Raw genomic sequence first — 248500 nt, 5'->3', positions numbered from 1 at the left:
GTGTGCCTTTGCTGGGCTTTGTCTGCACGTCCAGCTTGGAGATGCAGTCTCACTGCCCCAGACCTGAGCTGTGCCCTCATTCTTGGGGCTCCATTTCCCTCCATTTGTGGTGCTAACTCTGTGTAACTGCTGTTTTATTCTCCCAGTCCAGCTAGCAGACTGAGAGATCCTTGGACTTCTTATATGCTTCCCCTGCCTTCTCTGTCTTTGTATTCTATAGAGCCTTTTGACTTAGTAACTCCCTCCTTAGTTCAAATTTCTAATTTCATCTCAACTGAAAAATCCTTAGTAAATTCCTCATCTCAACGAGCCAAAATCCTGTTTTTGTTTTGGTTTATCTTTTGATATATGCATTTATGCTAATCAGGCCAAAGTTCAAAGTTATGTTTATTTTTAAATTAGAGGAAAGACGGGAGTCGTTTAAGCCTACAGACTCTTCAGATCTAATGAGCCCCTTGTGTGTGGTGCCTGTTAGATTGCCACTTTGGCTTCTTCCTCTGGGCAGTATTTATAGAGAAGGAGGGCAGCGAGGGGACCAGTGTCTATTTTTTAAACCACTTTTGTATCCTCTAAGTGGTCTGTGTGTTTTAACCACGATCTGATAGCTACAGCTTTTTCAGATGAAGACAGTGTTTCAACAGGAAGCTGTTTTCAGTGGTTCGCTTGGCTGGTGTTCACAAAAAATAGCCTTGCGTCTATTGAGACGGCCCCTCAGTGTAGCCCATCCACATATGTGTGCTATCAGTTTGCCTCACAAAGACCTGAATTCATTACAAGGTAAAATGTGGTGCTGCTCTACTCTAATCCCAGTGTTCTTCCTCTACTCTTCTTAGTGAGTGGGAGAAACTCACTAAGCAGTCTTTTGGAATTGGCAGTAGCATATGGTGCCTACCTCATGAAACTGCCATCAGTGTCTCCCCTGAGGGGAGCAGACCTTGGAAAACCTAGTGGTTAAGAACTCAGGTTCGACTCCTGAGTCTGCTACTTTATAGGCTGCGTGACTTTGGGCAAGCTACTCTATCTTGCTATGTTTCAGATTCCTTAACTACAAAGTGGGGATAATAACTTTATCCTTCTCGTAGGGTTGCTGCAAAGTATTTTTTAATTTTGAGGCAGTATAGGTAAAAAGCTGAAACCAGTTACTTGGCACATATTCCATAAATATTCCATAATGTTAGCAACTGTTACTATTTATTTAGCAGCTACTTTGTACCAGGCGCTGCACAGGTGTTTTATACCAGTCTCATTCAATCCTCAAAGCAGCCCTGTAGGGGGCCTTGTTGCCCCACAGCGCCCCAGAGTTTACACAGTGTCTCTAAGGTCACAGGGCAGAGGAATGAAGGGGGTGTGCTCATTTGCAGACATGCCCTGAGCACGGTCCATAGCTTCTGTGCAAGGTGCCTTCAAAGGGCTGAGCGCCACTGTAAGAAAGATTGGAGATTGGCGGGTAACTAACAAGACGCTGCGTTCAGGCTGCCCAGGCTGTCACTGTGAAATTTGACCAAAGAGAAATGATGAAAGGGGTAAAAAAAATCCATCAGGAAGGGCTGAGTCTTTTGTGCTTCGTTCACATGGCTTCCGACACAGTGAGATTCTGATAACTGATCCCCTTGGTCACATCTAACCAGCTGGGCAGGGACCCTTCCCCTCTTCAGAGTCCAACTCCCAGCCAGTAGTTAGAGGCTCCCTCTGTTCTCCCCCTGGTGTTCTTAGAAGAGCTCCCAGAAGAAAAAAGCAAAAAGCTGCGTTACCATGACGAGGCTGACCAGAGCGCCCTGCAGAGGATGACCCGGCTGCGTGTCACCTGGTCCATGCAGGAGGACGGGCTGCTCATTCTCTGCCGGATTGCCAGCAACATCCTCAACACCAAGGTACTGGCAGCCCCCACCCTCCACCCCACCCCCGCTCCTTGCCAGCCTCCAGCCTGCTGATTGGCTTGTCCCTCTTGGGGGAGCTCGTTCCTGTCTGACCTGCACAGGGAGGCTCATCTCATCTCCTCCACTTGCCCACTGGGAAAAGCATTTCCCAGGATCCTGCACATTAATACCAGTCCTGTTTTTGTACATTTCTTTCCAGCCTTCGGCTGATACATATCAAGCTTTGCCTAGCTGCGGGCAAAAGAGCTCAGAGCCGTTCTCTCTCCCCACCAGGAATCTAACCCTTTCCTACTCCCCCGCCCCTCATCTGCCTGAAATCTCCTATTTATCTTTCCGTAACTGCTTATTATCTCTGGAAGGGCTTCATTGATCCTGCCAAGTGGAAGGAATTACTGTGTTCTCTCTCTGTCCCTTGGACATAGACTTTTCACGCTGCTTCTGTTGCTCTGGCACCTCTCAGCTCACTGGAGTGGCTGCTTCTCAAGGCAAAAAACTCTTATTTGTTTTCATAGTTGCAGCCCTTAGCATGGTGCCTACCACACAGTGATCACTTGGTTGGTGTTTACTGAATCAGTGAGGAATGGTGACGTGGCCTCGGCCTGGCTCCCCAGCTTTCTCATGGTTCACTCCCCTGCCTTCTGTGCCACAGGTGCCCACACTCGTGTGTCCTCCCAGCCTGTGTCCCTGAAACACCAGCAGGCAGGGAGGGACTTGCTCCCCATCTAGCAGACTCTTCCTCTTTCCTCTGATGTCACAGCCTCCAAGAAGGTTCCACAGCCCAAGTCAGAGTTCATCTTCTCACCACATTTCCAAAGCAGTGTTACTGACTCCTAGTCTGTCTATTCTTACCCTTTGTGCTGTTCTGATCTTCTCAGTTTGCAGCAAGGCATGGGGAGAGCAATACAGGTGGGCAGTTGTCCAGTCAAGCCTGGTTCACAGAAGCCCCCAGGAGAATGAGCTCTGCCATCATCCAGTCTAGGGCCCCTGCCAGGTAGTGATACCCAAATAGAGTAGATGAGGCAGCTTCCAAAGAGCCCCACTGGGTTTCCTGTTCTCAACCATACCAGCCAAGAGAAACCCACTTACAGGTCCTGAGCCTGGGATGTTCTTTGCCTGCAGGCTCATTGGATCTCTTTTCTTGACCGTTTTCCCAGATTTTCTCACTCCTAAGCCCTTTTCCTAAATTCCAACCCCGTCCCTTCTCCAGAGAAGAGCCTGAAGGTGATGAGTTGCCATCCCCAGTTCCCATTTCCTGCCTCTACAGTGACTTTTTCATCACAACACGATGGGAGGGGTGTACCTCCCTCCACGCATCCTTGGTGCAGCTGGAGAAGCCAGGAGAGTCCTGCATGGTTCAGGGTCAACGGACCCTCCCCTCCTCACTTGAACCTACACTGTATTCTTGGGCCACCTTGCTTTGGGGGCTATTAGAAAATAACCTTGTCATCAAGCCTCTTCCTTATCTTGCCTCTGCCTTCCTGCGTGTGTTGACTGCAACATTCTCTTAAGTCTGCTAATTTAGTGCATTCTGTTTCCACTAGTATAACATACAGGCATGGTACACAGAATATTTCTGAGCATACGTAATGTATAATGAAGCCTGTAAAACCTAACTAAACACATTTTATATTCTCGTATTCTACCCTAACATATTGCCCTTTCAGTCAATAGTACCTGACACTCTCTGAGCACCTCTGTTACTTGTCAAAAGACACTCTTCCCATGGAACTTTGAGGATTTATCTTATTCTTCTCTGCCCAGCGCCTCACTCAGCGCCAGGCCTGTAGCCGGTGCCCAGTAAAGGTGACCGAGTGACCGTGTGAGGGGCAGTTTTGAATATCGTTGAGGAAAGGGGCTCCACAGGATGTATTTTTCCAACTGCTTTATCTTAGGGACCCATAACATGGGCTCTGAGGATACTGATTTTCCATCTTGGCTCTGTGTTTGATCCAGGTGAAGGGCCCATTTGTCCCCTGGCAGGTCGTGCGGGACATTTTGCATGCAACCTTTGAAGAGTCTTTGGACAAGACATCACATTCAGTCGGACGGAGATCTCGCTACATAGTCAAAAACCCACAAGGCTATCTGAACTATAAGTAAGCTTTATTTGAAGTTTCATGACCCCAGAACAAGGTGATTCCATTGCTCAGGTTCATTCTTTTCTCTTCTTTCATCCGTTTTTTATTTTTTTACACATCTTTTTTTTTTTTTTGTTTTTTTTTTTTCCTTTTTTCCCCAAAGCCCCCCAGTACATAGTTGTATATTCTTCGTTGTGGATCCCTCTAGTTGTGGCATGTAGGACACTGCCTCAGCGTGGTTTGATGAGCAGTGCTGTGTCTGCACCCAGGATTCAAATCAACGAAACACTGGGCCGCCTGCAGCGGAGCGCACGAACTTAACCACTCGGCCACGGGGCCAGCCCCTTTACTTAGAAGTCTGGTGTAAAATCCAGATAGGGCACTCTGAGCTGTCCAGTTGCACACTGATAGTCTGTCCGAGCGTTAGAGTTTGTTAGTCAGATTGTCCTTGATTTTTGGAGGGCTGGGCGTGATTCTGGGCATTTTCACATGCAGGGTGTTGTTTAGACTTTAGAACAGTCGTGTGAAGTAGATGCTATTATCCTTTGTTACAGATAAAGAAATGGAGGCTAAATGGGCTAGGTGACTTCCTGGGCTATCACATCTGTAGCATGTGGTGAAGGCAGAGGCATCTGCTGCTTGTCACTACTGTGTTTAGCACTCCAGAGCAGCTCTTGATATCTCCATGTTAGTGGCCCATCACATAGCTCACTCCGGGAAGAAGCTAGACAGGACCACGGTCAGTGGACCAAATGCACTCAGCTGTGTCCTCAGTAGAGCTGGGTGTTCCCTGAGTGTTTCCTGACCATGACCTGGTTTGTGTGGGATGGCAGCTGGCTGGGAGTCACAAAGCATGGCCCTTGTGGTTTGTCTGTTGCCAGCGAGGCTGCTCCACTAATCTCCTTCTCACAGGGCTAGGACATAAAGCCATCGCCAGCCTCGTCAGACTCCTCCTACAACTCCTCTACAGGCTTGGGTGTGAGTGGGGAGGACCAGAGAGCTTCCAAGTGGTGTAGGGAGGTGCCCAAGCAGAGCAGCCAACATAAGAGTGGGGCTAGGAGGGGACACATGGCAGGGTTGGGAAGAACCACCTCCATCAACTGATCATTCAGGCCATGGGTCAGTAGGAGAGCGTGGCTCCAGGTTGATTCTGAGCCATGGGCTTCTGCTGTTAGCCACATTGTAGAGAGGAATCAGCCCAGCCTTGGATGGTGTAGGAAACTCAACTCTAGCTAGAGTTTCTCAACCTTAGCACCATGGACATCTGGGGCCAGAGGATTCTTTCTGGTGGGGGCTGTCCTGTGCGCTGTAGGATGTTTAGCAGCATCCCTGTCTCTACCCATTGGATACCAGTAGCATACTCCGCCCTCATTGTGACAACCAAAAATGTCTTCATCAGTCCCTTGGGGGTGCCCAGTCACCCCACTTGAGAACCACTGGGTTACACATACCAGGTGGTCTTCCTATGTGAAGCCACTTTCCCTTGTGCATAGAACTTTTCTGTCTGAAAGGGCTGTGATTACCTAGTCCCAACTCCTCTTTTTTCAGAGTGGAAACAGGCCCAGAAAGAGGATATGAGTTGGCTAGGGTGACAGTGAGTTGGCAGTGAAGTGAAGTCTGGACCTTGGGCTTCCTGGGCCCCATGTGATGCTCCTCCTCTTGTCCTGCAGCAGCTAGCGGGGAGCACAAGGGGGCTGCAGGGTCAGCAGGCCGGGGACTCCATCTTCACTGCACTTCGGAGCTGTGGAAACTGGGACGGGGTGTCTGTCACTCAGAAGCTGTTTCCTCACCTGTGAACAGGATGATAATACCAATAATAACCATACCCGCTCCAGCCATTGGCTCATGTGTGGCCTCGAGGACCCCTTCACCTTACCAAGCTATCAAATGGACTGCCAGTCTCTACCTTGCAAGCTCGTTATGCAGGGTGAAGTGCCCAGCTCCTAGGAGCCCAGCATATGCTGTTGTCTTTCCCTCCAGTTCCTTTTGGGCAGGTCAGGCTCTCCTTATATCATAGAGATAGGAAGATTCATGGAGTGGACAAATAGTGCCTTGGAGGAGACTAGAGCTCTTAATAAACACCAGTGCCTGTATAATATTTTTAAATTTACAGTATATTTTCACATAGATTGTCTCATTTGGTCCTAATCAACTTCCTGTGAGGGGCAGGTGGGAGTTACTGTTCTCAGTTTACACATGAAGGACAGAACTCAGAGAAGGCAAGGTATGAAATGAGAGCAGTAACAGACATGGCTTGGATCAGGTTTGGCTGAGCCCAAATCCTTCCTTTCTAAAAGCTATACCCAACAGGTATATAAGTAAATCATACTTCATGGTTAGGCAAAGCCATAAGTGTTAGAATAGAAATCTTCTGATGGTTCTGAATGGAGACAGCACTGCAATCCCCAGACTTCATTTGGTCGTCTCTTTCTGCAGGGTTTGCCTAGCCGAGGTGTACCAAGACAAGGCACTTGTTGGAGAGTTCATGAATCGAAAATGTGACTATGAAGATCCAAAGGTAAGCCCCATGTGGTTGTTGGGTTCAGCCTGCTCTAAAGGCAGGGGTTTCTAAGTTCTTGTCTGGTCCTCTTAGTCCCATGGTACCTCTGCCATCCTTACAAACATGGATTTCTTTTTTTTTTTTTTAAAGATTGGCACCTGAGCTAACAACTGTTGCCATCTTTTTTTTTTTTCCTGCTTTATCTCCCAAACCCCTCCGTACATAGTTGTATATCTTAGTTGTGGGTCCTTGTAGTTGTGGCATGTGGGATGCCGCCTCAACGTGACCTGACAAGCAGTGCCATGTCCGCGCCCAGGATCCAAACCCTGAGCCACCGCAGCAGAGCACGCGAACTTAACCACTCGGCCGTGGGGCCAGCCCCCAAACATGGATTTCTTTTCTGCTCGTTTGGGAAATTGACTTGTCAATTCTTTGGCTCATTTGATCTGGCTCCAACATCAGTTTTCAAAGACAATTAGAATTTGTCATGCTGATGTGCCTTGGGCCTATTTTGTTAAGAAAATAGGGCAGCTCTTCAGAAATTACAAACGGCTAGACTTCCTGGAAAGCTTACAGATAGGGTATGTGTTTTCTCTCTGAGTTTTCTGTCCTGGTGGGGCTGGGACAGTAACCAACAAGGAAGGAAGCTGTCTTTCAGACCCAGACTTCTCTTCCCTTTGGCTCAGAGTCCACTCGTCCCTCGCTTTTTGAGCTAACACTGGTCTGCGCTGTGTGTGTGTCAGGACTTGCACCAGCCAAAGCCAATCAAAATGGAGATCCAGGCCTTCCTTCAGGGAGCCATGGGCCGTGGGGCAGGCAGAGAAGTAAATGGGCACCGCAGAGCAGTACGGCCCCCCTGAGAGAGGAAGGCATAGGCCATAGAGGTCACGGACGGAATATCAGGAGTGCGTTTGATGCAGGTAACAGAAAAACAACTTAACGGGCTTACAGCTGCATTATCCCATGTGCCAAACAGCCTGGAGGTAGGCAGTCCCAGGCCATTGTAGCAAAGTGGAGATGTCATCAAGGACCCAGGTTCATATTGTCACTTCACTCGCAGTCCCTGGTGGTCAGCTGTCCATCCTCGTGCCAGTCACCTCATGGTTGCCAGTTGACTGCTGGAGCTCAGGTCTTCACAGCGGAATCCCAGGGCAGGAAGAAGTAGGGAGAGGGGCTGCGCTGGGCCCATCAAGCCCTTGTATCATAGAGGGCACAGCCTTTCCTAGGAGCCCCTGAGCTTGCCATCATCCACTTAGACTTGTTCTGACTCATCCTGGGGTGCTCGGCATGCTTCCCCCAAACCAAGTAGGGGCTGGTTCTGCTACTAAGAAGGAACAGGATGAAGAACGTGGGCGACCAACAGCATCTACTCCAGAGGGGTTTTCAAAGGTGTCGGCACTGAACCCAGATTCAAAGATGGGGGACCAGCTGAGGCCAAGGCAGTGAAAGAAGGGGAGTGAGGTGGCCTGTGGGCACGGTGTGGGGCGGCCACAGTGAGGTGCAGCAGACAAGGAGTGTGAATTCTGTGTTGGACACCAGATGACGTAGTCAGTTTGCTGGCTGCACCATGGAGGACGAACTGGAAGTATGAGACTGGAGGCAGCGGGGAAGTGAGGAGCTATGCTGTGATCTGGGTCTGGACCGGGAGGGTCGCAGTGCAGGGGTAGACGAGGGGACCAGTTTGGGGTCCACAGTTGAGTGTGGGGTTGGAGAAGAGGGAGGAGGGGGACTCACACAGGGTGAGCCAGGGAGGAACAGACCTGGGAGGAGGGCAGTGACAGGAGCGCAGGCCTGCTGACCGGAGGCGTGCCAGGGGTGTTCTGGGGACTGGGTGGGACATGTTTGGGTCTCCCCACCTGGGGCTCGGGAGAGAGAGCTGGCGGGGCAGGTGTCAGGCTGTTGGCGCGCTGGTGCCTTATGGGCACCAGGTGCTCCAAATCCCTGTGCATGGCCGTGAGCAAGTGTCTCCTTCCTGGGTGGACTCAGGGGGCTGTGGAGGCAGGATGGCTGAGGAGGCGGCCCTTCTCAGTCGGGGTTCCTGGGAGCACGCTGCCCCGGGAGTTGGTTACGAGATTTTCCTTAATGTCTCTTAGCGAAACCTCCCTTCAGGGCGAGAAAGAGCTTAACATTTCACTCTCTCATGTTAAAAGGTTTGTGCCAGCGAGTTTAAAGAATTCGTGGAGAAGCTGAAAGAGAAGTTCAGTTCAGCCCTGAGGAATCCCAATCTTGAAATCCCAGACACGCTCCAGGAGCTGTTTGCCAGGTAAGCTTTTCCTGGGGAGGTTTTGTGTGATCCTTGAGGGACAGAAGGAAAAGTCACTGGCTGGGACCACCACAGGGGTCTCCTCTGGCCTTGGAGCTAACCCTACTGTCCCTCCTGACTCTGGACCACCTCATCTTCTCTCATGGCGACTGGAAAATGGGAGGCCACCACTGTCCCCACACGCCGCCAGGCGCTCCCGTCCCCTCTTTGCCTGAGGCCCTGCTGCTGACTCAGTTCAGGCCTTCTCAGGTGGCTGGTGTGCTTTTGCCAAAATGGCTCACTGGACATATGAGGAAACTCCAAGCTGGAGGTAACTTACCCAAGGTCACGGTGCCTGTGAACAGTAGGCCAGGGTTTGACCTTCGGTGGCTTTGACTCCAGAGCCCCGGCTCTTCCCAGCTTAGCCATTGATGTCTTGAAGAACATGCTTGGGTTTGAGCACAGAAACTGTGAAATTTTAAAATCCTGAGTCCTGTAAACCAGGCTGTTTCCTCTGCTTAATCCACACGTGGAACTCTTCTCTTCACCATCCTCATCAAAAAGTCCCTCTAGCCACTCTATTCCTGAATTCTTCCTATGAAGAGATGACATTCATCATCAGTTTCTATCTGTGAGCTGTGCACTACCTTTGCTGTTAGCCCTCTGTGTTTTAGTTGATCTCATTCTTTCATTCACCCAACAAATAATTTATGTAGTGCCTGCTGTTCCAGGCCTAAGGAGCCATTTGAAGTCATTTTCAGAGCTGACACCCTTTAGCTATTTTTGGGGTTTGGGTTTTGGTTTTGCAATAAACTATTGCCCAGAATTCCCAAATGGCATGGTTTACATTCAGTCTTAAAAATGTTTCAAAAGTCCTATTTACCTGTCTGTAATTTGTATCCTCACATATTTTTGATTTAGTTTTGAAAGAAGACAGTGGAAAGATTTTTAAAGGAGACTTCGTGAACCATTTAGAAGAAAGAAAATAATTGCAGTTTTAACAATTTAACACCAAATTTGATCTTGAGCATTCTGGCAAGAAAGGCAAAAAAGAAGAGAGTTCCAAATATTTCCTTGTTTGACTAAAAACAGTTCACTTGTTTTTCTGAAAAGGTGCTTTTTCTTGCTACTAAATTTTAGGAAGAATTTACTACTGCAAAGATGAATTTTGAATTTAGTTTTATAGAAACCAGTGTCTTACAAATAAATGGCCATGCTTTTTAAAAAGTCACTTCTACGATTTATTCTTGTATTTATTTGCTTGATATGAACACAATGAAACAGCATTACATGAAGCTCAAAAATAAAGATGGGGAAATAATCTGTGATCCCAACACCTAACACAGGTACTCCCTGTGGGGGTTCCTTCCAGTCTTCTTTCTTGTGCTTGTTTTTAGTCATAATAAGCCCATAATTTTATATCCTCCTCCCTTGACAATTAACAGTAGTTCCCTGCCAGTTAGCCTTTTTCCATGTTGCTTCATAATTGTCAGTAAAGGAACATTCCTCATTTTCTCAACACTCATTTTCTTTAACATACTCATTTGATGGGCAGAACATGGCATTTTCCTATTTTAATTTACATGAACATGTTTGAATTTTAGTGAGTTTAACATTTTTTTCAACATTTTAGCTGGTAAGTGGCATCCTGAGCAAGCAGCAGCTTGGTTAGTGACAGTCTGCCATGTTGCATTGACATGCTCTTCTTCTGTTTCTTATATAGATACCGAGTTTTGGCGATTGGAGATGAAAAGGATCAACTCAGTAAAGAGGATGAACTTAATAGGCAAGTACTGACATACTGGGTGCATTTTCCTCAGCGGCTTAATTGAGTTGCCTACAGCCTAGCACAGACAGGCGTCATCTAGAGCCAAATCCAGCCTGCCACCTGATTTTGTAAATAAAGTTTTATTGGAACACAGCCATACCCATCCTATGCATCCGCTATGCTCCTTTCTTGCTGTAACGTCAGAGCTGAGTGGTTGCAACAGAGACCACATAGCTCATGAAGACTAAAATTATTTATTATCTGGACCTTTACAGGAAAAATTTGCCAACCCCTAACCTTGCATACCACTGGCCTAGCCTTAAGATGGGTTGTGGAGGGCCGGCCCTGTGGCCAAGTGGTTAAGTTTGCGCGCTCTGCTTCAGTGGCCTAGGGTTTCGCCAGTTCGAATCCTGGGCACGGACATGGCACTGCTCATCAAGCCACGCTGAGGTGGCGTCCCACATGCCACAACTAGAAGGACCCACAACTGAAAATAGACAACTGTGTACTGGGGGGCTTTGGAGAGAAAAAAGAAAAATAAAATCTTTAAAAAAAAAAAGATGGGTTGTATAAAGGGTTTGAACTCCCAGCCCATGAGCTTTCTAAGCAAAACTCTGATTAGAAAGCTCAGCTTTTTTTTTTCCATCTTGGATAATCACATACTCAGTTTGATTTTAGCTCTGTATTTCACTGAGAATCCTATTCTCTTTGAAGAAAGACTTATTTAAAATTGGATGAAGAGAAAATATAAGCACCAACCACATTTGTTAGTTGTTATGCAGACTCATCTCCAGGTTCCAACACCCTTGCCCACTGGACTGTAACTGTTTTGCTGCCAAAACTGACCAGTTAGTAAGGCTGGAAAAGCATCATTTATTTTGTCTTGGTTTAGGAATAGTTTTGGCATTCATGTCACTTTTGTGAGTTTGAAAACTTTTTTTAAATGAGAACTGTATCTACCTAAGATGAGTGATGTCCTGTGGCTCATGGCCTCGTGTTGCTCTGCCTCCCACCCTCTCTTTTCCAGCGTGGATGACATCCACTTCCTGGTGCTCCAGAACCTGATCCAGAGCACACTGGCCCTCTCGGACAGTCAGATGAAGTCCTGCCAGTCATTTCAGGTGGGTATCGGAGACCTAGCATCAGCTTGGCAGTAGCCCTCTGGGACTTGGGGCCCTTCAGAGGCCAAAGCCGTGTGAAGTTTTTGCTTGTTCTCCTCTCAGCTGTGGGGTTTCAGGGGGCCTGAGTTCCCCTGAGACTCTGGCCCTCACTTTCATCTTTGAAGTGTGGGTACAGGATCAGGGATCTCCAAAATCCCTCCCAGTGCCAAGGTTCTGAGGCTTATGTTTAAGGCAGAAAATTAGGCAGAAGAGGAAATGAGACATGACAAAAGAGCTGAGAATGTAATTGAGCTATACAGCAGATCTTTTTAAGGTGCAACTTAAAAACACCAGCATATTTTGATTGTTAGAGATCACTGCATGAGAAGCTGGCTTCTGTGGGCCGTGAGTCTTATGCATCTCCTGAGAATTTATTAGAATAGTAATGTTGGGGCCGGCCTGGTGGCACAGCGGTTAAGTTCGCACGTTCTGCTTCTTGGCGGCCCGGGGTTCGCTGGTTCAGAGCCTGGGTACAGACATGGCACCGCTTGGTACGCCATGCTGTGGTAGGCATCCCACGTATAAAGTAAAGGAAGATGGGCACGGATGTTAGCTCAGGGCCAAGCTTCCTCAGCAAAACAGAAGAGGACTGGCAGTAGTTAACCTCAGGGCTAATCTGCCTCAAAAAAAAAAAAGAACTGTAATGCTGCTCTCTTGTGGCTGAATGAGAATGAAAGAGGAAGGCAAATCTCATTTAACCCTATACTGAGCCTGGGCAGGTGGTGGTATTAATACTCTTTTACAAATATGGAAACTTGAGGTTCAGAGAAATTAAAAAACGTGTGCCCAAGATTACACAGCTCGTTCATCAAACCTGAGCCCGCGTGGCTCCACAGCCCCACAAGGGAAGTCCTAAGAGGGACGTGCTCCCCAAGCCAGTGCTCCCTCGTTTTTAATAATCACCAAAGTGTATTCCAAGTAGAACCTATCTACTTTTGTGTTTAATCTCTAAACCTAAAATTCAGCACCTGTAGCTTACATTGCCAAATCAACCCAGTTTGGAACGTGAGAAAAAAATAAGAAAACAAAGGGCTGGTGTCATTTCTAATCCCACTGGTCTGTTTACATGGAACGCCTGAGAATCCACTGGAGAGATGTTTAGCGTGTGGACGCCAGGCCCCACCCTAGAGACTGCAGTCAAGAATAGAGGGCGTGGGACCCTGACAAGGGCCTGCTGCCCGTCCCAGGGTTCTGATGAAGGTCTGGGCTGCCTTGGGAAAACACTGGTGTAGACTCAGCTTGGGCAGGGCAAATGTTTCCTAGTCAGGTGCTTGTTACTTTTGGCCACAAGGGAGGTGAGGAGGGCTGGGGGGAAATGGAGCTATTTAAGAAAAACAGTTGGCCAGGTTTAAATACAGTGCTTCAGCCATCACCTTGGCCCAAGTCGTTTCATAGCAAAGGCCAGGCCTCTGCAAACCCGAGACCGAGAGTTAATTCCCTCTCTTTTCTTTTTAATTTTTTGTATTGAGGTCACATTGGTTTATAACATAAAAATTTCAGGTGTACATCATTATATTTTGGCTTCTGTATAGACTGCATTGTGTTCACTACCAAAAGTCTAGTTGCCATCTGTCACCATACACATGTGCCCCTTACCCTGTTTGCCTCCCCTGACCCCCTTTCCCTCTGGTAACCACCAGTCTGTTCTCTGTATCCATGTGTTTGTTTTTTTATCTTCCACCTATAACTGAAATCATACAATAATTGTCTTTCTCCATCTGACTTATTTTGCTTAGCATAACACCCTCAAGGTCCATCCATGCTGTTGCAAATGGCAAGATTCCGTCCTTTTTTATGTCTGGGTAGTATTCCATTGTGTATACGTACTACATCTTCTTTATCCATTTGTCCACTGGCAGACACTTAGGTTGCTTCCACGTCTTGGCTATTGTGAATATGCTGCAATGAACTAGAGGTATGAAATCAACATACAAAAATCAGTTGTGTTTCTATATACCAACAACGAACTATCAGAAAGAGAAATCAGGGGCCAGCCCCGTGGCGTAGCAGTTAAGTCCTGCATGCTCCATATCGGCATCCCAGGTTCGTGAGTTCAGATCCCAGGTGTGAACCTACACCCTTTGTCAAACCATGCTGTGGTGGTGACCCATGTACAAAATAGAGGAAGACTGGCACTGGTGTTAGCCCAGAGCTAATCTTCCTAAGCAAAGAAAAAAAAAAAGAGGAAGATTGGCAACAAATGTTAGAGCAAGTCTTCCTCACCAAAAAAAAAGAAAGAGAAATAAGAATACAATCTCATTTACAATCGCAACAAAAAGAATAAAATACCTATGAATAAATTTAAACAAGGAGGTGAAAGACCTGTACACTGAAAACTTTAAGACATTATTGAAAGAAATTTAAAAAGACACAAAGAAATGGAGAGATGTTCTATGCTAATGGAGTGGAAGAATTAACGTAGTTAAAATGTCCATATTACCTAAAACAATCTACAGATTCAGTGCAATCCCAATCAGAATCCCAGGAACATTTTTCACAGAAATATAACACAAGTCCTAGAATTTATACGGAACAACAAAAGACCCCAAATAGCCAAAGCAATCCTGAGAAAAAAGAACAGGTCTGGAGGTATCATATCCCCTGATTTCAAAATATACTCCAAAGCTACAGTAATCAAAACAGCATGGTACTGGCACAAAAACAGACACACAGGTCAATGGAACAGAATTGAGAGCCCAGAAATAAAACCACACGTCTATGGACAATGAATCTTTGACAAGGGAGCCAAGAACATAAATGTTGTACAATAAATGGCGTTGGGAAGACTGGACAGTGACATGCAAAAGAATGAAAGTAGACCGTCTTTCTTGTTTTACTTCATCACCATGAGGGGCATTGTGTTGGAGAGTGCCCAGCCATCCATTCTTGATACATTTGTTGCCATGTAGCACTTTAACCGCTTGCTGGCATAGGGTGTGTGCATTTTAGAGAGGGAGTCTGGTCATGGTGCCGTGCCCACTCTGCCACCCCAGCAGTTTACAGATGAAGAGTAAAGCCTGTCTGAGCCTGAGCATGCACAGAACAAGGATTCCCAAAAGCCAGCCCTCATTCTGACCCCTGGCTGTTTTGGACCCACGCTTGTTTAAAAAGAAAAAAAATATTTAATTTACTCCCAACATTGCGTGTAAAAATCCAAATTTTCCACTTGGCCTTGTGGCTGTGGAGTAGACTTTTCAGCTCTCTTGCCCAGCAGGGGTTAGAGCTGGACGGGACCTCAGGTGTCAGTGCAACCAGCCGTCACACAAGGAAGCCCAGGCCCAAAGTTAAAGACCAAAGCCGGGTCCCTGGGTCCCAGCCAGGGCCTTGTCCCCTGCATCATGCCACTGCTTTTCCTTCAGTTCCATTTCCATGTGGCGTCTGGGCTCTAGTGGATGGTGCCAAAGGGCTAGTCACTCTCCCTGCCCGCAAGGTGTGGCAGTTACGTGCGACAGAGCTTCTGGCCCACAGCAGGAGACAGGGAGCTTCTTCAGTGACTCCCTTCGGTCTGCAGTGAGGACTGGAAGGCCATTAGGGCTCCCCTGCAGCCCGAAGGTTCTGGGAAGCGCAGGGAAAGTGCAGGGAAGCTGGGGTGGCGGGGATGGAAGTCGTCCCAGGTGGCTGTGGTTCACTGTGTCTGAAAGCCCAGACGTGCAGAAATCTGATGAGCTGGATCGCGTTCCCCCACTCACTGTGCATGGTCTAAGTGCTCACCTCTTCCATGCCAGTGGTTGTCTGGAGTTATGCCCATCCTGTCATTGCCTTCACGTGGAAGAAAGAGCAGGTCACAGAAGGCGTTTCACCAGAAGCTGGATCTCAGCTTCTGCTTCCACTTCAGGGGAAGCAATGATGACATGCAACCAATCCCCACTTCTTTCTCTCTGTCCCATGAGTGTTTCCCCCATCAGGCCTGATAGTCTGTGCACTCAGGACTGACATGGAAGTGCTGTCCAGAGAAATCAAGGGTGCAGGCCTCGGAGTGACGAGACCCAGTCTGCACCCAGACCCCCTCTCCAGCTCGGTGAGAACATTCCTGTGCTGCCCCAGGACCTTGACTGACCCCCGCTTTGGCTCCCAGTCCCTTCTGTCCCTCTGCAGTGGCACAGTGGTGTGGTGACTGGACTTGAGGATGAGGCCTTGTTCTCTCCTTGGTCCCATGCATGACCAGCTGTGAGGCCTCTGAAGATCCCTGCAAATCTGTGAGCCTCCGTCTCCTCTGTCGCTCAGAGGTCCTGGGAGCAGTGCAGCAGAAAACCTTCCAAGCCTAAAATTGTTAACCCATGACTGCAGTTGTTCTTGGCTGGTACTTTTGAGGAGATGGTCCAGCAGAGACTTTCTTGGAGCCTGGAGTATTCTGGACATTCACTAACTGTTGGTTGGTTGAGCCAACTCTTTTCAGAAAACTGGAGTAACAGAGACCCTTCTGGTCCTGCAGTCCTTTGGACTGCTCTTCCTCTGGGCAAGGTCTAGATCTGTGGGCCATCGACCCATGATGGCGTGGCCAGCAGGAGGGGCCTCTGTGACGGGGACTCAGGCACCACCTTTCACATTTGCTCCAGGCTGGGTACCAGGCTGTGCACCAGGCTGTGCTTACTGTGGCCGCAGTAAGAGAGTCAAGTCTGTGTTCCCATGGGACTTCCATTTCTGTGGGAGAGACAGACAGTGAGTAAACAAACGAGATCATTTCAGGTAGAGACAGTTGCTACGGAGAAAATAAAACCGGATAATGTGTCCAGTTGACTGCAGAGGAGCAGGATGGGAAGGATTTGGTTTTTGAGGGGAAATATTTGAGCTGATTGCTGAATGTTAAGAAGGAGTCAACCCTGCAAAGATTTGGAGGAGGTGCTTTCCAAGAAATGGGAGTGACAAGTGCGCAGGTCCCAAGGTGGAAAGGAAGGCCTTGGCCTTTTCAGGACAAGTGAGAAGGCCAGTGAGGCTGGAGGGTAGTGAGCCAGGGGTGGACTTGTAGGGGGCGAGGCCAGGGTGGTAGGCAAGGTCCTGCTCACAGGGGTCCTTGTCAGGCATAGTAAGGGCTGGATGTTCTCCCTGCAGAGGGCTGCCATCGGGTTTTGAGATGGGGAAGGAACGTGTGGTCTGATTTAGGCATGAAAGGTTTGCTTTGGCTGCTGTGGCAAATGGTCAGGGGTTGGGGACAGGTGGCACGTGTGGAAGCAGGGAGAGCAGTTTGCTGTAGGCTACGGTGAAAAACGATGGTGGTGTGGACTAGATGGTGGCAGTGCATGGCTGGCAGATGGCTGGCATGAACCAGATGCATTTGGGAACTTATTTTGGGGATGAACCAACCAGACATAGTGATGGATCGGGCAAGGGATAAGAGAGAGAGTGGTACCAGAGGTGATTCTGCATTGACTCCCATTGTCTACACCCAAAGAACTAGGCGTGGGGCAGAGCCTTTCTTCTCTCCAGCTGCCTGTCCTTCCCTGTGGTCTCAGGTGTGACACGATGATAGAGGTGAAGGTTGACGGGATTCCTGGCTTCCTCCAGGCTCTCCCCGACCACACCTCTAGGTGTCCACTCCAGGCTCCCCGCCCCTTGTCCCTGTATCAGTTAACGTCCTCCATAGATGATCAGCTGTAGCTTCTGTGCATCCACACATTCTGGCTGTTTCCCCCAGCTGGCCAGAGAATCTTGCTCACCCGCAACTTGCTGTGTTGCAGACTTTCCGCCTGTACCAGGAGTATAAGGACCAGATTCTCGTGAAAGCCTTCATGGAGTACCAGAAAAGGAGCTTGGTCAACCGGCGCCGGGTCAACCACATGCTGGGCCCAAAGAAAAACCGGGCTGTGCCCTTCGTGCCAATGTCCTACCAGTTGTCCCAGACCTACTACAGGTGAGCACCCATTCAGGAGGCCTAGGCTAGGCAAAGGTGGAAACCCTAGGTGAGGGGCTGAGCCAGGCCCACTCTGCAAAGAGTAGCACATGTGGGTGGAATGAACCCAACAGCCATCATCAGAGAATGCAGGGCTGGGCCTCCTGTGGCCTCGAGTGTGAGTTGCAGCCTCTGAGAACATGTTTTCTCATCAACACCTCTGTTTCCTCCTGTGGGAATAAGGTTAACACTTGAGGTATTTTGCGTTGGGGCATTTACCATTTTTCCAAGTAGTTTGGGTAAAATAGATTTCTAATTTAAAGATTTGAGCCAGTTAAAAATGCCCCTCCCCGATGGGCACAGCCTCAGTCTCTGATCCTCTCAGCTCGAAGCTACACCAAGCACCTGTCGTGCAGGCTCACACACGTCCTTGTGAAGCTGTCACGGACTTTTCAGACTCAGTTTGCAGCACGTCATGACGAATCTGAGTGTGGTTTGCAATGTTGAGAATCACCTTCCTGGGGCCCCTCCAAAAAGGAGCACCCCTCACAGCGTGGCCTCACGCCAGCAGCAAGCGAGGCTGGTCTTTGTTGCACATCTGGCATTTTGCACCACCAGCCTCCTTAAGCACATGGAGAAAATCCATTACAGCACTCCCAGGAGTTTCTCCTTGACAGCCCCTCACCTTGGCTGATTTCCCCTTCTCCATGCTGATCTCTTTACCAGCCTCAGGTTGGCATGGAGGCTTCATTCAGAAATGGAAAGACAACAAAATGAGTATTTTTTTTGTTTCTTTTATCCATCTTTTTGCCTGTGACTCCAGATACTTGCTCCTTTCCTAAAGACCCATCCCGAATGACCTTCAGTCTCTTTTGCCTTCCTGGGAAGCGGGTGGTATAGTAGAAAGAGCCATGGCCTGGGAAGTGGAAGACATGGGTCCAAATCCAACAAGGCCGTTTGACCTCAAGCCACTTCTCTGATGGTAGCATCCTTGCCTGTGAGCTAAGGGGTGGTGGTCAGCAGATGAGGACCTCTGAGGTCTCTCTGTCTCTGTTGTTATGGGGTCTTGGAAAGGTACACTTTTGGACAGAGGCAAGGGCTTGGCTCTCTGCAGTCGCCTTATGAAGACAATGAGACTGAGCACACACTGTCCTCTCCTCTCTCTGTGGGTTCAGGGCTTGCCTTGTGTAAAGATTATTATTACAAAAAGAACATTGATCTTCCCCAGTTCGGCACCTGTTTATAGTGAGTGCCTGCGAGGTGTAGAGTTAGATACCAAGGCTTGACTCTGCCTTGAAGGTGCTCAGGTGAGGGGAAGACACATACAGAGAAGTTGAAATGTAGTGCTGGCATCTGGGATGGAGAGAGATGCTGGTGTGTTCAGTTTTGACCATAGTGATTTGAAGAGCCCGTGGCCCATTCAGATGAAGGCTCCCAACATCCTGTCCTGAGGAAGGCCTTTACCTTCTCTTTGTCTCTGTAGGATTTTTACATGGCGGTTTCCAAGCACCGTCTGCACAGAATCGTTCCAGTTCTTCAACAAGATCCGGGCTGCTGGCAAGTTGGACCAGCCTGATAATTTTTCCTTCAAAGATCAGGATAATAATGACTCCACAAGTGACCTGGTGGCATTTTCTTTGGATGGCCCTGGAGGACACTGTGTGGCTGCCCTGACCCTCTTCTCTTTGGGCCTTGTCTCCGTGGATGTCAGGATCCCTGAGCAGATCGTAGTGGTGGACAGTTCACTGGTGGAGAATGAGGTCATTAAGAGGTGAGAGCCAAGCCATCAGCAGCCGCTCCGATGCCAGGCACCCACCGCACACGCTGCTCTGAGTGCAGCTGGGGGCTTCAGGCATCATTGTTTCCTCACATGGCTGTGGTGTCTGCAATTTTATTTACTCAGTTATCTGGTCTTTATTCATTCAACAAACATGTGCTGAGTTTCTCTGTGTTGTGTCTGGCACTGTGTGGGCATTTGCTGTACAAAGACAGCAGGGCGTAAGCAGAGCCTTCAGGAAGTTCCCAGGATGGGGCCTCCCAGATCTGTGAGTGAGGGATTCCGGTACTGTATCCAGTACAGTACCTTCTTCTGGTGCCTCCCGACGCTGGGGTCAGGGGAGGGAGTGACTTGGCTGTGCCAAAGAAAAGGACACAGTACATTGTGGCAAGGAGTGGTGAACAGAGAAGGTCAGAGTGGCAAAGTTCCTTGAGAGCCTAGTAATTGAACTGGGATTTATGGAGAAGTGGGCGTTTTTTGGACAGAGTCTAGGAAGGGTTTCCAGGCAAAAGGAACAGCTCTTGCAAAGACACAGGTCTGTGAACAGGGGTGAGAGTGGTGTGTGGGAAGGTGGATGAAGGAGATGAATCTGGAGCAGCAGTCCATGCTGACCTTCACAGCCAGATGCAGGGGGAGTTTCCATAGCGACGGCGAGCCATTGCTCAGGCCACATCACAGAGGGTGCTCTCTGAGCGAGATGATGCGTGCTGGAAGGGATGGCTGGAGTGGCAGACGAGCTCGGCCTGTGCTGGGTCATCTCAGTCAGTTTTCCTCTCCTAGCTTGGGGAAGGACGGGGCCTTGGAAGAGGACGAGGATGAAGAGGAAGACTTGGACGAAGGCTCAGGGGGCAAGCGCCGGAGCATCGAGGTGAAAGCCCGCCAGGCCTCCCACACCAACTACCTGCTGATGAGGGGCTACTGCGCCCCCGGCATCGTCAGCACCCGCAACCTCAACCCCAACGACAGCATCGTGGTGAACTCCTGCCAGGTGAAGTTCAGGCTCCGCCACAGCCCCGCGCACACCTGCCTTGGGCCCACTGGTGAGTGCTGCCCCACCCCAGCCACCCTGGGACCCCAACCCATGATGCTCACCTCCAGCTTTGAAGGCCAAGCGTGGAAGCCACAGCTGACGGGGGCTACAACAGAAACAAGGACAAACACCTCCCCTTCTTGGCAGCAACTGGAGGAGCGCAGGGCCCCAGATGTCCTCCCGAGGGCCACTTGCCTGGGGAGCCCCGTGCTGTGCTCACACTCTGCATTCGAGCTCACCATGGGGTCTGTTTCCTGTTAATCAGGCACCCTGCAGTGTTAGCAGTCAGGCGGAGGGGCCTGTGAGGAAGAGCAACTGGCGCCTCACCACCCCACGCTCTGGCTTGCTCTCCAGGGGCAGCCTTGACATTCTGGTCCCTCTGTGACTCTGATTTATGCACTTTATGAGATTTTTAAGTATTATCTTTTGACTTCTTGCTATGAAAGATGAGTATTCAGCTTATATTCATTATCTCTCACCTCTTTTACTTCCAATTTTTACACTTTTTTTGGTTCTTGTATCGATCACCTTTGAAACTATAACTTCCTTAACCCTCTATTTCTCGCACCTTCAGTTTTTTTTTTTCCTTCTTCTCCCCAAAGTCCCCCAGTACATAGTTGTATATTCTGGTTGTGAGTGCCTCTGGTTGTGGCATGTGGGACGCCACCTCAGCATGGCCTAATAAGTGGTGCCATGTCCATGCCCAGGATCCGACCTGGCCAAATCTTAGGCCGCTGAAGCAGAGTGCACTAACTTAACCACTCGGCCTCAGGGCCAGAACCCCGACACTGTCAATTTTAGGTACTCTCTCCTCCCTCTGCATACAGTGAGAACAGTAGGGCCCCTTCCCGTCCCTGCACTCCTCTTCCTCCGTCTCACCTCTGTCTTTACAAGTTGGGGGATGGCATTTCCTCTCGGCTTCGTAACCACAGTTAGTGTTCTGTCCTCTGGAGCTTGACCAGGCAGACTGCAGTGATGACCTGAGACTGTGGTCTGAGCAGAGGCACCTTTGCAGGAACCGCAGAAGCTGGCCCTGGGGAGTTTGAGGAAGGGTCCCAGGTACCTCACAGGGTCCGAGGGGCCGTGAACAAGAGCTTTGGGAAGCAGGGAGCCCAGGGCAGGCCGGGGTGAGGACCTTCCAGAACTCTGGGCTTATGGTTTTTGGACCCCAGCCCCGCCTCTGAGCCTTTCCCTTTGAGTCTTGAGCAGGGGGCTTGTACTGGCCCTGGGGAGTCCAGCCCTGTCAGCTGCAGTCAGGGACCCAGGGACACGCCTCTGGAACCTGCCTGCCAGGGGCCCAACCATGTCCACCCAGAAGGGAACTACTTGCTGTTTGGGGAGCAGTGTGTTGGCGCTGGAGCATGTCCCGCCTCGGTGTCACTAGTACCCCGTCTGGGGACGGGCTTCTGTCAGGGCTGACTCTAGGCCTCCTGTCCTCGCAGCCACTTCTCTAGAGGAGCTGACGGTGGGGACCTCCTGCCTCCCCGACACCTTCACCAGGCTCTTCAGCAGCCCAGGGGACGCCAGCAGCTGGGAGGAGTTTGCCCACCAGATGGCGCTGTCTGGGTACAGCCCTGGAGACGTGGCCGCCGCCTTGGAGGTCCAGGGCGCCATTGCAGCAGCAGGGTGCTTCGGGGTGGACAGGGCGGCACTGAGCAGACGGTTCTCCGCCTTTGAGAGGACGGATGGTGCGCGCAGCAGGACCTTCTCAGACTATGTCCAGGTGAGCTGCACTCGCAGGTAGCCTGGGGTGGCTGAAGCAGAAGTGGCAGTTCACAGGTGCACGCTGCAAACAGGCCTGGTTTGGGACATAGAATATAATTTTTTTAAAGAATGAATTAGTTGTTAACATTTAAAAATAGGAGATTTTGCCTAAAACCCAGTTTCTCCTGAACGTGAGAAGTCTGGCCACACTAGGCCCTGTTCCTTCTGCGCAATGGGCTGGAGCCGAGTAGGGCTGCCCCGCCCCTTCACTCACTGCTTCACCTGCCTGGGCATCTGTTTCGGTGACCCTGGAACCTGAAGAATGTAACAACAGACCTTTAAATTGAGCTCCTTGGGAGCTGGCCTGCCCTCCTGCGTGTCAGTTGTTGGAGGCGGTAGGATGCGTATCAGTTGTCGGTGATGTCGTGGAGACGCTGTCTTGCAGTATTGGTGGGGGAGGAGGAGAATGGAAGCCAGTGTTTGTCGTTGTCAGACGAGTTCTTACAAGGGCAGGAAGTCACTGGGGGTGATGACTATCATTCACACGGTGTTTGATGGTTCATAAAACTCTTGGTGCGACTGGAGCCCTGGGAGGCGAGCTGAGCCTCAGAGGGATGGGAATATTCCCCAGGCCGTGGTGGTCGAGCCCAGGCTGCAGAGCCCACTGACAGTCAAGAGGTGATGGGTCCAGCAGCTCCCTCTGTTCTCGGGTGCTCCGCCCAGAGCCCCAGAAGGCGAGTGCCCACAGCAAACCCTCCCCAGACCCACACGATCTGGCTGTGAGTCCTGGTTGCAGGCTATTTCCTTGAACCCTGACTTGTGGGTTTTATTTATTTATTTATTTTTAAATTTTTTTTATTTATTTATTTTTTTTTTCCAAGGAAGATTAGCCCTGAGCTAACATCTGCCAATCCTCCTCTTTTTGTTGAGGAAGGCTGGCCCTGAGCTAACGTCTGTGCCCATCTTCCTCTACTTTATACATGGGATGCCTACCACAGCATGGTGTGCCACGCAGTGCCATGTCCACACCCGGGATCTGAACCAGTGAACTCCGGGCCACCGAAGTGGAACATGCACACTTAACCACTGCACCACTGGGCCAGCCCCATATTTTTTTTTTTTTTTAAGGAAGATTAGCCCTGAGCTAACATCTGCTGCCAATCCCCCTCTTTTTGCTGAGGAGGACTGGCCCTGAGCTAACATCCGTGCCCATCTTCCTCTACTTTATATGTGAGACGCCTACCACAGCATGGCTTGCCAAGCAGTGCCATGTCTGCACCCGGGATCCAAACCGGTGAACCCCGGGCCGTCCAAGTGGAACTTGCGCACTTAACCGTAGCACCACTGGGCCAGCGCCAATTTGTGGACTTTTTAGTGTAAAAATAGAAAAATAATGGTGAACCCCTGTGCCACCAGAGTTGGTGCAGTTCCTGGATAAGAACACGGACACGGGAAGCAGGGTGTGGTAGGAATCTGAGAGGAGTTATTGTACCTCGTGTGGGAATAACGATGGCTTTTGCGGAAGGACTTGATAGCACTGGGGTATTGAGTGCTGTGGGAGGACGCTTACTGGGCAGGAGATTGATGAAGTCACGTCAGCTTTGAGGGCACAGCTGTGGTTGCAAGGAGTTTACACATCTGACATGTTTTACATGGAGGCAAACTGAGCCCAGAGGGGGACAGGACTGCCCCAGGCCACGTGGCTAGCAGGTGACCCACTCAGGGCTGGAAGCCAGGCCTCATCCTCGAGTTTTCCATCCTGACAGAGCTGGGCTTGCCACTTGCTCAGGACGCTTAAATGCATCAGGCGGGGGAAGCAAACCCCGACGCTCCTGGGGTCCCACGCAGACCCAGTGTGTCTCCTGCTTTTTCTAGGACCTCTTGGAGCAAAACCAGGTGCTGGAAGTCGGCAGCAACACTGTTCGCCTGGTGACCATGGCCTCTGCCCAGCCCTGGCTCCTGCACTCAGTGCAGCTAAAACGCAGAGAGGACGATGCCGGCACCCACCAGGCTAGACCCTTGGAGGGGCCTTCCAGCAAGGACAGCCCCTCTGAGAGGCAGGCACCACCTCTTCAGGGACCCCGGAGCACCAAGAGGCGTGCCAGCACTGATGCGGCTAGGCAGAGTGTGGGGGCCAACTCGGAGGGTACCCAGAAGCCCCCCGCAAAGAGGCCCACACTCCAGGATGTGCGCTTGGCCCCCAGTCCTGAGCCCAGAGCAGCAGAGGGGGCAGAAACCCACGCACCTGCTCTGCCCATAGCTCCTGAAGACACAGGTGCAAGGGAGCCTTCCCCAGGAGCATCGGAGGCTGGGCAGGAGGACCAAGAGGGCCTCGGAGTCCCCAGCTCCCCAGGCCGAGAGCAGCTGAGCTGTCAGGCCCAGCTTCCAGAGGGCTCTGAAGACCCCAGAGGTACAGAATCTTGTCCCCCACTCTGCCCACTCTCTGTCCTTGGGCCTGATTGGCCCCACACCTTCTTCTGAGACTGGGAACCTGCCACTGTCCACGGAAGGGGCCATCAACCATCTTGGTAGCCTCAACCTTGAAGGGTAGATCTGGCCGGTTTACATTTAGTATCTCCACTGGAGGGCAGAAGGCATCAGACACAGCTGAGCAGATCTGCGGTTGCAAGTGCAGATGCTAGCGGTGCTCTTGGAGACCATTGGCTGGCATACCGGGGGAAAGGAAGCAGTGGCAGGGATGGGAGGGGTCGCGCCTGTGTCAGGACTGGCAGACGAGCTCTGTTCTCAGGGCTTCTGGGTGGAAGATGAGCTGCTCACTCGCTTCCCCTGCTCTGGGGGTTCCTTGGGGCCCTGGAACAAGCGCCCCACACTTGCGTGCTGCAGTCCGTCCCGACTTTGTTCTGGGTGTGCTGGCTTTGGCCTCCATGGCCCCGCCACTCGAGGATGGAAGCTCCACGAGGAATGGGATTGCTGTCCTTCTGTCCACTCCTTTATGCTCAGAGCCCAGAAGTACTTGTCGAATGAGTGGGAGAGGAAGAGGTGGGCTCCCCCTGTTTAAAGTCTCTTACATCCTTTCCCTCTTCTGTTAGGTTCTGCAGAGAAGTCTGTGGCCGGCAGCCTCTCCCAAGCAGCACAGGAAAGGTGAGTGTGGGGTTCGCATTCAGGAGGCCTGGGGGCTGCTGAGCATGGGGAGCTTGTCCTCAGGCTTTCCAGAAGGGACCCAGGGTTAATTATGTTATGAATATGTAAAGATCTTTCACAGGAGAGGCAGTCTTGGATGGTTTGCCCAGCACAGTGTTCTCAGCCAGGGGCACTTGGAAGTGTGTGGGAGTGTTTGGTTGTGCCACTCACTGAGGGGACCAGGCAGGTGCTCCTTGCATGTAGAGAACGGGGGCCAGAAGCACCAGACTCTGCAGTGCCCAGGTCTGTCTGGAACGGTGGGTTTCACAGAGGCCTTTCTGTTGAGAGGGCGCCTCCTGTGTGCACCCACTGCCTGCAGCTTGGTGGGCCTGTGTGCTTCCAGCTCAGATGTATCCCTCCCAGGGCCCAGTCATGGCCATCAGAGCCAGGGCCCAGCTAGTCCAGGGCCTGTGCCACGCCTGGGCCCTTTGTGGTCACTGGTGTAGTTTTTAGCAGAAACCTTTGTTCTGAGGAAAGTGTGTCTGAAACACCTACATATGACAGAAGAGGAGAGCTTTTGCAGAGACCTCTGGGGGTTTGGCCCATGGCTGGGGGCAACCACTGGGCCAGGGTCCCTGATAGAGCTGGTAAATCCAGAAGTTACAGCCTTCTCCCTCCCTTGCCAGTGTGGGGTGATGTAGGGGCCACTGGCTCCTCACAGCCTTGGTCATGCTGAGTCTGAGCAGGTCCCCGCGTCACAGCTTTCTTCAGCCAGGGCTCCTGAGCCCCAGGGTTGGGACCCCTCCATCCATGTGGGAGGGGAAGGGGAGGTCGAAGAGCAGAAGGTAGATGGTCCCCAGCCCTGTGACCTTGGCCAGGCACACCGGGCCTCCCCGAGCCTCCATGTCCTGTCTGTGGAGCGGAGGCCACATGTGAGCCAGCTGTCTCCCCGTTACACTGTCTGCCCGCCCCTCCAGGGACTGCGAGAGCATCTGCTTCATCGGCCGCCCGTGGCGCATCGTGGACGGCCACCTGAACACGCCGGTGTGCAAGGGCATGATGGAGGCCGTGCTGTACCACATCATGACCAGGCCCGGCGTGCCCGAGAGCTGCCTGCTGCAGCACTATCAGGGCGTCCTGCAGCCCATCGCCGTGCTCGAGCTGCTCCAGGTGCGACTGGGCTGGGCTCGCGGAGGGCTCCGCACCGCCTCCCTGTCTCCCCACAGCACTCCCTCTTCCTAGGCTTGAGTCTCAGAGGGCTGGGGGTGCTGGGCGCACCAGTGAGTTCTAGGGGATGGCTGCTGCACGCAGGCTCCACCCACTGGGGTACAGCAGGCGCAGAGGTTAGCTCACCGGCCTCCTCATAGAGAGCCAGGCTCCTCAGAAGAGCCAGGTGTCCCTCCATATTACTTACGTCACCTCCCTTCCCAGCCCTGCAGAGAGAGGTCTGCCCCACTGCCGTCTGGGGCAGCTACACCCAGCCAAGGAGTCCTACGCCTGTTTTCCATCCTCCCGCATCTGGCCTCTCTGCTCTTTAGCACGGTTGGCCCCCAGCCCTGGTTCTCCACGCTGTTCTGCCTCAGCTTCCTGCAGCCCCCGACCCCTGCCCTGGGTTCCTGCCCCAGGCCATCCCTCCCAGGGTCTTGTCTCTGACACTTTTTTCCAGACCAGGGGTCACAAGCCCACAGGGCCAGGCCAGCAAATGAGCGAGCGCCCTCATAGGTGACGAGGAGAGCTGGAGACGTGCCCACAGCCTCCCAGCTCGGCCTGACTGCCGCCCTGCACTCCCACTGCCCAGTGTGCCCGGGGGCTCCAGCGCCCGACAGAGGCTGGAAACTTGAAGTTCAGTGTGGAATTTCCAGAACTTTAAAGCATGTATGGGCCAAACAGAACCCCATCTGGAAACCGGCTTTGGCCCAGGGGGAGCCCATTTGCGACCCCTGCTTGACACTGTACGGCTGTGCAAATGCTGGCCGTGCTGTTCTCTCTCCTGCCCTGGGCTTTTGCCTAAACATTCCCAGTAAGTTCCTGCTTGTCTCCCAAGGCCAAGTTTGGGTGTCCCTTGTCCTGGGAAGCAGCTCCCAGCACAGAGGGCATGGTCCATAAACGACCTGTTGAGCTGTGCATCTCTGGTGTCCGCAGGGCCTGGAGTTCCTCGGCTGCATTAGAAAGCGCGTGCTGAGAAAGCCGGCGGCTGTCTCGCTCTTCTCCAAGCCCGCGGCCGAAGAGGCAGAGGCGCCCTCCAGCCCAAGCGAGAGCACCACGGTGTTCTATGAGCCCACGCTGGACTGCACCCTGCGGCTGGGCCGCGTCTTCCCCCACGAGGTCAACTGGAACAAGTGGGTCCACTTATGAGGCCCATGTGTGTGGTCAGCACGACCCTCCCTTTCCCGCCGCTGGCTCCTCCGGAGGGAGCGAGCTGGAGGCGGGGCTCACCCACACATGTGCTGCAGCCGAGAGGCCACGACTCAGGGCCCTGCAGCCCGCCCGCTGCCCAGGGACAGGACTGTGTCAACCCCCCGGCCCGACTGTGGTTTCCCTGCCTGGAACTCTGGGAAGAGAGCCACCAGCCCGCCTGCTCCCAGGCTCTTCCCAGCTGTCCCTGAGGACCCTGCTTCGTCGCACTGGGAGCCGTGGGGAGCAGCTGCAGGGAGACGGGTCCCCAGCCACTCTCTTCCTCTCTTGCCAGGGCCTCTCGGCCATTGCTGCAGGCGCTTTGCCCGCTCTCAGGGGCTACTGGCCCTTCTCTCTGGAACTTGGGTTCGGGTGAGTTTGAGAGGCCCTAGTGAGCTTGCCCAAGATGTAGGTTCTTGGTGTGGATGCCATGTGGGGACAGAGCTGCCCGCCCAGCACTGTCATCTGTTGGCCAGTGAGGGGTCCAGCTCTGGGGTTTGCACGATCTGTGCACACCTCACATTCCAGGTTCCAGCCACCACAGCAGCGTCTCTTGGCTCCCCAGAAAGCCCAAGTGCGCCTGAGTGCAGGGCCTGGTGGGGGACATGTCGCAGGATGGAGGCTGCGTGCCCCCACAGCCAGAGGCCTCAGCAGAGACTCATTCCTCTCCAGGCGGGACGTCTGACCCCTGAGGCTGGGACTCAGCCCCCAGAAAGGAGCCTGCAGGCCCCCTTTTGAGCCTGGCAGGCCTCCAGCTGGCTAGAATCCAGGAGTCCTATAGATGGGGGGTTGGTTGGTTTTGTTCTTTCAGCCTCTTTTCTCATTAAAAAAAAAAAAATCCCCTGGCATGTATTTATTTATTTTTTAATTAAAGTGAAATAAAATGCATTTCGTTTTGTGTGTTTCCTAAAGAATCTTTGATCCACAAGGAGATTCCTTGTTTTTAGCTGCAGGACAGCCAGCGATGGTCCCCAGTAAAACCGAAGGAGGAGGGAGGTGCCGTGGCTGAGCCTGCCGCCAGGTGCGGCCCCACCGCCCACTCTGCCTTGACAGCCCCTCCTCCTCAGCTGGCCCTGCTGGCCCTTGACGGGGAGCTCGTGCGGGGCTGTCACGCAGCGCCCAGCCCAGCGCCAGGCCTCCGGCCGGTCAGCAGGACCCCTGCCATGCCAGCAGGTTGCAGCAGTCACAGGCCTGTAGCATGCATGTGGTCCTTGGAAGTTCTCTTTAATGCACAACGTTTCCTTTTTTTTTTAATTAGTTGCCAACATTTTTTAAAAACTGGAGGTTTCATATTTTTTTTTAAATCTGAATTTCTACTCTTGAAAAATGGGGAGATCTGACGACACTGCCTGTGTCTTAAGCATGGAACAAGGCCCCCCCGGTCACCACTGCCCCACCCCATGCCCTTGTCACCACGTTCCCACCGCAGCGGGTTGCTGTGAGGATTGTTGGAGGCCAGCTGCATCAGCCCCCTGACACAGTGCCTGGCAGATCAAGTGGAGTCCCCAGAGAGCAAGGTGGGAGGGCGCCGCCCTCAGCTGCTGCCTCAGCCACGGGCCAGTGCTCACCAGCAGGTGGCGCCAACATCTCTTTCCTGCTGGTTCATCTCCGTCTCCAGGGGTCTTTAGCTCATTGTCCATCCTCGTGTAAGGCTGAGATCAGTAAAAGCTTACTGGGTTGGGGGGGCCTTGTCCACAAAAATGATGAAAGAGTAATAACATTTTCTGAGTGCCTGCAACGTGCCAGACGCTGTTCTTGGTTCTTCCCACAAATGAACTCCCGGTCTCACAGCAGCTCTCGGAGGTGTGTCTGACCAGTACACCCATTTCATCTGTGAGGGGACTGAGGCACAGGAGGTCAAATGGTGTCCGCAGGTTGGAAGCTAGTAAGTGGATCTGCTGGCGTTCCACCTTAGACTGCGCAGCCTCAGAGCCCTCCCCTCGACAGGGCTTTGCAGGCATGGGGTTTGCTTCGGGGTAGGAAGCCAGCATTATGCGGGGAGATCCCCTGAATCGCAGAATGCAAAGGTTTCTTCTCTGGGCCCATCGGTTTTTAAAAGTAAAGCCCTCCAGTGTGTTGCCAGCAGGGGTGGGGAAGACTGCCAGCTGCCCTGTGGTGTGAGCAGTCGGGGAGGGTCTCCTGCTCCATTCACAGACTTCCGGGGAGACCCCTGGCTGCATCTTCATGTCCCCTTCTGTGGCATTTCCAGGCCTGGGGGCCGACAGTTCCCTCCTGGGCTCCGTCCCCTCCCTCCTCTCTGCTTGCTGCTGTGTCAGTCACGACTCTGCCATCGATCGATTACTTCATTCATGCACCGATGACTGATTGACTCATTTATATTGTTGGGCAGCTGCTGTGGGCCGGGTGCTGTTCTAGGCTCTGAGACGTCACAGCGAGTGAAGCAGACAAAATCCCCCCGCTAGTGGGATAGACAGCGAATATGGTAAACGAGGAGGAGGCGTGCGCTAGAGCGTAGTAAATGTGGACAGATCAGACTAGGGGAGTGGGGTGCAGTTTCGAGCAAGGGGCCCGGGCAGGTCCTGCCAAGAAGGTGACATCTGAGCAAGACTTGACCCTCGTTTTCCCTTCGTGTGTGGACGTTTCTTGGCTGCAGCTGAGCCCTCTCCCAGTTCCCTCCCCGGTGCGAGTTTGGACTCCTCCCTCCTCCACTCTCGGTGGAACAGCCCCTCTAGAGGGGCAGTGCGCGTGCTACCCTCCCCTTCCCTGGGGAGGCCGCTCCTGCGTCTCGTCTCAGAAGGTGCCTCTGGGGCGGCTGCACCCCGGGTGGGCTGTGAGGGGCTGTGCTGCCCACGGTGCCCGCGGCCAGCCCAGGCAAACTGTCCCCTGATGGGAGCGGAGAAGAGGCTCCCCTCCAGCAGGAGGCCAAAAGGAGCCCAGGAGGCAGAGCGGGGTGCACAGACTCTGGGTGACTCTGGGCAAGTCACTCCCCTCCAGTCCTCCGTTTCCCAGGGGTAAGTGAAGGGCTGGGTCCGATCTGCACCCTCCCCCTTCCCCCCAAAGGAGATCGTCGGCGACACCCAGACAGCACCCAGGCGGAGGCCTCGTGGTGACTGATGGGGAATGGCCGGGATGCTGGAGTTCTCGGGTTCTTTAAATCCTGGCAGAGGATGACATGAGCTTCAGGGCATCCTGCATGGAAGCACTCGGAACTCTGGGGAGGAGACTGGGGAAGGGCTGGGACCTCACTGACCCGGAGGCCGGTCAAGGTGCAGACAGAAGCAGCAGCAAACGCACATCTGATGTTCCTGTCCTCGTCCTCTCTTTTCATTCCTGGAGTGAACCCAGAGGCTGATCCTGCCCCCGCTTTACAAAAGAGGAAACTGGGGCTCAGCGAGAGGGAGCCGCTTGCCCGGGGTCATTCATGAGAAGTGGTGGAGCCTCGTGCTCTGGTCGCTTAGGATGTGGTCCTTCCTTAGGATGGGAGGAGAGTCCTCAATGCAGGGATGAGATGAGAATATGCCAGGGCGCTTTCTACTGCAAGTGACAGAAACCCATCTCAAACCCCCTTAAGCAAAAAGGGGAAGCTTACCGCTCATTGATTCAATCGGGCCAGGCGGGGTTATGCTGTGGTAACACTCGCTCCCTAATCTCAGCGGGTTAGAACAGGATTTATTTCTTGCTCACAATACTTGTCCCTCACAGGTGAACTGCAAGCTCTGCTCCACATCTCCCACATGACTGGTCACCATGGCAGAGAGGAGCAATGCTCTAGAGCATCACAACTGTCAGTCAGACGCTCTACTCCAGAAGTGAGACTACCACTTCTGCTCACAACTCTTTAGCCAGTCCGGGTCATGTGGCCCCATCTGACCACAAAGGGGTCAGTGAGTGCAATCCTGCCGGAAGGCCTTCTTACCAGAAGGCCAAGAGTTGCAAATATTTGATGAACAGCATAATGACTTCCATACTTACGTACCTCAAAAGTCCAAAAAGAATGTAGTTTCAGGCATGGCTGGATCCAGGAGCTCAAGAGATATGGCCAGGAATATGTCTCCATCTCCCAGCTCTGCTTTCCTGTGTGTTGGCCTCATTGCAAGCAAGCTGTTCCCTCCTGGTGCCCCCAGCAGCTGCTGGCCTAGTCCATCCCTACAGCTGAGCAATCTCTGCAGGAAGTGCACATGGACCAGCTTGGGTCACGTGTCTGTCCAGGAACCAGTACTGTGGCAGAGGGATGGAATGCTCTGGTGGCCAGGCCTGCGTCACGTAGCCCCTCCTAGAGCTGGTGTCAGCCACTCCCACAAGGATGCTACATGGGCAGAAGCAAAAGACACCCACAGGTGTTTGCTAAGAGTTTCTTACCTCTTGACCTTCCAGCAAAGCAAGGTGAGGAAGGGCTGGACTTGGGATCAGGAGACCAGAGTTCAAGTTCTAACTGATCTTTAACCCACTGTATGACTTCAGGAAAGTCACCGGCCCCTTCTGCACCTTCACTTCATTTATCAAATGGACATCCCGGCCCCTCTAGAGCCTGCAGATGGAAAATGGCTGGGCCAGGAGCAGAATGTGGCAATCAGAGACGCGGGTTGCTGTCAATCCTCCTGCCTCTGAAGAGAGGGTCCTTAGCAATTCTGGCCTGGACTTTGGGTGACAAGGAACCACCTTCCCCACCTCCGGGGGCTCAGGGCTTGGTCACACCTCCAGGTCTTTGCTCAGGCTCTTCCTTCTGCCTGAATGGCTGGTGCACCTAACAACTCCTATTCCTCTTTCAAAGTCCGATAAACACCGCCTCCTCCCTGGAGCCTGCTCCCCTCCCCTCCTGCTCCCGTCAGTGGTTTGCTACAGCTGGCTCCTACCAGCTAGGAGAGTCAGTTGTGTGCATCTCTTCCCAATTCCATGTTTAGAGTCAAGTTGATGGCTTGGAATTGGCCGTGGTGGAGGTATTCACACCATGGAAATAAGCGGACGCTACGGTCAGGCTTTCCTGAGTGCCTGCTCCGTGCCAGACTAGGGACAAAGCAGTGACCAAAATGCAGTCTCTGCCTCCGTGGAGCTCATGCTTGATCTGTCACCTTTGTCTCCAGCTTCTGCTTATCTCCATCCATCCAACTGTTCTTCCTTCAGACCTGTCACTTATCCATCCATCCCCCCACCGATGGACCCACTGGCCACCCATCACCCATCCTCCCGCCTCCTACTCATCCATGCTCCCTGATGGGTCAGTTCTTGTCCCCATCTTGTGCCCACGCTTATGAACTGAGCCCCTTCAGAGACAGAGCCAGTGAAGAGCCGTGCCTGGCCCAGGCCGGAGCCCCCAGCCAGCCCCCCGGCCTGGTGTCAGTCTCCCGGGTGTCCCCTCCCCCACCCCAGCACAGAGCTCTGTGTGCAGGAGAGCTCAGCTGCTTCCCCGGGAGCCCGGGGTCCAGGTGGCGGCTGGAACCTGGAAACTGTTGCCCCCAAGAGGGTGTGAAAACCACAGCACACCTTGACCCAAGTGTCTCCAGGGTGATGGTGGGGGCGGGTGGGGCAGCTCACAGGTGCAGGAGCTGTGGTTTCACACTCATGCTCCCATCCCCGCCTCACACACCCTGATCCCAGCTCACAGTCCCGCTATGAAAACCATTCTGCACCGAGGTCTCGTGTGTTCTCTCAGCCACCCCGCCCAGCCACCCCATTTTACAGAGAGCCACAGAGAAGCTTTCAGCGGGACTGACTTCTGTCCAGGAGAAGAGACAAGCCAGAGCCTGGCCGCTGGGCAGGACGGCAGGGCCCAGGGCTCCCAGGCCGCCTGGGGACGCCCGCGGCTCTGAGCAGACTCTGCCACCTTAACCCTGCTTGGTGGTCTTGGGAAAGCCGCCTCTAAGGGTGAATATGCTTGGGGGAAACCATCTATTTTCTCAAGAAAAAAAAAGTATGAGTCATAGGTGATATGTAGCATTTATATCTAGCTCCTGTCCAAAACTGCTGTTCAGAAAGGTGCTTTCAAAACGTCACCAAGAAGTATTTTCTCAGCTTCTTAGTTCACATTTCAGCAGGTCTGAGAAATCATCAACGAGAACCTGACTTCCTCCTAATTTCCCAGGACGAGTAAACAAGAGGCCAGGGGAACGGGCGGGCTGTGTCATTACTGCCCACTCCTGTCTGCCCCGCCTCCCATGGCTGCCAAGGGCAGGCTAGCGCGGGCGTCGAGCTCCCCTCTGTGTCCGTAGCACCGGCACAGTGCCCAGCACGTACTTGTGCTCATAAATATTTCTTAGGGACATAAAGGGAATTAAAACATGTGCAGCAGGAGCCAGAAAAAGAAATCTTGGTTGGTGGGGGCCATCTCTAAGAGGTAAGGCTGACTGATTTTAAGCCCGGAAACCCCCCAAGTGTCCCTCTAGGGCGGGATGGCCCACGGGCGCCCACGCTGTGGCTGGTTTCTCGCCCCCACCCACCTCCAGCACAAGTCTCTGGCCTGGTCACAGAAGGAAGGAAGCTGATGTTTATTGAGGGTCTGCTCTGGGCTGCACGCTGTGCATGGGTGACCTCGCCGATTTCTCCCCCGAGGTAGGTCACGCCATCCCCATTGTCCAGACAGGAAATCCCAGCCCAGAGTGGGGAAGCGACTTGCCCACAGGGGCACAGCCAGGAGGTGTCACAGTCAAAATTCAGACCTAGGTCCGTGGGCCCCCAAATCTTTCCACACCCAGGGTCACCACGGGCTCACTTCGTCCCTTTCTCCTGCCCCTGAAAGGTGATAAGGAACAGTATGGGCTTCTTGCAGCTCCTGGAGCCACAGGACCTGGAGGGCTGGGCTTGGTGTCTGTCACGGGCAGTGCCCTGGGCCCAGCAGGCCCTGTGGGCAGCACGTGACCTGGGGTCATCCCATGTGCCCGGAAGGGAGGGAGGGTGTCGTTGTGTGAACACAGGGGTGCGTGCCGCTCACATCTGTGTACATGGGAGTTCACACAGGCACAGACCCACATGTGGCCTTGGGCACGTGGCATAACCACGGGCATGCTCCATGTCCATAGGCAGTGCGCTGCTCACACACGCAGACATGCCAGCGTGTGCCTGAGCCCCACATGCACACTGTCAACACGGGGCTCAGGGGCCCCATCCGGAGACCAAAGCCTGCAGGTCCCTGCACAGCACAGCCCAGGGGCACGACCGGCTCGGGACAGCCAGTCAGCCTCACTAGCTGGCCTGGGGTCCGGGTCCTTCAGGAGAGGGGGCCGTGACCACCCACTGGCGGAGGTAGCTGCGGGGGGGCCCCTCATCCCTGGGGCTGGTGAAGTCACAGTCCACAGGGCTGCCGCAGTCTGAGCCCGCGAAGCCGCTGTCGAACGTGTCCATGTCCAGGCCGGCCGGGGGCGAGCCCGCCTCGCTGTCGGACACCTCTCGCCGCCCGCCACCCCAGGGCGACCCTGGGACCCAACCTGCCTCATCTTCAAGGGGCAGCTTTAGCCTGTCAAGGAGGCTGCCCCCCAGCCCGGCAGGACCACCGGCCGAGACACAGCCGCAGGACAGGACTGTGGCCCCCGTGCTCAAGAGCGGGTCCTCGGTGCCTGCGCCAGGCTCCAGGCTGGTGTCCAGGTTCAGGGCTGGGTAGCCATCGTCCCCACAGGTGCAGGGCCAGGCGCACGTCCCCTCTGTGTCCACCACGGTCACCGTGTCGATGGATACCAGGCCGTATGGTCGGTCCCTCTCCTGGCTGTAAGTTGAACTGCCCAAGCTGCTGGCCATGGAGGGGGCCGGGCCCCAGGAGCCTGGCTCCTGCACTCCGTCGGCTTCTACCAGGTCTGCCAGCTCCGGCAGCGACGTGGGCTCCCGCCCCTTGGGCACACTCTGTGGTGGGCAGCAGCTGTACACCTCCAGGGACGAGGGTGTCCCCGCAGCCCAGAGTCCCAGCTCCAGGCTGGAGGGGGTGATGGGCGTGCCCACCCATTTCTGTGAGAGTGAAAAGGGAGAGAGTCACAGATTAGACACAGGGCTGGGCGGGGTATAAACAGACACAGAGATAGAGGCACAAGACAAAGAGACTGCAAGCGAGAAAGACACCAGAAGATAAAGAGAGATGGGGGACCAGCGACGGTCCCCACCACTGTCCCTGCCTCTCTGGGCCTCAGTTTCCCCACCTGTAGCAAGGAGCCACTGCCCTCAGTAGCCTGCCAGCTCAGATAGTCGGTGGCTCCATGGCCTGGGGTCTGTGTGGGTGCAGGGAAGAAGACTGCTGAGTTGTGGGGACATTGGGGGCGGGGGGGGGGGGGGGCGGGGGGTGGGGGGGGCGAGGGGGGGGGGGGGGGGGGGTGCCTGAGGTCTGAGTGACCAATCCCCACCTGGTCCCCTGTTTTATGTCCTCCAGGATGTTTCTTGAAACCCAGCATTCTCCTGTTCGTGTGACACTAGAGGAGACACTCGGCCAGGGCAAAAGGCCCAATTCTGATCACACCTGGATCCCAGGAAACCCCACAGTGCCTGGCACGCAGGAGGTGCCCTGTCAGTGTTGATTAGCGAAATGAATAGGAAGCCACCTGGAAAAACCTCTGCGTGCCTGGGACACGGGCTGATGACAGACTGACGCAGCGGCCCCCAAGCCTTGAGGATCTCGTGCGCTCAGCTGCCAGGGGTCCTGCAGGTCTCCATCCAACGGGCAGAGAAACTCCCTGAGGACAAGACTCTCCTGGTTTTGAGCCTATCTTCCTTGGCACGCTCGTCTCAGAACCCTGACGTGGCCACCACCACAGATTTGAAGTCACATCTCAGCCGTGTGGCCTTAAGCCGGTTACCTACCCTCTCTATGCCTCAGTTTCCTTATCTGTAAAATAGGCCTGCTAATAGTACCCACTCCACGGGGTACTTAAACTAAATGAGTTAATATCTGGGAAGCTCCTGGCAGAGTGTCTGGTATACAGCAAATGCCACGTGAGCATTGGTAAAATGAACCAAAATAGACATGGTATTTGAGCTTCAGGGAAGGTGCAGAGGAAAAAGGAAAGGGTCCTTCCCATGTGCCCTGGAGTCCAGGCTCCTCCTCTGCCCCACTAAAGCCACTTCCCTGCTCTGAGCCTCGTCTCCTCATGGGTACCCTGGGGCAATGAGCGCCCAGCCCGCAGGGGCCGCTGGGAGGACGAAAGGGGCAGAGGGGCAGAGGGCGCTCAGCTCGGCGCCAGGCAGGCAGCAGGAGCTCCATCAGCGCTCTAGTCCACGTTTCCTGACTTCCAGGCTCTGCTGGAGCAGGTGGGCTGGCCTTCCTGGCCGTCGCCACACCCTCTCTGCGGCGGCCCCTCCTGCCGCTGGGTGGGTGTCGGGCACAGAGAACCCCGTGGTGACAGCAGGCGGTGGCCCTGGCTGGACGCGGCAGGGAGTCGGCGTATTTTGCAGATGGGGCCGCGCCCTTCCCAGAACGCACTCCGTCTCTGCCCCCATCTCAGGGCTTCTAAGGAGGCCAGTCTGGCTCAAGGGGCCGCCTGGCTCTCCCCTCCCTGAGTCCAGCTTCTCGGGTTGAGAAGTGCTGCGTGATCTTGTCTGATTCTCATGCCATCCTGCCCCATGGGAATTATTTCCTGGGCAGAGACTGAGGGCTGGTCCCGGCCTGGCTGGGACCTGGGGGTTCTGGGCTGCAGGGAGGGGCTGGGGCCCTGATGTGAGGGTGGAGCGAGGTTCCCGGAGAGGCTAAGAGGCTCGGAGGGGCTCGTCACCGGGTGGGGGCACTCACCTTGAAGTCTCCGCTGTGGCCCACGTACAGGGGCTGGAAGAACCGCTCTGGGCTGGGCACCTGTACCCAGACCTTCTTCCACAGCCTGCGAGGGCAGAAAGGAGGTGAGCCGCCACACCTCCCAGAGGGCAACCTGCTCTCCCCTGGGAGGCTCCCCAACTTTGTCCTGCAGAAGACTCAGCACCTCCCAAGATCCAGGCGATACCTCCCTTCCACCCCACTCCCCACTCTGGGCCTCAGTTTCCACGTCTGTAAGATGGGAGCCGCCAGGCTCTCCCGCAGGTTCCTGAAGGGTCATGGGGTCTAAGGGCTTGGCAGCCTGTTCTGTGCTGGGCAAATGCTGCCCCTTCTGAGCCTCGACTTCCTCCTCTACAACCGGGGATGGGCAGAGAGCCAGCCCCAAAGGGCTGTGGGCAGGTCAGTGTGAGAACCGGCGCCCGGCGCCAGGGCACTCCACGTATCCTTGTGTCAGCACCGTCCTCTCCCCTCACGCTTCTCTGCCTCCGTCCTTGTCTGTCTCTGGATGAAGAACAAGATGGCCCGGGGATGCAGAGCCCCTGCCCAGCGTCTGCCACCTAGGGGGCTCAGCACATGGCAGCTGCCATTCCAGCCTCAGCCAGCGGCACTCACAAAGGCCAGCGGAGGCCACATTGTGTTTTCAATCAGCAGCACCCTTTCTCTCAGTGGCAATGTTCAGAAGAACAGCATATAGACAGATAGAGGCAAAACCTCCGGCTGAATAAGAGGGGATGGGGAGGTATCCCACCAACCCCGCACCCCCACCTGGTGGCCCCTCGTGCCCCTCGGGACTCAAAGCTTAAAGCTCTCTGGACTCCATCACAGCCGGTCATTGTTAAGAGCACAGGCTTCAAAGTCCACCTCCTTCATCTCACAGCTGAGTGACTTTGGGTGAGTTCCTTGATGGCTCTGTGCCTCAGTTTCCCCATTTGTTAAATGGAGGTAATGGCTGTGCATCAAGCTCCTAGGGCTGCTGTGAGGGTGAAGTGAGAGCTCTGCATGGTGCCCAGCAGGCAGTAAGCGGGAGCTGTTATCATCACTGTCACCGTCACTGTCACTGTCATGATGACGGCTGTGTCCCCCAGCCCTGGGCGGGTCACACAGGGGCTGTGGCTCAGGCGGACCCCCTCCCTGCCTCCCTGAATCCCTGTCCTCACCTCCAAGGCAGGTGGATCTTCAGGCCTAAGAAGACAAGGATGGGGGGCACGAGGACCAGGAGGAGGTACAGCAGGTCAGAGTGCCAGCCTCCCTTGCTCCCTGGGAAGGAAGCAAACACCAGGTCACGCGGAACCGGCCTCCACGAGGAGCCACAGGGAGCGAGGGCGGCGGGCGTGGGCCTGGGGGTGCCCGGGAGGGAGAAGGCTGCAGGCGCCTTGAAGTGAGATGGACCTGGGTTCAAATCCTGCTCCCACCCCGCCCCAGGAAAGTGACTTCATCTCTCTGAGCCTCCATTTTTTCACCTGCAGAATGGGGTAATGATTCCCACTTGACAGAGTTATTAGGAGGATCGGATGCTTTGCCAGGAGAAGAAGCTGGCACCCAATGCAGGGCCTGGCCAGCAGGGGCTCCAGAAATGGCATGGGCTGGCTACAACTGCGGACGCAGACTGAGCAGAAACCTTCCAGCCCTACCAGAAATCTCAGGGCTCAGGGCCGCTGGACCAGGACAAGACTTGGTACAAGCAGTGGGGAGTCCACGCAGGTTCACCCCTACCTTCTGGCTGGGTCTGAAAGATGACTGGCTCACTCCACTCGCTCCACGTCCCCTCAAAGGAGGAGCCAGGCTGGGGCCCTGCCCGCACCTGCAGCTCGTAGCTCGAGTCTCCGCGGAACTCCAAGGGAACGAGGGAGATGCTTCTCGAGTCCACCGAGATCAGCCTTTTCTGTGGCCTCTGCCAGCACAGGGGACAATGCGTAGCGTCAGGATCAACCAGGCCAGCTTCTGCCTCCAGTAGAACCCCCCCCTTCACCAGCCCCTAGGAACGGGACTGAGTTTCTCCTGCAGTCTCTGCTCCCTCCACCAGAATCCGGCCCAGGCCTGAGTCCTGGCCAGCCCAGAGTGGGCAGCACAGAGCCACGGGCACTGCCTCGGCCTCGCCTGCAATGCAGGGCCTTGTTCTGTTTCTCTCTCATCCCAAATCACACACTCACAGTCCTGGCAGGGGCCCCCTGCTGGGCCTGGGAGGGTCCCAGGAGCAGCAATGGACTCTCCACAGGATCTTTAACTGGCGGCATTCCAGACAGTGGACACGTCTGCAATTCTCCACCAGGGGGCATTCTCAATAGAGGGGCATTTCTGGAAGCCTTCAACCACAGGCCATAGCAACAGATGCCTCTGAAGTCTTCCACTGGGGCAGTCTACACAACGGCACTTAGGAAAATCTTCATCTGTGACCATTCTAAAGGATGGATACTTCTAGAACAGTTGAGACTGTTCTAAATAGTCGGCCATTCTGGAACTCTCCAACACTCTAAACAAAGGACACCTCCAGAAGCCTTCATGTTTGAAACAATGGTCCCTTTAACACCAGGCTTCCTTAGCTATGGACAATTCTGGAACTCTTCAACTATGGCCATTCTAAACAAAGTGGGAAGGTTCCAGATTGCTTGTTTCTGAAACTTTGTCTACTGTGACTGTACTAGACTCAAGGTGGCACCTTGGGGAGGCGCCAATCCCTTCCTCGCTGGCATGCTGACGGGAGGAAACAGGGACAGGAAGGAAAGCATGCTAAGGGATCTCCCACCCATGGAGAAAGGAGGAGTGGGCAGCACCCAGTGAGCTGGCCTGGGAGCGCTTCCGTCTTGGAGCGTCCTTGGTTTGCACTCTGGGCTGTGAATGACAAACTGACCTCTCTCAGAGCTCTCCCGCTCCCGGATGCTGGCCACTGTCCACCCCCCTGCTGCCCACGCGCCTCACCAGAGCCCAGGGATCTCCTCGCATCTTGTACTGCAGCTCGTACTGAAGCTTGCCCTGCAGCCCGTAGGAATCGTAACTGGAGCTCCAGGAGATGTTGTAATGTCCCGAGAAGGTCACGGTCACGTTGAAAGGGGGAGATGGCTTGACTTAAAAGAAAAAGCCAGAAAGACGAAACGAGGTGAGATTCGGCAGCAGCTGAGAAGGAGGTGGTGACGGGAAGACATTCCCCGTTGCCTGACCGGCCGTGGCCGAGCCCAGGACTAGCAACCCCAGTGACTTTGGGCAAAGCAGCCCGTGTCTCTGTGCCTCAGTTTACTCATCTGAGAAATGAGAGATCTGGACTAGACTGGGGCTGGGCCTCAGGGGCCGGCAGGTGATAGAAGGGGGTGCAGCCGGCCCGGGGGCTGAGGAAACAAGAGCCCTCCCAGTCTGAAGGGGACGCCGTGAGTCAGGCCGGGTGGGAACGCAGAGCAGGGCGGCCAGGGAAAACCCCACAACCTGGAAATCCAGATTATTGCGGGAAATCGCTCAAACATTAAAGTTAGCCACTAATCCAGGCACTTTCTAAGCAACCTGTGGCCAGACCCTCTTGCTTTCTGCTTCTGTTCTAAGTGATGGCATCACGTTCTTTTAACTCCAGCTTCTCAGAGAAGTCAAAAGACTCTAATTAGTGTTAAGGCTGACGAATTATCATTCATTAATGTGAAAGGTACCACTACTGAGTGCCCACGGGGCTGCCCTGCACTGAGCAGTTTGACCCTGCGGTGGCCTGCGAGTTTCGTGTGACTGTTCTCCCATCACAGACATCTTCTGGAAAGAGCAAGAGCCAGATCTGGGCCACGCCACCACGCCCTCGGGGTGCCCCCCAGGCTAAGGTCAAAACTGCTTGTTCTGCTCCATCCCACATGTGTTTATGAACTTGAGCGGGACACAACACGTAATGTGCTTTCATTCCCTCTCCTGTAGGGTGAAAATTCCCAAGGACCAAACTGAGTAGCAGAAGGAGGTAACGTCAGGGAACCAAGCGACAGCACTGGGTTAGCACAGCAGAAGAGGGAGCCCCCCCCCCCCCCCCCCGCCGCCACCTCGCTGCCACCTTCTCCCAGCTCTGCGCGCCTCCATCGAACAAACGTTCTGTTCTCCACTTCTCCCTCTGTGATCCTCTCTACCACCCGCCCCCTCTCCGGATGTTTTGTTCTCCCAGGTCAATGACGTGCCTGCAGCTCCTAGGACAGAGCTGGCACACAGTAGGCCCTCAGGAAATATTTGTTAAATCAACAAATGAACTTTTCAGGGGTTCCAAAAAGGAACTCTGCAGCTGCTCCTGAGCCTGCACCGCAGCCTGAGGGGGGAGAAGGTGCCCGTTGGCGGAGGCCGAGGTGAGTGCCTTATTGCTGTTGCTGTTTCAGAGATGGTCCTTTTGTTCTGGATAGTTCCTAAGCCCACTCCTCTCTTCCCCAGGCCAGTGAGGCTGGGTTCTCCGCTCCCCAGTGAGGCCTGCGCTGGTGGTGAGGACCAGCTGAGGAGGAGCTCAGGAGATGTTTGTGGAGCCCGGGTCAAGGATGGGGGCTGCTCAGCCCAGGGAGGCCCAGGGCCAGGAGGAGGAAGGGCCCAGTTTGGGCTGGGGCAGGACAGAATACGGCTCCCTGCCACATCTGGCCTCAGACCCTGGCCGGGAGGGCGAGTGGGAGGGGGCCAGAGAGAAATGTGGCTCGGAGCCCCAGGGCGGAGAGGCAAGGAGCACCCCTCTGCCCAGCGCTCTCCTCTGTAGGGTGGGGCCGGGCGCTGCCTGCCTGGTGGACTCGCCACGCTGGGATCCAAAGGGCTGTGAGCCTGCGTGCATGTGTGTGCATGCGTGTGCATGCGTGTGCGAGCACGTGTGGGTGTGTGAGAGAATGTGGGTGTCTGTGTCCGTGCTGTCTAGGCCTGGGGGTGGTAGGACCTGTGCATCTGAAGATGTATTTATGAGCGTGTGTGAGAGAGAGTCTGAGTGTGTCTAGGAGTGTGTGTGAAGCTTCGCTCACACCCTCTGTGGTGCAATACGCACTCAGCAAAGTCGTACAAACCTGCACGCCCAGAATGTGAATGACAGACTCATATCTCCTTACCCCACGGCTGGGAATCAGGGACAGAAACGCCCAAGCCTCCAGGGCTGGGCCTTCCCAGGGGCAGGACCCTCTTTGCAGTCTGTGTTTGCATGCCTCTGGGCACATGACTCTCACCCCCTCCCTGGACACCCCACTGTGGGTACACACACACACACACACTTAAAGCTGCCTCCTGGGCCCCTCCCTGCCCTGCCCTGGTTCTGGACCACAGAGACAACTGCTTCCACCAGCCAGGCCCCTCCTGCCCCTTGGACTCCCCCAACCTCTAGAGAGAAATTCCAGGCCTCACTGGAGCTCAGGAAAGGCAGCAAACTCAGGGCGGTTTTCCTCTTGTGACTCTCATTGTCCCCACTTGCCTCATAATGGGAACAGAATCCTAGAGGGTCAGGGTTAAAAGGGCCCTCACTCTACAAATAGGGAACCAGTCAAGGTCACAGACAGGCAGAGGCTGAGCCAGCAGGGCGGCCCGAGGTCCTGGGCCCCAGGCCAGCTCCTCCTCATCCCCCTGCTGCCTCTCTGGTTAAGGCCACACCTAGTTACCAACCGCCACCTTCCCAGGCAGCGGTGCCTCTAAAGAGCGGAACTCTAGGAGCCATGAGGGCGGGGACAGGGCAGCGCTGCTGGGGGTCAGGCGGCCCAGGGGCAGGAGGCCCAGCCCCCACCTGGGTTCTCCTCAGCTCTGGGGGCCCAGGGGTACTCACTGCTTTTCGCTAGGACAAAGCTGCCGCACTCCTGGGAGTGGTTGCCAGACTGGTCTGTCATGTTGACAGTGAAGATGTCGTCGGCCATGAAGGGGAACACGTCCATGTGACACGTGTACTCTGTGTGCGTGGCATTGTGGGCGGAGCGGCCGAGGCTGCAGGAGGTGACCTCATCCTCCAGTTCTCCGTACGGGTCTTGCCTTCAAGGACAGAACAGCGGGTCATGGCTGCAGGCCGGCAGGACTCGGTGCACAGGGGCAGGGCAGAAGCCCACAGTCTTGGGGCTGGAAGGGATTTCAGGCGGGGTGGGGGTCATCTGGCCAATCCTTTCTCAGGGAAGGTACCCCGCCCCCCAGAGCATCCCTGATGGACTGTGTCCAGGCTCGGCTTGCACACCTCCACGGGACCAGGAACTCACTATCTCATTTAGGGCAGCAACTGTCAACTTTGGAAATTTGGGCCATTGCTTGAACCGAGCCTAAGTCTGCCCCTGTCAGTTTCATCAACTGGATCCCTGCAAGAGGAAGGCTGCGAAGCATTTCAGGTCTCCTTCTGACCCTCCTTCCACCCAACACCCGCTCAATACCCAAGAAGTGCCTGTGTTGAGGGCCAAGACAAGAGCCAAATGAACCTCATTTTCTGCTCTAGGTGAACTTCCAGCGAGGCTTTTGGCGTGGAGCTGGGGGAAATGCTCTGGCTTTGTAACTCCCACTGGGCAGAAATGATGGGTTTTGAAGTATGTATTGGAGTTCGCCAGATATTTATTTCCCTACCTACATCCTCAGGCTCTGAACACGACCACCCTCCAGGGCCAATTGGATGTGTGGGCTCAGTTCTTTGCTAAAGATTTGCTGGAAGAGAAACGTATGCTGGGACCACTGTAATGGCTATCTGGTGGGGTCCCTGCCTTGCCCGTCCACCTTGCAATCTATCCCTCTTGCACAGCAGCCAGGGGGACCCTTAAAAACTCCCTGCCACCTTCCAGTGGCGTCACACCATACCATCTGGCCCCTGCCCGCCTCTTGCCTCCCTTGCTTGTTATTCTCCCCCATGCTGACTCATTCTGCTGGCCACACGGACCTCCTCGCTATTCCTCAAGCTCACCACCTCTTCCCCCTCAGGGCCTTTGCACATGCACTGCCCTCGCCTAGAACACCCTTTCTCCAGCTCACTGGTGCCGCCTTCTTATGCAGAGAGGTCTGCCCTGGCCATCCTGGCTAAGATAGACCCTCACCCGTGTCACTCGCTCTCTGCCCCGCCTCCAGGATGCACTGCTTTGTAGCACTCATGGGTCTCAGAAAGCATCCTGTCGGTTGTTTATATATTTATCGTCTGTCTCCCAGCCACTCCCACTGCCGTACGTCAGCTCCAGGACATCTGGGACCTTGTCAGTCTTAGGCTCTGCTGAGCCCCCAGTGATTACAAGTGTCTGGCAGGAGCTTAATAAATGTGTTCTGAATGAATGAATGAATGAATTGATGACGACAGAATGAAAGCCAGTTTCTCTGTATCCTGAGCAGCGTATTGACCAAGAGTCTCTCCTTGACCAAACTCCACCCAGGCTCCTCTGACTCTCTTCTCACCCCGGCCCCGGCTTTGGGCTTCCGTGCTGGCTCTGCCTTGTCTAATTTTAGCAGGACTCCTGCTGAGTCAGTTTAGCCAGAATCCCCATCCTCGACCTCTGATCGGGCTCCTCATGCCCCACCGTCACCCAGCTGATGTCTGATCACCTGGCAGCCTTCAGCAAGAATCTCGTTAGGTCGGCTTAGCTAGAGCCCTCACCCACCCTTGACGTTGCCTCTTAGTAATTTCCTGTCCACTGACCCCCCCACCCTGTTCCTTGGCTACAAATTTCCTTATTATATTCAGAGCCCAATCTCTCCCCTCACTGCAGAACCCCACGCAGCGGCCCCAACACCTATTGTGATGGCCCTCAGTAAAGTCTGCCTCAGCATTCTTTAACAAGTGTCATGAATAATATTTTCTTTAACAATAGGGACTAACAGGGACCCATGGATTTGGAGCCAGGCTGCCTGTGTTTGAATCCCAGGTCTGCAATTCACTGGCTATGTGACCTTGGGCAAGTTGCATAACCTCTCTGAACTGCAGTGACTTCTTTTGTAAAATGACAGTAGTAATTGTGAGGATTGGAAGGGACATAGCAGGCTGCCGGCATGTACTAAGTACTCAGAAAAATCACTTGGGATTCTGGCTGTCTCGGGTCTCAAAACCAGTCAGGCCGGTGTGGGCGAGAGAGTACGGCCTTTGGAGCTGGACAGAGCTGCCCTGTGGCCTCTCAACGGCGTGCTCTGGACAAGTCCTGTGAGCCCCACCTGGTCGTCTGTAAGAGGGCACGGTCGTTCCCCGCTCACGGTCTTTCTCCAGGTGAAGCCAAATGCTGTTGGTGAAATCGTTGAGCCCCCGTGAAGTGGCAGCTATGATTTTTATTGCTAAACTACCTGCCTGGCACACAGTAGGTCCAACATGGTCTGTGGTCTCCTATGGTCCTGTCCCACCCCTCCAGGGGCTACGCTGAGCAGCAGCCCAGGGCTGGTGAGGCCCCGCCACTCACCAGGCGAGGACGAGCGTGCCAGGGTGGAGGGTCCATGTCTCCAGGATACAGGTGACCGTCTGGAGGTAATCCGTGTAGCAGACAAGGTCTGAGCAGCCCCAGGCTGGAGGGTCAGGGAGACAGAGGTTTCGGTGTGGGGCTGGCTGGGGGCTACAGGGCTCCCCACTCCCTCACCCTCTCAAGGGCTGGAAGATGAGTAGAAGCAGAGGTCCCAGGGCCAGGATGAACATGGGGACCCAGGGACCACCAAGATGTGCGCCTGGGGCAAAGGGGTGCTTGCCAGCTGAGAATTCCTTGTTTGAGCCCCCAGTTTCCCGGGTGGCTATGGGGACAAGACACTCGTAATGTGAAGCGTAAGAGGCGAAGCGACTCCTCCGCAGCACCCCCCTCCCCTGCCATGTCCAGCCTCCTGGACAGCGTCCCTGCAGCCCGCGCGTCTCAGGAGCTGCGTCCTGAGCTCCCCACAGGCGGGGGCACGGCTTCGTACATGCGGGAGGGCAGCCGGAGACCCCTGGGGGCCGCGGCCGCAGCTCCTCCGAGCCGGGAGCCGCCGGAGCCCCCCAGGCGGAACCCCCAAGGCGGCTAGGGCCGCGCAGCTGGACGGGAGACGTGGGCGCCTGAAGCTGCCCCGCCCCAGCACCGATTGTGTCACTCTTGTTCTAAAAATATAACGGTCGGTCACAATCTAAATTTCAAGCGTCTGAGAAAGTAAAGCTTTAGTTTAGTTTTGTAAGATCAAGTGCGAACTCTGCTATTTCCCCCCACCATTTACCAGAAATTTGTTCCTCTTTTTAAGTGGAGTCATTGTTAGTGGCTTTTCCTTATGTTTCCTTGACTAATGAAGATGCAGGGGCAGTGTGCTCCCTGCCTGAGCCTCACGCTAGGTCCGAGGCGGGATTCGGTGCCAAGATCACTGTCATCGGAAACACCCTCCAGTCCAGTCTCGCTGCGCGTGTAGGATGCGAACCCCGAGGCACCCACACGGACCCCATCTCTCGTCTCTCTCTCGGCCCGGGCTGCTGCACACTCGCCCGGGAAGGGCAGAATGTCAGCTGTGCTCCTTCTTCACATCCGCAGACGTGGCAGACATTGCTAATCGATCATCACTCTCTCTCCATTGGGTGTGACCCCAGAATCCTTCTCAACACAGTTCTCCCGGCAGCCACTACGGAGGGATCTGAGTTGTGGAAGCGAGTCCTGCGCTAGGAGGAGGCTTCCGTCAGGGAGGAACACGGGGCCTGTCAGCGGGCACACAGGGGCTAGTTCAGACACTTTGTGGAGGAAAGAGGACTGGTTTGGGCAGGACCTAAACCCAGGCTGCAGGAGCCGCCGTGTGGCTGTGTGTTTTCAGAGTTCATATCCTGGTTGTTCTCTCCAGCGTTCCAGAAGTCAGAGAGGAGCTGCCATTCATAGCTAGGCTCAAGGCCACCAAGGACAGTACTTGTCCCAAACTTGGAATGAAACATTGGGGAGGAGACAGCAGCCCCTGAACCAGCATGGAGGTAGCACTGGGGACAAGAGGCAGTAAAAACCCAGTCACCTGGTCAGTACCAGATCCCTGGGCAGAGAGCCCCAGGGCTGTCCCTCGCCCAGGGCTGTCAGAGCATGCAGGAGGCGGAGAGAGGCATGAAGAGTGGCCACGACCCACGGATGCTCCCAGGCCGTGGTGGGTGATCCGAGGGCCGTTAGAGCCAGGACGGGCTGCTGTCACTCAGAAAGGGAGAATGAGGAGCCGACATCTGTTTCCTGAGGAGCTGTTTGAGGCTCCAGGTCTTTTGGTAAAAGCCAGAGAGAAATGCCGATGAGGCAGCAGTGTGGCACCTGAGGCCTCCGCCCCAGTCCGGCCTGCGCTCCAGCCTGTGCTGTGGGAAGGTTTCCAGGGTCTCTCGACCCTGGCTGCACCCCACGTTTAACTCCTGGCCTTTCCCAGCTCGCTCTCTAACGTCTCCCTCCGACCACAGCATCTTCTGGGCCTCCAGGGCCCTCCTTCCAAGGCTTTGGCTGCTTTGTCTCCCCCTTCTCTCTCCCCCTGCTGGGGAACATCAGTGCCTGCTGAGCACCCAGTGATTGTTGAAAAATGTCTAGGAGAGTCATTACAGGAGGAGAAACTGAGGTTAGACCACAGGCGGGACTTCCGCACTCTGAGGGTTGGGCACCAGCCAAGGCTGGAACAGAAGGATGAAGCCTCTCGTCCCCCTGGTGAAATGTGAAGACCCAAGCTGGTGGGCTGGGCCGCTTGGGACTCACGAGCCACTCTGGCTCGTGGAGCTCTCTGGTTGGAGGGGTTCTGGTTAATGGAGAGCTGGCCGCTTGACCTGTGTAGGCTTCCAGTGGACAGATGCCGTAGACGCCGACCCTGTGGCCTCTAGCTGTGCTCTGGAGCCGCAGGCCAGCCCAGCCCCTCCCCACCTGCAGACCATGAGGCAGCTACTCACCACCCTGGAGCATCAGCAGGAGCCAAGGGATAGCCCAGCCACGCAGCATGCTGCCTCCCGGGAACCTGGAAGAGATGCACAGCGAGAAGGTGGGCCCGGGCCTGGGGACCAGGGGACCCTCAACAGCATCCCTCTGGTCCCCAGCCCTTCTTTGGAAGACTTGCCTTAGGTTCTTGGATTTGTCTCAGAAAAACAGGAATTCAAGGAGGCTGGATGCTACCAAGGATTCCTGCCCTTTAGACATGGCTGATTCGCCCCTTGGGGCCCACCCACTTCTCCTACCTTCCTCCAGTGACCCTTAACAGTCACAAATCAGAGGCGAATCTAAAGAGGGAGGAGCTCAATGCCCCTCAGCCCTGCGAGGCCTGTTGACGCAGGATGGTGCGTGGAGTTAAATGGGGGCATTTATCCATCCAAAAAAGAAAAGAGGGAGGAGGAGGAGGGCACGAGGGGAAACTGGTTTGGAAAGTGGCATCTGATGAGGAGCAACCTTGAGTCCTCCTTCCCAAGAAACACCCAGGTTGACGTTAGCCCAGTAGACTGGCTTCCTACTGAATAACAAATTCAAGATCAGCCCACAAAGGAGACGCCTACTGGAAACTAAGATAAGGTTAGCCCAATAATGAGGCTTCTTGCACAATCCAGAGCCCAGGTTAGCTCACTAGAGAGCACACTGGGGACCAGGGCCCGACCAAACGAAGGCATCCTGGACTCACTGATTCTGGGTGAGATGGAGAAGAGACCTCTTTGGAGAACAGAAAGAGCCTATCTGGGGAGAGCGACCTTTGGTGCCTCTAGCAGAGGAGCAACGCACAAGGGGGCAACGCCAGGCTCTAGCTGGTTCTATGCCCGTTGCACCCCCAGCTCTGTGTCTGCTTGGGGAGGTGCCGGTCACAGGCCCGTGCATCCACCTGCCCGGCTCAGGGCATGGACAGGGTGGAGCTGGAACTAGGGCCGAGAGGGATGACCCATCCAGGGACCAAGTCACAGCCATGGCTTCCTCCGGATGCCATCTCTGGGCCCACGTGGGAAGAGCCCCCACCTGGATTCCCCCCGATCCTACTCTGGCCCCATTGAGAGCTCCCTAACAAGTCACCAAGCGGGCAGTGGTGAAGGGCACAGAGAGGTCCAGATTACCAGCTGTGTGGCTCCGGGCCTGTCACTTCCCCTCTCTGAGCCTTGAAAAGTAGAGACAGTAAAGCCTACGTCCAGGATTCTTGTGAGAATTCAAGGAAGCACTTTGCAGAAAACCCTGGGCATGACCCCTGACACGTACACACTCAAGAAACAGCTGTGATTGACATGCATTTAGAGCATCAGAAGTGAGGGGTCCCCAGAATGCTCTAGACAAGGAGTCCACAATTTCTCACCCTCTAAATGTTGGCCATGTTTGTAGATCATGCATACTGTTATTTATTTAATACGTTTTCTAGAAATGAATTCACTTAAAATTTAACTCCAACCCCTTCCTAAGCAATAATATCCATTATTGTGTGTTTTTCCCCCAACACACTTTAAAATGAATAACAGCACTATTAAAATAAAATAATGGGGCAAATACCATTTAAATCTGCTGTAAGGAACACTGATCTCACCCGGCCCCAAGGCTGCAGGAGCCTTCTGTTATCACACTTTGAGGCTTCCGCCTCAGTCCCAGGTGGTGGAGTCCGTCTCCACCCCTCACTAGTGTGTCCACCCTGTGACCCCAGCCCCAGCACAAGGCCTGGCATAGCACTGTCCATGTCCCTCCCCAGCGGCTCCATCTCAACCACAGGATAAATAAGGCACCAAACCCTTTGCCCAGATCCAAGGCTCTTCATCCCTCCAAATTCCTCAGCTCTGCACAAACCACATGCAGGCCCCAGGGGCTGGAGAGGATGCATCTGCTTCTGTCTGCTTGGCATCTCTTCACCTTATATGAAGAGCTTCCCAGACTGGAGCTGCCTCTCTGTGGTCTGAGTGGAGCTGACTTGAACCCCTGCTCCACAGGGTGGACACCAGACCCAGGCCTGTTTGGTAAAGCACCCCACCTGCCTAGACCCAGTGAATGGGTCAGAGTTGGACGCCAATTCAGGCAAGCCCAATGAGAGCAGCCAGGGAAGTTTTTCTAGAACTCTAGTAAAGAGATAATTTTGGGGGTGCCTGCTGGAGGCTAGTAGCCATCTTTGTCACCTCTTAGAGAGACCCTGCCTGAAAATGATGCTAATACTGAGAAATGCAGACCCAGAGTTCCCAGGGCATCATTTGAGGACCTGGATCCAGCCATATCTGATGTCCATACCTGGACTTTTCATTTACATAAGCCAAAAAACATCTATTTCGCTCAAGCATATTGAACTATGTTTCTGTTGCTTGCCACCAAAGATATCTGATACAGTGAAATAGAGCAAAGTGGCCAGAATTTGAAGCCACAGCATCTTGGAGCAAATAATGGCTCTTCTCTGGACTTCTCTCTGACCTCAGTTATCATCTCTAAAATGGGGACAATAATGCCCACTATAGCTGGCAGTTAAGAAGAGTCAGTGGGCAAGCAGAGGTGACAGTGCTCTGTGAACTGTAAAATGCTATACGAAGATGCTGGGTTCTTGCCATTACTGGCCTGCTGCTCTGAATGACTCCCCATCCCCCCAGCACCCCAGGCCCTGTCATGCCTCTCGTGCCTTTGCATGAGGCAAATTCTCATGCTAAGTCTTCTCCTTGGACACCTCTCCCCCTCCCATCACTCTCAGCTCAGCCTTCATGGTCCACCTACACTATCCTTGCATCCATGAAGCCATGTTGGAATGTTCCAGAACTCCCACCACTAACTGCCTTCAAGGTTTTCACCAGTGCTGTTATCTACTTGCTATTTATTTTTAACTGACCTCCCAGTTTTTGCTCCAATAAACCTCTCAAAAGAAAATGTAATATCACAGTGATGGTATCACTACCATCAACAGGTAACTAGTATGAAATAGAGGGGAGGTGGGCGCCACAGTGGTTAAAATAGACTCGGGGCCACCTGTCCTGGTTCAAATCCTGGCACTGCCATTTACAGGCTGTGTGACCTCAGGAAGTTCACTTAACCTTTCTGGGCCTGAGTAATCTAAAGTGGAGATGATAATAACAGGATCTACCTCAGAGGGTCCCAGGGAAAATTAAATTTGTCAGTATTTGTAAAGCGTTTGGAAGAGTGCCTGGCATTTAGTAGATGTTTTATAAGTGTTTCTTAAACAAAACAATCCACTTACCATAAAACTAAATACAATGAAATGTGAAAACTCAATATAAGGAAAACAAAAGGCAGTAGATGACTTTTAGGGAGATAGAATGCCTTGACTCTCAGGAATTGGAGATCTGGTTTGCCTTTGTTTAAAAAGGAGGATCAAAGAGTGTCAGAGAGGCATTTGAGGCATCCGGCACCAAGCTAAGATTCTCACCCCTCCTGGTCAGAGGATTGAAAGAAGGTTGAAAAGGGTCTAACTCTCTCACTAGGGGGCCTGGGGACATTTCACATCATCTAAAATAAGCCACTTGGTTCTGGGGAGCATCGTCCTTGAACAACAAATTCTTCCAGTGCTCCTGCACACCGGCTGGGGAGCCCTCCCCGTCCCAGCGTCCTCGCTGCCCGGAATCCATCCCTTTATGGGTTTCCCCACTCTGGCTGACTCCCGAGGGCAACAGACACTTCCTCCCCAGATGGCCAGCAGACCAGCAGGTGTGCTTCCTGAACCAAGGACAGAGGTGCCCTAGGGCCTTCCTGCCGTGGGAGGCCCTGTAGCAGCACCTGCCTCTGCAGTCTCCTGCAGAGGAGACAAGAGCACCTGGTGTGGAGTCCATCAGGCCCCAGCTGTGTGTCCTTGAGTAAGTTCATGAGTCTCTGTTTTCTCATCTGTAAAATGGGGGTCACGACTCTTTGCTGCGGGTTTGCTGTAAGCACTAAGTCATCAGTGCTTGTGAAGCATCCCGCACAGTGCTGGATGGGCCAGAGCCCTGCAGGGGTGTGCATCCACCAGGCTCCAGCGCCGGGACATGACCTCTAGGGTTGTGGTAATTCAGTAAAAAGGTGGCCAGATTTCAGGAGATTCTGGGGAAGAGGAGAAGGTTGGGGGTAGGAAGTAAGACTGAAGTAGGTGCTGTGGAGACTATGACGTGCTTAACTTCGCAGTCAACAGGGAAAGGCAAATAAAAAGCACGATGACATACCATTTTAATTTTATCAGATTGGCAGAACGTAAGCGTCCGACAGCATCACATGTTGCCGAGGACGTGGTGTAATGGGGACCCTCACTCACAGCTAGTGGGGTGTAAATTAATACTGTTGGTCTGGAAAAGAGTTTGGCATGGTCTCATGAACCTGAGCAGATGCCTGCCCCGAGACCCAGTGATTTCACTACCATGCTTCACGAACAAGAAGCATAGGCAGAAATGTTTATAAGAGCATTGACTTTAATAGTGAAAAACTGGAAACAACCTAAATACCTGAATAGATAAATTGTGGTGTAATCACTCAATGTGAAAATGAATCATACCTTCACACAACAAAGAAAATGACTCTTACACACAAAATGTGGAGTGAAAAAAATGAGAGAAGAACATATGCATAACAGCACCATCTATGTCACACTGAACCGTGTAAAACAGCTCTCTCTCTCTATTGTTAGGTGAGGACACGTGTCCTGAAAGTGTAGAGAAATTCAAGGGGGTGATAAACATCAAGCTTTGGATAGTGTAGAAAAGGAGGAGATGTATGGGGGGGGCGTGGTTTCAGGGGCCTCAATAGTTTGGTAAAACTGAGTGAAGTTACCATAGGTGTTGATTATATTATTCTTTGTACCTTTTTGTATGTAGAGACTATTTCATAACATTTTAAATGTAAGTGAATGTTAGGTTGGTAAAATAAAATGCGGAGAGGGACTTCCACTTCTGGCTATGATGGAGGAGCTGGTATCAGACTAATCCTAGTACTGAGAACAACTACTCTGCAAGAAAACACCGTTAACAGGCATGAGAAAGCAACCAAGTTAGATGGTACTTAAGAGGCCAGGGTGCCAGAGAGAAGGAAAACGCATTGAAATTCTGCATGCAATTTCACCTTAAAGAATTTGTCAAGTCATTATGAATGAGTTGCATACCAAGAAAACTGGCAGAAAGCATCTGGTGATAGGCTAAAAACCTAAGAAGAGATTTTGGCAGTTTCACAATGCTGAGGGAAGAATTGGAGTTCAAGGCCTGGCAAGATAGATAGGCCCTGGTAAATACCCAGTTATTTGGGAAATGCCTTGGGAAAATGCTTATGCCTCATGCCCTGGGAATAAGGAAAAATCAGAAATAGTTCAGCCTTGACTGCATTAAAGTGATCTGACTATTTGCTGTATGTCTGCTAGATATTTATGCTAGAAAATTAAAATATATCTGGAAAAAGTTAGCTTTATCCAAAGCTTCTATATTTCTCATTCACAATGTCCAGCATTCAATTAAATTGACAAGGCAAACCAGAAAACAGTAGCAAATGACCAAAAATCAAGCAGAAAAAAGACAATAGAAACAGACACATAGGTGATTCAGAAAATGGTATTATCAGACATAATTTTAAATAACTGTGATTAATATGTTCAAGGATTCCACCAGAAATATGGAATATATTTAAAAGTAGAAATCCTAGAACTGAAAAATACAATAATTGAAATTTGTAAGACCTGAGTAGAAGGATTTAGCAACAGATTAGAAACAGCAGGAGAGGACTGGTGAACTGGAAGATTGGCCTGTGGAAGAAATACTCAGACTGAAGTGCACAGAGAAACAAATGTTTAAAAAATACAGAAAAGAGCAGAAGAGACATCTGAGACATCATGAAAAGGTCTAACATACATGTATTTGGAGTTCAGAAAGAGGAGAGAGAACAACTCAGAAGCAATAATAGAGATACTAGTTAAGACTTTTTCAAAACTATCAAAAGACAGTAAATCATAGATTCAAGAAGTTCTACAAACCCCCCAAAAGGACAAATACAAAGAAAATCACATCTAGGCACATCCTAGAAAAACTATTTTAAAAATTAAAGATGAAGATATACTTGAAAAACAACTTAGAATTTTATATCCAGCAAAAATATCCTTCAAAAAAGAAGGTAAACGCAATACTACAAAAGGGTCTACTGAAGACTCCACAGTTAACATCATACTTAATGATGAAAAACTGAAAGTTTCCCCTCTAAGATCATAAACAAGACAAGGATGTCCACTCTCATGACTTCTGTTAAACATTGTACTGGAGGTTCTAGCCAAGAAAATTAGTCAAGAAAAGGAAATAAAAGGCATCCAGATTGGAAAGGAAGAAATTAAGTGTTTCTGTTTGCAGATAATATGATCTTGATTATACAACATCCTAAGGAAACCACTCGAAAAACAAAATGAAAGAAAACAAATGAACAAGCAAACTAACTATTAGGACTAATAAGTGAGTAGAGCAAGATTGCAGGATACAAGATCCATATACAAAATCAACTGTATTCTTGTATACTAGGAATGGACAATCTGAAAATGAAATTAAGAAAGTATTTTCATTTACAATGACACCAAAAAAATAAAATAGGAAGTTTATTTTTGAATGAAATGCAAGACTTGTAAAGTGACTACTACAAAACCTTGTTGAAAGAAAGCTAGAAGATGTAAATAAATACACATATATCCCGTGTTCATGGATTGGGAGACAATATTATTAAAATGACTCCCAAAATGACCTATAGATTCAAAGTAATCCCTGTCAAAATCCCAGCTGACTCTTTGGCAGAAATTGACATGCTGATCCTAAAATTCATCTGGGAAAGTAAAGGACCAGAGAAGACAAAAAAATCTTGAAAAAGAAGAACACAGTTGGAGAACTTAGACTTCTCAACTTCAAAGCTTACTGAAAAGTCACATTAATCAATACAGTGTGGTACTGCGTTACACATAGACATACAGATCAATGGAATCAAACTGAGAGTCCGGGAAGAAGCTCATACGTTTATGTTCAATTGATGTCTGACAAGGAGGCCAACACAATTTAATTAGGGGAAAGAATAGTCTTTAAAACAGATGGTGTTGGAACAACAGGAGATCCACAAGCAATAGGATAAAATTGGACTCCTGTCTCACACCAGATACAAAGATTAATTTAAAATGGACCATAAGAGGTAAGAAGGCAGTTCTACCCAGCTGTAAGAGGTAAGGTGTAAATCTCTATGACCTTATATCAGACAATAGTTTCTTAGATATGACACCAAAAGCGCATGCAACCAAAGAAAAAATAGACATATTGGACTATTTCAAATTTTAAAAATTTTCTCCTTCAAAAGACACTACCAAGAAAGTGAAAAGGTAATATACAGAATGGGAAAAAAATACTTACAGATCATATACTTGTTAGGGGTCTAGTACTCAGAATATCGTAAAGAACCCTTACAACTCAAGATCTACAAAACAACCTAATTTTAAAATGTGCAGAAGATTTGAGTAGACCTTTCTCTAAAGAAGATATACTGATAACCAATAAACACGTGAAAAGAGGCTCATCCTCACTAGTCACTACCGAAATGCAAATAAAGATCACAATGTGGTACCACTTCACACCCACTAGATGGCTATTTTAAGAAAAGGCAAACAGTATGGGTGAGGGTGTGGAGAAGTTGGAACCCTTATACTGATATGTTGCTGATGGGAATGTAAAATGGTGCAGCTGCTGTGGAAAAGTTTTGTGGTTCCTCAAAAAGTTAATGTAGTGTTACGACATGACCAAGCAATTTGACTATGATTCTATTTTGTATGAAATGTCCAGACGAGGCAAATCCATAGAGACAAAATGTAAATCAGTGGTTCCAGGGGCTGGATCTTTGCAGGGAGGGGGAATGAGCAGTGACTGGTAATGGGTCTGGGGTTTTTTGGAGTGATGAAAATGTCCTGCAGTTAAAGAGTGGTGATGGTTGCACAACTCTGTGAATATACTAAAGCCCACTTAATTGTACGCTTTAAAAGAGTGAATTTTATGCTATGTGAATTAGACCTTAATTACAAATTTTTTTAAGTGAAAGCAAAATACAGATATTTTTCAGACCAAAAAAAGAAAAAAAGAAGCTGAGAGAACTTGTCACTGGTAGACCTGCATCAAAAGATATACTAAAGAGAGTTTTTTGGGCAAAAAGAAAATAATCCCAGATGGGAAGCAAAGTACTGTAGAAAGGAAGGAAGAGCAATAGAGAGTATTATGAATATAAATGAGTATTAATTGCTTAAAATAATGATACTGTCTTACTAAATTTAGACTATATGAAGAATTAAAATACATCACCATGCTCCTCCAAAAGTAAGAAGGGGTGAATAAAGTTGAAGGTCAGTGTATAGTCTGGGAAGTAATGAAAGTACTGATACAAGGTAGATGCCATATAATCAAGTATGCATGTTGTCATCTCTAAGAAAGCACTAGAGGAATTATAAGAGAAGGAATAATAACAAACTAATATACAGGAAACATAATAAGGTATAAAACTTTGTTCTAAAAAATGGGACAAAGAAGAAGAAAAAAATGAACAAAGAATAAATGGTACGAAAGGGAAACAAATAGCATGATGGCAGACTCGACCCCAGACACACGAGCACTTTCATTAAATGTAAATGAACTGAACACTGGAATTCAAGACTTAACCTTGATATCAAAGTTTGACCTTTAAATAAAGTAAAATTGTAGGTCAATCTCTCTCATAAATATACATACAAAAATTCTAAACAAAATCTCAACAAATCAAGTATAATGATATACACAAAAGTAGATACACGTCATTATCACAGAAAGTTTATTTCAGAAATGCAAGGTTAGTTTGACATTTGAAAATCAGTAATGTATTTCACCACATTAACAATAAAAAAAGGAGATTTATATGGTAATTTAATAGGTTCGGAAAACACATTTAATAAGTTGCAACTCCCATTCATGATTTTTTTAACACTCCCAGAAAACCAGGAATAGAAGGAATCTTCTTTAACCTGATAAGGAGCACAAATACACACACACACACACACGCACGCACATGCATACTATGTATATGCAGGTAGCATTATCCCTAATGGCCAAATTTGGAACACTCTATCCTTGAAGGCAAGAAAAAGACAAGAACGTCTTGTGCTGGACGGCCTAGTCAATGCAATAAGGCAAGAAAAATAAATAAATTTAAGAAGATTAGAAAGCTATGAGGATTGGAATGACATGAGGATGTGAAGATTGAGCACTTGACAGATAAACTGTTAGAATAATAATTGCTAAACAAGGGCACTGAATAGGAGATCAATACAAAAAATCTATTGTCTTTCTAAAGATCAAAAAAATTGGCAAACCTTTAGCTAGACTAAGAAAAAAGAGAGAAGACTCAAATAACTCAGAAAAGAAAGAGAAGACAGTGCAACTGTTGTCACAGAAATATAAAGAATTATAAGAGACTATTGTGAATCATTATACACCAACCAGCTTGATAATGTAGAAGAAATGGATAAATTCCTAAAAATATAACCTACCGAGACTGAATTATGAAGAAATATAAAATTTGAACAGATCTGTAACTAGTAAGGAGATTGAATCAGTAATAAAATACCTCCCAACCAGATAACAGCACTGGAGAATTCTACCAAACATTTAAAGAAAAATTAATGCCAATTCTTCTCAAACCCTTCTAAAAATTGAACAGAGGTAAACATTTCCAGACTCATTTCATGAGGCCAGCATTACCCTGATACCAAAGCCAGACAAAGAAAACACCAGACCAATATCTCTGATGAATATTGACACAAAAATCCTCAACAAGGGCCAGCCCCAGTGTCCTAGTGGTGAGGTTTGGTGTGCTTGGCTTCTGTGGCCCCGGTTTAGTTCCCAGGCACAGACCTACACCACTCCTCTGTCAGTGGCCATGCTGTGGCAGTGGCTCACATGTAAAAAGAGGAAGATTGGCAGTGAATGTTAGCTCAGGGCAAATCTTCCTCAGCACACACACAAAAAAACAACCTCAACAAAATACTAGCAAACTGAATTCAACAACACATCATAAAGGATTATACACCATGACTAAGTGGGATTTAACCTTGCTGGGGGGGGCAAGGATAGTTCAACATATAAAAATACACCACATTAACAGAACAAAGAACGAAAATCACATATCATTTCAATTGATGTAGAAAATCACTTGACAAAATTCAACACCTTTTCATGATAAAGACATTCAGCAAACCAGGAATGGAAGGAAATTATCTTGACATAATAAAGGACATAGATGAAAGCCCAGAGCTAAATGATGAAAAACCGAAATCTTTTCCTCTACGATCAGGAGCATAGCAAGAATGAACACTCTTGCCACTTCTATTTAACAGAATACTGGAAGTCCTAGCCAAAGCAATCAGGCAAGATAAAGAAATAAGACGCAGTCAAATTGGAAAGGAAAAAGTAAAATTCTCTCTTTCGCAGATGACATGAACTTATATACAGAAAACTTTAAAGATTCTACACACAAACTGTTGACTAATAAACTCAGCGAGACAGCAGGATATAAAATTCACACTCAAAAATTTGCATTTCTATATACTAAAAATGAAGAAGTCAAAAGGGAAATGAAGAAAACAATACCAACTACAATAGCATCAGAAAAAGTAAGATACCTAGGAATACATTTAACCAAGAAGGCAAAAAATCTTGTATACTGAAAACTACAAAACATTGCTGAATGAAATTAAAGAAAACACAAACAAATGGAAAGACATTTCATGTTCACAGATTGGAACACTTAGTGCTGTTAAAATGTCCAAAGTGATCGACAGATTCAATGCCATCTCTGTCAAAATCCCAATGGCATTTTTTGCAGAAATAAAAACAAACCGTCCTAAAATTCATGTGGAATCTCAAAGGATCCCAAATAACCAAAACAATCTTGAGAAAGCACAAAGCTGGAAGCCTCACATTTACTGATTTCAAACATATTACCAAGCTACAGTAGTCAAAGTAGGTATTGGCATTGGCATGAAGACAGACAAAGTAGGTATTGATGTAAAAACAGGCATAGAGGCCAACAGAACAGAGCAGAGAGCCTAGAAATAAACCTTGTGTACATAGTCCGTGATCTACAACAAGGGTGCCAAGACGACCCAAAGGGGAGAGGATAGTCTCTTCAACAAATGGTTTTGGGAAAACTGAATATCCACAAGAAAAAAATATCAAGGTGGACTCATATTAAATCATATACGAAAACTAATTCAAAATTAATTAGAGACCTACCTGTAAGATCTGAAACTATAAAACTCCTAGAAGAAAACATAGGGGAAACTTCATGACATTGGGCTTGGAGGTTATTCCTTGGTTATGACACCTAAAGCACAAGCAAAAAGCAAATGTAGACAAATAGAACTGCTTCAAACTTAAAAATTTCTGTGCAGCAGAGGAAATAACCAACAGAGTGAAAGGGTAACCTACAGAATGACAGAAAATATTTGCAAACCGTATACTGGATATATTCAGAATATATGAAGAACTTCTACAACTCGGGAACAAAACAAAACAAATAGCATGATTGAAAAATGGGCAAAGGACTTTGAATAGCTATTTCTCCAAAGAAGATAAACGAATGGCCAATAGGTATATGAAAACATGCTCAGTATCACTAATCATCAGGGAAATGCATATCAGAAGCACAAGGAGTTATCATTTCACACCTGATAGGGTGGCTACTATATTGGTAAGGATATGGAAAAATTGCATCTCTTGCCTAGTGTTGGTGGGATTGTAAAATGGTGCAGACGCTATGGAAAGCAGTATGGAAGTCCCTCAAAAAATTAAAAATGGAATGACCATGTAATCCAGCATCTCACTCTGGGAACATATACAAAGGAATTGAAAATAGGATCTCAAAGAGATGTTTGCACACCCACGTTTATTGCAGCATTATTTACAATTGTCAAGATGTAGAAGGAACCTAAATTCCTCGACTGAAGAAGGGACGAAGAAAATGTCATAGATACATACAATGGAATGTTATTTAGCCTTGAAAAAGGAAATCGTGTCATATGCTACAACATGAATGAACTTTGAGGACGTTATGCTGAGTGAAACAAGCCAATCACTAAAAGACATATGCTGCATGATTCCACCTCTGTGACGTGTCTAAAGTATCCAATTCACAGAAGCAGAAAGTGTAAGGATGGTTGCTGGGGGCTGGGGAGAAGGGGTCATGGGGAGTTGCTGTGCAGTGTGGATAGAACAGGCGAAATGAAAACGCTTTCGAGATCTGTTGTGTAAAACTGTGCATGTAGTTAACAGTACTGTACTGTTGTGGACTATACACTTAAAAATTGTTAAAAAGGTGGGGCTGGCCCCATGGCCGAGTGGTTAAGTTCGCGCGCTCCGCTGCAGGCGGCTCAGTGTTTCGTTGGTTCGAGTCCTGGGCGCGGACATGGCACTGCTCATCAAACCACGCTGAGGCAGCGTCCCACATGCCACAACTAGAAGAACCCACAACGAAGAATACACAGCTATGTACCGGGGGGCTTTGGGAAGAAAAAGGAAAAAATAAAATCTTAAAAAAAAAAAAATTGTTAAAAAGGTAAAAAATATCTCCTGGTTTGTGAAGTCTGAGGCTGGGATGTTCTGCTTTGGGCCACAACACCCTTTCTCATGGGAGTAGCAGAGGAAGAGGTCTTCAGACATTCCAGAAACAAAGGTGGGAAGTCTCCAGCTGGTGGTCAGTTGGAGTGGGCTGGGTTTGGACACTATTTCTCCCTCCATCTGGAACTCCAGCTTAAAAAAGTGTGTCAACAAAGTTAACAAAATGTGAGAAAAAAATCTGTCATATTTCTATACACTAAGAGCAAACATGACATTTAAAAAATTATACAATTTATGTTATCATAAAAAGTCAAATACCCAAGAATAACTCTAATGAAAGATGCACAAGCCCTCTACACAGAAACCTGCAAGACATTAGATAAATTAAACAAAATCTAAATAAATGGAGGGGCATACTATGCTCGTGGGTTGGAAAATTTAATATTTTAAAGATGTCCATCCTCCCCAAATTGAACTAAAGTTTTGATGAAATCCTAAGGTTCAAAAAAGCAAATGCCCTTGGGGCCGGCCCGGTGGCGCAGCAGTTAAGTGCGCACGTTCCACTTCAGCCGCCCGGGGTTCGCCGGTTCGGATCCCGGGTGTGGACATGGCACTGTTTGGCAAGCCATGCTGTGGCAGGCGTCCCACATCTAAAGTAGAGGAAGATGGGCATGGATGTTAGCTCAGGGCCAGTCTTCCTCAGCAAAAAGAGGAGGATTGGAGGCAGACGTTAGCTCAGGGCTAATCCTCCTCCTCCAAAAAAAATAATAATAATAAATTTTTTAAAAAATCCACTGGGGATTTTTTTTTGGTGGAAAATGACAAGCTGATTCTAAAAGTTATATAGAAATGCAAAGGGCAGAGAAAAGTTTAGGCAATCTTGAAGAATAATGTGGCATTGTTGCAAGGAAAAACAAACTGGCCAATGGAAAGGAACAGAGAACCCAGAAACAGACTCACATATATAGCCACTTGATTTTCAACAAAGGCACCACAGCAAAGCTCTGGGGAAATTGTGGTTAAAAAAAAATGATGGTAGATTAATTGGATATTCATATGGAAAAAAACAAACCTTGACCCTCGGCCTCACATCATACATAAAAATGAATTCTGGGTAGATCATAGACCTAAATGTGAGAGGAAAACAATAAAGCATCTAGAAAATAACATAGGATCATATTTTCATGGCCTGAGGGCAGCCAACACTTCTTAAGCAGCACACAGAAAGCTCTAGCCAAAAAGAAAAAGATTTGACAAATTGGACCTCGCTAAAGTAAAGAATTTTTGTCCGTGAAAATATTCCATTAAAGGGCTGGCCTGTGGCTGAGTGGTTAAAGTTCTGCATGCTCTACTTTGGTGGCCCGGGTTCACAGGTTCAGAGCCAGGGCACGTTCCTACTCCACTCATCAGCCATGCTGTGGAGGCGTCCAACACACGAAGTAGAGGAAGATTGGCACGGATATTAGCTCAGGGCTAATCTTCCTCAAGCAAAAAAAAAAAGAGAGAGAGAGAAAGCTTGACAATGGATGTTAGCTTAGGTCAAATCTTCCTCAGCAAAAAAAAAAAAAAATTCTATTAAGAGAATGGAAAAGAAAATGACGTGGGAGGAGATTATATCTATTTATATCTGTATCTATCTGTATATAGTTTCTTTTATATAATTATATATAATTTATACATTTTTGTTTTATAAATAATATATAATATATTATGTATATATATCTGTATCCAGAATATATAACTTCTAAAAAATGATAATAAATAACAGCACTCAATTTTTTAAAAATGCTTAAACAAAAAGCTTAAACAGATACTTCACAGAAGAAGACATCCAAATGGCCAATAAGCATACTCAAAGGTGCTCCAAACCACTACTCACAAGGAATTGCAAATGTACCCCCCACAACTCCACACAGCGATTGTGTGGTCACATGAACCAGAATGGCTAAAATGAAAAAAGAAGTCCGAACTCTGGAAAGGACACGGCGCGACCAAACCTCTCGAGCTCTGCTCAGTTTTCAGGCACACATGTAAATAGTCCAACCACTTTAGAAAGCTTCTGCTGCACGGGAGAGCCAGCAATTGCATCTCTAGATCGTGCATCAAGGAGAGGTGCCTACGAACGCGCACGTGGACATGTGCCAGTGTGCTCGGAGCAGCGCTGTTCACAACCCCCCAACTGGAAAGAACCTGAGTGCTTGGTTTCCCTGTGCCTCCTTTCCCTCACTGTGGATTCGGGAATGAGACCTGTCTAGTTCCTCGAGTTGGTCATCATGGCAAGTGACCCAGGTGGAGAGGGGTTGAAAGTGAAAGGTGAGGTCGCAGTGAAAGTAAAATGGCCCGTTTCCCGTGGGGACCAAGAAAAACTGAGGAGGGTGGAGAGGGACTCCCCAGTAGTGCCAGAAACAAGCGCCAACAAGTCACCAGAAGGGGAAGTGTCGAGACTGAGGGACTTCCCGAGAAGGAACACGGAAGAAAGGGCTCCTAGGTTATCCCTGGTCCTCAAGGACTCTGTCCACTTGCCCTCCTGCTGGCCTCCTGCCAGACCTCCGTCCTCCTGCTGTGGCCCGTCCACCCCTGTCCTCGCTCCCCCGACGTCCCCCCGTGACTCCCCATTGCCCTTCAGAAGATCCCAAATTCCTCAGCCCAGCATTCAAGAGCTTTCCTGATCTGCCCCGCAGAGTTCATCCTGGACGACAGGTCCCCAGATTCCCGCAGCTCCACCAACATCCCCATTCATCAGGCTTCCACACCTTCGCACGTGCTCTTGCAGCCGCCGGAACTCGCCCCCCTCCCCAGCAGACTGTCAGCCTCCTACTCAGGCCTCAAAATCCGGTCCAGTGTCAGCTCCTCTGTAGATCTTTGACCTCTCCAAGGGATGTGAGTCAGTCTTTCCTCTGGGGTCCATCCCTCCACCAGAGCACACTTCTCATGGGGTTTTAGCAACATTCTGAGCCTATCTAGGCAGGAACCGTGTGTTTCTTGGTCACTGCTGGATGGCCAGTGGCTAACCAGTGCCTGACGCACAGCAGGTACTCAAAACATTGGTTACATGAGCGGCTCAATGAAAGAGAGCGCTTTCTATCATAATGGATTTTGAAGCTCACTCTCAGCATTAAGACCTATCTAGACTGTACACTCCAGCGTCAAACCTTAGTTCTTAACTCCCCTTTCTTAAATTCAGCGCATTGAGGATCCTTATCAACTTGATAAGGATAAAAGCTGCAATGCTCCAACTTCTTCCCCGACCTCAGAGCCTTTGCACATGTCATTCCCTCTGCCTGCGACACTTTTCCTCCTGCTTCTTTGCTTCCTTGTCCTCAGGCTGCAGCCTCAATGTTGCCTCCTCAAAGAAGCAACCCACTGTCTGGAACGTTCTCCCCTGTAGCCCTCTGCAGCCCTTCGTTTGTCTCCTGCCCAGCAAATGTAACGTTAGGGTTAGTTTAGTGAATGTGCCTGTTTGGGGGTTTGTGACCTGTCGCTGTCCTGGAGCATAAGCCCCCAGAGATTAGAAAAGCTGTCTATTCGTTCACCACAGTATCCCCAGCGCATAGAACGGGGTGTGTACGCAGTAGGCGCTCAGCAAGTGGCAGAGGAAGAATGGGGAGTGGATGAATGGGGCTCGGAATCACTGCATCCAGTCATACAGGAGCGGGTCCTGACGCAGTCCTGAGAGGTCTCGGTTTCCCTTTCTGCCCCTTCGCTGTCCCCAGGAACTTCCCCCCACCCCGGGCCATACCCTCAGCTCCCAGGCTCTGAGTGATCATGACTGCTGTCATCAGAGTAGTAACAAGGAACTTTCAGAGAGGGATAGCGGGCTGCCCGGGGTCACACAGCGAATTCTTACTGAAGCAGAGCTCTCAGGCTGGGGAGGAACCAGCCCGGTGGCCCCGGATCTGAAAGGAGGCTCTGCCACTTGCTCATGGCAGGACCCTGGGCTCATCTCTCCCTTTCTCTGAGCCTCAGTTTCCCTCATCTGTGGGACAGGCGTGGTGCCTCCGTGGCTGAGGGAGTATGAGGCAGGTGCTGGACACACTGTAGGTGTGGGGGTGGTGGTGGTTGCTCTATGAGTGTGTATATATATTTTTTTCTTTTCTTTTTGCCAGTGGTGAGGGATGGGTCGTGGGTGTCTGAGGACAGCTGTGCTAGGACCGTGGGGCTATAACTTAGTCAGTAGGAGCTGAACCTGAGGGGAAGGGTCTGTCCCTTCACAGCCTGTGCAACCTCTGAGCCTGTGGAAGCTCTCCATCTTCCTCCCTCCCAGCTGAGCCATGAGCCCGGTCCATGCAGCCTCTCCTAGCCTGAACAGCCTTTCTCTACCGGAACATCTTCGAGCTGTGCAACCTCTCCTACCTGAGGAGCATGTCTCACCCCCAGCAACCTCTCCCTGCCTGTGCAGTACCTATCTGCCCTGCAGTCTCCACTGTGCTGGGCAACCTCGCCCAGACTGTGCAACCTCTCTCAGCTCCTGTAGTCACACCTCGCTTTAGCTCCATTTCCCCCAGACCAGGGCGGGCTGGTTGTAAGGTGGAGAAAGAAAAGATGCTTTAAACCACCACTGCTTGACGCCAGGAGGTGGGGGTTGGGGCAGGGCTGGCAACCCGTCCTTTATCCCCTCTTTTCCCAGCAAGCCCCCACCAGCCTGCCCTGGCTCTGGCCAAAAGTAGACTGACCGTGACTGATTTGAACTGGAGAAAGTTTGCAGGCCCTGTCCCAGTCTACATCATCAAGCCCTCTTGGCAGATGAGGAAAGAGAGGCCCAGAGAGGCCCAGAGCCGTGCCCTTGGTCACACAGCAAGGAGTGTCCAGGGCCTGAGCAGGGAGCTAGGCTGGTGCACTTGCTCCACCTCCCTGGGGACAGTTATTTGGGTGGCCAGATTCTCCCTGGGGGCTGTGGTTCCAGCAGGCTAGGTCCCTGCTGCAGGTGTCCTGGCCATTCGGGGGCCCTCCATGGGGCCCCTGCCCACACCCTGGGGAATATTCTCAGGTCGTTTCAGAAGTTCCAAGTTTACTCAGAGCTCTCATTTGAGCTGTCGTAAAAAGTCCCTTTGGCCAGGCGCCAGGGCGAGGAGTGGGGGCGGTGGCACCTGTGAGCAGTGGGTGGGGGTAGGGCTCCTCCCGTTCCCCCTCCCCCACCCCTCAGGTCTGGGGGTCTCTGGAGGGCAGGCAAGGGAGAAGCGTGTGAGGAAGGGGCTAGGGGCAGAGACCCTCCTCCTAGAGGAAGTGTTCTTCCCTCTCCTCAGGGCGTCCTTCCCTCTGCTCGCAGACGACTCCCTGGGTGACCCCAGAAAGCCCCCACCACTCTCCGAGCCTCGGTTTCCCCCTCTGTGAAAGGGAAAGTAGAATTCTCATGAGAGCTATCATTTACTGAGGGCTTAGTATAACAAGATGATTGTTGTAATCATCTCAGTAATATTTAAAGTAAAACATAACAGCTCCTATTTCTCGTGAGCCCCTGCTAGTCTCTCTTCCCCTCCTCTTCCCACTGGCTCTGTCTGTCTGGGCACCACTGAATCCCCAGGACCTCGGACAGTGCCTGACGAAATAAATAGATGCTGAATAAAACCTCACAACAGATCTGAGATAGGCATCCTTATTTCCACACTACAGATGAAGAAACTGAAGTTCAGAGAGGTTAAGTGGCTTCCTCAACGCCACTCAGTACTAACTGGTGGAGCTGGGACTTGACCCTAGGTCTGGTTGATTCCAAAGCCCCCAATTACAGGTGATAGTGTGGGTAAGCTGGCTCCCGCGGCCCCCAGCTGACCACGGAGACTGTCCAGCAGTGTGGAGAGGGGCCAGGGCTGTCACTCCCGCCTGCGGGGCTCTGAAGGCGCTGGCTCCCTCCCTGGCTGTGGAAGGATGCCTTCGTGCCTTTCTTCCATTCATTTATCAGGCGCCAGGGAGGTCCTGATGCTGCAGTGAACCTGGTGCCCGCCATAGCTTCTGGTGGCCTGCTCTCCTCTTTCCAACTTCTCTTGAACGGGCCTCCTCCTCCAGCATGCCCCCGCCCGCTGCCCACCAGCCCCTCACAGGCTCCGGCCCTTTCACTTCCTCGCAAGGCGGGTGGGAGCCTGCAGCGTCTAGGGCTCAGCCTTGTCTTGTTTACCCCACCCCTCCAGGCCCTGGATCCCGACCACCTCCTAACAGACCTGCTCTTCGTTTGCTCCACTGTGGGACTGTGAGGATCCAGACACCCGGTCAGGTGTGGGATGGGCAGGGCCAGGGCTTCTGCTGAGCCCAGCACAGGGAGCAGGTGATCAGGGCCACCCTCTGGGTGATCCCATGCCCCTCCTAGAAGGTGCTCCAGGGCTAGGAGTCTTGCTTTTATACTATCCTGTCCAGCAGGTTGTAGCCTTGCCATCGAACAGACTGGGGGTCCAACCCCAGCTCAGCATCCTCCCGTCGCAGTTGACCTGGGACAAGCTCCTCCCCACTGAGCATCAGTCTCCTCGTCTGTGCAAGGGGCTGAATGGGGCCACCAGCCTCATCTGGTGTCGGAGGATCATGAGAGACCCGTGAGCGCCGGCAGCATGCTGAGGGCTGGCACCAGGAGGACCAGAACCCAGGGGCCTGAGGGGAGCAGGGCTGCCGGTGCCCCAGTGTGTCCCTGCACCTTCTAGAGCTCTTGGAGACTGGCCCTGCTCCTCCACAGGCTCCAGGCTCCTCACGACGCAAACTCCCTTCCAGGGCAGGCCTCCGGCCAGCAGCTTTCATATGTTTATACCCTTGAATTCTCACGGCCGGCCCCACGGAGGATGGAGCTGTCCTCTTCCCCATTTTACAGATGAGAGACCAAGGCTCCACGAGGCGAGAAGCACAGAGGCTTGCCCCAGCTCACCCAGCTAAGAGGTCTCGTGGCTGAGTGTTGAACTCATCAGGTTTTCCCCCACTCTGCCATGTGCTTCTAAAAGCCCCGAGCTTCCCCTCAGGGGAACGCAGATGTCTGCCCGGGAGCAGCCCCTGACTTGTAATGCCCGCCTGCCCTGGGTCCTCTGTTCCCGCTAAGCATCAACTTGCCGTTCCTTCCGCAAGTTCCCACTCCCGGCATTCACTCACCTCGCTCCCCTGCCAGGAATGTGTCTGCCTGTTCCTTCCTATGCCCTCTTTTTCACACATCAAAATTCAACCCATCCTTCAAGTCTCAGCCTCCTCCAACCTCACATACACCCTCTCCTCCACGAGCACACAGGACTGGCTTGCCTCTCGCCATCGGTCCACCCCCTGTGCTTTCATGAGAAAGACGAGGAGACAGCCTGTGGAGGGCAGGACCAGCTTCTGAGTCACTTGCTCACCCTGCCACGTACTGGTTGAGTCACCTTGGGAAAAATCACTCTACCTCTGGGAGCCTCAGTTCCTTATCTGTGAAATGGGCACACCAGCCCCTGTTTTGAAGGATTAGATGAAATAAAGGAGATAAAACATAGAACCTAGCACAAAGTTGATGTCCCCCCCCCACCAAACGGGCCCCCTAGAAGCATCACATGGTCACATCCATGCCCATCTCTGCCCGGCACGGCTACCCAGATCCCCGGTGACTATCGCATCATTTTCTGTCTGGAATCAATTTGCCCTCCCAGCCCCCTGCCTTTTGGAGGCTGGTTTCCACAGCCAGCGCATGGGGTCATCTCAGTCATGCCCCTGCCTTTGCACCCCCGGGGCTGCTGCAGACCTGAGGAAAAGCACACCAGTCGTCCCGAGCTGGGCTGACCCAGAGACTCCAGCCCCAGCTCTGCTGGCCCCGCTGCCTCGGCTGTGACGAGGCAAGGACCCCTCCACGCCCTCCCACCTGGGGCAGAGGAGGAGCCCCGGCCCCCGTGGATGACGGTGCCTGGAGTCAAGCTACCTGCTGTTCCAGCTGCTCCCTCAGAAATCCATTCCATGTGCGCGGGGCAGTCTCTCGGACTCCAAGGCTGCGGCTGGGCTCAGCGTCGGGTGGGAGATGTGGCGGGACGGGGACAGGCAGAGGTCTGGGCTGGGAAGCTACAACCTGCCCCGAGTCACCCACCAGACAAGCCTATGACCTGTCACCCTGACAGTCAGCAGCCGGGCTCCAGGCAGGCGGTCCTCACAGACAGAGCCAGGAGGACGCACAGGCAACGGTCAGTCACGTCCCAGAGAGGTCACACACGGACAGAAGACGGAGATTGAGGGGCAGGGACTGATCAGCTGTACCAGGGATGGACAGACAGCAGACAAGGGCTGGTCAGGCAGGCGGGCAGACACGAGAAGTCAAGCAGACAGGCAGGTGGCCAGCCAGGCAGACACGCTGAGAGACAGACAGACCAGCAGACAGAAAGACAGAAAGACAGGCAGGCAGGCAGACAGAGAGCTGCGTGGCTGTCAGTCCCACTCAGGGAGAAGCAGGCAGACAGTCGGACCCCAAGCCCATCGCTCACTTGGCAGAGACGCCAGTAGGTCTGGGAGAGGTGGCGGCTGCCATCCCGGCCCCAGCCGCGTGTACAGGGTGGGGAGGAAGAGGAGGATGTGGTGAGCAGCTCCCGCAGCCCCGCCCACAGGGCAGAGCGCTCCTCCCCGGAGCGCACGAGAAAGAGGTGGGAGGGCACCGGCCCCCTGGCGGGGCCCACTGCTGCCAAAGGTCACCTGCGAGGGAGACATTTGGGGCCACCAGGGTGACGTCTGCCTCTTGAGGACGGGTGACATCATCCCCGCAGGCCTCACGGTCATAACCTGTGTAGGGCGGCCGTGAACCAACGCTTCTCACAGATGTGGACACTGAGGCTCAGAGGGGGGCAGAGGTGGCATAAGTGGACCCAGGAGGCCGCCGGGGGCTGAACCTGGCTCTCAGCTCCCAGAGAAGACTGAGGGCCCAGGCCCAGAGACTCGCCCCCAGCCCCTGGAGAGCTAGTGACAGTGAGCCCACCACAGGAAACTGGCCTGCTCCACTCATTCACACGGCCTGCCTGGCCCAGGAGGGGGTCTCAGTTTGGGACCCCCTTCCAGACTCCTCTGCCCCCGTTTCCTTTGGATTCAGCTTCCTGCTGCCGTGCTGCAGGGAGCAAGACCCTGTCTCCAGGTGTCCTGGAGAAGAGAGTTCCTCGGGCATGTGGCATCACCTCTCTGAGTGCCTCGCTTTGCCCATCTGTCAAATGGGGACACCCGGCCACGAGGGAGAGGGCAGCCATGAACACATGGGAACTCAGAAAGAAAATAGAGAAAAGAAATTCTCAAGAGAATTTTCATCTTGCTGACAAGCCGGGGGCCCAGGAAAGGGTCAGATGTCTCTGGCGGATGCTTAAGAAGCCAGGAGACAAAATCCAGCAAAGTCACCCCCAGCAGCGTCAAGAGAAGAGCAAGAAAACTATCTCAGTTGCTGCAGTTACGGGCTGTCCTTCATTTTTGGGGACCTATAGGATTTCATTTGATTCCACAGACTCGGGGAGGCAGATAAGACTATTTCCATTTACAGTCGGAGGAACCAAGGCCCCGCGGAGGTAGAAGTGACATGGCTGAGATTTGAACCTGGGCAGGTCTGATTCCTAAGCTGCCCCAGGCTGTGGAAATGGGCCCAGACTGGGATAAAAAGTTACCCTCGCTTGGGGCTATTTGGGGCTGTCTGGATGACACAGGTCGGCTCAAACACAGGCCCCTTCTCCCCGGCTGACTCACTTTTGGGAAACAATTTGCAGCTAACCCACATGGCCGCTCCAGAGAAAAAGAGAAAGCGTCTGTTATTGATTTTTTTTTCTGTTTTTTTTCTTCTGGCTGTTTTTGAGGAACTTGGTTCAAATTCCCCTGTGACTGATTTGAAGGATGTTTGCTATGTAGAAAGGCTCTCTTCCCCAACGTCGAAACACCTCGCGTTCTCTGGAGAGCGCATCTGGGCAGGAAGGCAGCTTTTCTCTTTCTTTCTCTTATCTTCAAGGTGAGCTTCCTGACGCTATGTATCAGAAATTTGCTGTGGTTGAAACATCAAGAGAAAAAAGAGCTAAAAAAGAGCAACTATTTGCTGAGAGCTTCCTCTGTGCCAGGGTGTTAACGAGTTTAAAGGTGCATCATCTCATTTAAACCTCAAAATAACCCGAGAGGATAGTTACCATTATTATCATCATCATTTCTATGTTATAGATAGGGAAACTGAGGCTCAGAGAGGTTAAGCAACTTGTCCAAGGTCACACAGCTGGTGAGTGGCAGAGTTGGGATTAGGACTCAATTATTTGGGCTCCTGAGCTTAGATGCTCGATGACTTGCTTCACTGCTTCTGGATGTATGTTAACACAGGGTATTCAACCCCTCCTCCCTCCCTCCCGTCTACCTCCTCCCCCTTCTTCCCTCCACCCCCCCCCTCACCCATCTACCGCTCACGCGTTCTCCTGTTTGCCCGCCCGCCCACCCATCCATTCTCTCCTTCCGGCCTCTTCCCACCAGTGCTGAGCAGGCCTTTGGCTAGGCAGCGGGATTCCAGCAGAAACGTGCGCAGTGACAGACCGCATGGAGCCTGCGTTCTGGTGGGGAGAGACAGACGAAAAGACAAAAAGACATAATGGACAAAAGAAATGCAAGTTGTACTGTCACAGAAAACTGATGAGAGGTCAAGGTGGCGACGTTTAGGGGCACACTGGACGAGAAGGACCCAGCCACAGGGGACACATTTCAGGCAGAAGGAACTGCAAGTGCAAAGGCCCTGAGGTGGGAAGGAACGTGACTCCCTGCAGGAACTTGTGTCGGAATAGAGTGAGCGAGCAAGGGAACGCCAGGAGGGGGACGTCACATGCGGCACACACCATGTGGGACCTTGCAGGACGGCACGAGGAGGGTAGACTTGGTTCCAAGGGAAATTGGAAGTCATTTGAGGTTTCCGTCAAAGGAGTGGCTTAATCCAATTTACATTTTCAAAAGGTGCTCAGGCCAGGTCTTCAGAAGTGGTGGGACACAGACGGGCCACTTAACCCCTTGTGTAAAAAGTAGACGCTTTTGGAGGTGGAAATGAACAGCTGCCACATCCCTTGGCATGAACGTGAGTCCCTCCGAAGCGGATCTGTGCGGACGGAAGGATCCGGGGCGCTTTAGGTCTGTGCGCAGCTCTGGAGGGTGGCCCCCGAGGTCTGGGAGGAAGGGTGGAACAGAATCTCTCAGCACCCTCTCAACAACCCTCAGTATTCGGAGCTGGTCAATGGGCAGGAAGTGGTTAAATTTGCATTTCAGCCAAGGGGCCTACTGGGAAAAAAATCATTAAGACAACCCCTCCTTCCACTCATTTCCTCTTTTTTATTTTAACAGTTTTATTGAGGTATAATTTACATAGCATAAAATTTAGCCATTGTGAGTACACAAGTCAATGATTTTGAGTAAGTTTACTGACTTATGCAACCATCACCACGATCTGATTCTGGGACATGTCCGAACATCCCTCAGACCTGCGTGATGCTGATCCGCCCCGCTCCCGGCCCGACTCATCTCCTTACTGTCTCTGCTGACTCTTCTTTTTCTGGGCATTTCGTAGGAACTGAATCCTACAACACGTGGTCTTGGTGTCAGTCTCTTTTACGCAGCAGAATGTGTCTGTGCGTCACCCAGGTGCAGTATGCATTTCACTCATTTTTGTTGTCGAATTTCCGTTGCACGGACACGCAGCATTTGGTCTGTGCATTCCTCAGCTGGTGGACCTTTGGATTGCGTTCACCCCGTCTTTATTACAAATAAGGCTGCTATGAACATTTCCAGGCACATCTTTGTGCAGACGGGCATTTTCAAATCTTTTGGGTACACACCCAGGAGTGGATCGCTGGGTCATGTGGAAATTCTATGTTTAACTTATTGAAGAGCTGAGGAACTGTTTTCCGCAGCAGCTATACCATTTTACATTACCACCAGCAACGTATAGAAATTCCAATTTCCGCACATCCTCGCCAGCACCTTATATTTTCCTTTTTTTTTTTTTTTTAAAGATTGGCACCTGAGCTAACAACTGCTGCCAATCTTCTTCTTCTTTTTTTCCCCTGCTTTTTCTCCCCAAATCCCCCCAGTACATAGCTGCGTATTTCAGTTGTGGTTCCTTCTAGTTGTGGCATGTGGGACACCCCCTCAGCATGGTCTGATGAGCGGTGCCATGTCCACGCCCAGGATTCAAACTGGTGAAACCCTGGGCCGCTGAAGCAGAGCGCGCGAACTTAACCACTCGGCCACTGGGCAGGCCCCCCTTTTTTCTTTTACTCTATCCATCCCAGTGGGTGTAAAGTGGTACCTCAGTGTGGTTTTGCTTTGCATTCCCCTAATGGCTAATGACGTTGCACATCTTTTCATGTGCCTGGTAGTTGTTTGTATATCTTCTTTGGAGAAATGTCTATTCAACTCCTCTGCTCATTTTTAAATTGGGTTGTGCCATAGACTATAGCAATAGAATGTTTGTGGTTTGTGTCCCCCGCAAATCGTATGTTGAAATCCTAACCCCCACTGTGATGGCATTAGGAGGTGGGGCCTCTAAGAGGTCATGAGGGCAGAGGTTTCATGAAAAGGATTCATGCCCTTTTAAAAGAGACCTCAGAGAGATAACTTGCCCCTTCCACCATGTGAGGAGACGGCGGTCTATGAACCAATAAGTGGGCTCTCACCAGACATCCAATCTGCCAGCGCTTTGATCTTGGACTTCCAGCCTCCAGAACTGTGAGCAATAGTTTCTGTTGTTTATAAGCCACCTAGTCTACTGCATTTTGTTATAGCACTCTGAACGGACTAATACAGGTTATTTGTCACTTTGTTGTTGAATTGTAAGAGTTCTTTATATATTTTGGATACTAGACCCTTATCAGATATAGGATTTGCAAATATTTTCTCTCATTCTGTGAGTCATCTTTTCACTTTCTTGATAGTGTCCTTTGATGAACAGAAGCTTTTAATTTTTATGAAGTACAATTTATCTCTTTTTCCTGTTGTTGCTCATGCTTTTGGTGTCATATCTAAGAATCCACGGTCAAATCTAAAGTCATGAAGATTTACCCGATGTCTTGTTCTAAGAGTTTTCTTGTGTTAGCTCTTATAGTTAGGTCTCTGATCCATTTTATATTAATTTCTGTATATGATGTAAGATAAGGGTCCAACTCCATCCTTTGGAATGTAGATATCCAGTTGTCTCAGCACCATTTGTTAAAGAGACTATTCTTTCCCCGTCGAGTTGTCTTGGCGGCCTTGTCGAAAATCATTGACCATGCGTGCGTGGGTTTGTTTACGGACTTTCAATTTGATTCTGTTGATCTCTGTGTCTATCCTTGTGCTGGAATCACATTATTTTGACTACTGTAGATTTGCAGTAAGTTTTGAAATTGAGAGTTTGAATTGTCCAACTCTGTTGTTCTTTTTAAAGATTCTTTTGGCCATTGTGAGTCACTTACATTTCCTTATGAATTTTAAGATCAATTTTTCTATTTCTTAAAAGACAAAAGGCTGTTGGGATTTTGATGGGGATGGCGTTGAATCTGTAGGTTGCTTTGAGGAGTATGCCATCTTAACAGGGTTAATTGTTCCATTACACGAGCAGGGGGTGTTTTTTCGTTTATTTAGATCTTTATCTCCTTTCAGCAATGTTTTGTGGTTCCCAGTGTATAAGTCTTTCCCCTCCTTGGTTAAATCTATTCCTAAGTATCTTATTCTTTTTGATGCTATTGCATAAGGAATTGCTTTCTTAATTTCCTTTTTGTATTGTTCATTGCTAATGAACAACATTGCTAAATACGACTCACTTTTGCATGTTGATCTTGTATCCTGCCCTTTTGTTCAACTTGCTTATTAGTTCTAATAATTTCTTTGTGGGTTCTTAAAGATTTTCTAGATAAAGTATTATATCATCTATAAACAGAGGTAGTTTTACTTCTTTCTTTGCCATTTCTTTTATTTCTTTTTCTTGCTGAATTTCTCTGGCTAGAACTTTCAGCACCATGTTGAACAGCAGTGGCGAAAGCAGGCATCCTCTTTCCTGATCTCAGGGGCAGGCTTTCAGTCTGTCATCTGTTGCGTGTGCTGTTAGCGACGAGTTCTTCACACACGGCCTTTCCCACGCTGAGGGATTTCCTTTCCATTCCTAGTTTGCTAAGTGTTTTTATCCTGAAAGAGTGTTGAAATTTGTCAAATGCTTTTTCTGCCTCAGTTGAGATGACCTGTGTTTTTTCCCTTCATTTTATTAGTATGGTGCACCACATGGATTAATCTTCTCATGCTGAACCACCCTTGCACTCCTGGGATAAATCCTACCTGGTGATGGTGTACAATCCTTTTAAGATGTGACAGGATTCAGTTTGCTGATATTTTGTTGAGGGTTTTGCATCTATATCCATAAAGGATATCGGCCCACAGTTTTCTTTCCTTCTGGTGTCTTTATCTGGCTTTGATATCATAGAATTATGTAGGAAGTGTTCCCTCATCTTCTATTTTGTGGAAGAGTTTGAGAAGGATTGATGTTAATTCTTCTTTAACTGCTTGGTAGAATTCACCAGTGAAGCCACCTGACTCTGGATTGTTCTTTGTTGGGAAGTTTTTTGATTACCAATTCAACTCTTTACTTCTCATATGTCTGTTTAGATTTTCTATTCCTTTTTGAGTCAGTTTTGGTAATTTGTGTCTTTCTAGGAATTTGTCCATTTCATCTAGGTTATCTAGTTTGTTGGCATACAATTGTTTATAGTATTCTCTTGTAATTCTTTTTATTTCTGTGAAGTTGGTTATTAGTGTGCTCATTTCCATTTCTGACTTTAGTTACTTGCATTTTTCCCTCTCTTTTGCTCAGTTCAGGTAAAGGTTTGTCAATTTTGCCAGTCTTTTCAAAGAAACAGCTCTTGGTTTGGCTGACCCTCTCTATTATTTTTCTGTTGTTAATTGCATTTCTCTTCCCTCTAATCTTTATTATTTCCTTGTTTCTGCTGGCGTTGGGTTTAATTTGCTCTTCTTTTTTGAGTTCCTTAAGAGGCACAGTTAGGATACTGATTTGTGATATTTCTTATCTTTTAATGAAGGCGTTTACGACCATGAATTTCCCTCTTAACTCTGCTTTCACTGCATCCCATAGGTTTCAGTATTCTGTGTTTTCATTTTCATTTGTCCCTAAGTATTCTCTAATTTCTCTTGTTATTTCTTCTTTTCCTCATTGGTTGTTTAAGAGTGTGTGTTTAATCTCCACATATTTGTGAATGTCCCACTTTTCCTTCTGTTATTGATATTAAGCTTCATTCCATTGTGGTCAGAAAAGATACTTAGTATAAATTTGATCTTTTAAAATTTATTGAGCCTTGTTTGGTGGCCTCACATCTGGTCCATCATGGAGAATGTTTCATACTTGGAGGTCTCTGCTGTTGGGTGGCGTGTTCTCTGTATGTCTATTACCTTTAGTTGGCTCACAGCGTTGTCCAAATCCTCTATTTGCTCTCAGTCTCTATCTAATGTTCTATCCAGTACTGAAAGTGGAGTATTGAAGTCTCCAGCTATTATCGCAAAACTATTTCTCCATTTGGTTCTGTCAATATTTGCTTCACTTATTTGGGGGCTCTGTTGTTTAGTGCATATATGTTTATAATTATTATATTTTCTTGATGATTCGGCACTTTTATCAACATAAAATGTTCTTCTTTGTCTTTTGTAACAATTTTGATTTAAAATCTATTCTGCTGATATTATTATATCCACTCCAGCTCTCCTCCAGTTACTATTTGCATGGAATATCGTTTTCCATATTTTCACTTTCAACCTATTTGTGTCTTTGAACACAAAGTGAATCTCTCGTAGACAGCATACAGATGGATCATGTTTTTTATTCATTATGCTGTTCTTTATGTTTTAACCATTGAGTTTAATCTATTTACATTTAAAGTGATTACTGAGAGGGACGGACTTATTTCTGCTGTTTTGCTATTTGTCTTATATATGTCATATCTCTTTTTATTATTCAGTTCTTCCATGACTGCCTTCTTTTGTGTTTAATTGACTTTTTTTCTGTTGTTAATTGCATTTCTCTCCCCTCTAATCTTTATTATTTCCTTGTTTCTGCTGGCTTTGGGTTTAATTTGCTCTTCTTTTTTGAGTCCATCCTCATTCCCTTTTCTGTATATTTTTAGCTATTTTCTTAGTGGTTACCCTGAGGATTACAATTAAAATATTAAATTTATAATAATCTAGTTTGAACTGATACCAACTTAGCTTCCACAGCATGCAAAACTCTGCTCCTATACAGCTCTACCCCTCATCCCTTATCAGCTCACATCCCCTTTATGTGGCTATTGTCACAAATTACACCTTTATATATTATGTGCTCATTAACATTTATTTGTAATTATTGTCAGTGCATTCATCTTTTAAATCTTTTAATGTTTTTTAGAAGATTGGCACCTGAGCTAACATCTGCTGCCCATCTTCTTCTTTTCTTCTTCTTCTCCCTAAAGCCCACCCAGTACAAAGTTGTATATTCTGGTTGTAAGTGCCTCTGGTTGTGGCATGTGGGATGCCACCTCAGTGGCTTGATGAGCGGTGCCATGTCCACACCCAGGATCTGAACTGGCAACACTCTGGGCTGCCGAAATGGAGCACGTGAATTTAACCACTCAGCCACAGGGCCGGCCCCTATCTTTTAAATCTTGTGGGAAAAAAAGACGAGTGATAAACCAAAAATATAATAATAGCGGCTTTTACATTTACCTGTGTATTTACCTTTACTGGTTTTCTTCATTTATTCATATAACTATGAGTTACTGTCTAGTGTCCTTTCACTTCAGCCTGAAACACTGCCTTCAGCGTTTCTTGTAGGGCAGGCCTACGAGCGATGGACTCCCTCAACTCTTGCTTATCTTGGAATGGTATTTTTCTTGTTTTTTTTTTTTAAGATTTTATTTTTTTCCTTTTTCTCCCCAAAGCCCCCTGGTACATAGTTGTATATTTTAGTTGTGGGTCCTTCTAGTTGTGGTATGTGGGACGCCGCCTCAGCATGGCTCGATGAGCAGTGCCATGTCCGCGCCCAGGATTCAAACCAGCGAAACACTGGGCCACCTGCAGCAGAGTGCACGAACTTAACCACTCGGCCACAGGGCCAGTTGCTTATCTTGGAGTGTTTTGATTTCCCCTTCATTTTCCCCTTCATTTTGGAAAGATGGTTTTGCCAGATAGAGAATTCTCAGTTGACAGCTTCTCTTTCAGCACTTTAATGACGTGATTCCACTGCTCTGTGGCCTCTGTGGCTTCTGATGGGAACTAGGCTGTTAATCTTACTGAGGATCCTTGTATGTGACAAGTCACTTCCCACTTCTGCTTTCAAAATTCTCTCTTTGTTTTGCCACAGTTTGAATATAATCTGTCTTGATGTAGATTTCTTTGCATTTATCCTAGTTCAAGTTTGCTGATGTATAGATTGCATGCGTTCTATCAAATTTGGGATTTTTTTAGCCATTATTCTTCAAATATTCTTTCTAGCCCTTTCTCTCCTCTCCTTTTGGGACTCTCATAATGCGTATGTTGATATACTTAGTGGTGTCCCACAGTCCCTTAGACTCTGTTCATTTTTCTTCACTATTTCTTCTTTATGCACCTCAAACTGGATAATTGCCATTTGCCTATCTTCAAGTCACTGATTCTTTCTTCTGCCTGCTTTAAATATGATGTTGAACCCCTCTGGTAAATTTCTCATTTTAGGATTTACTTTTCAGCTCCAGAATTTTGATTCATTTTTTAAAAATAATTTCTCTCTCTTTATTGATATCTATTTGTTCATACATCATTCTGGTTTCCCTTAGTTCTTAATCTGTGGTTTCCTTTAGCTCTTTGAGCATAGTTAAGACAACTAATTTATTTTTTTTGTCTATGAGTCCAATGTCTGGACTTGCTCAGGGACTGTTTCTGTTAATTTCTTTTTTTTCCCCTTGATAATGGGCCATGCTTTCCTATTTCTTTGCATGCCTTATAAGTTTTTGTTAAAAACTGGACAATTTGGAATGTTATAATGTGATAACTCTGGAAATCAGATTCTCCCCCGTCCCTCTGCCCCCACAGGGCTTGCTTTCATTGTGGGTGGCAGCCATTCATTTGTTTAGTGATTTTTCTGATCTATTTTTGCAGATACTGTATTCCTCATCATGTATGTTCACTGAAGTCTCTGTTCCGTTATCTCAGCAGTCAGCCAGTCATCTGAGACAGATTTCCTTAAATGCCTACAACCAAAATGAAGAAAACAAAAGAAAACAAAAAATATTTTCTCAGTCTTCATAGATCGACTCTGAGCTGGAACACGTCTTCAGTGCTTAACCAGGCTGACTACAACTCTGTCTTAGCTTTCACCTTAGCTTTTTGCTTGCTCATGAAGGGCCCAAAGATCAGCCAGCGGTGCAAGGGTCCTCTCAGCTCTTTTCTGTGCGTGTGATCAGCCCTGCGCATGTGCGTTGCACCCCAGATACCCTGTTATCTGGAAGCCCTTCAAAGCCCTTGTATCTTCCTCCTCAGCCTCCTCCTGTCCAGGCTTTCTGATCCTTCTGCTGCTTGCTCTGTCCATCATCCTTTGCCCTAGTTGGGGTGTATATGTTTTTAAATGATTTCAACAGAAACTGCCTAGGAAGCAGTTCCAGTCCTGAGAGAGTTTCAAGAGGGGCAAAACAAAGGGAAATGCCTGAACCCATCCCTCAGGGAGCCGCCAGGCAGATCAAAAGGCACCACCAGAGTTCTTTGAGAACAAGGTCTGTATTACCCTTTCTGCTACAGCAAGTCATGCCAAGAATGCAGTTTACTGTTCCCACAGCCCCCTGAGCTGGGGAGGGGTGGACGGAGGGTAGACAAGCAAAACGCCACAGCATTTCCTTACCGAGGACTGGCAGTCTCTTTCCTAACGAAGCACTCTCCTGGTTGCGGCACAGTTTTGATTAGATTTCAGATCCAAAAAAGTGGATTTTGACAGCTTTTGCCAGCTAAATGGTTGCTCCAGTGGAAAGACCAATCCTTGGAGTTTCCTAGATCTTAAATTTTATTGAAGTTCGATTTACCAATTGTTTTCTTTTGTGGATTGTCCTTTTGGTGCCATATCTAAGAACACTGCACCTAACCCAAGGTAGCAAAGATTTCCTTTATGTTTTCTCCTAGAAGTTTTATCGTTTTAGTTCTTATGTTTAGGATTATGATTCACTTTAAGTTAACGTTTGTGTATGCTGTGAGATGATCTAAATTTCTCTTTTTGCCTGTGGATGTGCACTTGTTCCCAGCATAACATGTTGAAAAGGCTGTTCTTTCTCCACTGAATTATCTTGGCACCTATTTCAAAAATTAATTGACTATAGATGTATGGGTTTATTTCTGGACTCTCTATCCTGTTCGATTGCTTTATGTCTGTCCATATGCCAGTCAGCACCACACTGTCTTGATTACGGTAGGTTTGAGTAAGTTTTGAAATTGGGAAGTGAAAGTCATCCAACTTTATTCTGCTTTTTCGGAATATTTTTGGCTATTCTGGGTTCTTCAAATTTATAAATAAATTTTAGGATTAGTTTATTAATTTCTGCAAAAATATCTGCTGGGATTTTGACAAAGGTTGTGTTGAATCTATAGATAAATTAGGAGAGACTTGCCATCTTAAAAATATTGTGTCTTCCGACCCATGCACACAGACTAGCTCCCCATTTGTTTAGATTTTTAAAAATTACTCTCAGACATCTCCTTCCTCATCTCTTCCCTTTTGAGATCCAACACTGTGGGGCTCCTCTGATGGACCGAATGGTCTGCTGAGGACCACAGCCAAGGAAGGGCAGGAGGCAATTCACTGGGAACTCACCACAAAGGAAGGCGATGTCTAGAGGGTCGTGGCAGGAGGGCTGGGTCGTACACACATGTGGCTGAGACTAGGAACCCCTTTTCACTCAGTTACCCTGATACAGTGAGTTTATTTCAAGAGCAATGGCTGAATATAAAGGAAAAACTAATAAATAGCACGCTCAGTCACAAGAAACACAGGAGAGAGGTGACTACCCCGCATTAAAGACACGCCTTGGTCTGTGTCAGGCTCTGGACCGATAAGGATGTCATTCAAGCAGATGATAAGAAAGTCTGAGAATTTTGTAAATCCCTTCCCCAAATCAGAACCCTCAGCTGCTGGTCACATCGACTGCTGTCTGAGGCATGAGGGGTGTCTTTGTTGGTCTCCCCCAGAAGCAATTTCTAAGACAACGATTCAAGTGCAAGTCATGGATTTTGGAGATGATCCCAGGAAACACTTGGGGAGACAGGAAGGGAGTCAGGGCAGGGAAGGGAGCCAGCAGGGTGCTTCAGGAGCAGGTCACTGCTATGGGCCACTGGGGCTTAATCCCACTGAGGACCTCCGGGAGACAGTGCAGAAGGTTCCTCCAAATCGTCGCCGATGAAGAACAAGGGAGCTGCGGTATTTCCTCATTGAGACCACGTCTGTCCAGGGCATAACTCTCCGCCGCTTCCAACTGGCCCTCTGTGTGCACCTGCAGCCAAAAACAAGCCCGCAGGCAGAGAGTTGAGGGTGCTGGCAGTAAGAAGGCCTCGGTGTGCAGAGCTGAGAGGATACAGGTGGGGCTCCAACATCTGCTCCAGGCAAATGGCAGCGACCCCTGGTTCCGTCCCAGCTTCCATCCTGCCCTCCTTCCTCATATCAGAGCCACGGGGTAATTCTGGGCAGTGGCATGCCCAGCCAGCAGACCACTTCCCAGCCTCCCTTGCAGCTAGCGATGGGAATATTCAGATGGAGCTTCTGAGAGCATCCTCTGGTCCATCTACTCTCCCCCTTCCTCCTTTCTCCTGCCTAAAGTGTTTGTGATGGCTGGAGCTCAAGCAGCCATTTGGAACCAAAGGGATAGACAGAAAGAATCACAGAGAACTTGGTCCTGATATCACAGGCCATGAACCAATGCCAGCAGCTACTTGCCTCCAGGCTTCACATTACACAGGAAAACAAACCCTTATGTATTTCAGCCACTGTGGTTGGTCTCTGTTATAGCATCTGAATGCAACCTCTAATGACATAAGGGGCTTGAATCACTATTAAAAAAGGGGAAGGGGCTTATTTTTATACCCAAACTGGTAAAGCAAATTTTGCCAGGTACGTGAACCATGAAGCAGGAGTTGAACAAAACATCCATAAAATTGAATACTCTGTGGATATTAATAAGGAATAATTAATTTGCATATAAACATAAGTGCTATAGAAATTTATATCCTATATTATTTAAAATCAAAAGGTGTAATACATCAAGTGAGAAGGTCAGGTTGTGTGAGCAGAAGTACCACGTGCAAAATCAGGGTCGTTCCTCTATACGGAGGTGCTTTACGCTTTAAATATAAAGTAAATAAATAGAAATAAGTGATAAAATACTTTGACTACTTGGTCATTTTTTTCCAAGTTTTTAAAATAATGGAAGACTGGCACGCTTCTGCTGGGAGTCCTGAGCTGTGTGCAGCAAGTCTGAGGGCTACGGTGGCCACGTTGTGGGGGAGCCGAGCCCCACAGCCACGTGTAGGGTCTCTGGTCGACTGTCCTCGTCCTCGAGTTCCCCCAGGGGCCAGACCTGCGCGTGAAGGAGGCTTCAGATGATTCCAGTCCTGGCTGTTAAGTGCCCCCAGCCTCCAGGTCTCCCCAGCTGAGTCCCCGACACCATGGAGCCGAGACAAGCCAGCCCTGCTGTGTCCTGTCAAATTCCTGACCCACAGAATCCATGATCGTGAGCAAATGGTTGTTTAAAGCCACTAAAGAATAATAATAATAAAATAAAATAAATAAAGGGAGAGCGTGTAACCTCCCTTTCTCCCTCTTCCTTTCTCCTGCTGCTAGGACCGTGGGCACAGTGGCGGTCATCTCGGACGGTGCAGACAAGGGGGCAATAGACTAGGGATGGCAGAGCAGCGAGACAGGAGGAGCCTGGTCCCTGGGTGACGCCATGGAGCACCACTCAGCCCTGGATGCCTCCCTCCACACGGGGACGTGGGAGAGAAAGCTCTCTCACTTCAGCCACTGTCAACGTGGGTTTCTGTTATGTGCAACTGAACTAAGACTCACAGACACAGATTCGGACACGCATATGGATGTAGACATCGAGGGAAACGCAGATGCAGATACAATCCTGACTGACGGATCGATGGCTATCGGCGCCCGAGGCTGAGGGAGAAGGAGGAAACGCACTAAGTTGGCAACTCACAATCTCCGTCATCTCTCGGAAAATAAAGTAAAACAAATTTTATTACTCAGGGCCCATTAGTAACACGATTGTTTCAGTCGCAGTTGTAGAAAACCAAACCAAGCAAGCTTCTCAAAATTGGGAATTTATGGCATCGGGTAGCCAAAGCTCAGGCAGGGTGGAGCTGCTCGGGGCCACCGTTGCTCAGAGGACCCCATGTCCATCTCTGCCTGCCTCTGGTCTCCGGGTCTCGGTGCAGCACCGCATCCTCTCCTCCTGCAGTCGGACTTCCTCCGGAAAACCTGAACTCCCGTCTCACCAGCTCTACAGTCAGAGAGGAAAGGAACTGCGCCCGTGGGCTTCAGTCAGAAAAACCCCACAGAATTATTCGCTAGGGCTGAATCACAGGCCGACCTGTACGCCAGTCAGGGGTCACCGATGGCTCAGCCTGAGTCACCTGCGATCCCTGCAGCAGCCACTGCGGCCAGAGGGAGGGAGGTCTATGACTGGGTGACCGCCAGCCGCCCCTGCAGTTATCACAAAAAGAGCGGTGGGGCAGGTACAGGGTGTGCTGCACAAAGGCAAAAGCTGCTACTTTATACCAGTGACGCTGCTGTCGACGGAACTGTCCTGCACCCCCGCCCCAAACCCATATGTCGGAGCCCGGACCCTCAGTGTGGCTGTACCCGGACATGAGGCCTTTAGGAGGCAACTAAAGGTAAACGAGGTCATAGGGTGGGGCCTTATAAGAAGAGGAAGAGACACCAGAGCCCACTCGCTCTGCCGTGTGAGCACATGGCAAGAAGGCAGCCATCTGCCAGCCAGGGAGAGAGCCCTCGCCAGACCCCGGCCACGCCGGCACCCTGACCTCAGACTTCCGGCCTCCAGAGCTGTGAGAAAATGAGCTTCTGTCATTTAAGCCCCCAGTCTGTGATATTTTGTTATGCCAGCCTGAGCAGGCTGAGATGTATTTATCTGTATTAGTCAAGTTCTCCAGGGAAGCAGAACCCTGACTGATATGATTATTAATAACAAAAGCAACATTGTTTACATTTTTAGGGAACTTGCCATCTAGCAGGCCCTGCGCCATCCTGTCACCACCACCTTTTATTATCCCATTTGAGATAGAAGGAAACAGCAGTGCAGGAGACAGAGCACCTGTCTCGCCCACAGAGCAGGTAAGTGGTGCAGGCAGGATCTGAACCTGGGCAGTCTAGTTCCAAGTATTTTTTGGTTTGTATTTTTAATTTTTTGAAATTTTCTGTATTGATTTTTTTAAGTGATATATTCCTTCCAGAATCTGAGAAAAATAATAAAGCTATTTCCATTTTGGAAATTAAAACGTCACAAGGCACCTGCATGCTAGGGAAAGGGCACAGCAAGAAGGGCAGGCATTAAAAGTCTATGGAGACGTGAATGGTAGTCCTTCCAAGGACACAGACCAAGGATGAGTGCAAAGTCCTTTGCTTCAGGTCAAACAGTCAATTTCACATGTATGAGGATTAGAACCACTGAGGCAACATGTGCTTAGGGATTTTTCCCAAAGTTAAGAGTGTGTCGCAGCCAAGAGAAACTTGAAGCTTCCTGAGGCTGCATTAATAGAGGGATAGTGTCCAGAACAACGGAGGTTAGCCTCACTACAGTGGCCTCACCTGCCGTCTATGTCTAGTTCTGGGCCTTCATTTTAAGAACATTGACAAACTTGAGTATTTAGAAAAAGCCACTAAGAAGGTGGGAGGAGGGGGTGTGGACAGGGTCTGAAAATTGTGAGATGGCAGAACTATTGAGCATGAAGAAGAGAAGATTCAGAGTGGGGGATGTGGGAGCCGATCTTTAGGTCTAGACCGGTGCAGTCGGAGTTGCCAAATTGGAGCAGGTGAACTTCCTGTCCCTGGTGGTATGCAAACCAAGGCTTGGCCACCTGTCGATGTGGGTGTATGGTCGGGTTGATTGAGTGTGTGGTTGGACCACAGCGCCAAGAAGGCTGCTTTCATGCTGAGCGTCTGTGTGGCTCTGATTTTTGGAAAGGTGTAGGAGGGCGTACCCGGGAAGGAGAGCACCATGGGCTGAGTGTTCGTGTCCCCCCCCAGGTTCGTATGTCGACGCCCTCACCCCGGGTGGCTGTCTGTGGAGATGGGCCTCCGAGGACGTCATTCAGGATGGACTCAGCGTCCCGGTAAGAAGAGACACCAGGGAGCCTGCTCTCTCCCCACATGCAGCGAGGACGCAGCAAGGAAGTGGGTTCTCACCAGGCAAGGAGTGGGCGGCCACCTTGGTCCTGGACCCGCAGCCTCCGGGGCTGTGAGGAGTGAACGGCTGATGTCTGAGCCGCCCGTCTGTGGGATTCTGTCACAGCAGCCGAGCTGACTGAGGCGGAGAGTTACGGCCACAGCTGCCCGGAGCAGGCGCCTGGGCCAGCTTCCCCGCGGAGACCCCGGGCCCGCAGGTGCCAACCTCCCTGCGCAGGGCGCAGCCGACTTGGGTTGAGGAGGAACAGCCAGCTCCTCCCTCCCCTGCTGCCTCTGGTTTTTCTGTTGGCAGAGCAGAACTCCTCTTTGCTGTCGAAGGTCTCAAGCCCAGTGGGGTGGGGATACACAGGACCCAGCAAGTGTGAGGCTGAGAGTGACTTACAACTGTTGTTATGAACAGTAGTAATGTTGCCTTGTTGCTTTTTTTTGGCTTTCCAGCACTGATTTTCTCTTCTCCTGCAAACTGCATCCTGATTCTTGTGGGGATGTCACCCCTGCTCCACTCTCAATCTCCCTCCCCAGGGGAGCACATGACCCTGTCCTAAGCCAGTCCACTGGATTCGCCAGGCCATATGAAGTGACCCAGGTGGGTATGTGCCCCAGTCAGAACCAATGAGAACCCATGACACTTTTCGATGGGACACGGGGCAGAGGCTCCCGAGTTGGAGCAGAGAGGATGTGCTGTCTGCAGCCACAGCAGCTATCTCGTGGCCACAATGGGAGAACTTGTCTCAGAACGGAATCAACATCCAGGAAATGACCTCAGAGATGAATTGAGTCATAAAGAATCAGGACCCCTTGATCCAGCTGCACCTGAAAGCTAGCCATTTTAGTGAAATGAGACAGTAAGTTCCCTTTTGGTTTCAGCCAAAAGGATTAGTCTTCCTTCAGTTGAAACTGAGAGAGTCTTGACAGATTCATTCCTGTGTGCCCTGAAAGTGCCACGGTGCTGGTCTGTATAAAGTGCCTGGGAACAGAAACGAAGCAGTGATGATTCTGCACCTGGAGGCTGTTCAGGGAGTGTTCAGGGAAGGCTTCACAGAGGAGGGGCTGCCTGAACTGGACTTGGAAGGATGAAGAGCAAGTTCAGCATGTCGGGAAGATAGGACAGGCCATTCCTAAACTTTGCAAATAACGCGGGTGGGGAAACCAAGAAAGACACTCCTACATCACCTGGGGGACAATGAGAAAATCACGATGGAAAAATTAGACAAAATTTTGAACTGAATTTTTGCAAAGTACATATCAAAACTTGTGGGTTGCAGCTAAAACAATTCATAGAGGGAAACTTGTAGCCTTAAAAATTCATAAATAAGAAGAAAAGCTAAAAGTGAATGTTCTCATGAAGTTAGAAAAAGATAAACACAGAAGAAAGTAAAAGAAGGGAAATAATCCCAATAAGAACAGAGTGAAAGAGGAAGGAAGCATCCGCAGGAGAGGGTCAGCATGGCCGCAAGTTGGTGGTTGGTAAGGCGGGGACACGGGGGCACGGCTGCACGGCCTGTTCGGGGAATGAGGGCCCTGGTGTGGGCGGACTGGACCGAGGAGGCTATGAGAACGAGAGGGAAGTGGGGAGGCCACAGCCCAGAGGGGAGGCAGTGCCCAGAGCCGGGAGGAGCTTCCCTGCAGACGAGTGGGAGCAGGACCCTACTCCACGGGCGGTGGGAGCCGTGGAAGGTTCTCAGTACAGTAGTGGGCTGGGGACAGGTCTGGCCCCTGGAGACCATCTGCAGATGAGGGGCCGTGGCCCGGAGGCCTGGGCTGATTGAAAAGGAGAAGAAAAGCCACAAGGATGCCAAGTTCAGTTTTCCAGGAACCAGCCTCTGTCGTGGGGAAGACTGCCAGCACAGCTGTCTGCTGCCCACGGCCACCTTGGCACAGGCTCACTTCCCTTTCAGGAATAGGCTACCAAGCCCTTCGGTGGTCTCTGAGAAGGCCTTAGAAGGCTGGGGGCAGGCTGTGGAGCCAGCGTCTCCAGGCTTCATTAGAGTTGTGGGCCAGGTTTCTCAGCCTCGGTGCTATTGACATTTGGGCTGGACCATTCTTTCTGTGCGCCTGTCCTCTGCACAGCGGCACGTTGAGCAGCATCCTGGGCCTGGGCTGGACCATTCTTTCTGTGGGCCTTCCTCTACCCAGTGGCATGTTGAGCAGCATCCCAGGCCTCTGCCCACTGGATGCCAGCAGCATCTCTTCCCAGAGGTGACAGCCGAGAAAATCCCCAGGCGTTGCCAACTGATTTAGTGTTGCGGTGGGAAGAGTGCTGGACCCACAGTCCTACTGATGACGTCTCTGTGCAAACCCTGCCCCTTAGGGCTGCGTGACACCCCCCCGCCCCCCCGCTGACTGGGGCAGGGGAGAGCCACGGCATGGGCTAACAGCGAGGATGCAGTGAGCTGGTTGTGCCTGCAGAGGAGGGGCTCCACAGATGGGAGAGGATACACAACACTCCTCAGTGATAACTACTCCACCTGCCCTGGGACCAGGCCCGAGGGGGTGGACTGCATGTGTCCCCAGCATGGCCACAGCATAGGGTCCTCCTTGCCTCCTGGCTTCCTCTCACCACCCTAAACCCACCCGTCAGGAAGTCCTGCCGGTTCTACCTGAAAAATGCACCCAAAGTCAACAGCCATGGCCCGACCCTGCCCTGAGGCCCCGGCATCCCTCCGCGGACACTTACAGCAGAGACCTGCTGGGTTTCCAACTTGCGCCTTCGGGCTCCTCTGCCAGAAACGTCCAGCTCTCCCCACGGCAGCCAGGAAGGTCCTCCTCAAAGAAATCAGGCCGCGTCCCTTCCGCGTCCTGAGCCCTCCAGGGCCTCCCCGTCATTGGTAGCATGAACCCAAAGTCCTTCCTATGGCTAGCAAGTCCCTCCATGCTGGTCCCCCACTCAGAATCCGTCTCCTTCTTGCCCCTTGCTCCCCGCCCCAGGCATGCTGGCCTCCCTGGGGCTCCTCTGTCACACCACCCCCTCCTCAGGGCCTTTGCACTGGCTGTGCCCTCCACCTGGGACGCTCCCCTTTCCCCGCCCCTCCAGATACCCGCATGGCTCCTTTGCCTTCTTCACTCAAGCCAAGCTCCAAATGTCCCTTCCTCAGGAGGCCTGGCCTGCCCTCCTCCTGCAGCTGCCGCCTGCCATCGCCGCCCCACCCGGCCCGTTCTGCACAGCATTCCAGGCCCCACGTTACACTGGGCTGCGTGCACATCTCCGGATGGACAGACGGACGGATGGACATCAGCTTCACTGGGCGGGAGGGTGTCTGTCCGCTCACCGCCCAGCCCCAGCCCTGCAGCTGTGCTGGTGCTGGTGAGCCCCGCTGTTGTTGGCCAATCTGATAGCCAGTCCAAGTCTCTCCTCTCCACAGGCAGCCCCACTCAGGACACACAGTCACCCCTGTCAGCCCCGAGTCCTCCGGCCTACACACGACAAGGCCCTTTCCGTCTCAGACGCCACGTGTGGCTCACAGGCCTCTGCTTTTGCCTCCAGCTTTTCCTCTCCCCCAACTCCCCTCGTGTTACACGCTCCAGCCAGGTTGGGCTGTTTCCTCCAGACCTTTGCACGTGCTGTGCCCTCTACCTGGTACGCTCTTTCCTCTGTCATCTCCTGGAACACTAGTGCTGGCCCTTCAGACTTCAACGGAGATGTCACCTCCCACAGGAAGCTCTCCCTGATGCCCCAAATCTGGGTGAGTTGGGTCTCCTCTGGGCACATACTTCCTTCTTCACGTCACAACTGTACTGCATTCCTGGGGCTTGTGTACCTGGCCTCAAGCTCCGTGGGCAGGGGCTGGGCTGGCAGCCCCCAGGGCCAACAACAGTGCTGGGACTCAAAAAATGTGCTTTGAGTGAAGCTGTGGGTGAGTGAACGCTCTGAATTAGCCTCCGTGGTCACTTCCTGTCTGTCCTCCAGCCCCTCCCAGGGCCCAGGGAAGAGTGGCGGGAGGCTCTCGTCCTTCTCAGTCACTCCGGTGGGAGCCAGTCCCCTCTGATGCCCTCCGAGACACAACGTTTCCTTCTTGAGCATCACAGCTCTTTTCAGACGCCTCAAAGGCACCTGGCTCTTTCTGTTTCATGGGCTACGGTGGAAGAATCTGGCCTAACGGGCCTCTGATGGGCGCACCCAGAGCCACCCCCAGATGGACTCACTGTGGGCACATCCTGGAAGTGAGCCCCTCACTCACCATCTCGTTTCTGCCCCCCTAGAGCCCGGTGAGCTGGCCTGGCCAAGCCTGGCCCCTCCGGGTGGGGAGGATGGAGTAGGCAGCCAAGGGGAAACCAAGTTCTCCTTGGGGAGTGGGGAGGGGGACGGCTGAGGAGAAGGGGCTGCGCTGCTCAGAGTCCAGTGCATGCCCGCCCCCCGCTGGTCATCTCAGACCAGGAGCACAGTTATTATTACTTCCCCGTAATGCACAGGCGAATCTCGGCGCTCGGCAGAGAGGGTGCTCATCTCTCTAGGGCGGGGGTGGGGGGCATGTTGGGGACACAGATGTGCGTATACAGGCACGTGCAACAAACGAAAACGCTCACTGTGTGCCAGGTGCTAGTACCTTATTTAGTCCCCAGAACAGCTCCAGGAGGCAGGTGCTATGAAATCCCACCCCACAGACGGAGAACTGAGGCACAAAGAGTCGAAGTCACTTGTCCACGGTCAGTCGCACAGATGGGAGGAAATGAAAGCAGAATCTGAACCTGGATAGTTTGCTCCGGAGCCCGAGCCGCAGCCCACTACACAGGAATCTTCCCCACAAACGTCCACCAAGCCCCCGAGTGCACGTGAACACGTCTCCCTACACACTTGTGCACATGAAACCACGCCCTTGCTCATGCATGCATGCGCACATGCAACAAGCACGTGGACATAGGCTCCCCGGTAGATGAGATTCATCACGCGTGGTCATGTGGACTCCCCCGCTCACTCCCACACGTTCTTCATGCACAGCCCCGCCCAGGCATGCGTGTCCCTGTTCACACGTTTGCATAGAGAGCATGCGACATCCTCATTCACCCCAGTTCACACATGCGCAGGTGCACACACATCATGGAAGCACAGGCATACACGTGTGTACACGTGCACACTTGCACAGGAGCAAGTCTTTATTGAGCATCAACGTGTGCCAGGCACTGTGCTGGGGATACAGCAGAGAAGAAAACAAGAGCTCCTACTGTCCCAGCGCGTGTAATCTAGCGGGACACATGCATGCAGAGACGTGCACAGACAACGGTCCCATCAGACAAGTCCTGGTTATCGAGCATCGCTGTCAGATGCAGAGCTCAGTCCGCCTGTGCATTGAGTCCCGCGAGCACCGTGCCCCGCGTGTACAGGCACACGCCTCCCAGCCTGCAGGAGCCTCAGGGCAGAGCCTGGGTCTTGGCCGGGGAGGTTGGGGTGCAGCCAACAGAGCTCAGCATTATTTTCAGCACCCGCTGTGGTCTGAGGATCCCTGAGCCTCCGCCAACCTCCTGAGACCAGACTGTGATCCAAGCGAGAAATGCCACGTGCATCTTCAGACATATGAACATCTTCTGTGTGCTCATGTGTGTACACAAGTGTGTGCAAGCTTCCAGAGTTCCCCCAAGCCTCCCAAGGCCTCCTACCCCATCAAGAGCCCCTGCCCTGTAGTCCCCAACTGCCTCCTCTTCCCCCTATCTTGCTTCTGAGGGAGCTGTGACCCAGAGACATCTGGGTCTTCCAAGAGGCTGCACACACAGGGAGGAAGGGCTGCAATGACTCGGCTTCCAGGCAGCTGTGGTGAGTTTCTGCAAAGACTCCCTTCCTCACAGAGGCTCCTCTTTACTGAAAGTTCAGGCTGCCGTGGTTTCCCTGCATTCACGTGGGGGAAAGGTCAAACTCACAAAAATATTTACCGAGAACTGTCCGTCAGTCAATCAACAAGCATTTACTGACAGCTGCAGCTTGCAAACTGGGCTGGGTGTGGTGGGGGAAAGACGGGGAGGAATAAGCACAAACCTTGTCCTACAAAAGGTCCCAGGCCACGAGGCAGCTGTGGTTAACCGTGGGGTAGGGTGCAGGGGAGCGTGGTCCAGACAGAGAGAGCTGCTTGCACAAAACCAGCAATGAGAAACCCCCCTGGGTCAGCCCCACACAAGCATTCTTATGGCCCCCCCCCCCCCCCCAAATCACAACTGGTGGTGGGCTGGTAAGCCAACAATCAAAAAGCAAAAAGCAAAAACCTTATATGTGGTGTTAATACTCCCACTATGGCCAATTTCAAGCTCCCAACGCACGTCATGGTGCACAGAGCTGAGGAGAGATGCGCCCATCGGCCCGGCCTCGGCGCCCCGCTGATCCACGACCTTCTCTTCCCAGGGACACACAGAGGAGGCATCCAGAGCCCTGGTGCCCACGGAAGGGCAAGAGGCCCATAGAAGGGTCAGGGATGAGAGCAAAACCACTTGTTCATCCTTTGATGTATGTTCTGATGGTCCCTTGATTAACGTAGCACCCCCCTGAGCTGGACAGTGGGCGCCTCGAGGTGCCTCAGACCATCCTCACCTGTGCTGATGGGGAAGCACAAGTACTGAGGAGCCCAGAGGAGAGGCAGCTAACCAAGGCCCTCGGAGCCAGGGGACTTCCTGGAGGAGGTGGCATCTAAGCTGAAAGGTAATGCAGCGAGGGAATGAATAAGGGGTAGAAAAGAGCCATTGTCAAGCAGAGGTAATAGAATGTGTGATGGCTTAGCGATCTCATGCCCTTCTTGGTTAGCCCAGCAAAAGCTTAGACGGACTTCTTCAACACGTTTGAGTGAGCCAGGATTGTGGATGTGCTGTGCAAGTCGTTCCACTGAATCCTCGGGAGACCCTCGCTATAAAAACTCCATTGCACAGATGGGACAACTGAGACTGGGAGAAGTTAAGTCAACGTGCCCATGACGGCTGGTTCGCTCTGCCTCCCCGTTATGCCACCTCTAAGCATCTGAAGTGGGTGCAGCTCGGGGAAATTTTAGGGGGTACCCAGACACGGCAACCAACTGTAAGTTTAGTTTGGGGTTTAATGAAATGTCAGAGTGTCAGAAGTGTTCCGTTCAGCTCATACGTACTCCCCCACGCCTCTTCACACACAAGCAGGGCAACAGTGTCGTCCTGGTGGAAATGTTTATCAAGGATGTCTATCAGCCAGTCAACAAATATTCACTGGTATCTTCATGTCTCAGCCGGGCCTGGGGCTCGGATGTTTGGAGTGAGCCCTTGTTGACTTTTTGTTTTGTTTCACCGACCACTTCATCTGAGCCAGGCCCTGGACTGGGGGCTGGGAGACACAAGAAGAAATCAATTATCGGCCCTGCCCTCAAGCAATCCATTAGGGGAGGCACAAGAGTGGGGATTTTCTGTGTGTTTGAAATATTCCATTGTTAGAAACAAAGAAGAAAGTTGACAATTACAATAAGTGATAATAAAGGGATGTGCACAAAAGAGAGAACAATTCTGCTCTGTGTTTAGAGAAAGGTTCACAGAGAAATGCCCACTGTAACTGGGTCTGAAAAGATGATGTTTCATAAGTGGTTGCCAGGGAATGGGGTTGGGGGGGAAGGTTAGGAGTGAGTGGTAAATGGGTCAGTGTTTTTTGTGTAGAAAGAAATTAATGATGGAATTAGATAGGGGTGATAAGTGTACAACATTGTGAAGATACTAAAACCCACTAAATTGTACATTTTGAATTAAAATGGAGAATTTTATGTTACATGAATTCTATCTCAATAAAAAAAAATAATAAGCTGTTTCAACCAGGAGGCTTGTGGTTGCGAATGACAAAGCTTCTTAAAGCGAGTTTACTGGCTCACACAAAAAAATTTTTTTAGTTCAAGGATATAGTCCAGGCATGGATGGATCAAGGTGCTCAAAAGAAGTCTTCAGATTGGAAGGCTCTACCTTTGGGATCTGCTTTCTTCTGTGTTGGTTTCATTCTCAAACAGGCTGAGTGAGACTCAATGATAGCCAGAAAAAAAAAAAAAAGTCTTTGAGAAACCAGGCTTATAAGCTACCAGCTTAGGAAGCACAAAGGAAAGAACAGAACTTTTTTCTAATGGTACCAATGATCATACTGGGAAAGGCTCTGTAGGGGGTCAGAATTGGGCACCCCAAATGTCTCTTTGGCATGAGAATTATTTTTGCCTGGTTATTTTTTTAAAGAATAAAAAAAGCTCTGAAAACTCCAGGTACCCTTTGTAAGAGACATTTACCTCTGTAGGGAAATCTCCATCTGTGAAGGTGTCTCCCTCTCTGCACCAGGAAGAGGGGGATGAGCTTATCTCTAGAAACTCTTATTAATGGGAAGGCAGGACTTAAAGCTGCATGATAACCTTACTCTTGTTTACTGTGCTTTTCCGGTAATCTCCCATAACTGACCTCCACCCCCACCCCCAACGCCCTCCTTTGCCTTTAGCTGAGTGTGGTATTTAAGATGAGAACCTCTGCCATTCTGGCGAGCTGCTCAGTTGTCCTGGGTCTCTCCCATGCATACACGTTATAAAGCGTTGCTTGATTTTCTCCTCTTATTCTGTCTCATGTGAATTTGATTTGTAGCCCGGTCAGAAGGCCCCAGAGGGTAGAGGATTTGTCTTCCTCCCCGACACTCTCATTGGTCAGGTTTGACCACACGGGTGCCTCTGAACCAACCACTCTATAGATGGGGGAAGGAATGCTCTGATTGGCCAAGTCTGAGTCATGTGCCCTCCTGGAAAGCTGGGAGTGAGGTCAGATCCAAGGAAAGGAAAGAACGAAGTCCAGAGAGAGACTGTCCCCAGGGAAGCCCGGATGCTGTGCTCAGGAGGAGAGGGTGCCGGGCAGACAGAGCCAGAGGCCCCTCTGCACGAGGGTGCAGGCGGCTGGGGAGTGATGGGGAGGACACGCTTGGTAGAGGGGAGGGTGTTGGTAAAGACTTGGGGGGTTGCAAATCCAGTGGGGTTGGGGTACAGTGGACAGGTCACGGTGTTGAGGGGTGACAGGTTATGGTGTTGGGGGTGCCCAGGTCATGGTGACTGGAAGTGGCTAGATATGATTCTGACACCAATTTTGAAGTGTGTGGTGGTTGGTTTTTTCCACAACCCCAGGCAATGAACTCAGTTCTGATGCTCTCTACCTGGAGATGGCGTCGGCTGCCACAGGGTGAGGGCTCAGTCCCACCCATTGCCCTCCTCCCCAACCTCAGACGCCACTTGCAAGTCCAAGTTGTCACCTGAGCTTCTAACCAACTGGCTACAGATCTTGGGTTCCCACGCCCCCCTCCTTGGGTTCAATTAATTTGCTAGAGCGGTTCACAGAACTCAGAGGAACATCTTACTTACCAGATTACCAGTTTATTAGACAAAGATATAACTCGGGAACAGCCAGATGGAAGAGCCACACAGGGCAGGGGGTGGGGCAGGGGCATGGAGTTTCTGTGCCCTCTCCAGGCGTGCCAGTCTCCCAGCACCTCCAAATGTCCACCAGCCTGAAAGGCCCCAGCATCCCGTCCTTTGGGTTTCCAGAGAGGCTTCATTACCTAGTCACAATTAATTAAATCATCCACCATCAGCGACAAATCAACCTCACCGTCCCTGCCCAGGAGGTTGAGTGGTAGGACTGGCAGTTCCCGCCTTCTAATCACATGGTTGGTTCCCCTGGCAACTGGCCCCCATCCTGAGGTGACTTAGGGGTTTCCCAAAGGTCACCTCATTAACATAACTAAAGATGCTTGTTGCTCTCCTCAAGTAGGAAATTCCAAGGGTTTTAGTTGCTCCGTGTGACTAACAAGGATGGAGACCCAACACACATTTCTTATTATAAATCACAGTGCCACACCAGGTCATGGGTTCTAGGGGTGCCCAGGTCATGACGTCTAGGGGTGACAGGTCAAGGTGTCTAGGGAGTAGTAGGGGCTGAAGAGACAAGCGGGGAGGGAGCCAGGAGCCAGGTTACAGAGTTTGGACTCTGGCCTGTAGAGCAGCTTCTCCCAACCTTCCATCTGCGTGCACACTGCCATAAACCATGTCTTCTATATTTACATTCTTTCTCCATCATTATTTACTTAAACTTTCCCTTTATATGGACTTACTTGTTTTATTTAAGTAACTTTATTTTAAAAGGAAACATTGTCACCATCAGGAACGAAAAACCAGCCTCGTTTGTTATGAATAGAAGGGAACTGTAAACACAGAAACAGTGAAACCAAAACCATGCTCCTGGAGCCCAGCCAGAGGCTGTGGCCTGTGGAGCCCGGCAGGAGAGGAAGAGAAGAGAAACAGGAATTGCCTCTCCGCCTCATGTCCTTTTACACCACACCCCTGTGCCACCTCAGACCATCTTAAGGCCCCCAAGGGGTTTGTGTCCCCCTCCTGGGTGACCCCGGGGGTTTGTGGCCTACATTTTCGGTTAATGGGAGCCAGGAGGTACCGTGAGCAGAAGAGGGGCACTGCGAGCGAGCTCTGGGCATGGTGGGAAGAGTATCTGAGAAGAGAGACAGTATTTGCATAATTCCAGGCAATAAGAACGAGGAGGCTGACTTGGCCCAACAGAGTTGCGGGAGAGAAGGGGTTGTGGGGACAGACTGCCCGCGCCTGACTCTGCCAGGAGGGGGAGGGGCAGCCTGGAGTGACCCCCCACTCTCCAGCGTTGGCGCTGGGACCGAGACCCAGAAGGAGGTGTGGGAGGGTGAGCTCAGTTTGCATACGCTGAGTCTGAGATGTGGGGACATCCACGTGGAGAGCCATTCACTTGTTCGGAAAGTATTTATTGAGCACCTTCTGTGTACCACACTCTGTTGTAGGGTCCTGGGAGACAGCAGTGAACCAACCAACCAAAAATCTCTGTCCCGGTGGAGCCTACCTTCTAGAGGGGCAGATGTGGGAGACCTGACAAGAAAGAAAGCAGTTAATATATACAATATATCAAAATATATGTCACATTAGGTAGTGAAAGGCACCGGATAAGACACGTGAAGTGTCTGGGTGGACACGTGGAGAGGGAGTTGGATCCACGGGTCTGGAGTGCAGGTGAGAGATCTGGGCTGGAGAGACCATTCATTCATTCAACAAATATTCACTGAGCACAGAGTCCCTGACTCATAAAACTCCAGTCTAGATTTAGCAAAGATTGTACTTAACTGTGGAAAAGGATGAGATTGCGCATGGAGTGTGTGTGGGGGGTGCACTGAGGCCGGGCGCTGAGGACCCCCAGTGTTCAAGGGAGGGCAGAGAAGACCCTGGGGAAGGAGCCTGAGCAGGAGCAAGCAGCCAGTAGCAGGAGAACCAAGAGGGGCAGAGATTCCAGAACGAGGGAGAGGCTGGAGCTGCAGAAGGAGTGGTTGGAGGCAAAGCTGGCCTCTGCGGCTGGCGGCTGTGAGAGTCCCGGGGCAGAAGTGCAGGCAGCTTCTGCACCGAGAGGGTGCGGGGCAGCGGTGCAGGCAGGAAGTCCTGACAGCTTTCAAGAACCGGGGCTGGGGTGGGAAGGAATGAGAGAGGGAGCAGTAGGAGGCTGGAGGAGGGAACCTTTGGTTGTTTGCAGATGGAATGTTCTTGAACAGACGCACACACTGATGGGAGGAAGCTTGCAGAGGGAGGAAGCTGAAAACACAGGAGAGTGGTGCTGTTTGGGATCCAGAGGAAGTGATGGGCTCAACCTCGGCCAGAAGGAACGACCCCAAGTCAGGAACGACTACATAATTTGAGGGGCTTGGTGCAAAATGAAAACGCAGGCCTTCTTGTTCAAAAAGTACCAAGAATTCAAGGTGGTGACTTGGTGGTCAGATGGGGATTGGGCAAGACGCTCGGTTTACAGACTCAGCTGAGTTGTGGCCTCTGGCCACCGGCAGTCAGGTCTTGGGGTGGGAGGGCCGCTGCCACACTCTAGCCCGAGACCTGTGAGGTGAGCAGCCGACCTTGACCCTCCCCTGTGTCTGTGCCCAGGCACCTCCAAGGGCGGAAGCCTGCAAAGGTGCCGGGTGGGGTGGGGAGGGGCAGGTTGAGTGGAGTCCACAGTGCCAGGGGTGGAGGAGCTGTGGCCGAGACCCCGTGCCAGGGAGGAAGAGGCGGGACCATGTGCAAGAGGGCGCTCCCAGCCCTGGTGCGTGTGCCAGTGTCCCCCCTGGACTTCCCTTACAAAACACAGATCCCAAGATAAAATTAAGAATTTCGAGATGGGGACCTCAGAAGTTTGCAGAGGGAGAAAACATATGTGTAACGTATATGGTATGTGGTGAGAAGTGCATGATCGAAAGCTCTGCCAACCTTCAAACACTGCGTCCTCATGTGGACCGCGTCTCCAAGTGATGTGGAGACACACAAACACGAGATGGTGGCGTCGTGCTTATTGGGACCATGTTTGTCTTGGATTCCCATTGTTCCAATCTGTCCTTTTTGCAACAAAGTAACAGTAAATTTGGAACGTCATGCTTTCCTTTAATTACGTTTTATATCCTCACCTCCCAACACCCGCAGACTCATTCGGTACGAGATGAAGGCCAGCAAACGCTCGGACAGATTAACCATGCGCAGGCACCGCACGTGTAGGCCTGACATGTGCTAACACGTTTAATTTTAACAACAGCCCCACCAATCCGGGTCTGTCATTATTCCCATTCTACAGACAAGGAAGCAAGAGCAGAGGAGTTATGTGACCGGCCCCGAGCAACACAGCTGGTCCTTGGAGCACCGAGTCCTGGTGTACGTCAGGCATTTTGCCAGGCACTGGAGGGGATGTGGGGGAAACGCCGGGGAGAAAGACAGGTGGGTCAGGTGGGTGGGGATATCCCACGCCCTGGGCCTGGACCAGACCTGCAGACCCTGGGACGGAGGCAGGCGCTGGGGCCAGAGTGGGCCCCTAGGGGGCAGCAGGGACCAAGGAGCTGGGGTCCAGCCAATCTGATGCAGCCAGCCCCTCGCTGGCCAGGTGCCCCCAGCTTGTCAATAAACATCGTGGGGAAGGGCGGGATTTCCAGGAAAACTGCTGCTGTCAGGTATCTCAGGCGAGCCACGAGAGCAGCTGGGCACGGCCTGGCCTTCACCCACATGACATCTGCTCCTCACCCCGCCACGTGGGCTGCAGGGTACTTCTCTTGTCCGTCTGTCAAGGGGGAGGAAACTGAGGCCCAGAGGGGTCAAGTACCTCGCCCACAGTCACACAGCTCCAAATTGACAAAGGCTGGTTCAAACCGAGGCAGGAGGAGTGCAGAGCCCTTGCTTCTCTGAGCCTCTTTCTGTCTCTGTAAGAGGTGTGCCAGGTGTGGTCAGGAGTCAGGGTGCACCATGGGCAAGTTCCCGCAGGGCTGCTGTGGGGTCCAGCGTGTTCATGCCTCCATTGCAGGGTGCGCTCAAAAACTTCTTGGGTTGTTTTTTTTTAAATTAATAACTTTTGTGGGAAAACAGTGTCAGAAAGGTTATTCAACAGGATGTTAACCGAGATATAGCTTCAAAAACAAACATTCATTTTGGGACTGCCCACATGGTGCCAGGTGCTGGGGCGGGGACGGGATTTCCGGTGGCTTTCACTTTCCTCTTTATAACTTTAGGTTTTCTCTGAATCCAAGAAGGCCGGCACGTGTCAATTGGTAATCAGAAAAAAGCAATAAGCAAAAAAACAACTAAAACAGAGGCAACCATCTCCCTGCCTCTTGGGGAAAATCTTTGTAAAACTGAGGCTGGGGGTGTGCGGGATTGGGGTGGGTGGCCCCAAAATCAATGCCTTTGTAGGTCTCTGGGGTCTGCCTTGTCCAGCCCCCTCTGGCACGGCTACCTTGGGCGGCCTCCTGCTCTTGGCTCTTTGGTCCAGCCCCCCGGGGGGTCCTGGGAAACTCCTGTGCCAGCATCTCGCTCCACCCACACCAGCTGCCCACCTCGAGCTGGCGGTGGGCGCAGGCGGGCCTGAGTTGGGCCCACCTGATCCAGCAGACCCCCGCCCCTCTGTGGCTCTTGGGGCAAACATTTGGTGCAGTGTGTTTGTCTTCTCTCTTCCTTCATCTTTCGGGGTCTTTTCCTCTCCCTCTACACTGAGGCAATCGAGAAAGTTACGTTGGACTAAAAGAATCTCCCAGCTGTGCGCTGTTCAATACTGTAACTACCAGTCACATGTGGCTATTTAAATTTAAATGTTAATTGAGTCAATACAATTTAAAAGTCAATTCCTCAGTCACCTTAGCCACACAGTGGGCCTTTCCATCACAGCAGGTAGTGGAGTTGGATGGCGCTGTTCTAGACACTCATTCGTCATGCTATAAAATTCCTTCCTGAAACTGTTCTTTGAACCAACATTCTCTCCGTCTTTTTCTGATTCTCTTCCTGTAAGTCTAAAATTAAACTTTGGTCCAGGCTTTGAGAACGTGGCAGAAGGCAGAGAGCACGGGGGAGCTGAGGGAGGCACAGGCGCGGGGCTCCCTACCACGGTTGCGCGGCGGTGGCAGCAGCAGCCCGCAGAGCCTTCCTGGGGAGGTTCGGAGGAAGCCCAGAGCAGCGGCTGTGGCTGCAAATTCTAAATGTCTAAGCTCTTTGTACGTTTTCACTTTTGTCACCTGTGACCCAGCCAGTTTGGAAGAAACCCAAGAGATGATGAAGACGATGGTAACAGCCACTATCTTCAGGACGGCCCTAGGATGCAGATTTTATTATCCTTCCTGGTTTGCAAGTGAGATAAGGCACAGGCAGGATAAAGGGGACAGCAGATAAGGGGCCTGGGACTTCATGCCCCAAAGAGCCTTGGGGCTTCTGGCCTAATTCGGCGACTAGTGGGAGGCCAAGGACCAGATTTTTATTTTTTTATTTATTTTTTTATTTTTTTTTATTAATGTTATGATGGATTACAAGCTTGTGAAATTTCAGTTGTACATTTTTGTTAGTCATGTTGTGGGTACACCACTTCCCCCTCCGTACCCTCCCCCCACCCCCCCTTTTCCCTGGTAACCACCGATCAGATCTCCTTCTCAATATACTAATTTCCACCTATGAGTGGAGTCATATAGAGTTCGTCTTTCTCTGACTGACTTATTTCGCTTAACATAATGCCCTCGAGGTCCATCCACATTGTTGTCAATGGGCCAATTTCGTCTTTTTTTATGGCTGAGTAGTATTCCATTGTGTATATATACCACATCTTCTTTATCCAATCATCAGTTTCTGGGCATGTAGGCTGGTTCCACGTCTTGGCTATTGTAAATAATGCTGCGATGAACATAGGGGTGCAACGGACTCTTGAGATATCTGATATCAGGTTCTTAGGATAGATACCCAGTAATGGGATGGCTGGGTCATAGGGTATTTCTATTTTTAACTTTTTGAGAAATCTCCATACTGTTTTCCATAGTGGCTGTACCAGTTTGCATTCCCACCAACAGTGTATGAGGGTTCCTCTTTCTCCACAACCTCTCCAACATTTGTCGTTCTTGGTTTTGGATGTTTTTGCCAATCTAACGGGGGTAAGGTGATATCTTAGTGTAGTTTTGATTTGCATTTCCCTGATGATTAGCCCAAGGACCAGATTTTAAGGGGATTTTTAAAAGTCCTTTGTCAAGGAGATTCCGAGAGGCCCTGGCAGCCAGCCATTCTGTTGTGTGAATCCCTGTGGCAGCCTTCACTCCTGAGAGAATATCAGCACCGAGGACCTCAGCACCCCAGTGGCTCCTGTCAGGAGGGACCTTAGTCCTCCGCGTGCGCACCGTGGGAGTCCCACGGGAGGAGCACTGCCAGTGGCTCCACTCCCCCGCCTTGCCTCCTGCTTGTGGATGGTTTAGGTCTGGGGAGTGGGGAGACTGAAGACACACTGGTTTCTGTCAGACCATGTTTCTCAGTGGGTGGGACTAATGTGCATTTAGGCCAGAATGTAAATTCCTCGCGCCAGCCTGCATCCCGCCTGACCTGGTCACCCACCGCTGTCCCTGGCTCACGGATGTTTCTGAACTGCGAAGGTGCCAAACTCCTCATGCCTCAGGGCCTTTGCAAATGCTCCATGCTCTGCCCAGAATGTTCTTTCTCCAGTCCACCATGGCTTCTTCCAGTCACTGAGGGCTCAGCCGTCACCTCCGCAAAGACCTCCCTGTTAGCACCCCCACCTCAGACCCCTGTTGTCTTCATAGCACCCTTCGGTGTTGGCAGCTTTTCCTTTTGTCTGGTTGCTGTCTGTCTCCCCCGCTGGACTGAGCTCCAGGAGGGCAGGGCCCTATCTCCCTCAGGGTCCTCACACCCACACAGTGCCTGGCACACACAGCCGGTGCTCCGTGCTCGGTGAATATTGGTGGCTGTGCTCTCTTGGCTTTTCGGCCTCTCTGCTTCCTCCTTCCCTGTGTTAAGGTGGAGAAGGGGTTTGGGGAAGCAGGAACAATGGCTTTTCTCCGGCATCCCTGAACCTGGGAGCGTGGGTTTAAATCCAGGGAGGGGCTGGGAGGTGTCCCTCTGTACTGCTCCATTCTGGCTTCCCGAAGCCCAGCCAGTTCTGTCACGTGAGCCTCAGCTGACAACTAGGGTCTCTGTCTCCTAAGGTCCTGGGGCAAGAAGGAGGCCGGCCTCAATTCTGTGTTGGACTTCCAACCCAACCACCTCTCCACCGCGCTCACAAACGTATTTTCTCTGCTGCTTAATTTTAAAATTTGATTTTCCGAGACGATGCTCCGGCAAAGTGGGTTAGAGCTGACTTTCAGGTAGGTGCTGTGCTGCACATGAGATGGCATATCATGCTGGCTGGGAGACCTGGGTTCAAATCCTGGCTCCAGGACTCCCTAGCTGTGTGGTCCTAAGCTAAATGTCAACCTCTCTGGGCTTGCTTCCTCATCCGCAAAATTGGGAATAATAATTGAAGCTGACTACCAGAGCTGTGACATAAGGGATTTATAGCACTTAGCATATTGCTTGGCCCTAAATAGTCATTTTTATTTCAAATTATGTTTTACTATAAAGAGCTCTTGAAGGCAAAAGTCCAGAGGGCTAGCTCAGACCCTGCCATTCGCTGTGGGACCTTGGGCAAGGCCCTGTTCCTCTCTAGCACTAAGTTTCCCCATCTGAAAATCGTGTGGAGGGGGTGCCTCCAGGAGCTAATGGGATAGATTTGGGCTCAACACAAAGGAGGCACTTCTAAGAAAGATCAGGCTGCATGTGAGGTAGTGAGCTCCCCATCACTTCTAGTGCATTGTGCAGAATGCTAGAGAAGGAAGAAACCTCCAACGACCATGCCCCTCATTTTCCAAGTGTGGCAGTCAGGGAAGCTACTCAGAGACCAGGGGGATCACAGATATAGGGGCTTCAGGCCCCCTGCCTGCCCGTCTCAGGCCCGCTGTGTCCGGCCATCTGCCACGATACCATGCACGGCTCACCTGCAGAGAGCCTGGGCAATGGACACCTCCTGAGTTCAGCTGCAGGCCTGCCACAAACTAGCTGTGTGACCTTGGCAAAGTGTAGCAGCTGCTGCCGGTGCCGTCTGCATCTCATCGATGTGCCGAAGGCTGCTCAAACATCGACTCCTAGCCTGAGGACTTATTTCCCGGAGCAGCTGGAAGTGCTGGGGAATTAACGCCCTGGAAGCAGCCCACCACCAGACAGACAGGTGCTGGGGGCCAAGCACCCTCGCGCCGCCCCCATCCTGTGCAGGGGCACCTCCAGGCATGCGCTGTGCATGGTTCCTGAGGCTCCCAGTGGGGTGAGGCGTCGCTGCGCACATTCTTTATTGCCTCCCGCCCTCCCGTCCTCACTTCCCCTCTTCCCAAGCCTGGTTTCCTGGGATCACCTGCCGAATCATCTAACTGCACTTGAATCCGTCTTGGGGGGACCCAAATAGAGACAGAAAGTCCCTTAACCTCGTGGGCCCAGGCTCCCTGGGCGGGAGGATCCATGAGTTAACAGAGATGAGGTGTTCACAACACTGCCCGGCAGCGTGTTTATTTAATAAATGGGGAAAAAAAGGAGAGAATCTTTATTCATACAAGACTCCAGACCCCCCCATTCCACCGTCCTCAGCAAACACAAATACCAGGAGATAAAATAATCTTTGAGATACACACAAACAAGCGTTACTCGACCCAAGGTCTGAGCCATGTGCAGGCAAAACGTGCTGGGTCAGCTGTCTGGAATGCCCCATTCGGCTGGGTCATGGGCCGTGACCCACTCCCTCTGGTCTCTATGGCTGCCAGCAACGGTCTCCATGGGGGCACAAACTGGCCCCAGGGTAGCTGGGCAGGTCCACTCTGGGGATCCCATGCCTAAGAGAAGGCCCAGGCCTACAGTTGTGGGGGGACCTGACAGCAAACTGTCACTACCGGCTAATCACAATTTCTCATGTCCTTCTCTGTGACCCCGACTTGGCTAAGCACCCACCACAGGTGCAATCCTGCCTCTGGTGCCAGCCAGATGAAGCTCTGTTGAAGGAATGGGCCTCTCTAGGCAAATCCTACCCTCCTGGACCCCGACTTCCCGTCAATTTCCTGGGGCCTCCTAAGTCATTCCCCCATGAGCTTGATCAGTTTCTAGGCTCAGCATCCAATCCAGTGAGATGGCGGCAGCTAACCCAGGACTGGGTCAGACTCGGGTAACAGAGAGATTAGGTGGACAAAACAAGCCTTGGGCAGGCGTGACAGGGACAGCATGCTGGAGAAGCTGTGCACCAACGAAGCGGCCAACGGCTCGTTCACAAGCTGAGCTGCCCAGGGACCTCCCGATGCCCGCAGGTGTCTGCCGTGGGCATGGCTGCCCTGCAGGCTCCACTCCCGTGGGATGGGGGGAGCTCGGGCCACGGCTGGGAGCAAGGGGGTCCAGTCTCTGTAGCCCCAGGTTGGACAACCTCACAGCTTCCTACCAGGGTTCTCTGAGTCTTTCAGAAGTCTGCCAGCCTGGCTGCCCCAAAATGTGGGGGGAGGCATTTCGAAGACCCGGTCCTCACCTGTGGACCGCAGCAACCAGAGGGCACACCCCTAGGAAGCGCTCGTGCATGTGGGCCCTGTGGAGAGCATGGCCACCGTGAGAGGGGTCTGGCTCGAGCTCTGAGCATTGCCGGGAGCAGGCTGGAAGAAGAGGGAGGGTTTGCGCTCCTCAGAGAGCCCCAAGGATCCCAGGGAGGCAAGAGAGAGGCCCGCCTCCAGGGGAACCCCACCTGGCGGGGGGTCCAGGGCCCTCACGGGGCTCACTGGGGGCGAGGACCTGTCCCCACAACAGCAGCCACAGCAGGGGCTGGCCACAGTGTGGGCCTCGCCATGCTCCTCCTGGCCGTGACACTGCTTCAGGTGGCCACAAAGGTGGCAGGTGAGGGCCGAGTAGACAATGCCGCTGCCCAGGTCGTCCCTGAGGGAGTCTGTGGCCTGCTGTGCGGAAAGCAGGGGCTTCCGTGGGTCTTCTCCCTTCACCGTCGGCTCTGGGCCAGGGCGCTCTGGGGAGCCGCCTGGCAGGAGGGAGTTCTGAGGGCTGTGAGGTGGCTCCACATCCAGTCCAAAGGTGAACAGGGGGACGGGGACCGGGGCAGGGGCCCCAGGGTCGGGGCTCTCATAGGGCCTGTAGCCCCCCTCCCCGCTGCTGGCCTCAACCCCAGATTGCCCTGGGCAGATGGCACTGCCAGCGAGCAGGCTGGAGAAGGCCTTGTACCCAGCCTCTCCAGAAGGGCCGGAGCCCGCCGCCCCGCCACCCTGCTTCACCGCCTGCGCAAACTCCCGGTAGCCGCCAGTGGGGGCCGAGGCGGGGGCTGGGACTGCCCCCTGCTGGAGGACACTCTGGCGGAGCATCTGCTCCCAGGTTTCTGGTTCAGGTTGGAGTGCAGTGGGTGGTTCAGAGGGCTGGGGGGCGGAGTGGATGCTGGGGTCCACTTGGCCCAGGTGTTCGGTCAGCTGTGGGTCTGAGTCAAGCTCTCCAGGACCTCGGGGCTGGCTCAGGGAGTTGCTGAAGCTGCGGTAGGCGGGGTTGTCTGCAACCACAGCAGGCGCCTCTGTGAAAGCCAGGCTGCCTGGGCTCTGGGTCAGAGTGGCCAGAGGATTTGACTCTGGATTGAGAGGCTGCTCCTCACCCTGGGACGCTGCCTCCTGGGGCCCTGCACTTGAGATCCTGGCCCAGGGCATCTGAGCACTTCCTAAAGGGGGAAGAAGGCATGACTCCCCCAAGCCCCCATTCTCAGCCCCGAGGAGGCCCAGGAACAGGCTCTCTGTCAGCCGGGCCGCGACGCCCTCCCTGCCTTCCTGGAAGCCGCTCCCGCTGCTCTCAGGCGACGGGCAGAAGCTCCCTCTATCTTCCTCCACTTCCTCCTCCTCGCTCTCCACCTGGGCCTCACACAGCTCCACACACGGCACCACGCTGATGATCTCTGGCTGGAGGATCGGGTGGTTGACCTCCACAGTGCGCCATGCTGATTTTCCAGGACTCTGGAAAGGCCCATTTCTGACAGTCTTGGAGGAATCCTCCTCCTTTTGCAGGCCATGCTCCAGTAAACAGGGCAGGAGCTTGGTAAGACAAGTCTTCCAGCGTCTGCAAAAGCAAGGAAAAGTTTGGTCAGGGTTCAGCTTCCCCACTTAAACAACTCCTATTCGTCCTTCAAAGCCCAGCTTGGAATCACCCTGGACTGATGTCTATCTATTGCAGACGTGCGTCCTGACTTTACAGCCAACAATCTATCAGTCTATCTTTACTACTACATTGGGAACTCCCAAGGGGGTTCAGCTTATGCCTGACCCCCGAGTGAAATGCAGGGGGCTCAGCCAGCAGCCCATCTACCCAGACCACCCGTCCTCTGGCCACCCGTCAAAGCCCAGTGTCACAGGACAAGTGCAGAACATCAAGAACGAGAAGGCAGCCATGGAGGTGGGTGAGTGACTCCACTCTCAGGATGGGGCCCGCGGCTCCAGCTCCATCACCTCCCAAACCCACGTAGGCTATGACCTAAGTTCATGTACGTACGGGCACTTGGCTGGCTCCTGGCCTCGGGACTGCTTCCCCCACAGTGACACCTAAAACACAGAGACAGCCAATGTAACAGTGGAACGGCCTTCCAGCGCAGCCTGGCGTACAGCAACACTCGGGAAGCGTTTGCTACAGAAAGACTGCAAGCCTTGACATTACCAGGTCTGAGGTCCAATCGGGCCACTTCAGCTCTCTGGGCCTCGGTGTCGCGGAAGCGAATGAGACTGCCCAAGTACTAGCTTGCTGTGGCCGACGGCAGAAATGACCACAGTACTCTGACGCTCCTGCCACCCCTTCAGTCTGGCCTGGCTGTGTGACTTGCTTTGACCAACAGAACGTGGTGGAAGTGACACTGTGCCAACTGGGCCAGCCAGCTGGAGGATGACAGACATCTCCACTGCCCCAGGTGAGAGTCAGCTAACTGCCAGACCTGTGAGTGAGGCCCCTGGGGACAGGCCCAGCCAAGGTCTGCCCGGCCCAGGCCAGGACCCCTCCACCCGCCACTGCACTGAGCCCAGTCTACCGACCTGCAAAGCAAGAGCTAAATAAACAGTCACTGTCTTAACTCTCTAAATTTCAGGGTGATTTGTCACACAGCAAAGCTAACTGATGCATACACAGCGTTTGCTACGAGCAGGACCCTGTGACATACACCTCACGCGTGCTGTCTCAATGAATCCCAGCGTCAGCCCTGCTGGGTAAACACTCCTTTAACCCACACGGGAAACTGAGGCTGAGAGAAGCGAAGCAAATGTTCCAGACCACACTGGAGGCAAGTGGCAGACCCAGGGTTCAAAGCCAGCATCACCAGACTCCAGCCTGCCACAGGGTCCCTGGAGAATGGAGGACACTCGGCCCGTCTGTTCCGGACAGGGCCTGTTTCCCCTTCCCTCGTTCCTAGAGAGCTCTGGTCCTACTCTGGCAAACCCCGCACGGCCAGCCCTAGCTCAGGGGTGGCCACTTGGCTGTTCTCAAGGTATTGCCACGCCCTCCAGGTCAGATAAGGCATGTGACGCAATTGAGGCCAACGAGAGTGAGGCGAGGTTGGCTGGTGCTTCGGGGCAGTTTCCTGCTCTCAAGAAGAAGACACAGGAAGTCTGGCCCTCTCCCTCTCCTGTTGGCCTCCCGTCCTGGTCCAGGCACCCCTCTACGAGATGAGACGGAGATGACCTGAGTGGTCAACTCCCCCCAAGGGAGGGAAAAAACCAAGACGCCAGCCCCAGAGGAGCCCCAGGCTGAGAGAATAGCCACGGAAGTGGAAGAGGGGGAGGGGAGGCCTCCAGGCATTAAGCTGCTGAGTCAACCGCCCTGAAACCCTCCTGACCCCTCAGGTGCGCTTTCAAATGCCAGAAACGTCTTGAACCTCCTAGACGTTCTGAATCGTGTTTCCTGAAACGTGCATTCCCAAGCACCCTAACCAAGCTGCTCTCCTACCTGAGAATCCTGGAGGACGATAGCCACGAGGGGGCTGTGCGCTGGGTTGGGAATCTGGTCCCACCATTCTTTCTTAATCCTGAAAAAGAAAAGGAAAAGGGGTTGGTCTCCAATCATTGGCCAGTTGATGCTCCTCCCATAAAAATGATCATGGTCGCCAACACTTATTAGGGGTCAGGGACTATGTCGATTGGTCTCTGGATGTCTCATTCTCACCCCATCCTACAGATGAGGGGACTGAGGCTCAGAGAGGGCAGGTGACGGCTGGCAGGCAGAAGACTCAGGGTTGCAATCCAGCTGCCCAGAAAGGAGCCCCTACCATGGCCACCTCTGTCCTCAGTGGGAACAAGGCCCAGGGAATCAGGAGAGGCTCAAGCTGCAGAGAGAATACTGCGTTTGCCCATCAACAACCCCCTCTCTGGGGCAGCCGAGGGGACAGTGCCAGGGAGGGGCCCAGGATGGACTGAGAGGCTGATGGAACCCAGGAGGAAACCGCTTCCGTCTCTCTGCCTGGCTCTGCCTGGAGCCACAGAGTGTCAGCACTGGGAGAGAAGGCTCTCGGGTCACCCCTGGAGGGGCCTCCACCCACTCCACTCAGTCAGCACGCATCTACTGAGCACCTACGACGGACCATTCACTGTGCCAGGCCTCGGGGACACAACAGTGAAGAGACAGACAAAAACCCCTGCCCTCGCAGACCTGACCTTCTAGGAGAGAGAGACGGACAGCAGATACAGAAACGGTTATATGACGTCACTCGTTCACGGCAATAAGAGTCATGAGCAAAAATAAAGAAGGTTAGGGAAAAGAGAGGAAGGGAGAATGTGATCCAGGAAGGCCTCTTGGAGAAGGTGACTTCTGAATGGCAACTGAAGGTGGAGGAGGAGCCACGCAATGCCTGGGGAAAGGGCTTTTCAGGCAGGGGCACAGCAAGAGCAAAGGCTTGGAGAGCAGAACCTGCTTGGCGCGTTCAAGGAACAGCAAGAAGGATGGACAGGCGAGGGGGAAACTGAGGCTCAGAGAAGGGTCGCTCAGAGGCATTGGTGACAAGATGCAAGAGGGCAACTCGCATTCCCCCACACCTACTGTGTGCCCTGCCAAGGCGGGAGCCTCACCCACATCAGTCCTCAGCCATTGCTAATCCTCACATGCGGAGCTAGTCCCATTGCAGTCAGGAGGTCTGAGGCTCTGAGGTCCCATGATCCAAGAGCTCGAACTCACTGGAAACAAGGCTCCTTCTACCCCCACCCACTGTGATCCAGGACTCTCAGGACTCTCAGGACTGACGAAATATGTTCTCCCTGTTACTCTCAGCCTGCAAAGGAGGGTGCCGAGGCTGACAGAGGCCCAGCAGCTTGTCAGCCACACAGCTGCTGAGCTCCAAGGCCAGGATCCGAACCCAGGACTCCTGACTCCATCAGGGCAGGAGTCTAGAATTCCTCTGTCTACAGCCACATGCCCCCAAGTGTCTGGACCGTACCCTGCACACCCAAGGTGATCCATCTCCCTTCCACTAAAGGAAGGTCCTTTCCCAGTCCTTCCCCTGGACAGCTCATCCTCTTAGGGAGGTCACAGCTCAAATATCACCTCCTCAGAGGGGCCTGCCTGGACTCTCGATCCAAATTAGCCCCCCGGAACACAGCTCCCCTTTGCCCTGGTATATCTCCTTGAGCGCCCGGATCAGCATGGAAAACAGTCATGTTATTTGTTGACCTGGCATCTCTGTCTCCCCGTGAGGAGCACGGGGTCCAGGTCAGTCTTGTTCTCAGCTGTTGCCTCAGTGCCTTGTGTGCAGCAGCTGCTCAATACATATTTCTTGAATAAAAGGACCGCAAGCTGACAGAGCAGAGGGAGATCCCGCGCCCACTCCGCACGCAAGAAGGGCTAGCTCGGGGGGCATCCCGTGCCGAACCAAGGACTCACTTGATGATGCTGAAATAGCAGGACAGGCAGATGGCCAGGATGACAACGCAGGAGATGCTGACACCAAGCGGGAGGCGCTGCTCCAAGGGCTGCTCGTAGTCTGCAAGTGGAGGGAGCCGTGAGCCTGCGCTGCGCTGGGTACAGCCTGGGCTCCAATTCCCAGAGCTGGGGACCGAGGCCTCAGGGGAGTGTCTTCCGAGACCATGCATGGTCTTGCCTCACCCCCTCTTACTCTGCTTCTTGCACACGGAGCCCTCGCCACACTGGCCTTGTTGTCCCCTGTTCTCCCAAAGTTGGTGCCACCTCAGGATCTGGAACTTGCTTCTCCCTCTTTCCTGAAGCATAGAGGTCAAGCGCAGTGACCTTGGAGCTGGACTATCTGAGTTCAAAGCCTGACTGTCATATCCTTGCTAGTGACCCAGGACGAGTCCCTCACCCTCTCTGTACAGCAGGGTTATCTCCTAGGGTTGCTGTGAGGATGACGTGATCTAATAGATACCGCACCCAGAACAGTGCCTGTGCATCTGCAAGCATCTGCTGTTCTCACCTTCGCACAGCTGGCTCCTTCTCCTCATTCGCCTCCCTGTCACCTGCTCCAAGAAGTGTTCCCCAAGCCCCCTCTCCTGCTGCCCCTCCCATCACTCCACCCCCTGACCCCGCTTCATTTCCTCTCCACACTTACTGTCAGCTGGATCTCGAACTCGCTGATTTTTTCGTTTACTTGTTTTACTTTCTGTCTCCTGCCCTGGAAGGTTGGAGGAGGGGTTTTCGTCTGGGTCACTGCTGATTCCCCAGTGTCTGGCACAGGCCCAGGCACAGAGTAGGAGATCAGTAAATACTTGGAAACGAGTGCATGTCTAGCACACCATATCTGTTCCATGCAGGCTATTTCCCTTCCTTTCCCTGGGTCAAAGGTTGAACCACATCAGTTGGACAAAACTCTCCCCAGCACTCGCTGTGCGGTGCACCGGGCCCTGTGCTGGGCACTGGAGACACAGACACAGCGTAGATCCCACCTGTGGGCTCCCAGCCCAGACAGGAGACAGACGGGTCAAGAGATATCCACGGGACAAAAGAGCAATGTTGAGAGGCACGTGTGGCGGGTCATCGTCACTGCCAACCACCACCATGCCCAGCACTCAGAAGAGTCCTTCTCCCACTGACTGCTCACAACAGCCCCACCTCCTCCCCACTGTTCAGATGACAACTGGGCAGCCGCCCCACCCAGCCATTGCCTCTTCTTCTTGGCAGGCAGCAAGATGCCCACGCCGAGGTTTGGGACACACAGGATTATCCTATTCCCCTCTCCAGACATTCGAGTTCCCAGCTTCCCTCGCAGTTGGGAAGAGGCCATGGGACAGTCCTGGCCAATGAGATGCAAGGGGAAGTCTGCTAGGGAAACTTCCAGAAAGATTTTTACTTCCTGATAAAAGAGAAAGATGCAAGAGATGCACCCCCTTGTGGGAGTCTTTCATTTCCTTTAGGCCCTAGGGCAAGAGGGTGTGTGCAGCAGCCAACGTGGGACCAGGAGGTGACAAGTCTAAGCATAAAATGCCACCATGCTAAAGGTGACAGAGGCAAAAAGACAAGCCTCTGGGTGACATCACTCAGCTGCTACATAAACCTGGGAAGGTCCGCTTGTAAGACTTCATTTTATGTGACATAACAATATTTTTATTGCAAAAGCCATGTGTGATAGATTTGTAAAGAGTTACTGGGGGGGGGGGGTGCAGCTACCAAGTGAGGGACTACATTTCCCAGAATCCCTTGCAGCTACATGTAGCCACGTGACCAATTTCACCAACAGAACCTGAGAGGAAGTGACATGCGTCACTTCTGGGCTGAGGCTTTTAAGAAGCAGGTTTGGTCTCCCTGCTCTCCTTCCCCCTTCTGCTGCCTGGATGCAGATGATGGCAGTGCCCAGAGCAGAAATCTTAACTCGGGGTCCACAGACTTCCAGCAAGGCTGCAGATAGAGTTCAGGGGGCTGGGAAATTGGACGGGAAAGAAATAACATCTTTATTTTCACTAACCTCTGACACCCAGCATTTTCTCCCATTAGGAATGAAGGGAGTAATAGCATCAGTCCCTCAGCCCCCAACAGAAATCACAGCTGTCCTCATATCACATTACAGCTGCAGTATCACGAGAGAGCGAGTGTGCGCATCTACTTTAAAATGACAGCATTTATGACAGCTACCACCAGATCTTGTTTGTAGTGTTAAGAAATAAGAAATATATTTAAAAACATTTTTATAACCGCATTTCAATAAAATTAGTTTCCCTTATAATCCTATGTATTTTATTCTATGTGTTTAAGAATATTATTTTGAGATAGGGGTCCACAGGCTTCACCAGACTGCCAAAGACGGTCCACGATACAAAAAAATGGAGCCACATGATGGACTGAGCCCCAGCGCCCAAGACTGCAGACAGAGGAAACCACTCAAACCACCAACATTCACGCTGGACCATCACGTGAGCAAGAAATACACTCCCACAGCACTAAGCCAGGGAACTTGTGGGCTTATTTGTTCCTGCAGCCTAGCCTACCTTCCCTGACCACTACATCACGTCAGCTGGTAATTCTGCTACTTGCCGTCAGAGGCATCCTATGAGATGGAAAGCCAGATGCTCAGCCTGGGGAAGTGTCTGGCCAGAGTAAAAATGGGGAGGAGAGTGTCGAACCGACAGATACTCACAGTTATGCCACGTGGTGCTGGGGCTCCACTCACTCCAGGTGCTGTTGTAGTTCTGAGCCCTGGCCTTCACCCGTGCGCTGTACGTAGCCCTGGACTTCAGGGTGCTGGCTGTGACGCGGAGGGTGGGGTCCATGTAGGTCACGTTGTAGATTTTGAACTGGGAGAGGAAAGGGAGGCATCAGTGCACCAGCTCTGAAGGAGGCAGTACCAGCTCCTGCCCTGGCTGCTATCCTGAGCTGACCCCGCAGTGTTTAAGAGCCACCAGCCTGGGTACGTGGGTATTCCTTCAGCTCAGGCCTACGGTGCCACCCCCACAACTGTGACCAGTCGAGCAAGATGGGTCAGGGGATCAGACTTCACCCTGGCTCCCCCACTGATTAGCCATGTGACATGACTTGAGCAAGCTGCTCGACCTTCCTGGATTTTGTTTCTCTCATTTGTAAAATGAAGTAAGAGTCCCGACTGTCGCTTTCTGGCTGTGTGACCTTAGGTAAGTGACACAACCTTTTTGCACCTCGATGTCCTCTTCTACAAAATGGCAATAAGAAGAGTGTCTACCTCCCAGAGTGCTCGTGAGGATTAAATGGGCTGATATAGGTAAGCACTTAGGGGGCCTGGCATGCAGGGAGCACGAGCGTCCTTTCTGAAGCACAAATAGGGTCACCACGTCCCTCTCTATCCTTCCTGGCTCTCTGCAGCCTCCACAGTCAAGCCCGAACTCAGTGGCCTAGAGTCTCGGCCCCACCAGCCTAGCCCTGACGGGAGGGGGCTCCCAGGGCCTGCTGTGAGGTGGAGAAGGCAGGAAGAAGATTAGTATGTGTTGTCTGCTGCCTTTTATTTTAAAAAATAAGAGAGAGAGAAGGCATAGACATGGTGGCAGACAGACTCTGAGATGGCCCCCGTGACCCCACCTTCTTTGACCCTCTCTTCTTGAGTGTGGGCGGGCCCTGCGACTTGTTCCTAACCGATGGAATATGGCAAAGGGGACGGGTGCGTGGGGACTACGTGCATGTGATGACATCAGGTAAGACTGTAATTCCAACTTGCTGGGAGACTCTCCCACCCTTGCTGGCCTTGAGGAGGAAGGAACTGAGGGCGGCCTCCTGCCAACGGCCAGCGAGGACCTGAGGCTCTCAGTCCAACAGTCCACAGGAAACTGAATGCTCACAGGAGCTTGACTGTGACCCTTCCCCAACCGAGCCTCACATGAGACTGCAGCCCTGGCCGACTCCTGGATGGCAGCCTTGTGAGACTCTAAGTAGAGGGCCCACCTAAACCGTGCCCAGACTCCTGACCCCCAGAAACTGTGGGACAATAAACGCGTGCCTCTTAAAGCAGCCACGTTTGTGGTAATATTATTATGCGGCAATAGAAAGGTAACGCAGCGACGCATCAACACAGACGCGTTTGCTTGTAAAGGCATGAACTCTCTGGAAGGAAACGCATGCCTCCAAGCCCTCCACCTGCTCCAGCCTGGCCTTCCTTTCCCTCCCGGCAAGAGACGGGAGCAGTGGTCAACATCTGGGAAGAGAGACTGGATGTTGCGGGTGAGGGAGAAACATATTTCCATTCTAAGTCCTTTCGTAACATTTGAATTTTCACTTCATGTAAGTATTACTTTTATTTTAAAAAAAACTTTAAAAAATAAGAAATGAAGTAAAATCTGCTTAAGATCGATTCTGACAGCAAGTGACTGGCCCGAATCCTCTGCCTGGGCTCCTGTCCCTGCAGGGCCGGTTCCTTTGCAGCCCTCTCTCCTCCTCGGACCCCTGCAGACCCTTCCCAGTTCCTGTCAGCTCTGCTTCTGCTGTGGGTCAGATGCTTGTTTGGGGAAACGGTCTGGTGTCAAGTGAGCGGAGGGGAAGTTTTGTACAATGAGGAAGCGAAGTCCCAACAGGTTGCTGGAGAAGCTGGGGGGCAGCTGGAGCTTCCCACGGGGCTGAGGCTGGGGTGGGCACTGCGGGAGGGCACGCTCGCCCTTCCTGTCTTCCTTTCTTTCCAGATATGAGTAAGCAGGAAGCAACGGCTGGATCTGGGTCGCCAACGAGTCATACATCCTGGAGTGGAGTAGGGGATTGGGAAATGTTTTACTAAGAAAAAGCAGAGTCAGAGTTTGCCAGGAACTACTTGCGGTTTGTTTGTTTTTTAACAGAAAGGCCAGGTGTCCGGGGGGAGGAAACAGCACAGGCTCTGGAGTTCAGATCCTGTGTTCAGATCCCAGCTCTGCCATTTCCAGCTTTGGGACGCTGGGCGAGCCATTCCTCCCCTCCAACCCTCAGCTTCCTCATCACCAAAATGGAGAGATGAACACCTTTCCACCCGCAGGGCTTTCACAACCACTGGTGATAACACATGCTGTGCCTGGTACACAGGAGGCACACCAGAAATGGTAACTGTTATAACCATGAGCACAGCATTCATGACCCTGAACTTCTCGCCTGATGGTCTCATTTTCTGCTTCGTTACTGCACACACTCCCACATCCCCATAATCCTCAGATATGCCAGGAATTTTCATACCCCCAAGGCTTTGCTTATCTAGTTCCCTCTGCCTGGCCTACCCTTCCCTCTCTAGAAAACTCCTATACATCCTTCAATGCCCAGGCCAAAACTCCACCTCCATTACAGAACCTTGTCTGAAAATCATCCAGGACAATGAGTAGCTCCATCCCCTAGATCCCACAGCAAGTTTCTAATACCTTTTTTTGGAATTGATCTCACCCAGTCTGAGCCACAGCTGATGTCTGCAACACTAGAGCAAACACGGCCAGACACCGCCCAGCACCTGCGCCACTGGGGTCAGGTACTCAAAGCTCAGGGCAGGTAAGCCTCTGTCTCCAGCTCCAGGATTAATCCTCCTTGGTCTAAACCAATCATGGCCACCCCATTCCTTAGCCTGTGATTGGTCAGACAGGAGCACGTGACCAGCTCTGGCCAATGACTAACGAGGGCAATTTAGGCCCAGCTCCGTCCTTGAGAAGGGAGAGATGAGGGAGGGGGTCTCAGTGGCCTCTGCCTCACCAACAAGAGAAGCTGGGCCTGGAATTCTGAGGCCTGGGCCAGGTCTGAGCACCCACACAACCACTGAGCCCTAGCCAGGGCACACCGACCAATTCTCTCCGCTGGCTGGAGTCCAGAGCCAGGTCCTAAACCCAGCTGCGCTCCGGCCAGCCGTCTGTTTCCTCTTCCCCAGAGGCCCCTTTGGGGACCCCCCCCACCAACACATTCTCAGCCCGTCTGGTTTGGGTTGGAGCTGATCCCACCTGCTGCTCTGGAGGTGCCAATCAGAGCACTGTGCCAGGACCCTCTCTGCTGCCCACAGCCTGCGACAGGTTCAGAGATGGGCTCCTGATCCAAGCCAGGCAACTGAGCATCGGCCCCAGGGCTCCTACTGGGAATACCCGGAAAGAAAACGTTTCCCTCCGTGGCTTTGGGATGGAGGCCTGGAGCGGCCAGTGGGCATATCGGCCACTACATGAGGGAATAGCCTGCCTCAAAATGAAGCCGACACAGAATAAAGCAGGGCCAAGAGATGGAGAGATCCCTGCAACCTGGATCCAGCCATGACAAGCAAACACTCGCCACTTTTCTGGCCCCTACAGGTCGTGCCCTTCTCTTCCCTGCAGCCGAGCCCCTGAACGCGGCCTTGCACAGCCGTGCGCGGAGGGAGATTCACTGACAGAGTGGAACCTGCCTCTCTTCCTGGGCATCTGAGCAACCCCGCTCGCCCCACTGCCCCAAGGTGCTGCTGTGCCAGCCTGGCCGCCCCATTCCCACCCCGAACCCGACGTCCCAGCCCAGGGCCCAGGGAACCACCCCCGAGAGATATAAATCAACACCCACCAGCTCCCTGGGAAGCCAGGAGGGGCGCAGGCAGCAGCAGAGGCTGACACGTCTGGGCCTGCTCCCCGGCGGTCGAGGCCAGGCAGCCTGGCACCAGCACCCAGCACAGCTCAGAGCAGGCCCTCAACAATTCTGAGGAGCGAGTGAGCTACAGCCCAGGGCACCAGGGCGAGGCAGACAGGGTTTCCAAGGCTTGTGGCCTTCAGGAGAAAGGACATTCACGACGTCCTCTGTGCCAGGCAGTGGAGCGTGTCGGTGTCACACATTGTGTGCCCTCAATAGCCCTGTGGGGTAGCTACTCATTATCCCTGTGTTACAGCAGAGGAAAGTGAGGCACAGGGAGGTTAAGTGACATGCTCAAGGCCACACAGCGGGTAAGTGGCAGGGCAGATACTGGAACCCAGCTCTGTGGGACACGGGAACCATGGTTTTCTGAGGTCCCCCCAATGGGAAAGTCTGAGGGGAGAACATGGGTGGCAGGAAATGACCTCCATCCCCATCTGTGACTAAAACAGAGGGGACCGAGCCACCCACAGTAGACGGCCCTGCTACGGGGTACATGAGAGCTTGCTGTCAATCAGCACTCCCTTTTAATACATTGATATGTTCATTTAACAAGGAGCCCACTGCACTGACTGGAAATCAGCGTCAATGATTGGAAAGCAAGTAGTAGGGGCCTCGAGCATCACATGAAAGTAAATACACTGAGAGGACTGGCCCCACGGCCTAGTGGTTAAAGTTTCGTGCGTTCCGTGTCGGCGGCCTCGGTTTGCAGGTTCAGATCCCAGGCACGGACCTACATTACTCAGCCATGCTGTGGTGGTGTCCCACATAGAAAACAGAGGAAGACTGGCACAGACGTTAGCTCAGGGACAATCTTCCTCAGCGGGAAAAAAAAAAGTAAATGCAACGAGAACCAAGAACCAAGCAAGGACATTACATTATGGTTGAATTTGTTTCCTGGGGCAGGCTCTGAGCCTGCAGCCCCTTCTCTCTGTTAAAAATCACTCAGGGTTAGTAAACTCACCAGCTCAGCTGAGACACCTCTCCTGGCCAGGCAGGGTGGGGGGGAGCCCACCTGGAGGGACTGTCTCACTCTGGGACTTGGCAACTTAAGGGGGTGATCAAGGTACCACCTCAAGTCTCAGGGAAACACAGAGGGGCCCAGCCTTCCTTTCAGATGAGGGGCAGGGCCCGGAAATAGCTTCCCTTCTCTGCACACTGGGACTCAGGGCGGAGGGTGGGGAGGCAGTGGCCCCGCACAGAGCCGGGATAGGGGCTCTAGGACCCTAGGTTTGCTGTCTGGCCCAGGGCTGAACCTCTGCTCAGCCGAGTCCCAGGCAAGGCTGGGGAAACCCCATGCAGCGCCCACTCACGTCCGTGGGGTCGTCCTCCTTGGAGATGTTGACCAGGTAGGTAAGCTCAGACCACAGGTGATTCTTCAAAGGGTACGGGTTGCTCCACGTCAGCAGCCACGTGTGGGAGATGGCGTGAACCGTGAGGTTTTGCGGGGCCCTGGGTTTCACTGCAGAGAAGTGGTGCCTGGTGAGGGGCTCGTCCGGGCTGCTGGAGGAGGCCCACCAGGCCCGCAGACCCCAGGCCCCTGAGACAGTCAACAAGAGCTCCGTAGTACATTTATGGGTGCCACAGAGATTCAGAGCAGAACAAGAGAGTTACAATCACCATACTGATTCTAATGAATCTAAATAAAGAAAAGCCCCTAGTAAATAACGACATAGCACAGAGATAGGGCCTCAAGTGTGAGGCCAAAGGAGAAGCAGCCAGAGTTCGGGTTCCTTTGGCTTCTGTATTTTGCGTTCCCTGGAGGAAGGTGGTGAGTAACCGCTAAAGTGCCAAGTTGAATTCCAGCAACTTTGTCTCTTTTTAGGCAATCATATCCATAGGACACAGGGATATAATGCACATTAAGTCAACATACACATGTAGAAATTATTTTAATTCACAGGTTCATTCATGGGTTGCTTTAGATAACCCACTGACCACCAGCGGGATGAGCAGGCCCTTCAGGAACTGCTGATGGAGTGGCAAAGACTGTGAGCTCTGTGAGAACACTGCATCTGCTGCTTAGGAGCTGTGTGACCTTCGGTGGGTTACTTGCGTTCTCTGTACTACACTTTATTCACTTGCAAAATGAGAATAGTAACTCTTCTGGAAACTGAGGCTCAGAGAAGTACTGTGACTTGTTCAAGGTCACACAGCAATAAACAGTGTTTTAAACTCTTGTCACTAAACTTCAGCAAGTTCATGGGGAATTCCTGTGGGGCTCTGGGTACCAGGATAAGGTCAGCCTTCCATGGTCCAGACTGTCTGAAGATGCAGCAGCTGACCAGTTGACAGAGGGCAGAAGAGAGTTCCCAGCTCAGTTTTGAATCTGCAGCAGCATGCCTTCCATCGAACACGCTCATCTCGACATCCCAGTCTGGGCACTTAAATTCAGGGGGCTGAAATATCTGAACTGAAGGGGGCCTGATACACTGCTGAGCACGGACCCATTTCAAAGACAGGTGGACTGAGCCCCAGAAGGGAGCAAGAACCCCATCAGGTTTGGGAAAAGGCAGAAGGCTGCTTGGAGCCCCCAACCCTGAATGGAGCCCGCCCCCCGTCCCAGAGCCAGCTGGCTGTGGGCACACAGGCCCTGCCCGCCCTGCTCACCGTGCCGGCTGGGCTTGAAGGAGCTGTTCCACAGCAGCTGGTTCCCAGCCCACAGGTCCAGCTCATAGACGTCCTCACTGACGATGTTGTCCATCAGCATACGGCACACGCACACTTCATCTTCTCTGTTCTCGGGGACACACGTGAGGTTGCTGTAGACACGGGTGCTGCGTTAGGCCGGTCAGGTGACCCACGGGTGTCCCTGGGACCCACCTTAAGGAACCACATGCTCTTCCATCTTCCAGGTCACTCTGCCTTAGAGGATCAGATCTGGAGGCTTGGGAGCAGTGTCCAGGGTGTGCTGGGGACAGCGGACTAGGACTTCCCTGCTGGCCACAGCCCCTTCCACACCCACCATGGCCTTGGACACGCCCCTGGCTGCAGCCATGGTCCCAGGACTTGGCTGGTCCCCGAAAGCCAGTGAAAGGGAAGAAGCTGACGCATTCAAGAGTTGGTGACGATGTACGTGTGTGTCCCAGCATGCCTCTGGGTAGCACAGCCTATCCCAGTGGACAGCAAACTGTGGCACGACCTGCCTGCTGCCTATAGGCATACGCCCTGTGCAGCACAGCATCATCCTAATGCGCCACCAGAAACAGTCAACCCCACGTCTCATGCGCTAGGCCAGGGCTGGCAAACGTCTTCTGTGAAGGGACAGATAGTACATGTTTTGGGTTTTGAGGGCTATACTACATAACTACATAACTCTTCTGATGTAGCACAAAAGCAGCCAACCATAGACAATACATAAACGAATGGGCACGGCTGTGTGCCAATAAAACTTTATTTACAAAAGCAGGCAGTGGGCCGAATGTGGCCCAAGGGCCACAGTTTGTGGATCTCTGGTCTGGGCCAACGTAGCACACACAGAAGCACAGGCCATCCACCCTACTGCATCCCGGAATACCACCTGTGTCAGTGCACCCTATGCTCTGGTGTGCTGTGCACCCCAGGATGCCCCTGTGACTGTGTTCCCTTGTGTCCCTGGATTTGTGCCCAGGATCACCACCTGTAACAGTACCTTGCGTATCACGGATTATCCCAGGGAACCACCTGGAACAAAGTAACCCATGTTCCATGGTCCACCGACCATCACAGTGAGCTCCACTGCTAAGCCTGTACCCCCAAACAATGGTCTAGTCTGACAGCTCTCAACGTGTGGTCTAGGGGGCCACCAGGTCAAACTATTTTCATAATACTAAGACATTACTTAAAATTTCTGTTTTAATTTCTAAGAGGGTAAATATTGATAGAAGCTACCCAGACAAAAGCTTTTGGGGTCCACACTAACTTTAAGTATGCCAAAGAGTCCTGAGACCAAAAAGTCTGAGAACTGCCGGTCTAGTACAGAATTCTACCTACCCACATGCCACACGCCTTGGGGACAGTGTGCTCGGAGCAGTGTGACATGCTCGCTGTCTCTCACACATGCAGCGCCCTCGGGCACCTCGCCCCCGACACGGAGCCCAGGGAGCTGCAGTGACTGCTGCAGCATCATGCCCTCCGGGGCCGCCCAGCCAGGCGAACTCCAGGGCCAAGCCTCGGGGCAGCTTCCCCAGATGCCCAGCTCTGCACAGGCTTACTCAGAGAACTCGTCGTTCAGCTGGTAGGACAGACGGAGCTGGGCACTGCAGTTGGTGGGACGGTCCATCTTCCACTCACAGGTGGAGGCGCTGATGTAGTCGGAGAAGCAGGCGGTGAGATGCAGGACCTTAACGCTCCCTGGGGAGACACAGGAACACTCTGAGCAGCCGGAACCCGACAAGCAAGAGGGCCATGTGCCCCCAGGGCAAGTCGGAGACCAGCTCAGACAGGACCAAGGGGCCCACCGCAAAACCAGGAAACCACAGTCCCAGGCCCAGGCGTGTGCCAGCCCTCATAGAGCTGCAGCAACGACTGTGGCTCCTGGAGCTTCCCAGCCAGCAATGGAGTGATTCCCGAAGCTGAAGAAGTAGCCTGGGGTGCAGGGTCCATCAGCAGGGACGGACTAAAGGCACGTTCATCAGAGGCAAACTCATTTTAACCTGCCCGTGGCCAAATGGAAGGGAAAATGTGTGGCAGTCTAAGGCATGCTCCCCCCGGCCCCCGGGGTCCGCCCCGCGAGGTGCGGTGGGCAAGGCATGCTCTTCACTTGCCCGCTCCTATTCCCCATCCTGCTCTGCGCTCAGGAGGCTCATCCCCATGGTCTTGTCACCCAGGTGCCCCTGTCCTCGGGCTTCCTGTGGGGGCAGCACTGAAGGGCTGGATGAGAGGCTGGGGTCCTTCTTCCAGCTGTTGTGGCAGAGCCGGGACTGGAACCCGCCAGGGTGGACACTGGGTTTGCCAAATTGTCTGAGAGCCACATTAGCTCTGGACCACCCGGGCCCTCAGCACGGCCGGTCACCATCACCGCCGACATCCATTTGCATCTGTTCCTGGATAAAGGGCCCACTATACCAAGAAGAGTCTTAGATATTTAATAAATATCTTAAACTCACCTCATGTCCACAACTAACTCCTGATTCCCTGGCCCCCAAAACACAGGCTCCTTTGCGTCTCAGAAATGACGCCGCATCCTTGCCGGTGGCTCAGGTCAGAAATCTCGGAGTCCCCCTCGACATCTCTCTCCCACCTCAGTTCCAGTGTTTTCAAGTCTACCTTTCAGATGGATCCGGAAGCCAGTCCTCTCATCTCTGCCTCTCCAAGCCACCTGGCTCACGGTGGCACCTCAGCCCTGGTCTCCCAGCTTCCACCCTCGCGCTTACCACCAGGCGGATCCTCTGCTCAAACCCGCAAGGACCACCACCAAGGTAACGTGGCCGCCCTGTTGCTTCGCTGACTTTGTCTCCCTCCTCCTCCTGCTCCCTGCCTCCACGCCGGGCCCCCGCCATCCCCCCATGCTCCAGGCAGCCTCTTGCCCAGGGCCCCCACTGAGGGCCTCCTCCCCCAGAGAGCTGTGCGGCTCCCCACTTCCTCGAGCCTTTGCTCAACTGTCACTCAATGAGGACTTCCCCGAGAGCGTGTTCGAAACTGCAGTCCTCCCACTCCACCGAGCCTCCCCACCCTCCCTACTCTGTCCTATGGTGTCCTCTCCCATCGCCTTCTAACAGTCTCTAGAATTTACCCATAATTAGGACCATTTGCCACTGGCTATCCCCTCCCACTACAGTGTCATCTCCTCAAGGCCAGGGACTTCCATTTTGTTCACTGACTATCCCAGGAGCCCAGGGCAGAAACGATCAATAAGCGTTTGCTGAATGACTGCAGGAATGAGAGGGGTGACTTACCAGAGCCTGCCGCCCACACCAGGATCAGGCAGCTCACAGGGAGCGTGAGCCCGGGGCAAAGGCACCCCATTGGGAGACCCTACGGCACCTGCGGAGAGAAAGTGAGCCGGTGAGTGGACTCGGGGTGCCTACCACGCCCAGCACCCTGCAGCCTTCAGGGCCCACCTCCTCCAGACACAGCTCCTCCCCGGCCAGAGGCGCGCCCTCCACGCTCCCCAGAGCTGTTTATAACCACGAAACACAGCCTGAATGCATAAAGCCAAGAGCAGAGCCATAGAACACCTGTCCCATGGCCTGCTAAGTCTGAGCACCCCTCAGACTTCTGGAAGTTCATAAGGCACATTTGTGTGTAAAGGTTCTGGTAAGTCCTGCAGTAAAGAAATTTATTTTCTTCATTAACCCAACGCTTACCAAATTTCTTTCCATACCCAACTTTCATTTTTGTGTGTGTATTTTAAACCCCAATTAATCCCACAAAGGATTTACAATTCCTTGAATTTACAATGGTTTGGAAATGCTAATCTAACTGTCCAGCCTTCAAGAGCCAGTTAAATAAATGGTGGTATACTCATGCAATGAAGTAGCAGGCAGCCACTGAAAATGACGCTGTGGAATGTGTTAGACCTACCACGTGAATGGACCCGATTCTTCACTCCTCTGATAACCATGTAACCGTGCAGTGACCCCCCCCACCACTCTGGGCAGGGCATACTCTCTGCTCCCCCCTTCGTCTCTGGGCTCAAGCACATGACTAGCTTCGATCAGCAGAACATCAGCAAAACTGACGCATGCAGAGGCCACCTCTGCATGACCACTGCCTGGAGAACACGCTCGGGCCCACCTGCTGGAGGACGGTGACATGCAACAGTCCCAGCAGTCTCATTCGGCACCAGGCAGCTGCCCGCCACCCCACCCTGTCACGTGAGTGAGCTTCTGCAAGATCAGCAGGCCCAAGATGTGTAGCCCACCTGAGGCTGCCCTCAGATGCATGAGCAAGCCCAACAGGACCAGCCAAGCCCAGGTACACTGGCCCCCAGGCTCAAGCTTAGTAAGTGCCTCCTGCTGTGTGCCCCTGAGGTTCTGTGCTTGCTTGTCACATGGCATTATGTCCCCTGGGTCACGACTCCGCCACCCTGACTTCTAATCCCATAGAGCACCGGTGCCATTCTGCAGTTTATGCAAAGGGAACGTGCGCCGCCTCTACTGCGTGCATGGCGGCCCGTGACTCAGGGCCGAGGGACGAAATCAGGAGGTGCAGCCAGCCAGGAAGAACGACAGTTCACATCCCCCAGATCTCAAGGCCACTCACACATTGGTGTCTATTCTTCCAGGTTTGTTTCCATGAAAATAAGGAGATAGAAGAATTTTATTTACCAAAGCAGCACCCTCTCCATACTAAAACTTAAACTTTAAACTTATTGTACAATTAATATCATTCCATGCCACTGAATTTAGATCCAAAGCATCAAATGAGTCGCCCTCCATTGTGTGCCGGCCGTTGGATTTTAGCCGTGATTTATCACTTTCATTACTTTGTTCTCATACACAGCGTGGTCTCCATGCCTGTCCTTGGAGAATCATCCTATACATTTCTCTGATTGTTCCCTTAACTTTAATCACCTGCTCTGTCATTTACTCCTTGTGAATGCTGAGAAAGCTGCTTAACCCTCTGTGCCTCAGTTTCCCAATGTGTAAAGCGGGGCTAACAGCCCCATCTCAGTGGGGCGTCATGAGGATTGAATGAGCTAACACACGTGGAATCCTCAAACAGCGACCTGAACACAGGGACAGCTCAAGGAAGGCCACCAGTTGTTATCCTGAAGGAAGATGCTCAGAAGCAGGATCCCCCAGGGCCGGGGGGTGTGCACTTCCTCCAACACTCCCAGCGCATGAGGCCCATGGCCTCTAGAAAGCAGTGTCCCGAGGCACACTCCCGGCAAGGCTGAGCGGCGCCCCAGTCCTGCCTGGGTGTCTGCTTTGGGGTCACGTTTGGAAAAGTGGCATCAGCCTCCTCCTGCTACTGAGCATCCGTGTGCTGTCAAGACAGCTCCTCTCCCTTCCAGACTCTGGTTCCTTTGCCTGCAATGCAGAAATGACCCCACGATGGACCCACCAGGTGTGCCGCAGAGGGCGAGAGGTGTGTACCTAAACGCACCTGCCCCGGGTGTGCGGCACGGTAAGGGCCACGCTGGAAGCCTGCGGCCCTGCTGGAAGCTCTCCAGTGACTTCGCCCCACGTGAAGGCCCCACCCAGCCGGGCTCATCTCCCTCTCCACCTGGCCCCGCACGTGTGCATGGAGGCGCCACCACCTGGCCGTCTTCACTTCCTGCAGCTCTCCAAACACCCCGAACTCACTCCCACCTCCACACTGTCCTCTCGCTGTCCTTTTCATTCACATTCCCTCTCTCTCAGTCTGTCTGTCTCTCTCTAATTTATTCATAACGAATAAGTTTCCCCTCAACGCGCCAGTGTATGTTTCAGAAAAACAAGAACATTCTCCTCCATAACCATAATACGACCATCAAAATCAGGAAACTAACAGTGATGCATCACGGCCTTGGAACCCACAGACCCTCCTTTCATCTTGCCGATGGCCTCAACGATGCCCTTATAAGTCCAGGATCCAGTCCAGGGCCGTGCGCTGCATCTGATTATCACGCGGACCCGGCGCCCAGGTCTTGGCTTCTAAATACTCTGCACCGAAAGGAGCCAGGGCTCTTGGGGGAAGTGACTCACTCCAGGAGCAGGGAACAAGCCTGAATTCTTCTTGTGCCAGAAAGTAGGCGAGTGATTCAAGAAGGAAGGGCACAGGTCAAAAAAAGCCACAGGAGCCAGGCTGAACAGGTGCCCACTGGCCAAAACAGGCACCGCTGGAGCATCACAATAAATCTTATAGTAACCAATTGTAACCCTCGCACTTAAAACAGGGGTCCAGGTGTCTGCAGTGAAAAAGATCTATAAGCGGGGGGGGAGGGAGCTCTATTCCGCCACAGCAGCCTGTGTCCCCACAAAACTCGTACTAATTATTTAATTAATGAGTCAAAATATTTTCTAATTAACTTTATAATACAGAAACCTGGCAGACACCCCCTTTAAGCAAGTGGTCAAAGTTAACATCGCCAGGAATGGGACAAAACAAGGTCACGAACTTTCTAGAAACAGTGCCCTGAGACCACATCACTTCTCTGTGTTCCTGCCCCAGAGGCACAAATCACCTACGAATGTCAGGCAAACCTAAACTGAGGGGCGGTCTCTAAAGGCACCGGCCTGTCCTCTTCAAGGAGCGCCACGGGGAGAGGGCCGAGAGCCAGGTGCATCCTGTTCAGGGCCAAGTTCCGCGTACCTGCGACGAGGCCTGGCACATCGCATGGGCTCAGTGCGTCTGTCGCATACAGTCATTTTGGACATGATGTGGGCCCCTAACGGGCTCAGCATGGGCTGGAAAGCCCTCCCTAGGAGGAGACTCAGCATCCACTTGAAGCCCCAGGTCACCTTCCTGGCTGAGAGTCCAGTGAAGATCAAGGAAGGACAGGTGGGAGTGGGGTTGTGGGTCCACCACGCCGGTTTCTTCGGCAAAGCCCCAGTAACTTTCCCTCTTGCCAGATCACACATGTCTGCAGCATCCTGGGCTCAGAGACTGCAAAGGTGTCACTTTAGCCCCAATTTTGAATAAAGAGAAACAGAGACGCCAAGATGCGTGTCCAAGGTCACACAGCAGACGGGCTATCGTGGTAAATCCCTGGAAAGGGAGGTAGGGGAGTCAAGCAACCCCTCGGGGTCCACTAAAACATCTCATCTGTGGCAGTCAGGGATGTTGTCTTTGATCTCTTTCGGAGGGCACATCGACATGCGCATGTGCACGCGCACACCCACTAGCTGGCTTCACAGGGCTGTGCCCATGCTGCCTCTCAGAGGGATCTGCTGCACAGATGCACCGGGAATGGAGGACAAGGCATGGATGAGCAGAGGAAGGAAAGAGAGCTACTACCAGGCGGCCGGGGTCAGGCAGATGGCGAGAGGACGTAATTTCAAGTTTGCACCCTCAGTCAGGGGGTTCCTGACGTGCTGGAGTTGGGAAGGGCTCAGGTGCTGCCTGCCCAGCTCAGCTGCCAATGGGACAGGGACGCCCCACAGGTCTGACATGCGGCTGTCCAGTTTCTGCTTGTACCCCTCCACAGACGGGGCTCTCACCCCGAGGTCATGGTTGAGCAGAACCTGACTATTGAAAACAGCTTCCTTATTTCGAGCCAAGGGTTTATGTAACACATCCTGCTTGTCAAGCACTCACGTTGGGCTCGAGACTTTGCTAAGTGCATGAGGAGCCATTACCTTACTGAATCGGCCTGAGACTTGCAAGCGGGAGTCCTCCTACTGCGGGCAGAGACCAAATCACCTGCCCAGCGAGAGGGCAGAGCTGGAGGAGAATCCAGGTCTGTCGGCTTCGGAGCCCAAGGTACATTCCGAAAGATCAATTCCTTCAACTTCTCCTCCTGGAACCACAAACTGGACCCAACAAGATGAAATGAAACGAGCCAGGAAGAGCTGGCCATCCTGCTTGTCAATTTCAAACATCAGTTGTCCAAGCACAGGACCGGAAAGCCTGACTGAGCAGCAGAAAAAGCCTGGGGCTTTTTTTATTGTTTACAAACTCCCCATGAGCCAGAGGTGAAGAGCAGCTTAAAAAAAAGTCAGCTAAAGTCATATTAACAAAGATACAAGAGCTACGAAAAGGGAGGTGACAGTGCGCAACCACACCTGTGCATCACTTTGGAAGAAATACTGCTGATTTGAAGCTTGTCAAGAAGATGATAACTGACACAGAGAGGACCCCAAAATCCCAGAAAGCCTAGAAGATCTTTGCCTAACAGGCTCTGCCCTCCTAGATCCTGCAGCCTCACCATTCACTTAACAAACATACAATATTGACCACATGCCAAGTTTCCTCTAAACAGTTTACATATTAATTCGTTCAATACTCAAAACAGCCCTACAAAGAAGGTACTATTACTTTCCCTATTTTCAGATGAGGAAACCAAGACACAGAAAAGTCAAGTCACTTGCCTGAAGGCTGCAGAGTGGTGACAGTCCCGGGATGAGAACGGGGGCGGGTGGGCTCCAGGGCCTCGACTCTGAACCACTCTGTGTGTCTAGAAGCCAGAGCCCTTCCTATTTTGGAGGTCCCTGACCCGTCTGAACACGTGATGCAAATTCCAAACGCTCTTTCTGGAAAAGTGCACACATTTAATTCTGCATTCCGTTTTAGGGTTCACAGATCCCCCGAAGCCCAAGGAAGGACTCCAGGTCAAAGGCCCCTTCTCCAGGCAACAAGCAGTTTTTGAAGGTCTCTGAACAGAGCTGTGGCAGGATTTTCAAAAGCCCCGTCTGGGGCTGAGAGAAGGACAGGACGAGGGGGCCCGGGGGCCGGCGACAGCCGCTCTCCTTCCTCCTACGTCACCTGAACATGAGAACGCCGCCCTCGAACTGCCTACTCGCGCTTCACTGGCCTCTGGCTCCTGAAGGGCATCTTCATGGCGGGGCCAGAGAGGCCTGGGGTTCACGGCCCACCCAGGAGGAGCATCTCTGACTCAGAAAAAAATCTAAGCCCCCGAATAAAACAGCCGACCCCAGAGGGCACGCGCTGTGTGACTTGTGACTTGAGTTATGCAATGAGGGGGGGAGGGGGGGAGAGGGGTGCAGGGGGCGGGAAGGGAGGGAGGGAGGGAAGAGTGCCTATAAAAGGCCAACACCAGGATCCCTGTGAGGACAGACTGTGGTGGGGGAGACACAGCCTGTGCACGTGATAAAACTGCACAGACCTGAAAATGTGCAGACGCACACCCACGCACCCAACTCACCCCCCGCACAAACGAGTCCAAGTGCCACAGAGGCAGTGTGAACAGGGTCAGCGGACTGTATCAACGTCAATGTCCTGGTTGTGAAATGTACTATAGTTTCATAGGAAGTTACCCTTGTGGGAAACTGAGGGTACAGGGATCTTTCTGTATTACTTCTTACAACTGCATGTCAGTCTACAATTATCTTAAAAGTTTAAGAAAATGCAAAAAAAAAACACCCCAAAACACAAGCCCCCTGATGATCTGGCCTCTGCCACTTGTCCAGCGCTGCCCCCGACGAGCCTTGGGTCCCAGTGGCCTCTGAGTGCTGGCTCCCCCGGCCCCTTTCCCCCTCGCAGCCTTCACACCCAGAAACACCAGCTAGTGAGGGTTCCCTGCGCATTCTTATCACAGCACCTGTTTATTTCTGTCATGTGCTTATCACCATGTCTAATCGTGTCACTGAGGTTACATGTGTGAATGTTTACGTTATTTCAGGATGTAGATGGCAAAGATAGAAAGAATTGACTGCAAAAATTTTTTCAACTTCCCCAGATCAAATCATGCCATAAAAAAATAGAAAGCAAGCAAAAGACTAGAAAAAGGTAGCAATCTACATCACAGTGGGTTAATGGCTTTCATATACAAAGAGGGCTTACAAATCAATAAGACAAACTCTCTTTAAGAAAAATAGGCAAAGGACATAAATGGTTCACCAAAGAAGTGTTCCGTGTTGGCAAGACATGAAATAGCCACTGTCACTCTGCAGCTAGTTCATGAAGCCTGGGTGTGAAAGAGAACCTGGAACAGCTAAACTGTTTCTTTGTCTATATATGTATTGTTTGTCTTTTCCTCCCCCCTATAAGGATGCCACGAGGGCAGAGTTTCATGCCCCTGGTGCCGAAACAGCGCCAGACACACACACAGCATGCGCTTGATGAATGTCTGTCAAATGAGTGACTGGCTAAAATTCAACAATGACGGATCCAATCATCTATTTTCAAATGGGGAGTGTGTACCAAGCCTTTGCCCATAATCACTGCTATACCTATGCAGAGCTGATCACGTGCCTGGCCCTGTTCTAAGTGCTCTCAATACAGAATCAACTCTGTCCTCACAGCAACTCTACGAGGTGGGTGCCGTTCAAACCCCACTTCACAGATGGGGAGACGGAGGCACAGAGGGGTCAGAGCACTCGCTTGTGGTCGCAGAGCTGGGGTCTGGGCCCCGGCAGTGTCACTCCAGAATCCACGTGCAGAACCACTGTGTGTTGCTGGCTCTTGAAACGCAGGCCCTGCCGCCCCGGGACGGGGTGTTATTGGCCAAAGAGGAAAATTAAGGTCTAGAGAGGGCAAGTCCAAGGTCGCAGAGTTAGGAAGCGGCGGAGTCGGTGAGAGAGGAGAAGCGCCGGTAGTGGGAAGTGCACCCGGGAAGTGGGAACTCACTCTTTCAGTTTGAGGGGACGAGCGGGGCACGTCCTGAAGCATCAGAAGCCAGCGGTGGGTGGTCTGGAAGGGAGGAAGCAGGGCTCTCCGGAGCCGGCGGGTGGGCAGGGCATAGGTCCGTGCTCCTCTGCCCTCTCTCAGCTGCAAACCGCCCTGAAGGGTGGGGGACTGGACGGCAGACAGGATGCAGCCAGTCCTGGACAAGGGGTGAGTGGAGAGGAAGCCGCCACAGCAGAGGCTGCGGTGGCCTCGCTTGGGAGCAGCTGACCCCTGAAACTCCACAATCTTACGGCCTGGAGCTTCCTCCAGACAGCCGGGCCGGTCTGGCAGGGGACCAGGGACACTTCCCCCTTGGCCAGCAGCTTCCCAGAACTGCCGACTGGCCGGGGTTCCCAGAACCGGCAGCCACGTCAGCAGCCCCACCCAGAATGGCGAGGCGGGCCAGGCCAGAGCCCCAAAATGGCCTGGGCGCTGCCTGCCTGCCCCAGCCCGGCCCGGCCCAGCGAGGGGAGTGGGGTGGCGGCAGGCTGGGTTTGCTACCACCAGGAGCAAGACCCAGCCACCTTAGCCAACGGGGCCCGCCAGGCTCCCTGTGTGCCTACTGTGTGCTCAGCCCTCCTTCATGCCCTCCTGTGTTCTTGGTATGGCTGTTTTCTGAGTACCTACTATGCGCCAGCTACTACAGATGCAAAAAAGGCCAGTCACTCATTCCTTTCTTCCTTCTTTCCTTTAACAAATATTTGAGCGAGAAGGGAAGTTGCTGGAGGGCTTGGGGCTCAGAAGCGACATAATGAGACTTCTCCAAGGATCCCCATGGGCTGTGGGGCCAAGGTCAGAGCAGGGACAGGTGAGGAGGCTCCAGGACGGTCGGGGCAACGGGTGTGGGCTCGGCAGGGCCACGGAGAAGGAGCGTAGCAACCGGCTGGGTTCCAGCTCTGACAATGGACTCTGGGAGGCAGTGAGAGAAAAAGAGGACTAGTCGGGGGCCAAGAAGGCCTCTGGGTTTCGGCCTGAGCTACTGAGAGGATGGAGCTGCCATTTACCAAGAGGGAGGGGGCCGCGGAGGAAGCAGCCTGGAGGGGCGGCAGCCAGAGAGGAGGGGCGGGAAGGAGCACACACAGAGCCCTGACTGTAGGCCCCTGGAGGAACAAGAACCCTCCAGGCGGGGAGGGGTGTGGGGAGGGCGGGCGCGTCCCACAGAAGGCAGGGCGCCTGGGTCCTGTGCCCAGAGCCCGCAGCTCTCAGGGTCTTCTCCGCTCACACCCACCGCACCTCCTCAGCACCATGCGCTGCTCTAGATGCTTCAGGTCCGCCCGCGGGGCGAGCGCAGCTGTGAGCCCACTTCACAGACGGGGAAGGCTCTCAGAGGGGTGCAGGCACCAGATGAGCAGAGAGGGTGAGGCATGCCCTCCCTTCCCCTCCGCACGAGCCCATGGTGAGCGCTCCAACCGACCCTACGGTCCCCAGGGCGGCGGGGAGTCACCGAGGGCTAGCACACAGGGGAGGAGCCACTTTCCGGACAGCCCCCTGGGCCGGGTGCGGGAGGTGGTGGGCTTGGGAGGCAAGTGGAGTGTGGTGGGCAGCAGAGGGCACAGCTGGAGCTGGAGAAGGGGGCAGGCCTGTTTGCAGGCGGACGGGGCAGAACCTGGTGGGGAGCTGGCCGAGCGGGAGAGGTGGCCTTGGGCTGGGGTGGTGGGGCACAGAGGCAGAGAACTGGCCCGCTGGGGACGAGCCAAGGACACAGACCAGTGAGTGGCGCAGGGGGCCAGCCTCTAGGAGGCAGGATGTCATAGCGGCCTGGAGCTCAGAAGGGGCTTCAGGCTACAGACAGACTGGAGGGTCACCAGCTGTGGGTGAAGCTCAGGGGGGTCGTGCAGAGTAAGACAAGGCCTCATCCGAGAGGCACAGGAGAGGACTGGAGTCCTTCACGGGACACAGCTGGGCCCCCTGGAAGGGGATAGGCTGGCATCTTGTGCCAATGACCACTCTATGGCAAAGTAGACACAGTGAGTCCAAGTGGCCAATGGGGTCCCTGGGGAGGCACCCGGATGACCTGCCCATTGACAGAAGGTACTGGAAGCCCAGGGAGGAGGCTGAGCCTGAGGGACGTGCATCCAGATGCTACCTGCTCAGGAGCCTTCGTCACTCTGCAAGCCCTTCTCGTCTTTATTTCTCTGCACAGCACCTACTCCTCACAGCACATTCCACACGCACGGGTCCTGTTCATTGTCCAAATGCCCCACCTGAATGCCAGCCCCATGAGGCCGGAGGCTGTGTCCATCCTGCTCACGGCTGTGGCCCCAGAGCCTACCACAGTGCCTGGCACACAGTGGGTGGGCCCTGGATGCTCGCTGAACGGAAGAATGAACATCCCCGTGGCTGTGTGCAGGGAGGCCTGGTCAGCCACCCCTGACGGAGGCAGGGGTAGAACCGGGAATTTTCCACCTCTCTCTGTCAGATAAACACTGACCAATTCTGGCTCAGCGTCTCCGTAAATAACCTAATGTGGGCAGTGAACTGGGTCACCCTGGGGGAGCTGAGCCCCGGAGAGCGGGTAATTGGGGCATTACCATGATCATTACTCTCTGCCCAGAGCAGCAGATGCACGACGTCTGGCCCAGGATGCTGATTAGATTTCGGCTGTCTTAGTGACAGGCACTGGCTCCGAGGGCCTCCTTCCTGAGGTCACCATGATTGCCCCTGCATGTCCCCAGTTCCTCCAGCCTTGAGAGACCATGCTCTGGACCCTTTTGCCCATGGGTTCCACTCTCCCCCAAAATGGACTAGCCTCAGTCTCAAATGTACCAGACTCTGCTTTGTACTTGACCCTCACCACCTCATTTAACCCCGACAGCAACCTAAGGAACATGGAAAGTGCAGTTATTATCATCCCCATTGGCAACATGGGAAAACTGAGGCTTAGAGAGGTTCAGGAACCTGCCTAAGGATGCACAGCTAGTAAGCGGTAGAACCAGGATTTGAAGCTGGACTTTCTGGCTCTGGAATCTGCAATACAGCCTGACATGGAGGAAGCTGCCAGAAACCTGCTCCTTTTATATATCTCTGTTTGTTCCTCCTGGCAAGCCCTGTGTGGAAAATGTGGTCAAACATGCCCCCTGCACAGAGGGGGAAACTGAGGCTCAGAGGGGTCCAGAAATCACCCACGGTGACGAGGCAGTAAGTGACTGAGCCAGAACTTGGCGTCCATCGCTGTCTCCCCAGCCTGGGCAGTGAACTTGTCTCCACAGTGACCAGGACTTTGCCCTCAGGGTGAACCCGAAGCCCACAACATGTCAGCACAGATAAGAGCTCCCTGTTCACCTTCCGTCTGCACACAGGCGTCGGGGAGGTGCTCTCCCTCCAGTTCTTCCTGTTGCCTCATCCCACATCATTTCTGACACAGTCAGCGACACAGAGACGTGTGGGGTCACTCAGGTGGGCAGGGAGCCCAGAGCATCTACGACGGGGAAGCATAACTCTGGGCCTGACTGCACAGGCCCCACCCTGACTGGCGGGGAGACCCTGGCAAGCTGGGGTCCTCTCAGGGCCTCAGTCTCCTCATCTGTGACATCAGGGCAGGGCCACTTGCCTCAGGGGTGGCTGCGAGGGGGCAGAGACCACAGCTGGGTGGAAGAGACTGGACAGCGTTGACAGAGCAGGTGGGAAAAGCTCCTCTCGAGCTCTGACGCCTGAGTCCATGACGGCTGCCAGGGCAGCACTGACCGGTCCCGCAGGACAAGCTGAGCCAACGAGCTGGGCCAGAAGGGCAGTACCGATCCCATTTCTACAAAGTTCAAAGGAGACCCGCGGTCCCGGGGTTAGAAGTCAGCACAGCGCTGCGGGGGCACAGGGAACCTTCTGCGGCCGCCACGCCCGTTTCTCGACCAGGTCCCGCAGGCCTGTGTTCCCTCTGTGAACACGTGGAGCTGTGCACTCCTCAGCGGACGTTGCAATAAACAGGAAAAGAAGAAAAAGACAGATGAGAGGGCAGGAGGAGGGCGGCGCACAGTCTGCACCCGGGGTGTCAGCAAAGATCTCAGAACCAGCAACCCGCAGGGCTGGGAGGACCCCAAGACCCTTCGCCCACTAGGAGGACACTTCAGGTCCCCTGGGCCTTTACGGGGCCACCCACCCTCTGCCTGCCTGCCTCCAGCAACAGGACACTCCCTGCCTCTGGGGCAGCTCAGGCCCGGCCACCTACCCGAGGAAGCACCAGGACCCAGGAGCGCTCAGGCGCCTGCCCGCCCTCAACCAGAGCCTACAAGTGGGAGCACCGCCCGGCCCTGCGGCCGCCACTCTGCCTCGGTCACGTTTTGCCACATGAAAATGAAGGCCTAGGCATTGCTAGGTCTTTTGATTTTTCAAAAACAGCTAGAAATCCAGATTTTTAGGCCTGCTACCCTGATTTTTAAATGTTGGAAGATAGTTCAGCTTTTAAAAGCTGCACCCTACATTTGTGGCCCTTCTTTGGCTGGTGTCCCCGTGGGTGGGTGGGTGACCTGAGACGCGACGAGACACCCAGAAGAGGAAGGGAGCTACGGGCGAGGCCCGCCCCTCCCCAAGCAGCGGCGCCCCAAGGGGAAAGGCTGCGGGCTCCAGCGCTCCCTCCTCCCGGGATGGGGCGCGGTTGTCATGGTGATGAGAAGGCGCAGGGCTGGAGGCACCCCGTGGCCCGCTCCCGTGCGGCCGAGCAGCATCACGTGTCAGCGGGCATCCCAAACCTCCCACGAGCCCCTCCGCCTCCCCCCTCACGGGGAGGGCGGGGCCAAGAGCAGTCCTGCAAACCTGCGCTCCCCCAGCCCCGCCCACCTGACGCGGAACGCGCACACCGCCCCCTCCCGCACTGGGCTCGGGCTGTCTGCTCCGACTCTCGCTGCCCCCTCAGGAGATTCCCGTTGAACCCTGCTCCTTGCCCAGCCCACCTCACAGCCCCGCCTGTCCCCCTGTCCCTACAGCCTTTCCGTTCTGGGGGCCCAGTGGGCCGCGCCTGTCCTTTCTCTCCTTTTCCATCCTGGAAGTTCCTCCAGGTCAGGGACTCTGTCTCACTCACGTCCCACTGTGAACAGAAGAGGCAACCCAACTCCACTCATCCGCTGCCTCATCATGGGTGCTTTCCCAACCCTGGGCCTTTGCATATGCCACTCTCGCTGCCTGCAATGCCAGCCAGTATTTACACCCAATGACTAATATACGTACAGGGATGTTTGCAATGCCTTCCATATTCACTATCGTTGTTATTTTCGCACATACACAAAAAAAAAACAGAAAAGGGGAAAGCGAGTCATGTACCCATTTTATGGATGGGAAAATCGAGGCCCAAAATGAACGCTCAAGATTACCAAGCAAGTGGGCTGCAGAGCTGAGACTGACATGCAAGTTTTGTGGTTCCTTTTTAACTCATCTGGCTACCAGACTGGGTCAAAGAAAACTCCTACCAAGTTTAGGTTGAAGAAAAGAAAGAATTGGAAAATTAGCCAAGAAAAATTAAAAGAAAACTAATAGGTATATTAATATAACAATATTAATACCAAATAAGACAGAATTCAAGACATGAAAGTATTAAGAGAGAGAAAGGTGGCTGTTTTGTAGGGATAAAAGGAGCAGCTCACCAAGAAGGTATAAAAATCATGAACCCTTCTGTTCCTCTGTCCTGTCCACACGCACCCAACAGCACAGCCTCAGAGACAAAGCAAGGAATGAAGAGAAGGCCCAGGAGAGATGAGCGGATCCTCAATCACAGCAGGAGATAAACCAGGCAGAGAAAACACACAGAACACAGAGAATAGGAGGAGATAACTAGCAAGCTTGACCTAATAGATATATTTCTAGAACTTTACACCCAACAGAAAATATACATCCTTTCAACTACAAGAGGAACATACAGAAAAATTGACCAGAAAAGCCTACCAAGATCTCAACAAATTCTCCATTGCTGATAGCATAGAAGCCACAAATATTGACCATATGCAATCAACTTAGAAATTGATAATAAAAAGATCACTCTAAAAACTATATCCATCTTAAAAAATTTTTAAAGCATATAACACTTTTAATCAAAAGGGAAATCATAAACTATTTTAGCAGTGAATGACATTGTGTAACAAGATCTGTGAAATAAAGCCAAAGCAGTACTCGAAGAAAAAAGTATAACTTGAAGTGGATTTATTAGAACACAAGACAGACTGAGAACAATTGTTAGACTCAAACTAGGAATCTCCGAATGGAAGAAACTCTGACTGACAGCAGCTCATGCAGAAGAGGAAGCTGGAGGTTTTAACTGACGAGTCCGATATGAGCCCTAAGTGGTGGCCACTACAAAGTACAACTGCAGGTTGCATCAATAGAGATATTGGCTCCGAACCCAAGGAGGTGACAGTCTCCCTCCTCTCTGACTGGGCAGGTTTTGGAGGAGGCAATGGGTTTTATGTGGGACTCTGACCAACTGGATCATGTCCAAAGCCAGACTGAAGTCTTTACAATTCCCTGAGGCAGGACCAACGACTGAAAGAACTATGGTTTATAGTCTGAGTAAGAGAACTATTGGGGTGGGGTTGGAGGGAGATGGTTACTACCTCCAAGGGGCAGAACCAGTGCCAGACAGTGAAAGCTCCTGGAAAGCTCCTTTGGCTAAGTCTCAGGGGAGACTTTCTCCGGGTTAGAGCTGTCCAGCTCTAGGAACCCGGCTTCTAGAAGGACTGTGCTCGGCCGCTCGAGGAAAACTGTCAGGAGGCTGCGGCTCCGCGGGCTGAGCGGGCTGCCGGCCCAGAGAGCTGGCGTCTCCCCTCCGGAGGAGTTCCGTTTCCTCCTCGGAAAAGGCAGAATCTTCTGTGCCTGTTTCTCCCTCCGTCCAACACCGGCCGGCAGTTCCCGTCCCGCGGGGTCATGGTGCAGTCGCCTGGAGCAGTGCGGGCCTCGGGCTCCCGTGCCCCGCTGACCTCCGCTCCTGCCCCTGCTCAGCTCCTCCCAATCCCGTCCTTTCGGGAGGGGCTCAGGGCCTGCCCTCCGGGAACCCGCAGGCCTTCTTCCTGCAGCGTTCACTCCGCCACCTCCCCGGAGGCACTTCCCCGCAGACCACCAGCTCCACGACGCCCACCGCCCTGCCGTTCACCCCGCGCCCCCGGCCCCGGGCACGCTCGCTGAGGACGAGCCGGGCGATCGGCGCGGGCACTCAAGACGCGCTGCTCCGCGGGGGGCGGCTCGGCGCTGCACCTGCCCGCGGGAGCCCCGTCCCACCACCCGGCCCGGCACCTCGCCCTCACCAGGGCCCCCTGCACCCTCTCCCCTGCAGGGGGAAGGAGGGCTCAGCTGGGTCCCAGCGCCAAGTCACAGCACCCAGGCCCGCTGGGGTGCAGACCCCGGATTCTGGAACCCCTTGGAGGAGGTGCAGAGCCCCTGGGTCCCGAGTGAGAATGAGTCAGTCGGAGCCGGGGCTGAAACCTGCGAGGCAGCGTGGCTTCTTGGAAGGCGAAGATCGCGTTTAGACACAACGGTGCCGCAGAGCAGGGTGGGCAGGGCGGTGGGGTGGGCCAGGCCCGCTGCGTGCACCCTGCGCCTCCCTCCAGCCGGCCCACCCTGCCAGCCTGCGCCCCTCTCTTTGCAAAGGCCCCCCAGAGAGGCTCCCCGACTCCACCCTCACCCTCCACCCTTCCCCCGGCTCCATCACCCCTGACAGGACACTGCAGCTCCCGTCCCCTGGGTGACATCCTGGGCCAGGCCGGCTTCAGGGCTCAGATATGGAAAGGTCGTCTTGGAGAAGACGCCCCGACAGAACCAGCCCCCCCCCGGGGCCAGAGCGGCAGGCACGGAGCACCCATGCCCGCAGGACAGAGACCCCAAAGAGCCTGCCGCTGGCTCCTGGCCCCTCTGGCTTCCCAGGGACTCAAGACACTTCCGGTCTCCAGAGCTTGTGGATTTCAGAACTAGAAATAGGGGTGCGGCTCTGTGTCTATCTGTCTGCTTGTGTCTGCCTGTCTTCTCGACCAGAGTTTAAAGTCCAGGAGAGCGAGGCCTCTGCTCCTGCTCCATGCTGGCACTTGGCACACACAGGTACTAAATAAATATCTGAGGGAGAAATGAATGAGGAAGCCAGGGGCTGGATGTGGGGAAGTGACCGTCCTCAACGGGGAGAGAAAGAGCAATCACTGAGGCGCGGGCAAGGAGCCCGGTGAGAACTACCTCATGCACATCTCCCCCTGCCAAATACCCATTTTACCGACAAGCAACCTGAGGCTCAGAAAGTTAAGCAATTTCCTACAGATCACACAGATAGGAAGCAACAAGCTCAGATTTGAACCTGGGGCCCCCGTCTCCAAGCCTGTGCCCTTCTCTCCTCCTCAGGCTCAGAGAGGGAGAATGACTTGCTGGAAGTCACACAGCAGAGCATGGCGAATACAGCCCATCTGAGGATGCGCAGAGATCCGGCCCATCTGATGCTGGCTCCCCGGCCCTGCAGGGCCCTCCAGCCTCCGCTGGCATTCTCCGATCCACACTCTTGCAAGGGCAAGTTTGTACAACGTCCAGGCAAGCTGCAGGCCTCTCTTTTAGCCTAGCCAAGCGAAGTCTGGCCAAACGTGACCAGGCCTGTCTCCACAGTGCCTGCCATGAGCAGTGCTTGGAAAGATGTCCCTGCTGGTCACCGAGCAGACTGGCACAGTGGGAAGAACAAAGGCTGGGAAGGAAAGCAGCAGCAACCCCCTCCCTCTGTCACACCTACATGTGGGACCTTAGGCAAGACCACTGCACCCGTCTCTGGGTCTCAGTTTCCACGCCTGCAAAACGGGGAGACTAAATCCCATCCAATGGGGCTCATTTACGTATGTAGCAAACACAGTGCTCACCCTACAGGCACTGTGCTGTGTGCCTGACCTCCACCCATTCGTCCCACCAGCACTACAATGGTATACGGCAGTCGCTGCAGTTTCGCCGAGGGAGACGAGGTCGGGAGAAGTCAGTCACACGGAAAGCAGCAAAGCCAGCCTCTGAGCCTGGCCGCCCGGCTCCAGAGTCCACGCTCTGAGCCTCTAGTCTACTTCTCGACGGGTAACAGCAGGCACGAGCATTTAACGTGGACAGACATGGCGTGGAATTATGTTAGGTATCTTATAAAACGTGATGTCACTGACCCTCAAGACAGCCCAGTTTTACAAACGTGAGGAAGCAAAGCCCCGGGGGGCTCCTGTCCCTGCCCCCTCCTAGGCGCCACCAAAGGCCGCTGAGGGCAGTGGGCCATGAGATCCCAACTCTCTCCTCCATCCTGAGGGCGGGGGATAGGAGGGTGGGGTCCAGGAAAGGTTCTTTCTTCTCACTTCTCTGACACGTCATGCCAGCTCCTTTTCTAAATCTGAGCATCAGGAAACCGAATGCCTTGAGGGCAGCCCCCCACCGTGCCTGGGCTTTCTGCAATCATTGCCACTTACAAAACCCACCAGCTGCTGAGTCACTGCCTGGAATCTGGAACTTCTCAGGTCATCCCAGACCTGCTGGTAACTGGGTGTGTTGTAATCAAGCCAACTCACCAGTGTTTTGCCTCCCTGCTCCAGAGGTCCAGGGTGGGGCCCAGGAATCTGCATTGTGATTCTTACAGCTCACGAAATGGTAAAATACACTGGCCCATGTGCCTCAGCATGGCATTCAAGGCCTTCCACAGTGCAGCCAGGCCCACCTTTCCACCCATCTCCAGCTTCTCCCTGCTCCCTAAGTGCCACAAGCAGTGCCCTTTCACACCTCCCAGTCTTTAGCCATGCTGTTCTGGGTGCTCAGCATGCCTTTCCCTCCCATTCTCCACCTGCTGAGCTCCTCTACTCCCCTTCCAAGGCTGGCTCAGAGGTGCCCCCTCCATGAAGGCTGTCCTGCTGCCCCATGGAGAGCTGATCACGCCCACTTGTGGTTCTTCCCCACTCAGAGCTCCCTGCAGAGGGAGAGCCCCTTGAGGGCAACACCAGCGCCCGGAACTGCACCCAAGGGCTCGTGAGTGCACAAATGGCCGGGGCCAGTCCTCTCCCATTGCACACCTCAGCATCCTCATCTGAAGTCATGGGTCGCGTAACTGAATTCAAACGGCCTTTGCAGAACTCTGAAATCCCCTGACTGCGGGACACCCTGGCCAAATATACACCTGAGCCTCAGTTTCCCCACTGCACTTTAGGATTTTAATAAAGACACTGATGTCCCAGCAAACAGCCCGGCTCCTGAAAGGCCACCAGAGGGGAGGAGCTGCAGGGAAACACAGCTCGCTGAGGGCTGGGGAAGGGCAGAGACCAGGACTCAAGCAGGATTAGAGCTGGCCTGGGCCAATGTGTGAATCCTGGCAGGGGACACCGAGTTTGCTGGTCCCCAGTGTCTCCTGATTATAAGAAATATAGATTTTGGCTTTTAAAAAAAAAAACCACAAGAGTTTAGATTCCTGGGTTTATTACATCTAAACCTCACGAAGGGGGCCTGAGAATCTGCATTTTAATTAAATTCCCTGGAGAATTCGTTTATTGGGGTAGTTTGACAAATCCTGTTGACAGGCGGAGGGCAGGGGGCTCTGGCGTCAGACCGCCTGGGTTCAAATCCTGCTCCACACTTTCCAGTTACTTAAGCCGCCTTTGCCTCAGCGTCCCCATCTGCAAAATGGCCACGATATAGACACAGCACCGACCAGAAAGGTTTTTCTGAGATTTAACTCAGAATACTTTCAATGTTTTCCAGGACAGAGCCTACCTAAAATAAGTCCCAGTAAATGATCGGGTCCACCCAACATTCAGACGAAGACACCACAGGGAGAAAGGGCCTTGTTTCCCCGGGTCACTTGACTTAGTATCCAACTTGTCAGTTTTCAGAACTTTCCCCACCCTTCCTCTCCCCGAAAGCCTCACCATCTTCCTATGCGCGGGGTACGGGGACAGCCCCGAGAGCCGGCTGCGCGGCCCGAGACGGCCTCACCCACGCTCACGACGTCCCTGAGCCCCCACAGGCCGTCCCCGCTGACCTCTCTGGAACAGCCCGAGTGTCGGGGGCGCGCCGGGGGTCTGAGCGCCGGGAGCCAGCTTTCCCAGCTCCTCGCCCCGGCTGCCCCCGGGCGAAAGGGACCGAGCCGGCCGCCGCTCCGCGCGCGGGGAAGCCCAGGCTCCGGGCTCCAGGCTCTGGGCCTCGAGCGGGCGGGCGTTCCCCGCGCGGGTCGGGGCGGTCCCGAGGTCCCCCTGGCGGCCCGGCCCTTCCCGGACGCCCGCCGCGTGCCCGGGGCGATCCACCCCCCGCCTCCGATCCGCGCGCCCCGGGTCCTACCTGCGCGCCCCTGGCCCATTCGCCGTCCAGCGCCCGAGCGGGAAGTGCGGGATCCAGGGCGGCCAGGCTCGGCAGCGCCGCGCGGGGGTTTTCCTGGGCGCGGGACCCAGCCTGCCCCGGCTTCCTGCGCCCCGCCCCGCCCCTCCCCGGCAACGGCCCGCCCCGCCCCGGCGCCGCGGATTTGCATGCACCGCCCCCGCGCGCGCCCCGCCGCCCCCGAGCGGGCCCTTCCCCCCCGTGCACGCCCCCTGGCCACTGAGCGCACCTTGCCTCCCCCCGCGTGCGCCCCCTGGCTCCGGCGCGCAACTCCACTCCCCTGCACGCGCCCTCTGGCCCCCGCGCGGCCCCCGCCCCCACTGCGCGCACCCCAAGACCCCGCGCGCACCCCGCTTGCCCCCGACCCCCCGCTGAAACCCCGCCTCCTCCCCTCCGTGCGCCCCCCGCCCCCACCCCGCGCGCCCCCCCCCCCCCCTCGCGCCCCCCCCCCCCCCGCCGTGCGTGCACCTGCCGCCCCCGCGCGCACCCCGGGCCCCCCTCCCCACCGCCAGCGCAACCCGCTCACCCCGAGGGGCCCGATTCCGCGTGCCGGTCCCTGGCCCCGCTGCCGCCTGCAGTGCGGGCCACCGTCCTCTCCCGGGGAGCACCCGGGCACCCTGCCTCGCCGTCTCCCCGAAGCCGCCCCAGGTCCCGCCCCCGCTTCGAAGGCCGCAGTTCCCCCTGGCTCTGAGTACAGTCCCAGCTCCCGGCCCTGGCCTCGCTCCGTCCGCAGCGCGGGTGGGTTTGGGGCTGCCGGGTTGTTCACTTGAGTCCTTCTCCCCTTCCCACCAGCCCAACTGCTGGTAAGTGCCCGTGTGTCGGGAGCCTCCACAGATGTTTCCTGAGCGCCTACTACCTGCTAGGCTCCAGGAGATGTCGATGGTAAAGCAACCCTTCGTCGACAGCTGGGACAATCTGACAGGCCCTGTTCCAGAGCGCTGCATCTATTGACTCAATTAATCCTCACAACTTCCCTATGAGGGAACTATGTTACTATCGCTCATTTTATAGACGGGGAAACTGAGGCACAGAAGCTTACTCAGAATCATGCAGCAGATGTGGCATTAGACCTCTAACCAGTGGACACCATGAAAGCCCTTGATGCAGCCGGAAGGTAGGGAAAAACACTGAATGAATAAAGTATTTCAGGTAACCAGAGGTCCCAAGAGGAGAGTAAAACAGAGAGGGACGTATCAGGCCAGTGGGGCTGGTGGTTGGAAGGTGTCCCTGAGGAAGAGACGTTTGAGCTGAGAACCTACAGAGGATATGCAGGAGGACTAGATTAGGGACCAAGAACAGCAAGTGCAAAGGCCCTGGGGTGGGAACCAACTTAGCATGTTTGAGGCATTGCCTGACCGCCGGGTTGGCTGGAGAGCCTAGAAGAGGAGAGAGCAGAAGGATGGACATGCAACAGGAGGTGTGCAGACACAGGCTGAGCAGTGCTGGGGATTCAGAGAGTAGTTTGACCCCGTCTTCCCCTGGAGGAGCCTCAGTGGGGAGGCGAACTCCTAGGAGCCATGACAGCCCAGTAGGGTTGCTGTGGAGGAGGGCAAGCTGGCTGCTGCAAAGCCGTGAGGCCTGGTTTCCTAGGGGAGGGCCACCCGCTGTGCTTGCTTCTCTTCCCTTAGCCTTCCCTCGCTCACGCCTCCTTGGCCCTCCTGTACCCTGACCCTTCGAGGCGTCCTGAGGCCGCAGAGCCGAAGATGAAACAGACACAGGCCTGCCCTCTGAGACCTTACAGCCAAGTAGGCAAGACAGCTACCCACCCTCAGCTCCGTGACAGTACAGTGGACTCTGGCCCCAGGCGTTAAGGAAGGCTTCCTGGAGGAGGTGGCCTCTGACCGTGCCTCCAAGGGTCAGTGGGGAAAAGTGAGGGATGAGGGGCTAGGCACTGGAGGGGACAACATGAGCAAACACTTGGAGGTGAGTGTGGCATGGGGGGTGGAAAAACTAGGGTATTCGGCGTCTGTTTATTGACCTGCCCTGCGCTGGGTCCTGACTTGGGCCGGGGACGGTGAGGACTAGGCCCTGCCCTGCTCCCCGAGCCTGGGTGTCGGGTGGCACCTGACAGTCAGCGGCCGGAGCAGTTGCATCCCGGCCTCCAGACCCGGCCGCCGCGGAAAGGGTGTGGGGAGGCCGAGGCCTGGGCCTCCGGAGGGTGGCGGCGGCATGGGCACCGCGGCTGCGCGGGCAGGTTCCCTAAGAAAGGTTTCTTCCTGCCCGGAGCAGCTCGCGCACTTGCACGCTCACCCATCTCCATGTGCATGTCCTCCCCTGCCCAGACACACGGACGCTCATCTGCTTGCACGCTCACCCATCTCCATGTGCATGTCCTCCCCTGCCCAGACACATGGACGCTCATCTGCTTGCACACTCACACACGCTTGCACTCAAACTCATAGACGTGCACACGCACCACTCCCTTCCACACTCATAGTTGGCATTTGAACCGGGACAGTTTTGAATTAACGCCACAAGCTTCCCCTTGTCACGGCGAAACCTCCTTTCGCCGTGCCTCGGTGTCTCTGAGTTTTGCCCCGGTCTCATCTGGAGCCCACAGCAGGTCTCACTTTGCCGACGTGTGGCCTGGGCTGCCTGCCCTCCTGGCCTCCCAAACTGGGCTGCCACCCTGTTTTTGAGTCATTCTTGGCTCTTTCCTCACTTGTCACCAGACCTCCTGCGTCTGCAGACCAGCCCCGCCGCTTACTGACTGTGGGACGCTGGGCAGAGTGGCTCAGTCCCTGTGCCTCAGCTTCCCATCTGCGCGGTGCGGATGCTGATGGAGCCCTCGGGGGGGCCTGTGAGGAAGGACGAGGAAACACGCAAAGCACTTGGAACAACGCATGGCCCAGCTCAGCACGTGGGAACTGTTGTTCTCACCAGAACCAAGAAGAGAAAGGAGCCCAGTCAGAGCCTGTGTCCTCGGCCTCTTTGCCTGGTTGTAAAATGGGGTTGAAAATAGCACTGAAGACAGGAAAGGATAGAGCAGATGTGGTCGGGTGTGAGGACATTTGGGAAATCTGGAGGAAGGAAATACGGGAATTCTTTGAACTTGTCTTGCAACTTTTCTGGAAGTCTGAAATTACGTCAAAATGAGAGTTAGAGAAAACGGGGCATTGTGAGGCCCCAGAGAGGTGACAAATGTGGAGTTTGTCATCTCACATACACCCTACTATTCAAGCTCGTGCCCTAGTTGTGCAAACTCTGCCCGTGGCTGCCCTGCGCCAGGCCTGGGAGAGGGACCTGGAGTCCCCAGAGGAAAACTCAGGCCCTCAACCCGGGGGGCTCCCAAGTCTTGCCTCCATACAAGCTTGGCTCACATGACCTTACAACACACTTACGTGTTTTCAAGCCTGTCTTTCAGGTTTTAGAAAATTAATTAAAAATTTTTAGAAGAGTTGTGTATTTACAGAAAAATTGATAGTACAGAGCTCCCATATACCGTCCCACCCGCATGTAACTTCCCCTATTATTAACATCTTGCACCAATGTGGTACGTTTCTTGCAATTAGTGAACTGATAATTAATACGTTATTGTTAACTAAAGTCTAGAGTTTACGTTAAGGTTCCTCCTTTCTTTTCATTGGAATCAGACAGTATAGAGCCTCTTACGACTGACTTCTTTCAGTTAGTGACATGCTTTAAGCTTACTCCACATCTTTTTGTGGTTTGACGGCTTATTTCTTTCTATCACTGAAGACTATTCCACTGTCTCGATGTCCCACGCCATATTTATCCACTCGCCTACTCAAGGACTCCCTGGTTGCTTGCAGTTTGGGCAATTACGAATGAAGCTGCTATAAACACTCGTGTGCAGGTTTTTCTGTGGACATAAGTTTTCAGCTCCTTTGGGTAAATATGGAGGAGTACAGTTGCTAGATCATATGGTGCGATTACATTTAGTTTTGTAAGAAGCTGCCAAACTCTCTTCCGAAGAGGCTGGACCGTTTTGCGTTCCCACCAGCAGCGGACGCGAGTTCCTGCTGCTCCGAATTCTTGCCGGCGTTTGGTGGTGTCAGTGTTCTGGATCTTAGCCAGTCTAGGAGATGTGTAACGGTATCTCATCGTTTCAGTGTGCAATTTCCTTAAAGACATATTATGTTGAGCATCTTTTCGTATGCTAATTTGCCATCTGTATATCTTCTTTTTTGTCTGTTGAAATTGTGCCCACTTTTAAATTGGGTGTTTTGTTTTCTTATTGTTGAGTTTTTAAAATCTTTATACATTTGAATACAAGTCCTTTATTGGATATGTGTTTTGCAAAGATTTTCTCCAAGTCTGTGGCTTATCTTTTCATTCTCAATAGCGTTTTCTGCAAAGCAGAAGTATTTGATTTTAATAAAGTGCAAGTTATCAAATTTTTTCTTTGACAGATCATGCTTTTGGTTGTATTTAAAAACTTGTTGCCAAACCTAGACCCTAGAATTTCTCCTGTAGTATCTTCTAGAAGTTTTATAGTTCTGCATTGTACATTTAAGTGTATGATCCATTTTGACTTATTTTTTGTGAAAGGTAGAAGGTCTGTGTCTACATTCTTTTTTTCTTTCTTTTTTTTTGCGAATGGATATCCAGTTGTTCTAGCACCATTTGTTGAAAAGACTGTCGTTTCTCCATTGAAGGATAGTGTTTCTCCTTTCCTCCTTTGTCAAAGATCAGTTGACTATATTTGTGTCTTTTTCTGAGCTCTTTATTCTGTTCTGTTGATGTGTTTGTCTGTTCTTTCGCCAAGGCCACGCTGTCTTGATTACTGTAGCTTTATAATGTCTTGAAGTTGGATAGTGCTAGTCCTCAGCTCTGTTCTTCTTCAGCGTTGTGTTGGCTGTTTTGGGTCTTTTGTCTTTCCCTAGAAACTTTAGATCAGTTTGTCGATGTTCACAAAATAACTTACTGAGATTTTGATCGGGATTGTGTTGACTCTACAGATCAGGTTGGGAAAAATTGGCATCTTAACAACATTGAGTGTATCTATTCATAAACAGAATATCTATCCATTTATTTAGATCTTTGATTTCTTTCATCAGAGTGTAATCGTTTTCTTCATCCAGATCCTGTATATATTTTGTTAGATGGATACTTAAGTATTGTGGGTTTTTTGGTGCTAATGTACATAGTGTTGTATTTTTAATTTCAAATTCCAATTGTTCATTGCTGGTACTTAAGAAAGCAACCGACTCTTGTATATTAACCTTCTATCCTGAAACCTTGTTACAAACGCTGAGTGCCAGATTTTTGTTGTTGCAGTTGATTCCCTGGAAATTTCTACATAGACAGTAATGTCATCTACAAACAAAAACAATTTTGTTTCTTCCTTCTCAATCTGTGTATCATTTATTTTCTTTTCCTTGTCTTATTGCATTATCCAGGACTTCCAGTTCGATGTTGAGTGGGAGTGGTAAGAGGGGGCGTCACTGCCTTGTTCCTCATCTTTAGGGAGAAAGCATCTCATTTCTCACCATGAGTATTGTGTTAGCTGTAGGTTTTTTGTAAAAGTTCTTTATCAATTTGAGGAAGTTCCTCTATTCCTAGTTTGCTGAGAGTTTTCATCATGAATAGGTGTTGGATTCTGTCAGATGCTTTTCCTGCATCTATCGATATGATCATGTGCTCTTTCTTCTTTAGCTTCCTGATGTAATGGATTACATTAAATTGACTTTTGAATGTTGAACCAGCCTTACATAGCTGGAATAAATTCTGCTTGGTTGTAGGGTATAATTCTTTTTATACATTATTGGATTGCATTTGCTAATATCTTGTTGAGAATTTTTGCACCTATGTTCATGAGAGATTGGTCTGTAGTTTTCTCTTTCTTAGGTTTTGGTATTAGGGTAATACTGGCCTTATAGAATGAGTTAAGAAGTATTCCTCCTCCTACTACTTTCTGGAAGAGATTGTAGAAAATTGGTATAATTGCTTCCTTCACCCTTGGAACCATCTGGACCTGGTGCTCTCTTTTTTTTGTTAATTATTGATTCAATTTCTTTAATAGATATAAGCATATTCAGATTATCTATTTCTCCTTTGTTAGTGTTGGTAGTTTGTGTCTTTCAAGGAATTGGTCTATTTCATCTAAGTTATCAAATTTGCGGGTATAGAGTTGTTCATAATATTCCTTTATTATCCTTTTTCTATCCCTGGAATCAATAGTAATAACCCTTGCTTCGTTTCTGATGGTATTAATTTGTGTCTCCTCTATGTTTTTCTTGTTTTCTCTTGTTAGCCTATGTAGAGGTTTATCAATTTCATTGATCTTTTCAAAGAACTAACTTTTGGTTTTGTTAATTTTCTACTTTCAATTTCATTGATTTCTGCTCTAATTTTATAATTTTTTTATTCTCTTCTGCTTCTCTTAGGTTTATATTGCTTTTCTTTTTCTAATCTCCTAGAGGAAAACTTAGGTGATCGATTTTAGAGCTTTCTTCCTTTCTAAGTTTCTGCATTCGATGTTACAAATTTCCCTCTAAGCACTTCTTTCACTACACCTCACACCTTTTGATAGATAATGTTTTTATTTTCATTTAGTTAAAAATTTTTTTTTGTTTGAGGAAAATTAGCCCTGAGCTAACATCTGCTGCCAATCCTCCTCTTTTTGCTAAGGAAGACTGGCCCTGAGCTAACATCCGTGCCCATCTTCCTCTAGTAAGTGAGACGCCTGCCACAGCATGGCTTGCCACATGGTGCCATGTCCGCACCTGGGATCTGAACCAGTGAACCCCGGACTGCTGAAGTGGAACGTGTGAACTTAACTGCTGTGCCACCGTGCCGGCCCCTAGTTAAAAATATTTTTAAAATTTCTCTTGTGATTTCTTCTTTGATTCATGTATTATACAGAAGTGTGCTTTTTAATCTCCAAATATCTGGGGATTTTCCAGCTATCTTTCTATTATTGATTTCTAGTTTAATTCCACTGTGGACTGAGAGCATACTTTGTATGAATTCTAATCTTTTGTATTGGTTTATATTTGTTTTGTGGCCCTGAATGTGATCTGTTTTGGTGAATGTTACCCATGAGCTGGAGAAGAATCTGCTATTGGATGCAGTGTTCAGTTACGTTCAGTTTTAATGATGCTGTTCAGTTTAACTATATCCTTACTGAGTTTTTGCTTGACAGATCTGTCAGTTACCAAAAGGGAGGTGTTGAAGTCTCCAACTTCCAATATTATTATTACCCAATAATATTCTTAAGCAAATAATAGTAGATTTGTCTATTTCTCCTTATAGTTATACTGGTTTTGCCTTGTGTATTTTGACACTCTGTTGTTAGGTGCATACATATAAAGGATTGTTACGTCTTCTTGGAGAGTTGACCCTTTATCACTATGTAATGCCCCTATTTATCCCTGTTAACATTCCTTGTTCTGACGTCTACTTTCTCTGAAGTTAATAAAGCTACTCCAGCTTTCTTTCAATTAGTGGTAGCATGGTATATCTTTCTCCGTCCCTTTATTTTTCATCTGAATGCATCTTTATGTTTAAAATAGGTTTTTCATAGACAAAATATAGTTGGGTCTTGGTTTTTAGTCCACTCTGACAGTCTCTGTCTTTTAGTTGGTGTATTTAGACCATTCTCATTTAAAGTGATTATTGATATAATTGAGCTAATATTTACTCTGTTGGTAATTGGTTTCTATTCATTGCATTTGCTTTTTCTTTTTTTTAAAAAAAAATCTTCTCACTTTCTGCTTTCTCTGGCCTTAATTGAGCATTTTATATGATTCAACTTTCTATTCTCTTTTAGCATATCAATTATACTTCTTTAAAAACAGTTTTAGTGGTTGTAATAGAGTTTGCAGTATATACTAACAACCTAATCTAAATCCACTTTCAAATAATACTGTATTGTGTCATGGGTAGTGCAAGTGCCCCATAGAAGGGTATTTATTCCCAATTCCTCCCTCCCACCCCCTGTAACACTGCTGCCACTCATTTCACTTCCCCACATTATAATCACCCAAAGCTACTATTGCTTTGAATGAACAGTTATCTATTAGGCCAGTTGAGAATTTTTTACAATTTAATTTTTATTTCACCTTAGTTTATTCCTTCTTGTCTTATGTAGATCTGAGTTTCTGACATTATTTTCCTCCTCTCTGAAGAATTTCTTTTAACATTTCTTGGAAGGCAAGTCTATGAGCGACAAATTCCCTTAGTTTTTGTTTGTCTGAGAAAGTCTTTATTTCTCCTTCACTTTTGAAGGATAATTTCACTGGGTACAGAATTCTAGGTTGGTGATTTTGTTTTCAACACTTTAAATATTTTTGTTCACTCTTGTCTTGCTCACATGGTTTTTTGACAAGAAATCTGTTTCTCTGTAGCTAAGGTGGTTTTTTCCCACTCTGGCTCCTTTCAAGATTTTCTTTGTCTTTGGTTTTCTGCAGTTTGCTATATGGTGTGGTATGCCTAGGTATACATTTTTTGGGCATTTATGCTGCTTGGTGTTCTGTGAAATTCTTGGATCTGTTATTTGGTGTTTGTTGTTAATTTGGAAAATTCTCACCCATTATTACTTCAAATATTTCTTCTGTTCCTTTCTCATTTTTTCTCCTTTTGGTTTTTCCCATTAGGCGTATGTAACACCTTTTGTAATTGTCCTCCAGTTCTTGGATATTTTGTCCCCCCCTCCTTTTTTTTCATTCTTTTCGTCTCCGCATTTCAGTCTGGGACATTTATATTGACATGTGTTCAACCTCACTTGGCTGCGTCCGGTCGACTGATGTGTCCGTCAAAGGCGTTCTTCCTCTCTGTTATGGTGTGTTTTTTTCCTAGCATTTTCTTTTGATTTTTTTCCTTAGAGTTTCAGTTTGTCTGCTTGCATGTTGTCTGCTTTTTCCATTAGGTCCCTTAAAGTAATAATTGTAGTAATTTTTCGTTCGCTGATAATCCCACATCCGTGTCATATCCCAGTCTGTTTCTGATGGTCGCTTTGTCTTATTTTCTCTTGTTGTGAGTATGGTAGTGATGACTTCCAAGCTCTTTACATGTTGGAGCTGAAACTGGAACCCTGTCTTCCAAGTTTTAACCCTAGTTGCTTTCATGTGGTTTCCCCCAGAAGCAGACTCTGAGACTTGGATTCTAATGCAAGCAGCTTGTTTGGTCGCTGATCCCTGGAAGCCCAGGAGAGGTACAGAGAAGTGAGACTGGGACGGGAAGAGGTAATGCAATTTGCATCCTCAAGCAGGGAACCACTGTAGTTCCCTGGGACTCAGCTCTGCTGGGGGCTGTGCGGCACAGTGCAGAACGAGCTCCTGAAGGGAATCGCACCAGGGGGGAGAGGGCTGAGCTGTTTATACACCTGCTGCTCTCAGTCGTTGGCTCGGTGGTTATTTTCCCAGCACTTCCAGACAGGCCACGTGGGACAGGGACTGGAAGGGGAGCAGAGCAGTCTCCAGCGACCCCAGGAGACAAGCCCTCAGGCCAAGAGCTGCTGCTGCGGGGGTTGGAAGCCAGGCATTTGCGTGGAGATGGCAAGGCTGGTGGCACAGGGGCAGGGAATTAACTGCAATGGGGTCGTTCTGCCTCTAAAAGGAGGAATTACTTCCTTTTCTGAGCAAAACCAGATTCTTCTGAGATCAGAGATATAAGTTTCAGGATCTGAAGAGAGAGAGTTCAAAGAATTTCTCACCCATCCACCTCATTCTCCACCCAAACAATGCTCCACAGTCCGTTGTACCTGCAGCTGTCTGTCATGGTAGGTGGATGTGGCAGACACACTTAACTGTTAAAACACGTCCACTTCTTTAACACTCCTCCCACAAAAAGGTGGAGTCTGATTCTCTTCTCCTGCGCTGTGGCCTGGCCTCAGTGGGTATCTTCTAATAAATAGAATGTGGGAGAAAGGAGGCAGTGGCTTGTAAGGCTAGAGTTAAAAAGGACATAGAGCTTCCACCTGGAATCCTCTCTCTTTCCTTTCACCTCTTGGGATCCCCGAGCCAAGATGTGAGCAGTCCAGCTAGCCTGAAGCCACCATGCAGGAGAGAGCACATGGAGGGAGCGCGCAGAGACAGAGAGAAGCCCAAGGAGGCCCAGCTGTGTGAGACTTCCCAGCCCAGGCCCAGATGTGAGCGATGAGTCTGCAGATGGTTCCAGCCCCCAGCTCCGGAGTCATCCCAGCTGACATCAAAGGGAACAGAGATGAGTGGAGCCCACTGAACTCTGACCAAATTGCAAAATCAGGAGCAAACAAATGTTGCCGTTGATGCCAAGCAAAGCAGAGACAAGCTGTCCCCACTGAGCCCTGCCAGAGTGCAGATTCATGAGCAACATAAATGCCACTGAGTTTGGGGAGCATGTGTCTTGCAGCCACAGTACCTTGAATTGCCGCAGGCCCACAGTACTCACCTCCTGCCTTCTTCCTTGCTGACAGAACCCACACTTCATCTGGGGCAGCAGTGCGCCCTACCTGAGGCAACGGATCAGGATTTGTTTCAGCCGATCATGACAGTCCTATCCCAGCCTTCTCCGCCTCCCTTGTTCTAGGGGGTGGCTGAGTGACCCAGTTCTGCCAAAGAAACACAAATGGAAGTCTGTTTGTGGAGGTGCTTCTGGGGAAGTAGTAGCATTCCTCATAGACGGGGTCTTCCTGCTGTGAACGCGAACCATCTTGCCGCTACGAGGGAAGGCCAAGACAACTGCCGTGTGGGAGCCCTGACATCTGTGGACTCCTGAGCCAAGTCTAGTGACAGCCAACGTCTGCAGTTCTTGTCAGGTGAGAACTTTCCAGACGTGGGAGCCCTGACGTCTTTGAGCACCTGAACCACATCAGCTGTGGCCAGCCTCCAGACTCCAGGGAATAGGAGAAATTTTGACTTCTGTTGCCTGGCTTTCTGTTGTTGTGCAGTTTAACAGAACAGACCCAGTGGGCTTATTTCAAGAGTTGGAGTCATCTATGGCCTCCAAACTGGCATGGCACCCTTGGTTTTGGCAGGTAAAGAAAGACAAAGGGATTGCCAAGAACTCTGAGCCAAGCTCTGTGGACATAGCCAGGAGACTGTGTCAAACTGGTTGAGGGTCGATCCCTTTTGCTACTATCCTTGGGACAGAATGACATCCAATCATACCTCAGGTAAGGCAGTTTCAATAAACAGGCTTTCTCTAAAAGGAAATGATCATGACGATGATGATACGATGGTGCTGGTGATGACGTTGATAATATGATGGTCCTAGGGATGATGATGTTGATGAGGATGATGTGGTGATGGTGATGGTGGTGGTAGGTATGGTTGTGATGATGATGTTGGTGGTGATAGTGGTCGGGATGATGATGGGGATGTTGATGGTGGTGGTGGTGGTGGTGACAGGATGACGTTAAGATCTATCACTTGCATAGCGATGTGGCACAATGTGTCAGACCCTGCTGTAGGTTCTTGTTATGCATTAATTAAGGCTTAGAAAAACTCCAGGAAGTGGGTACTGTTACTAGGTCCATTTTACAGATGAGGAAACAGGCACAGAGAGGGTAAGTAACTTGGTCACGATCCTGTCACTGCTGAGTGCTGAGTGCTGAGTGAGCACGCGTTCTCAGGAGAGAGAATCATCACCCAGGAACCTAACAGACGTGTGCTCAGTTTGCTTGTTGCAATATGTATGATTTGGCATCTGGGAGGAATGGACACGGGGCTTACTGTTTCTTGCTGAAGATCAAAAGACTCTTGCCTGTTTACGTCACTGACTTCCTGGAAGAAAGGAAAAAAAGTCCTGAATTGCGCTGTCCTCCAGGGCTGTCTTCCTCCAGACCACCACTGACTCAGCTTTCAGAGTTCACAGAGTTGACTTTCTTGCTTAAAGGTTAAACCAGAGTTTCTCAACCTCAGCGCTACTGCCGTTTTGAGCTGGGTGATTCTTTGTCACGAGAGGCTGTCTTATGCACTGCAGGATGTTTAGCAGCATCTTTGGCCTCTGTCCACTGGATTCCAGGAGCGTCTCCCCAGTGTGACAACCAAAATGTCTCCAGACTTTGTCAGATGCCCCCTCGGGGGGAATGGCCTCCAGGTTAGAACTACTGGGTCAAAGGAAACAGGCTTCTGACCTATAAAAGATAATTTGACCACAGGGAAGACTCTCTCACCAGCCGGTGGTCTCTGCAATGGCGGTGACTCAGCCTTACTCATCTCATTTCTCTTCCCCCAAGGGAAGGTCACCCAAGATCACCCCAGGGTGATCTGTAGCTCATAGCAATGAGGGCACAAGAAATGGTTGTCAAATTGAACACAACCAGACTGTGACTGGGGACAAAACTATACAAACAGGAAGTATGGGGATTACCAAGGAGGGAGGCCTCTGAAATGGGTCCTGAGGGCATCTGCGAAGAGGAGAGAGCTGCAGTTGAGGGGGAGCAGCATGCTGACCGGGTGGAGGGGAACATGGGCATCCGAGGCAGAAGGAGCAGCATGAGCAAGGTTGGAGGTGTATAGGTCTATCTGGGGGAGTGCTGCATGAGGGGGTGAGCCATGCAGCTCAGGGCTGTATTACAAAAGGTCTTGAACACCAGCCTCCGGGGATGTGGAGCAGGGCAGGATTCCAAACAAAGGCACGAGAGGCTCAGCATTTAGAACAATCCCCCTGGCAGCTGCTTGGACGGTGAACTTGAAGGAGACACAGCTGCTGACCAGCTGGAGGGGTGTCACAATAACCCGAGTGACAGCTGAGGCCTAGCATAGGGGACGGCAATAGGCAGAAGGATTCTAGGCACGCCAATAGGCGTGTCCTCCTATTTCGTTGTGGATAAATTCAATCCTTTCCAAGAGCGTAGAGGCAAACAGAACATTTCTGCTGCACAGTAAACGATTAATAACATGAGCTTCCCTCCTCCAGCGCTGTGCCGCTTTGCACGCTGTTCCCTGGGCTGGCTGTGCCCTTCCCCCTTTCCTCAGCCTGCAAAACCACCCTCTTCTTTGAAGGCTTGCTGCCGCCTTAGTGGAGAATTCTTAAGCTTCCCAGGCCGGCCCCCTCCTCTGTATCCAAGGTCCCTTGATGAGTGCGATGGGCGCGTTGTGATTTTGTGCTTGTTTTCTCCCTTAGACAGTGAGCTCTCTGCAGGCTGTGACTTTGTTTGTCTCATTCATTTCCTCCCCCAACCAGTATTTATTGAGTACCTACTATGTACCGGGTACTGTGCCAGGTACTGGATACTGTCAAAAGCAACGGCCTCGTACCCCCAGCACCCGCAGAGGGCCTGGTGAGTAGATGGATGAATGCATGCAGTGGGGTGGCTGAGACCTGGAGAGCCCGGTGAGTCACCCACAGCTGCCCAGCACGAAGTGGCTGAGGGGGAGCTGAAGTGCAGATGGTTAAGGAACATGGAAGCCAGCTCTTGGCACACTGGGGGTCCCCGTTGGCTGCTTTCCCGTGGGGTTCTCTGGGTTCCCAGGGCAGCCTCACCAGTCAGCAGGATATCACCGGTCGGCTGGCCTGGCTCCACCTCTTCAGCTGTTTGGCTGAAGCCATAGGAACTGTGGATGGGTTTATAGTCGACGTGGGTGGTTTGACACGCACACACACTTGTCCCCTTGTTGCCAGGCAACAGCCCAGCTTTGCCTCTGGGGACCTACCCACCCGACACATCCCTCCATCCACATATCTGCGTGGGACCCCACGCCCAGCCAGGAATGGAGCGTGTGGCCCAGGCCTAAGTTAGTCAGTGCTGCCAGTTCTGCTGTCCACATGGCCACAAGGCCACAGAGCTTGGTCAGGGGCAACCATGTGACCTAAGTGCCCTCAGCTAGTCCAGTTAGGGTGAACCTCAATACTTTCTGTGGGACTGCTGGGACAAAAGCACTGACACCCTTTGGTACTGGATTTGAGTGTGGAAGGTGTGGGATTTTAACTGCATTACTGTTGGGTGCCATCTTCTAACCACAAGAAGAGGGCCTTTCTGTAAATGGAAACCCACAGAATGGAGTCAAGAGATGGAGAAAGAGAGAGTGAAATTAGGTCCTAGTGTCACTGTCTGAGCTCCTGGATCCAGCCAGGCCTGAAGCCAGCAGGATCTTACCCTGGACATTTTGGTTATTTCCTCAAGCCAGTTTGTTGGATTTTTTTTTTTTTTTGGAAGATTAGTCCTGAGCTGACATCTGCCACCAATCCTCCTCTTTTTGCTGAGGAAGACTGGCCCTGAGCTAACATCCGTGCCCATCTTCCTCTACTTTATATGTGGGATGCCTGCCACAGCATGGCTTGCCAAGCACTGCCATGTCCGCACCCAGGATCCGAACCCACAAACCCCGGGCGGCCAAAGCAGAGCATGCGGACTTAACTGCTGCACCACTGGCCAGCTCCATGTTGGGTTTTTAACCTTAACTCTTGCAGTGCTGAACTGCGTGCTCAACCTGTGGTAAGGAAGTATTTTTACTGGTTAGTCTCCTCCAGGGAAGGGAGTAGGAATGCACCATGGCAACACCGTCAACAGGGCGGTACCCCAATCCTGCCCTCTGGCTGTCCTGCAAGGAGACTGCAGTGCAGCACCGGGTTGTCTGAGCACGGGGCACGGCGACAGGCACCCGCACTCACAGGGTCCATTTCCTAGAGGAGCACCTTTTATTTCCAGATCTGCTCCTGGGTCCTCTGGCCGCCTCTGGCACAGTCAGCGCTGCTGCTCCTCGGTGACATCTTTTGCTAGTCCTTTAGGACCATCCATGTCTTTCTTCTTTAATTCAGCTGACCCCTGGCTGGGTCTTCCCTCTTCTCCTTGTCTCAGGACATTGGGACATCCCTCCTGAGAAATGTCATTCCTCCAGACTGGACTTGGCCCTGTAGCTCTCAATTCTTGGAAACTTAGCACGTCCCCAGTGCCATATAATCAATGGTCTCATTTAATCTTCAAACAACCTTGTATATTCCCATTTTATAGATGAGGAAATTGAGGCTCAGAGAGATTAAGTAACTTGCCTAAGGTCTCACAGCTAACAAGTGGTAAAAGGGGACTGCACCCCATGTCTCCCCAACTCCACAGTCGTGCTCCTCTCCACTCTGCTACACTTCCTCTCTGGGATCTCTGGAGGCTGCACCTATGGGTGTCCTCTCTGGGATCTCTGTCTGGAGGCTGCACCTACGGGCGTCCTTGCCTCGAGGGCAGGACCTAGACCCAAATGAACCCATGTCCTGGCAGTTGGTTAGCGTTGGGACCTGGCCACAGGGGCCTCTTAACCTGTGCAGATGGAGACAGATGTGCCAGACAGTTCCTGCCCACGGGAGCAGCCCTCAGCCAGTGCTGACCAGAGTTGGCGGAGAAATACCCTAGTCTCCTCACCTCTCAGGGGATGTGGGAGGACAGCTCTGAGGCATGTCCTTCCATCTCCCAGAGGTCCCAGAGAGACCGAGCCCCAGGCCCCAGTTAACCTGCTCGGGGAAGCTTCCTTCCTTCCTCCTTTCACTTCCCCACTCTCTCACGGCACCTTCTGGGATCACCTCCCATGGAAACCACTTGTCTCGGGGACTTCTGGGACTAGCTAATGTGAGTCAGCCCTCTGTAGCATGCTTGATATTCCTCTGGTGAACCATTCCACCTGAGCTCCAGAAGTGGGCAGGTGACTCAGAGGTGGCCAATCAGAACATGCGGTCCCTGGGCCTTAGTGATTCAGTCAGAGATGGGCATGTGACCCGTCGGAGCCAATGAGACTCTGAGATTTTGCTGGGGCTGCTGAGACAGAGAGTCACCTGCCCTTCCCACAGGCATCTCTCACCTGTACCACCTGCCCCAGCCACATGCCAACCAAGAGGGAAGAGGGGTAGGGCCGGAGCTCTGGCAGCCAGCTTGCTTGAAACCAGCTTTACTGCTCTTTCTGAATATGAAGATAGGACATTGCAATGATGGAGATTTTGTGGGAGATCGCAGTGATGGCCCCGATTCTTTACCTCTCCCTGTCTCCACACTCCTTGCCATGGAACTTGTAAGTGTCCGTCTCTTGGACTCTGAGCTCAGCCATGTGACTTGTTTTGGACGATGGGATATTAGCAGATGTGATGGGACAGAAGCTTGAAATGAGCTTCCATAATTGGACTTATGGCTGCTTTTGCCATCAACCTTAAGGACGTCTGCGGGCTGGGCTCACCCATAGGATGAGAGAGAATGTGGAGCAGAGACACCTCACCTGCCCCGGCGACACCAGTCTAGATCAGTCAACAGCCGGCCAATGTCCAGACATGAAGGGCCCAGCCAGGGTCGGCAGAGCTACCTGGCTTACACCGAGTGTAAGCATGAACTCTGACTGTCGTAGCCGCTGAGGGCCTGTGGCAGCATTACCGTAGCAGTAGGTGATTGACGCATTCTTCATTAGAAAGTTGAAGCCATACAGAAAAGTATGAAAAGTTAAGTGGAAATCATCTGAAATCTCAGAGGTAGCCACTGGTGACATTTTGCTGGTGAACATCTCTCCATGTGCATGCACACGCACACCATACACACGTCCTCCCATATTCAGAGTCACAGAATTAGGGTCATTTTGGCAAGATCGGGGCGGGGTTTGCGGCAAAGGCCACAGAGATGAGGGTTTGACGTCAGCCTCCTAATGACAGTGGTTTGCCTCAGCCTGTCTGGGAGGAAGTAACAATGATGAAAGGACTAGTATTGGGTGTGGAGAGAGGAAAATGAAAGGCTAAGGTGTCGGGGCAGTTGAAGGAGGTTAAGAAAGATGTTGGTTAAGAAATCAGCCTCATTTGGGACAATAAAATGAGCAGGAATGGAGCCTTGGGAAAGAATCAGGCTGGTTCATTTAAAACCCTGTCACCCAGAACCCAGGGGTTCATTCAGTGAATATTTATGGATGCCTATTGTGTGTCATCGTATCCTAGGAGCTAGAGACTGCAAAGGTGAACAAGACGCCTGTCCCCAAGGGGCTTGTGGTCAGCTGGAGGAGAGAGGAGTGATCAAATATTTAGGGTACAACATGATACCAGTTCTGAGAGGGAAGCATGGGAACAGAGAAGGTTTTCTAGAGGGAGGGCCAACCAGGCGAGGATCTGATGGGTGAGTAGGAGTTCTCCAGTTTGAGAGAGTGGGATGAGGTGGGGAGAGTGACCCCAGGGTAGGAACAGAATTTGCAAAGGGATGATGGTGAGAACAATCACTGTTAATTGAAATGAGATCAGGGAGCTGAAGGGGCAGGGAGGGTGACAAAACAGGTTAAAAAGAAAGATGGGGTGCTGATCCAGGAGAACAGTAGCTTTTAATTGGTTTTTATTACAACCTACAGTAAGAAAAGCATTTTCTATTTTGGCCCGCTACAATCACACACACACACACACACACACACACACACACACCTGTATGTGTACTTCTGAAACAAAGATCAACAAAGCAATATTTCACCCTGCCATATACCATTCATTCTGATATTTTCTACTCTGTTTTATTTTGTTTTTAAAATGTTGGTCAGGGGCAAAATTAGCTGATCACAAAATAGTACATATATGATTTCATTTATATGAAATCCTGTAACAGGCAAAACTCATCTATAGTGGTAAAAGTGAGATCAGTGGCTGCCTGGGGTGTGGACCGGGTGGGGCAAGATTAACTGCACAGAAGTGAAAGAGAACTTTCTTAGGAGATGGAAATGTTCCACATCCTGGTTGGGGTGGTGGTGGTTACATGGGCACATGCATTTGTCGAAAATAAATACATAAAAATAAATGTATGAGAGGGAACTTTCTGGGGTGGTGGTGTTCTATATCTTGACAAAGGATTTGCATTGCATAGGTGAATGCATTTGTCAAAACTCGTCAAATAGTATACTTAAGATTTGTGCATTTCATTGTGTCTAAATTTTACATCAAAAGGAATATAATTTTGGCCAAATATTGAACTGTACGTGATGATATGCATACTGATGTGTTAGGAGGCAATATTCTGGTGTCTGCACCTCACTTTTTGTAATGCAACAAAAAATAAGATAGATTGGTGGATGCATAGAGGAATGGAAAGATTGACAGATATGTAATAAAGCAAATATAATAAAATGTTGATGCATGTCAAGACAATTCAATGAGGAAAGACTAGCCTTTTCCATAAATGATGCTAGGATAATTGGATGTCCACATGCAAAAGAATGAAGTTGGATCCTTACTTCACCTTATATACAAAAATTAACTCAAAATGGGCCAAGGACCTAAATGTAAGAGCTAAACTATAAAACTCTTAGAAGGAAACATGGGTGTAAATCTTCCTGCCTTTGACCAGGCAACGGTTTCTTAGCTATGACAAAAAAGCACAAACAATAAAAGAAAAAAGATAGATAAACTTGACATCATCACATTTAAAAGGGACACTATCAAGGAAGTGAAAAGACAATCCACAGAATGGAAGAAAATTTATGCAGATCAGATATCTGATAAAAGACTTGTATCTAGAATATGTGAACAAAGATTGCAACTCAGTTATAACAGTACAAACGATCCAATTTAAAAATGGGCAGAGGATCTGAATAGACATTTTTCTCCAAAGAAGATATAGGAGTGGCCATCAAGCACATGAAAAGATGCTCAACATTATCAGGGACATGCAAATCAAGACCACAATGAGATAGCACTTCACACCCACTAGTGTGACTACTACCAAAAAGATAGGCCAAAATGTGCTCAACATCATCAGGGAAATGCAAATCAGTGAGATACCACTTCACATGCACTGGATGTGCATATTACCAAAAAGACAGACAGCAGCAAGTGTTGGTGAAGATGTTGAGAAATTAGAACCCTCATACATTGCAGGCGGGGATGTAAAATGGGGCAGCCACTTTGGAAAACAGTCTGGTAGTTCCTCAAATGGTCAAACATAGTTACCATATGATCTAGCAACTCTGTTCCTGGGTATATACAGCGATGCGCTGCATAATGATGTTTCTGTCAATGACGGACCGCAGATACAATGGTGGTCCCACCAGATTGGTACCATGTAGCCTAGGTGTGTAGTAGGCTGTACCATCTAGGTTTGTGTAAGTGCACTCTATGATGTTTGCACAATGACAAAATCGCCTAATAACACATTTCTCAGAATGTATCCCCATCATTAAATGACTCATGACTGTAACCAAGAGAAATGAAAATGTGTCCATATAAAAACTTGTACAATGTTCATAGCAGCATTATTCGTAACAGCCAAAAGGTGGAAACGACCCAAACGTCCATCAACTGATTGTGGAAAAATAAAATGTGGTATATCCATACGAGGGGATATTATTTGCGAATAAAAAGAAATGAAGTACTGATACGTGCTGCAACATGGATGAACCTTGAAAACATCCTGCTGAGTGAAAGCAGCCAGTCACAAAGGACCACATGTTGTGTGGTTCTGTTTATATGCAATGTCCACAATAGGCAAATCTATAGAGACAGGAAGTAGATTAGTGTTGCCCAGGGCTGAAAATGGGAATGGGAGAGGAGACTGATGGTCAAGGCCTACCGGGTTTCTTCCCAGGGTGAGGAAAATGTTCTAAGATTTATTGTGGTGAAGGTTGCACAAGTCTAAATGTACTAAAGCCATTGAGTTGTAGACTTTAAATGGGTGAAATTTTTTTTTTTAAGGAAGATTAGCCCTGAGCTAACATCTGCCACCCATCCTCTTTTTTTTTTTGCTGAGGAAGACTGGCCCTGAGCTAACATCCATGCCCATCTTCCTCTATGTTTTTATATGTGGGATGCCTGCCACAGTATGGCTTGACAAGCAGTGCATAGGTCTGCACCCGGGATGCGAACTGGCGAACACTGGGCTGCTGAAGTGGTGTATGTGACCTTAACTGTTGCACCGCTGGGCTGGCCCCTTTAAATGAGTCAATTTTGTGGTTTATGAGTTATATCTCAAGAGAGATGTTTTAAAATGGTAATATAGATATGTGAAAAAGTTGGTAAGTTGTTCTTCCCCCAAATTAAACATTTCTGCTCTTTAAAAGACACTATTAAGGAAATAAAAAGACAAGTCACAGACTGTAAAGAAATATTTGCAAATTAAATATCTAAGAAAGGACTTGTACCCAGGATACATCAAGAACTCTCAAAACTCAAAAATAAGAAAACAACTCAGGGGCCAGCCTGGTGGTGTAGTGGCTGGGTTCATGCGCTTCACTTTACTGGCCCAGGGTTCGCTGGTTTGGATCCCAGTGTGGTCTACACACTGCTCATCAAGCCATGCTGTGGTGGCGTCCCACATACAAAATAGAGGAAGATTGGCACAGATGTTAGCTCAGTGACAATCTTTCTCAAGCAAAAAGAGGAGGATTAGCAACATATGTTATCTCAGGACCAATCTTCCTCACCAAAAACCAAAAAATAACAAAAGAAAAGAACTCAATTTTTAAAAATTGGCAAAAGATTTGAACAGACATTTCACCAATATATATAGACATATAGCAAATAAGCACATGAAAAGATGCCCAACATCATTAGGCATTAGAGAAATGCAAATCAAAACCACATTGAGATAACTCAACACACATATGAGAATGGCCAAAATTTTAAAAATATACCAACACCACCAAGTGATGGTGAGGATGGAAACAACTGAATTCTCATAGATTGCTGGTGGGAATGCAAAATGATACAGCCACGTGGGAAACATTTTGGCAGTTTCTTACAAACATAAAACATATGTTTTATCATACTACACACTTTTCTACTCCTAGGCTTTACCCTAGAGAGATGAAAACTTAGGTTCCTGCAGAAACCTGTCTGCAAATGTTTACAGTGACTTTATTTGTAATTGCCAAAAATGGAAACAACCAGAGGTCTCTCCACAGGATGGAATACTATTCAGCAATAAAAATAAAGTCTTCTGATACACACAGCATCGTGGAAAAGTCTCCAGCACACTGTGCATTATGAAAGAAGCCAGACTCAGAATGCTACATGCTGCGTGACTCTGTTTGCATGACCAATTATGGGGAGAGAAAATAGGGGTTGCCAGGAGCCAGGGTTGGCACCAGGGCTGGGGCGGGGGCCTGGGGTGAGCACTTTGGATGGAAGGAACTGTTCTGTGTCGTGGCTGTGGTGGTGGCTACTCGACTGTGTTTGTCAAAACTCGTAGAACCGTGCACTAAAAAGGGTGACTCTTACTGTATCTAAATTGTACCTTAATCTAAAAAATTAAAAAATATATGTTAATGGTAGAATCTAGATGGTGGGAATCTAGATATTTAACATACAATTCTTTCAACCTTTTCGTATGTTTGAACATATTCATAATCAGATGTTTGGCACAAAATATCAAAAATATGTTAGGTGGTTGATCAAAGTAAATAAATATGTGCATGACCAAAACAAGCAAACAAACAAATAATTAAATTAAAGACAGTCATTTCACCCTTCAAATCTTAAGTAATAATAAATCATAAATATAATAATTAAAGCGTTACAGGTCATGACATAGTAAATCGATTGTATAAGCAATTGATGGGCCATGACTCTCACTTTGAAAAATATGGCTTTAGACCTTGTTAGGCACTTGAACTTGAACCTGAGAGAGCCTGGGGAGATCGGGCCTCCAGAATTGCGCTGAGCTGGGCCGGTTTCCCACTCTGGGACCAGGGCTACTGGAGGGTTGAGGACTAGCTGGGGCTGTACCCAGCCCAGAGAGAAGTGGCTGCCTGGTGTCCCCAGGGAAGCGCGACCAGGGGGAGAGTCCTGTGTCCAGCCTCGTGGAGTCAGCTTGAGGTGACAGCAGAGGACAGTCGACATTCTGGAAGTCGTCTGTGCAGGTGGAAACTGCAGGCGCTCTCCAGCCCTCTGGACGGGTCATAGCTGGTTTCACTGGGTCTGGATGAGTGCTCCCGTTACAGCAGCCTGTCACTGGTGAGTCAGGCTTAGTTTAATTTACTAGTAAAATCATGTTTCCTGCGTCCCATTGTGTTTGGGGAGAAATTTATCCCTATTATATCTGACATATATCAGAGTTACCACTAATTTCAACTTATAAAGGGGTTCACAAATAAGAAAATGGTCTGCTATTTAAAAGTGCAAGTTTGGAAGCTTCTCATTCAGGCTCATTTCTGCAGTTTCAAGTCTGCAGTTCATACTTATTTCTGCTTGTGTGTCTTACCTACCCATGGTCTTGTAGCTCAAGATAAAGCCCAGCGTCCCCTTTGCCAGGCTCACCTCCTGACCTCTGTGCCATTTACCCAATGCTCAGAATACTCACAGTTCTGAGGGGGAGCAATGTCTTTCACGCCTCTCTGCCTTTGCATAGACCTTTTTCTTCTCTTGGCCCCCTGGTGAACTCCTATTCATCCTTCAGTACCCTGCTTAAGCTGCACCTCATCTGTAGAGACTTCCCTGGATTCCTTCTCCTTATGACAGAGCAGTGATTCCTTTATCTGCATCTCCACCTATCTGTGCATGCAGCTGGAAAGTCAGGCTGGCTTTCTCTCTGGATGTATGAAATGCCATAGGAATTTGTTGTTTCAAATAAAATTAAGTCTGATGCCAAATCCGCAAGCCCCAGAGTATAATAAATTACTCTCAGTGATTGCTGGAGTCTCTCCCTGCTTCCAGGGTGAAGCAGAGCGTGGAAGGATCATGTGCAGTGCAGACACTTACGGGGAGCCTCTGGGCTCTGATCTGCAAAAGGCACCACAGAGCAGTGGCTGGACGCAGGCAGCCTCCCCTCATAGCATCACGCAGTCATTCCCACTGGGTCTTGTCACCTCCCTGGGCACCCTGAGGCATCACGGCATCATCCCACAACCCCAAAATGCCCCCCTTCCCAGTTTGGGGAGCTCTCCTGCTTCTGAGGCCCCTGTGTCTGCCCCGTCTCCCTGAACCCTTCTCTTTGGTCCCTTCCTCCCTGGGAGGTTTCGCTGGAAACACAGTGTCGGTCTCTCTTGCCTAGAGGAGAGGCCAAGGGATGCAGACGCCCGCCAGTTTCTGACTAACTCACACTCCGCTCCCCATCAGTTAGCACTTACCTCACTGTGTGGCAGTGATTTATTTCCCCGCCTGGGCCTTCCTCTGAACTGTCTTAGTGACCTTGGCCTCTAAAAGGCGAAGAGTGGGTTTTCTAATTGTGTGCAAGTTTTTAAACCTCTCTGAGCCTCAGTTTCCTGGTCTGTAAATTGGGGACAGCGATAACCACACTTGTAGCAGTGTGGTTTGGATGAACCAAGGTGATGCATGTTATCCCTTAGAACGGTATCTGACATGTACCAATGGCTCAATAAATATTGGCCGCTATTACCACTTTTTATTCTCATTATTGTTACTTGCAGTGGATGTTTGGCTGCCTACCCGATAGTCATTCTCAGTTCCTTTTGTTGCACTATAGAGACTGAAAATGCAAAGTACTTACCTTCCCAGCCTTGCTGGGCATGGGCATGTGACCTAATCTTGGGCAGTAGGACTTGACTGGAAGTGTTAGAAGAGGCTTCTGGAAAAGATTTTCTTCTCTGCTAAAAAGACAGAGAGAGAATTTGGTCATGGAGAGAGGTGATACTTGGAGCTGTGGCAGCCATCTTGTGATCATGAAGGCAAGGCTAAGGATGAAAGTCAACATGGTGAAGATGTCAGAGCATAAAGATGGAAGGGTCAGGGGCCTTTATGACCCTGTTGAGTTGCTGCCCCAACCCTGGAACCTCCTACCTTGGAATGCTGTTAAATGAGATCTGAAACGTCCTTATTATGAAGGCCACTTTTAGTTGGGTATTCTGGTATTAGCTGTGAGTATTCCATTGAATACATTATTACAAAGATTTATAGTCAGTAGCTGTTGAAAGAAAGTGGCAGTGCCAGGATGGAAATTCTGGACTCCTAAGGCCCAGGAAGTGGGCTTTTGATGACTGCCCCTACTGTCTAGCGCCCACACTCCCCCACCCAGACTCACATTAGCAGAAGAGCTGGCTGCCAACTGAGGTCATAGATGGGTAATGCTTCTTGGCCCGCTAGTGTGTGTTGGCTTCATGGGCAGTCCTGCAGTGTGTCCATAGGAAAGCAGGTGAGCACATGGCCAAAGAAAGTGCTGGAAGGGAAAGAGGAACACTCACAAGTGCATAATCCAAAGTCCACAGGCTCTGTTTTTGCTCCATCTTATCACACAGCCTTGTTCATTTAATCAGGGGCATCCCGTAATCTAAGCTGTAACATGGCGTTCAGTGTGCTGTTGGCTGGCAGAGAGCCATTACATATGGCATCTGACCTTGTTTCCCCGGTGCTTCTAACCCCGTTCTGCTACGTTATTCGTTATTCTCTTGTGTCGGAGGCTCTGTCTCTCTGTTGCTGAGAAAAGGGGGGCAGGGGTTAGGCTTCTCTTGATTCTAGTGAATTTTGTGGCTAGAAAAAATTTCGTGGGAAAGACAAATGCACAACATATTTTTACCACAACAACTACCGGTCCCATGGTGGTGCAGGATGTCACAGGAATAACTGTGTGTACCTTGTACAGGTTTGTGTAACACGTGTACACTTGTTGTTTGCTGCTCCTACGGCGGGTCAGAAACAAGCTGAAAAGCGAGGAGCGGTGGGATAATTCATTTTAAGAATATGATTGGTCTCCTGGAACCAAGAAATGTCATTTCTCTGGCCCAATGCTTTTGCAGGCTGCCGTGTTCTCGTCTCCTGTCACCACATCTCTGTGTGTATGAGCATATTTCATCAACACATTAACCACACTTCCTAGGATCAACATGACAGCTTCAGAAACACACACCTTTCCTTTTCAAGTTCTCATCCAGTCCTCTCCACCTCCGCAGCAGCTCATTCTTGGTGAAATGTTCTCGTGCGTTGACTTACAAGATTCAGCACTGAGTCTCTGATCACCTTTTCTCTTACTTTTCATCCTCCTCTAAGTGGAATCATTCACCTCGTCCTTCTCCTTCTTGCTCAGCTCATTTATGAACATTCCTTTCTCATAGTGGATATATGTCCATCAGGAAAGCTTCAGCAATGTGTAAGTATATAAAGTCACGGCACAGTTTCCCCTGGATCTACGCCCATTCTGTCCAGACCCTCTTCCCACAGGAACCTCTGTGAGGAGCTGGGGATGCACATTCCCCTGGGCCTCGTACAAGCAGAGATGTAAGCTGACAGCGTGGTTCTGACGGCAGCTCTCTGTTGATAATCCCCAGTCTCCACATCTGGCCCTGCCCGTCCTCCCATGTCCTAGTGTCTCACGACCCACACCTTGTGGCCGTTTCCCCCTAGCTTTCTCTCAGACCCCTCAGACTCCAAATGCCCAAGACCAAAGTCGTTATCTTTCTCCAACCTTACTTCCCCTTCTCTGTTCTCAGCCTCAGTTAATAATGTCATCATCCAATTAAGCAAGCTGGAAATGATGTCGTCATCCTTGGCTTCCCTCTCTCTCTCTCCTCTTTCTCCCTCTGTCTCGTAAAAGACAGCCACGAGCCGCCATGGTCTGTCCGCTCCACTTCTGTACTCATTTTCACATCTGGCCTATTTCCCTCTTCTGCTGCTTCTGCCCTGGGCTAGGCCCTAACTCTCTCTCATCTGAATGAAAGTAACATCCTTCTCTGCTTTTTGTTGCTGGCGGCAGCCTCTGTGATAGCCCACCCAGGACCACGGTACCCCTTCTTCCCTCCCACGTCGTTCAGGCTGCAGTGGCCCACGCCAAGAGAAAGAAAGATGGTTGGCTGAAGACAGCAATCCCGTCCCGTTGAACAGATCCTCACTTTCCCAGGCTGCTTTGCAGGAGGGGTGGTGATGTGGTTCAGTTCTGGCCAGTAAGACATCTGGGGAAAATCTGGAGGGAGGCCCATGAAGCCAAAGACCTCTGCCCACACCCCGTGCGCACCACCATCGTTTTCCTTTATGTTTTAGAAGTTTAAACTCTTTAGGCTGTACAGCCTAGCCCCCAACTTCTCTTTCCTCCGACAATGCCCACTGCCCACTCCACACCGCACGCTGGAGCTTGTGGGGAGGAAGCCCAAGTACACGTCCGCCCTCCATGGTAGCTGAACTCCAAAGACGGCCCCAGTTAACCCAGGAGTCACCATCTTGCACAGCCCCCTCCCACTCTGAATTGGCACTGGTCCTGTGAGTCTAGGAGTCTAGTTCTAGGAGTTTCACTCCTAGAATAGAAAGGACCTGATGCTGTGCCAGTCTGGGCGCAGTCTGGGCCAAGACGACCCAGCAGACACTGGTTCTGCCCCCTCGGGAGCCCTAAGCCACCAGAGAAGCAGTCCAACTGCGCTGAGACCCCTATGCCGTGAGGAAGTGTAAGCTAACCACAGGGGAGGAGAACTGAGAACCTCAGCCGACACGGCGGACCAGGGCTCCAAACTCCTGATGGAGGCTGAGCCATTCCAACCAGCCCCTCCCCGGTGTCCCCGGAGCTGACGCCATGTGGAGCAAAGACAGGCCGGGTGAGCTTTGGGGGTGAAAAAGTAACTGAAATCACTTCTTCTAGTCGAACTCAACTAGTCTTCTCCTCCTTGCAGTGACTGCTGCTCTTCTGCATCCCCACTTGCTTATACTGCCCTTTCAGTTTAGATTAGCTTTCCTTCTCTTCAAATTCATCCCACCCTTCAAGGCTCATCTTGACAGCCACCTCTTCCATAAACCTTCTCGATTCTGTCAACTCTGAATACTTGGGTTTCCTGGCCAGGTCTGGAGCAGGTCTGTGTCCTTGCCCACCTGCGTTCCCTCCCTTTCTGTTCTAATAGCACAGCAATTCTGTTTGGATGGGTGATCCCTCCCCCTTTTGGTGGAACTGTCAATCACGTTGTCCACTTACCTCTGACCTGGGCGGGGACCTGAAACCTGACTGGACCAGTCAGCTGTTCTCTCCCTCCGGTGCAAATGTGGAGATGGGTGACAGGGCTGCAGATGGTGGACAGCTGACTGGATCTCCATCAGCTCCTGCTGGCCGGCTCTCCCAAGCTGCTCTGATCCCTGTTCAGAGCACGAGCTGATTCTTCAGCTTTTCCTTGGAGTCTCTGAAGCCCCCGGTAGCCGAGACAGTAAACTCACTCATTATTCCATTTGTCCCCTTACGTCTCCCAGCCCCCTGCAGTTAGGGCAGACCGTGTGACTAGTTCTGACTGATGACATTAGAATAGAAATGACACATGTCACTTTCAGGCTGAGGCAGTAAAAAGCCCCTTGCGAACCTCCAGTCTCTAGAGACCCCTGCCTGGTCACCAAGGAAACTGTGTTTCAGGTGACATGAACCCTCTGTCAGTCTGAGGCCCTGAGTGAGCGCAGAGCAGAGCCTCTGCTGACCCACATGGGATTTGTCGCATGTCCCAGAAATAACGATTTGGAGGATGTTTGTTACAGCACCATAACCTAGGCTGTCCTGAATAATATATACCTGATATCCTACCAAGAAACTTTTTTTTGCTTCAACTACCCAGAGTCAGTTTCTTGCATGTAAAATAGCTTAACTGACAAACTCTAACAGAACTTAGCAGTTTCTTCTTTGATTTTACTCACTAACATCCATCTATCTTATTTTTTTATCAGCCAAGAGCACCCTGTCTCTAGGGACTATTAAGATTCATCTTCGCATCCTACCACACTGCCTCGCACCTATAAGGCTCTGGATAATTATTTGTTAGGATGAATGCAAAAATGGAATGAAAATGAAAAATTTGATGAGTCACCTGGATACTTTCTGTTTAACCTTGGTTTCCAAATCCGTTTTCAAGTGAGTTTTAATTAGAAGATATTTAAAAATATGATTGCACCTCTATTTTTATGGTGATGACAGCATATATATGTATATATCCACATATATATCTATTTTCAATCCTATTATAGGTTGTCATAACTTCAAAAAACTTTGTGAAATGCAAAAGAATAAAATACTTTTGAAACATCAGAACGACAACAATATTCACTGAGCTCTTAATTCATGACAGACACTAAATGTAGGGCTTTTGATTTTTCATCTTCCCACCCCACTACACTGCCAGTGCTGCTGTTTACATTGTATTGTAGACAAAGGGAGACCTCAGACTCATCTTGTTAGTGGTCCGTCAGGCTCCCAGGTGATGTCAGTGCTGCTGGTACATGGCCCACCCTGGGAAGAGAGAGTGGAGGATGTCCTCGTGTGGTAAGACTAGCCCCCGTCACTCAAGAGCTCTTCAAAGGCCACCTTGGGCCCAAGGAGAATGCTGGGTTTGATCAAGCTGCCCTGAGTTCAGGCTTTGATCACTGTTCTTTGAGTCGGTTAGGAAATCACCACGACCTTGTCTCTTATCTGGAAATCACTTTTCTGGTAACTTCACTGTCTCTGTAGAAAATAGTTGTGAACACAGAAGCGGGCAACACAGAGGCCTGAGAAGCGAAAATAGGTGTAACAAATTCTACACACTAAAAAGTGTATACTTTACTGATTTTTAGCTTTGTTTTTTGCCACTTTTCCAACAAGACTGCTCACTTGTTTGCTCAGGCAGGAGACATTAGACGAATGCAATTATAAGAAGGGAATAGGACTGCTGGTAGCTTGACAGAGGGAAGAATGGAAATACTATGAAAAGCTGATGCTACAGTTAAAAACTTGTGTAAAGGCAAAAAGCCCTAGATGTAATACTTGTCCTCAAAGACATCCCTGTACTCATCAAGAAAAGTCGGTGTTTGCTTAAGACAGCAGATAAATATATACTTTAGAATTATTCAGAAAATAGAAAAATGTTTTAAAATGTTGGTGCTTAAAGGGATAATCTGGTTATATGGAAAATTTGCTTATGTATAACAATTCTCTAATAACGGATATATGTGGCTGTAACTATAACCCAATTTTATATAGTATCAATTTCATTATACGTAAAATCTTTATGATCACATACATATAGACTCAATTTATTTTGAAAAATAATATTCCTTATGATTATATAATAAGACATGCTTTTGGATAAAAAGTGGAAAATATAAGAAAATGTCAAGAAAAAAATTTACCTATAATCCCCCCAATCAGGGATATCTGCCAATAATATTTTGGTATATATTCTTCTAGTTTTCTCTGTCTCTTAAGATATTCTGCATTCTGTTTTTTTTCTGACCTCAGTGTTCTTTGAAAACATGACTTTTAGGCAACATAATATTCTGCAGAATTTTTACTTGTTCTGACCATTCTCCTTTTTAACAATTTGGAGACATTTAAGTTGTTGTCATTTTTCGTTGATAGAATTAAGGCTGTGACGCACTTCTCTGTACATTAACCTTTGTGTGCATCTCTGATCATTTCCTCGGGTAGATTCCCAGATGTGGAATTACAAGGTCAAAGAACATGATACGTCTAGGCTCTTGAGCACAGCGAAACTGCCCTTTAGAAAGACTGAACAGCCGACTGTCTCTGGAAGTGTGCGTGTCTCTCAGTCTGGCGCCTGAGCCTTCCCAGGACTGTAAACAGGAATTGTTTTTAAAGTTGACGTTTGGGCCCTGTGAGATGAGGGCTGAAGTGGAGGGAATCACTTTTGCTTTCTGCTCCACCAGCTCACACGCATCACCTCCACTGGATCAAACTTAAAATGTAATGAATCCAAAACGTGGGTGAGTGTGGAGAGCCACAGAGGACTGTGATGAAAAGATGGAAAGGGCTTGACCTGGGCTGTGGGGAACCTGATCTCGAAGCTCCTCCTTTGCACTCTCTTCTTCGTTTATTGCCACGTGCTTTTAAAGAAATGAAAAATATGCTTTTCATTCTTTTTCATATTTTCACCCTTCCTATTATTTTTAAAAATTCAGAAAAGAGAAAAAGATGACAGTCATCCATTTTCTCACCATCCAACATTAATCACTGTTAACATTTTGGCATATTTGCCTCTATCCCTTTTTTAAAGTTAATTTTCAAAAAGTGACACACTCTATGAATATATAGTTTTACTATTTCCATTTAAAATTAGGACATTCCAGATAAACCCCAAGGCTTCTTTACCTGGTACTCCCATTCCAACCCCTCTGCCGCCTTCTAGAGGTCCTCAGGTTTGAGTTTTGTGACAATATTTTCAGTCTTCAAAAAGAAAATACTTTTATGTGCATATATTTATCTACTGGAAATACAAAATATTGGTATTTCACATTTCACCAGTTTTGTGTAAATGGTAAGCCTGCTGCATGATCTTTGTGTCTTGCTTTTTTCACTCCATTCCACGCTTTTAAGATTCATCCATGTAGATGTTTGGGAGTTAATTTATCCTTTCTAATGTTATATGATTGTCTGTTGTAAATGAACATTTTGCTTTTTCATTTCCTTATTAATGGTTGTTTAGGATGTTTTATTTTTTTTCCCTGTATTGCCAACACTGTTGCAGCAAACCTCCTCAAGAGCACAAGGGAGGTTTTCTCCAGTTAAATTCCTAGAAGTGAATTGCTAGATGAGCTTTTTCAATTTTGATAACACCAAATTGCTCTCCAGAATGGCTATAATATTTACAACTCCACCATATACATATAGGAATACAGGTCTCCCCTCACCCTTGGTAACATTTTGTCTTTTTTTTTTTTTTGAGGAAGATTAGCCCTGAGGTAACATCTGCTGCCAATCCTCCTCTTTTTGCTGAGGAAGACTGGCCCTGAGCTCACATCCGTGCCCATCTTCCTCTACTTTATATGTGGGACGCCTGCCACAGCATGGCTTGCCAAGTGGTGGCATGTCCGCACCTGGGATCCGAACCGGTGAACCCTGGGCTGCCGGAGCGGAACATGCGCACTTAACCACTGTGCCACCAGGCCGGCCCATTTTGTCATTCTTATGGGGGAAGATTGGTATCTGTTTTTATTTCCAACTAATAGTAAGGTTGAACAGCTTTCCACACGTTTTTCAGCCATATGAGTGTCCTCGTCTGGAAGATACAGTCTTTTGATCCACTGAGAGACTCAATTTTTGCACCCATGTTTGTAATATAGTTGGACTTGACATTTTCTCTAATTCTGCTGTACTTGTTTTGGTATCAAGATTAGACTAGCTTCATAGAATGTGTTGGATAGACTTCTCTGTCTTGTTGATATTCCCATACAGTTCGCATAATATAGTTTTGTGGTTTTTTTGGGTTTTGTGTTTTTTGTGTGTATCACTCCAGTAAAACTGTCTTGGCCTAGGCATTTGGGGAGATGGAGCAGATCTTCTATAGCCTTTTCAGTTTTATTGGTGATTATTGGTATACATCTCTTCTTCTTGGGTCAAGTTTTATAATTTGTCTTTTTGTCAAAAATTACCCCTTTTTCCTAGGTTTTCAAATGTATTGGCATAAAGTTGTCCGTAGTATACTCTTATGCTTTCTAACGTTTTTACCCTATCTGGTATGTTTCATTTGCCATTTATAATATTGTTTGTGTCATTTTCTTGATCAGTCTTATAAGAAGTTTGTCTATTTTATTAGTCTGTAATAGAACACCAGCTTTAGGTTTCCATAATCAACTGCATTTTCTTTTGTTTTTCATTTCATTCATCTTTGCTTTTTGCTTTATTACTGTTTCCTTCCTCTGTTTTCTCTGGGTTTATTTAGTTATTTTTCTACATGTTAAATTGTACACAAATTTCGTTTTCTTTCTTTGTAGTAAGTACACATCAGGCTATAAATTCCCCTCTAATTATTGTTTTAGTCGGATCCCACCAAGTTTTGTTATGTCAGGCTTTTATTGTCAAACATTTCTAAATGTTTTGTAATTTATATGTTGGTTTCTTCTTAATCTGTACCTATTTTTCAGTTCCCAAAATGTAGTTCTTTCTGTTTTAAAAATGTATTATAAAATCTTTCAACATACAAAAATGTATAAAAATGAAAATAATGAACACCCAGCTTAAGAAATAAAACTCAAATGTATGCTTATAATTTTAAATTTTATTTTTCATAAGCAATAGATGTACATGATAAAACACAAATCCTCCTGTCTTCCTGGCCCCCTCCTTAGAAGCAACTGCAGTTACTAATTTAAGGTGTATTCTGTGAGTTGTCTGGCTTTCTTTTTGTTGCCGATTTTTAATTTCACTTCACTGTGGCTCATGCATGCGGTCTGTAGCTTCTTTGGAATTCCCTGAGGCTCCCTTTGTGGCCGGTGCGTAGTCAGTTTCTGTAAGTGTTTCGAGTGTGTCTGAAAAGAACGTATGTGCTGATGTTCTTTTCCTCAAGGACAAACCTGATCTCATCACTTCCTCTCTGATAGCATCTCTGGTCTTCAGACCCCCTTAACCTCTGATTTGGCCCCAAGCTTCCTCCTAGCCAAGGCCTCCGCCACCTCCCTTACGTACAACAAATTTATGTCCACATAGCTCTCGTACCTTTTAGGGTCAACTTTCAGAAGAACGTTTGAACTGTCAGCGTTGTCTTGTCACAGACAGTCCAATAATCTGGCACATCAAAGGTCCTAATGGATACTCACTGAGCCAACTAGAGAATGGGCTGTCTTCTGAGGGTAGAGCCATGAACTCCAGTCTTTACTCACTACTTGCTCCTTCTGAGCCCGAGCCCCCTCCCTGAGACCTCTGGTTGCTGTGCCCCTCCAGGCTAATTTTGCAGCACTGTCCCTACTTCCTTTCCCTGTCTGCCCATACCACGGTGGATCACTTCAAAGACTCCACCAACACTCTCCAGGTGCCTTGCCTTCTAGAATCAGCTGCATATGTCCAACCAAGACACACCCCAGGATGAATCCCCACTGAGCTTCTGCTCTGAGGCCCCTGGCGTGGGGATGGGAGATTGTAGGGGGATCAGGTAAGCGACTGTCCTCTCTACACATTGATGGTTTCAACCTTAGCTTGAACCTCACTTTCGCATTCCCTTCGGCATCTCTTCCAAACCTTTTGATGCCCTTCAAATCTCCTGGCATCTCCCCAGCCCCTTTATTCAGCAGAATGATAGTTTGCTACGTTATGAAGAAAATAGAAAACATCAGGGGCGAGCCTTTATGTAGCCATTTCACCTCCCTTTCTCCTGTTTCAGCAGTGGCTTTCTTCCTGTCTAGGATAAGAGTAACCTTGTCTTCATATATCCGGACCCCATTCTCTTCTGTCTCCCATTTTTATTCTATTGATTACTCCCTCTGCTCCGAAGTCTTCATGTCTCGCCTTTCCAGACCATTCTTCCTAAAAGTAGTCAGCACTCCCTCTCTACTTGCTCAGCTTCCATGCGTTCGCTCCTCTTGGAGGCCGATCTAGCTTCCTCCTGTCTCTCTGGGCTTTTACTGGCCATCAAATTCTAAATCAGCGGCACGTGTTTCTTGACCGCTCCAAAGCACTGACACCTCAGACCGTACTCTGCTTCTCAATACTCCCTCCCACCTGTTTGCTTCTCATACCACTCAATCTTGAGTCCCTTTCTTCTCTTTCTACCTCCTTTCTTGGCCCTTTAATCCTGAAATGTTGGCGTTCTTAGCATTTTCTGTTTGTGTTCCTCAGTTTTTATTTCTCTACACACCAGGAAAGCACATTTCGTTACAAAGGGGCATAGTCTCTACCAAGCTCTGAACAAGTGCTACTGTGGGAGAATGCTGGCCCATTGTCGCCAGATTGCCTTGTTTTTCAAGAGCTGTCAGATACCCTAGGGTTTTATGTGAAATGCCTCAACTCTAAATATTGATAATGAATTCAAAATTTTACAAAATTGTGCAGAGCAAACAAAACATGGAGGGTCCTCCTTAGGGCTGTTCTGCTCTTATTTGCCTTAAAATGCCCCTAAGGCATTTTATAAAGTATTTTATTAGAATGGTAACTCACACTTATTGACAGTTATTGGCATGATGTGCCAGACACTCTTCTAAGTGGTTTGCATGAATTAACTCGTTTAATCCTCTCAACAGTCCTATCGACAATGTGCTATTATTATCCCTGGTATATAGATGAGCAGGCTCAGGCAGAGTTTCAGTACTTTGTCCTGGGTCTCAGAAATACGGGGTTTAAGAAACAGGATTCGAATCCAGACGGTCCAACTCCCGAGCTCAAGCCTTTAACCCCTGCACTCCACTGCTGTCCCCATCAGCAGAGGAGGAAGCTGAGGTCTAGAGAGGTGAAGTGTCCAGGCTCCCAGGAGCAGTAACTGGCCAAGCAGGGATCTGAAGGCATCGTCACAGAAATAGATACCTGCACTTTCAAGAGTCCTGAAATTAGTTACCTATTTCCACTGCTAGACTGCATACCTATACCATACTCTCAGACTAGGGACTGGAGTACAAACGTGTGTAAAATGAGTGCCCTGGAGACTCCAAACAGTCCATTCACTTCTAGTAATAACTTCGTTTACTTTTCACAACAATCCCTAGGTAAGATGGTAGCCAGCACTTAATCAGCACTTCCACGCGCGTCATCTCTGAAACCTCACCAACACTCTATTTCATAGAACTAGGATTACCCCCGTTTAACAGAAGAAACTGAGGCTCAGCGCAGCTCAGGACTTGCCCAAGACCGGGCAACCAGCAGTGGCAGGGCCAGGATTCTAGCTCAGGCTGAGTGACAACAGACCTTCATTCTTGACCTTGAGGCTACGCTGTCGGTTCTACAGATGGGGAAACTGAGGCACTAGCTTGTGCTCACCGAATTGAATTGCGGCCACGGGTTGAGGGGCACGCTGCACTCCTGCTCCTCCTCCTCGCGGGGCGCGGGCGGGGCGCGGGGCGGGAGCTGGAGGGCGACAAGCAGACGCCCTTCGCAGTGAGGCGCGCGGCCCGGGAAGCGCCTAGCTGTGGACCTAACAGACAGACCCCGCAGCGCCAAGACAGCGGCGCCGGCGGGCGAACAGGAAGTGCGTCACCCGGTGGGCGGGACGAGGCCGCGACGGCCACCAATGGGAGCGCCGCGTCCGCCCTCGCCCCGCCCCGAAGGAGGAGCCGAGGCCGCCTTTCTGCCGTCTCCTCGGACAGTGTGGGCTGCGCTTGGGCGCCTCGGTGGGTAACGCGGGGCACGGGGGCGAGAGGCTCTCGGGGAAGCAAGAGGGCCGTCCAGGAAGGCGAGGGGAGGGCGGAGGTAGGGCTCAGGCGCCGGGTCGGCCCGCGTGCTGGGCCGGGGCCCGGGGCCTCCGGGCTTTGCATTTCCTGGTGGGGAAACTGAGGCCCGGAGACCGACAGCAGAGGCAGGTGGACTGGCACCTAGTCGCTCACACCCACACAGACATCTTCGAATCGTAATCTTAGGTGAAAAAGTACTTTTAATCATAATATTAGCTGAAAAAGCGAAACACAACATTTTAACTCAACTGCGTACGTGAACTACGGCCTCCGCCGACCACCCTCTCAGTTGCTCCCGCCCGCCCTCTCGGCTTCCCCTCTGTTTTGTGTACAGAGCTGCTTATTTTGTGCAAGTCCACAGCCCTTCATTGTACAGCCCTGAGGCTAGATGTGCAGAATCCCCAGTTTCTGGAATTTTCGGAAGGCAGTATGGTGCATGTATTCTGCGTTGTGTCAGACCTCCAGCGGGGTCTGGGGCAGCGTCCTGTCATCGAATGCATTCATGTTCCCCCAGCTGCCTACATGCACGATTACTCGAAAGGGGATAAGAGCAGCCGTAAACAGCCTCGCCTTAGGTCAGATGAGTTTTTCAATCTTAAAAGACTTGGTCCTCGGACCTTTTTAGATTTGAGAGTTGTGGATAAAGGACCTGGATCATACTTTTACTGTTCACTCATATTTCTCGCTTCTTTGGACTGGATGGAGGAGCCCCGGTTGCTGAACTCTGCACCCGCTGTCTCCATCACTGTGTGTCACCTTATGCCCTCTCGGCCTCAGTTGCCTCGTCTGTAAAATGGGGTCGGGAATGCTTTCCTCTTAGGGTTCTGATGAGGATTAAATGAAACTGCATGTGAAGCACTAACACTGTATCTATGTAGCACGTGGCTCAAAAGGTTATGATTGAGATTTGCTTGTTGCGCGAACATTTCTATTTTACAATTATTTGAGTGGACAAGACATGTCCATGGTTAACCTCCGCTACCTGCCTTCTCTTCATAGAGACAGCTGACTTCTATGCATTAAGAAGCCTATGTGTATCTCTTTCACCCCATTTTCCTCCCCTTGTCCCCAGGTTATAGCGTTCTATACCTTGTTCTTATTAACATTTATTTTGGCAGTTAACATTTATATAATTTTCTTCTTTTTTAAATCAAGATACGTAACATGCATATAAAAATGTGTGAAAATGTAAATTTGAAGAATTAAAATAAAATGAACACCCATATCCCCACCAAGTTAAGAAATAGAACATTAGGATATCCTCAAAGCCCCACTGAAACCTTTCTCCCCTCGCCAAAGGATAAGCACTGCCCTGGATGTTGAGCTACTCATTCCCTTGTTTTTCTTTGTAGTTTTTACTCTCTATCTCCGATGGATGGAATGTACAGTTTTGTTAGGTTTTGAATTTTATATAAGTGGGATCCTAATAGATATTTTGTGTGACTTGATTTTGGGGCATAACATTACATCTGTGAGGTGCACCCGTGTTGATTTGAGTAGCTCTGCATCTTCATTGCTGTTTTGAATTCCATGGTATGACTATAAATCTTTATGTAGGCGTTCTTCAACTGACGGTCATTTGTATTGCTGCCAGATTTTTGCTGTAACATGGTGCTTTTATAAAGATACTTGTTGGGGCAAATGTGGAAAAGTTTCTCGAAGTTATATACCTAGTAGTGGATTTCTGGGGATCTCCAAATTTGCTTGTAATATCAAATTGTTGTCTGAAGTGATTTCGAAGAGTTCGTACTCTACCAGCAGTGGATGAAAGTTTCAGCCTCAGCCATTCTTAAGAATTTTTGCCTATCTGGTGATGGGTAAAGACATTAATCACTGTGGTTTGAATACTCATTTGCCTGATGACATTGAGAAGGAGCGTCTTTTTATGTATTTATTAATCGTTTGTGCATCCTCTTTGTAAAATTTCTGCTGCTCGTTTTCTCCATGATTGTCTTCCCCTTACTGATTTGTAGGAGTTGTTTATATGTTCTGAAGGTGAATCTTTTGTGGTTTAAATGTGTTTCAGATACCTTCTAGTTTGTAGCTTGTCTTCTTTCTCTTTCTCCTACTCTCTGGTGTTTTTGGTGAACAAAGGTTCCTAATTTTAACAAAGTGGAATTTATCAGTATATTCCTTTATGGTTTGTACTTTTTGTATCTTTTAAAGAAATCCTTCCTTACCTTTGGATCATAGAGTTATTCTATATTGTTGTCCAAAAATTTTATAGTGTTTTCTTTCTTATGACCTTAGTCCTCAAGAATAGACTTGTGTGCACAGTGTGAGGAAAGGGTCTAGATTTATTTTTTTTCCACATGTAAATAATCTGTCGTTCTGGCACCTTTTATTGAATAGTTTGCTTTGATCTGAGTTCCATTTCTCCAGCGCGTTGAGTACTTATATGTGCGTCTGTCTCTGTGAGTTCTCTGTTCCGTTCTGTTGGACTTCTTTGTCCGTTTCTACACCATTATCAAACTTCGTTCCTTGCTCTAGCTTGAGAAGAAGTTGGTACCTGGTAGGGCAAGTCCTCTGCCTTTATCTTCTCCAAGAATGTCTTTGCTCTGTTGCCTTTACATTTTCCATGTAAATTGTAAAATCATCTTGTCAGATCACACACAGACACTCAGAGCCTGTTGGGATTTTGATAGGAATTGCATTGATTCAATTCCATTGGATCAATTTGAATTTTAAAGTGATCGCTTTCAGCATTTCATCCTTAAGTATGTTTGCTCTAGGTTTTTGTAGGTAGAGGAAGTTTCCTTCTATTCCAAGTTTGTTAAGTTTTTAGCATGAATAAATGTTGGATTTTCTCAGCTGTATTTTCTGCATCTATTAAGATGATTGTATGCTTTTACTTCTTTATTCTGCTAATGTGGCGACTCACATTGATTGACTTTTATCTCCCCCAGCTTTATTGAGATATTATCGACATAAAACATTTGATTGGTTTTCAGATGATAACCTGTTGCTGGGATAAACCCAATTTGGTCACAATATATCATCATTTTTACATGGCTAGCTTTGATTTGTTAACATTTTGCTTAAGACTGTTGTATCTATGTTTGTGAAAAGTCCTGCTCTTTTATTTTCCTTTCTTCTGAAGTCTTTGTTAGGTTTTAGTGCCCAACTTATGTCAACCTTATCAGATGATTTGCGGAGGGTTTGCTCTTTTTCTGGCTCTGGGATAGTTTGTGTAACATTTGAAATTATTTGTTTCCAGAATGTTTGGTAGAACTTCCTAAAAAATTGGTCGGGACCTGAAACTTTCTTTGTGGGAAGGTGGATTTCCCGTAAAATGTCCTCAGTGGTTAAAACTTTTTAGGTTTTCCAATAATTCTTTAGTGAGTTTCCTATCACTTTGAACATATTTAAAACTTCAGATTGTTGTTGTTTATCATACCTTTTTTAAATGCTTGTATCTTTTGTAAATGTTTATCATACCTTTTTTAAATGCTTGTTGGTTTTCCTTGTAAATTCCAAAGAGTTGATGTGTAAGTTTTCTCTCTCTCGGAAAATTTTATCAGAGATTTGTCATGTTTATTTTCAAAGAATAATATTGGTTTTGTTAATCTCCTCCAGTATATGTTTATTTTCTGTTTCATCAATTTCTGCTCTTCATTATTACTTTCTTTAACTTTTTTTGGATTTAATTTGCTGTTCCTTTTATAGCTTCTTTAGGTGGCTGCTTAACTCATTAATTTTCACGCCTCCTTTTTTTAAAAAAATATGAACATTTAAGGCTATTAATTTCCTTCAACTGCTTTAATTGCCTCCCACCGGTTTTTATGTATGATATTTTGTTATTTTCAGTTCAAAATATTTTCTAATTCCCAATAGTACCTCTTTCATAGTGGATTATTTAGATGTGTGTTTCTTAAATTCTAAGTTTTTCCAGTTTCTTTTTGTTTCGGGTCTCCAACTGTATTGCATTGTAGTCAGAACATGATCTGTGTGACACCAGTCCTTTAAATTTTGCTAAGACTTGCTTTCTAGCCTCGTATGTGGCAATTTGCATAATTGTTCTGGGTATGCTTGAAGATTCTGTATTCTGTAGCTGTTGGATGCAGTGTTTTATGCATGTTCATTGGATTAAGCTTTTTGCTGTGTTGTACAAGTGTTTTTCTAACCTTACTGATTTTTTTGTTCATTTTGTCAGTTATTGAAAGGGATATGTTAAAATCTCCTACTGTGGTTATGGATTTGTATGTTTGTTTTTGTAGTTCTGATCATTTCTGCTTTAACTGTTTTGAGGCTCTGCTATTAGGTGCCTAAACATTTAGAATTGTTTTATCTTCTTGGGAATTGAACCTTTTTATCATTTTGTGGTGACCATCTTTGTCTCTAGTAATGCTTTCTGCCTTAGAGTCTATTTTGTGTCATATTAGTATAGCCACACCAGCTCTGTTTTGGTTAGTCCACAGAGTATATATTTTTCTACCCTTTTAATTTTAATTTTTTGGTGCTTTTGTGTTTTAGAAGTAGCTCTTATAATTGTATAGCTAGATTTTATTTATTATTCAGTGTGACAGGCTTTTTATCTGCTCTAACAAACTGGCTGCATCATCTGCTTAAAGACCCTTAGTCTGGAGAGCCTTAGTCTCCAGTGTTTCCAGGTAAAAGTCGAGATTCCTTAGCCCTCCACGTTCTGTCCTTGTGCCCAGAACAACCACGGGCAAATAAGTGGTACTCAGGACATAAAAGTGAAGTAGATGAACGAACGTACCCGCTCCTAGTGATGGGAAATACACTTGACGGGACTTGATGACTGGCTGGATCTGAGGTTGAAGGAGAGGAGGATCAGAGTTTGACACTCAGGTCTGGGGTGTTTCTATGGCTTCATGGACTGTACCACCCAGACCAGATGATTTGAGAAGAGGACTCGGGGATGAAAAGGGTGAGGATGGGGAGAGGAGAAGATGAGTCCAGTTCAGGATTTGTTGAGGTTGAGATGTTGGTGTGGTATTTTTGAGACTATCTAGCAGGTCAGGAGATAGTGCATCTTGCCAGCTCTGAGGTCCAGTTGATAGTGCTGTTTAAAAAGAACAGTAGCTAGCATTTTTCTCCTATGTGCCAGGTTTCTTCAGCATTGTTCTCGCATGTGTATCTCCTATGTGCCAGATTCTTGGGAAACCGTTGGTCGTCATATCTCATTTAAACTTCGTCGTATGCCTTTAAGATAGTTCTTATTATCCCCATTTTATAGACGAAAAAGCTAAAGCTTAGGGAGATTAAGCTTGTTAGCTAAAAATGTTTCTGTGCTATATTTGCCTAAGGTAACAGTGAATTTCTTGTGAGATCATGGCATCACTTGAAGCGAATGTAAAACCTCAGAATTCCAGGCTCCTCTGTAGTCAGACCCTCCAGGAAAGAGGCCTGGGAATCTGTGTTTTCGTGCGCGGGTTAGGTGATTCTTAATATCAGGCAGGTGTGGCAAGCACTCGTCTAGTTCTAAACTGCCGCTCTCAGCCCCCGCGCCGCACAGCCTCTCGTGGCAGGAGCAGGCTTTTTGATCCGGGCTTGTGTAATACTTTTATCAGCTCTGATCTTTGTGGTTTGTGGAAAGATAGGGTTTTAGTAGAGAGCAGGAGATTTCAAAAATACCCTGCAGGCCTATCATGACAGTTGTTTTATTAGCGGTTTGGGAGATGAGAAGGAAGCTAGCGTTTACTAAGTGTTCACCAGTGGTTCTCTAACCAGTGAACGTTATTCTAATTTTATAGTTAGAAAATGGGGCTGCAGCTAAATTTATCCAGGCCGTAGATCTGGTAAGTGGCTGAGCCAAGTTTCAGACCCTGAATTGTCTGATAGTAAAAATGGCCAACACTTATTTAGTGCTTGGTGTGTTACCAGGCTATATATGTATTGACTCACTTAATCCTCATAGTAATTCTATGCAGGATGTTTCAGTCATGACTCTCATTTTACAAATCAGAATCTGAAGCATGTGGAGGTTAAGTGTCCTAATTTCATACCCCTAAGTGGTGGGGCAAGCTATGAATTCAGGCGTTCTGGCTCGCTCCAGAATTTACACTTCTCACCACTGCCCAGTACTAGCTTGCCTGGCCCTGACTTGTTTCCTTTTCATTTTTGTACTATTCAGCATGATGAACTTGATTTTAAAAACCATAACAAATTTATATGTGTTACCAGGCTTTATATGTAGTGACTCACTTAATCCTCATAGTAATTCTATGCAGGACGTTAATGTAAATAAAACATGGCTTTTGGTGTGCTTGGAGGTGACTAGGTTTCATGTACTTCTTTTTTAGTTCCTTCATACATGCAGGGCAGTACAAGAAGAGTGGGCATCATGACTGATGTCCACCGGCGATTCCTCCAGTTGCTGATGACTCATGGAGTGTTGGAGGAATGGGATGTTAAGCGCTTGCAGAAGCACTGCTACAAGGTCCATGACTGTAAGTATTGTTTCCCTGTTCCCAGGATGCTCTGGTACTCTGTTCCCAGGATGCTCTGGTACTCTGTTCTCAGGATGTTCTGGTACTCTGTGATCAGGGACTGGTGACATTGGTATAATAGCATGTAACCAGTCAACCAAGACTCCTGACCTAGGCATTCAAGTCTCTCACAATCTCACGCCAGCCCATTTTTCTAATCTCATCCTTGACTTTTGTTTTTTTTTTTTGAGGAAGATTCGCCCTGAGCTAACATCTGCCACCAATCCTCCTCTTTTTGCTGAGGAAGACTGGCCTGAGCTGACATCTGTGCCTATCTTCCTCTACTTTATATGTGGGACACCTGCCACAGCATGGCATGACATGACAAGTTGTGCATAGGTCTGCACCCGGGATCCGAACTGGTGAACCCTGGGCCACTGAAGTGCAACGTGCGAACTTAACCGCTGCGTGACCGGGCTGGCCCCATCTTTGACTTTTTTTTAAGTAAATCTGACATTTAGCCCAGTGGCCTCTGAGGCTGTATAGTTGTGGTTCACACCAAGGCTCCAGCCTGAATTTCTTATCTCTAAAATGAGGATAATTAATCGTGCCTGACACACAGAGTCGGAGGATTAAGAGACATAATACATACAGATCCCCTGGCACAGGGAAGGTGCTCGGTTGACTGTTGATAGTAAGAGGGAAGCTTGCACAGTAGTTAAGAGCGCAGCCTTGCACTCTGCCAAAGCTAGAGAAAGTGTCATCCCTGCTCTGTGCCGCTGTGGGCATTTGGAACATCTTCTCAGTGGCTTGTTGGGAGGGGTAGATAAGATAATACACGCAAAGCACTTAGAGACAGGATCTGGTGCATACTAAGCGCTCAGAAACTGGAGGTAGCAGGAGAAGCAATAGGATCAACGTTGATAGATTGGTACAATCAATATGGTAGATCTTGTGGAGTTGAATGTCGGGATGGGTAGATATTGTTAAGTGAGAAAGAAAACTGGTAAGTTACACTTATTGTATGATGTCATTGTGTTAAGTTTTTTGTAAAGTACAAAGTGATTTTCATTGTTCATGAATACCTACATCTACATGTAAAAGGGAATGGAAGGAGATGCAGCACACTCGTGAAGTGCTTGCCTTTGGGGAGAAGAGGGGTGGGATTGGTTTCTCACTAAAAATCAGAAGACACTTTATCTTTATCCTCTTTTGTTCTTTTATTAAAAAAAACGACTTAAAGCAAACATGGCATTATTAGTATAGTCTAATGGTTGTCACTTCTGATTAATGAGAATATAGGTTTTTATTCTATGTTTTTGTCTTTCTCTCTATATATTTAATTTTCAAAAGAAAAGTGGAAAAAACATTGAGGTGAGCCAAGCCCAGAGGGCTGAGGAAAGATCTGGGAGGGGCGTGAAGTACACAGGAGAGGGAGCACCATGGAAGGTGCCACCTGTAGACAGCTTCAGTCTGCAGCATAAGAGAGGCTGGCTCCAGCTCCTGGAGAGTGGAGGGGTGACTGGCAGTGAGAAGGGGGAGACAGTGAGTACAGAAACAAATGTTCTTTTGTGATGTGCAGAAGGAGGATGAAAGAGAGGGGTCATATGTTAGAGACGAGGCAGGGTTTGAAGTGTCTGGTCCATTGAGGTATTCCATGGGCAACTCTGGGAGCTTGATGGTGCACGTTAACAAGTTAGAGGCCTGGGGCTGGCCCCGAGGCCGAGTGGTTAAGTTCGTGCACTCTGCTTCGGTGGTCCAGGGTTTCGCCAGTTTGGATCCTGGGGCGCAGACATGGCACCACTCATTAGGCCATGCTGAGGCGGCGTCCCACATGCCACAACTAGAAGGACCCACCACTAAAATATACAACTATCTACTGGAGGGATTTAAGGAGAAAAAGCAGAAAAAAAAAAAAAAGATTGGCAACAGTTGTCAGTTCAGGTGCCAATCTTAAAAAGAAAAAACAAAAAACAAGTAAGTTAAAGGCCTGGAGGGGTCCTACCGTAAGGAAACCTGTTTAACTTGGTTTAACCCTGGGTTTCCAACCTTAGTTGACTTATGAATAACATGCCTTGGGAAAGGTATGAATATATCCTAGACAAGAATATATGATGTGTGGGAAGAAAATAGGTTGTTTTGGTGTATAGGTTTACAGATCATGAAGAACCCATGGTGTGTTCACCATAGTGGTGGGTGGTGGTTGTTTTTGTTTTTACTTAATTCCGTAGACCGTGTGGACCTCTAGAAAGATCTGAAACAGGAAGTGACGTAGTTAGTGCTGTGTTTGAGAACTCTCCTGGTGAAAACATTTGCTCTGATTGCCTGGACTGTGGTGGACAGGGGTCTTTGGTGAAAGCCTCCTTTATGGAAAGGGAGTATTATACCTGTTAAGCTAACTTCTCTTGCTCTTTAAAAAGCATAACAGGACTGTAAACCTACCCTTCACCATCTTCCAGTGCTGGGCACACGAATTCTTTTCTTAATCTTTTATCTACGTGACAGTTTGTTCCTTCTCCGTTTTAGTTTCTCGCATGTAAGCCCTGAGTGTGGTATTTAATGTCAAGGGGGAAGTTTCATAGCTCACTGCAAGGAGCCATATGATGCTTTAGTACTAAGAATGAAAGTGTTTTTGCCTTTATTTGACCTTTAAAGTTGTTATGATCTAATTTAGGAAAGTCCTGTAGAATGTGTCTAGGAATTGATTTATTCTTCACACTTTATGCGCCATTTCTGTGCATCAGGATATGATATGGCTAGGGTAATCAGGATAGAACTATAGTTTGTTTTCTCCTACCCTTCATCAAGAGAGAGACCAAGAAAAAGCTTGTTTCCAAGCATTATTGTTATTTGAGAGATTTTAAAACAAGGAATGATGGAAAGAAATTATCTCAAATTAAGTAAATACTTACAAGACCCAATTTTATTAATCTCTTATCTTTTGAGGAGATGCCCAGGAAAGTCCCCTTTTACCAAGTGGAAAAATACTTAGCTTCTAAGAGAACTGTGAAACAAAAGAGTATTTGAAACTGCCAGTTATTCTAATTGCAGTTTCCCATGGTGTTTGTCCAGTTTGTTAAAGAACTTCCTATTCTAGGCTTTGGTTTGGGCTCTCTTCTGACTGTCATCAGGGGGAAAGAAAACAAATTCCCCAATTCTCCTGGCTAGTGAAGAGTTTTGATTTTGTTCTAATGTCCTGGTGTAAAGCCATGGGTCTGGCTTTTCTCAATGGCACTAGGACCTCTGTTCTTAGAATACCTTAGATTTTGAGGCAGAGCTTGCATCCGTGCACATGGTCATCCAGCACAACTTCCTGACATCTCTTGTGGGCTAGTCCTCTGTGTTAGGGACGGGTGACACAGACAAAGCTTTTGCCTCACTTTGGGTCTCATGAGTCATACAGATGCAAAATCAGATGATTCCAATATAAGCCCCCTTGATGGAAGTCGGTACAGGAGGCCTAGGGAGTGGTGGTTAAGAAGACGTGGATTTGAAGATTTCCACTTTTGACCAAGATAGAGTACCAGGGACCAATTACCTTCTTATATGAAACAATTGAAAAATGGACAAAAAATAGGAAACACTGGACATCAGTCAATGAAGGACACTGATCGCTTGAGAGACAGGCAATGAGGGTTTTTTCCCTCCTGAAACCAAATATGTATTGTCTTTTCCAACATCACCTCTCCAATTCACCAGACACCAACTGGGTGTCCAATAACCCAAGTCAATTCTGACACTATCTACCTGGAGTTGGCATCAGATCCTACAAGTTAAAGGGGCTTAATCCCACAAGACTGCCCTCATTTAGATACCAGTCACAAGTCCTGGGCCACCCTTATCTCTGACCAACTGCTGTGAATCAGGGGTTCTTATGACCCTGTCCTCATATTCAATAATTTGCTAGAATGGCTCACAGAACTCAGGAAAACACTTTACTTACATTTGCTGGCTTATTAGAAAGGATACAACTCAGGAACAGCCAAATGGAAGAGATGCATAGGGCAGGGTATGGGGGCACTGGTGGCGTGGAGCTTCCATGCCCTCTCTGGGTGCTTCACCCTCCCAGCACCTTAATGTATTCACCGTCCTGGAAGCTCTCCAGATCCTATCATTTAAAGGTTTTTATGGAGGTTCTATTAAATATGTGTGATTGATTAAATCATTGGCTACTTAATCTCCAGTCCCTTTCCCCTCCCCAGAATTGGGGTATGGGGCTGAGAGTTCTAAGCTTCAAATCAAGGCTTGGTCTTTCTGGCAACCAGCCCCCTCCTGAAGTTATTTAGGGACCTGCCAAGAGTTGCCTCATTGGAACAAAAGACACTGCTATCACCCTTATCACTCAGGAAATTACAAGGGTTTTAGGAGCTCTGTGCCAGGAACTGGGGACAAAGACCAAGTATCTTTCTTTTACCACAGGCAAAAGTGGGATGAGCACTACAACTGCCCCAGCTCATTGCCTTGAGAGAGTTTTCAGGCCACGGCACAGGGGAAACCCAGGCAGAGCTAGACAGACTGTCTGAGTTGAGGAGATGGAGATGAAAGTTCAAGGAGACGAAAGCAGCCAGAGTTTGCAGGATAGAGTAGTGGAGAAGAGAGATGCACAGAGAGAAAACTAGAGATTTGTAGGGAACCCTCTCCTCCGTGCTCCATCAAGGATCCGGTGAGAGCTGATCACCAAGGCAACTACCTGAGGCTAAGGAAAAACCAGTTGAAAGGATTGGAGAGAAACAATGCTGGATGTTCACACAGGGCTGGGAATAGTGCCTGCTCCAGGCCCAAATGGCTTCACTGGTGAATTCTACTAGACATTTAAGGAAAAAGTAATACCACTTCCACCCAAACTCTTCCAGAAAATTGAAGAGAAGGGAACACCTCCCAACTCATTCTGTGAGGCCTGCATTGTCCTGATACCAAAACCAGACAAAGACATTGCAAAGAGAAAACAAAAGACCAAGATCCTTCGTGAATATAGATGCTAAAATTCTAAACACAATTTTAGCAAATCTAATCCAGCAACATATAAAAAGGATGATACGATGTGACCAAGTGGGGTTTATCCCAAGAATGCAGGGTTGGTTTAGTATTTGAAAATCATTCAGTGTAATTCATCATATTAACAACCTAAAAAAGAAAAACCATATGATCATCTTGGTAGGTGCAGAAAAATCATTTGACAAAATTCATATCTATCCTAGGCATGATGTGGCAAAAGTTACTTAAAGAAACCTGAAGAGATCCTAAGAAGCAGAGTATAAGCAGGGAAAACAAGACCTTGGGGCTTAGAACAGGGGAGAGAAATCAACTGTCTGCACAGAATTAAAAATCTAGATCTGTTCCTGATGAAAACCCTCAGCAAAGCAGGAAAAGCAGAGAACTTCCTTAACCTGGTATAGAGGATCCAGGTAAAACGGCTAACATCATATTTAGCTGTGAAAGACTGAATACTTTTCCCCTGATATCAGGAGCAAGACAAGAATGGCCATTCTAGTCATTTCTGTTCTAGCCAGTGCATTCAGGCAAGAAAAAAACAAACGGCATCCAGTTTGGACAGGAAGAGGTAAAACTATCTATTCACAGACATGATCATTTATGTAGAAGATCTGATGGGATCTTCAAAAAAGCTACTAGAGATAGGAAGTGGGCTTAGTAAAGTTGCAGGATACAAAACCAGTATCCAAAAATCAGTTGTATTTCTCTATGCTAGTGGTGAATCAAGAGAAATTGAAATTTTAAAAAAGCACCATTTATGATAGCATCAAAAATATGAAAACGTTAAGAATAAATCTGACAAAAAATTTGTAAGACCTGGACGCTGAAAACTACAGAATATTGCTGAGAGAAATCAAGGAAGATCTAAATAAATGGAGAGACAAATCATGTTCACAGGCTGGAAAACTCAGTATTGTTAAGATTTTGGTTCTTCCCAAATTGATCTATAGATTCAACTCAATCTCAATTAAATCCCACAGGGCTTTTTGTAGAAATTGACAAGATGATTCCGAAATTCACATGGAAATGTAAGAACCAAGAAGAACCAAAGCTACTTGGAAAAGGCAAATTTGGAGGATTAACACTGAGTAACTTTCTGTTAATTAAGATTAACTACCTGATTTTAAGACTTATGTTATGGCTACCATATCAAGGTAGTGTGGTACTGGCATAAAGATAAGCATCAATGGAATAGATTAGAGTCTAGAGATAGAGAGCCACACATAAATGAACAGCTGATTTTTGACAAACACAAAGGCAATTCAGTGGAGATAGTCTCTTCAAAAAAAGATGCTGGAATAATTGAATATCCATATTCAAAAAAATGAACCATATACAAAAATTAACTCGAAATGAATCATAGACCTAAATGTAAAACCTAAAACTATGAAACTTCTAAAAGAAAATATAGGAGAAAACTTTTGTGACCTTGGGTTAGGCAAAGATTTCTTAGATACTATACCAAAAATATTATCCATAAAAGAAAAAAATTGATAAATTGGACTTCAAAATTAAAAACTTCTGCTCTTTATGCTATTTAGAGAATGAAAAGACAAGCCAAATACTGGGAGAAAATATTTGCAAATCATTTATCTGGTAAAGGACTTGTATCCAGAATGTATAGAGAACTCTCAAAACTCGGCAATTAGAAAACATACAAGCAAATTTTAAAAAATGGGCAAAAGACTGGAACAGACACCTCACCAAAGAAGTTATATGAATGGCAAATGAACACATGAAAAGATGCTCAACATCATTAGGCAATAGGAAATGCAGACTGAAACCACAATGAGATATCACTACACATCTATTAGAATGGCTAAAATTAAAAAGACTGTATATATATTGGCGAGAAAATGGAAGAACTAAACTCTCATCTACTGTTGTTGGGAATGAAAAATGGTATAGACATTTTGAGAAAGAGCACGACAGTTTCATGACACAGCCGTTCCTCTGTCATGTGTTTGTTTTTAGGCTCAAGAGAAATAATGATGTATGTCCACACAAAGGCTTGTACATAAATATTGAGAGTAGGTTCACTTGTAATGGCCCCCAACTGGAAACACTTTGGTTGTCCATCAACAGGTGAACCAATGAATGGACTACGGTTATTATCCATATAATGGAGTACTATGTAGCAATAAAAAGGAATGAACCATTGCTGCATGCTGCAGTGTGGATGAATCTCAACATGATCATGCTGAGTGGGAGAAGCCAGGCAAAAGGGAGGGTATATTGCATGACTCCATTTATATACAATTCTAGACAACACACACTTGGCTGTAATGACAGATAAAGGAGTTCAGTAGTTGCCTGGGGATGGCAAAAGGGAGAGTTTCGAGGGGTTAGAGAGAAGGATTACAAAGAGGCATGACGAAATTTTTTTGGGGGGTGATGGATATGTTTATCATCTTGATTGTAGTGATGGTCTCAGAGGTTATGCGTATGTCCAAACTTATTAAATTGTGCACTTTAGATATGTACAGTTAATTGTATGTCAATTGTATTTCAACAAGCCCTGTTTAAAAAAAGATCTGAATTTAAACCCGGTTTGCTTGGTAGCTGTCCTGTTAGTAGTGCTGTGGAGTCAGTTCCGACTCCTAGTGACCCTGTGTACAGCAGAGCTGAACCACGCCTGGTCATCTTCAGCTGGTATTTGACATACTTGTGGCAGAGCTTTCAGCATCACAGCAACGCACAGCGCCACAGTATGACAGCCGACGGACAGGTAGTGTGGTTCCCTGCCCGGCAAACAAACCAGGCCTTGGCTTTGAGAGCGCCGAATCTTAACCACTAGACAGCAGCGCTGGCTGGTGGCTGTCTGACCTTGGCCAAGTCACTGAACCTCAGAGTTTCAGTTTTCCCAGCTGTACACTGGAGCTGGAGATATCTGCCACTCAAGATTATTTGTACAGATTACTAATGTAATTGTGTGGACTGTGCTTCAACCCTGTGGGTGCCCAATCCGTGGTGAAAAGTAGGGGGGATAATCAGCTTTACAAAATATAGCTCATTCTCTTGGCCTGGTACGGCCCTGTGTCATCTTGCGGGACTCTGAGAAAATAGATGCAGCATCCACGAAAGGATCCTTTCCATCCTATATCCAGGGCTTACCTGGAGAGGCTCCTGCTTTGAAGTCTGCCTCACAAGAGAGTTGATACGTAGTTATGGAAAATTTCTGTAGTTCACTTTCCTAAAAACAAAACAAACATGGAGGCCCGAATTCACAAGCCTTCGCAAGAGGCCCAAGGCTTAAGCCTTGGGGAGTAGGTGCTTAAGCCTGCTGATTTTGTGGAATGATGTTGCCCGGCTGGGGGTTTGAGGGTACCCCAAACCTGAGCCTGATTGTTAGTTGGAACCTCTGTTTCATTTATCATGTGGCTTTACTGAGCAGTGGCAGAAAGTTTCCACAGTCCACAGATACATGGCAATGATTCCCTCACAATTATTTGCCTTGTTAAAATGTTCTGGGGTGGGTCTTTCTGGTTTTTAGGAGGAACAGGTTTGGTTTTTGGGGGATCTTGGATTCAGCCTTCTCATCTTAGAAACTAGGAAGCAGAGGCCCCTCGTTGCTGGTGCACTGTCCGGTCTCCTCACTCTGGCTCCGGGCCCCGCCACTGCCGAATGCTGCCTTCCACATCAGTGCCAGATCCACTGAGTGGCTACCTTGCCTGAAGTTCTTATGGTTTCTTTTTAAATTACTTTTTATTTTGAAATAATTCCAAACTCAAAGGAAAGTTGTAAGAATAGTACACAGAACTTTTTTCCCCCTTGAATCGTTTAAGAGTAAATTACCAATTTGAGGTTCCATCACCAGTAAATTTTTTAGGAATCATTTTCTTCCAGCAAGGACATTCTCCTAAATAACCACAGGATAGCCATTAAAATCAGGAGATTAACATTGATACATCACTACCATCTAGTCCATAGACCCCATTGGCATTTTTCCAATTGTCACACTATTGTCTTATTAAGCAGAGGATCCACCTCAGGGTCATGTATTGCATTAGTTATTACATACGTCTCTTAAGGCTCCTTCAGTCGAGAATAAGTCCTTCGTCTCTCCTTGAGTTTTATGGCCCTGGCATTTTTGAAGATTATTGACTAATTATTTTGTAGAGCAGTGCTGTCTGATAGAAATATAATGGGGGCCACATATATCATTAAAGTTTTATGGTACCTACATTAAAAATGGTAGGAACAGGTAGAAATATCCAAAATAATATCATTTGAACGTATAATCATTATAAAAAGTTGTTAATGGGATATTTTACATTTTTTTATATTACATCTGTGAAATCCAGTGTGTGTCTTACCCCTGCAGCATATCTTATTTGGCCTAGCCACATTGTGAGCGCTCAGTCACCACGTGTGCTCATGGCTGCTGTGTGGGCAGCACAGCGTGGAATGTCCCTCAGTTTAGGTTTGTCTCATGCTCCTCCCGATTAGATTCAGGTTATACTTTGTACTTTTGCAGAAATAATATAGAAGTGGTGTTGTGTTCTCTCTGCATCCTGTCTGGGGGCATACGGTGTTAAGTTGGTGTCTGCCAGGTTTCTCCACTACAACTTACTCTTTTTCCCCTGTGATTAATAAGTATTTTATAGAGAAATACTTTGAGACAAGGTCAGTATCCCACTTTTACTCACAATTTTGCATCCATTGGTCTTTCGTCCCTAAATTCATTCATTCTTTAATGGTTGACAAATTGCTGTGAGGTTCCATTCTGTACTTTCTAGCACTAACATTTTGTAATTAATTATGCTATATTACTATGTGTTATGTTAATTTTTAGTGGGTTTTAAAATTATCTATTGTCCTAAGGACAAATTAGGCAAAATATCTAAAAATTTAAATTAAAACATTAAGATTTAACATTCTTTCAGTGAACAAAATAAATAATATGGTATTCAGGCAAAAAACCAGTTAACTGAAATGCGGGTATCAAAAATAGAGTAGTGAACACAGTATCAGAGGAACATTGGGGTATGATAGATATTTTCCATTTTTGTCAACCCTTCTGTCTGCCTTCCTCCTAGGTTTGTTTTTCTCGTGCTGATTTACATGACTATATTTGCTTTGTTGTCCGGTGCATATTTCAGGGCTCATGCATGTCATTAGGCGGCGTGCATTAATGGCGAGTCAGTTACGGTGTTGACATTTTGGTTTAGTATTCCGTCTCAGATGTGCAGTCATGTTTGTAAGCACCTTCTCTTTCCAAGGGAGACTCGGTGATTTTTAGAAGCTGACTCCAAATACGTTTTCCTCTTACTTTAGTGATTTCGTCATGCATGTCTCCCCTTTGGCTGTGGAGAACACTTAATAAGCTTACCCCTGTCAGAGGCTGCTTGCCTTTCCTGTTGATCAAGGGGGATTAAGTCTATGATCAGAACTGAAAAGTGGCATAAAATTAGCATGAAAAGTAACATCTGAAATGCGACTTGATGAACTTTTCAGCATAGGAATTCCACAACAGGCAGTTGTTCTGTGCCTAGACAGGAACCTTCGGGCTCAGGAAACTCTGTAACCAGGAGGAAACGAGTGCTGTTGCCTGTCTGGCGCTTGAAGGACGAGATGTGTCCAGATCCCCGCCCGCTCTCGAGGACTTTGTGCCGTGCAGGCACCCAGGGTGGGATGGGCCCCAGCAGTCCTCTCAGGCCAGCACAGACTTAGCGAGCCTGTTCTCCTGCGTGCTTCATGCTCCCCCAGGTGTGGACATCACTTGTTCTGGAGTGTATTTTGTACTGGATTGCAAATACCAGGGAGGTTATCTGAGGGTCATGGGAGGACTGGGACTGAATTCAGGAGGATTGCCACAAATACCACTGGTAGGAGCGCTGAAGCCAGTTTTTGAAGACAGGTTCAGATGAGGGACTTGGGAAAGTTCTCTTACTTTCTGAGCCTCATCTTTCTGTTTTATTAAGGAAATCTTATCTACCTCGTGGAAAAGTTGTGAGGATTAAACAAAGCAACTTATTAAGTGCCTGGCACGGAGTTCTTCTGGCACATGTTCAGTATGTGCTGCTCGCTGGCCCTTCCTTCCTTTTGCATCCTCTCCGTGTCATGTAATCCCAGGTCCTGGGCAGGGGCTTGGGGGCAGTGACTATCAGAAGATCCATAATGTTGGTCAGTAGCATGACAGGAATGCCGGTATAGAGCGTAGGGCTGAATTTCTGATGCTGGAGTCTTCTCAGGAAATCCGGAAGGCGTGGTCACCATTTCCTAGTGGAAGGAAGTCCTGAGTGCAGGGGCTGAGGTGGGGAGGGGCTTTGTGTGTCTGAGCAACAGAGAAGGCCAGTGTGATGGGAGTGTAGAGCAGGGGGCCTGTGGGAGTGTGGCTGAGGGTGATGGGAGCCGCCAGTGGCTTGTGGGGGGGTGCGTGCCAGGATCTGGCTCCGCTCTTGCTGCATATGGAAGAGGTGTAGGGGGCTAGAATGGATGCCAGGAGACCGTAGGAGGGTGTTCTTTGCTCCGGGAACGAGGTGGAGGGGGCTCAGAGGAGGGCTAAAGTGAACTGGAGAAAAGCGGCTGGAGTCATCTTCCTGACAGCACCATAGGCCCGCACACGCCTTTCGGCTGCCTCCCTAACTGCTGCTGGGAATGGGGCCCTGAGCTAAGTCCTGCACTTAGGAAGTGTGCAAATGAGCGAAGACCACCCAGTGAGAACAGGTGAAGGCTCTTTATTCAGAGCTTGCTCTAGCAAGGGAGTCAGCACCTTCACTGGTGTCTTGGCAGACTCAATGGCAGGCAGAGGAGTGAGAAAAAATGGGAAGCTTCTGGTGTGCCCTCACTGGAGGCTGTCAGCATGGGGAAGCTGGGGGCGGGCTAACTAGAAGCAGAATGTCCTGTGATTGGTCAGGGGAACACATTTAGCCTTCTCTGGTTTGTCCTAAGTTCGCAGCAGGGACAAAAATTAGGAAGCTGTCAGTTATTAATCAAGTCCTGGTCATTTTGAGCCGATTATTACAAGGGTTATTGTTTGGCTTCCTGGACCGTTTGCTGGAGATAGTGTCTGACTTCCTACAAGTCTGACTTAGGGGAGCAGGCTGGCTTCCTGGGCTGGTTACTGTAGATGATGGTCTGGTTCCCTGGGCTGGTTGCTGCAGATTGGGGTCAGAGCTCTCTTTCTATACGTGGTCTGTCCCTTTTCCATTTGTATGTTCAGTCTCTCAGAAGAACAGGGTGACACAGTCTGTTCTTTGAGTTGTTCACAGCCCAGCCTGTGTGAGAAACCACCACCACTTACCTGGTGGGTCAGGGAACAGAGTGGCCTCATTAGTCACTGTGTCCTGTTACAGCAGGGTTCTGGCCCATGTCAGCATATGAAAACTGGTGGAATGTCAGTGGGATCTAGCTTACAGGCATGGCTTGTTTGCCCTACAGTGTTTTTAATTTTTAAAAATTAATTACCATGTTTAAAAAAAAAAAACAGGAGATTTCTCATAAAATTCCGAAGATGAGGCAGATGGCTGGAACAGAGTGGCCCTGCCTCTCTCGATGGGACGAGTGTCCTCCACTTCATCTGCTGTTGTCCGCATCCCTGCTTCCCGCCTGGTCTCTCTAGGCAGCGGATTTGTTGGTCTCAATACGCTGTGCTCAGATGAAACCTAAGGAGGAGAAGCTTACACAACAGGATAAAGCAGAGCTGCTCTGTTTCAGAGAGTGTGGGCGGCCGTCCCCTGCAGAGCCCCTTCATCAGCTCCTTGAGTTTCCCTGGGGTGAGTAGGAGTGGGGGGGCCGCCACTCCATGATAGACAGACCACCTGTTTTCAAAGGGTGAGTTGAAATGCACATTCATGGTATCAGCATTGCAGTTCTGCTGAAAGCGGTCTCGTCTTCTGTGATGACTCACGCTGTAATTCAGGATTCCGCTCTGCCTCAGTACCCTCGTGATGAAGGGTCAGCCTGCTCTGTTGCCAGCTAGAGTCCTGACCCATAGACCTCTGGCGAGGGGAATGGCTGGTAAGTGGGTTTATTGCACATGTGGGGACAGTAGGCATATGTCTCTGTCACTACTCCAGCAGTGTTATCATGTGTTTTAATGCATGTGGCTGAAATGCAGGAACTATGCCAAGTACTATAAAATAAGTTTTATACTCTGTCATTTGAAGGAAAGCCAAAGAGTATACTTCCTAACTGAAATAATCTCTTTATTTAGAAAAAAATGATCTTTGTATACGTGGAAACAGATCTCTAAACAATAGAGACAAACAATTTAGTGACAGTCTGTTACTAAAAGCCCAGTGACCCCGTTCCATCAGTGCCCTGAGCTAATCCACCTTGTCACAGGACACTGTCATTTTTCTCTTTTTTGATTCAGACTCCTAAGGGTTAAGGAGTCAAGTTATATTGTTGTTGAGCATTGAAATATTTTTTTAACTTTTTATTATGGAAAACTCAGAATAATACAATGAAGCTTCATGTGTCCATCACCCAATTAAAATGATGATAACTCAGGACTAATCTTGTTTTATCTATGCTCCTACCTACTTACCCCCATATCATTTTGAAGTAATTCTCAGACATCATTGCATATCTAAGTAAGAATTTTTTTTTTTTTAACGAATGCTTAAGTCTTCTTGTCAGTGCACCAAACTAAAGGCCAGACGTCTGATTTCTGGTCGGGACTTTGTTACTTCCTGGCCCTGTGATCTTGGGTAAGTCCTTAACCCTGACCCTTGGTGTCCTCTTTTGAAAAACAGACTGTACTGCATCCTGGCCCCCCTCAAGGGTGGTTTGTGAAGGTCTGGGGAGGTTATGAGGTGAACTGATGTACAGATGTAGAGAATCACTTGTCTAATGTATTTGCCACATAAAACACAACTCTCCTTGCGTTTCTGCTCTTGTCAGCACTGTTCACCAGCCATAGTCTGGAAGTGCCATGGACAGCTCCCGTCTTTTCATTCACACATCTGAATGTCGAGAGAATCATTTTCCCCAGGCAACTGATGGAGAAGCTGCAGGCTGGAGAAGTGACCCCACACACACACTTCCCTGGCCCAGTGTCCCCTCTGGCCAGCCTTTCCCATCCTAGGGGGCTGCCCTCTCAGGCCTGATGTGCCCCAGCACCTGTGTCCAATCCAGGGCCTGGGCAGCCCCATCCTCACTGTGCTCAGGAGGACCTCCCAGTGGCCCCATCAGATGAGAGGGCTGTCACAGGGCAGGTTGGCCCACAAGTGGTTTGGTCCCCGGGAGTCTTATTTTTTGCTGTTATTTCCTCTGCCCAAAAATATCATTTCCTATCTTGATGCCTAGTTTGGAACAAAACTATTTGTTGCTCAGAAGCTAGGGCAGCAGACTTCCTGATTGCCTGCTGCCCAAGTATGCAGTGAGTCCTAGGTTCTAGCAGCCTGCTGAGAAGCAGGGACCCTGATTAGCAAGAAGAGGTTTCTTGGTTAAATTAAAATTTAATTTGAAAAGAAAAGGAGATAATATGTACAGAGGTGATCAGAAAAAACAATCTCTCAAAACGTATTGAACCAACCCCTGCTCCTCAGAGGAGAAATGTCCCGTTTTGTTTGGTGCTGCCCTAGCCTCTCAACTGCCCTGAGTCCTCTTTTTAAATTGCCCCAGTGGAAAGGCATTTCCTGCTAAAGAAAGAGCTGTTCCGTCCTCTCCTGGGTCTTTGGCCTTTAGTTCAGCTCCTCTTGCGGTCGTGTGTGCTGACCCCCGTGACCTCGCCCAGTGGTCAGGGCTGGACCTCTGTTCTTTGCTGATGGATGTTGGCTGGGCCCAGCTTCCGGTACACGTCCTCTGAGAGCAGCCTTCTGTATTCAGCACTGCCTCTGGCATCTTTACTAGGTGCTGCCCACTTTCCATCTTTCCATATTGGCTGAGTCCGTCTTTGTGACCCTGAAGACACAGTGCCAGGTTCAGGAGGGATGTAGATGTGACCCTGGCAGGGTCCGGTATAGGGAATGTTCTCCGAGAACACTTGCTCTGTTCTGCAGAGGCTGTGCGGCTTAGCGCCCAGGAGCTTGGGATCTGGAGTCAGGCAGGCCTGGGCTCTATTTCCAAGCTGTAGGAACTCTGGGCAAGGTATTTCACCTCTACAAGGCCTCTTGTGTATAGAGATATCAATAACTCACCTATGAAGTTATTGTTCTTGGAAGTGTGAGATGAGTCAAGCTAATGAATACCACACATACTAAGGTGAATTAGAGCCACGTGTTTACAGGCCCACTGTTTTCAGCCTAACAATAGCAACTTCACTGCAGCCCACCAGAAATGTCCAGGTACACCCTGCTTACGAGCAGAGAGAACACAGGTGGCACGAAGATCTGTAGACCCTTGCCTGGTTCAGACATGGTGCTAAGCGTCCTGGTTAGGGTGTCTCTGCTCTCTGAGAAGAGGCAGCTGTGGCTGGTCCAGCGCCTTGTTCCTCACTTCTTGTAGCCAGCCATTCTATGTTGCTGACTGCAGGTCAATAGTGTCGAGAGACCCAACCTCCGATCCAGCTCTACCTGTAAAAAACCTGACATTTTGCTACTTAGGTCAAGTCTGCCTTTTTATCTCAATTGGTTTGGGTTTCTGAAGGGAGGAGTGATGTTATTAATCCCTTCTCTTATGTCCTTCAAAGTGGTAGAACCAAGACTGGAAATAGTTGTCCCGGAATCGTGTGATGCGGTCTTTATCTCACGTACTTTATCCTGAGCATGGACTCAGGATCTTGGGGCCAAATGGATTCTCAGATACTCTTTTAGTGCAGTGTGTCCCTACAGATTTGCAAACTGTGGCTTCTTCACCATGCGCTTCAGGAACAGGGGAGGGAGTGGGGCAGAGCCGTGAAAATTTGCCTATCTGAAGACCTGATATTGGGAGGCACCAATCTGGTGTAACCTTGACACTTAATGGGCATGTCAGGGATCTTGGGAGCAAGAAAGAGACCCCTGTTCTGGCCAACTTAGAAAGGAATGTGTGGCGAGGCTCTTGGGAAAGGGCCACACAGGGCTGACTGACAGCTAGGGCCCAGGCTGGGGAATGGGCAGGAACCAAGGGGCACAGGAAGTGTAGCAGCACCTCATGGCTAAAGCCACCTTCCCTGTGTTGCTGAACCAATGAGACGTTTATTCTCAGGTGATGATTAAAATGGAGAAAGTCAGCACAGAGTGTCTGTGAGGGACATGCATGGTGTCGGCAATGGAGAGGGTCGTGGACGTGTCCTGACATAGGAAGCCTGTGTGGTAGGAGAGGGTGAGACCCGAGAGAATGTGAACAATGGAGCAGACGGCTGGTTTCTGCAGTGAGGAGGACAGCGGTAGGAAGTGGGTTTGGTTTGTTTTCTTGAATGAAAATCTAGTGAAAACCTTCATGTTTCTGACCAATGAGACTGGACAACAAACCAGAGGTGGTAGGCAGAGGGGAAAGCGCAGAGTGGCTATTAGCTCATCCCCCTGTGGACGAGCTGTCTGGAAAGTCCGAGGTGTTAGAATGCTTTTGATCTGCCCACAGAGCACAGTCTTCTGAACGGCACCCCGGAGAGGCCTTTGCAGCGGAAATTATGAATTATCGCTTTCAGAGGGAGGTGGGACTTGCCACTGTGTCATATTGGGTGGACAGGGGTGGTTCCTGCCCACGAAGAATCCTGTCACTCAGTCAGTGAGCGAGAGATGGTTCTTGAGGCCTGACTGCCGTGCGCCCGAGTTTCCCAGTGTTCCACCCTGCAGCAGAAAGGGTTTCCGGCGGCCGAGGGCATGGCGTGTATGGAACGGGCAGGCCCACGCGCCGCCTCGAGGAGGTGTTTTGCATGGTGTGGAAGAGGAAGAAAGCACTAAAGCACTTTGCGCTGGGGGCAGCAGAGAACATTTTGTGGAAAAAAGTGCCATTTGAGCTGGCTTTTGTAACTACTGGCAGAAACAGGAGTGAGGGGGAGGGAGGGCAGTTCAGGAGGGAAGGCGGCGAGAGCAGAGGCACGGAGGCGGGAGGCAGGGTCGTCTCTCCCTCTTCTCATCACACGGTTTCAGCAGCTGTGGCCAAATTTCATTGTCATGCTACCATCACGATTTTTGCCACATCCGTGTACCATCTGTTTATGATTACTCATTTTTTATTTAAATTGCATTTTTTTAAACTTGAACAACTTTACTTAAAAAGGAAAATTAGACCCCTGCTACAATTTGCATATTAGCGTTGCTGTCATGGTCTTTGTCATTAGCTTTTCTGGGCCCCTCAGTACTGAGAAGCCCCTTGAAGTGCTTCTGCACCTGTCAGAACTGTTGCCTTCACATGGCCTACACGGCCATGTCTTCACTGCCACCACCGTGATCATTTCTTCTCTAAACTTTAATCATCTTTAGGTGTACAGGGAGCTTAGAAATGCCTTTCCCTGTAAGAAGTCAAACACAGATAAAGCTGAAGTGCCCTGGGATGACCCCCTCATCTTGGTCCCCTTCCTGGCGATGGTCTTGGTCATCAGCTTTGGAGGCAACTTTCCAGGCCTTTTTCTTGCAGTGTTGTTTTGTTATTGTTTTTAACATAAATGGTATCATATTGTCTGTTTTTCTACTGTTTTGTTCCTCAGAGTGATTTTCTAAGGCACAAATCTTTTGAAATGATTTATTTTAATAAGTATAAACAGTAATACATAGTCTCGATTTAAAACAGTATCACAGTACGGAGGTTAATTCCAAGACAAAGCTGACCATGGCCTCCTCTGCTTCCGACTCTGAAAGGTTTCCCACTGCCCATAGGAGAAAGGTCACCATTCCCCTGCCTGACAGGGCCCTGTGCCATCTGGTTCCTGCCTCCTACTGTAGCCTCATTGGCCCTGCTGGCCCTGCTTCCCTCCCAGGCTAGTTGCCTGTCCATTCACCCCGGCCCTCTGCAGTACTGGGTCGGGCGGCCCCTCCCTGGGCTCGGTACATACCCCCTCCTTTGATGGACTGATGGCCCCGGACTGTGGTAGCTGGCTTCCTTGTGTGTCTCTGGGCTGTGTGTCTCCTGTTATCAGGGGCAGCAGGAGGCGGGCTAGCGTGCAGGTCAGAGCACAGGGCCTGCAGCTGTGCTGTGGGGGCTCACTGCTGCTCACTGTGCCTGGTGGTGTAATAGTGGGGGAGTCAGACCCCTCTCCGCCTCCTGGCCTCTTCCTCTGAACCAGGGGGAGGATGCTGGTGCCTGCCTGGGACGCCATTGGCAGGATCGCTGACTGCTGAGTGACTGTGAGTGAAAAGCGCTCACACAGGGCCTCTCCAGGGTTGAGTGCTCAGTGTGAACCGCTGCTCTCCCCTGGTTGTTATTCTGCACTGTGGCCCCCTGGGGCCCAGCGCACAGGGCCTGGCCGGTGAGTGTTCAGTACACGTTTGGCTGTCAATCAAGGGAGACAGGAATAGAGACAGACCTGACTCATGTGTGAGGACCTGCAGGGACAGAGGCTTGGCAGGGGGAAGCTGGGACGAGGTGGAGGCATTGGGCTGGGATGGTGCTTGCAGTGGGAGCTCGCGGCAGGTTCTGAGCACACCAGCAGTGTGCCGAAGGTGCTGAGTGGGGAACGGTGACTGGGCGGCAGGAGCGTGAAGGGGGAAACAGGTGGGGGCTGCAAGCGGAGACAGGAAGACCACAGCGGGTGCAGAGACCATCTCCCGGGCCCTTCTGCCTCACAGCACCCTGTGTGTCTGAATACTCCAGGAAGAAAGAAACCACACAGCGCTGGCATTCACCCAAGAGGGCCGGGGCCTTTGCCCGAGTCTGGGTTTGCTGTCATGTGTTCAGGTTGATGGAGGATTGAAACAAGCTACACTTTTTTGATGAAGATCCCCTCTTTTCTCTGCCTGTTTATTTCTAGGCAATGCTACTGTAGAGAAGTTGGAGGACTTCATCAACAACATTAACAGTGTCTTGGAGTCCTTGTATATTGAGATAAAGAAAGGAGTCACAGAAGATGACGGGAGACCTATTTATGCACTGGTAAGTGCAAGACAGAGCCCTCCAGTGGCATTTGTGAGGAACTGGGACTGACACAACCTGCCCAGTGCCCTCCTTTATGGAGAGAGAAGGTGCACCCTGCCTCAGCGAGGGCTCTAAGACAGGGAGAAAGACCCTGGGCCTGGCCCACCTCCCTGAGCCGGCCCCTTTCCACGCGGGCTGGCTCGGGGTCCCCAGAACCTGCGCCCAGGCTCTCCACCTCAGTGCTTGCTTCACCGCCCCACATGAAGCCCCTGCCCAAGACGCGGCAGCGTGCCTTTGGCTCTATTTTGTTTGTTGACAGTTCTCTGCAAGAAGTCACCCCAAATGGATGGAATATTAGGATTAAAGGGAGAAAATGCTTTTTCATTTGGAACAAGACATAGAAGCTATGAAAAGAAAAGTATGTGGGGGCACTAAGGACTGAGACCTATTTGGGGCCTCCTGTTGTTTTCCGACTTCCCTCCTAGCTAGGCAACAAGAGAAATATAGGTGGGGAGAAGCTGGCCGGCTCCCCACCCTTGGCTAGGGATCCGCCTTAGTCCATCAGAGGAGGTCAGGCTCTGCCTAGCCAGGCCCACACAGAGAGGGCCCTAGCCCAGGGTTTCCCAAACTCTCTTCCTGCGAAGAAAGGGATATGGAGTCAAATCACTGTGGAAACGCTGGGTTAAACAGGTAGATCAGATGTCTTTACTGCCAGACTTCTCAGTGCCTTTTGCATTTGAAGCTCCATTAGCATGCAGACAAGTCTCCCAAATTCATCTCAGTTTGGAAAATACTGCACAGCCTTTGGAATTCTGAAGTCTCTGAGAGTCAGACAAGTTGAGTGAGCTAAAGATTTCAGTCTATAGTATAAGACTGGTTACAGATCCATCCCCGTGGCCACAGTGCTGGAGCACAGGTGCTGAGTGAGCGCTGAGGGGAGGGAGGGAGAGCTGACAAGTGAATGAACCGACAAGCCACGGGCCCGCCTGACTGTCCTGCTGACTTATTTTTCAGGTGAATCTTGCAACGACTTCAGTTTCCAAAATGGCCTCAGATTTTGCAGAGAATGAATTGGATCTGTTTAGAAAAGCTGTAAGTACAGCACCTCCCATTGGCCAGGCTTCTATGGAAACTTCTTTCTTCATCATTAGAAATGGAAACTGCAGTCTTAGAGTGTCACCACTGCTGCCCGAGAAAGCCCTTTGCAGAGGATGTCACTGGGTGCCTCACCCAGGTTCACAGCCGCCCGGTGATTGCTGGGGAAGTTGCCATGGCTACCTGGGAAAGGAGGGCTGATCCCAGTTTGAACCCTAACTGGTTGAGCAGCAGGAGACCTCACGCGTGTGCAGTGTAGGTGTTTTACAAGTATTACTCTGAGGTGTGGTGCAGACCGGCAACAGCAGCAGTGTTGCATGAGAGCTTTCTAGAAGGGCCGAATCCCAGGCCCCATTCAGACTGTTGGATCTGAGTCTGCAGTTTAACAGGTGCCCACTAAACCTCTGCATGGGCTACCTGGTTTCCAGAGCTGTTTGCTCAGCTCTCTTGTCACTCTCCTGGCTGAGCACCTGGCTAAGACAGTCGCTCTCAGCCTTGGATGTACGGTACAATAACCAGGGAGGTAAAAATAATTCAGACGTTCCAGCCTCACTCCAGGGCTGTCGAATTCTAGTCTCTGAGGACGAAGTCCTAGGGTCATTCCCTTCTAAGTCTCCTCTGGGGCTGATTAGCAGCCAAGGTTGAGAGCCAGGCTCTGAGACACCAGCCACGCACCTTTGTGTGCAGGAAGCCTGTCTTCCCAGGGGCTCTGCCTCGCTGTGGGCAGACGTGTTGGGAGAGGTCACCTGGCAGCCTTTCCTGGCCCTCCTCCACAGTGCCTCTGTGGCTCCTGAGCTTGCTTTCCTCCTGGCCTGCCCTGGCTCTGCTCTTCTGCCCTTCCAGGCTCCAGCCTGCCGCGCAGGCCAGCCGTCATTGCTTGCCCACCTTTGAGTAGGAGAGTGCTGCCTCATTTATTCATTCATTCATTTCGCAGCTTCTCCATCTTCAGGGAGGTGGGGGCACAAGAGGTGAGGTGACTTCTTAATTTGGGGGCATTAAGATCATTCATTTGGGATGATGTTACAGGAGTGACTTTTGAGTCAAAACTGAACCTGTTTATGGCTTTTGATGCAAATTATGAAATTGTTTTCCTGAAGGATTGTACCCAGTGTGCAGTTCTGCCTGTGATAGGAGTTTTACTGCACCCCTACCAGAATTGGTATTAGTGCTTAAAAGTTGTTTTTGCCAATTTGATAGATGAACGTGGTACCTGCTGTTTCTTCCAGTTGGAACTGATTATTGACTCAGAAACTGGCTTCGCATCTTCCACAAATATTTTGAACCTGGTCGATCAACTTAAAGGCAAGAAGATGAGGAAGAAGGAGGCTGAGCAAGTGCTGCAGAAGTTTGTGCAGCACAAATGGCTGGTCGAGGTACTTGTCCTAGGATTTCCCCTGCTTGGCTCACTTATTAGAATGAATAACAGTTTTTCCTCCAAAACCATATTGTATCCAACTGATGTCTGTTGAGCGAGTCCCTTATCTACTTTGATGCCACAGTGGCACTGTGAGGGCCTGGGACCCTTCTGTTCACTCACTCCCTTGATCTGTCCAGGGAGCCATAGCCGGAAGTGGAGAACCAGTAGTCGCACCCAGGTTTGTGGGCTGCAGGATTCAAGCCTGTGGTCCACAGACCACAAGGCAGTGTAGTACAGTGATTAAGAGCGCAGCCCTGGGGGGCCGGCCCGTGCCCGAGTGGTTAAGTTCGTGCGCTCCACTGCGGCGACCCAGGGTTTCACTGGTTCGGATCCTGGGTACGGACATGGCACCACTCGTCAGGCCACGCTGAGGCGGTGTCCCACTTGCCACAACTAGAAGGATCCACAACTAAAATATACAACTATGTACTCGGGGGATTTGGGCAGCAAAAGCAGAAAGAAAAAAAAAGAGCGCAGCCTGACTCCCAGTGCAGGTGGCCTCACGGTCCTCCTCTGTAAGAGGGAAGTAAAGTATCCACCTCACGGGGTACAGCTGTGAGAGTGGGGGCGAGGCGGTGTCTGTGAGGTGCCGAGTGCTGGGTGCCCAGAGGAATTGCTGTCCTTCTCGTGGTGCTTATTGTCAGCATCCGTATCATGCAGCTCCTCTCCTGTAGATGGCGGCCCTGGAGGAGCAGAGAGGAAGCGTAGAGCAGCGTTTGGAGAGGAGCTGTGGGAATCTGTGCAAGGCCCGGATTGCAGGCTCGGGTGTCTAGTTCTACTGATTAGAGCAGAACAGATGTTGCAGTTCTTTTTCCACGAAAGGCACCACTGTTTCCCAGAACCCTGAGCCAAGCGGGCTCAGCTCGTCCCAGTTTACCACAGCTCTGCCCCTCCGGGTTCCTGTGTTCGTGCAGGACGTGCTCAGATCTACCCTCCACTTCCTCACCTTGTGGTCAGATGCATGGCCAGAGGCTGCTACTTGTGGCTGACGTGGTGCTTCACTTCCTTTTTAGGGAGCACTTGCCTCTGGGAGTCAGAGTTACTGATCTCTATGGGAGTGGGCTGTCTCTGGGAGTCAGACCGGAAATATCCACTTCCTGAGGTCATTTCCTGATGGAGGGAAATGGCTGGAAAGGTCATGGGGTGCGGGCAGCCGGGGTGGGGAGGAGAAGGTGGGGGGCGGGGCAGGATGCTCCTAGTGAGCACCAGGATCTCTGGGCACATTCGTGCCCATCATGTCCACGGGTCCTCCCAGCCAACGGAGAGCCCCTTAGCTCTGCATTTGAGCTGAACAGACTGCAGCACCGTGGGCTGGGTGATGTCCCATACCCGGCACATGGCAGAGCCGCACCCAGGCCCCAGTTCGGGTGAGTGCAGCTCCCCATCAGTTGCTCTGTCACAGTTGTTCTTCCTCTGGGGTGGATTTGGCAACATGGAACGTTCACGGGCAGCTCAGGTTATAACTGACCACACTCTTTCCTCAAGCCAAGCTTTTTAAGGGCAGAGGCTCCAACTTATTCATCGTCGTACCTTGTCCCACCTGGAGGCACTCGATAGATGCTTGCCGAACGGATGACTGGGCAGATAGATGAAGTTCCAGAGGAACAGAATTTATTTAAAGCTTACCAAAAAATGATAGAGGAAGTACTTGCTCCTCATAGGAAGGGTAGAAAGCACCCATATTCATAAAGAAACATGTTGAAGCCAGCTGTTAGCCACCCCCTAGAGCTGACTGCTCTGCCACTCCAGGACACTGTTGCCCCGCAATTTGGGACCTGAGGGTTATCGTCCGTGTCTAGCGCTTACTGGCGTTGTCACGTGATGGCTGCAGGGTTGTGCACCGACTTTATCATTAGACTTTCCTTTGCCCCAGAGAAGCTGGGCCGCTGAGAGGAAGGAACACGCCTCTGGAGACTGTTGGGCTGAGCTTTGGGGCCAGGCTCCTGTCCTCTCTGCTTTTTCCTCAGTAAAATGGAGATGCTGGTGCCGCCTACTTCAGGGGCAGCTCTGAGCTCTAGTGAGACAGGCTCTGTGGGCTGCCAAGTGAGCGAGCACTGCAGAAATGAGCATGCCAGTCTCCCAAAGCTCTGGCACCCTTGCGGCCCTTGTGGGAGTCCTCTTATTGACTGACCCTTTCAGGCCTCACGGGGACAAAGGACCAAAGCTGGTGGGGAGTGAGACACCTCCATGCTCCTTCTCTGGCCTGGCCGCTGCCACAACCCCCGGTGTGTGGCTGCTTGTCTCTGTGTTCCCATGTGAAGAATGAGGATATTGAGTGCCCTCAGGTGTTTTGTCTTGAGTCCAATGCTTTCTGAACGGGTCAGCCTGGTGAGCTTGCTGGGAGTTCTGTGGCACTTTGGAGGAAGAGCTGAGGGCCTTGGGGTGAGTGCTGGCTGGCCCCCTGACCAGCCTTCTTGGGGGCAGCACCTTGATCAGAAGGACCATGTCTGAGTCTGCTCCTTGGCCTCTCAGAAATGGGATTTTCCACAGAGACCATGCCATGTGGACATATCGCCCCAAGGGCACTTTATTCATTAGGATGATGGGAGACTCTCTCACTGCCTGGAGAGCCCTGCTGCTGTGTCCTCTGCAAGACTCCGTCCTGGCATGAAGGGCTGAGAGGTCTGCAGGATCTGCCAGAAGGCCCTGGAGTGGAGGGCAGCCAGGGTCAGTGGGGGAAGGCCCCAAGGTGGAGGAGGCCTCAGAGAAAGTGTGATCCTCAGAGCTTGGGCACTGGGCACAGTTTTAGGCATATAGTAGATGCTTAGTTAATGCAGCTTGAGCCTCACTCTGAACTTGAACTTGTTCACTGGGGCCTGGGGATCCATGCGAGGTCTACTTAATCTTCCCTCAGATGTTTCCAGGCTTTCCAAGTGCTGGGCCCACATCAGGTACTGGGGACACAAGAGTGAGGAAAACAGACCTGGTCGTTGTTCTCATGGGCTCATGGTCTGGTGACGGAGCCAGAGATGAGTCAAACATCCCACTGAAGTAGAATTACAGGCAGAAAGGAAATGTGATTCTGTAACAACTGAAACAAGGGAACCTGCCCTCAACTGAGGAGGCGACATTCAAGCTGAAGGCTGTGTAGGAGGCAACTGGAATTGAGTGGGGAAGATTATCCAAGGGAGAGGGAGAAGCCTGTGCAAAGGCCCTGTGCCCAGAGGGACATGATGTGCTTGAGGAGCTAAGGCCAGGGCGCTCTGAGCACAAGGAGAGTGGACAGGTGAGCCTGGGAGGCAGGTGCATGAGGGACTCGGTCCTCAGCCTGTGAATGGTGGGAAGCCCTGAGAGGGCAGGCAGGGTGATGGGGCCAAGCCTTGCAGAGGCCAGGTTGCTGCAGGCTGCAGAGGGGCAAGCGTGGGCCAGAGTGCAGCTGGGAGGGCTGAGTTGGGGTGGGTGGTGGCTGTGGAGATGGAGCATCATTATGGATTTGGGAGCTGGGAGAAGGTAACAGCCACAGGACCGAGGACAGCCGGGGCGCCTCGTGCAGCAGCCTCTACCCACTTCTAGACTCCAAGGGCTGCCTCCCGCCTGCCTCCCCTGCTCCCTGCAGTCAGCTCTCCTGGCTCTGACTCAGCTCTCCCTAGGGGTGGTCAGTGGCCACCAGCCCTGCCATTGGTGGTCCAGAATGAGTGCACTTTCCTGGCTTGGTGACACGAACATTGTCCTCTCAACACTCCCTGTGGGGCTGGAGGCAGGAACAAGGTGGGAGGGGCTGTGTAACTGTCAGAAATGAGAGACAGCTGTGGCTTGTAAGAATTCGATGGAAGATAACAGAAAAGTGAAGGAGCACATGGGGAGACTCGGCAGGCTGCAGTCTTCAGGGGCGCTGTCTCCTAGCAGGACCCCTTCCCCCTCCTGGCATGGTGATGGTAACAGAGATGCTAATGGGCTCACATCCTAATTAGGCAGTTGACTTCGATGAATCACAGTGAATGCCCGTGACGCTGCCCTTCCGTGACGCTGCCCTTCCGTGCTGGGTCTCCCTCGCCCTGCCTCTTTCCCGTAACTTGGCAATACGCTCAGTGCCTGCATCCGAGCTGTTTATGCACTTCCTGGCTTTCCCAGGGTTTTCAGGTCCCACGTAGACAGTGTGGACTGTGCTCAGACGTGGGAACCAGGAGGCCCCACTACCCACGCCACCATGGTGTTTTTTGGGGCCTGTCCCTGCCTTCTCTGGCTTGTCTCCAGCTGGAAAGCGATTTCACCGGAAGTGATCTTGGGTGGTCCTTGAGGGGGCTCCAGGCAGGAGTGCTGGAGGCCCTTGATATGCTGCTTTCTGGGCTGGGTGGGGCGGGCTAGGGGAGGGAGTGAAGGAGCGGGCGCCTCGGTAGGGATTGTCTTGGGTTCACCCCGTGGAGAGACTGCCTCCCTTCCCCGGCCTCAGGCCTCAGCTGTACGAGGGCTGGGACAGTGCCTCGTGCACGGGGCTGCTGTGCAGATTCACGATCCACATGTGTGAAGGCACAACTAAGGTGCTGAGAAAATGCAGGGGGCCGGGGAGCCTCGATTTCCTCTTAGGTCTTTGCCTAAGTTTTCCCTGCCTGAGGCTCTGCCAAGGGGCCAGCATGGACACCTGTTGGCTGGGGTTGGTGAAGCCTGCAGCACGAGGGGCATCCAGACCTGGGCCGTTCCCTGCAGAGGGAATGGAGGTATGAGCGGGAAAGGGCCTCGCCTGGCAGTGGCTTCAGAGCTTGCCGCCTGTGATTCTGTCCTGCAGAAGGAAGGGGAGTTCACCCTGCACTGCCGGGCCATCCTGGAGATGGAGCAGTACATCCGGGAGACGTACCCCGACGCCGTGAAGGTCTGCAACATCTGCCACAGCCTCCTCATCCAGGTACCAAGTGGGGCGCCCACTCCCCAGGGCTCTCTGCAAGCACTTTTCAGAACTCTTCCTCTGGGCCCAGGCCTCCGCCACACCATTACCTCCTCAAAAGTGTCCGAGACAACCACACGAATGCCCGCCTCTTCTCCTCCCTGGTCCCTCGGGTTTTAGTCCAAGGGCTCTTTTTATTTATTTTTCTCCAGAAAGGCTCTCTGAAGTCTTGTGTAGCTGGCGTCATCTCGGCAGTGACGTGGCGAACATGTCCGTCGACCGTTGATCTCTCACGGCATCTGTTTACACCGTGTACTTGGGGGCTTTCAGCGGGCAGGCTGGCGCTGGACTTTTATTTCCCTTCTGTTTAACTCGTATCTTTCTGCACTTGTCAGCTCCACCGGGATGAGCCTCTTTGCACAGACATCCCTTGGACAACCTGGTGATTGTTTCCTTGGGTTGAATTCCTGGAAGTGGAATTTCTGGGACAGTCTGCATGTTTTTTTAAAGGTTTCGATCCACATTTCCTAATCGCCCTCTGAAAAGTTGTAGCTGTCTGTGTGCAGCCCGCAGGAGGCGAGCAGGGCTCTGAGGGCCATGCGTGCAGGGGGCCAGGGCCTGGCCTGCCGCCGCCACGCTCTGGCCTCCAGAGTCTTGAGCTGCTTCCAGCTCCGTTCATTTGTCAGAATTCTTTAATAAAACCCACTGCACTAAGGACTTGGGATCATTATCATTATTAATCTGGGGCCCAGAAGACAAAAATATATAGCTTGCTGGACATATTCCTTCCAGTTTCCTGAAGGTTTGTGAACACGGAGGTGTGTACAAGACTCCACAGCTGTCGCCTTTCTTGTTTCAGGGTCAAAGCTGCGAGACCTGTGGGATCAAGATGCACTTACCTTGCGTTGCCAAGTATTTCCAGTCGAATTCTGAGCCACGCTGCCCCCACTGTAATGACTACTGGCCCCATGAGATACCAGGTTTGTGTCCCTGAGGCGCTCGCGGGTTCTCCAGGTTTCTGGGAAGGGTTGGGCTGGCAGGACTGAGTGCATGAACCTGAGTGTGGGGGCCTGGCAATGAGGGAGTACTTGGGGACAGGGAGCACTCAGACAATGGCTCCACGCATGTGCAGGTCTGCACTAGCAGGACCTGAACCCCACAAGTTGATGCAGCTTCTGCAGAAAGTGAAGGCCAACCTCATTGCACAGTTCCAAAGGCTCTCTAGAACCCAGCAGAAATTCCAAAGTATGTGGGGGTCTGGTCAAGACAAGCCTGTCTCCCTGGCACCCATGTCAGGAGGGGGAGTAACAGCAGCATCCACGGCCCCGTCGGTCTGTTCATCTGTCACCTGGGGCTGGTTCTGCCTTCTTCACGGGGCAGAGGAGGGTTCCGGTGCAGGGTGTTAGGCCCTGCAGAGTCCTGGGTGCAGAGGGAGCTGTTGTTATGGGTGCAGCCACCTGCGTTCACAGCATCTTCCTGGCCTTTTCTGTGCACAGAAGTCTTCGACCCCGAGAAGGAGAGGGAAGCTGGCATCTCCAAATCAAACAAGAAGCCCCTGCGGTCCCGGCAGCACTAGCTGGCCCGCGCTGCGCAGGGCCGCTGCCTTCGGGGACGACTGCTGCAGCCCTGTTGGGAAGAGTGGCGTCTGTGCTCCGTGGGTCACGTGAGCACCCCTGGATGCTTTGTGGCCACTTACTGACAGGTTTAGAATAAAGCTTGCTAAGGAGTGGCTGAGCCTCAGTCTGTGTCGTGTGCCCCTCTGTAGGCGGTTCGCGTCTTGTCCCTTCCTTCTTTCCTGGAGCTCACTGGTGACTAGGAGCCCCTTGGTTTGGGTTCCAGCAGGTGACATTGGCAGAGCTCCTCCTGCACAGGACTGGCTCAGGGCAGCCTTGCCTTCAGTGCTCAGCCTGGGTCACTTGTCCCATCGATGCTGGCCAGCCCAACCTGGACTTGTGAGAGCCTTGGCCTTGGCCTCCCCAACGCCCCACAGTCCTGAACCTGCTCTGGCCCCAGATGCAGTTGGCCTGTGGGCACAAGGCTGGCAGGCTGGACTGGAGCTGTGCTCTCCTCACTGGCCCTCTGCCCCTGCTTGGTGACTGGCAGCCCCGCCCATCAGCTGCCCCTGCCAGAGCCAGGGAGTCAGCCTGATGTCTCCTCCTCCCTGGCCCTCCTGCATCACACCAGTGTCCAGATCCCTTGCAGTCCACCTGCCAGATGGCCCTCAGTCGCTGCCCTAGGCCATGTCTCCCCTCCACCTCTGCAGCAGCTCCCACTGCTCCTGGCTCCAGCCTGCCTGCCTGCTCCAGTCTTTTCCACCACAGTCATCTTCCCACCATGCCAGTCAGCACGGCGCGCCCCCGCTGAAGACCCTGGTGGCCACCACTGCACACAGGCTCAGGTCTCGACACGCAGGGTTCACAAGGCCAGATGGTGAGGCCCCTGCGCATCTCACTGCCTCTCCCCTTTCGCCTCCTCAGGCTACAGTGTTTCTTTCAGTCCTGGAACGAGACATCCTGTTCTCACCTCTAGGCCTTTGCACACATTGTTCCCTCTGCCTGCATGCTCTCCCCTCTTGCCTCCTGCCTCTGCCAGCTAACACCTGTCCACCCTTTAGATCTTGGCTAGGCTATCACCACTTCCAGCTCCTGGTCTCCCACCTCCCTGTACTTCCTTGATGGTCACACTTGCCCTGCTATTTTAATTTCTTGTCTCCCTGTCTCTCTTCCAGCCCAGTGTCAGGCAGGACCCTTTTGGTCATGGCAGAAAATCCAACTCCAACTGGCTTAAACAAGGAAGGACTTGGCCAGAGGGGGTCCTTCAGGAGAGGCTTGACCTAGTGGTTCCAGTGATGTCACCAGCATCCATACTTCTGTCTCTGCTCTGTTGCCATTGAGCTGGCCTCATGCTTGGGGCCTATGAGATGGTCTCCCAAAAAATCTAAGCCACTTTCTTTGTGGTAGCAAAATGGCTGCTGTACTTGCAGGCCTCACACACCCTGCCCACGGGCGTCAGGAGAGGGGCAAGTCTCATTCAGTGGCCCCTGCCCTGGCAACATGCTCAGGGCTTACAGCTCCAACCTGGGTACGTATGGAGGTGGCGATGGGAATAGTCCACTTGACATTGGCTCCTCAGGGCTCACCTCTGAGCAGGGCTAGGGAGCCCCTCCAAAGCCGTGTGGCTGAGGGTGAGGGGTTCCCCTAAGCAAACTGAAGGTGCTATTCCCAGGCAGAGGGGAATGAGCTGTGGGCACCAATGGGCAGGGTGGCCTCCACCCATGCAGGCAGGGCCACTCTGCCTGGTTTACTCCATAACCCAGCACGGAGCAGGCGCCTAGGACGTAGTGAATGCACGACCCTTGCTGGGGGGCGCTGACCCTCCAGCCGCAGGCCTGTTCCGAGCCCTCTGCCCACCTCCCAGGCTTTCACTGAAGCCTCTGGAGCCAGCCCCTGAAGGCAGACACAAGCCCACTGATGAAGGGCTGTGGGTGTCCCTAACTGGGTGGCAAGGGCTGTAGTGTGTCAGGCAAGCACAGGAAACCGTCCCCAGCCAGCTTCACCAGAGAATGGGCTTCTTAGAAGGGTGTGAGGAAGCTTGTCGACATGACAAAGGCAGGAGAAGCAGCCTAGAAAAGACGGACCTTGGACTTGGGGGTTCTGGCAGAAAGACCTGTTCCCCAGTCACAGTGTGCGCTGCTGCCCCCCTAGATCAACTCCAGCAGTTTCCTTCATCCTTCCACTGCGCACCCGCCAAGGCTGCAGCCCCAGGGGAAGGGATTCTCCAAAATGCTGTTCTGGAAGAAGAGAGAAGGGATGCTAAGGGGCCGGAAGCAAACCAGCACCCCGCAATCAGGAGGGCAGCCAGCTTCTTGCCTGTCTGGGGAGTGGTTTGCGGTCACGGAGGTAGGGTCAAACCGTGCAGGTGCAGGCAAGTCCCAGCTGGGCCCCAGGAAGCTCTGAGCACCTTGCCGCTGGGGACACTGGCCCTCTTGCTACCAGTCTCCCCTGTGTTGGTACCGAGAACTTCCTGAGGACTCCTTGGCACAGCCCAACCAAAACCCTTACACAAAATTCTGAAGTCCCTGTCTGGCACTCAAGGCCTTTGTGCCCCTCCTCCCTGCACAGTCGGTCATCCTCTGCTCCCCAGTGATGCCCCTGTCACTCCAGAATTACTCACTGAACCAGTGACACTCAGTCTTCCGGTTTCCCGTCTTCCCCCGTCCAGGCCCTTCCCACACAGCAGCATGGTCAGACCTCGCCTCTCCAGGCCCTGCCAACACCCCCTCCCCCTTCTCCCAGCTCCCTCTGCTCCAGCCGCACTGGCCCCTTCCTCTCTCCTGAGGCAAGGCTCTCCTGCCTCGGGGCTGTTGCGCCTGCTCTTGGGCCCACCTTCCTCAATCTCATGGCCAAATCTGGACTCCTGGTCATTCAGGCTTCTCTTCAAATGTTAACTATCAAAAAGTCATGTCCCCACCAACCCATCCCCTGTTGACATGTTCTGACCTGTTACCCTGCTCTGTTGCCTTCATAGCACTCATCATTATGTGCACATCTCTCCACCCCCCCAAGAGAGCATGACACACCATGACGACAGCAGGGCCCTCAACAGGCTCAGCGCCGTGCCGTGTCTAGCAGAGGACCTGGCATTGAACAGACCTCTCCATGGCTCTGATGGGGCCTCGTGCTCGCACCTCTCCTTGGCTGTGTGGACAGCTGGGTGGCACTTGCACTCCAAGCTGCCTTCAGTCCGCGTTCCTCAGAGCTAAAGCCATCCCTCCAGCTGGGATTCCCAGCAGCACTGGAGCCTTGGCAGAGGGCATAGAAAGATTGCATCTGACACCGTCCTCCCTTCACACAAGGGGCATTTGCCTGCAGTCAGGCCTCCAGATCATGTTTGAACATTTCCTCTATCCCTAACTTCAGAATCACTGCATAACACGTGAATGGCTTTTCTTTAGCAGCGGCCCAGAGCGGGAGTGGGACCCGCCAGCTGGATAGATGGGCTCGTAAAGGCTGGGCCACTGGCGGCAGCTGGAGCCACGGCTGTCCCTCGGGGAAGGCTGGGGAAGGGCTGTGAGTTATGCACGCGGGCCCCCGTGTTATGGCTCCTCTGCAGCCAGGCAGCCGCTGTTCCATAAATGGCGAACGTTCTAGGCTTGGTGGCGTTCCTATTTTATGCTTCACTACCTTAAGCGGCGTTGATGTCTGGTGTAAATTCTCCACATGAAAAATTAGGTAAATAACCATTAACAATGCCAGATAGGGGAATAAACAGTCTCCTCACAAGCAGGTGCTCACAGAGCCCTCCTTTCCACCTTCTAAGCACCTCTCACATTTGTCCCTGTGCTCCGCGCCCACTGCCCACCCCCAGCTCACTCGCTGGGGAAGTCCCACAGCCTCCCTGCAAGTGTCATGGTCAGCCTGTTCTCTTCCCTGCCAACAGTCAGCTTCCTCAATTCATATTCTGAGGGTCTGCTCAAAACTGAAGCCTAAGACCTACATGTTCAAGTTCAAATTCCTTGGCCTGGTTACAGAGGACATGAGTAGCGGGTTTCAGTTGCCTATCAATGCTTTCCCATCCCCCTTCTAGTTACCCAGGGGGGTGGCCCTGTGAGCCAGGCCAAACCAATCAGATCAGGCCCCCCTCCCCACCATGGGTTGCCCCTTGGGCATGGGTCCCAGAAGATTCCCTGGGGTTTCTGAGTGTGTGGGTCCTGGTGCTGGGAGGATGTAGAGTTGACCAGCTGGGGCCATCTTCTCCCCTGGGGGGAAAGGCTACCTGCAAGAGGGAAAAGAAGGAACCAAGGCCAGCCCAGCAGAGCCCAGGTAGCCAGGGAGGGACAGAAGCCTGCAGGGTGGAAGCCTGACCTGGGCTTCCTTGCACAGCTCTTCCTGCACATCTGTGAGCCCCGCCTCCCCCGCCACCCGGCCAGGGAGCTGATGGCTGTTTTGTTGTTTTTGCTTAAACTGGTATGAGCTTCGTTCCTATCACAACTGAGTCCCAGCCCACGTGGGGGTCAGGGCCTGCAGGATCTAGACACTTGCCACACCTTCCATCTCATCCTGTACCACTTCCCTCATCCTGGCCTCCTGCAGTCCCGCTCAGCTGTTCCCCTCTGCTTCCAGGCCCACTCTCCCTGTCTCCTCAGCAATTCCTGGGTGGCCTTCCAGATCCAGCTCTGGCCTCTACTTCCCTTGTCCCATCCTTCCACCATGTGGTCATCTCGCATGGCTTCCACCACCTGCAGCATTCCCCATGGCCAGTACACTGATCGCTGCTGACGTGTCGCGCTCTCCTCTGAGACTGCCCACTCCCCGAGGACTGGGGGCGTTCTGTTATCTCTCTGGTGCCCCGTAAGCTGCCTGTCCCAGAACAGTCTTGTAGGACGGAACCCTTAACCTGTGGGATGTGCCACTGTCTAGGGAGAAGGTGTCAGAATTGAGTTCAATTGTGAGACACCCAGCTGGTGTCACAGAATTGCTTGTTGTGGGGAAGGCCCCCTCACACACACACACACACACACACAAACACATTTGGTGACCAGAAGTGCTAGCAGTATTCAGAGCACCGTGTGTAGTGTAAAGAAAAACCAGAGTGTTTTTCCCATACACTTGCTATTACAAATGATGCCATGATGGTCATCTGTGTACAGACATCCGTGCTCATCTTCCTGATATTCCATTAGGGGGGACTTCCAGAAGTGGGATCACCAGACCCAAAGGTGTGTGTGTTTAAGGTTGTTGATTTCTGTTCAAATTCTGCCAAGCCTAACTCCCGCCGTCAGGACATCCCACCCTCCTTGACGCCGAGCATGAGAGTTTTAAACGTCTTTGCTAATTTAGGGCATATCTTTGTTTTAACCTGCATTTTTTTGAGTATTAGATTGTACTTTTTTTTTTACCTCATGGTCACTTAGTGTGATGAATGTTGTCAAAACTCAGACAACAGCAAAAACAATGTCCGCCAATTTGTGATTCTTGCAGCCAGTGGGGGACGGGGGCTCCTCCGAGCAGCTGTTGGAGTTAGCCTGCCGTCTCCAGTCCAGGGCTGGGGAAAGTCGTCTTGGTCAAACACAAACAAAACAAACACGCTCATGGAGAGCCGGACGCCTGGGTCTCTTCGGGCCTGAAACCCTCTTCTGGAGAGTGCTGACCCTTGCGGGGTGCAGACACTGAGGGGCAGGAGCAGGCCTTCTCGGGGCCGGTGGGGGTTCTGTTTCCGCACTCGGGCACAGGTCACAGGGAGGGGTACGGCGGCAAATTCCTCAGGCTAGAAGATCCACGGATCTCTCTGCAGGCAGGCTACACTTCAGTGAGGACAACGGCAGAAGTCCCCCCAAGACTCCCACTGCCCAGCAGAGGTCTGAGCTGAGCAAGCAGAGAAGGACCCTCCCCTGTGACCGCAGCCACGTCCACCTCTCTCCAGAGTCTGTAGGTTGTGGCTGTCCTGACAGGCCCAGTCATGACAGAAAAGTATGTAACCATCACCCTAGTTACTCAGCTCAGTGACAGCAGCTGGCACTGTGGAGCGCTCTGCCGACGCACCGCCTCGCGAACCCTCTGTGGTGAGGCCCTGCCGCTGCTCTGTTTGCCTGCTGGAGAGACACACGGTGACATTTCTTGCCCCAAACCACACAGCAATTAAGTGATGGGGCCAGGTGTGAATCCAGGCAGCCAACCTCAGAGTCCACGAGTCTCCACGTGGGTTGTGGGCCTGAATGTCCTTCTGGAGTCTTGCCCGCCTGCCTCTGCCACACACCTGGGCTGGAGCAGGCCCCTGCCTGGGTGCTCCTCGCCCTGTGTCTGCCTAGAGCCCGAGCTCAGGCCCCACAGAGGGCTTCCTCAGGGCACAGGCTCAATCAGTGGTCTCGATTCCAGGCCCAGCGCAGCAAATGTGTGACTCCACAATGCTGCACACACATCAGCCCTTCCCTCTTCCAGCCTGGCTACGACCACCAAAAGCTGACTGAGAAGCTCAAATCCAGGGCCCGCACATAATGCCAGTATTTCACAGGGATAAACAGGACCTCTCCAGGAGAAAGGATGCAGGACAGGAATGGGGCCTCGGCAAACTGGGGGAACTTCTCCAAGTCGGGATGCTCCACGTCAACCTGAGGAAAACACAAGTCACCTACCTGGTCTCCAGAGACAGGATGGGGTGGGGGAGAATCTGCCATGTCACACTGGGTCCCCCGCACGCCCACCTGGCTTGTGTTATGAAGAAGGTGCGTATCATGAGGATATAAGGCCTCTGACTCCTGTGGGGAATACAGCCGGATGTATTTCCTCCCAATCACCTGGGGAGAGAGTGACCCCATCAGTCAACTGATGCCCTCGTCTCCCCCCGCTGCCCCGCACTGCCTGCAGGTGCCTGAACCCAACATCCTCCCTCGCCTCTCTGTGCCTTTCCACATGCTGTTCCCTACACCTGGTCTGCTCCATCCCCACCACACACCTGCTTAGAGTGCCAAGCTTATTTTTCCTCCAAATATATTAGGAATCAGTAACTTCATTTCTGTAGTTAAGAGTTAAGCACCTGGCCGTGGCAACGACTGTTTAAGTGCTCTATGTATATTAACTCTGATCCTCAAAACCGCCCCGAGGTGCTTTGTCGTCAGCCCCATTTGACAGATGAGGAAACTGAGGTACAGAGAGGTTAAGCGAGTCGCCCATGTTCACAAAGCTTAGAGATGACAGAGCTGGTGTTCACACCAGACAGTCTGGCTCCCGAGCCTCAGCTCTCAGCCTCTCTACTGCCTCTGTGGACTGGTCTGCTTGGCTGGGAGCATGTTCTCATTTGGTGACCTCTCTGCCTACGAAAAATAAGGTGAATTTACAACAGATGCCCTCCCCATGCAGCAAACCCCCAGGCTCCTCTGTCTGGGTCTCATCAGACGGCTGAGAAGCCTCTCTGCACTTGGAGAGAGGGTCTGGCAGGCAGAAGCTGGCCTGGCTGAGGAATGGCACACAGGGGGAGGGCAGAGGAGAGGCAGCCCTAAGGGCGCTCACTCCATCCCAAGATGGTGCCCTGGCCCTGTTCTGCCCGAGGGAGGCGGCTGGGATCCCAGAGGATCCAGAAACCACTTCTGGAATCAGCCCCACTAGGGAGACGGCCCCAGTCCAAGGCCTGGGACCATTTCTATCCACATCCCTGTCGGTGATTCATTTGCCTGGTGTTTCAATGTAGATAATGTGGCCAGGCCACAGGCTGGACCAGGAGGCGGGGAAGCCGATGTTCGGCAGCAACTCCGACCTGGACTAGGAGGTTTTGCTGGGGGTCCTGATGCAGTGGGGAGACCGTGCCCTGGGGACCAAACCAGGCGTTAATGGTGATCTCGTCTTCCTCCCCGTCGCCCAGGCAGCAGTAATCAGGGATGCTGATGTCTTGCTTCAGCTCCGGGATCTGTGAGTGTCAGAGCAGACATGGAAGGTTGAGACCAGGGTTGTGGGACACACCAGCCTAGAAGTCAACTGACCGTCTGACAGAAGGGCCAAATACACGGTCTTGTGTAATAATATGACTGTATCCACATTTTATTGTATAGAAGTCTAAAAATCAATTAAAAAATAAATATATAGTTACTAGGGAAGAATTATAATTTTATTTTCAGATTTATTTCCATGTCATATGCATTTTATATTTGTTCCCATTTTTAAAACCTGATACCACTATTTCGTACTTAAAAGTAAACCAGATTATGATTTTCTAAAGAGTTAAATATTTTAGAAAATCAAATTAAAGAAAAACAAGAAGAAGATGGATTGAGTGTTCATCACGTCTCTGGAGGGGAAGAATTTTCAAAAGTTACTAACGGTAAAGAAATCACAATTGTACATTTTAAATAAGTTAATTAAGACTAATAAAGTAGGAAACTTATTTGAACTAACTGTGGTAAATGAGGGTTAATGTACGAAGTTCATACAAAATAATAAGGAAGACACTAAGCTCTCAAAACATAAGTTACACGACTAATTAAAGGACAAAAACCAGAGAAGACCTAAAAATGAATTAGATATAAGGGTTTCAGTCCCATTAGCAAAGACATCTGAATTCATGTCATCATTTCCCGATAATCCAATTAGCAAACTGACAAAACAGTAATGCCCAGTGGTGGTGAGGCTGCCGTGAAAGGAGCAGAGTCACGCAGGGCTGCTGGTGGCATCAACAGGTAAAACTATGTAGATGGCAACGTGGCACCATGTAGAAGGCTTCAAAAGCGCTCAGCCTTGGACGCTGTTGGAAGTGAGCTTGTGCTCTGCTCCTCTGTCGGAGCACCCAGCCCTGTCCTGGCCTCCCGCCAAGCGCTGCCCTCCCTGGGCATTCCTGCTGAGCTCCCCGTGGGTGTCCCTGGCCTGGCCGAAACCACCCCAGTGAAGTCCCCCTGGATGCACCAGCTCATCCAACGAGACGTTTGGGTCCCAAATCTAAAAGTCTTCTTTGACGGCTCCCTTTCCCTCAACCTCCACATATCTACCCGTGTCAGGAGCCAGCAGTTCACACACCTCCTAAACCTCTGCACTTGCACGGACCTCAGCTCTCCCTGGACCTCCTAATGGTCTCCCTGCCTCCACATCTGCCCACCTCCAGTCCATCTCCAGAAAGTGGCCACCCGCGTCCTGGAAACACAGCCCTCCACCGTTTCCCACCACGTTAGGAAACCCATCCTTTCTCACCTAGCCCCGACCTCCCTCCTGGCCCCATCTGCCCTCCCCTTATGCACCCCGTGCTGAACTCATCCGCCCCTTGAAGGTGAAAGTTCACTCCTGTTGCTCTCCTGGCTGGCACGCCACTGCTCTCGTCTCCTCGCATGGCTAGCCACTGCCATATGTTGCCTCCCTGAGAGACCTTCCCTAACCACTGAGCTAAACAGCTGGCTCTCCTACCCCAGCCAGCGACTTTTATTTTCTTTCAGGCACTCATCACCATCTGATGTGTCTGGTTTTCAGGTCCACTGGGCAGAGGAGCGAGGAGGTCTTCTCTGTCCCTGTACCAGGGCTGAGCCCTGGGCTTGGTGCAGAGGGGCCTACAAAGAAGGCCGCGTCGGGCAGGGTCCCCACCGCGCACGGTCATGGTGGTCACAACCCAGCCACACGCCAAGCACGGAGCAGGGTGGGACGAGGGGAGGGGCGGAGAGAAAGCCGGATAGTTGCATTGCTCCTCCAGCACCAGCCCTCTTCCTAACAAGACAGCGTGAAAATGCAGAACGCCATCTGATTCCTGCCACACTTCACTTTGTTCTCATTTTGTTTGCATTTAACAATAGCCTATTTTTTCTCCTTATACATACTCGTTATAGATGATCTGGAAACTGCAGAAAAAAGAAGGGAAAAAACCCCTCCTCGCCGCTCCCCCCACCCCCGACAATCACTGCTAATTTTTTGTGCCATTTCCTCCTGTCCATTTTCAACACAGCCAAGACCATCCTGTCAATCAGCACGCATCCTGATTTTCTCAGTTCCCACAAGCCAGGCCGTCCTGAGCGACCACGAGCCCATGAGCTCCGTGTTGGACGGGTGGAGCCTGGGCCCTGGGTGACAGGCGATTCTGATGCAGTGGCTCTGGGTGGGGCCTGGGATCGCGCCTGCACTTCTAAAATCTCCCAGGGACGCCAGTGCTGGTCCAGGGCGCTGCTCTGATGGTGTCTACTCAGGGGCTGATTTGTGCAAGACAAAGAGCCAGAGCAGCACTTCTGCTCGCTGCAGCTTCCTCTCCCTTCCTGCCCCCGGGCACTCTCCCTGCAAGCACCCTGGCACTCCTGCTGGGCTCTTCCAAGAAAACCACCTGCCCCAAACCTCCCAGGGCTCCTTGCTGTCTTCCAGACAAATCTGAGTTCTTGGCCTGGCCTTCATGAACCTCCCCAGTTGGCCGCAGCCTCCCCGTTCTCCTCTTTGCTCTGCTCTTCTGAACAAACCCTCAAGGCTGTACATGGGGCTCGTTCTACTCTGCCCTCTGCGCCTCACTGGGAGTGTGTCCCCCTGCCTCCGGCCTCGTGGAGCCCCCTATTCCTCTCAGCTCCAGCCTGAGTCCCCCTCCTCTTTTGGTCTTCAACCCGTCTGTCCTGAGGGTCTTCCATCTGGCCAGCCAGGGCTGGGTACCCAGAGAAATCGAAACTGGCCCCTGCCAGAAGTGCACAGGCCCAGGCATGGGGAGCCAGCCTCACGAGCGGACAACTGAGATGTGGTAAGAACAGAACCAGGACCTGCCCAGAGAACTGCCTCAGGGAAGCCAGTGACTCCCTCTTTCCACCACCCTCCCCTGGATCCCCAGAACTCATTCCTCAGTTCTGACCACATCTGGACCTCTGACTCCATCCCTTGGGGCCACCCTGATGCTTGTGGCCTCCTCATCCCCCTGCCCCAGTCCTGGGGCCCTGGACTTACCACACTAAGCCTCTTAGGCCTAGTGGCCTCGCCACCTCTCCTACTGCCCACTGGCGAGGAGGGAACAGGACAATGCCGAGGGCCCCTCCCAGCTCACCGCAGGGAGCAGCCCCAGCGGGAAGGACACGAGGCTGCCATGCCCTTTCCTGCCCTCGGCGGTCAGAGCCCAGGAAGGATGGCAAGGGAAGGCGAGAGGGTGAAGGACAGTGGAGCGTGGGCTCAGACTCACCTGGTCAAAGAGCTGGTGCTGAGCAAGGTACCCCACGTCCCTCGGCTAATGCACAGGAGAAGACCAGAGCAACAACACAGAAAGGCTGGTGAGTCATGGTGGATACCCTCCACAGGCTGCTATTGTTTAGTTGGCCCTCAGGACCCGGTGTGCCCCACCCCAGCCCTGGGCTGCCACCCGCGAGGGCCCCCCAGTCCGTCCTGTGGGGTCCCCCTCCTCTGACCCAGGCGCTAACGCGATCAGCACCCTCTCGAGGACTGGGCTGATGGGGAGATTCAGGATCCAGTGCTGCTTCTGCCACTGAGGGGCCCCGACTGGGTCACCTGTGCCCCAGGGCTGTTTCCTCACATGAGAAATGAAGGGGCTGCACACACAGGAGGATTTACTAAAAATGGAATCATACTATACGTATTACTTTGAAATCTGCTTTTTTCACTTAATGATACATCATGCATGTCTCTTCAGGCCAGTACATACATACTGACCATTCTTCTGCCAGAGACTTGTTTTATAGACAGGATCCATCATGAGGAATTCAACCACCCCCTGCTGGCAGACATTCAGGCTGTTTTGCCAGTGTTTCAATAAACAGCCTAATAATCTCGTCCTTAGATTTATGTGCTTCTAAAAGTAGAACTGAGTCAAGGAGTACGTGCACTTTTGATAGCATCTGCCAGGTTATTTTCCCAAAAGTTAAGCCATTTATACTCTTAGCAGCAATTAACGTGAGTGCTGATTTTCCTACATCTTTGCACTGGAGGTTAGCATTCTGTGAAAATTTTTGCCAATAAGATGGGTGAAAAGATCCATGCTTTACAAACTGGGCTCCACAGTGCCTGAGGGGCTCTTTGAAGACGGCTGAGGGCCACTGTAAGGGTCAGACTGGGGCGGAGCGGGCGGGACGCGGGCCCCAGCTCTGCCAGAGCCCAGTCGGCTTTGGTCTAGGGGCTTTATCTGAGGCTAAAGCAGTGTTGAAGCAGATGATGGTTCCTCTCTAGGATTCCTTGAGGATGTCTCCATCTGTCCATCCCTCTCCTTCATTTCCTCTTCTGACAAACATTCTGAGTTTACAAAATGCCAGACCCTGTGCTATGCCCTGGGCACGGCCGGATCTGATGCGATCTCTGCCCTCACAGATGTTCTGGCCCGGAGGACACTGAGCACTTACCTTAACTCAGCACTGACCACGCTGTGCTATAGAGTTCGAGGTGTTTTACTCTCACCAAGACAGTACGAAATAGGTGTTAGTGACCTCTAACTAATCCCAACTAACCTTAGCCAACCAAAAGTCAGGGCACTGAGGATCCAAGAGGCTAGGTAACCAGCCCAGGCCACACAGCCAGCAAGGGGCAGTGCTGGAGCCAATTCTGTTCAGCCTGAATCCAAAGCCCACCTTCCTGCCCACTCTGAAAACAGCCCTTGGTTACTCCCCTCTGCTCTGGGAACCAGGCTTCTTCCAGCAGGCAGAGGGAGACAGCACGAGACCTCTCCAGCCAGGTTTATTCCCACAGGCAAAGGTGAACGTGGCAACGTGGTGCATCTCTAGTCCACGGCTCCCTTCTCCAGGCCTCCGGGGGACAGAGAACTGATTGGAAGCAAGGGGAGGGGAGGAGTGCAGGAGAAGCAGGAATGGAACGGCGTCTGTGAGCACTGATGGAGGAGGCCACTGACGGAGGAGGCCATGGCTAGTGGAGCTACACGGAGTGCCTGTGGAGGAGGCTGGAAATTCGGGAGGGAAAGAGATGGGGGGCACTCTGGGTGGTCCCTCAGGAGTCCACAGTCACAACACAGGAGAAACAGTCAGCCAGCATGGTCACCGACCTGGACCCTTGGTCGCAGCAGCCCCATGACTGAATCTGATCAGAACTTTAGGGTGGCGGGGCCTGGGGCTGCCGTGGGGTGTGGGTTGTTGGGGAGTATGTAGAAGAGTTGCAAACCACAGATGCTAAATTCTCACACCTTGTGAAGGATTCGGCTCTTGGGGCCAGGAAAGGTGGCTGGGACCATAGACGCTGGGTGGTCATCCTCTCCTGCTAAGGGTCTGTGCACCCACTTACAGGCTTCCATTGTTCCCAACCTATAGGAATGGTGAGGCACAATCTACATTCTCTGCCACCCTCGTCTCAGGAAGAGGAAGCCACCCACTGCCCTTGCTGTTAAGAATGTGAAATGAGGGGGCCGGCTCCGTGGCCGAGTGGTTAAGTTCGCGCGCTCCGCTGCAGCGGCCCAGGGTTCGGATCCTGGGCGCAGACATGGCACCGCTCATCAGGCTACGTTGAGGCGGCGTCCCGCATCCCGCAACTAGAAGGACCTGCAACTAAGATACACAACTATGTACAGGGGGGTTTGGGGAGATAAAGGAGGAAAAAAAAAAAAAAGATTGGCAACAGTTGTTAGCCCGGGTGCCAATCTTTAAAATAAAAAAGAATGTGAAACGATAAAATGGTGCAGCTACTTTGGAAAACAGTCTGGCAGTCCCCCAAAAGCTCAAACCCAGAGTTACCATCTGACCCAGCAGTTGCATTCCTAGGATATACCTAAGAGAAATGAAAACATGTGTCCACACAAACACTCAGACCTGAATGTTCACACCAGTCAAAAAGTGGATACGACCCAGATGGCTATCAACTGATGGATTAAAAAATGTGGTATATCCATACAATGGAATATTATTCAGCCATAATAAGGCACAAAGTACAGAACTGATAAATGCTACAACATGGATGAACCTTTAAAACATTATGCTAAATGAAAGAATCCAGACACAGAAGGTCACATATTGTATGATTCCATTTATATGGAACGTCCAGAATTGGCAAATCCATAGAAACAGAAAGCAAATTAGTGGCTGCCTGGAGATAGGGGGAAGGGGGAATGGGAAGTGACTACCAATGAGTACGGGGTTTCTTTGGAAGTGATGAAAATGTTCTGGAATTAGATACTGCTGATGGTTTCACAAGCTTATGAATACACTAAAAAAACGCTGAACTGTACCAAAAAAAAGACCTGAAATGAGTCCCTCATGTCCTGCCCACCCACCGGCCTGCCTTGCTCACTCTGGTCAGCCTACTGACCACAAGCCCACAAAGAATGACTCCTCCTAAACCTCCCAGTGCACCGCATCGAGATTACTTGCCCAAGTGTCATGTGTTCTCTCCCTCGTAAGTCAGAAAGGAATCAAATGACACACCTCGTCAACAATGTATTTGCTGATGAACTCATTGACCGTCATGAGTGTCTGGGACCACTCTTCGTCCGTGTACCTGGAACCGACTTCCACTGGGACAGTCCGGCAGCCAGCCACTTCTTGGATATACTCCAAACTATCAGAAAAACAGGTATTGTCACTTTCATCATTTTTGGTAAGCCTTCTTGGGCGCTCTGCTAAATGTGCTTTACACTGGTTTCCTCCCATCGTCACAACCTCACGAGGCGGTCTGCTGTCTTCCCCCACTGCCTTGACGAGGAAACTGAGGCACAGAGAGGTGAGGTTACTTACCCTCCTGATGCCCTTCAGCTTTGCAGATAGATCCAGAAAATCTGGTTTGTTACAGTTCTTGCTGGGCAGCTCTAGTTCCCTGCTTGCCAACTTCTCTCTTTGCTCACCTTGTCACTAACCTCAAAAACCTTCTTGGAGCAAATGGTGGACAGTACAGTGGGTGATGAAGTGCCTGTATTCTGAACTCTGGTGGTCCAGGCCCTGCATGCTACAGACCAGGGGACCTTTAGCAAGTTACTTAACCTCTCTGCGCCCTTGTTTGCCATTTGTGAAATGGGGGTGATGACAGTGCCTGACCCATGGGAATCAGAGAGGATAAAGAGAAAGAAAACGCGTCAAGGGCCTTTCTTGGCACCTGGTATGTAGTAAAAATGTAACATGCCTGGTACGTAGCAAAACACACAATGAATGTTTGCTGGGGTGATGGTGCCTACAATGGGAATTCCTCCTCACACAAGTGTCAGCGGGAACCACTCCCTGCACAGAACCACCACCTTCCCGAGATACGCCTTCTCATGTCCAGAACTACGCACAGCTGTGGCATTACGGCCACTGGCCAGCTGCCTGATCTGATGGCCCCACCACGAATCTGAGGAAGGACGAGAAGCAGATGTGAGGAGGGAGCAAACACAAGAGCCCATGGAGCCCCACGGAGGGGGAGGCAGCTGTCCCTTGGGTTCGTATTTCAGGGCCCCTGAGAAAGTCCACAGAATTCCTAAGATCCTGCGAAACTGCATCATAGGCCTAACATGACACTGCCACTTAAGCACTCATTAAGCACTTAAGCACTAAGTGCTTAGGGCAAGCAAACTGTAGAGGGGAGGAATCTGATAACCTTTGGCCTAAATTCAGAGCAGAGTACTTCCAATTCTTGTTTACCCCCTGGCAATCCATCCTAGAGGCTGGCAGTGCAGTGCCCGTGAGGCTGCACTGACTGGGGAAGACGGGGAGGAATCCAGGGAGACTTCGAGAATGCTCAAGTGGGAAGAGGAGCCCCACCGCCCTCAGCAGCTGCTCACCTCCACTTCTTCATGCACGGCCAGTGGTCGGCCACGCCTTCCAGGATCACGGGCCTCTCCGGAACCAAGAAATGCTTCCTGAAATACTGCAGCGACGGACAGTGGAGCCGGGGCACTGTTCTCTCCGACTTCATATCTGGAATTGAAACATGCTCATTCCTTGCTTTCTGTTTAAAATCAAAACAAAACAAAATGGTAACAACCAGAGAAAGTCAAAATTTGAAGCATTCTACTAGGAATTTGCATCACTGCTAGGATTGCTTAGTATCATTAATAATAATAATAGTAAATTTTTTCAATCATTATTACTCCTGCTACCACTACTATTTACTCCTCATGATATCAAGGTGTTTTTTTCCTTACTAGTTCATTTAAAATATTCTTCAATTATAAAAGTAATACACGGCTTTCACAGAAATTCTGCAATGGAAGAGAACTTACTATTCCCAACTCCACCATCTAACATAAAAGTATTCTCTCTCTACCATGTTTCTTTCCCATCTTTTACACATCCATATCTCTGATCCACTGGTAGTAATGTACATGATGAATACGCAAGTCTGCCTCTTTCATCCAGTAACTTACCTAAAGCAGTTTCCACGTTCCTCGCAATGTCTTGTGAGTGGTTGCATCATAATTTACTTAACCATCTCCCCACTGAGTGACCTGCACAAGTTACTATCTCTGAGCCTCAGTTTCCTCATCTGTTAAACTAGGGAGACAAGATCTCGGGTGTGAAGGACCAGGACTCCTGCCCAGCCCACGTCAGCCCCCTCTGCTCCCCACTGCTGGACCCCGACCAGTCCTTGACCTTTGCGCAGCGGCGGCGAACACGCTTTCCTGCAGGCGATGCACCAGGCCTCACCCTGGCCTTTTCTTTGCACTGTCACAGCCTCTACGGTGGGCCTTTACTTCCACATACTCCCTCCCCAAGAGGCCTGCCCCGACCACCCTATGTGAAGCTTTCCTGCCTTTCCCACCACCTCACTGGAATGTAGATCCAGGAGGACAAGGTCCAGGCCCTTCTGTACATCTGGGCCACAGCTGGCGCTCAATAAAGCTGCTGAGCAAAGCCCACCCTACAGGCAGGGGGAACGGAAGGGCCAAGACCCTTACTCAACTCAGGCAGTGCATGTCAGTGCGGGAACGCGAACCCAGGCAGGCTGATTCCAAAGCCTGAGCTCTCGCCCCCAGCTACACACACTACTTAACACCACCCACACCAGGAGCCCAGCGTGGGCATGAAGCCACCATTTCCCCTTGGGACAGATTTTGCTGGGAAAGGGCAGTGCAACCCCTGGGTCAAAAGGGACAGGTATCTGTCCCTTGATCTGCATGTCTGCCCTGCCCTCTAAAAGGTCAGCCGACACACCATGCCCTTGGCCCCCGGCACCCTTGGCAACAATGGGTATTGTACAAAGCCTTGTTTGATAACTTCATAGCCAAAAATGGCTGCTTCACTGTTTTTGCATCATTTTTTGACCAGAGTGAGGTTGAACATCTTCCCACACGTTTAATAGATCCACTTCCTCCTTGTGAACAGACTTTCCCAGAGGAGCGTAGTGAGGGCTGCGTGTCAGCTCTGGGCTTTGAAGCCTTCGCAGTGTCGGCCTCAGTGTCTGTCGGGTTTTTTGGGCACGTGCACTTAGGTACCAGTAAGGACACATGTGGGTATCTCAAGGGCAGACCGATCAGCCCCGTGAACAGAAGAAAGCTAGTTCTAGCATCTCACTCCAACTCAGTAGCACAGAGACAGGCAGCCAGAAAAGCGGGTGACACCTCGACCAGCTGACCAAGGGAAAGCTCAAAGAGCTGGGCTACAGCGGGCTGCAGCTCTCGCCCACACGATCCCTTTGACTGTTTCTCAGAAGCCACAAAGCTTCCACCCTCCCTCTCTCCCAAAAGGGTACTACTTTTGCAGAAACTGGAAAAAAAAAAAAAAAAAAACTGAGAAAAGAAACTGAGCTGTTCCATTTCCAAATCAATGGAGATGCTACTTTCAGCCAGAGGTTGGCAGGCCACAAGGCCTCACCCCAGGGGAGAGATGACTCGTTAATTCCAAAAACATCAGGCGTGTTGGATTATGTTAGGTGTGGTCAGTAACCATCCCACCCAGATACCTTTGTGCTGGGCTGCTCCTGGGTTGGGCCCTGGGCAGGCCTTTTTCTCGAGAGAAGGTGAGTCTGGAGGATGGCAGCGACTTTAATGAGGATGTCCCCAAGGATGGCCGCCCCCATCAGCAGGCCCATGTCACAGACTTTCAGGGCTGCAGCCACAGTGGTAGCATCCTCAGATGCCTCGCACAGACATGCAGCTTTCAGAAGGCAGCCAAAGGCATAAACCCGACGCCAGTCTTTGTCCACGTCTTGCCAAGGCCCTGTGTTGAGTTTCTCCCAGGAATAGTCGAGGACTGCCTCACTGGTCTGCAGACACTCACTCCTTCGGCCCCCATAGAAGAGCTCAGTGGCTTCCTGTAGCAGCATCACTACGCTCCTCTCCACCTTCTCACTGAGGTCCAACTTCAGTTCTTCTTTAGTGCGGGGCAGGAGTGCCAGGAGGGCCTCCCACAGAGCACCCGTTCCTGCCAGGGGGTCTCGGTTGATATCTTCTGCCATCGGCTCAGTCTGATGAGTAGTGGTGGAGGAAGAAATAAAAGTTACAGCAAAATACCATGTTGTACACCTAAATATGTATAATTGTAGATTTTTATAAAATAAAACTCAGGGGAGGGGAGAAGCTAGATCTGTGATGATATCCAGTGGCTCAAATGACAACCACTCAGATTTAAAACATATATAAAGTACTTTCCTAAAAAAAAAAAACCAAGGGGCCAGCCCCAAGGCCAAGTGGTTAAGTTTGCGCGCTCTGCTTCGGTGGCCCAGGGTTTCACCCGTTGGGAACCTGGGCTTCGTCAGGCCATGCTGAGGAGGCATCCCACATGCCACAACTAGAAGGACCCACAACTAAAATATACAACTACGTACTGGGGGGCTTTGGGGAGAAGAAGGAAAAAAAATAATAAAAAAAATAACAAAATCTAAAAAAAAAGAAAAGAGAGTGAGACCACGCAGAGAGACTTGGGCCTAAGTTCCCACAGCTCCCTATACTTGTCCTCTGTAACGCACATCTCATCCATAATGATTCTTCAACAAAGGTCTTCTCTACTGGGCATAACCTCTGCAGGGGCCCCCGTCTGAGGTCGCCACTGTATCTTCAGGGCCTGGCCCAAGAAGACTATTGCCTCCTTGGTTGTGACGCCCTGATGAAGCAAGCAGCCAACGTGGCCCATATGGCAAAGAATGGAGGATGGCTTAAGACAACAGTAAGCTAAGAACTCAAGCCCTCAGTCCAACAGCCCTCCAGGAACTGAATTCTGCCAACAACCACCGGAGTTCAGACCCTTGTCCTGTTGAGCCTTCAGATGAGAACTTGGTCCTGACTGACACCATAACTGGAGCCGTGTGAAAGATCCTGATGCATAGGACCCAGCTAAGCCACACCGAGACTCTTGACCCACAGAAACTGAGATGATAAATGTGTGTTGTTTTAAGCCACTAAGTTTATGGTGATTTGTTATGCAGCAATAGATAACTAATAAACACCCTATCCAGATTTCCTGGACACCCTGGGACTCAACTATAATTTACACTAAAGACCAGGAGGAGAAAGCATGGCTTCCTTTAGCTCTAATGTGTATGAAGAAGTCAGCAGTAGATAGGAAAGCAAAGATATATTAAGAACACTAGAAATATGTTTTTGAAAGTAGGCTGGATAATCTCATCCCTATCTCTGGGCTCCATTTTATTTTTTTTTTAGGAAGATGAGCCCTGAGCTAACATTTGCTGCCAATCCTCCTCTTTTTGCTGAGGAAGATTGGCCCTGAGCTAACATCCGTGCCCATCTTCCTCTACTTTATATGTGGGACACCTGCCACAGCATGGCTTGACAAGTGGTGCCATGTCCACACCCAGGATCCGAACCGGCAAACCCTGGGTCGCCAAATGTGCGAACTTAACCTCTGTGCCACCAGACTGGCCCCCAGGCTCCATTTTAGCTCATTTTCCCCCTAGCTCAGGAATGACAATAACAGCAGTCAGAATACTGAAAACATTACATGGATTACCTCATTTAATCCTCACAATGACCCTATGAAGCTGAGACCATGCTTAAAAAGCGTTTACTGTAAGCCAGGAATGCTCTAAACACTTTATGCATCATGCTTTTAATTCTTACAGAAACTCCCAAGTTATTATCATCCCCATTTTACAGATAAGGAAAGCAAAGTAGAGAAGTTAAATGATTTGCCCAAAGCAATTCAGCTAGTAAGAGGTGGAGCAGAGATTTAAAACTCCGGCAGTCTGGAGGCAGGCCTGATGGCCTAGTGTTTACAGGTTGGCGTGCTCTCTTCGGCAGCCCAGGTTTGGTTCTGGGGCATGGAACCACACCACTGTCTGTCAGCAGCCATGCTGTGGTGGCGGCTCACACAGAAGAACTAGAATACACAACCATGTCCTGGGGCTTTAGGAGGGGAAAAAAAAAGAGAGAGAGGGGAAGATTGGCAACAGATGTTAGCTCAGAGTGAATCTTTCCCAGCAATCAAACAAAAACTCAGGCAGTCTGGCCCTCAAATCCATGATCTTATAGACGAAGGAACTGAGCCACAAGATCTCAAGACAGCACGAGACGAAGCTGGACACACGGGCTGCTTTATTCTCAAGAAAACTCTGAGGAAGGAGTTACTATTCCCATTCTACAAGAGAAAACCCTATCACTTCACATAAGGAAAGGACATGGCTTTTTCAGTTGTTACTTTTTTGAAGTACCTCTTCCAAGGCCTGTCCTAAAGTGAAAGCAATAATTTAGAGTTGTTCTCTGTTCTACAGTCTACAGCATGATTTCCCAACCATTCCCCTTCCTTTAATTTTACTTGTTCCTCACAATATTGTGAAGTAGATAGAGATGTATGTGGTCATTTTCCCCACAACCCCCGCCCCACCCCCCCATTTTGCTGATGAAGAAGCTAGTTGGACTGTTGTATCCTAGCTTAGTCCCTGGTTCCCAGTTGGCTCAGTGAATGATGGGACTCAGAGGGCCCGAGTGGCCTGGCCTAGCCTGCCAGGATGATTTCTATCTCGAGCTCCCTAAGGTCTTGTATTGGCTTCATTAACAGCCTTCTTAGAGAGCTTCACGGTCCAACCTTTCAGCGTGGTCTCATCCACTAGCCACGCACAAAACAGCACGTGCACCCATCCACTGGCCTCCCAGGGTGGCTTCACGGCTCCTCCTCTCAGAGTGATTCACACGTCTCATAAAGCAACATTGAGAAGTCTCATCTCAAGCGTCCAAAAGACCTCAGAGGCCTTATATCCTGGCTTCTCACGAGGGCCTAGGAAAAGGCCTCCCAGAAGACCACTTATTCGCCTTACTATAAAAATGACTTCCACTGGGGCCTTATGTGCCAGCTTTGTAAATTGGTCTCTTAGTGGCCTTAGAAACAGCCTCCCAGAGGGTTTTAAATGGGCTATAAACTATAAAGGTTCCCAGGGATGCAGATTATGGACTTTGTAAACTGGCCTCTCAGGGTGACCCTACAAACCGGACCCACACAGAGCTCACAAAGGCCTTGCAAAGCCCACCTGGAAAGGCGGCCTCGTGTGCTGCTTCACAAAATGGCCTCCCAGGGTGGTCTCATGTTTGGTCTCCACAAACCAGCCTCCTAAGGTGGCCTATGTGCTGCTTTGCAAACTGGCCTTGGAGATGGCCTCATGCAGATGGCCACGTGAAATAGCCTTCTGGGAGAGACGGCCTCAAGTTGGCTGTACAAGGAACATTTTTAATCCAGTTCCCCAGTGAATGGCCTTATAAAAAGGCCTTCACAGATGCTCAGTTGACACTGCACGACAGTCTTCCAGACGTGGGAGCTTCAGGAGAGCTGTGAGTTCCCGGTTTCAAAATGGTTTTTCAGATTGCCTCTGTATTGGCCACTTAAAATGGCCTCTCAAAGGGCCTCACGATTGGATCTTAAGACACTAGCCTCCCAGAGGGCCTCATGTTGGCAGTATGAAGCATTACAGGCTGAGGTGGCATGCTGGCCATGACCCATCGGAGTAATCTCACGGCCTGGTTCCACAGGCTTCCAAGAACCTTTCATGATTTGGCCTTTTAAATAGTCGCCCTATAACAGCCTTCGGGGGAGGAGCCACATCCCACCATACCAAACAGTCTCCCCAAGTGGCCTCAGGACCTGTTTCAAAAACAGGCTCCCTTACAATATTGGGCCCTTGTCTGAGGCCAAGGTGAACCTCAGACCTCGTCTTACATTTGCAAACTAATCTTCCATGGTGTCTTTATAGCGCCAGGAAAGACGTGTTTGTTTCATCCATCAACCCTCCCGGAAGCAGCTCCTCGCCAGTCCCTGTCAGCCAGGAGAACTGGCCTTGGGGGAGGCAGGGCCTTCTCTGGGCAGGGTGGAACACCTTCCTGTCGGCTGTACGAAGCTGTCTTCCAGGGAAGCTGGCCTCACGTGGGCTGTAAGCAGCGGCCTTCACACAACCGACGACGTCATACGGCCTTCCAGTGAAGGCCAGGGATGGGCAGGCAACATGGAACTGCCTTTCTAGACGGCCTCACGGCCTGGCTTCCTGCATTCCCTGTGCATCGGCCCGACGAAAAGTCTTCCTGATAACTGTCTCAAGTGATTTCCAGAGGCAGGCATGAGCCCGCGCAGCCTTGTGGCCTGGCTTTATTGATTGGTTTCCCAGAGTTCCTCACTGAATTGCCTGTTATAAAAGGTTGTAGTGAACAAACAGCCTTCCGGAGGAAGGAGTCGAGGTATAAACTGTGTGGAACAGCTTCTCAGAGCGGTACTGTTGCCTGGTCTTGAACCTGGCCTGACAGAGCCCCATCAAAGGGCACAAGCAGGCCGTGTAAGCAGCCTTCTGGAGCTCAGGTATAGGTGAGCTAACTAGAGAACTGATCATACAAACCAGGATGCTATATATAGGCCTTTTTTTTTTTTCCGTGGTGAAGTATAACTTTTTCTTTTTCAAGTTTTTTATTCTCATCATTTTCTCCAATGTCTGTTCTTCACTGTTTGGAACTTTCATTCCTGCACAACTTGAATACTGGGAGTGCTGTGAGTGGCTTTCAGGGCTTACATATACATATAAAATATTTAATAACAGAATATTTATTATGACTGGACAAGTCATAAACTGGGGTTATTCCATGCCAATTGAGACCTATGGTCCCCCTAATTATAAGCCACATGAAAAAAAAAGCCTGAGTGGCCTTGTAGCCTCACTCTTAAAGTCAGCCTCCTAGAGCTCGACCAGGTATTGGCCTTAAACGACCTCTTGTTGGTCACAGGCTTTTTCTGAAGGGAGTGAGGGTGGAGGTGTCAGGTAGAGACACAGCCTGAGCGGTCTTGCGTCCTGGCTTTGTAAACTGACCTTCTGGAACGCCATATGTACCGGCCTCACGACACGGCACAGCTTCCAGGGAAGGTCAACATGAAACAGCCTTTCCCAGAGGCCTGTCTTGGCTGCTTACATCAAGTCCCGTTTCTTGGTGTATGAAATGATCTTCCTGGAAAGGGGGTCAGACAAAGGTGGCGTGAGCCAACCTCTCCGCATTGCCTCTGTCTTGGCTTTCTACATCAGTCCACGTGAACTTCACAAAGGCTTCCTGTCGGTCATGTTACACACAGAGGAGCCAAGTACAGGCGGTTGTGCAACACACAGAGCAGAACAGACAGGTCCTGACTCAGCTCATCCTCCGGAAGCTGGCCCGCCCGCGGCTAGCTGTTGGGAGACAGCACAAGTGGGCTCCTGCTGGTGTAAGGATAAAGCCATCCTGGAAGCCACCACAGTCATCCCAGAAGTCTCTTCCATTATCTTAAAAACCAAGTGCACCTCCTGGAGTAGCCATTCAATGGGCTGGGCAAAACGGCTCTCCTGAGGGTCTCATGCCGATTCCCGGAGGGTCTCAGGGTGGCTGCCCTCTGGAGACAGCCATCCTGGGAGCCCCACGCTGCGCACGAGGGCCTTCCACAGGTGGCTTCAAGGATGTATCCGCCTCTATCTGACAACTCTGTATTCTTCAATTTTATGTTACTGTAGCAGGATTCCACAAAAACTGGGCAAAACGAGAGGCTCATCCAACTTTCCAGAAAGGCGTGGGAAGCCCCGGGAGCCCACCTCGCGGGCGCCAGCGCAGTATGGGACCCGGCACCGCCTGGCCCGGGGCTTGCTGTCGTCCCGCTGAGCAGGACTTTCCTCGCCGGCGGCGCCGGGGCTCGGAGGGAACTCCATCGAGTCAGCCCTCCCTTCCTCCAGGCGACCCAGCACAGGCCGCACGGGGCCCCTCGGGAGCGGCGGGCTCCTCCGACCGCACACCAACCCTCCAGGCCAAGGCCTCACACCCCGTCCCTCCCCGCCGCCTGCCCCGGGGCTTCATTTCTCGCGGCTCATATTCGGGACCTGATGGCTTAAGCGTTTCCAGTCGGCCTAGCTCCAGGACAATGACAAAAGCCGGCTGGCCGCGGAGAGACAGGGAGCAGCGACCAACCCATACACTCACAGCGGAAACAAACAGCTACGCAAGCGCGCTAGAATTGTAGTAAGGCGACACAAGAACTGCACAGGCGCACAACAGCCAGGCCTAACGCATGCGCAACACAAATTACTGAGTGAGAGGAGCACTACGCACGCGTCAGACCTACCTTCTGTCCCCGGCCGCGCACTAGAGTTGTGAGCAGCTAAAGGGCAATCTCAGAGCGCATGCGCCGGCTCTATTCTCCCTCCCCAGGCCCCCGCGGTGTCGCTGCTTTGAAGAGCCGCCGCGGGGCTTTCCAAAGCGCACGCGCGAGGCCGTCCTTTCGTCCTTCTCGCCGTAAGAGAACTTAGTGCCGTGCCTCCCTCCGCTTCTAAGGAGCCAGAGGGCCTGCCCCCTCCGGTTGCTCTGGCTGACCTGTCTCGCGTGTGGGCGGTGTCGAGTCGGCCGGGGACGGCCACGATTTGTTCCTTTCCGTTCGAACCCTCCTGCGTTCTGCTGCTCGGTGACAGAGGCTTGCACGAGGAGTATCGATCACTCCCGGCTCTTCTGATCTCGAGGCAGGGCCGAGAGGAGCGCCGAGTGATCGATGCCGCGGCCCCGCCCCGCCGCGTCCTGAAGGCGGGAGGGCGGAGGCGCGGGCTTTTCCTTCGGGCTCTCCGCGCGGGTGCCGGTTCCTGCTGCGGCGGCCTCGTGTGCTGCGCAACTTCGGGCCCGCCGGTTCATCTAGTCCCCGCAGCTCACATGATCAGTCTGCCTGATGTAGAGGGGCCCCTTAGGGAAGTTAGGTGGCCCAGAGCCCGACCCTGGGGACAGCCACAGGTGCTGAGCCTGCGCGGCTGCGGGCGGCACGCCGCTGGGCTCCGGGCGCCCGTGGGTCCGGGGCGCACCCTCGGGAGCGCGGGGCGGGCCATTCTGCGCTCGCTGGGCTTGGAGTCTGGGTAGAAGAGGTGGGCGAGTTCGTTTGCTGGTATTACAGAAAAATTATTCCGGACGCTTGTTAGAGACGGCGAGTGGCCTTATCCAGGGGGCTGGTGCAGTCGGGGCTCTGCTGTAGGGGAGAGAGAGGGCCTCACCTCGGAGTACAACGAGGACAAGTGGGATTCCGAGCCGAGGAGCGGGCCGGGGGTCACGGATGGACGCGTGTCAAGGGGAAAGGCGGGGCTGAGCGGAGTCCCGCTCCCCTGACCCACAGGACGTTTGCTGTGGGTGAGCCAGGGGGATAAGACGTCAAGGGTGGAGGGTAGGGAGTTGATCACTGTCAAGGGGGGATCTTGGCCAGACGCACCCAGCAGGATTCTTGCTAAAATTCGTCTAGGCTGGCCAAGGCCGAGCCCAAGGGCGAGGCCCCGTCAGCAAGGGACTCGAAAAGCCTAGGCAGTTAGGTCGGGGAGAGTCGCCAGCCATGTGTCAGCCGTGGTCTGGGCTGCTTGCACCCCTCTGTCCTATTTAATTCTCTCAACAGCCCTATGAGGTGGAGGTTGTGATGTCTTATTTACAGACAAGGAGACTGTCAAGGTGCTAAGCCAGCGCCAAACGAAACGCCCTAAATAAACTCAGCCTTCCGCTCAAGGATCTCACAGGTAAATGGGATGCACGAATGTGCTGAGCATTTACCACACGCCTGGCACTTTCCAAGCACTTGAAAAGTATTAAAATTGTAGATAACTTATCGTGATTATCATCCCCAGTTGAGTGGTGACAATGAGTTTTAAGTGAGCCCTGTGCTCCTGGAAAACGGTGAAGGTTAACCGAAGTCCCCTCACCCTTCTGTGTTCTAGAAATCAGGTTCCTGCAAAGAACCGCCCTTCCCGGCGTGACTTAGATGAGACTCATGGAGGGCCCCCTTGTTACCTATGACAAGGCCGTCACAGACCCTCCAAGTTCCCATTCTTTGCCTCGTATATAATTAGCTGAATTGCTTGTCCCCACTGATCAATTGGAACAAAATTAACCAAAGTTTGGTTAAATTCTCCCCTTTCTCCAGGCATCTGAACTTGGCCCACCCTCAGCCTGAGCCAGCAGACAGCCCCTCCTGAGAATACGCTGGCCTCAGGGTAAGACATTCTCTGACCTACTGACCCAGGGTGCCACCCTTTCGTCCTGCCACCCAGTTCTTTCTGGCCTTGTTTTCTCCTCACTATAGAAGAAAGAATCTTTTTGCCTGACCTTTAAGACGCTTGCAGACCTTATGGTCACAGGATTCTCTCAGTGGCGATAGTCCTCTTCTCCCCTTGCAATCTTCCTTTCAAACAGAAGTCTCCCCTGACAAACCCTTAAGGCCGGTTTTGCTTTTTATTCGACAGTGGGCAGACAGAGACTACAGTAGGTGGGCGCTTGGCGTCTAGGAGCCCAGACAGGCCCCACAGCAAGGGCCAAAGGAGATTCGAACCCAGGAGCCCCTGATTCTCTTCCACAATGGCCAGGAATAGGGCTCTGGCCCTTCACAGTGAGTAGGGAGCGCTGCCAGCCAGGCAGAGACAAACACCCCTTTTGCCAGCTTGTTTGTGTTTTCAGAACGGGCTTGTTGAGATGAATTACAGGTGCAGGTGAAATGTTTTCATAAAAGAAGAGAACCGCAGCCTTTCGCCGTGGGGTTTCTCTTCCTGGAGGCTCGTTGCCAGTTCCTCCACCTCCCCTCCTTGCCGGCAGCCTTGGAATTGGCCACTGAGCTGGCAGACCCGTTTGAGTGCTGCAGAAGGCGCCAGACAAACCAAGAAAAGGTGTCGTTTATGTCCACATTCATGATTTTTTTCCATTTGACCAGGAGCCTATCATTTAAATATATCCAAGTGTGCTGGGAACATTTGTGGCTTAATTATCACATTTATTTAAAATACACACATACAAACAAAACTCCCAACTGGAAAACAACATTTAGCTTGGCCGCAGAAGAGAGGTTTAATTGACTCCAATTGCTTAAAGGTGGTGTGAAAACGTCCCACATACTGGCTCTTCCAGCAATTCACTGGGTGACCTAGGGCTGGTCACTTACCTGTTCTGTGCCTTCATTCCACTTCGGCATGTGACTTTCACCAGCTCAGCAAGGAACTAGTGAGCCTAAAATGACCTTAAAAGACTAGGAAGAAAAAACAAAGTATTTTGTTGAGTAGATTCCACTGGCATGGAAACCAAAAGTCCCTGACGTGAAGTCAGGCAGCCTGGGACACTTCCTGCCTCTCTGAGCCTCACATCTCCTCCGTGAAATGGGTATGAGAACCTATGCCCCAAGGTGGTGGTGAGGATTAATGAGACAGCTGCACATCTCAAGCTGTACCCCATATTCTCTTGTCTCTCCCAGAATCCGTATGTTCCAGCCTACTGGCAGAGGTCCGCCTTCCAGAGGACCCTGTCCAAGGGTCCCCTGGGCCAGTGTGGAACTTCTTGGAATAAGAGGTTCTTGGCCGCCACCCCTGGAGAGTTTGATTCAGTAATTCTGGAGGCAAGTGCAGGATTCTGCATTTTCACTAGCTTTCCAGAAGGTAACTACATTTTGAGAAAGGCAGCCCTGGGGCTTACAGATGTCTGGGGAGGCTGGTGGGGCAGGTGGTAGAGAGTTCTGGAAGCCGCATAAAGCTGACCCAGAGCCTCACGGCTGGGCTGGGTCCCGTCTCCTGCTACTGCACAGGCCCCTCTCCAGCAGTATTTCTTTGCGTTCTCACACAGAGCCACTGCCCAGCCCAAAGATCCTGGTCAGGACAGGCTGAAGCCTTGCTCCCTTATAGACAAAACACTACTAGCCTCCCTCCCTCAGGAGATTTTCTCTTTTAAGCCCTTGAAAGACAAACGATCTTGTTTGATTGCTTTGCCCCAATAATACGACCTGTCAGCCTCCACTCATTCATTCAACGATATATGTCAAGCACTGTGCCCGGTATTGGCGTAATAATGACCCACAAGACAACCGTTTCCCTTTTTTCATTCACTGATTCATTTGTACTGCAAATATTTTCTTTTCTTTTTTCCTTCTTCTTCTCCCCAAACCCCCCTATCCAATACGTAGTTGTATATTCTGGTTGTAGGTCCTTCTAGCTGTGGCATGTGGGATGCCACCTCAGCATGCCCTGATGAGCAGTGCCATGTCCGCGCCCGCGATCCGAACCGGCAAAACCCTGGACTGCTGAAGTGGAGCACAGGAACTTAACCACTCGGCCACGGGGCTTGCCCCTGTTATGCAAATATGTGTTGAGCATATATTCCATGCAGGCATTAGGCTAAATGCTTGTATCAGTTATCTGTTACCACAAACAATGCTGCATAACCAACCGGCCTCAAACTCAATAGCTTAAAACAATAGGACTACAGAACAGCTGGGCGGATTGCTCATCTGCGTCGGACTCGGTTGATCTTCTTGGCGCTCGCTCATGTGAAGATGGCCTGGCTCATGTGTCTGGTGGTTAGCTGGTAGTTGGCCGGGGTAGTGGAGACAGCTGGTCTGGTAGTCACTCATCACCCAGCAGGCTAGCCTGGGCTTGGTCACATGACCCTGGCAGGATTCCAAGAGAGGGCACAGGAGCGGCCGGGCTCTTGAGGCTGAGGCTCCTAAGTGGCACAGATTGCTTCTATTGGCTAAATCGAGTCACATTCTGTTGGCCCAGGAACTATGGTGCCAGATGTGTGTGGGGTGTTTTACACAGTGATAAGCTGACATCTTAGCAGGGACCTGAAGGAAGTGAGAGATTAAGTCCTGTGGTCACCTGCAGGAAGAGAGTTCCGAGGCAGAAGGAATAGCACAGAGGCCAGAGTGGCTGGAGCTGGAGAGCAAAGAGGGGGAAGGAACAGCCAAGTCAGAGAAAAAAGTGGGGGCCAAAGTGTGGAGGGCCTTGCCAGCTGTCATGAGGACGTAGGCTTTTACTGGGAGTGAAAGAGGAGCCCTGGGAGGGTTTTGGACAGACGAGTGACATGATTCGAGTGTTATGATCTGGCTGAGGTTTTATTTGCTCACAGTCTGAAGGAGAAGCCAGACAATTAAAGGAGTGATGAATAGCAATAACTGTGAGGAGAGTCGTGGTAGGAGAAATACAGGGAGCCACGAGCACATGGCGCAGGTTCAGGTCAAAGATGAGGAGGAGTGTGCCAGGTTTTTAAAAGTGGCCACAGACCCTTGCACTTCTCCCATTGAGAGTGCGTGCCCCTCTTCTCGTTTCTGGCAGGCTTGTGACTGCTTTGACAGTTGGAATATAGCAGGAGTGACACTATGGGACTCCTGGGGCTGGGCCTTAGAAAGTGGTGCAGCTTCTGCTTTGTTCACTGGAACTCTCAGGAGCCTGGAGCTGCCATGTCAGAAGTCTGACCATCCTGAGGCCTGGTCTTTGAGTCATCCAAACCCAGGCCCTGGGCACTTGAGTGAATGAACCTTCAGAAGATTCTGGCCCCAGCCAAATGAGTCTTCTCAGCTGATCCCTGGACATGATGGAGCAGACAAGCTGTCTCCACCACGCCATTTCCCACCCCACAGAATCTGCAAGCATGATATCATGATTATTGTATGCTACTAAGCTTTAGGGTAGCTCAGCATCCAATAACTGGAAAAAGAGTAAGTCAGATACCTTGCCGTGGGGAGGAGGGTGATGTAGGCAGAGAAAACAGCCTTCTGCAGGGGGACGGGGCAGGAGACACCATGGGGGTGATTTAGAGCAAAGTTCCCAAAGTGTGGGTGCTCCCACCAGTGGTATGAGGGGTACCTCGGGAGGCATTTTCTTTCATGCTGGGCAAACGTTGGGGTGTTGCTGTTGGAATCACTCCATCAGGAATAGCCACCCAGTTTGCACATGTGTAGGCAGTGACATCTTTGTTACAGCTGCCACCTGGTCTACGGTGATTACAGGATGACATTGTCTACAAGATACATCCTGACTTCAGATGTTAAGTGTGAAAGGATATGCCTCTTAGAATAAAGAGGGGTAAGAAAACAATACTGATATCAGGGGTTTGCAGAATATGGCAACAGCTACCCAGGGCTTTGCAAATGGGAGATGCTTGGGAAGAACTCACAGATGCACGGCTTGGGAGGGCATGCGGCAAGAGGCCAGGGAGACGCCGCATGGGGAGGCTTGGTGGCCGTCCTTGCAAACTGCCCCACAGCCGGTAAGCGTCAGAACCAGGTCTCACTGCTTCCACCCCTGGCTCGTGCTTTTCACATCTCCAGGGCCCACCAGGCTCTTTCCGACGACCTGAGCAGACCTGGGATCTTGGAGCCTCCGCCGCTCTGTCTTCCTCCAGGAATTTCAGTCCAGACTGAAAGCAGGGAGGGAAGGAAGCTTGAGACTCTCAGCTGTCTTGAGAGGGAACAGCCTGGGCTTGGCTCCTCACAGAGTGTTCTAGTCCCTGCCGCAAAGACAGCTCAGCCTGGCTGCCTCTGTTCTGCTGTCCCCCAGCTGCAGGAGGTTTCTGGGAGCCGAGCCCAGTCTGGTGTGTTAATGCCTCTGAGGATGCAGCAGAAGGAAGAGTGGAACAGTATGTCCTGTTTTTGCCCTGTGTCCACCAGGAGAGGCCGTCATCAGTGAGGGGGTGAATATAGACAAAGAGCTTGGCAGATTTTCCGCGGGGGCTGGCAGGGGTGTTTAACATCATCATCATTAGGATTATGATTACCATTGTTTTCAACAATGGAAATAGTCTCCATTTCTTGAGTGTTTACCACGAACTACGTGCTGTATATATATTGTCACATTTTATCTTTGCTTGTGGTCCTAGAGACATTGATAGTGAAACTCTGTTTTAAAGATGAGACGATGGAAGCTCAAGTAACCTGCCCAAGGTCACACAATTGGTAAGATACGGGAAAAGATATGGTCCTGCATAAGTTTGATTTGAAAGCCCACACTCTTAAACTATTGCACTGTCCCTGCCCCAACCCTCTAGTCCTGGTTGGTCGAAGAAACTGTGGGAAGCCAGTTTAAATGCTCAGAGCCTCATGTTTCTTAGGAATCAGACCAAAGCTTAGGGACCTCAGGCCTGAGGGCTTACGTCTAATGAAGGAGCCAGAGAAGTTTGGGGTGAAAGTGATCAGTGGTGCCCATCAATGCAATTCCACAAATATTTTCCTGAGCCCTCCTATATGCCAGGCACTGTTAGATGCTGGGGGGGTGGGGGTAAAGCTACAAAGATGAAAAAGGCACATTTTCTGTCCTTGGGGAACTCAACATTAATAGGGAGAATAAAAATAAGGACACAAACCCTAGCACATGTCATCATCGTCATTGGGTTGGATTATACATCTTTCGCTTATAAAGTACAGAAATCTAACTCAAATTATCACATTTATTGAATCATATGACAGAGAATCCCAGGAATTGACTTGACTTCAGGCGAGGCTGGACCCAGGTGCTCAGATGATGTTCCGTCGTTTCTTGGCCTCTCTTTTCCTTTGAACTGGCTTTATTTCCAGGCAGACTGTCTTCTTGTGATGGTCCCTGGCAGTTCCAAGTTTATGTCCTAGGCTTAGCAGCCCCAGGGGGAATAGAGTGCTTCTTTCCTAAGACTTCTAGCAGACATCCCTGGGAAGATTCCCACTGTCCTGGCCTGAGACCCCATGCGTGTGCCTGAGCTGATCACTGTGGAAGGTGGATGTGATACTGTGATTGGCCGAGACAGGGTGTGTGTCCCCCTTAACTGAGAGTGGAGGTTGGGCAGTCCTGCTCACAAAAATTGGGGTATTGTTACTGGAAGAAGGGAAACATGCTGGGCCGGCAAAACCCATGCACAACACAGGCCTCAGAGGCAGAAAGGACCTTGGTGTGCATCTTAGCTAATACCCTCATTTTATAGATGGAAACTGAGAGAACCTTCCAGTCCAATCTCTGCCACTTGGCAGGCCCTGACTCATATGACAGAGAATCCCAGGAATCGACCTGACCTCTTCACTGCTCTGTGCCTCAGTTTCCTCATCTCTAAAATGGTTATGACAGTGACATCATAGGGTTAACTGAAAGGGTAAATTCATATGAATGTTGTAACGCCTTTAGAACCGTGTGACGTATCAGGTGCTCAGTGAATCCTTGTTCTTTCTCCTCTTTTCTCACATCCCCAGGTTCCCCCACGGTCATTTGCCCTCTTCTCTGTGTCTCTAAAATACCGCATCCATCCCTTTGTTTGAAGCCAGCGTTGTCATCATTTGTTCTGACTCTCACCGGGCTCACTTTCTTCCACTGGAATGAGAGGTCTTCAAGAGCAGAGACCAAGTCTCGTGAACCTCTGTTTCCACTGCCCAGCATCTAGCAGAGGTCAACACACATGCGTGGAAGAAATCAATCAATCAATCAATCACCAAAGTCGGTTTTGCTGACCGTTGTTCCATTTTTCTAATGCTGCGTAACAAACCACCACAGTATTTAGTGACTTAAGATAACACCATTTTCTTTGTGCATGAATCTACAGTTTGAGCAGGGCTTGGTGGGGACAGTCTGGCTATGTGCCCCTTGGTGTCACCTGGGGCTGCTAGAAGGCCAGGGGCTGGAGACGGCTAAAAGGTCCCTCACACGCGTGTATGGCCCTGGGTTCGGAAGACTCTGGCAGCTGTGGGCTGAACAGCTGGGGCTCCTTGGGCATCTCTGTCTCTGTGTGGTCTCTCTACATGGTCTCTTCAACAGGATCGTGCCGGGGACCTGGACTTCTCCACGTCAGCACAGGGTGCCTGAGGTTATGCCCCGAGAGAGAGAGTACCAGGAGGAAGCTGTACTGCTTTAAAAATAATAATAAAACTTAAGTTTAGAATAGTTTTAGCTTTACAGAAAAATTGCCAAAATAATGTAGAGAGTTCTCATGTACCCCACACACAGCTTTCCTTATCATCTTAGGTTAGTGTGCTACATTTGTCACAATTAATGAACCAGTGTTGGTACATTTTTGTAAGTAGAGCCCATGCTTTATCCAGATTTCCTTTGCTTTTACCTAACGTCCTTTTCCTGTCCTGGGACTCCATCCAGGACACCACGTTACACTGAGTCATCGTGTCTCCGTAGTGCCCCTAGCTGGGACAGATTCTCACACTTTCCTTGTTTTTAATGACCTTGCTAATTTGGAGGAGTACTGGTGAGGCATTCTATAGAATGCCCCTCCGTTGGGATCTTTCCGATGTTTGTCATGATTAGGCTGGTGATGGGTTTGGGGGAGGAAGCCCACAGAGGCCAAGTGCTCTCCTCACGTGGTGCCGAGGGTACGTACCATCAACATGACTGAGCACTGCTGGTGTCGGCCTTGATCGCTTGGCTGAGGTGGTGTTCGCTAGGTTTCTCTCCTGTAGAATTACTCATCCCCTCCTTTTTCATACTGTATTTTTTGGAAAGAAGTCACTGACTATGCGCAGCCCACACTTTAGGAGTGGGGAGCGATGCTCCAGCAACTTGAGGATGGAGCAGTTACATAAATTACTTGGAATTCTTCTGCGTGGGAGATTTGTCTGTTCTCCTCCGTTTACTTCTTTATGCAATCGTTGGTTTAGATCAGTATTGACTCATGGTTATTTATTTTGTACTTTGGATAATAATCCAGTCGTGTCTTATTTATGATGTTGCTTGAGTTGTTCCAGCTTTGGCCACTGGGGGCTCTTTCAGGTTGGCTCTGTGTCCCTTTTGTCACGGGCTCTTAATTAATACCAGGCCTGATGTTGGTTCCCCTCCATTGAATCCAGCATATATGGGGTTAAAACCAAAAGCGCTCATCCCCATTCCTGGGTCTTTAGTTACACTCAAATGTAAACGTTTGTTTCTTTAACCTCTGACTCCCTGAGCTTTACAACCAAATAGAAGTTACAAATTGTTAGCACCAGGGTGGCCTCAGCTCACACGAAAGTTTTGGCCAATCACAGGTCCTTGAAGTTTATTACAAGGAAACTGATATCCAGAGAATATCAAGAAACTAAAGCTTCCAAGGCCCAACTTCCAAGGTCCTCGGCTTCCTGGTGCCAGAGTCCACCACAGAGGCAGCCAGCCAAGGCCATGTACCTGCAGAATCCCTTATCTCCCCCATCTCTGCAGGCAGCTGAAGGCTGGTGGGAAAACACTGGCCAGCAAGGTCACTGGCTTCCCCCTCCCCGCATTCCTCATAAACCTTTAAACCCTTCAGCATTTCTTAACGGAGAGAGCTAGCAATTCTTAAGGCCCTAGCCATTGCTTTGCTCCCTCTGCCTGACAAAGTAAAGCTGTTTTTCCTTTTCACCCAAGACTCTGGTCTTGTAATTTGCATTGGTACTGGGTCCAGGGACTGAACTTTCGGTTACACTTTCACTCCCCCATCACTATGTGTGTGTGTGTGTGTTTGGTCACTTCTTTACCACATGGCACTATAAGATGCTTCGGGCTCATCATGTTTATTTCCTGCCCCAGTCTGGAATCAGCCATTTCTCTGAGGAGCCCTGGTTCCTTTTCTTGGAGAATCATATTAGAAACCAAGATCTGGGTGCTAGGTGTGCTCATTGCTCCTGGGGCGTGTCAGCTTTTTAAACATAGTCTCAGGATTCATGGAGTTCACTTCTGCTGTAATCACAGGCCCACTCAGAACCAAAGGGAGAGGACATCGGCTCCTCCACCTCTTGATGGAGATCTGTCGTTGTCCCATTGTAAGAGCTTATGAGATGGGATATATTGGTGTCATCATCTTGGGACAACACTGTCTGTCACATCAGTGATGCTGTTGCACGCCCAAGGATTTTTATTTTACTTAAAACATCTTTCATCCCTGTTGGTTTCTCTTTTGCCTCAAGGAAACTCTGTCCATGGCTTGCTTTTCTTGAAGATGGTTTCAGCTGATACAGGGACACACTTTAAGTAACACTGAATCACCCTGTGAGACAATCATTTCCTTCTCAGTTCTCTCCTAATCCTTTTGATGGAGTCAAGGAGAAAGTCTCAGCTTGGTGCTATAAATGTCTTCAACACATTTATAGTACTTGCTAATTTCTTTCTTTTTTTAACTTTCTGGCTCAAAGCATTCTTCCAGCACAGGCTTCTAGGTAGAATTTATTCATACTGTTTTATTTCTTTGGCAGTTACCCTCTGCAGCGAGGACATTTACTGTTTGCCAGTGTGCGTGGGCTAACCCCCCTTTCCAGTCCCCCTGCAGTTGGGCAGAGCCATGTGACTATCCTTGGCCAATGGGCTGTGTGTGGAAGATTTAAAAGCCCTTGAAAGACCCTCCAGCTCTCTCATCTCCTGTTCTAAGATGGCCTGGCCTCTCTCTGCCTGAGTCTCTCACTGGCTGAATGAGGCGGGCCCTCTGCCAACCCGCAACAGAGATGCAACATTTTTGTGTTAAACCTTTGAACTCTTGGGATCAACTGTTATTGCTGCCTTGCCTGGCCTTTCCTGACTAATATACCTTTTAAATATGGCAAATGATACTGAATTTGCAGTTACACAGTAATATAAAATTTATTTCTTAAGAAAGTGAGTTCAAAGAAAAATACTAGGTGAATAATTTGCTAGGTGATACTCAGCCATGGTAAAAATCCTCAGGGCAAGGGTTCAAATGACTACCACTCAGGGAAATACTGCCATTGTGTCCCCATCTTGCTCTCTGCATGGGCACTCTTGCCTTTATTGGAATTGGCCAAAAAAATCAATCTCTGTTAATTCCCATTTGTTCCCTGGATCTCTTGTGGCTTAAACAACAATCACAAAAATCTCTTCATTAAAGCTGATTAGTCAGAGATTACAGGAAGAGATCTGAATTTGCTATTTGATTTTAGAGCCAAATAGCTTGTTTTGCCTATAGTGTTCCCCAGACACAAACCAAGGACATAACCCTGAGTGGGAGTTTTTCAAGTCTTTCTGCTCATGGGGTGCTGTTTAAAGGCAGAAGCAAATGATAACCGACTCAGAATGAGAGACACCAAGCCCTGCAGCCAAGAGGATGGAGTGTCGTTCCAGCCCAGTGCACAAAGGCCGGGCGTGTGCCAAGTAGTGACTAACTGGGTCTTGGCATGGTGATTTGCATGTTGGAAACTGCTAAAGTATTCATGTACTTGACTATGTCTCTTCCAATTAGATGTAATAAATGCAGATTTGGGTGGCCATATGCTTTATTTTGATGTAATGGTTTTAACCTTTACGGAGTGCGTGTGTGTGTGTGTGCGTGTGCATGTGTGTGCACATGGCTCTCCAGTTCTCTGGGGCTGGCCTGATTTGCGGTAAGCTGGTACTTTAAGATACGGTGCAATTAGCTTCTTATTAGAGACTTCTTGGAATTAAAAGAACAGGCATTATTAGCTTTCTAGTTTGAATCTTACTGCTTTCATTTTTTCCTTCCTCCCTCCTTCCTTCCTTCCTTCCCTCCTTTTTCCCTACCTTGAACAAGTTGATTCATCTCTCTAAGCCTCAGTTTCTTCATCTGTAAAAGAAGGATAATAACAATACCTATCTCATGAGAGTTTTTATGAGGACTAGAGAAGATACTGCGTATGAGGCATTTGGCACAGTGTTTGGCACACGGTAAGTGTTCAATAAGTGACAGCTCTTATTATTATCAGCTGTGTGTCTTTTAGCAGGTTATTTAACCTCTCTGAACCTCAGTTTCTCCGTCTGAAAAATGGGCTCATGGAATTTCTCATACCAGATTGTTGTGATGTCTGAAGGAGATCATTAGATATTATTATTTTTATTATGTGCTCAGTGAATGAATGAATGAATGATTTCTGGGACCCATTGTGTATTAGTCAGGGTAGGATGCCTACAGTAACAAACTACCCCAAAATTTTGGCCTGAGACAGTAAGTTTATTTCTCCCTCCCATCGTATCCCAATGTCGCTGGAGGGGAGGCTCTGCTCCATGCAGTCATTTAGGGACCCGCACTCCTTCCCGTTTAGGCTGCACCCTATGCAGGGCCCTCAAAGTCCTCTTCCTTCAGCCCATGCATGGGAAAGATGGTGGCAGATCTCGTATGGGGGATTTTTGTGGTCCAGGCCTGACAATGGTCATTTCTGTTCTTGTTCCAGTGGCCTCTCAAACCTGACTGCAAGGAAGGTTGGGAGATGGTTTAGCTGTGTGCCCAGGACAGCCACGAGGATGACTCTTCACCCTGGATTTAGGTTCCCAGAAACCGCAAAGTGAGGTTCACCAGCTGCCTCTGAGACTCACAAAATAATGACAGAAGAGTCTGACTTGATGTTCTAGCAGGTTGAAGAGGCAGGGGAAGGTTGGTAGAAAAGCATGTACAGAACAGCAATGGAGGCTGCACCTCCTCTGTGGCTCTGGGTCCTGGACGCTGGGGCCACAGCGGGGGTCCATAGCGCCTCTTCCCTCCCTCCGTCCTTGGCCATTTGCCCTTTGGAATCTATTAGTGAGCTCTGCCATTGTTTTTCTGATTTCATTAAAAATGCCACCAAGACACATGCTCTGCAGCATGCCACTTCAGTCCTAAGTGGGGCATTTTTGCTAGATGAATCGATTTCTTAAATGACAGCATCTGTTTGCTTGTACACATTTATTTATAATTCTTCCCTTGGCAATTAGAGCTGGGGAATCAGTGAGCGGCAACCAGCTGTTTGAATTAGCGGGGAAGGGGGGCAGAGATTTGATCTGTGAAGGAGAACCAAAGCCCTGGCCGGAAGCAATAAAAACAGAACAGATGTCCCCAGATACACAGTCGTGGGGAGGAACTTGTAAATCACATTCACTGCCGGCCCCAGAGAGATGGCAGCTGAGCTGGAGGAGCCAGAAAATCCATGACGGTGGGTGGCTGTGTCTGACTCCCCCTGGGACTCAAGGAGATTGATGGATTCGGGGGCGGGGGGCAGTGGAGTAGCTGAAGGGAGTGGAATTTGGTGAGTTGGACCCTCTGGTGAATCCCCATTGCACTCAGGGGAAACCCAAAGTCCTTACCACGGTCCACAAGGCCCTGTGGATACGGGCGCTGTTACTCCTCTGCCCTCACTCCCTTCTGCTCTCTGCCTGCCTCACTCAGTCTGCTCCAGCCACCACGGCTCCTCACTGCTCCTAGAACGTGCCGGCTGCTCCCCCTCCTCAGGGCCTCTGAGGTGCCGGCGTCCCCTGTCTGGAGCTCTCCTTCTCCATCTCCTCTCCACAGGGCTCGCTCTCACTCCTCTTTCAAATCCGAGCTCCAACGTCACTTCTCAGAACCTGCTAGTTAACACTGCGCCTCGAGCATCCTCTTCTCTCTTCCCGAGTTTAATTTTCTCCCGGGCACTCACAACCTTTCTAACTCAACGTACATCTTTTACAAGTTTATTTTCTGTCTGCTTCATGGAAGCTTCATGATGGCAGGGACCTCATCTATCTTGCTCACTGCTGAACTGTGCTTGGCACACAGTAGGTGCTCTGTAAATATCGGCTGATTCAATGGAAGGATTTTTCATATGGGGGAACACATCGCCCCTTTTTACTCCCCCCTCTGCAACTTGGGGATGGGTCACAGCTCAGGTCACTGAGGGTGGCTCCCTGAGGACACCGACTCTGTATTCTTGATCTCCGTAGCTCCCCAGGGCCCAGCCCAGAGTCTGGCACACAGTAGGTGTGTAATCAATAGTTGTTGAATAAAGAGATGACTAAATGACCCAGGCTGACGCTCAACAATGCTCAAGGCAAAAATGAGGCCTCATCCAGATGCCCTCTTTTATTCCCTTGCCGGCAGCAACGAGTCTGACCAGCAGCGCCTGTAAAGTATGCCTTGCATGCGAGCACGTCTGCAGTTCCCCGCTTAGTACCCTGGCCTGAGCCGCTTCACCTCCTCCCAGACAGGTGCAACAGCTCCTAACCGGTCCCCGTTGCCACTCTCGCGCCCCCTACAGTCTGTTCTTCGCACAGCGGCAAGAGTGAGTTCATAGAACTGTCAATCAGATCGCGCCAACTGCTGCTCACCGCCCTCCAAAAGAGGCTTGTTCCACACCCAGATTCCGCCCTGCGCCGCCTGGTCGTGCGCGCGTGCCTGGCTCCTCGGCCCTCCCTCTCCGCGCTGGGCCACACTGGTCTCCTCTGAACGTCGCTTGGAGCCTCTGTGCTTGCTCTTCCTCTTCCTGGAAAGCCTTCTCCCTAGTTGGTTCCACGCCGGCTCCTTTATCCTTCAGGTGTCAGCTCAAATCTCCCCTCCTCGGAGGGACCTTGCCTGGCCACCCCATCTAAACCAGGAACACAGGCCACCCCCCGCCCCCAACCCCTTTCTGAGAAGGAAAGACCTGAAGCCCAGCTGGGTCCCGGAGACCTAACTCGGCTCTGTTCCGCCCCTCCCCTGCCTCCTCCCAGCTGCTTCTGTACACAAAGCGGCATCATATTTTGATATATTACTCTATCTCTTTTGTGGTTCCTCCTTCCTCCGGTTCCCCCTTTTCCTTCTCATCAAAGAAGGCAGCTGTTGCCTCAGGGGAGGGATAGAGCAGAAGGGGAGGAAGAGATAGCCCATAAGTCTTTCTGGCTTTTCTTTT

At 50.7% G+C, this 248500-nt stretch overlaps 5 protein-coding genes and 1 long non-coding RNA gene across 23 annotated transcripts in view; 2 read left to right on the top strand and 4 right to left on the bottom strand.

Moving 5' to 3' along the window:
* Positions 1 to 28326, top strand: part of GTF3C1 (general transcription factor IIIC subunit 1) — a 79025-nt gene extending 50699 nt beyond the window's left edge. Inside the window, exons 24-37 of the mRNA XM_046665938.1 lie at positions 1714 to 1871; positions 3831 to 3973; positions 6392 to 6473; positions 8606 to 8718; positions 10421 to 10483; positions 11493 to 11586; positions 17301 to 17473; positions 18936 to 19223; positions 20010 to 20269; positions 21702 to 21982; positions 23839 to 24373; positions 25014 to 25065; positions 26022 to 26214; positions 27187 to 28326. Coding sequence (XP_046521894.1) covers positions 1714 to 1871; positions 3831 to 3973; positions 6392 to 6473; positions 8606 to 8718; positions 10421 to 10483; positions 11493 to 11586; positions 17301 to 17473; positions 18936 to 19223; positions 20010 to 20269; positions 21702 to 21982; positions 23839 to 24373; positions 25014 to 25065; positions 26022 to 26214; positions 27187 to 27399 — 2648 coding nt within the window. The 3' untranslated portion in view covers positions 27400 to 28326. The remainder of the gene's footprint in view (positions 1 to 1713; positions 1872 to 3830; positions 3974 to 6391; positions 6474 to 8605; positions 8719 to 10420; positions 10484 to 11492; positions 11587 to 17300; positions 17474 to 18935; positions 19224 to 20009; positions 20270 to 21701; positions 21983 to 23838; positions 24374 to 25013; positions 25066 to 26021; positions 26215 to 27186) is intronic.
* A 5072-nt stretch (positions 28327 to 33398) lies between these two features.
* Positions 33399 to 68884, bottom strand: IL21R (interleukin 21 receptor). Of its 3 annotated transcripts, XM_046665546.1 has the most exons (10): positions 68837 to 68884; positions 68284 to 68606; positions 47847 to 47911; positions 45412 to 45514; positions 42840 to 43039; positions 40031 to 40176; positions 38828 to 39005; positions 38272 to 38371; positions 37097 to 37181; positions 33399 to 35328 (listed from the first exon to the last, which is right to left on the bottom strand). In XM_046665546.1, the coding sequence occupies exons 3-10, from the start codon at positions 47893 to 47895 to the stop codon at positions 34576 to 34578; spliced, it is 1614 nt and encodes a 537-aa protein (XP_046521502.1). In that variant the 5' UTR covers positions 47896 to 47911; positions 68284 to 68606; positions 68837 to 68884; the 3' UTR covers positions 33399 to 34575. The 3 variants fall into 3 exon arrangements, with proteins under 3 accessions (XP_046521502.1, XP_046521501.1, XP_046521503.1); XM_046665545.1 differs by having other exon boundaries at positions 68284 to 68871; XM_046665547.1 differs by lacking the exon at positions 68284 to 68606 and having other exon boundaries at positions 68837 to 68865.
* A 33720-nt stretch (positions 68885 to 102604) lies between these two features.
* Positions 102605 to 140146, bottom strand: IL4R (interleukin 4 receptor). 7 transcript variants are annotated; one of them, XM_046666100.1, is made up of 10 exons: positions 140013 to 140146; positions 121466 to 121553; positions 119783 to 119921; positions 118200 to 118351; positions 116903 to 117051; positions 111685 to 111841; positions 108984 to 109083; positions 107061 to 107139; positions 105624 to 105673; positions 102605 to 105194 (listed from the first exon to the last, which is right to left on the bottom strand). In XM_046666100.1, the coding sequence occupies exons 2-10, from the start codon at positions 121533 to 121535 to the stop codon at positions 103661 to 103663; spliced, it is 2430 nt and encodes an 809-aa protein (XP_046522056.1). In that variant the 5' UTR covers positions 121536 to 121553; positions 140013 to 140146; the 3' UTR covers positions 102605 to 103660. The 7 variants fall into 7 exon arrangements, with proteins under 7 accessions (XP_046522056.1, XP_046522057.1, XP_046522063.1 ...); XM_046666101.1 differs by lacking the exon at positions 140013 to 140146 and adding an exon at positions 139604 to 139749; XM_046666107.1 differs by lacking the exon at positions 140013 to 140146 and adding an exon at positions 139717 to 139740.
* A 10189-nt stretch (positions 140147 to 150335) lies between these two features.
* On the top strand, positions 150336 to 209190 carry NSMCE1 (NSE1 homolog, SMC5-SMC6 complex component). 4 transcript variants are annotated; one of them, XM_046668501.1, is made up of 9 exons: positions 150338 to 150750; positions 150883 to 151107; positions 181118 to 181264; positions 200016 to 200137; positions 201134 to 201211; positions 202441 to 202587; positions 207355 to 207471; positions 208310 to 208430; positions 208947 to 209190. In XM_046668501.1, the coding sequence occupies exons 2-9, from the start codon at positions 151086 to 151088 to the stop codon at positions 209024 to 209026; spliced, it is 834 nt and encodes a 277-aa protein (XP_046524457.1). In that variant the 5' UTR covers positions 150338 to 150750; positions 150883 to 151085; the 3' UTR covers positions 209027 to 209190. The 4 variants fall into 4 exon arrangements, with proteins under 4 accessions (XP_046524458.1, XP_046524457.1, XP_046524456.1 ...); XM_046668500.1 differs by having other exon boundaries at positions 150338 to 151107; XM_046668499.1 differs by lacking the exons at positions 150338 to 150750; positions 150883 to 151107 and adding an exon at positions 174677 to 174791.
* Positions 160477 to 166921, bottom strand: LOC124242990 (uncharacterized). The gene is made up of 4 exons (XR_006889565.1): positions 166705 to 166921; positions 163840 to 163974; positions 163309 to 163405; positions 160477 to 161813 (listed from the first exon to the last, which is right to left on the bottom strand). It is a non-coding gene; the product is annotated as an uncharacterized LOC124242990 (long non-coding RNA).
* A 138-nt stretch (positions 209191 to 209328) lies between the features above and the next one.
* On the bottom strand, positions 209329 to 233791 carry KDM8 (lysine demethylase 8). 7 transcript variants are annotated; one of them, XR_006889562.1, is made up of 9 exons: positions 233297 to 233785; positions 226695 to 227208; positions 224575 to 224741; positions 223247 to 223379; positions 220057 to 220101; positions 216700 to 216849; positions 215651 to 215743; positions 214349 to 215557; positions 209329 to 211240 (listed from the first exon to the last, which is right to left on the bottom strand). XR_006889562.1 is itself a non-coding variant. In XM_046668495.1 (8 exons), the coding sequence occupies exons 2-8, from the start codon at positions 227187 to 227189 to the stop codon at positions 211175 to 211177; spliced, it is 1218 nt and encodes a 405-aa protein (XP_046524451.1). In that variant the 5' UTR covers positions 227190 to 227208; positions 233297 to 233785; the 3' UTR covers positions 209329 to 211174. The 7 variants fall into 7 exon arrangements, 5 of the variants coding, with proteins under 5 accessions (XP_046524451.1, XP_046524449.1, XP_046524450.1 ...); XM_046668495.1 differs by lacking the exon at positions 214349 to 215557 and having other exon boundaries at positions 215582 to 215743; XM_046668493.1 differs by lacking the exon at positions 209329 to 211240 and having other exon boundaries at positions 214281 to 215557.
* Positions 233792 to 248500: the final 14709 nt, after the last annotated feature.

This window comes from Equus quagga, chromosome 7 (genome assembly GCF_021613505.1).
Source record: "Equus quagga isolate Etosha38 chromosome 7, UCLA_HA_Equagga_1.0, whole genome shotgun sequence".
In the NCBI taxonomy this organism is placed as follows: Eukaryota; Metazoa; Chordata; class Mammalia; order Perissodactyla; family Equidae; genus Equus; species Equus quagga.
Note: the sequence above shows the minus strand (reverse complement) of the source record. Positions and strands in the feature narration are given on the sequence as shown.

Coding starts and splice junctions, on each gene's coding strand:
- IL21R (XM_046665546.1), bottom strand. CDS start 47,895: ATGCTGCGTGGCTGGGCTATCCCTTGGCTCCTGCTGATGCTCCAGGGT. Junction 38,372..38,827: donor CTTTCAGACCCAGCCAGAAG/GTAGGGGTGAAC, acceptor CTTCCTTCCCAG/GGAGCAAGGGAGGCTGGCAC. Junction 35,329..37,096: donor GCCACAGCGGAGACTTCAAG/GTGAGTGCCCCC, acceptor TCACTCTCACAG/AAATGGGTGGGCACGCCCAT.
- IL4R (XM_046666100.1), bottom strand. CDS start 121,535: ATGGGGTGCCTTTGCCCCGGGCTCACGCTCCCTGTGAGCTGCCTGATC. Junction 109,084..111,684: donor CAGCACCACGTGGCATAACT/GTGAGTATCTGT, acceptor CTCCACTTGCAG/ACTACGAGCAGCCCTTGGAG. Junction 107,140..108,983: donor TGCTATTTCAGCATCATCAA/GTGAGTCCTTGG, acceptor TTTCTTTTTCAG/GATTAAGAAAGAATGGTGGG.
- NSMCE1 (XM_046668499.1), top strand. CDS start 174,692: ATGGGAGCGCCGCGTCCGCCCTCGCCCCGCCCCGAAGGAGGAGCCGAG. Junction 174,792..181,117: donor GGCTGCGCTTGGGCGCCTCG/GTGGGTAACGCG, acceptor CTTCTTTTTTAG/TTCCTTCATACATGCAGGGC. Junction 201,212..202,440: donor TGGATCTGTTTAGAAAAGCT/GTAAGTACAGCA, acceptor TGTTTCTTCCAG/TTGGAACTGATTATTGACTC.
- KDM8 (XM_046668493.1), bottom strand. CDS start 227,189: ATGGCAGAAGATATCAACCGAGACCCCCTGGCAGGAACGGGTGCTCTG. Junction 223,380..224,574: donor CCGTGCATGAAGAAGTGGAG/GTGAGCAGCTGC, acceptor TTTTTCTGATAG/TTTGGAGTATATCCAAGAAG. Junction 216,850..220,056: donor AGCACCAGCTCTTTGACCAG/GTGAGTCTGAGC, acceptor TGACACTCACAG/ATCCCGGAGCTGAAGCAAGA.